This window comes from Lemur catta, chromosome 25 (genome assembly GCF_020740605.2).
Source record: "Lemur catta isolate mLemCat1 chromosome 25, mLemCat1.pri, whole genome shotgun sequence".
Taxonomy (NCBI): Eukaryota; Metazoa; Chordata; class Mammalia; order Primates; family Lemuridae; genus Lemur; species Lemur catta.
The window spans coordinates 750,480-995,470 of record NC_059152.1 but is presented as its reverse complement, the minus strand read 5'-3'; the positions used below and the strand labels follow the sequence as shown (position 1 = coordinate 995,470).

Here is a 244,991-nt window from a genome sequence, read left to right as displayed (position 1 = left end):
GCCTGCACTAAACACCCCACCCACCGTGCTGCGCCTCCTTGCGTGTTATTCACTGCGACCTCCGTGGAGTGGGCAAGAAGCGCACACAAGTCCCCAGCGCTGAGGGCTGCAAAGATGTGGCAGGATGATAAACCGGCTTTGATGATGATTTCAATGCACGGTAATTTCTCGCTTCCACAGAGACGCCTCAAACACAGCTGTCAGAAGTGCACTGTGTAAATCAGATGCTAATTAAATTACATTCCCACTAGAATTAAGGCGGCCAAGTATTTTGTCTTGTTCTCTTGCAAAGGAGGCCTCTCCGTCAAGACAGCTGGAGCGCTGGCATTTCAGGTACGTGGAGACAGCAGCTGCAGTGAAGCGAAGCGACTGCTTTCGTAACTAAGCTGCCATCAATGACAGGAAAATAGACGCCGTCTTTGGCATTAGGAATGTTAGAACCTCAAACAATCTAGCGGAGGCAGAGCTGAGCTGGGAAAGAAGAGGTCTGGATTCTGATGTCAGGTTTGGCAAAATCATTTTCCATCTCTAAGCTTCAGTTCCCTGCCTCCTCCTACCTCCTTCCTCCCATAGTTCCCTGTAACTTCCAACTCCTGGGCTCAAGAAATCCTCCTGCCTCAACCTCCCGAGTAGCTGGGAAAACAGGTGTGCACCACCACACCCAGTTAATTTTTAAATTTTTGTATAGAGACGAGGTCTTGCTATGTTGCCCACACCCAGTTAATTTTTGATTGTTTTGTAAAGATGGGATCTTGCTATGTTGCCCAGGCTGGCTTTGAATTCCTGGCCTCCAGTGATCTTCCCACCTCGGCCTCCCAAAGTGCTAGGAATACAGGCGTGAGCCACCGCGCCCGGCTTCCCATCTCTTCATAGCGTTCGTAGCCGTGCAAAAGGAAGCAAACAAGGATCGTAATAGTGTATCTGAGCATCTCAGAGCATGTAAAAACATTTCTCATTTTGGCTTGCCAAGCGAATCCCCACAAACATAGAAACCACACAAAACAAATAACTTAGACGGGATCACATGCCGGACGCCTCCCACTTGAAGGCAGCCAAGCCCCGAGCGGTGGCCACGCAGCTGAGGGAGATTATTCCAGACGTGAGGGCCTCCATTGAGCTGTGTGGGCAGCTCGTGTTCACAGCACCGAGCAAGGGAGTATCTGATTGTGCTTATGTGAACTTCTGCTCAGCGCCAGGGCTCAAACCCCGGGCCGCGGGGGAACCTGCTAGCCGTCTCCCAGGGCAGTGAATCCTGGTGGCACAAAGATCCCTGAATAACCTCCAAATGTTCCAGCCCATCAACATTTCTTGGGCACTGTCACACACAAGGCACTGTGCTCACTACTGGTGGGGGGGTACGAAGATAAATAACGCCTGCCCTCAAGGAGATAAGAAATATAGTAAACAGAAAACTCCAGATGATGAAGATGATGTTGTAACAACTCTAAAAACGACTCAGTGCTGTTGGTGAACAGAAAAAGAAAGCTTCTCTTCTACATGGAGGGCCTGGCCAAGGCTTAATGGACCAGGTAGACTCTACCCAGAGCATTGAAAAACGGGGATGATTTGGATAAGCAGGTAGCACTGGAAAAGACATTAAAGGGTAGAAGGGTGGGTTTGAAGACGAGACAGTGGCCGGCACAGGGGGTTACTGGACGTTTAGGAAGAAGGAAGTGGCACAATCAGAGTTTTAGCAAGATAACTCTGGTGGCAACGTGAGAAGGAGTAGAAAAAGAGAGGCTTGGGAGACTACTGACTCTGTCTAGGAAAGATGTAGGAAGGGTCCAGCCTTGGATCTGCTGCAATTCTGACATCAACGTTTCTGCCTTATTCCCGAATCCTACATCCTATTCCCCACTTTATCCCGAATTCTAATAAGTGAATCCCTTTCAATTGCTATTGCTGTGTCTGACTCTTTAGCCTGCCCCCGTCCCAGGTTGGTAACTGCTCAGAACTCTAGGCTGGCTATCCGTCCTGGGTCTTCTAATATGACCTGCTTTGAATAGCGTTATGTTCCAGGAAACTGTTCAGAGATCCTGCCGTTCCTCTGAAGCCTCTGAGGCTAACTGCTTCTCTGGACCTATTATGTGCCGTGCGTAAGCACTAGGGTTTCAGAGGTGAATAAGATTCTATACTCAAGGAAATTAGTGTCTAGGGGAAGAGACATAAAATGTAAATAAATATTAATAAGTAATATTATCAATAATTAATAATTAATATTAAATATTATTAATGTTAATAATTATGATACAGTAATAGAAAAATAATTGCTTACAGGATAAGCATTTTTAAGTGCTTGAGATATAGTAACTCATTTAAACCTCACAACAGACCTGGGAGGTATGTTCTGTTACTGTTCCCATTTTATAGATGGTGAAATTGAGATACGAAGACTAAGCAATTTGTCCAGGCTAATGCAATAGGAAGTATTGGGACTGATATTCAAATCTCAGAGCCATCTGCCTCTGGAGTGTGGGGTTCAGGGCTTGAGAGCAGAAAAGGTTTAAAGAGGTCGCTGAAAGGAATTGAAGTGGCAGTCAAGGTGGGGCGAGAAACTGAATTGTCTCCACCTGAGATGAGAGAGAGAGAGAGAGAGAGTATGTGTGTGTGTCTGTGTGTGTGTGTGTGTGTGTGTGTGTGTGTGTGTGTGTGTGTGTGTGTGCAGCTGCTGGGCTCTTCTTGGAGCTGTTTTTCCTTCCCCCTTTTCTCTGCCCACCGGGTCCTACGACTCCACTTCGGCAGCAAAGGGCGGAGGTGGAGGCCGGCATGCGCCCGTGGCCAGTCGCTGGGATAAAAACCTGTGCAGAAGACAAACCTCCCTCGTGGGCTGCCTGCCAGGGTGCCGCGTTCAGTCACGCCACGCAGCTCCGATCCCGAGCCTCTTCTCCACCTCAGCCTCGATTGTATTCAGCAGTAACGTCCATCTCAGTTATCAAATGAGACAAGGTATAGAAGAATGTTTTGTAAATTATTAATAGTAAGTGCCATACACGTCTTCGTTATCATTGCTACCACCACATGGCAGAACCGGTCGATTCCTGTAACCTTCCTTCCTGGCTTGTCCGAGTGCTGTGAAAATCCTAAGAAACTCACTGAAAAGGCCCCATGGTGTTTTTGGAACTGGTCACTAGGTGTTGCTATTTGATCACATGTTATAAACGTCCACACCCACCCACCCCCATCCCATGCCTGTATTTTTTTGTAGAGGTCCTGAGATTGTTTTTTTCTCTATTTGCTTTTGAGAATTACCTGTTGTGTTTCACATAGTTTACAGTGAGAAAATTCAAGGTCAAGTAGGGGGACGAACTGTCCTTACTCTTTGCTTCCTTTCTTTCTCCTCTTTCATTCCTTGATTTCAACAACCGTCTGTGTCACCGCCTCACTGCAGTGCCTGCAACGCAGAGCACCCCCCAATCCCTATTTTGTCCATTCAACAGATGTTTTTTGAACGTTATATATGTGCCAGATATTGGATGAGGACCGGGGGATACAGGGGTGAATAAAACAAGGTTTTGGCCGCTGTGCAGCTTACTTTGACGGCCCTTTCTTAGACAACGGACCCACCTTTCCAACTTTCTGTTTCAAAATGAACTGAACAAACTCACTTGTCTTTCTATTTTTCAAGCTGAAAACCATCCTGAGCACCATCTCTTGACTTGAATGGAAACATCACCATTCTCTAAAGTCATCCAGCTCAAAAACCCCGGTATGCTAAGTGAAATAAGCCAGGCACAGAAAGTCAAACGCTGCATGATATCACGATCTCACTCACACGTGGCCTCTAAAAACTTCCATCTCCTGGAGACAAAGAACAGAGAGATGGTTACCAGAGGCTTGGTGGGGCGAGAGGGAGGGCTGGGGAAAGGTGAGATGTTGATCAAAAGGTACGAAGTTTCAGTTAGACTGGAGGATTAAGTTTTCGTGATCTATTGCACTGCATGGTAATCACAGTTAATAATAGTGTATTGTGTTATTTCAAAATTGCTAAAAGAATAGGTTTTTAATGTTCTCACTCCAAAAAAAAGATAAATCAAGGAGGTGATAGATATGTTGAATTAGCTTGATTTAATCTTTCCATAATGTATACATAGATCAAAACATCATATTGTACCCTATAAGTAGGCGCAATGATTATTTGTCCATTAAAAATAAATTACTTAAAATTTAAAAACCCAAACATCAGTTTTTAAAAAAAATTGCTCCATTTCCTTTGGTTCCGCTCCTCATCAATTAGCACACCCAAGTGATGGGATAGGTCTTCCTCTTCATCTCCTTCCTCAAAGCCACCGCTGGCATTCAAATCTTCAGCACGCCCAGCCTGGGCCACGGTGAAAGACTCCTCACTGGCTTTCCTGCCTCCGTTTCCTCTCACCTCCAGCAAATCCTCTACGTCGTCGACAGAGTAATCCTCTTGAGCCCTTCTCAACACCGAACCCCAGCCCCACTCTTTACTGTAAAGTATTTAACCCCCTTTCCTTGGTATCTGAAGCTCTCCATCATCTGCCTTCAACCTTACGGGGTCTGCGCTCTACCTCCAAATCAACAAAAAGTGGGCCAAGAAATATCCATGTACCAGGCATCGGGCTAAGGCACAGGAAGTAGAGGTATAAGCAGGACCGGATCACTTCCCTGGTGACAAGCAGAAGGTTACTAAATAAGTGTTAGGGACCGAATTGTGTCTGTCTCAAAGTCATATGTTGAAGCCCTAAACTCTAGTACTTCACACTGTGATTGTATTAGGAGGCAGGGCCTTGAAAGGGGCAATTAATATTAAATGAAGTAATGAGTGTAGGCTTGGTGCCGTTAGGAGAAGGGAGATACGCCAGAAATGCACACACAGAGAGGGACAGTGATGGGAAGCTAAGGAGAGAGACCCCAGGAGAAACCAAATTTGCCAACACTTTGATCTTGGACCTCCCGCCTTGATCTTGGATCTCCAGAATTGTAAGGAAAGGAAAAGAAAAAAAAAAAAAAATCTGTTGTTTAAGCCACCCAGTCTGTGATATTTTGTTATGGCAGCACTAGCAAACTATTAATAACACAATAAGGAAGTACAATAAAGTTTTGGAGAAATGGTGGTGTCCAGCACACTGAGACCACAACGAGGGGGCGGTCAACATATCTCTCCTTTGGGAGCCTAACGGTGCATTATTGTTTGTTATTATATTATTGGTTGTTTTCCTAAGAGCCAAGCTGCACTTAAACTGTCATTGTCAAACTAACGGACAATCGTCACCCAAAAGTAATTATAATCCTCAGTAATGATAATGACACCGTTAAGTTAATTATAATCTTCAGTAATGATAATGACACCGTTAAGTTCTTCACATCTCAAGGTTTGTTCTACATGAGAATGATTGTAACTGGATTATACTTCAACACCTGAGTCGTAACATAATTGCCCCCTGAAACTCGTGAATGGCAACCCCATAGGTATTTAACAAATGCTATTGGATTTTCTTATCCTGATCATGTTTCCTTCTTCCTCACCTCTTAAAAAAATGTGGTTAGAGAAAGTATGGGCGTGGAAAAGGAAGTATAAACAATTCATGAAATTTCTCAAAAGAGAAGATAATTTGAATTATGTTTTGGATAATAGAAATGGAGGCTTAGGCAAAAAAAAAAAAAAATTATAGACTACTTGGCATTCCTCTAGCTACAATGAATGAAGCCTGAATTTTTGACTCGATAGAACTTGAAAGTATCCTAAAGTGAGTGGTCTTTGGGTAGGCTCAGAGAGTGTGGGTTTCCAAAGACTTTTTGAATACAGGGTGTACTTTGTCTTTAATAGATTGGGTTAACTTTGCCTAGGTAGTCAGTCAAAGTTTCCTAAGATAAGGGCTCATAGACCCAACAGGATAATGAATCCATGAGCTTACTGAACCTGAATATAAAATCCTATGTGTGGGTGTGCGCTTTTTCCTAGGAGAATAGGTGCATGTTTTTCATCCTGTTCTCAGACAGGAAATAGCTCTCACGATGGAAATAGGGTTAAGAATCACGGACCTGTGGGTGGGATCCAGAAAAAACCAAGGAGCCAAATAGCAAAGACTGTTGCTGGTACAAGACAGCGGGGGTGGGGTGCGGGGGTGGAGAAATAGCCCAGGGGCAGAGAGTCACCGCCCTGCAAAGACAGGCTTTACTTAATGGAAAGACTCCGTGTTCAATTTGCCAGAATTGATTTTTTGAGGCAGGCTCGCACAAATCATTCGGGTCAAAAGACTCTCCACCAAAGCCCTGTGGAGACAGGGGACATGCCTGATACAAACCGCAGGCGGGTAAATACTTGAGCCAACTCCCAGGGGCCTGACGAAGAGGAGGAAGCAGACAGGCTAAATTCACGGGCTTGGCCCTCAGCTAAGGACTGGGTAAGGGGCTCCGTGTGTGATCATTTCAGGTCTTTTCAGTTTGTTTGTGATTTGGCCGAGGTCATCTTTTCTCAAGGCAGCAGGTCTGTTTTCAGGCATGCAGTCCCGGGTAGGGACTTGGACACACGGTGACGCATGGAGCAGCCGCAGGGACACGGGGGAGGTGGGAAGGGCCAAGAGGACAGAGGGGGAGGGGCAGAGGGACACAGCAGTTTCTTGGAGCTTCTCACCCAGCAGGAAAGGTGAAAGGAAGCGGGGAGTTCAGCTCCGCACTGACAAACTGAGGCCTTCCTGCCCCAGTCTATCAATCCACTATTGTAGCTTTATTGCATTAATTTTTTAAGACTTTTTTTTTTTTTTTAAAAAAAGAAATATTTTTCCAGGGAAATAAAAATGCCCCTGGGAGGATCCATGCTTAAGACCTCTTCAGCTTCCAACTCAATGATTAGTTAATACCATGGCAAGAGGTAGTAGCACCGGGAGGGAACAAGAGAGCGCTGGTGATGACGGTCGGTCCGTGATCTTGCCTAAGGAAGCCGCCTCTTTCGGAATTCCTACCCCAGCAACATTAAAAATTATTAGTGGTCTACATGTCAAAGGTTCAGTGATCATATTTTTGAAATAAAGCTTTTCTCCAGTGAACTGACAAGTATAAATATACTTACATGGATAATAGAATAGGATATTCGAGATTATAATGAACTTTAGCCAAAGGTGCCTGACTCCCATTTAGCTTACGGGGTTAGACCCTTTCCAACCTACCATTACATCTGCTGGCTGGATGCCACGTGAAATGTAAGACAGGAATTTTTCTTTCCCTTGCAGATTGTAGAAAATTATGAGTCTAAAAATTTGGGTAATATGATACTTTTTAGTTGGGCCCTTTGGTTTAAAGACTTTCGTTTCTTAAAACTCTGTATTTTATTTTCATATATGCTGTCAAGAAAAAGTACTTTTGGCCATAACAAATTTGTCTGGGCAGCTACGGATAAACTATTCAAAAAGCCCACAGCAGATTGCTTTGGATGTTTTGAAGGACATGTGAGTGTCTAGCATTCTGGGGGCAACAGAGGCAAGTTCAGCTTTTAAGATAAACTGATGCTTAGAAAGTATAGAAAGAATGTTATCTACCTTTGTAAATTGAGATCTCTTTGGGTCCTTAAAACAAAAGCAGGAAAATTATCATTCTTTTTAGTCTGTGAATACACAGGAAGAGGAAGGTGAAAACCAAATTAGTTGGGTAACTCAATATTTTAAGTGTTTCGTGTTGGTTTGCCAAAACACGTAATTATTTTTGTTACTTAAAAAAAAAAAAACCCTACATTTCACATCAAGTCTGAACGATTTTAATATTTTAACATGTATTTGTTTTGTTAATGCAAATAGGAGTGATTTTATTTTCAGACTATTCTTTCACCTTTGCTTCTATGAAATGATTCATGTTACCCTGACAACGTAAAGCACTCGGGTCTGAAAGAGTGAGAAACTTCTTAAATGAAAAGAGGTATTTTTCGAGCCATGTATGCTGCATGTTTGTCAAGGAAAACTGTTGGTGGTTTTGCTGCTTGACTTATTTTCGTACTATGTATCATTTAGATAAACACATTAATTCTGGATTTGGACAGTTAGCTTTTCTGAGTCATCTAGGAACAGGAAGTAGTCAGCTACTTACTGTTCCCCTTACTGTTGATGGTCTATTTTTCTTTCCTAGTCCCACCGGCAGTTCCTTACCTCTCTCCTTCTAGCATCTACCTTTCTTCACCCACCACTTTGTTATTATTCTTTTTTCTCTTTATTTGACTTTCTGGGAATAGATTAAATTTCCATTTTTCAAATTGTCTGGCTTGGAGAATGACCCCTTGTATGTAATACAAGTAAAGTTGAGCACTTCTGTGATCTTTTGCATCATTCATTAGCCTGAGAACCAAATTTCTGGTATATTATATAGACTCTGTGTGTGTGTATTAAAAGGTATGTTTATAGATGCATGTGTGTGTGTTTGTGTATATTGAGTGGTGTAAAACGAAATGATAAAATCAGAGTCCAATTTGAGTTCATTTACGTCAGGCAAAATACATTATTAATACACATAGACAAATTCTTTCCCAGATTCTCTTGGAATCTCAGCGTCAGAAATTAGGTCATCTGGTCCAAACTCTAATCCACTTCTCACTAAAGCAGTGGTGAAAGATCATCATTCACTGCTGCTTGAAGGTCTCACATAATGGACCATCCCTTCTGCCTGTTTTGAGTGGCTTGTTTAAATCTATTCATTTATTTGTTCATTTTCTCGTCATTTAACAGACACAGGCTACATCAATCACTGAAAAACATAGTAATCTTTTTTGGTACATTCCCCGTCCTTCAGGAAGTCTGAATTCCCGTGGGAAGAGAGAGAGAGGTAAATGTGTGAGACAGCGCGCAGTGTGGCCACTGACACTGCAGAGATGTCACGTCATGTACGAGGCCAGAGAACAGGACTCGCGACCTGTTTTTGGAGAGCGTCGGGAGGCTTGAGTCACGGTTGAGCTGGTCCTGAAGGTTGAGCAGGAGTGTGTCAGTTGTAGAAGAGGCAGAAAAAGGGCATTTCAGGCGCAAAGGAAAACTCACGTGAAGACATTCAAACACAAAAGACTGGAAAGACAGAGGTGGTGAAGACATTCAAACACAAAAGACTGGAAAGACAGAGGTGGTGGTGACAACAGTCATTACAGGTACATTTCACGGAACTTTCTAACAGAAAAGTAGATTTTGTCAGAAGGGTGAGGAGACAGGTAACCTAGGGGAGAGGCAGAAAGGGAAAAGGTGGAGGATGATTCTGGAAAGGTAATTGGAAGTTCTGAGCAGGAAAACCCATGTATGCCAAGGAGCTGGAGTTTATCCCATTAAGCAACATGAAACCAATTCGTGTTTCCAGGCATAGTAATGACAGCTCTCACTTAAATAGCAGTTTCAATGTGCTAGGCATTGTCCTAAATCCTTGAGATGTATTGATTTATTTAGACCTTGTACCAACTCTGTGAGGTAAGTACTATTGTCACCCTCATTTTAAGATGATGAAACGAGGCACAGAGAGGTTAGGTAAGTTACCTAAGGTCACACAGCTAGTAATTGACAAAGCTGGGATTTGCACTAAGTAATGGGGTTTTGGAAAAATAACTGACAGCAATGTGGAGTGTGGCCCAGGGCTGGTGGGAGGAAGTCCAGTCTGCAGGCTTCTATAATAAGCCAAACAAGAGAGTTTATATTGAGACAGTGGCCAGGATGGAAAAGTATATCAAAAAGCATACTGTCTCAAAATTTTATCTCTCGTGTGCTTGCCAGGGGATCCAGAGCAGTCTGAGTTCTCTCGGACGGTTTCGTCGCAGATTAGAACTTGAATAGCACCAACAGAAGAATTTAACAAATACTAATTGCATGCAAGACCCTGTGCAACTCTGCTGTACTTGGAGGTATCGTTTGCTTCATTTTTATCACAACTAACTTTCCTTGCAGAAATATAGCCTAGCATTTAAAGTGCGGCATGCGATTTCCTTCATGTGTAGATATTCCCAGAAAGATGCTCTTTTATATTTTCTGACCCAACTAAAATAAGCCACTCAGTGTCTTGCTCGGAGTCCCCGTCAGAAAGCGGTGCATGTTTTGCCAGAGTTTGGGTGGGCAGCAGGCCAGACGCTAATGATTTTAGTAAATCATTTAAACCCAAACACTCTCTTCTTGTTTCCAAACCTCCGTGAACGAATGGTGGCCCGCCTCGGGATGTGGCTGGTCCTGGCTGCGTTTGCTTCTCCGAGCACAGACCCCTCTGTGTGGCGGGTGGCGGTGGGGGCTGGGGGTTGCTGCTCACAGTGGGACCCTGGCAAGGCAAACCGAGGCAGTTTGCTGAAAATGGGAGAGTTGGGATTGGCGTTAAGTGTTCAGGAATTTGTCTCAATTCACTTAGCCAATGCGTTGATATAACACTTGTTCGTTATTTAGTCCACAAACCTTCATTGAGCACCAGGATAGGCTAGGTCTTGTGCTAAGTGTGTGGGGTCAGAGACAGATAAAACATGGTTTGTGACTTCAGGAAGGTCACGTTCTAGCTCCCCGTGTCCGCCAAGATCCGCTCAAGGACAAGAAAGCACAGTGGTTACCGTAACAGAGAGAATTCAGCTTCGGGAGCTGGTTAAGTGGCTCTCGGACAACCGAAAGGGCAAAACGGAGCCCTGAGATCACGGAGAGCCGGGAGCTGCAGGTGCCGCACGGCTCGAGGGCTGCGGGGACAGACGGAAGGGCGGGGTGTGCAGAAGGGGGACCTGGGACTCTGAGGAGGGGCTGCCCTTCCGCAGCAGATATTCCGAGGGGCCAGATAAGGCTGCTTTTGGAAGTAGGGCAAAAGCTGGAAACACGTCCTCGCAGCCATTCCCAAGGGGAAGGGCCCTTCCAGGTGACGCTGAGGGGACATAGGAAGCAGACAGGAACGAGCAAGTCCGTCCTCTGCCGCCAGCCTTCCAGTGTCTTTCTGTCATCCCTATCTGCAAAGTCTAGCAGAGAGCAACTGGCAAAGGAGAAATGCCGGCAGGGCCACTTGCGGAGACACAAATGCAGACAGTTCTAGCAGGGGACCCGGTCGCGGCTCAGGGACCGTCCCCACATTCTGTAGTCAGGCTAATGCCACCATACAGATACAGGTAAACTCCAGAGACCAGGAGGTGGGTGTGCCGAATAGTGCACGTTTAAGGGTTTTGTAGTCCCAGGGTGTTGCACTCTTTCCACACTCAAAGATCACTTAACTGGACCGGGAGAGGGAAGATTTTGAACTAGTTCTGTGTCTGGGATGATGGAACTGTTTGGCCTTGGGGAAACCACTATGCCTAGCTGGACATTTGCTCCCTCCTTTGGTGAAATACATAGTTTCCAAGGTCTCTTTACACTTTGATTGCATGATTCTCCCTACCCATGGGATTTTAACACTAAAGTCATCCAGCCCCACGGTAATTGCGATAGTTTTCCTGAAGGGACCAGACAGCCATGGCGGTGTGAAAATCCTTCTCCTGTCCTTGGCCGGAGGAGAGAAGTTGGCTCCAGAGCTCTCTTACAGAACGAGCAGGCCGCAGTGTGGCTCATGAATTGATGGCTTGGTGTCTGATTGGGAGGAATGGAAACCTGCTAAAACTCATCTTACAAAAATGGGGAATTTGCTGGAAGGACACACAATTTTCATAGAACTCAAAAGCAGGAAATTCAGCTGGATCTCATAAGGGACTGGGAATCAAAAACTGTAAAGAAGAGAACTAAGATGACCACCTCCCGGATAATTCTTTCTTCTCTTTTCCTATCTTTATCTGCTCCTTGTCCCTACTTCCTTCTTCTCCCTCCTCCCCCTCTGTCCCCACTGGCTTTGAACATTGCTCTCATGCCTGGCCTAATCCTAGACTTACATGGCCCTTTCTGTTTAAGCTTGGAAGAAAGACTAATGGGAGCTCGGGAGGTGAACTCCAAAATCCGTGCATAAGAGACCCTCCAGCCCTATTTGGGTTAAGTGTTCACACCTGGCCCGGTTGCCATTCAGCTCAGCGCCCATTCCGTAGGGACTCTCGGGGCAGACTGTCTTAAACAAGGATGTGACACAGATACCCTCCTCTCGATTATCTTGGTTGTAAGCAGCAGAAATCTTCAGCTGGCACGAAAATTATTTGGACGTGCACAGGGATTATCTCCTACAATTAAAAGAAACAGACCAGGTCCCCGGGTCCTTGGCAAAGGGGCGCTGACAGATCTTTAGGACGCTGGCATCTGTGTCACTAAGCCCTAATGGCTATCCTCCCTCTGCGTTTCCCTGCGACTCCTTGAAAATTCCCGGGACGACACAGTCTAAACAGTCTGGTTCAGGCCGTGCCCACTTCTCTCTGGATTGATCTGTCACACGGTCAGGGGACAGGGGAGGGGAACCAACTTGTGCTGGTTTTCCCGGGACGAGCCCTGTTTAAGCACTGCGAGTCCAGCACCTGGGATCCCCCTCAGGCCGCGCCTGTCCGCCCCGTGCCCGGTGCCCGGTGCCCGCGGCTTCCCCTCTCCCGCGTCCTCCCCGCGAGCCCAGCCGGGCGCCGCCGCGCGGGGCCAGCAGGGGGCGGGCCGGGAGCCGGCGGGGGCGGGACTTCCGGTCCCGCTGGCTAGCGCCGACCGCGCCGGGCGGAAGCCGGGCTCGGGGCCAGGACCCGGCGCCCCGACTGGAGGTGGGTTCGGAGCCGGAGCGTCCCGGGCGCTCGTCTGCCGCGTGGATGCTGCCCTGCGCGCCCCCGCCCGGCGCCGCGGGACGGGGAAGCGGGGTAGGGACGGGCAGTCGGCGCTCCCCGCGCGGGGGAAGGAGAGCCGGGACCCCCGGTCGGCGCGAGGGGCCGGGACCGGGGACCCGCGAGCCCCGAGGGCGGCCGTGAGGGCGCGGAGCGAGCGCCGCGGGGCTGCGGCCGGGGAGGCCCCGAGACGCGGGCTGCGGGGACACCGGGCAGAGCCGCCCCTCGGGGGACAGTCGCCTCTCCTGGGGGCGTGTCCCGGCCCCGGCGGCTCGTCTGTGCGGGGCACGGGGTGGCAGGGTCGGCGCCCAGGGCGACGGTCAGCCCCTCTCCGAGGGTCGCGCGTGGGAGGGGCGGCTGGACCCCACGGACCCGAGAGGCGACCGGCCACCTCTTGGATGCCGGACTCGCGCTGCTCCGGGTGCAGTTAATGCTGGGCTGTTTTTTTTTGAATGTATTTTTCCCCTGTGTGGATTTCGGGGAAGTATTTTACGTTCCCAGGGACAACTCGAACTCTGCGGTACCCAGACCCTGCGTCTCTTTGTCAACTGCTGGTGCTTTAGCGTCGTCGTCGCACAAGCCCACCGGAGTTTCCTCTCGGACCCTTCTCTGCCCTGCGGAGTTGAGGTTGTCCTGTTCCCTTTGTCGTGGGGCGAACTTCTCAGTGCGTTTAGAGTGACGGCGATAATCACGTGGAAAGCCGGAGCTGTCAGCGGTGGCAGTTGCAACTTAACTGTTTTTCTGCTCGACTTTCTAGCGCATTTTTTTTCCTAAAAGCTGTTCTGTTGGGTTTAGTTTTTTCAGTTTCAGCAGTATGGGCAGTTTTGCATTGGAGTGCAGCAAATAACTGGCAAGTCATAATATCTTACTGTTCCTTTTAATTTCTGCTACCAGGGAAAAATATGTATTTGCCATCGGCAGTGTTTTTTTTTTAAGATATCGATAAGCCACGATGTATCGTTACACGCACATTAGCACAGTTAGTTTTCCTTAGTGGCCGGTGGGAAATATATGTATGGGCTTGTTTTTATTGTGGCCACAGGTAATTACTATTCATTTTCGTTGTTGTCTACATTGTATTTATGTTTTACTGGCTGCAATTAATAGGTACCTCCTAATCTACATAATATAGTGTCTCAATGTAACTACAAGGACTCTTCTGACTTTTGAGTAGATTGGTAATTGAATTGGATTTTTGCCACAAACTAGGCAAGGTAGCTAGGTACAGTTTGTAATATATGAAGTAATTTGCTACGTCGAGTTCTTTGGTTCCATGCCCTCGGGTTGTCGATACAGTACATTCTCAGTTATCTGCATACCCTAGTTGGAAAGCCATTCCCTGCCATTCGATGGAATCAGGAGAATCCATTACAGCTGAGGAACGCAGCTTTTGGACAGGGAGGTGCCAAGCAGTGTTGATCTGTTGGCTTCCCACCCGGCGGCTACAGCGCCTGTGATGCAGAACGTGGCCCTCAGTGGGGTTGACTGAGGCAGAGCTGACACCTTGTTTTAGTATCCCTTTCTGTCCTTTTTTGTCTGCTGAGTTAGATTTTTTTTCTCTCATGGTAACAAAAATGACCCGGGCCTTGGAGTGAGTCACAAGGGGATCAGAGCAGTCAAAGAAGACCGCAGTTGCAGTTCTGTTAGTAGGGCCCCATCCATCCTGCTGAAACTGATCCCCTAAATCTTGGCAAATTTTCCAGCCTCTAGGCATGCAGTTATGGCTTTGAACCTTTTGTTTAGATTATTGTTTTAAAAACAATTTTAATACTAAATCATAATTTATTGGATTATATAAATGGACTCTACTCAGTTTTGCTTCCAGTGAGGCATAACATTAAATTATACATGAACTTTCCTATTAAAGTGATAGGATATGCCTCACAATTGGAAATAACTATAGGAAATATACTAATTGTCCTTAGCCTTTGTTGTTGTTATCAGCTTAGTTTTTATTTTGAGATTCTAAGGAATAGAAGAACTACTGGATAAATGATTTGGGTAGGCTGGGGGAAGTCGACCATTGTCACATACTAAGGGGTGATGGTGGGAGCTCTTTGCTGTGGTTGGAAGGAGTATTTTAGCACTGAGGTTGTGTAGAATTGCCAGCTCCTGGTGATAATGCAGCAGAAAGACTTTTAGTTGGTTTTATTATAGTTTTAAAATACCCTGCAGGTTTTAGGCCGGGCGGCGTGGCTCACGCCTGTAATCCTAGCACTCTGGGAGGCCGAGGCAGGTGGATCGCTCAAGGTCAGGAGTTCGAGACCAGCCTCAGCAAGAGCGAGATCCCGTCTCTACTAAAAAAAAATAGAAAGAAATTATCTGGCCAACTAAAAAATATATATAGAAAAAATTAGCCGGGCATGGTGGCGCATGCCTGTAGTCCCAGCTACTCGGGAGGCTGAGGCAGTAGGATCGCTTGAGCCCAGGAGTTTGAGGTTGCTGTGAGCTAGGCTGACGCCAGGCACTCACTCTAGCCAGGGCAACAAAGTGACACTCTGTCTCAAAACAAAAAAAAAACAAAAACAAAAAAAGTACCCTGCAGGTTTTAAATATGTTCCTTTATTGCCTGCAGGGGGCCTGGAAGGGGAATCCCTCCTACCTACCATGAGGATGACCTGGCAGAACCTCTTGACGTTTAAGTGGTAATTAGGAATCATGGAGAGGTTTGAGGGAGGAGTTGAGATAGGAATAGAAGTTTATTTTAGCACTGGTAGTTTCAGTATTTAGAGGACAGAGGCATGGAGGTTGATGAGAACATTGTAGATGTGACAAGACCAAGCACCATATACATTATGTATGAGTGAACTTGTATTATTGCAGTGGTGGAGGGAGACGGGCCCTAGGAGGTAATGCGTAATCAATTCCAGACTTTCCTGTAAGAACTAATGGTTATACAGGTAGCAGTATGAGTCAACACCTAATATTTTAAACCTAAGTGATGACTGTTTCATAGTAATTGAATAAAATTGAAAAGATAAAAATAGTGCAAAGAACCACCTTTATTCATATCACCTATTGTTAACATTTACCCCTTTGCTTTATCACTTGAGAATAAGAACACTTGATTAAAGTAGGATGCTCCTGTTAATGTAAAATGCGCTCCCGAGTTGAACTGCTAACTTTATTTCTTCTTCTTCTTTTTTTTTTTTTTGTGGCTTAAGACAACAACCACTTTTATTTCTCATAGTTTTGTGAGTCAGAAATTCGTGAAGGCTCAGATGCACAGTGCTTGATGCGGCATCGGCTGGGATCGTTCACTTGGCTGCTTCAGCAGGGAGGACTTGGTTAGGAGGTTCAGGAAGACTTCACCATGTGTTTGGCACCTTCCTGCCTCTCCACGTGGCCTCTGTCTCTCCATAGGACCTTGCAGTGGGGTGGTCTCAGGGTAGTCGAACCTCTCGAGTGATGGCTGGCTTCAAGTAGAAAGCATTTTATTTATTTATGTTTTTCCAGGCATTGAAATGCCATCATTTATTTAGGACTTTTTTTTTAAATTGCAGAATATTAAGGGGGTACAAATATTTTGGTTACATGAATTGCTTTTGTGTAATCTGAGTCAAAGTTAGAGGTGTGCCATCCCCCAGATAGTGTGCATTGTACCCATTAGATCCGTATTTACCATCCCCTCCTCCACTTTTTTTTTTTGTTTTTTGGTTTTTTTTTTGGCTTTGTCATATACCTGTCAAGATGTGGTTGGAAAGGGGAATGGAAAATACAAGAATTTGAGGAAACTTCTGTCTTTCCTCTTCAAAGGGTTCTTTCCTTCAGGTTTAGACTAAAAAACAAAATAAAGCATTTCGATGAATGCCAGCTCCAAAGGTAACTGGTTAAACAAAAAAGACATTTTCTGTGATAATGCATCTTAAGCTATAAAAACACCTAACTGTGTAAATGACATCTTTTGCAATGTATGGGCTCAAGATCCAGTAGTGAGATTACTAGATATGGGACAGAGTGTCTGCCTCAACTTTGTAGTATAATTATTTCTGAACCAGACCTGGAAACCCATTTAACTTGTGTTCAGAAGGTTGGTAGGATTTGCATTTGACTCACAGTCACTTGGTGTGTTTAGTTATCACTCTAAGGGGCCTTTGCAATGCCTGAAGATCTATTAAGAAGGGTTCTTTCTGGAACCCTTCAAGATGGAAGAGAGCCTCTCTGCATCATTTTGTATGCTAGGTAAATTGAGAAATTCATGTATTCCTACATTTTTAAGTAGGAGTTCAACAAAGCTTGAAAGAGGACTTTTGGGGGAAAAAGTAAGCTTGACTGCCTCTGTCTTTTAATTCTTAATTGTTTGTTTCTTAATAAGAAGATATCATTATATAAACAAGGAATTTTAAGTGATAACAGTTTTACTAACTGCTTGAATCCAGTTTAATCATAAAATAGAACAACTTCATATACACAGGCCTCAGTGTTTCAAATTATAAGGTTTTCTGTTTCACAATGCTACAGTTGATAAGTTTTGGTAATCTACAGCAGTATTTAATTTTCAGTGAGACACACCAGCAAGTTATTGCTGGTGAAAGATCCGAGTAATTGATATGTTGATCATCATATTTGTTCCATGATCCTTGGGGCACACCTTCTTACAGTCTCCTCCTTTTCCCTGCTCTGTTGTTTTCTCCACTGGGTAATGATGGTTTCTCATCTCCCAAGTGCCCCATGCATTTGTCTTTCCTTTGTCCCTTAACCTCTCCCCCAAAGGAAATCGCTATTTCTCCCTTAACTATTAGCTAGTCTGAATTAAGTTAATTCAGAGTAAGATGTGGAATGAGTGATTGACCTAATCCCTAGGTACATTATATAAATTATATGTATTTTAAAGTGAAGCTTGTAAAACTAGAAAAACCCATTAACCCAGAGAATTAGCTAGTATCTTAATATATAGCTTGCTTGTTTACCTTGTTACTTTAGACTTCCTTTTTTTTTTTTTTGGACTGCCAATATCTGAGAACATATTTCTTCCCTTTAGGAGTTGAGAAGAGGAGGAAGAATAATGGGAGGAGACAGGATCTTTTTCACCTTGACAAATAGGTATAGCTACATTTTGGACTTTTTTCCCTCTTCAGGTCTTTAGTAATCTCATTACATATATTGTTTTTGTTGTTTAAATACTCTCCTTATGAAATATTACCTCTTAGTTGCAGTTTCCTGTCTACCAACTTGGTATAAGATAAATGATCCTGATTTATATATTGTCAAATTACGTGCTCATCTGTGAAACTTGTGATTTTATCTCATTTTTCAGAACATCAGCACATTTTACTGACAAGAATTTTTTCTCTTAAGGAGTAAAAGTCATCAGTAAATGTGTCCCGTTTGTTGAAAATGTATCTAATGATACTAGGTTCTTACTGATCTTACTGTATATGCCAGGCACTGCACTGGGCATTTAATATACTATTCATTTTTTACAACAACCCTTATATAAGGTAGATATTTATATTTCACTTTTGGAGAGATTAAGTAATTTGTCTAAGTTTGTACTCCTTGTAAATGGTGGAACTTATTTTAAAGCCCTTCTGCTTTTGATTATACACTGTTTTCTTCTTTATTTCAAAAGCACCTTAAATGTTTTGGTGCCCATACTTAAAGTTCTCTTTAGAGAGACTTAGCAGCATGTTGATTCTACATTTTTATTTTTTGTATATCTGCACACTCCTAGAAGTGTTTTATTATCCATTTGTTCCACTTTAAACTTTTGTTAAATGTAGTGAGTTTATTACTGATCTTTTTTTTTTTTGCCAGGATAGTACCATAATTAACGTAGCATGTAGAATAGTTGAAAGTAGTAGATACTTAAGAAATATTTGCTGTGTGGATAAAAACAACAAAAAGAGAGGTGGCAGTTAATGTAGGGGGGCCATGCAGTAAAAATTCATTTCTGTGGAATGTGAGGCTGGAATGCTTCTCATATTACGGCATGCTGCAGGGCAGGGCTGGAATCCAAGCTTTGATTAAAATCACCCAAACCCTTTTTTCTTTGCTTTACAACCAGAAGTTATTGCCAGCTGAAAAGGATAATGGAGAGTGGTGATGAATGCATTTCCAGCTGCTGCAAAAATATTTTTTTTTTAGACAGTTTCGTTCTTTCTAAACCTAGATAAAAAGGGCACTTTGAAATGAAGAGTAAATTAGTGGCTACCAAATAAGTAGTTACTAGATTCCTGCCCTAGAAGCCTGTTCAGGTGGTGCTGATGGTGGTTGCTGGCAGTTAACAGTTGAGTCTCAAATAGTTTCTCCCCGGGGGAGTGGGGGTGCTGTGTGAATTCAAGCATTCTTAGGAGTCTTTCCTTCTCATTCCCAACTGTAGGTTTCAGACATAGGTGTTACTTTCCCAGAGACTGCTTAGGTTTTCTTAGGCTGTCAGGATGAAATACATTGATTTAACCATTCCACAAAGTATACGTATATGAAAATACCATGTTGTACACCATAGATATGTACAAGTTTTATTTGTCAATTAAAAAGTAATTAATTTTAAAAAAGAAGGTCAAATGCAAACTGAACTTCTAGAATTTTCTGCAGTAGATACTTCTATTCACTGGAACCTGAGAGAACTAAGCCATTTAGATAGCCTATATCTCTAATATATTGTCATCCTCTCACCCACCCCCAGCAGTTAAGCTGTGGGAAGGGCAGGTTGAATTTCTGTGTTTACCGAGTAGTTGATGGTTTTTCTTTTTGACTTTGCTATGGTTGATCATCCCTCATAGTTGCCCCTCAAGATCACTTCAGCAGCAGTGTGTTACACAAATATTTCATTAGTCCTGTAATACTATAACCTAATTATTAGCAATTAGAGCTCTGGGTTCCATTGAGCAGATTAGTAGTCTCCTTTACACTTTAATAATTTTTTAATGATTTAATCTGTGGTGGTTTGGTATTGGCTTCGGGTTATCGTATTTGTTGAATGCTGTGCGATGGGCAGTAGAGATGATCCCCTCCTATCGGGGAGTAATTAGCTAAAATATAATCTCTTTATTTAACAAGCTTTAAGTTTTTTTTTTGGACACTTCTGCTAGTGTGGTGTAAAAAAATTTTAAAAAGAGAATAATAAGACTACTAACAATTATTAAATACTTACTATGTGCTAATCTCTGTGCTAAGTGCTTTATATCTGTTATAGCTGATCCTCACTGAAGTCTTATTAAGGGCCATTATTATATCAAATACACAGATACAGAAACTGAAGTATATGGAGATTAAATAGCTTGCCCAAGTTACACAGTAATTATCGGAGGTGGGATTTGAATCCAGGCAACCTGACTAAAGGGCCTTTGCTCCTCACTCCTCTGTTATACATCAAGCTGATGCTTTCTGTTTTATACATAATACAGTCCTATTTTAGATTTCCAGTTGTAAAATTCCCCTATGTCATTTTCTATTAGAGTCTGGGTATACATGCAGAATTTTCCATTTCTGTTCTAATAAAACTTTCATCTTTAGTTTTAGTGGTTACCAGTTGGTTTCTTGCAAAAAAAACATTTTCAGCTTTTAGCATTTTTATTGCAGGTAAAAGGATTGTGTCGTCTTGATGACTGTTCGGCGTATATGATTTAAAGTTGGGGCTAGTTAGTCCTCTGTACTGGTAGGAACAAATAGTTAAAGCATTTACAGTATTTCTTTTGTATTATATTGTAATTTTGGGCTCAGATTTGCCATTTGAAGTTTATCTTAGGTATACAGGGAAATTAATTTTTATTCCCTAAATCTACAGGTGGTGGAATTCTGGAAGCATCTGTGTAGAAGAGAAAAAAATCACTCAGACTTTAAACTTGGCTGTGGAGAATTATAAAAGGGAGTAGGGGCTTGGGTCATCATATGTGGATTGTTTAATTCCAAGTTTTTTGTAATTTTTTTTCCTTAGACTCAACTTTTGTAATACTATTATGGAGAAATACTAAGCTTTTATTGAACACTTTAATTTTTGGAGCACAGTTTCTAAATCCATGAAATAATCTTCATACAAGATGTTTGTTATTTTATTTTATTTTGGGATTACATGGTCATTCTTAACTTTGACAAATTTTAATTAGCTGGGGTGAGTTATATATCTTTGAGGTGACATAATTAATAATCATTCTTTTTTCTTTTCTTCCAGAAAGGGAGAGGTTAGCTGTCTAATAAAGTAGCAACTGGGTTTTCTTTATTTTGTATGCAGTGTTAATCTGCATTTTGCTATGGAAGGGACACTTGTGTCTGAGTGAATTTAACCTTTCTTCTGAAAATCTAAACATATTTAAGCGTAGTTTAGGAACAAGTAAACTTCAGGTTACTACACGTTATTTAGAAGCTTTTTAATCATGATTAAGGAAGGAATATACAGAAAGTCAAGGAGACAGCTATGGCTGTTCTATGCAGTAGTTGTGATATTCGTGATTAAAATAGTCTGATCCAGCAACCTGAAACAATGACTTACTACTTGTTCAACATACTTCATTGTCATGAAGAGGAAGGGAAAGTACATGCCTTGCATCTTTGTGCCAGGCATGTCCTAGGTATAGTGGCATACTTATATGTTAACTCAAACTGTAGGGCCTAGACTAAAAACTTTGTATTATTATCCCTTTTTTAAAGATGACGAAGCGGATAGAAATTTTAAAAGCAGGTGACTTGTCTGTAGTTAGACATAATTTATGCAGAACTGGGACTTGAACCCAGGAATATCTGACTCCAAGACTGGAATTCTTTCTACCATATCATATGCTTTCTTGTCTTCTTTTTGTTTTTTTCATTTCTCATTCCATTTTTACCTCTTTAGCTATGTTGGAAAGTTTTTGGTTCTATTAATATTTCTTTTTTTGTTTTTTAGTGGTTAGAAATGTTAATATGCATACTCAACAAATTCTAAATGTAAATGCTGTCTTTAGCATCTTCCTGAACCTCCATCTGATATGAATTATTTTTATCAGATATTAGTTTTGGGACTTGATCTTTTAACCCCAGAAATAACACAGTATTTAGATTTACCCATATGAATTTACCGTTTTTTTCCCCTGACCATTCCTTCATGCATATCGGTTGTAAGGTGAACTTTTTTTTTTTAATTTACCCCCCTGTGGAGACAGGGTCATTGCTCTGGCTCTCTGTTATGTGCAGGCCTCCTGTCACCCTGTTTGCTACACCCCGCCTCTCCCCGAGTAGGTTCATGCCACCAGGTCTCTGCAGATGCCCCAGGGGCATATTGGCTTCAGGACTAACCCACTTCTGTAGATTTGTGCTTGATAACTCTGCCCTTGCAGCATTTCTCTTAATTTATTGCTGGCTCTTTCATACATTTAAAAAAGATTGTAAAAGAAAATTTTTAACATTAAGGTTGAAATTACCATGAAAATGACAAAGCTTATTTGTCTTGGAATTTTGGGAAGTTTGTTCTGAGGACTCAGCTTCTTAAAGGGCCTCAGTAATCTTCAAAGAGATGATAACTTTACTTCATCAGTTCTCTTTAAATGGGGATTTTAGTGGTTCTGGAAGCATCTTAGCCTTAAAAATAGTTTTTCCTTTTACAAAAAAAAATTTATATCAGAGAGGTTTTCTTCATGTGTGTTGAATTCATTTTTAAGTGAAGAAATCATTATGCATTATTGAAAGTGGTGTCTCTACTGTTTTTTTTTTTTTTTTGAGACAGAATCTCGCTTTGTTGCCCAAGCTAGAGTGCCGTGGCGTCAGCCTCGCTCACAGCAACCTCAAACTCCTGGGCTCAAGCGATCCTCCTGCCTCAGCCTCCCGAGTAGCTGGGACTACAGGCATGCGCCACCATGCCCAGCTAATTTTTTCTATATATTTTTAGTTGTCCAGCTAATTTCTTTCTATTTTTAGTAGAGACGGGGTCTCGCTTTTGCTCAGGCTGGTCTCGAACTCCTGAGCTCAAATGATCCACCTGCCTCGGCCTCCCAGAGTGCTAGGATTACAGGCGTGAGCCACCACGCCCGGCCCTGTTTTTTTTCTTATTTTCCTCATTTAGCAATAAATATTAGGACATCCAGATGTAGAAAATAACTTCAGAGCGTTGTTTCCTACTTTCTTCCTTCTTTCATATAATCTTATAATATGATTACTTACATAAGATTTATGTGTTTTGCTTTGTTTACTAGATAAACACTGTTAAAAAATAATATTTTAATTGAAAAGATGCTTAACCCACATTTTTTAATGGGTTAAGGTTAATGTTTTGAGTTATTTTTGTAGCAGATGGTGTTAATTTAGTGTTTTTGGCAGTAGCTTTCAGTTAGCACTGATAGAAAAGATGAGCATTTGAAGGGAAACAATTGCTTGCTTTGTAAGTGGTGATGCTGAGTAATGACTAAGTACATTCATTTGCACAGCCAGTATAAACTCCAGACCCATGTTTCCCTGCCTTTTCCTTAAGTGGGTCATGTGATTTTTTTGTTTATCACTGACTTGAATATTGTCAAGTCTTACAAACCACATAACTTGACCATGAAATCAAGCAGCTGTTTCAAAGGACTCTTTGCAAATAGATTTTATTTTTATTTTTTGGGTCATTGCAATGAAAAGAAGATTGTGCAATTTGTGTATGGATATTGGGACTTTTTCCCTCCCTCCCTCCCTCTCTTCCTTCCTTCTTTCCTTCCTTCCTTCCGCCTCCTTTACAACAAGTTTCACGGCAAAGATTCCCATAGTGCTTCCTGGCTGGTGCTCTCTGTGCAGCCCCTGCCATCAGCAGTTGGCTTTTAGCTGAGGCTAATAGGCTATTTATTTTGTAAAACCAAATAGCATGTGTGGTATTTGTGGCTGTCTTTCAGAGATGACAGTGAGTTAGCTTCTGTGAGATTGTGACTTCTTCATTTTATCTAGATCTGGTCTTTGTCCTTTTGTTTTAGGAATAATGGGGAAGGAGCCTAATCCGTAGAGAATAGTATCTGAGTTTGTGAAGAACCCGCCTAAATTGCTAGGGTGGTGCATGTGGCTGACGCCTGGGATGTTCTCAACATATGTTTACTATTAAAATTGTTCCTGGGTCCTTTCTTTCTTTTGCAGTAAATGTGCACACATTAGTTGTGTAGAACTGTTAATATGCCAGCCCTTGTGCGAGTGTGAAATGCTTCTCTGATGATTCTGTTACAGAGTGGGTTGTGTCAACATTGGGAATTCAGCATCATTATCTGGTGAGAGCTCCTGCTCCATTTTAAGTATTGCACGGTTTGGTATTTATATGTGTGCACAGACACACATGTAGACTCATGAATTAAAGTCAGACAACGATATGTCAAAAGGGGGGGAGATTATTTCAGAGGCAAAATGTTTCTTTTGGGGTAATAAATGTATTTTAAATTCAGTTAAGTATATACTAAATGCCTGTGATGTATACGGAACTATGTTTGATGCTTAATTTATAAAGAGCCTTAAGTTCTTATTCCTTATTCATAAAAACCCTACAGCTCAGAATTGCTGATTTTAATAAGCCTTATAGTAGTAGTAGTACAGATGAGAGAGGGATTATCTCAAGACAAAGAGGTTAGAGAAAATCTTATGACATAATAACCTGGAGCTGGGACGTGAAGATAGGATTTGGAGACGCATGGAGGTGGAGGGGAGGAAACACCCAGGAGAGGAAGCCTGAGAGAAGGTGGGAAACTGCAGCGTGTGTTTGAGGGACCAGTTTTGTTACAGTACAGGGAATATGTGTTAGAGAGTGGGGGAAGACAAGATTGGTGCTAGGACATGTAGGACATTGAATACCATCCTGAGGAGACTCTGAAGCTTATGGAATAGTGAGGTGATTGATCATCCATTCATTTGATAACCAGTTGAGTGTCAGTTATGTGCCAGGTACCATGTAGGCAGAATAGCAGAGGGTGAGAGCACAGGCCCTGGGGGACCTGACTTCCAGAGTTACGTCCTGACTACGTGTTGGCTCAGTGACCTCGTGTAAGTTTCTCAACCCTCTTTTTTGACAAGTCTAGCTCTGTCTGTAATGATAGGTTTGTCAAATCACCAAGTCATTGATTTTTATCAAATTTTTTAATGTGTAAGGTCTAAGAAGCTTTATAAGAACTTCCATTTTTAGCTGCTGATCTTAGGATATATAGAAAACTATTTTATGATCATTAACAAAAAATTTTAGTATTTTACATAGAAGTTTTCAGTTGAGACTTTTTAAAAGCAGGATTGTTTTAGCTAATTTGATTTCTTTTGGATACTGTTGAATTTAAGTTAAATTTAAAATTTAAATGTTAAAGTAGAGAAAAATTTTAGGTTTAAGTTTAGATAAGTTAACATTAAAATCCAAAAGCACCCAGAGAAATCACAATTAACTCAATTAATCTTGTGCCCATCTCTGCAGCTCAAGGATGGTGTGGGAGGAATGGGGGGTTCTGTGTTTGACAGCCCTGGCCAAACCTCATGGAGTGGGAATGATTTTTGCAAAGACAAAGTGGATGTTTATTTGTTGTTGCTGTTGATTTCTTAATCACAAAAGGTTAGGAAAGCATACTAGGTAGGCAGAATTAGAGCTTCCATAGCCTATGATAGACAGACTGGGCTAGACCTGCAGTGGTCTTTGAGAATAGACTTTTAAGTAAGTGATGGGGATAGTTGAGATAAGTTACAAGCAATACGAGCTCATATTAGTGTGGCAAAAGTATGGGTGTTAAATAGGTACCCACAGTTTACTTTTTTTATTCAAGGACACTTTTGTGGGTTCTGATTTTGGGTTGCTAGTAGTTAATATTTGGATACCCCACAATTACCCTCTAGTATCCTACTTATTTATTACCATGAGCTACCTTTTGATCTCTGGTACTGTCAAATAGTTTCGTTACATATTCAAATTGTGTGGCAAGACTTGTAATGGAGAGTGTGGGAAATGGGGTTTGGCCCAAGGAGAGGGGAGTAGGAAAGGGTTGGGCTTGTTGCTGTGTCATGTTCTTTACAATTTATGTCCCTTTAGTTGCTGACTGCCTTCCTCATATGACCACTGCTTTGCCGTAACCGTGAAACTGTGATATGATGTATGAGTTACGAGGTGTTCATTTCAGAAGTTATGAACTGAACTCTAAATTCACTTGACAGAAACCAGACTCATTTTTACTTAGAGATTTTTAATGTAGTAGATTTGCAGCTCGAAGACCTGGGCTTGCATCTTGGCTCTTTTTCATATTATTTGTGTCACTTTGAGCAAGAAATGTAGTTTTTCTTAATTTTTTTCTTATCAATAAAGTAGAAAGTCATTTTTATTGTAGGTTGTTGCAATGAGGCTTAAATGAGGTGCTAAGAAAGCATTTTATAAATTTCTAAAGACTATTTAAATGTCAAGTGTCATCAGTGCGTTGTGAGTCTCTGAAGACAGGCAGCGTGTCACACTTACCTGAAGTACCTACAGAGCTAAGGGACAGAACTTGACGTTGTAAGCTCTGTGAGGACAGGACTTTGTCTGTTTTGTCCTGTCGTGTCCCACTGTATCCCCAGTGTCTTTATAGAATCGTGCTTATTTCATTTTCTTTATTTCTAAGGTTAACAACTTTTTATAATTTTTTTCCATTTATCCGCTTTTCTTGGAAGTTTGGTTATTCCTTCTCCATCTTAGAAAAAATGACGTACATAGAGCACAGCACCCTATCCTGTAGCTGGATAGAAAAGCTAACTCTTTGGGCCAGTCCCTAAAAGTGAAGAGTGAGGAGATTAACAGTGGGATTCTCTTTCAGTTCTATGTCTGCCTCAAATAAAAGGGAACAAGATAATAGATGGAAGTCTGGAGGATACAAATACTGAAAAGAAAAATGTTTCAGTAAGAGTTAAATAGGAATTCGGGTGTCGCAGTGGAATGGAGAACCCAGAAAAGGAGTTTGGGCTGAGTCCAGGTAAAGATGAGCTAGACTGTAATGCCGTGCATGGGGCTTTACTGCTGAGACAGACATTCTGTCACAGCCAGGTGGGCACACTGAGCTTACACAGGGAACATCTCATTCAGGTGCATGTTTTCAAAACGCCATCCTGTTTATATTTTTATGTAGGCAAATCAGCATTCCTATAGTGATAGATGATAGTTAAGGCTTTATGTTTTCGGATAGTATCCCTATGATCCTTTTTAGTAGGCTAAACATATCCTTCACGTTAGTTCTCCTGAAAGTGAACTATTTGACTCTTATCCTGGCTCTGTTACACACGAGCTGTATGGTACTGCGCGAGTTACTCAACTTATTTTGATTCTCTTTTTTCTCCCAGCTGTAAAGTAGAATAATGTTTATCTTGTAGAGTTGCTGTTAGGAGGAAAAATAATACACGTAAAATACCTAGTACAGTGCCAAATTCATAGTAGAGATTCAGTTAATAATGGTGGGTATCATTTTTTGATCCAGGCTTCGTGTGTGACTATATGTCATTTGACAATAAGTACCACTAATATAATATGAGCATTACAAATGTTGGTCTTGTGATTCAGTATTTGTTTTTAGACTAAATGTATGTTATGTTTTCCTTTCATAGATTTCTGAGAGAGTAGACACCATCCTATTTCTGTTGAACTATATGTGATAACTCAAGGGGCATACGTATATCGGCTGTCAGAAGCAGCTTCATTGAAAAGGTAATTTCAGATTTTGAAAGTATGTTTGTGTACTTGACATAGATAATCAGTAGTCTTCTTGAACTGAATTGGAGTCATTCCGATTATAAGACATACCAATTATACTTACTCTGTATTGTAGTTTTCTTTCTTTTTTTGTTTTTAAAAAAAAGCTTTGGTAATACAGTTGATTTTCCAATCCTGATGACTACTGCTATACTCTATGATATGGACACAGTGAACAAAGACTTTAGTCTAACAAATATGCTCTATGATACGGACAAAGTAATGAAATGGTTGCCTTGCATATATTTAAACATTTTTCCCGAATGATTTTGAGTGTATTTTGTTAAACAAGAAAATACCCGGTGTATTTGGAATCGTCTTAGTGGGAGGTTTGTTACTAGGATGGGAAGGAGATAAGGTGGAAAGAAGTTGTGTGCAATGGTAAATTTTATACTTCTAGACAACTTTAGTGTCTATTTAAACATTTTGCATATTTCATCAGACTTCCTAGATCTCTATTTTGTATTTAGGATAGTAGTAGCAAATAGAACTTGTGTTAGACTATGAATAATTTTGCCTCTTGAGATAGAAGGAATAAAGTGATTTGTTTTCTGAAGATAAACTTGGTGCTATCATAGGGTCTTTGTAAACACAATTGGAAAAAAAATCAGGCTTAAATTCTTTTATTCTCATGATGTTTATAAGTGAGCACACTAGATTTTATAAATAGTCACATAGAGAAACTATTGTGACTGTGAAGGTTTCTTCCTTTATCTTTACGTTGATCCAGAGATAACATCAGTTGGTGAATTCCCAGTAAATGTACAGAAGTGGTAATGTGTGAACAAACTTCGGAGTCTACTTGGAACTAGTGCTTTATTATCATTTGGAAGACAAAAATTACCATTTAAGCAATTTACTATCTGGGAATGACTATCATTATGACAGGACAAACTTTATTTTCACTAGAAAATAGAGTAAGAAAGTGGAAAGAGCACTGGAATGAAAATCAGGAACCTACAATTTCTACTTGCCTTTTCTTTCAGTAACTGACTGTGAGACCTTAAGTAACTCATTTAATCTCTGAGTTTTACTTATTTTCTCTGTAAAATGAGAGAGTTAGAATTAAATATCAAGGTCCCTTCTACCTATGAGATGGAAGTCTTATAATAAAACAAATGGCATTAAGGAAGACAACCAGGACTGTCTAGTTAGAACCATCCAGTTGTGCCACATTTAGCAAGAAATTAAAAAGAAATATGTATATATCTTCCGATTGTCATGATTTAGTGGAAGTATTAATAGTAATGGGCTCCAGAGACAGAAGGTGGAGTTGACTCCTAGCTTAATCATTATTGGCTATGTGGCCTTAGCAAATCACTGGTGCTCAATTTGTCTGTAATAGAGATGGTAATACCTACCTGTGACAGAGACTGCCGTTGTACCCCAGTAGCCACTCTTCTTGGGAGAGAGAAGCCCTAGGCCTGCCCCCAGTCTTAGCCCATGACTACCCAACTACAACTGCATTCCTCAGGTAGATACAGCTAGGTCGGGTCTTGTGACAAAGTTTGGGCCACTGGGGTATGAAAGGAAGAGGTGTGGGCAACTTTTGGGGTCATCTTCTTAAAGAAAAAGCCATTTGCCCTGGATGTCCTTTTTTCCTTTTTCTCTTTGTATGAGAAATGACAAGAGTTGAAGCAGCAGCCTTGGATCCAGAGATGGGCACCAAATGCTGAAGATGGCAGAACCGACTGGCTAGTCCGGGTTCCCTGGAGCAGAGCTGTCTGTCCACCCTGTGTTATCCGCTTACCTTCAAGCTGTTATGTGAGAGAGAAATAAACTTGTGTTTTATGTAAGCCCTTTTTTTTCCTTTGTCACAGCCAATCAATCTGTATAGTGGCTTAAACAAAACACTGCTTTAAAGGGTTGTGAAGACTGGAGATTATAAATTGCCTAGTTTACTGTGGGACAGAGAGTCGGAACTCTATCAGTGTTACCTGCCATTTGTTAAATATTTACTTTCTACCTATTGTGGGTGGGAATATAAATATAAAGGTTGTGAAAATGATCTCTATTAATAGTGGATTTAAGAAAAATAAAAACAAGGATTCTTACAATTTAAAAAAGCATATAAAATAATTAGCCACAAATTAGAAAACACAATTTTTCTAGTGTCATAATAGTAACCAAAAATATAATTTATCTGAAATAAAACAGTAAGAAATGGATAAGAAGACCCTTATGAGCAACACAATGTTACTTAATGTTATAAAATGTTTCTCACAACGTTTAGATAGATTTATAGGTCTAATTAATGTTAAAAACTCAAATGCTGAGACTGCATATAATGGAAAGCATTGGTCCTCGGGTCTGCGCTTTTTCATCCCTGCATGGTTATCCCTAGAGGCAACTACTTATAACTCTTTTAGCAGTTTCTTTTGGTATTTACCTCTGTATTGCTCAATATTGTTTATACTTTCATTTAAAAATTTTTCAATTTTAGTATATGTTGATTTACCACTAAGGCAAATGAAGATTAGCTCTTTTATACTTTGTCAGTTCTTTCCCTTTTCCCTCAACTTCCTTCCCCAAATGTAGGTATCATAATTCTTGGTTAGCCTGTGTCTTTATTGTTATATATTATTCATAACTTAGCCACATAGTGATTATGATTAGTCACTTTTTCTGTAACTTGTTTTTCTTGGAGTTATGGGAAATTTTCTTGTATTATCTCCCAACAGTTTCTTCTATTCCATTTTCTCTTTTCTTTTGTAGAATCTCCATAGTCTAATATTGGGACTCCTGGATTTTGATCTTCTAATTTTCTCTTTTCCTTCTCTCTCTCTCTCTCTAGTGTCTGGGAAATTTCTTAAGCTTATTCTTCCAACCTTACAATTATTAATATATATATTTTTAAAATTTCTACTCTCATTTGAACTTTTCAAAAGCTTTTTCTTTTCTGAGCATTCATCTTTATAGTGTGTTACTGTTTCATAGATATAATTTCATCTCATGTCTCTGAAAATAATAATTTTTAAAAAACAATTTCTTTGTGCACTGTATTGTCTCTTTTTTGTTTTTCTATTTGATTTTGTTTCTTTCCTTCATGACAGAAGCATTCCTTGATTGTTCCTCAAATGTTTAGCTAATACTGAAAATCTTAGTGGAAACTCTGTGTGTGTGGGTTTCACTCTAGGCCTGTTAGTTGAAGACCAGATTTATTTTATTGACATATCTCTGATTCTTACTATGTTTTTGGATAGATTTCTCTTTCCAAAAAAGAGTCTTCCTTTCTCCTGTGTAGGCAGCGTAAGTCTGGCTACCAGTTTCTGGAAGCTGAATAAGGAAAGAACCAAGAGGTAGAGAGTGACCCCACTGCTCAGTGCACAGGTGCTCTGGCTCACGGTAGGGTCACACCCTGATAAACCCTTTGTAAGCTGAAAATATCGTAAGTCAAAAATGCATTGGATACACCTAACCTACTCTACCTGAAATGTGCTCACAGCACTTACGTTAGCTTACAGATAGGCAAAATCGTCTAATAGGGAGCCTATTTTATAATAAAGTGTGGACTATCTCATGTAATTTGTTGACTACTGTACTGAAAGTGAAAAACAATGGGTGTATGGGTACTTGAAGTATCATTTCTACTGAACGTGTATTGCTTTTGTATCATGGGGGTAAAGTTGAAAAATCGTTAACTTTCATTTAATCTCCCTATTCTCAGTACGGTATCTTATCTTCACTCTCAGTTGAGCCTCAGACTCAGTTCCAGAGTCTAAAGTCTGATGGTTCTTTCTAGAGAGTAAAGTACTTTTCTCTTGCCAGAGTGAAAGTCAGTTGAAGAATTGTATTAATAGAGAGGCATCTAAAGTCTAACTGTTAAGCCAGTCACAAAAGGTCATATATTATATGATTCTATTTATGTGAAATGTCCAGAATAGGCAAACCCATAAATACATAAAGTAGACTAGTGGTTGTCTAGGGCAGAGGGAGGGAGTAGGAGTGGGAATGAGGAGTGACTATTAATGGGTATGGGTTTCTTTTAGGGGTGTTAAAATTTTTCTAAAATTAGATGTGGTAATGATTGCACAACTCTGTGAGTATACTAAAAACCATTGAACTGTATGGCTTACAGTGGGAGATTCTGGGTGGAAATTCTTTAAAGAATAAATAACAGTGACTTGTAATTAGTTCAGTGGCAAATATATAGGTACTTCTGAAATACATGAGATTATTTTAAAACATTTCTTTCAGCAGTGTTAGCTTTTATTACATGAATCTTTTTTATACTATTTGCTTTCTAAATCAATTTTTATAGATCAGTCTATTGCAAATTCTTCATACGGTATGTCTCATAAAACCTTATTTAGTGATCTGTATCCTAACTGAGAGGAGAATGACTCGCAGAAATAAGGCAGGAGAGAGTTCTTTAATGCTGATGAAAAGGGAAAAAAAATCTCTTTTCAGCAGTGATAAAGATAGCAACAAGAACCAAAGACTTGGCTATTACAGCTAAAAGGAGTGATTAGTACTTGATAAACCAAAAGGAAAGGGTCTGCTTCTTGAATTCTGTAAAAGTCTGGACTGAAGGCCAAGAAGTGTTAAATCACGATAGCAATCAAAAAACAAGAAAGAAAAATGAAAAGTGCTGGAAAAGAAAGATGAGATTAACGATGGTAGTCGTAGCAAACAAGATGGTTAGATGTGGGGGAGGCCAGAGGCAGATGCCATTCCACAGCAGAGTCAGTGTTAAAAGAAGTAAAAGTAGATGAATAGAGTCGCTGTCGTGGTTACCGCTGAAGACACTGGTGTTGTGTATTACACCCCTGCTGAGGTGTGGTGCTGGGGCTGGGAAACGCACCCAGGGGTTGCACTGGCCCGTAAAATATTACCTTTTTACACACTAAGTGTTCATCTCTAGAATGTACCCAGAATAGCTTATTCTTCTGTCTTTGTTTTTATATCTTTAAAATAGCATTTACACATTTATTTCCTAAAATCCCATGATGTCAATTGTTCTTACCAGGCTTTAATAGGCTCCACCCTCTTTTTGCTTCCCTTGGTACTTTTTATTTGTGGCATGAGAAAGCATAGTGTACAGCTGTGGTCCCCAACCCCTGGGCCGAGGACCAGTGCTGGTCTGTGGCCCGTTAGGAACCAGGCAGCACAGCAGGCGGTGAGCGGTAGGCGAGTGAGCAAAGCTTCATCTGTGTTTAGAGCCGCGCCCCATCACTCGCATCACCGCGTGAGCTCCGCCTCCTGTCAGATCAGCAGCAGCATTAGATTCTCATAGGAGCACAAGCCGTTCTGTATGCTGCGCATGTGACAGATCTAGGTGGTGTGCCTGAGGATCTGGGGTGGAGCTGAGGCGGTGATGCTAGCACTGGGGAGCGGCTGCAAATGCAGATTGTCATTAGCAGAGAGGCTTGACTGCAGAATAAATGTAACGCACTTGAATCCTCCCAGAAGAATCCCACCTCCCCATTTCTCTGTGGAAAAATTGTCTTCCATGAAACTGGTCCCTGGTGCCAAAAAGGTTGGGGACCGCTGGTATAAAGCATAGTCGTATCACCTCATTTTATAGGAATGGGGAAATCAGGTTGGAGGTTAAGTGGTTTGTGCAAGTAATGAAAGGAAAGAGGCGTTGAACTGTAGCTTAGAAATCAGGAGTTTGGTGTTTTTATAGGGAAAAATATGATGGCTAATTGAACAGGCTTTCTGAATTAAACTTTTTTATGCTTGAATGTACACTTAAGTATTAAATCTTTCAAGTATTATCTGTATCAGTACTGACTAATCTGCCTTCAGTTATATAATGGATAGCTGATCCAGCCTTTCCTTTTAAGAAAATCCTTGATGTATTAGACTGTTAAAACAAATTCTAACATTTGGTGTTCATTAGTGGTGTAACCGAAACAAAAACATTTTAATGGTTGATCTCAGAGTATTTTGAAGTTAGTGTAACTTCGCTGGGAAGGTATTTAAGCTTTAGTATCAATTGCAAATAGGCCATGAGCCAATTTTCAAAGCTGTTTCTAAGTAAGACATTGAGTTATTCTGAATGCAAAAAATACATTTTGTGGCACTGTGCCATGTGGTGAGGAAACAGAATGAAACAATTACAATGGGATTTGTATTGATAATTGTATTTCTAAGTGAGTAGTTAGATATTGTGAAGTGAGATTTAGCATTACTCCCCAGTGTGTTTACAATTGCTTAAATTTAGTTGTAGGCCATGAATGAGTTGTTCTGAATTATAAAAAAAGATGTGAATTACTGAACAGCAATTAAAACTTCAAACTCTACATTTAGGGTTTAGCTAATTGACTTGACTAAAAATGGGATGCTTCAACTTTTTTTACTGTAAATTCCAAGAACATTGCTAAGTGTCATTTATCTATTAAGTTAAAATAACTTTTTGTAATCCAATGTTTAAAAAGGTAAAATCTCCACTTAAGATACCAAATTACTAGTTTTTGGCAGGGCTAAGGAGTTTAGCAAAAATGATTTTTCTTCTAAAGAATATTCAAACTAATTTACTTTGCTCGTGGTAAATCCCAAAGAAAGGTACAACAAAGGATTATTAATGTTACAAGGGCATTCAAAATTGACTCTGCAGTTTGTCATCTTAAAGCAACAAAAGAAGTGGAAGACAGAATAATTAGATTGATAGTAAATATAATCTCATGGTTTATATGTTTGTTTTGACATTTAACCATAGACACTATTGCTTGCAAGGACTCTTTGAAAAGAAATCTCAGTGTAAATATTTTTTATTCCAAGTTGTTTTGACTTAAATAAATTTTCAATGTAAGATAAAAGACAAAAATCACCCAAATATTAGATTTGTTTTCAACAAGTATTTTTGAAACATTATGTAGATTTACAATGCAATTTATATTAGCACAGTAAACGTTTCTTAACACTCTGCTTTATGAGTTTCTGGATATTTGAACAATATGTTTAGGTCGTTTTGAATTATTTTTATTATGACTGTGAACTGATTTGTTTACATGTGTGTGTTTCTGTGTTTGGGTTCTATCCTGACCTCAGCAAGACTATTTAATGTTAGTTCTATCATAAGATTATTTTGAAGCTTTTACTCCCCCCCCCCCATTATATACAACTTTTTGGGTAGAAATTTCTTTTGGAGTGTAATATTTGGAAATGTATTAATCACTTGACGTATTTCAGTATTCAGAATAATTCACAGTGAATATGAATTTTCAGTGACTAGTCAATGTCCTTATGAAATACCTGCTGTTTCAAAAGCAGGATCTTAGGTAGGATATAAATTTGTCAGGTTTAATTTAGAGCATGTTTGGGAAATACATTTTAAATATTGCTTTCCTACCAGCTTAATATTTCATTTTGAAAAACAACTCAGTTAAAAAATGGAATGTATTTTTTAGTTTATTAACTTGTTTGTTATTTATTTTGGTTTAGTATTTATTTTATGTATTTTTTCTAGGTCCATATTACACAATCTTGCTAATAGAATAAAATGCCATTAGATCTCAGTAGCTGTGAATAGTATTTTAATCATCATTTTTTTCTGTTTCATCCTACTTTTTTTGTTTTTGAGAGAGTGTTACATTCTTAGTTTTTCTGGTTATGCTAGCCAATTTGGTTTGTATGTAGAATAAGAGCTGTGCTTGTTCATTAGGAAAAAGAAAGATAGAAGGTAGGTAGATTTATTTGGATAGCATTTTCAGTGATGTGAACAGTGACATACTGTGGCTAATAAAATCAAATGTCATTTTTATAATGATGAATAAGTATAGGTAACAAGTATAATGATAGAGTTTAGGACCAAGTATCAATTTCTGATACTTTCTATCCAAAGATGCAATAAAGCTGAGAATCAGTAAAGCTTAAGAAGTTGTGATCTCTAAGTTCATTTTCTAATTATGATAAGTATCACTGTTTATGCATAATGGTGTATATTTCAGGTTACTTTTAAAAATAGGTGCTGCATGCATGTGGCACAAAATTCAAAAGGTGTGAAGGTCTAGAGCAACAGTCCCTCTACAGTTGCCCTTCGGCCTCCTGGTTCCTTCCCTGGAGACGACTGTTGGTACCAGTTTCTTTATCCTTTCAGAAATTTTATGCAGATAAAACATAAATGTAATGTGCCTATGTTTTATTTTATAATTTATTATCCAAATTGTAGCACATTAAAAACAGTGTTCTGTGCACATTCACTAAGGCGTTTTCCTAAACATAGAGATGGGATGAGGAGGGTATTTTAATAGTGTTTTCATGCTGACTTCTCATGAACTGTATCTCAAAGTGCTTGTCTGTACCCCTTTCCTAGTCCTCAAATCCTTTTATAATACCAACCAGAAAGAAGGAAAAAGTGACATTTTTGATTGCTTCTTTTGTATATTTTCTGCTTTTAAACATGTTAACTCTGTGTATTCTGTGTTTAATCCTGAATAGTAAATGCATATATACTACATATTAACTAAATGATGGTAATTTCAGTACTTTGTTCTAATATTATTTTCTCTGAATGTTTCTTCTAGTTCTAGGACTAAATCAGGTAATTAATTTGTATTTTTATAAGATCAAATTAATGCATTTTAAGTCCGAGCATCTGTTCTCTATTTGTTCCACACCTGTGACAAGATGATTTCAACCATTCATTTATAAAAGAGAAACACATTGTCAGGGGGTACCCCAGCTTTGAAGCATACATTCTGTTTTTTGCCCAGTAACTATGTGAAAAATACCAATTACTGAAGCTCTAAGAAGAATGAAGTTACTTTTAAACTTAGTATTCATACCAAAAAGGCCCTTTCTAAATGAAAACCACACTGAGATGCAATAGACCAAATCTGTGTAACATAAACCTTTCAAGATCAATGTAGTTAAAAAATGTATCCATGATTTGGGAAGGCAGCTTTAACAAAACAGTATTATAAAAAAATAACTAACATGAAACAGCTGGCAACCAATCTGACAAACATGTACCATGATACTGTGACAGGAACTATGGAACTTGAAGTACCTTGGTGAACATTAGTAAATATTAGTGGACTGTCAAAGCCATATTTCTGTGCATACTTTTGATACTAATTCTAATGCATGTGAAGTATTTTGACAAGTGAATTTACGAAATTTCTAAAAATTAAAACCTCAGTGAAGGTATCATTTCAATTGGAATGAAAATCATGACAATTTCAGATCTCAGTGAGGCTGTAATTTAGATTCTGGAGCAGTGTCTGTTAAGAAATGCAACGTATTCTAGTGTCATCTTCATTATTAGGAAATTGTCTTCAGAAGGGATACAAATAGGAGAGGTCTTGAGATGTCTTTCAGAGTATCAGGAAGGCAGGTTGTATAGTGGACACTGGTGATAAAGATTGAGAGGCTGGCTTTTTCAGTCCTAACTCTGTCACTAGGCTATTAAACAATATACTTAACATTTCTCTGCTTCAGTTTCTTGAGCTGTGAAATGTGTAATGTAGGCCTCATAGGATTTCTGTGGGATTTAAGTGAGTCAATGTATGAAAAATGCTTACCGTGTTACTAGCACACGAGAGACCCTGAAGTGCTGGCAGTGAAGTTCGACATAAGCGTATGTTCTCTCATTGTGCATCTTCATCCGTCTTCTCTCCTCTGCCTACCTTCATTTTTCTTTTTTTTACTTTTCCCTTTAGTTTTATAATCTATTCACGTTTTTCCTATTCCCCCTCTACCTCCCTTATTATTTTCTCTTTCTCTTTTAAAATCCTCTTTACCTCATGTTTTTATTATCTTTTTAAATTTTCCTTCCGCCTATTCCTATTCTTTTATCTGACGGGCTTGGTGGCTACTCTTTCTTCATCCGTTCTTAGGCCTGGATCTGCCTCAGGGGCTCTTAACCCGAGATCCTTCAGTGTCCTTCACAGGGCCTACAAACCTCTGCAGTTCTACACAAAATTTCATGAATATGCATTTTTTGGTGGGAGAGGTTCCATGATTCTTTACAGGGTTTCAGAGGATTTCACAAATTCTGCAAGTTTAAGAACCTTTGCTCTATAGGATGTAACTACTTTTCCCTCCCAGATGATTTATTTGGCCTCTTTGCTCTCTGCCTCTTTGGTGTTAGGGAACTTCTGTGTACAGGAAAACGTGCTTGTCACTGTTCTGTATATTCAGAGTGTACCAGAGATTGCATCCTTCTTATTATAAAGGAACTTCACCCCCAGATAATTCATGAATTGTGGCATCACTGTGTTGTGCTTTATGTTTGCATGCAACAGCTTTGTTTTTAAAAATTTCCATGCATTGTGCATTCCCTGAAAGTTATTTTTCCCAGTTTTGAATATTCATAGCAAATGACCAGCTCACTTTGAAACAAGGTAGGTACTTCTTGTTTTAATTTTTTTCAATTTCTAGGTGAAATGCCCAAGCCAACTTGGAATCAAAGCATTCAATATTTTAGAAACTAATTGTCCAGTGAAAAAATAATATTTTAGAATTAGTAATAAATTCACTAGAAAAAAAATTCCAAGTTGACAGCATTTTGGTTTTCTTTAAAAGCCTTCGAAGGCAGACATATAGATGTTTAGTATATGTTTTTCCTAGTTGGCCAAAGACCCAAAGTTGTTTTCTTAACTAAAAAATTGTCATTCACAAGAATCATGACAGCCTAAAAAATTCAGAACTTCTCTAGGAAAAGGAGATGAACCAAGTAGTTGTTCTTTACACATCTTATCATGTATGGAAGTCTAGAGAAGGAGACTTCCTTTGAAAATGAAACTGCTTTAATTTCTGCACTGATGGTAGTAATCAAATCAAATGAACAAACACAAATCCTGTGTACCACCTCCCTCCTTCCTTCCTTCCTTCCTCCTTCCTTCCTTCCTTCCTTGCCTCCCTCCCTCTCTCTCTTTCTTCTTCTTCTTTTTTTTTTTTTTTTTAACACTGGTGATCAATCCTGGGTTAGTGGTGGAGCACAGAGCATACAATGCCATATACGTATTACTAAACATGAACTGAGTGCCTGGCACGTGTGGGCTCTGGGTATTCAATACTGAATATGAGAAAAACAAACATCTATATATCAAATGTATTCATATACAAATCTTATTAAGTGCAGTAAAGGAATGAATACGGTCTGAGTAAATTTTGCTTTAGAATGCCATCTACAATTAGTTATTTGGTAGAAAAAAATATTCTCTGTTAACCCGCTTTCTGTGTTTTAATAATGAAGTTAGTGGCAGGCCGTGGTTTTTGGCTGTTCACAAAAGAAACTCTCAGTAAAATTTTTGTGCCTTGAAACATAAAATTTTCTCTGGAAACAAAAACACGTAGTAATATATCCGAGAGATGTTGGCCACAGGTTATAAAAGGGAGAAAACCTGAGAGAGCTCTAGTTGTTATAACCCTTGTTTCCCTGACTCGGACATCCCTTTACAAGGCTGAATCCTAGAAGCTAGAGCTCTAGAGTCCCTATCTTGGAGATTGCTTGGGCTCTAAGGAGTACAGTTTGGACACTACCAGTCTAGTCAGACCCTTTTATTTTAAAGGTAATGAGATAGTGGGCTTCAGTGTCTTCCTTTGAGTTGGTTTGTGCAGGATCCTCCAGGTGAGGCCGAATTTAGTGATTCAGTCAGTGTTTTGTTTTTCTTTTTTTCCATTGTAAACAGCTGATGTTACTCTTACCCAGAGGAATACTGTGCTCTGAAACCTGAATGTTAAGGAAATCAGTGTGTGTACCCAACTGCTTGGTACGAACAAGATTATAGGGAGTAGGAGGGTCGCTTTTCTGGAGCCCTAACAATTATCTGTGTGTCCTGGGGAGGTGCGATCGTTCAGTCCGAATCGATTTCAAACTTGTCTAGGGAGCTTAGGGCCTCCTCAGCGGAGCCTCGGGACCACGAGTGGGGCTATGGCTGCCAAGAAGAGAGGGGTCTCCCCCCCTTTAACTAGGGAGCTTTTGCTAGACACAAAGCAAAACAAAGAACTTTGAAAGCAATAAGTTATTAATAGTTTTTGCTTCTTTGTCATAGAAACTTCCTGAGTTAGTGTTTTTGTACCAACTCTTGAGGGTTGCATTATATGTGACAAGGAACCTCCTTCTCCTGTTCTTCTCTCCTTCTACCATCACCTCCTGCCCCTCACACCTCTTTGTAGAAGGGAAAGTAGGTAAAAGAAATGCAGCTCCCAATACCTGAGTGCCAGGTTTTGGAAGCTACGTTAGGACTTGTTAGAAATGATAGATTTAAACAATTAATTAATATTTGAAAGCTCTGAAAATTATGTTCTTAAATCTTCTGCCTAAATGGAAAAATGTATTACCTTCATTAGGAGAATGTATATGGAAGTAACCAACAAACTGAACTATTTCAAAAGCAACATTTTAGCTGATAATGAGCCTGAACCTTTGCAGGGTTAGCACATGGAAATCATTGTTCTGTACCAGTTGACAGAGCTGTGTCACCATACTTCTCAAGACAAAGACCCAGTCTTCATTATACCAGGGCATTCTGATTTTCACGCTTAATCTTATTTCATTGCTAAATGCCTTCCATGCTCAGCTAAACAAAATTCGAAGAGATGACTAGCTTAATTTTGCAGTGTGAAATGTTTTCCTCCTTTTTATTTTAAAACATTTTTTTTTCTCCGTACCTTTTGAGGATATTTTGACTAAGTCAAATTTCACATAATATTAAGAGTACCATCATTTATAAACTGTAAAGGTATGTGATTTGATTGCTTCCTACCTAATGCGACTGGAATTTTTCTCCAATTACTGGAGAGCCAAGACCATCATTCTCCAGTTTCAAAAAACAGAATGCAGCTGCTTGCAAGAGGAGAGCTAAACTAACAGAACATTTAATATTTTGAAAAATATGTCTTGAGGGAAAATATTTTTCTGTTCAAAAAGATATTGAATTATTTAGTTTGGCAGCTCCAAGGTATGAATATTTTGAGCTCCATCACTGTCATTTATTTTTTATCAAGTTCAAATGGAAAAATTGAAAAATTTATTCTGACATGTCGTCCTTTATTAGATCTCGTATAAACCTTTGGCTGCAAGGGCCTGCACAGTACTGTGATCTGCATAGGCACATTCCACTTTTAGTGGATCAGAGTCTAATTTTCAAAATTCTTAGCAAATAGCAGAGTTGCAGCCAAAAATTCCTCTGTTGAGATTCCTTCCGGCCCAGATGAAACTAATAGCTCCAAGCTGTGTTGCTGTCATTCATCACTAATCCAGGTATGGCTGCTCACTGGTTTTAATTTCCCCTCTCTGAACTTAAAGGCAGCGTTTGCCCTTTTCCCATGAGAAGTCAGTGCTGATGGGCCTGCGATCCCAGCCACTGGAGATGGTAGCTTTGTCCACCCTGGCACAGCTCGGCTTTGTGTTAGGGCTGGTATAACATGTGCTTGGTGATGGGCACAACACAATGGAGAACAGGCACCTAGCAGGGTATTAAGGAAAAATAAGACTGTACTAGGGATTTGCTCCTAAGTTTTGGAAGTTGGTGTCATTGAAAGCAGTTGTTTCCCACCACACAATATCCATTGTTGCCACTAGCTATTTTGGGGCAGAATATCAAATGGACAATATGTTTTTATGTTTATTATAATTATCACTATAATTAGTAATAGAACTTTTAGAAACATTTGAAGTGTTATCATCAATTATCATACTGTTTAAATCAGACTATAATGAATTCATTTTGCATTTTAAATTGTCTTAATTGATACTTAGAAAGAGTTTGATATAGCAGGTGGCAGGCAACAGTAGTCCCAGCTACTTGGGAGGCTGAGGTGGAAGGACCATAGGAACCCAGGGGTTTGAGGCTGTAGTGAGCCATAATTGGGCCACTGTACTCCAACCTGGGTGACAGCGAGATACCATCTCTATAAAAAAAAAAGATTTTGAGCTTAGCTGAGCATGGTGGCATGTGCCTGTACTCGTAGCTATGTCATCTGTGGTGGGAAATAGGTATGTAATGCCCGAGATACTAGATTTTAAAAAGCAGTTACGGGGGTGTTACCTAGAGGGACTGAAATGGTTGAAAGTGATTGCTGGAGAAAGGTACAGCAGGGCACCACTTCCTTCCCCTCCATCATATGCCTTGTGGAACTACTCTTAAAACTATGTAAAATAAATTGTTTTTGATAAAAATAAAAATTTAAGATATTTAATGGCACTAGGCTATGTCCTTCTCTATATTAAGGCCACACTTGTCACCAAAATATGGCTATTGTTGGGCCAGGGCACCTTCTCTCTGGGATAGCCCTGTTTTTTCTGTCTGCTCCCTTGCTGACTTACCTGTCCTCTGAGCTGACATGTTCTTTAGTCACATTAGCGCAGTTGGTCAGATCACAGCCCTGTGACTGGGAATATTCAGCCTCTGCGTTCTCTAATCTGTTCTGTGGTGGCTTCACATTTTAACTTGAGGGTCTTTTTCTATGAGACCTTTTAGTCACTGGTGGTTACAGTTACTTTTTTTGTAACCTCCAAGTCTGTGCTAATAATACATTTCACTCTAATGAAGGCTACTCATGCTTAGTGTTGCTCAGTCAGTTGTCAGGGTATATTCTGGGCTCTAACTCTGCTGACTCAGGGATTGCTGGTTTTGTTTACTATTCAGTGGCTATCCCACTATGTACACATAGTAGATTCCCAGATATTTCATTGAAATTGTCCTCGTATCTCACTGAGAAGGAGATCGGGTATCTTGAAATACACGAAACACACTGTTCTCTAGTCACCATGCTGTGTCAGGGCACACCAAAACCTTCTTGTCTAACTGTAACTTTGTACCCATGGACCAATCTCTCCCGGTCCATGTCCCCCACCCCCAACACCTTCCTAGTTTCTGATAACAACTATTCTACTTTCTGCTACGTGTTTATTGCAGTGCTAGTCATGATAGCCAAGATATGGAATCAACCTAAATACCCATCTAATGATGAGCAGTTAAAGAAAATGTGTGTGTATATATTCAATGGAATACTCCTCAGCATAAAACAGAATGACACCCTGTCATTTGTGGCTCATGGGTGAACCTGGAGGACGTCACGTTGAGTAAAAGGGGCCAGGCACAGGAAGACAAACACTGCATGATCTCACTCACGTATGGAACCTCTACTTTATTTTTGAATGATGTCACTGCCGTTTTGCTTGGCTTTTCAAATACCCAATATGGTTGTAAAATAAGAATTTTTCCTATCTGTAAGGAGTCAGCAAGTGTTAAAGACTCTGCAGTATATTTCTTCAGTTCTTTTTAGTCTGTGTCTGTGCTCGCCTCTTTCCTGGGTGTTGTCGCTCTGTTTCCAGTTAACACCTAACGGCCGTGCCCTTCACAGATGATTGCACCTTTCCATTGTGCTTTCTGATCATCACCATCCTACTGTTCTTTCACATCACCATAGAAAATTATTAATTTAGCATTTAAAAATAATATTTGACATTAATAAAGCAAGTCATACTTTTTCCCCTGAATTCTCTATTAAGGTACTACACTATAGATTATATTACAACCGACATATTTTTGTTTTTAAAGTCAGTTCTGTGCCCAGGAGATAGACCTGTTTACTTTTAGGAATGTTTATTGTATAACTTCTGGTACAGTGGGAAAAATGTTCATGTTCTTCACAATGCATTTTCCTCATGAAATAGTTTGGCTGCATCAAAAGAGAGTAGTGACAAGATAGTTTTGCAACTTGTTTTTCTGAAAGGCATCCTCTTAAGACTAGGATATCCTCCAAGGTAGAAATCTATGTTCTCCTCATCTGTCTGTTCATCGTCTGGCATATAGTAAAATCTTAACTGTTGACTGAATGATTACGTGCGTGAATGAATTGATCATAGTATTGTTTTGTTCTTTTATAACTTCTTACTTTAATATAGTTTAAAAATTACAGAAGAGTTACGAGATCAGTACAAGGAAATCCCGTATGTCATATGCCCAGATTTACCAATTGTTTATTAACTTTTAAATTTTTTATATACATATGATGTTTTTCTGAGCCAGCTGAAAATAAGTTGTGCCCTTTTACCTATAAATACCTTAGATGTGTAGTTCCTAAGAACAAGAATATTCTCTTGTAATAAAACATAGTACACTTATCAAAATTTATAAGTTTAATGTTGATATACTATTTTCTAACCCATAATTTGTATTCAGATTTGTTCATTGTCTCAATAGTATCTTTTATAGCTATATTTTTTCTCAGTCCAGTATCCAATCCAGGATCACACATGTTGTTTAATTTTCTTTTCACGTTAGTCTTCTTTAATGTGAAACAATTCTTTAGTCTTTCTTTTTCTTTCTTGACCTTAACATTTTTTGAAGAGTTTAAATCAATTATTTTGAAGAATATTCCTTACTTTGTGTAATGTGTCCTCTTGATTAGATTGAGCTTTTGCAGTTTGGCCAGAAAACCTTAGAGGGCTGCTGTGTCATGTTAGTAGGGACATGATTCCAGTTGGTACAAATATGAGTGATTTATCACTTGGTTAAGTTGTATCCACCAGGTTTTTCCACTGTAAATTTACCATTATTCCCTTTGTAATTACTGTGTAATTTGTGGTGAGATACTTTGACACTGTAAATATCTTGTGTTCCTCGTCAAACATTCACCCAGTAGTTATAGCATCCAACATTCCATCCTTCCATATTTATTAGTTGGCATTCTACTACAGGGAAGCACTTCTCTCTCGTCTTTATTTTTTATTGATACTAGTTTGAGCTTATAGATTCTTATTTTATTCAATGAGTTATAACCCATTATTGTCATTAATTATTTTGATACTTAAATTACTTCAGATTTGGCCTGTGGGAGTCCCTGCAGACTGCTCCTTTGTCCTTTTGGTTTGTTTTCATCATTCTTTGAGAATCTGGTGTAACAAAATGTCCTAGGTTCTTCTTATACTTTCCTTGCCCCGTCCCTGGACTCAGCCTTTTTTCTGAGGTGCTCTGGTTCCTTGTAGTGGAGAATGGTCTTTTAAAAATAAGATCTAAGTGCTCGGTGTGCTTATTACTATTAGTATCCTTGGTTCTAGACCCTCTCAGGTCTCAGATCTCTCAGGGACCAGGCTAGGGAATATGTTTATATATGTATATATCTGTATCTTTGTCTAAATTAAAGATCTGCATCTAAGCTAAGTCATATTGATTATTCCAGTTCAAATCCCGCACTCGAGGATTCATTCCAGTCTCTCTCCGTGTTGGTAACTCCTGTCTCCAACGGTGAGAAACTTGGCTAAGTGGTACTGTTTTGTGTCCGTCGTATCTTTTAAGGCCTCTGCGTTGAGTGATTAATACGTGTTTTAAGCATTTCAATGAATGAATGAGTGAATAGGTAGTTCTGGCCTTATCTCTGGATGTGTTTTCACTGCTGTGACCAATGAATGCTTGGCACGAGGTAGATGCTGAATGAAACTTTGCTGAACAAACGGTTCTCTTCTATCCAATAAATTTATTTTTTACGTTTGAACCATATGAAATAATGGCTCTGCATGAGTACTGTTTTTTACCATTTAAATTATGAGTCCATATGAATTATTCAATTAATATGAATAGTTTTTTTCAGTAACAAAAGCCCATAACAAAAACCCAATAACAAAAACCCATAAATACAAATACTACTAAAATTGCTCTTTAAGAAAAATAGTTCCTTTGTTTTTGTTTTAAAAAAACTCAGATCTGGGCAGCACCACTGAACAGATTTCAGCATTTATAATCACAAGAGTTGCAGCTTGCAGAGTTTGTCTGGCAGATTTTTCACATTTGCCAGCTCTAGCAATGTGAAATATGTTCTTCATTTGAATTCTCTCCCTATACCCCCTGCTGTCAGGCAAAAAGTATTTCCACTTCACTGCTGCTTGCTATTAAGCTGCTATAAACAAGAATGCTTCAAGGTACCTTATGAGCAAATGACTAGAAATTTCTGATAACCTTAAGACTCATTCCCAAATTATATTATTAACTCTTTGAGTAATCTAGGGAAAAACGGTCGGGTTTCACTCACCTATACCCTCAAAGTTCATAGATTTACAATTTAGGACAGCCATTAATGACGATACTGCTTGAAATAGATTTTTTTTTTCCTTATCCCTCAGGAAATGTGGTCTATTTTTCTCTCTGATGTAATTAAAAGTAACAACTCCTTGCTCATAAACCCTTATTCCTTGCTTAAAAATATTCTTTTTTATTTTTGGTTTTTCTATTCACCTATGGTATGTTAAATGTAGCATATACATTGTCACTAACAATATAGAATTCATAATGTATAATATCTCATGAGTCATACTACCAGAAAAGTAGAAAAAGTTGGAAAGAGAGTTAGTTTTATATTCAGTAAGACTCTTCCACGAAATTGGCTGGAAATTGATTATTGTTTTGTAGAAATTTTTCTCTAAGATAGAGAAATAACCCTGTATAGAAACATTTAAGTAACACCCCCCTCATACTTATAAGGAGGAATGGGTCTTTTTGAAATGAATGGAAACATCAAAAGGTTTAAAGCTCTTGTCTTAAAAGCCTTTTCTGTTTAAAAAAACTGAAATGGAAGTTTATAAAGTCTTCTTTTCCTAGATTAAATTTTTGAAAGCAAAGTCTATATGTTCCTGTTGCCCCGGGTAGAGTGCTGTGGCGTCATCATAGCTCACTGCAACCTCAACCTCCTGGGCTCTAGCTATCCTCCTGCCTCAGCCTCTTGGGTAGCTGGGACTACAGGCGCCTACCAGCATGCCCGGCTAATTTTTCTATTTTTTGTAGAGATGAGTCTCACTCTTGTTCAGGCTGGTCTTGAACTCCTGAGTTCAAGCAGTCCTCCAGCCTCAGCCTCCCAGAGTGCAAGGATTATAGGTGTGAACCACCACACTTGGCCTATTTCTATCTTTTAAGTGTAGACATTTAAGGCTAAAATCCCAAAATTGTTGCTTAAAAAATACTTTGCGGGGCAAGGTGTTGTCATATCATAGATTCCCTGTTCCCTATTTTGGTTTATCTGTATAACTAGAAATTGTTCCAACATAAGCCTGGTATTACTGATTTTTATATACACACACAGTGTTAACTATGAGAGGCAGGTATACTTGACATATTTCCCGAAATGTCTTTGTGCTTTTAGCCACGGTTAGGTTTTTGGTTTCTCCTTGAATTTTCATTTAGGAGCCTTCTGTTGGGCTTTGTGATAATGCAGCATCTTCTTCAGCGAATATAGACACCCCAGGAACATAACCTAGATGACAACTGGTAAAAGTTACTAAGGGAAAGGAAACTTCGGCCACTCCAGGTCACTGAGGTTCAGTGTGAGCTCTGACGTCTGGCTCTGCCTGCTTACCCTTTCCCCCTTTAAAAAAAGATTGATAGGGAGTCGGGTGAGCAGAGGAGACTGCCAGGTACCCTTTTTCCAGTTCTTTTGGCTAGAGCAAATACCATTTTCTCTCCTTCACTCATTTTAGCCTTACCCTTAGCCTTATTCTGTGGCTTCTTTTATTTTTACTCCTTTCTTTTACATGAGAATTGGGCCTCAGAAATATGATCAGTATGTGGTATCCTTGGGATAGTTTTATATTTCCCTTTTCTTTGCATGTTTTAAGGTGAAGATTAGGCAAATTAAAATCTAGGTATGTTTTAATACTGCTTATGACCTAAAGGCAGTTGGATATTAAATAACTCATTGCCATTCCTTCTCTATAAATTCATAGTTTGGCAAGTTTCTATGCCGGTTAAAATGAAAACTAATGTTCTTTTTAGTCTTTAAGAATGCAGCAGAATATTTGTAAAGAATGATGTATGAATCTTTTAAAAGACACATAGTAAAATTTAACTAAATTCAGTCTAATTAGGAGGAGGGCCAGTTTGAATTAGAAAATAGTATGAGGTGCAGAACCATAGAATTATGCCATCTTAGCAATGGGAATAGCCCGGGTTGGTCATGTTTCTTTGTCGCAGTTGTACCCCTAGTATAAAACATAATGCCTGCCTGGCACGTTGCAGATGTTTGCTAGAGAGCTGGTGAATGAATCAGTGGATCTTAGAAGCTTTTGGTTTACTTCTCAGTTTTACAGATGAAGAAAATCTGGAAATAACATTCACTGGAAATCAAGGGCAAGTGTGGAGGATGGGTAAATTCACACCTAATGGGCACAGTGCACACTATCTGGGTGATGGGCACACTTATAACTTTGCCTTGAACAGTACAAAAGCAAGTTATAGGCACACTTATAAATTTGACTCAAATGGTACAATAGCAATTTATGTAACCAAAACATTTGTACCCCTGTAATATTCTGAAATAAAAAAAATTGAAAAAACTGAAAAAAAGCAAGTTATCTAACCATAATGTTTGTACCCCCATAATACTCAGAAATAAAAAGAAAAAAAATCTAGAGACTGGCTAAGGCAGAAGGCAGGCCCAACTTACTTGATGGTCATTCAACACTTACTACATTTTGCAAAGAAATAATTTTTATTATTTTCAAGATACGTAATAATTGTAACTGAGCCAAACATATATAATAGATTTTTAGACATACTGCTTCAATGAGTTGACCATTATAGTTGTGATTAGCATATTCTTTGTCTATAAATAGGTAATTATAATGTTCTTGTGGAGGTCCTTAAATAGTTTGCATTCTTGAGTTAAAATATTTTTTTCTTTTAATATTGTTCATACAGTTAATCTGTTAGTAAACCCTTTGTGCAAATTATACAAAGGTTCTTTTAGTAAACTCCCCTCTCTGGGCTATCATAAAGTCTGCTTGTTAAGCAATAGAGTGTCATTGACTGCAGTGTAAAGGGACTTTAGAAATTGTTGGCTCAGGCAACTCATTGTTTAGAGTAGGAAATGGACTTCCAGTTGAGGGACTTGTCTGTGTCACATCAGTAGTTAGTGGAAAAGCGAGAATTGGAGGCTGCGGTTTATGGTTCTCTGTCAGTTGTATCTTTGTTGTGAATAATTGACTTCTAACTGCTATATAAGAAGTTGGGGTCTTGGTGCAAATTTGTCTCAGCAATGATAAATATAAAATTGGTTAAAATAAGCTTTTTCTCCTCTGTAGTGCTCAGGCCAGTGTGCCTGTTCAGGGCGAGTTAGTGAGAGGGGTGTCTAAAGGGAAAGGGGAGCCAGACGGTGCCAGGCTTGAAGCAAATGCTTGGAGAGGGTCTGAACCTCTCTCAAGAGAAGGGAGCATGATTATGAGGAGACTAAATTATGTTACGTCCCTACTGTGTAACCCAGGTTAGCCGGAGTGGCACCTGCCTGTGGTCCCAGCTATTTGGGAGGTTGAGGCAGAAGGATCTCTAGAGCCCAGGAGTTCAAGTCCAGCCTGGGCAACATAGTGAGACCTGTCTCAAAATAAATATATCTAGGTTAGCTCTGTATTTACTAATTGAAGGGCAGAGCCATGATAGAAGTAAAACAGGCAAGTTGCAGAGTAATATGTTAACCCATTAAAAATAAAACCCTACATACATGTGTGTGCATATGTATGTTTATATATGTATATGTTTATAGATGTGATGCTGGATATATTTGAATTTGAATGAGTCTGGAGGAATAACCATACTAGTAACATTAATTATCTCATGAAGTGGGATTTGGGAGAGGAATTATTAACTTTTTCTTCATTTATTGTTATTTAATTTGTTACAAGAAGAATCTATTACTTTTTATTAAAGAGATCTAATAAATAAAAATTAAAATCCATATATAGCTTTTTGTATTGATGATTTTTTTTTTTGAGAGATAGGATCTCCCTCTGTCACCCAGGCTGGACTGCAGTGGCCTGATCGTAGCTCACTGTCACCTCAAATTCCTGGGCTCAAGCGATCTTCCTGTCTAGCCTCCTGAGTAGCTGGGACTACAGGTGTATACCACCAAGACTGGCCAATTTTTTTTTTTGTTTGTTTGTTTTTAGAGATGGGATCCACTATGTTGCCCAGGCTGGTCTTGAACTCCTGGCCTCAAGCAGTCCTCCCGCCTTGGCCCCCCCAAATTGCAAGGATTATAGGCATGAGCCACTGCACCTGGCCTGATTTGTTTTTTTAAATGAATTTATAACAGTGATGTCAGTTAATAGAATTTCCCATAGAAGAAAACTACAGAGACCTGGCTACTGATTGACTCTACTCCAGTAATTTCTAATACACTGAAATTCTTCAGTAATGACATATATACAGGAAGGAGGATATTGAAGCTAATTTTTAGATGTGCTTGTTCTAAGATCACAGTTTTCAATTGCCCATATTCTTAAGTCACATAATGTTAAACATTTTTCGTGTTATTTCAGAAATCATTTTTAAAGATTCATGTCATTTTTTTGGTAAATATGTTGCATTTAGCAGTAAGCTAATTAATGTTAATATATTCACCAATGAAAGATGAATATTATTTCTATGAAAAAACAAAGTTAATAAATTCCCATAGTGCCCTGGATTTATTTAAGACTTGAACCTTCCTTTTGCCAAGAAATGAATTGCTTAGTGTAATTACAGTTTTTATTTAAAAAGAGAAAAAAATAAACTTTTTGCTTTGATGAGTTTTCATAAGTTCTAAGGCTCTTGAGCCTTCAGGTCCACAGAAGTGTAAATGCTGTTGTAATTTTCCAACATTAGGGATGCCTATGGTCCTAAGAGGTTGTTTGTTTGTTTTAAGTCACAGGTACTAATAAAAGAAAAATATTTTTGGATGTAAATATTTACTAGGAGCCTGTTAGTCATAGGTTAGTCTTAGCACTAACAAAGCTGTTCTTCATATAAAATTTAAAAACTAGTCAATATAAAAATAGTGAGAAAAATACTGGTAACAATTTGAGTGTATTTGAAATGGAGAACAAAATACTAACCCTTTTCTTGGTGAAGGGGTGTGTGCTATAATCAGCTGATGTTGTTATAAGCTTTGATGTTTTCATAACAGTACCACCAAATTAATGTCTTTAGTTTGTAACCAAGACCTGATTCAAGCACTACATTGTATCAAGGGAATTCTTCCACTCTGAGGACCTCCTAAAGCTTTCAAAAACCATGAGCATCTGATCTAAAAGCTCATGATAATTTTAAGGATTAGTTGATGCAGGTTACAAAAGAACAAAATAAATTATAGATGATGAAGTAATTATAAAGAAAAATAGATTTTATTTTTTTAATCTCTTCTAGCTTTCTAAATGAGACTGTTAAAGTTAACCCTTCATGAAGAATTCTGACGATCTCTTATACCTGCTATTACTGTAACTCTTAAGTGAAAATAAGATAATTATGAGGTCAAAGGAAACCATTAGTTTACTAATTTTGTGGAGAGGAGGTAAGTAGAACGTAGAAAATGAGAGAGAATTCAGGGCTTATAATGGGGGTGGGGCGGGTGGGTCATTTAGCTTGGGCTTTAAATTTAGAAGTTTTAATATTATCCCAAATTCAATTTTTATACACTGTTGTGTATTTACTGTATGTGTGTTAAAGACATTGAACTATAAAATATTCTATAAATTATTTGAACTCTATTTTGGCTTTTTTCTCTCTCTCATATACAGGGAACCGGAACCTCTCTTGATCTCTGAGAGGGGAAACAGTATTATAGGTAGAAAATAGCATCAGAAAACATTTATTAGATGCCTGGTATGAATTAACATTAAAAGAGTTTTTGACTCTTGCTATTGTATTTTAAGATATGTATGTGATTCTAAAGTTTTCCTAGAAAAAAAGTGTATGAAAACAGCCAGGAAAATTCTGAAAAGGAGAGTTAGGAAGGCAAACTTGATCTTATCACATGTCAGAATGGGGTGTTAATGTATCTGCTATGGTTGTCAGGAGGATTAAAAGGTATTATTTATTTAAGATTCTTAGGATAGTGTCTGACACAGAGTAGATGTGTAATAAATTTTTAAACTGCTATTCTTACTTTGCTGATTTGGATATTCATTTTATTTCATAGACATCAACAGTGCATGGAGAGAGATGGCTGCAGTCAGTCATGGTGGTGGAGGAGGACATGGAGTAGATACTGTGATATCTTTCTAACCTTCAATAAAGACACATGGAGGGCTGGGCGTGGTGGCTCACCGCCTGTAATTCTAGCACTTTGGGAGGCCAGGGTAGGAGGATCATTTAAGGCCAGGAGTTCAAGACCAGCCTGAACACCATAGCGAGACCCTGTCTCTACAAAAAGTGCTTAGTACATTAATGTTTTAAGTGTTTTTTGTACATTAATGAATTAAACAAATACTTGTTAAGGGTTTCCTATGTCCAAGACCCCACGCTCTGCTATATGGCAAGTGATGAATACGTTTCTGTTGACAACTGGAGTGTGTTGGTGTGGTGTTTTTTACTCAGCAAAGATCCCTGTCCTGCGTTCCCCTCCCTTCCCTGCTCCTCCTCTCCCCTCTCCTACTGTGGGGCTGTTCCCCTTGGTTTCTGAGGCATTTCACACATCTCCTCCAGGAATAAAGGGGCAACCTGGATGAGAGGAGAGAGGATATGGGTGGGCTTCAAAAATAAATTAAAAAAAGAAAAAAGTCACCTCTCATGGGTCATAGTTAGAGGGTGCTAAGGAACCAATTGATTATTCTGAAAACTGGTAAATAAAGGGAAAAAAATCAAGAACTTAAAGTATAGTTAAAAAAATAGAGAAGTGCAAAGACAAATATTTTTAATGACTACATAAAGTTCTATTGTATGAATGGACCTTAATTTATTTTGCTAATTCCCTGTTGATACTTTGCTTGTATTTTCTCCTTTTTCCCCCCTCCTCTTCCTCCTTTTTCTTTTTTGCTAAGTAAAGAATGCTGCAACAGATATTCCTGTATGTACTACTTTGATGAACTTTTAGGTTTAGTCATAGGGTAAACTGTGTCAATGGGATTTCTGGATTAAAGGATATTTTTTAAGGATTTTTTAAAAAAAATATTAATAGCTGTTACTGTGTTGCTCTCTAGAAAAGTTGCACCGGTTGGCACTCTCCCACAGCTGTAGCTGTACACGTCCCCACACCTTTGCCAGTATGCAGTATCAGTTAGCTTAAATTTAGCCTATTGATAAAGTTGCATCTCAGTGCTTTTATTTGAATGTAATTTAGGTATGATTAAGTTAACTTGAATTTATTATTATCTTTTTTGTTTTGGTAAATTGTTTGCATTTTTTGGCCAGTGCTTTTTATTCATTTCTAACCAGGAGTCCTTTGGTTTATGCTTAGATTAGCTTCAAGGTGCTCAGAGGCTTCCCTCATGTTCAGACATTTGACTCCAGAAGCTGCTCTGGGATTAGTTTTAAGATGACTCATACAAAGTTCTCAGCACAAGTGCCTCTGTGAAAGACAGGGATTATAACGATCAACTGCAATCTTTATGGATAAAGCATTTTTGTAAACCTAAAGTGTTGTGGAAATGTAACATATGTTGTGTAAGTTTACTTACTTTTGAGAGCAAACGCTTCAAATGTTCTTTTAAAAATTTAAAAAGATCTTTAAGGGAACTTCTGTAATCTTAAAAATTATTTTCAGGAAATCTGAGGTCTACCCTTTAGTATTAACTTGATTTTATGTATAAGGAGATTAAGTGTAAATACTTGCTTTTGGGGGTATAAATGAAGGGAGCACTTTAATTAATGCGTGTTTATTTGGTAGCCTGGTTTTTGTTGGTTTGTTTTTTCTTCTCTGCTCTTGAGCAGTCAAAGTGTCCACCCTGTAATGGACGGGGGCTCTGACAGTTTTACTCTGTACTGAAACCAGGCCTCTCAGGGAAGGGCTTTTCATGACTATTAGTTTTAAAATTGTGTTTGTTAGTATAACATGTTTTAAAAACAGAGTTACTTAATATCTTTAGTGACAGTTCATTCTCTGGCAATAAGACACCTGGTTTAGCTGTTTAAGGCCTCAGTGAAATATTTTTACTTTTCCATTTCTTTGCCACATAAAATACGTAAAGGTTCTTTAAACCCACGTAAGCAATCTGATGTCTGTTGATCACAGCTGAGTGTGTTTCGCATGGGCTGTTCAAGAGAGGGGAGTCCTGTGGTGTGAAGGAGGTGGTCATGACGAAATGAAGGAAATGCGTCCTGTTGGTTTTTTTAGTAACCTCACGTAATGTCATGAAGGATTGGCAAAGAAATTTTGGAAATTATATAAAGACTATCCATACATCATAGAATTTTCAATTTAAATAAAATATAATTGTATGTGTATATATATCTCTGTAGATTAAGAAGAATATATCTTAAAGTCATTTTTAAGACATAACACTTATAAACAAAAGATGGAAAGGAGATTAGTAATAATGTAGGTGCTTCAAAAATGACAAGATTAATATACATAAAATATAAATTGTTAAAAATACAGATTGATATTAATAGGAAAAAGACCGAAGTCTTAAGAGACAAAGCCATTCACAGAAGACACACACACATTACTAGTATATATAAAAAAGGATTTAATTTCCCTAGTAATGAAAGAGATGTCATTTTAAAATAAGATACCGTTGTTAAGATTAACAAAATATATTTTAACGCTATATTATTGAAGATTTGTTGAACATTCATACATTGCTTGTAGAATATAGGTGAGCAAAACATTAAAGAAAATAACTTTTTAATATGTATCAAGCCTCTACTTATAGGAGTTGTAAGGAAATAATAATAAATATGCAAAAAAAGGAGTCATGCATAAAGGTATAACCATTCCTACTAATTCATGATTGAGATACTTTTATAAAGTAACAAAAATCAGAAGCAATCTAAATGTTCAATCATAGAGGGAATGTTTGAATAAATTATAGGTATCTGTAAATAAAAATATTATACAACCATTACAATTTATATTTATGAAGTTTAAATTAACTTGAGAAAGCCATTGTTAGGATATTAAGTGGGGAAAAGGCAGAATGCATAATCTTAAGTTAGATTTTACAAAGAGAAACAGACATAGGCATATAAAAAAGACTGGAAATATATATACCAAGATATTAAGAGGATATTTGGGCATTAGGATTACCGGTGATTGTTATTTGCATTGTTTGTGCTTTGACATGTGGTCCAATTTTTCTTCAGTATGAATGTACTATTTTTGTAGTCAAAAAGTGACTGAACCTTACTTATTTAAAATCACTTCTGCAGTGACCTTTCAGTGCTAGGGAGTGTGGTCCGCTCAGACCTTCGCAGCAGAGTGCGTGGGAAGGCTGTTTATCACAGGGAAGAACTTAGGTTTTTTAAAGAGGAGGCAGCGTTTTCCATTTGATTGAACTACCCAAGTATAAAGATGGTTCCGTGGAAAGCGTGGCTTTTGTGTGTGGAGAGAGAAGACTACATGTGACTTGGTAGATAGTCATCTTAACATACAGTGTCTGGAAGGGCTTTTGAAAAATACTGTATATAGGAAAATTAGCTTTGACTTGTTTGACTTTGAGAAAACTGACAGGCCTGCTGTATACCACTAAAGCAGAACTTGTCAATATCCCTTAGAGTTATCAATAAAGTAGCATTTCAGTTGCTGACAGTAATGGATATTAATAAAGGAACAAGATGTTCACACAGGTGTTTTTATTTTTTTTGTCCTTCCTTCAGTTCTGTTTGCATTATTGAAATAAGAGCCGAGCTTGCAGCTTCGTAATGGATCTATTGGCAAAGGCCTAGTTGGCATTAGGCATATTTTGAGATTGTAAAATTAGTAACATAGTAAGTATTTTTAGCTGTTACAGTTTCTTGAAGGTTTTTACAGGTCATTTATACCTTTAGTTTTGGCTTAAAGGAAAAATACTGGTTTGACAATCTTAATTTTGGATTTTGGAAGGGACATAAAAGATATTCCTATATTCAAAAGAATGGACTGAAACAAAATACTGAGTCTCTTCATATATATTTATGTGTATGTCTATGTTTGTGTATCCAACATGTACATGTAACTTAAGACTCTGATATTGTTGAACTGAAACATTTAAAAAGGCAGTTAACAAGACTAGACCAACAAAAGGGAAATTTTGAGGTGGGCAGGGGTATGGACTTTAACAAATAACATTGAGAAAAATAGGTATTTTCTTTTCTATGGAATTGGAATTTTGACAAATCTTTAAAGAAATACTCCATGAATATACAAGGAATTACTGATTTCTATCTGAAATGGACATACATAGAGACATTTTAGGGTTAAAATTTTTTTTTTCATTATGTTCTATTTACCATATATATTTATATTGTGAGGTAATCAAGAATAAAATAATTGTACTTTGGAAAGAATAATTATTTTTCAGTGATTTGGTCTCATCTTTTTAAGATTCAGCCTCTCAACGTAATTCCTCCTTGAAGGCGTGAGAATTTTTCTTTGCCACTAGAGAACTTTCCAATCATCTGCACTACAAAGGAGCGGTTCCTCATTCTATTTTAGCAATCTGGGAATGGCAAATATTTAGAAGGCCTCCAATACAATGACAGAAGGAGAAGGAAATTAAAGTTTGGTTGCTTTTTCTCTTGTCTGTATTAGATTTAAAAGTATCTTTGTCTACGGAGGGAAGGAGAAATATTGCAAATTTGCAGGTTAATTTAAAGGGATTAAATTTTTCTCTTGTAACTTTGTGAATGAATAGAGAAGAATATTTTCTGTATGTTTCCTTTTTTCCAGTTTTAAAACTTCCTATATTATATGCTTTACTTTAGGCCATTTCCCATGTCGCTGGCTTGGTTTTCTGTGGCACGGGACAGAACAAAGAAAGCAGTTTTTTTACGGCATTATATAAATTATCTTCTTATGATAGGCTAAGCCTACTACTGGAAATAAATAGTGATCATGACAATTAAAAATATATTAAACTTCAGCAGAGTGTATCTGTATAAATGCTTAGAAATTAATATACAGTGAAAAAATAAAAAATTATTAGAGAAGCTAAAAGAGAAATTTTTACAAAAGAAAATTTTCAGAGAAATTGTTGAGATCCCTCACATGGAAAGACTTTAGTGAATTATGTAAGCTTATGATTAAACCAGCCTTTAGAATATATATAATTTCTATACAGCAAAAAAACTTACGTGATAGTACTAGTAATTAAAGAAATGCCACTTAAAATAAGGTAAGGGAATACTTCCATGTTTATTTTTTAACATTTTTTGTTTTTTAAAGATGAAAAGACCTGGTATTGTGTAGTTGTGGAGGGTAATGTGATAATGCAATTTAAGCACCATAAAAATGTTCATCCCCTATGACCCAGTAATTCCAAGCATAAAAATTTGTCCTAAGAAAATATTTAAAAGAAGAACCACCACTACTATCAACACCACCACCAAGGTTGTACGTATGCATAGAGTTTTTATAGAAACATTACTTTTTTCAGTTTCTGCATTTTTTTTAACATAAAGATCATGCATTGTTTAGAGACAAGACCATAAAAGAATTATAAGAAATATTTGCACAGTCATAAGTATACACAGATTTAATTATACGCTTATGGTTATAAGTGTACTTGCAAAAAGGTTTGTTTGAAATATATGCAGGACTCTGGAAAGGTAGACTGTGTACTGTTACGGTTCTGTACTTAAGGAAAATTGACAGTGCACTGCATTTGCTTACCGGTAGACAAACACAGAATGCACCTGTGCAACAGCAGAAGGCCTTCCACTCACCCTTCGTAAGGCGAGAGGAGCTCTGGTTGGAAGGAAAGCTACCACACTGACCGCTCCCTCGTTCGTCTCGGTAGCCTCGTGGAGCACCTGTGCTGTGGGTGGCTCTCACTAGGCAATTGCTGTTCCTTCGCTTATTCTCTTCTCTGAACTCTGATGCTGATGAGAGTCCTCAAACCCCTGCCAGGTGACCCCACCTGAATTACTTGAGTTGTTTAAAAATACAAATTTCTAGGTCTCTCACCCCTGGAATTCATTTACCTGGGCCCAGGGACTCTTTTTTTGTTTGTTTGTTTTAACTTTTTATTTTGAAACAGTTCCCATGGACCTTTCACACAGCTCTTCTTCATGTTAACATCTTACACGACTGTAACACAATTATTAAAGCAAGGAAACTAACATTGTCATAATACTATTGATTTATAAACCTTACTTAAATTTTGCCAATTTGACCACTTAAAGCCTTTCTCTGGCCCAGGATCCCACATATGGTAAATTCTCATTTCTCCTTAGTCTCTTCCAATCCATGATAGTTCTCCAATCTTTCTTTATCTTTCATGACCCTGGCAGTTTTGAAGAGCATTTGTCAGATTTTTTTGGTCACGTGTCCCTTGGTTTGGGTATAGCTGATACTGTCTCATGAATTGATTAAGGCTGTGCATTTTTGGCTATGTATCCTACAGAAGAGATGATGCACGCTTATCAATGCCTTGTATCAGGGGGTACGTGGTGTCAATGTGTCTTACTGGTGATGTTAACTTTGAACACTCAATTAAGGTATCTGCCCAGTTTTTACTCTGTGACGTTAGTATTTTTCCATTTGTGGTTAGTGACTGTCTTGTGGAGAGGTGCTCTGAGACTATGCAAATATCCTGTTTCTCATCAAACTTTTGTTCACTGATTTTAGCATCGTTGATGGTTCTTGCCTATGGTAATTACTATGGAATTTGCCTAATGGTGATTTTTTTGTTTCTACCATTCCTTCTACATTCCATAATTGGCAAGTTTCTGGATCCTTGAGTGCAGCCTTTTGACTGAATCTAAATTGTATAGAACAAGTCCTTTTAGTAAAGAGATTTGTTCCGTGAAGTTTGGATTTGGTCGTGGGGCCGCGATTAGGGATGTGGAGGCCACGTGTGGCCTCAAGGCCATAGGTCCCCACCCCTGGGTGGCCTCCAAAAGGATCAGTTTACTTTTCTACTGAGGTTTGGCAGGGGCATAATTAGGGGTACTTTTGGGGTGAAGCTATCCCCTCTCTTTTATTCTTCCTGATTATGTCATAGCTGTGACTATGGTGTCCCACAAGTGGCCTAGGTTGTGTCTCTTATTAATCCCAGTAAATGTGGTCTTTTCCAAGTCGACTGAAAAATGATAAGCTACATAGATAGAATTTGCTCAGTTTTTATTTTTTCTTGTATAAGTTCATATCTATCATTACTTTCTGTTAGTAAACACTGATAGTGAGACAAACGAATAATTAAATTATATTATTAGTGGAAGATCTTGAAATGATCATATAAAATCTTTTTTTATTGTGATACACAGGCCCTTGGCTGAGTTTTATTTAAAAAAAAAAAAAAAAATATATATATATATATATATATATAAACACACACACACACAGGGTAATTTTCTCTTAATAAAATTATTCCTAATTTGTATGACAGACTTAAATATATCCTGTTTCATGTTGTATCACAAAGAGCCATCATGGTATTTAATAAAGAGCACCAGGATTTTCTGGTGCTTTGCTGTATGAATAAGTTTGAAAACTCCTGTGTAGGGGGAATTGGGAGGAGATGTAGAGGCATGAACTGATGTGTCCAATACAGCACGAGGGGTTCCTCCGTCTCAGCCGTGGGGAGACCAGGGGATGAAGGAAAAGACCTTTTGGTGACACTTCTCCAGCTCAGACAGTGGAGCTGATACACAAACTCCTTTTGTGTTTCTCTGTGTTTTTCTGATGCTGATGGCAAGGAGAGCTAGGCTGTGGGAAATCTGCACAGTGAGTGCTAGTTTCAGATTCAGGCATATATATATTGAAGAAATGTTTACTGAGCACCTACTACATGCTTTAAAATCACAGTGAAAAAGTCAGCAAAGCTCCAAAACTTATTTCCAAATAAAGCTCCACTGACCGTATGAAGATGCAGTTTAGATCTCCCTGGTAAATAATACCTGCGTTTCCCCTCAAGGAAGATTAACTTAGTATAGGAGGCAACTGCGCACAAATGTGGCTGGCTAGGGGCCAGCTCTTTGAAGTTCCTTAACTTGCGTAGACTAACCCCGTCAATTCCAAAGGTATAGGAAGCTGGAGTGTACTTTGATGTCAGAACTGTTTGGAGAGACCATCTTACATTGTATTTCCTTTGAAGAAGAGCGATTCAGGCCATCTTTGCTTACATAGGGCCAGTCCTTTGACCTAGAAAGCCTAGAAAGAAAAATCCTTTGCCAAGAAAGTTGAAAGTAGCTACAAGTGACTTGAAACATCATGTTTACTTAAAGAGTTTCAAGAAAGATCATTTGGAGTTAATCTGGTTTACTTAGAGACAGAGGATTAGTTGTTCAAAATGATTCCTTATGGGAACTTACAGTTCAATGTAATGCATCTCTCAGAATTCTTGGGGCACCAGCATGTTGAACTGCAGACATTTCTGGGGAGGGTTGGCTTATAGATAAATGCACAACTTTATACGAACATGAAATGTGTGGTTGAGACATTTTTAAAAACCAGCTAGAAAGGATTTTGAGTGGGGAAAAATAATCATAAGCTGAAGGTTCAGTTTCAAAGATACCAAGTTATTGGGTTTCTTTTCTGATGTCAGATTAATGGGAAATTTGAAACTGAAAGCTGGTGTGTGTTATTCTCTTACACCTTAAAATGTTGCCTGTTAATACAGGCACATTTTTGAAATACTTGTTTGAATACCTGAAGTGTAAGCCCTCATTTTCCTGCCTGCTTGTCATTCTTCTGATTGTAGCCAGAATATCTGTACATTTTTTAGGCAGTTGAGATTGGAAGAAACTTGCCAAAGTATTTTCTTCTCCATTACTCTTATGTTCATAGTTCAAAATACGTTAATTTCATAATAATAGTTTCCTGCAATAAGTAATTTGTAAATATCACGTTTTTGTTTTTAATATTTTTCGTGTTCAAAATACTGATATCTCTGAGAAATAGTAACAGATATTTTGTCCCAATTTGGCAAGTCGGAACAAGGTTTGGGGATCATAAGAGCAGAGAGGTGACTGCTGAATCACTGTGTGGTAGTTTCAGTCACTAATACAGAATTTGGGATCAGATTGGGAGTCTCCTGCATCCTTGGCTACACGTTCCTGAAATGTTGACTGTAGAAGTTTCAGGAGTTCTCAATTTTAGGTGGATTTACAAAATGGATCTACCTGACTGTTAGAAGCAAGTTGGCGTTTCTTACCAGTTGTTGCATTTAAGACCATTTCTAGGATGTGTTTTGGCTTCATAGAATTATCTGAAATACCACAATATGGCCTGACTTGAGTTTCCCCCATTCACTTCTAACCGACAGGTGTGTAATGGAGAGAAAGGCCGACTAGTAATTTTTAATGTTAGGTATGCTGCAATCACAATGAGCATCTCACATGAAATGTAAGCTGGCTACGTGCTGTAGTTGACCCTTGGACAACACACGTCTGAGCTGCTGCGGTCCACTTCTGTGCAGATAGTTTTCAGTAATTACAGTCAGCCTTCTGTATGTCTGGGTTCAGCATCTACGGCCAAATGCAGATGGAAAATACAGGATTTGTGGGAGGCGAAAGCTGCATGTACAGAGGCTGACTTGTCATATCCAAGCGTTCTGCAGAGACTGTGGGACTTGAGTATTAGCAGATTTTAGTGTCTGACGACAGTCTTAAAACCTGTCCCCCGCAGACACTGAGGGGTGACCGTACATGGATGTGAATGAGACAGAACAAATTTCTACATACATTATATATATTCAACAAACCGTTGTTTAAAAAGTTAAAAATTTCAAGTTATTACATATGTTGAACAAGCCAATCTTAAGGAGGAAGAGATTTTTTAAAGTAAAATTTTCTTTGATATTTTTATTGGCTGACTAGGGTAAAAAGTTTTACTTACAATAAATTCTAGAGCAAGGGAGTGCTAAGGGTGGAGTAGCATAAAAATGATGAAATTAGAAAGTCTAGAGTAATGGGAGAGGCTATTTTAAATTTTGAGTTTTTCAGTGTTTTTTTCAGAATATATTCTGATAACAAAATAAATTCTGGTGCACACTGAATATAACAGACCAGAAAATATTTAGAAAATCCTTATTTTCTCCCACAAACTGAGAGAGAGTAACTAAATCTTCCTAAACATCAACAATATTAACTTTTATCAGACTATGAAAATTTTAAGATTTCTTTCTTTTCTTTATTTTAGTAACAACCTTATCTTGAGTAACTGGTTATGTCCAGTTTTTTGTGTGTGGGTTTTTTTGTTTCCTGTTTGAAAGGCTTTTTAAGAGATTTCTTAGTGAGTTTATTTCATTGTTAACTTGTTTTTAACCTTGAAACATTTAAGATAAATGCTTTTTTCCTGAGATTCCAACTCTTTGAAAATATATTTTATAATTTGGGTGGTATGCGTTTTGTATTTCTGATTACGGTATGACGGTATATTTCGGGAAAAGGTGTTGGGCTCCTTTTGAGGTCAAGAAGTTTTAAACTCGAAATGAAGGACGAAAAAATCCTCAAAATCTCAGCAGGCTAGTATTAAATAAATTGATGTTTAATCCTTTCAAAGCCTGGGTTTTGTTTGATATCCAGTTAGCTTGTATACACTGTTCAACTGACTGATGACAGGTGAATCTGCTTCTCCAATAAGTGCTTTTCCGCAGTTCCTTAAGACTTGTGTTTAAAGGGAATTCTTTCAAGAGATTTTCTGATTAAAGGTGACAGGATGCAAACAGTAGCGCTTGAGATAGTGGCACTCAGCTTTTGTGATACTGCTTTTCTTCCAAACATAAGTAAGTTTTTCATTGGTCTATCATTTTCTCTGCAATTCTTTGCCCACAAACATAGCCACATTCCGTTACAACTGCATGAGCTATATATGCAGCCTCGAGGGAAAGCTGACAAGAAACATAGGAAAAGGAAATGCCTGTTAGAGACGTGGGATAATGGGTGAAAATAATTTTAAACCTTTTCTTAATGTTACTAGCATCACTTCAGCCATATGTATCATTCACATGAAAACCATTTTTCATTTCATGATCTTGAAAGAAACGTCTTTTAAGCCTTTTGCATTTTGCTGTTTCAGAGCAGAAACCTTAACCAAGGAAGTAATGAAAAGTTCACATCCTTATTGCACGAATTTAAATCATTTTGAGATCAGTCACAGATGAGAGCTATGCGTTTCAGGCTGTTTTGTGGCATATGTTCCTAAATATTAAATACTGGAAAGTGGAAGTAAACTGATGAATAACATTATTACTAAAAAAGGTTTTCTTTGGTATATGGGAGGTTACAATCTCCAAACTTTTAATATTTTAGTGTGATTTTTTAAAGTGATAAGGTTCCTTATAATGAAATACCTGCCGTTATCAAATAGGCTCATTCATTCATTTATTCAACGTACATGTAGTTACTGATTGCTTTCTCTATGGCCAGCTTTTGTATGTTAAGCACTGGATATAACCAACAGTGAACAGAACAGTCATGGGTTCTTTTCTTGGAGTTTGTTTATGCATTAGTTCATCTCATAGGTAACTACTGAACACCAATTATGCACCAGACACTGTTCTATAACCTAGAGCTGTGCTCTGTGGAGGGAGAAACCAGCAATAAATACAGTGAGTACTTAAATGATTACGATCATTTCAGATAGGGGTCAGTACTTCAAAGACTACAGGGAAAACTAATCAAGTACCTGGGCTGATCTACCTCACAGACTAGTAAAGGAAATAAATACTAGTATATTATTTACTAATTAATTATACTATACTATTATAGTTATAGTATGCTATTAGCATAATATTAATGGTATGCTATTAATTATATTAGTATAATTAATATGATAAATGACATAAGGAAAAGCAGAGTGTTATGACAGTATATAAACGAGGGAAGGGAGGAGTAGTTCATTTTGGGGAGAATCAGGGAGGACTTCCTGGAAGAAATGACATTTGAGCTAAGATCTGAGCTACTATTAGGTATAGTAGCTTGTTAGGGCTACAGTAACAAGTATGACAAACTGAGTGGCTTAGACAGCAGAAATTTATTGTTTCTGGAGGCTAGAAGTCCAAGATCAAGGTGTCTTGTGGAAAGATTATTCACTACATATAATAATTACTGTCTCATTATTATTTGAAAACATATAAATAAACCTATGAAAAATATAGGATAATTTGAGATGTTGAGAATTCCTGGGGGTTCCAATTTCTTTCCTCAGTGTTCAGAAACACAACCCAAGAGACTGATTTGACCCAAAGGCTAGGATTAAGGACACAGGCAGAAAAATAAGCATCTGAGGAGGGATACCTTTTCTTCTTTTTGTTTTTTCCTAGGAAGGATCTGAGGAGGGGTGGAAAGAGATGAATTTCACAAGCTAGAGGACGGTCTCAGTTTTCCCTCTAAGGGAGGAGTAAACTCCTACCTCTCAATGGGGGTGGGCAGCAGGCTGGACCGGGACCCAGCACTAAGCTGCTGTGGTTTGGGGCAGCTCACCAGGGAGGAGCCTCGGGAGGTAGGTGCAGTTCAGGGCTCAGCTGAAGCTTCTCAGGGAAATGCTGAAAGGCTTGTTGAGGACCATGGGTAGAGCTGGCCCCTTGGTGCTTTTTTGCTACTGTGCTCATTCCGAGTAGTTAACTGAATAACAGTCAACTTAGGTCATTAATTCAACATGTTAGTGTTCCCTTGGCTTATATTTACTGTTTGAAGAATAACTGATCATTTTTAAAGGATAACTAAATTAAACTTCTTCCATTTTTCTCAGTCTATGAGTTATTATTCCTTTGTGCAGGGATGCTGGGACTACATCAGCAATTGCCTAGTTCTGACTTCTTATACCAAGATAGAGGAAATAATGTACATTTGACCTATTTAAAAGAACATGAGTGAACAGAACAAAGAGTCTAGAAAGACCTCCACATACACAGCCAGTTGATTTTTCAGCAAAGGTGCGAAGGCAATTCAATGGGGAAAGATCAGTCTTTTCAACATGATGGTTCATTGGATCTCTTGTGGAGATGGGAGGAAACCTTGATCTCTATCTTAGAGCAAGTATAGCAATTATCTAAAAATAGATCATAGACTACATGTTATAAATTAAACCTAAAACTATAAAACTTTCAGAAGAAGGCATAGAGAATCTTTGTCACCCTAGGGTAGGCAAAGATTTCTTAGGATTAAAAAAAAAAAGCATTACTCATAAGAGTAAAGAAGTTTTGAATAATTGGACTTCATCATAATTACACATCTCTGCTCTTCAAAACATATCATTTTAAAATTGAAAAAGGGCATAAAGTAGGAGAAAATATTTATGACACAATGTCTGTAAATATCTGTAACACAACACAAAGGCTTGTGTCTAGAATATCTAAAGAACTCTTACAATATAAGACAAACAGCCAAAAAAAAATAGGCAAAGACTTGAAAAGGCTTCATCATAGAAGATATGCAAATGGCCAATAAGCACATGAAGAGATGATCCTCATCGTTAGTCATCAGGGAATTTATTTAAAACCCACAATGAGCTACCATTTATAACCACCACAATGGCTAAAATTAAAAGACTGAGAGTACTAAGTATTGGAGAGAATGCAGAATAAATGTAACATGGCCTAACCAACCACTTGGAAAGCAGTTTGGGAGTTTCTTAGTAAACACGCACACATACCTTATGACCCAGTAATTCCATACCTACATATTTACATAAGAGAAATGAAAACATATGCTTAGAAAAAGGCTTATATAGGAATGTCCATATCAGTTTTATTCATAATACCTCAAAGCTTGAAACAACCTAAATATCCATCTGTAGGGCAATGGATAAACTAATTGTGATATAGTCATTCAGTGGAATACTTCTCAGCCATAAAAATGAAAGAAAGACTGATGCACATAACAGTCTGGATGAGTCTCGTAGACATATGTTGAATGAAAGACTGGGCACAAAAGGGAACATACTATGTGGTTCCCTTTATGAAGTTCTAGAACAGGCAGAACTAATCTGTGATATAAATTAGATCAGAGTTTGCCTGGTCAGAGGGATGGGATATAGTGGGGAGATTAGCTACAAAGAAATACAAGAAAACTTTCTGTGGTGGTAGAAATATTCTGTAACTTCATTGGGCCCAACACAGTGGCTCATGCCTGTAATCTTAGGACTTTGGGAGGCCGAGGTGGGAGGATCTCCTGAGGCCAGGAGTTCAAAACCAGCCTGAGCAACATAGTGACACCCTGTCTGTACAAGAAATTTTTTAAAAAATTTAGCCAGGTGTGGTGGCACATACCTGCAGTTTCAGCTACTTGGGAGGCTAAGGCAGGAAAATCACTTGAGCCCAGGAGTTTGAGGCTGCAGTGAGCTGTGATGATGTCACTACACTGCAGCCTGGGTGACAGGGTAAGACCCTATCTCAGAAAAAAAAGAAAAAGAAAAAAAAAGAATCATAACTTCATTGGGGTTGTGGTTACATGGATGTATCTATTCATTTGTCAAAACTCATTGAGCTGTATGTTTAAAATCTGTACATTTTATTGTATGTACTTTGTACCTCAAAGTTTAAAAATAAGAACATGATGAAGTTGTTTTAAAAATAATTTAAAATAACGTTATCTAGTTTTGTATATTTTTATACATTGTTAAATATATGAGGAGTTCTATATTTCTAGGATGCTTTATTAAACCTTCTAGGAGGCAACTTATTAAACCTGTCATGCATAATTTCATTTTGCACCTAATAGTCCTGGTTAAATCCAGAAATAATGAGGTAGGTCCCATTCCCTCAGGGAAACATTTCTTAACATCTATAGCTTTTGCTTTCATTTGAATTTTTATATTTTTAAAATACATACCAGTTTTATTATATTTACTTTTCTGTACTTACAGAGGCTAAAGTACTTGGTGTTTTGGTTAAACATATACATACCGTAAAAACATGTGCGTGTCCATTTTGGATTGACTTTCAAAAAGATATTCCCTATTTAATCTAAATCATAAGAATATATCTTCTTCCATTGAAGTCTTAAATCTTCACAGCAAGTGGTGCATTTTTACTGTCATTTTTTTCCTGCTTTGTGTCTTGATGTCCTGTAGATGAACTGTTGACATCTGATACTCACTAGCCATGTTCACTGTGGAAAACCGTAAACTTTCTTATTAAATCCTCTTATTTGTAAAGTTTTGGTCAGTTTCTCAGGGATTATAGCTTATAGTATATGGAAGAAATTTAATTGCAGGGATAAAAACATTGTTTTGAATGGAAAAAGTCTGCACCAGCAGATGTATTATAAAAGTTTAAGCCAGTATCAAATTGTCTTTTTCAGAGGTGGTAAAGAGAATTACTTTTTTAAAGACTGAGGTCATACAGCAGACTGTCGGGGGAGGGAACACAATTACTGAAGTATCAACTTTGGTTTTATGGGGCATAGAGTGTTCTGTAAAGAGTAAAAGTGATTCTGTTGAAAAACAAATGGAAAATTCTTAGATAACTTATAACTCTTGAAACCCTTCCTGCCAAATTTTTAGTTTAATAATAACAAGAATTTGTTTTTCAAACAAAAGATGCCTCATGGTTTAAAACAGTTTCAAATATGTCACCTCACACGACCTACACAGCAGTTGACTGCACCTAGCAGGGGCGGTGTTGTTTCCATGTTCTGTAGACAACGTGTGGGGTTGGGTTCAGAGTCTGTTACAATATTACCTCACTTCCATTCCCTTACATCTCCTATATACCTGAGCTCAACTCTTGACTAGCTTAAATTACCTGTTTGATGTACTGGGGCCCCGATCTGGTTTACCTAAGCACATACCTAACATTGAGTTATTTTAACTTTGCAACATTGAATCTTCATTGTTTCTAGAGAAAAGAATTAAATATCTTTTCAGAAAATAAATTGTAAATATCTTTTTAAGCAGCTTCTGTTTGAAATAACACTTTATATGAATGTAAGACTATATGATATATTTTTTTATAAGCATAGTGTGTATGAATCTAGTCCTTCGCTGCTTCATTTGATCCCTGCAACAAGGCCATGAGAAAACTAAGCCTCACAGAAATCCTACAGTCTTTCCATGTCGTTGTGCTGCACCTCCCCCCCACCCAGATTTCAAACTGTTGATTTTAGGCAAGAGGAACAATCAAGAAAACAGAGTCTCAGATTCTATTGTGGATGTTTAAAACAGTTTTAAAGTTATTTGCTTTCCGTATCACCTGAGAAGGAATTAGAATATGTCTTCTTAGTTGATGAATTATCATGGGTGATTTCTAAGTTGGTGAAATGGTTGACAGTAATTAAATAAATGGTTGAGAGTTACCGTGGGCATTAAATCCCAACTTTATGTGCCTCAAGTAGTCAAAATAAAAGTCTCCATTTTAATTATTTCCTCATTGCAGAGGCTAAGGGCCTTGTCGACACGGTCTGGCCTATAGGAATGAGATTGCATCGCCTGAGCAGGAGGAAATGCAGTGCCGGCTGCTGTGTAGAGCTGTTTCTTGCCTTCATGAATTTTTCTTAAAAAATTGCAGAGGGGGTGGTGGTTAATACTCCCACAAGGTTTCTGACTTCAAGAGTTCAAATAATTTTACTACAAAGTTTAATAAAAGGTATAAGATATGCTGTGAAATTAGGTAAATTAGTGAGATTAATGGAAACAAGTAAAATACAGGTAGTTAAGTTTTTAGCATCATAGTGTACATTTCCTTATTAACATTAATCTTTAGAATTGTGATTACGTGTAGGATAGTGTCTCCGAATTCAGACTGTCTAGGTTTGAGTGCCAGTTCTGTCACTTGCTGATTGTACAGCGAGGAGCAACTTTGGTAAGCCTTAGTTTCCTCGTCGATTAAATGAGGACAGTCATAGTACTTGCCTCTTCAGGCAAGAATGAGGATTAAATGAGATAACGTGTGTGGAGCATTTGTGTCTTACGTCCACACCCACGTGATACAGGTAATTTGGATGGTCTGTATCAGCAGATGAGTTACATAAGAAAGAAAATCTAGTTGGTGAGTGGCTTTGACTTCACTGCAAGCTTAATTTGTTGACTGTCAGGGCTTCTGTTTTCCTTCTGTTGGGGATTCTATTGAGTACTGAATTAATTAGGATATGGAAAAGCAGTGACCCTCAAAAAAATTTATAACTAGATGACTTATACTTGGATAGTCTGAAAGACAGAAACTTAGCTGTACTTGTGCTTTAAATTAAAACAGTAACCAAAATAACCCAGAACATACTTTTAAGGCAGATAATAACCCACCTGAAAAATTACAGATAGGAGATCAAGATGAAGGTAGTGAAGTTAATGATGATTTCAGTTGATTGCAATGTGATCCCCGTTAACTATGAGGTTAACTTATGGAACGGAATGAGGAGTGGGAACTAAAGTGAGGTACTTTGTGGGGAAATCTGGGCAGTATTTCTGGGGAGCTGTAGGGTCAAGAAAGGTGTTTTTTGGCAGGAGGCATTGTCAAAAAAAAAGGAAGATATTTTGCTTTTTATGTTGTTATTTTTAGAATGGGAAAATAAAATCATATTTATAATCTGATGGGAACTATCCAGTGGAGAGGGAAAATTTTATGAGGGAGATGAGAAAGATGAGAACTGTTTGATGGTCTTCTCAGCAGGTGAGAGCAAATGGAATCTGTTACACAGGTGGAAGGGTTAGCCTTAGACTGCGGGCGGTTTATCTCTAGAAACAGGCAGGAGTACAGAAAACTAACCTGCATATGGATGCTGGTGGGTGAACAGCTCTGATGGTGTTAAGTTATGGAAGTTCTCTTCTGATTGCTTGTGTATTTTTTGTGTATTCTTAGTGAAGTCGATCATTAGTCAAATGTGAGGATTTGTGAGAGGTCTGAGGAGCCAAGAAAAGGTGTGAAATGGTCATCTAAACAAAAAAGAGAAAGTATTAACAGTGTCCAGAGACAAAAGGTAGGTTTTCTACCAAGAGTGAAAATTAACGCTGACAGCAGACTTCTAATAGATGCCGGAAGGCAGTGGAATAATGTCTTCAAAGTACTGAAGAAAACAATTTAAGAGTGAAAAAAGAGACATTTTGGGACCTGCAGAGACTGAGGGTGTATACTACTTACAGATTTTTGCTGAAAGAGCCACAAAAGCATATATTTCCATTAGAAGGTAATTGAACCCAAACGGAAAATGTGCAATATAAGAATCAAAATGAGCAAAATAAATGGGTATTTTGGCATGTACAAATAAGTGTTAATTATAAAAAGTAATTATTAAAGTTTAAAGTGATGTATTTAAATATATTTACTAAGATATTGGAGAATTTGTAATGTGTATTTTAATATAACAAATTGCTTAAGTTATTGTTTCTTCCTCTTTGTGATGAGTGGGAAAACAAAAAGCCCTGGAGGCTGTTTTTAAAGCACTCATGTTGTTTAAGCTGGCTCTGCAATTATCGCTTAGAAACTTTAAATGTAGTAGGACCTTAATCCACATTATGTAAAATTAGAAGGTACCAGAGATATTTGACATTGTCTTCCAAGTATACTAAAGATTAATACTCTAAATCTGTGAGGTATCAGATACCTCAGCCATTCCCAGGCTCTGAGATATTTGCTCAGAGACAAGGGAAGAGATCTACTTACTCCAGTAAGGGATAATTTATCTTTAGTTTATTCAGAGATTTGTGTTTTGACTAATAAGGTGATTTCTAGTCATTTGATTATCTTATTAGAATATTTCACTTTTTAAAAGTATACTTTGTTCCCAGAGAAGGATAAAATCTACTTATGCTGCAAGTACAAATTTATTTCAGGATTGATCTTATTGACTTTTTAGATGAGGATTCAATATTATTAATAATATATCTAAAATAAAAAAGAATGAAGTAGCTACCATAAACCCTTTTAAGAACAACTTGGAGCATAAAAACATTAAAAAATAAAATGGATTATGACATATTACGTGTTCTGTTGGGTTAATATATTATTTTACAAACAGTTAAATAATGTAAGAAATATTTCTTTCCTTAAATGTTACTTCTAAATCAGACCAGTCTGAGATGCGTATTAGTAATGCTCAGAGTGGAAAACGTACACCTGTGGTAAAAGAATATGTCATGGTAAATATGTTTGTACAGCTGTGTGGTAATGTTAGTTATTACTGAGTACATTTACAGAATCATGTAATGAGCCTCATTTCAAACATCCATTAACTTTGGCTTAGAAATGGCTAATTAAAGAATAACTTCATTTTTCAAATGCGAACTGTACAAACAATATGTAGCATCACTGTAGCTGTCTTCTTACCTGAATGCATAAATTTGATCATAAGTATATGTTGGCTAATTTCTGAGGAAATTCAGACTTCTTGTAAGACTATTTCTTATTTATAATTTATGCTTTCATTGCACATAGTGCCTGCTCTTTTGGTCCCAGACTTAGTTTCCATTAAACTTTATTACACTTACATGGACTCTTCTGTCATACTTTAATAAAATTATAAAATTGACTTAATTGGGTCTGTATGAAAGCTTCCTTTATCATTAATAAATTTCATTTATTCCATGGGGTTATTAGTTTTGGATAACTTGCACGACTTCATTCAAACTTGTACTAGAATTGAATAAATATTTAAAAATGAAGCATGAGTAAAAGCAAATTTTAAAATGTACTCAGAGGACTTTGAGGATGTAAAAAATATTTGATTCGAAAGAGTAAAACATTACCATTAAGTGTATGTTTCCATAATATTATCTGTAAAAATATTATATCTGAAAAATTTAACAAGCAGTGGGTGATTTCATTCTTTTGTCTAAGTTTTGAGCACCTGCTGTGTAAACCCCAGAAATACCAAGAAGGAAGGCTTATTTCCCGCCCTCAAATATTTTAGTTTCCATCCACCTGTAGAGAATACCAAGCATCAACTTGTGATTAATCAGCAATTTCTTTTTTTAAAGCTACTGCTTTAGGTTGAGAAAAAGATACTGCAAATCTATAATATAAACAGTGTCATCTTTATTAGACCCTTAACTCTTTTTAGAACTCTCTAAAGTAGATACTAAGTTACAAGAAGAGCAGAAAAGAAAATAAGAATGTTCACTACGTACACATTTGCACTCCTGTTCAAGGGAATCAGGCTCAAAGGAAGGGTGCCTGCTAGTGCCCTTTTCTTTTATCTTTTACTGATGGAGGAGATTATTTTAACGAGGGAGTACGGTCGTGGGTGCCACTCAAAGAGTAGCAAGGAATGGGTCCACGGTGGCAGCAGCCAGCACTCCTGTGACCTTCGTCTGTGGGCTGGAGGAACCTGACTCTTATCTCTGGAGTTCCCAGCATCCTCTGTGTCTCATAAGCTCTTACTAACGTGCTTTAGCCAGGTTCTTGTGTGTCCAGAATTATAATGAATGTTTTAGGGTCAAAGGGAAAAAAGTTGGAACTTCAAGAAGAACCGCAGTTTGCAAGAGGGCTCTGTTATATCTTTGCCATCAATCCATAGGTACGTGTAATATTGCAATTTTCTCTGTGGCTGTTTTTTCCTAAATTGTTTTAGAAGCCAGATTACTACTCTGTTATATTACAGCATAAAGCATCTACTTTTTCTTCTGACCTGCCTATTTTCAATGTCGTATTATATTTTGTCTTCTCTCCTCAGTTTCCTAAGTTTCCCTCAGATTGCCTTCGTTTCTGCTTTGCTTCCTTTCTTCCCCATTATTTGATGTGCATGTTGTACATTTACCACCTTGATACTACTTACGGCTGTTTTCCATTTCCCATATTTCATTTACCATTTGCCTTCTGTTACTTCCTTTCCTCATTATTCTCTCCTCCTCTGTTCCTGTTTGCCTTAGTTTCCTCATATGTTGAACTCTTAAAGGGGTTTATTAAGGTTAATTATAGGGGGTTGATTCACGGATTAATCAAAGTGTTCCTTTTTAACTTTAGTTTATTGTCAGAACTTATTAGACAGCAGAATAATAAAAACTAATCACAGTATATACTTAGGCATCTATAAACTTTTGTTGAACTTATGTGGTTATGTGAGGTTTCACTAAGGAATGTGAGTTAGAAAAATAGCGGAGTGATAGGGACACGCTTTCATGTCTGAGCATTGACCGTGATGTGGGCGAGCGAGAGTGGAGCACAGTGCCGTGTGCAGCCACGTGATCTGGGACTATGAGAGTTTGCCTGACTCTTGACCTGCATGACTAGGTATTTACAGCTAAAACAAAACCAAAACCAAAACCAAAAAATTTGTACTTACAAAAACTTCTAATTGTATTTAAAGTTTTGGAATCTAGTAAAAGAAAAGTGACTGGAATTTAGTTCATTAAAAAGATTTATTTTGATGTGGAAAGTATGGCCCCCACCCACCTCTCTGGTACTATTCACTGGTATCCTCAGAGATTTATCTACGAAATGGTTAGAAATGAAATATAATTAAGACTGAATTATTTTATAGAATATTAAAGAATGGAGAAAATTAACGAACTAAGTTTTATTTTTCATAGATAAAAATCATTAGTTTTTATATATCGAAATATTAGCTTGTATGTATCATACAGAGTGGGGATGTTACTATTAGACCCAAATTATCCACAATTTGAACTTCCAAGTTTAGTTTATTTAAAAAAAAGAAGTTGAGTCATAAAATATTAAAATTACTTAAACTATATACCCCTTGTAATAATTCTTTTATTTGCATAGCAATAAGATGTTATCCATGATGGGCTTCCTTTTTCTTTCTTTCCCTCTGCTTTAACTAAACTTTTTGTCTTAAAAAAGTTACAGGGTATTAGCACTAAACATTCAGTAAAGTAGATGAAAAATGAAACAGGAATCTTTAATTAGCATTTATCTTTGGGATAACTTTTATAAAATCTGAGATTCAAACATTCCTTGTATCTATAGAAATTTGAGGTTCAAACTCATTGATACACTGTAAATCCAAGTGAGGATAATTGGTTTTATTCTCAAATTTGTACTTGAGAGTGGGAATAGCTTATTTTTTTCACATACCTTCTAAACAAAAATATGGGTAAGGTCTGCTTATATGACTAATACCATTATCTGTTTGTTTTTTTGTTTTTGTTTTTTTAACCTAATCTTACATAGGTTTTTCTCTGATGCCAGGTGATCCAAAGGAAATCATTAAAATCTTTGGGTTGTGTGAAATCCCTCACTCCTCTATTTAAAGTTAGTCTTGATCAAAGGGACCAGGATATAAGTTTTTTAAAGAAACTTTTAAAAAATAAAACTCTTTTAGGGAGACTTGTGCAAATGCTCAGTTGAACTTTTCAGATATAGTACCCAAATCTAGAAATAAATGTCTATTACTATGTACAAATTTAATTGCCTTCCAAAATATATTACACCAAAGGGATATTCATTTTATGCTTTGAAGCTGCGATCAGAAAAAGATTTTTTTGTGTGTGACCTGCTGAGGTCTGTACATTAATATTAATTTGGATTGCAGGTTTTCTTTGGAACAGTTCAAGCAAGGGGCTTTGCCTTCAAAAATAAGATGATATGGGTACCAGGATCTCAGCTCCCTTTTCATTCTTCTCACCTGCCTTCCCCCAGCCCTCTTAACCCTCTTGAAAAGGATCAGTCATTTATCACTGTGAGAATCAGCACTGGAAATACTGTTAATCACTGTTAATCACGAATGTCAGACCATCTCCCACCCCTAGAAATACGGTAATAGATCCTGTAAAATTTAGCCTTTGTCAGTGTCAAAAGATGGGACTGAGTTAAGACCTTACTAACAAAGGTAATGTCTCTTTCACGTGCTCCTGGCTTTCTCGATTCCGAATTCAGCTGTAGTCGTCCCGGACACCGTTTCTGTGCGCCTGTTGTCTGTGTGTGAGTGTGAACAGTGACCATCGTTGCAAGTCTGCTCAGAGAGGGAGAAAAGCGATTGTTTCCAAAAGTCATGCTTCTTTGATCTAAGTAAAAGGTCCATTGTAGCTTTGTGTAAGATTAGGGATTATTTTAGAGATTTGTGACGATTCTCCTTGTTCCAGTATAGGGGATCTGAGCTTAATCCACGGTGCTGGATTTAACTGACTCTTTGCAAAGCCAGGAGGATGTGGGTGTGTATCACCAAGGCGTTGCACTTGGCAGAGGAGGGAATGAGCACTGCATTGCCTAATATCCCGTAGGGATGGGAAGGGGGAGTGCATGATGTTCCCTCACTGTGAGGGAGAGTGGTGTTGACTGTGTAATGCGTGAGGGAGTGTGCCTGCAGGATATTAAGCAGAGTACATACTTAGGTTATTAGAATTCTTGGTCATTGACCAAGATATCCAGGAAAGCAAGTACTGCTGGGTGACTAACCAAGGCAGATGCCTTAACTTAGGAACCAAACAAAGAATTTATTCATTTCTATTTCTCCAGCTTCTAAACTTTTTTTATCATCTTTTTCATTCTCTTGTAGTATAAGACACTATCAGTGACAGACGGACAGACCTTTGCAAAGTTTAATTGCTGAATATTACTAATAGCATTGTAATAAATATCTTTATGTTTCTTTCTAAACCAAAGTTCATCTTATTGATATCTTGTTGCTAATATAATTCAGAACTGATACAATGACCTGCCTAGTAAATAAAGTACTTTCCTGCTACAAGTAATTGTGTAAGCTTATTTTTGGTTGTTGTTGCTTTGTAACCAAAGCATCAGAATACCCATCTTCTCTGGTGTTTCTTTGCAAATTCAGTGCCTGAACCAGTGCTTGTTGCCACTTACCATGGAAATTTTCATTACAAGATTCGGTCATGAGTTTTGTTATAAAGGAATAGAAATGTTTAAACTCACTTTGAGTATTTTCCTCCTACATTTTTGTCAGAAGTGTTGCAATTGCGGGTTGAATGCCTGCAACAAGTTAACAGAGAAACCTGTGGATCTTTCTTCTCTACAGATGTTTAAAGTTAAAGATGCCTCATGTGGCTGCTGCAGGTTTCTATCCAGCCCGAGTCATGGCATTCTGAGTCTTTTGGGGGCTGCCACGACATAGTAGCACACTTCCTGGCACACACATGGTTCCTTGATGTGAGAATTGGGATAGCTACCTTGTACCCAGGAGGTCCCTTCTGGCTGACTGCCCAGAAAAGCCTGCCAGTCAGGGACAGCCATGGCCAACTAGGACTTCGTTAGGCCACCAGCACTGGGTGTACAATAAATGTACCAAAGACGCCTTGGTCTTGAAAAGCCCTTACATATGTTAGGATATCCTTTTATCCTCTGTGACTTAATCATAGTTTGTAATGTATCTATTTGTAAATGTATTCTTTCAGCGAGGTCTACATTTTGAGCTTAACAACACATCTGTGTTGGGATATTTTTCAAGTGATTTTAAGAAGTAAAATATTCTAGCATATTTCTCACATTCTTAAATTCGGATATAAATATCCTTACTCCTTCCCATTTCTTATTACCTTCTTTCTTATCTTTTTACAGCCGTGTCACAAAATTTTATTTCATATAAACAAATTTCTGAAGCCAGACATAGCATGATGTTCATAATTTTGAACTGTTTGAACTTTTGAATAACTAATGCATGTGTTTCAACATATAAAACAACTCCCTCTACATTTGTGAAATACCTAACCCTAATGTTTTCTGTCTTACAGTTTGGGTAGTTAAAGGTTCTTTCCTTGCCCAAAATAATACTATCACATATTACAAAAAGTATAAATAAATAAAATGAGATTTGAATTTTCATTTACTTTTTTCCATACAACTTCATTTTATATCAGAGGATGTGATGTGTCACAGTGTTACTTAATCTAAGTCTTTAGCAATGATGACAGGTGTTTATATGCAGGTGACACATTTATTTTCCTATAAAATCTAACTTTTGGAAAATTAACTTGTATGTATCTCTATTTCATGACATAAAGTAAATCTAACTTTGTCTATAAATATTTGAAATCTCACAGAAAATTTCAGTTTATTAGTCATAACCCCTCTTAATATATGCATACCACATTCATTTAGATTCATTTAGAGTTTGGTAACAAAATACAAGTGAAACTGTTAAAGGAATGTTCTAGTTAGATTAAAGTCAAGACATAGTGGTCTTCGTTCTAGGAGCAGATCTGCTGCCAAGAACTCCTATTGTTAAAGTAAAATATTACATTTTGAAATCCTCTATTGCAGACCAAAAATATTTTGGAAACTCTCCAGAGCCCATGAATTTATTATGCTTCACATTTAAATCATCGTGCATCACAAAATTATATTAATATTTTTTAGATGATCTCCAGTCTAGTTATTTCATTATGGCTGAAGTAATTCAGCTTGTTTTTGACATAAAACTATCAAATCTGAGCTTTCTCTCCTCCTCTAAAACATAACACTGTGCTTTGTGTGGGAGAAAGGCTCTTGTTAAAGACAAAATGTTCACCTGCATTCCAATGTGAAACTATTGATATAATAAACTGACCTACTTGTGTTGGTTTTCACATTTTAAAAGTTTTTTTTTTTTTTTTTTTAGTAGTAATTTTTGCTTGAGTTAAGGAGGGCTGGAATTTTTGCCTGTGTTTTAGCATTGTGTATAGTCAGATATTTTTTCTCACAGAAAAATAAAAGACTACCTTTTCTCTGAAACCTACTAATCTCCATGCTTTCTGCTTTAAAATATGTATCTCAGTTTCTGATCTCTGTTCAAAATTTTCCCAGTATATACATTAATATTAAGTAAATTTCATTGTGGATGACCGAGATATTTCCTATGTTATTGATAAAATGCATATGGTTTCCTAGTTTATAATCAAATCAAGCAAAGGATATAATGAATAAGAACTAATATTTCCCAGACTCACTTGTTCCCAAGAAACTCTATCCTTGAAATCATATTTGCTACAATAAGGTTATCTGTAGACTGTGACATTTGATGGCTCCCTATGGGGGAAAACTATATTTATTTTCATTGTTTAAAAATATTTCTGCTAATGATAAGGAAAATCCTGCCCTAGGAACAGAACAAAATGAAATTTTAAAAACTGCCCAAGAATATGTGGACATGTTAGTTTTCAGAGTAATGTCTATTAGTTTGGAGAAAAGGATAAAAAGCCGATTACTGTCATTCCTTATTATTCAGTAGCAGTTTGGTATTCAGGATTTAAAAACAGAAAATAGTGTGACATATTATAGTCATACTTAAAATATATTGAATCTTAGCTGTTGTTTCTTTCCTATAACCATAGCGAGAGTGGTCCATGGGGCCCCTATAAACCAGCAGAAAAATAGGATTTTGTTCAGTGAATTTTATTTTGCAGACTGCATTTCAATCTATATTTATTCTGCTTAATAAAGGATATATGTAATAGCAACAAATAATCAAATGTCATATATCTAAAACACATTTGTCAAGTATAAATATTTGACCTAGTACGTGGTATAGTGTACTTTATAGCTCTTTCTAAGGGGTATAAAGATGATAATAGAGCCTGTGCCTTTAAATGTAGATTAATAGGGTAAAAAAGGTATACAAATGACCGTGTTAAAAAAAAATGTGCTGAGTGCCAAAAGAGAGATCTCAGGGTCATATAACTTAGAGTAGTATGAGTTAGTTTCTGGTTTAGGTAATCAGGGAAGGCTTCATGGAAGCCGGTTATTTGCTGTTTGTTACAAACAATGGATGAGATTGTGGCAGGTGGAAAGGTGAACACAGGTGATCACTGGCAGAAGAATCAGCCTGAGCCCTGAGGGTGTGCGTGCAAGCCTGTTTGGAGTGAAGCTAACGCTGTTTGGCAAAGGCACTGAATAGGAAGGGAAGGGCCCAGGTAATGGAGGGTCTTGCGTGCCAGCTGTTTAAACTTTACTGGGCAGGGATGGGGGAGCCATTAGTATTTTCTGGACTGGAGAGCAGCTTGATCAAATCTCTTATGATGATGAATCTAGAAGCTCTGTGTTGCCTACATTGGAAAGGTAGGAAACCATAAATCGAGTCACATCTGTCAGGCTTTTGCAGTTATTCATAAAGTTAAACTAAGAAGGTGGCAGAGGGAACGGAAAGGATGGGCATATCTGGATGGCTAGGACTTGGGAGTGAATGAACCAGAGTAAGTCGCGGTGTAAAGTTCAAAGGTGACTCCCAGCCTAGCTCAGCACACCTCACAGACCAGGTGTTTAATAAGTGAATACGTAAGTGAAAATCTGGGGCTTCAATGACTGAGTGGATAGAAATAGGAAAATCAAGAAGTTTTAAGATATGATAATTTATTATTTTAGATTATTGATTTTGAGCTGCTGACAGGAATATTGAAATGTCCTTAGGAAGCAGAAGCTGCAGAAATGGAACTCAGAATAGAAGTTGAATGTGACAATATAGGCAGAAAACATAAAGCAGAAAGTTCAAAGGGTAAGACCATTGAATGCTGCTCAAGATTTAGAATAACAGACTTAAGGGGATCTGCCAAGAAAATGGAATAGAGGTTGCAGAGGTAGAGAAGGTTAGAATAATGGAAACTGAGTAAAGAGGAGATTATTGCCAGCTGGGTTGGTAAGTGAAGAAATGTAAAGAAAATGAGTATTGAGAAAGCACCATTGAACTTCATTTTTAAAGGAACCGTCTTATTAGAGGGTGGATAAGATTGTAGGCAGTGAAGGCGTGAGATGGGGTGAGGCAATGGAAGGAAAGGAGAAGAGAGGAGAGTAGGAAGGGAAGGAAATTTTTTAGGCTGGGAGAAAACCGAACATTTTTTGTCAGTAAGTAAAGAAGGAGTAGACAAAGAGGGGAAGAGGAAGATGGACTTGGGGCGGGAGAGTGAGACAGTAAGGAAACGTGCAGCCGAGATCTGGAGCAGAACTGTCTGTGGCGATGGAAAGATCCCCTACCTGCACGGTTCCGTTCAGCAGCCAGGAGCCTCACGGGACTGTTGAGCACCTGAAATCTGTTGCCTAGGGCAACTGGAGCCCTGAAATTTTAATGGGAATTACTTTAAAATTAAACAGCCACCTGTGGCTTGTGGCTACCTTATTGGGTAGCAAAGATCTTGTGTGTAAGTACAGTCATTAATAAACAAGAAAGAGGGTCGGACATTGTGAGAGCTAAGGAACAAGTTCCAGAAAAAGCTTGAGGTAGAGATGAGAATGTTGAAGGAACTCACAGTCCAATAGTTTCATTCTCTTCCATAAAATAGGCAGCATCATCTGCTGAGAGGGTTAAGGTAGGGAGCGGGGGACGGGTTTTCAGCAATCCCCACGCGGATTTCCAGCGGAGAACCTAAGATAGATGAGGTGAATCTCAGCAGCATTCCGAGCCCTCCTGAGTGAGATCTGCATTTGTTTTATTGTACGTCTCCTCTTCCTCGTCTGGTGACTGTTTTCAGTAGCATTTCCAAACCGAGAGAGGAAAAAACTGGTGGAGGTTGGGGGAGGCTGGGAGACCGAGTTCTCTGAACGGCTAGAACAGTGGTGGAGTGAGCACAAAACAAGTGAAAGGAGGAAGGGACATGGATAAAGACTCCAAAGCTGGGGTCATGGTAAGGGTGAAGGGCAGATCCCTCAGATGTCAGACTATGGTCATAAAATTTTCATTTGTAAGAACTAGATTTTGGAGTTTTCAACATGGGATAAGAAAAGAAGCCTTAAGATTAAGAAATGTCAGTTGGGAGAGGAATATGTAAGACTGATGCACATATTTTCCAAATTCATAGAAAGGGATTTCAGCATCCCATCATTATTTTGTTTTTGTTCCAGTTTGTTTGCAGTATGATCTTTGCTGCAAATTCCCTTTGAGTGTATAGTCTTTTCTTAAGGGATCCAAACTTGAAGAGGAAAACTGGGATTTATCGTATCTATTTGCAGTGACATCCAAATTTATAAAAAGCTGAATTCAGAGCCAGCAAGGGACCTGTGAGATCGTGTTATATACTGTTTGGATCTTGTAGCTAGGAGACTGTAATCTCTGGTTCAAGGTTACATAGCCAGTGAGTGGTGGACCTGAGACTGATTTCAGATCTTCGCTGATTCCCTGTCCCCGGGCTGGGACGTGAGCAGCACAGTGTCTGGTCTGAGACCTTCACTGGTTATCGAACAGTTTACACTGCAGAAACATTACAATACCATATGGAATATTATCTGTAGAACCTTCCTACAGTTAGTTTTTCTGAGCTTGCACTTCCAAATTACTACTGACCACACTGAAAGAAAGATCTTGCTGAAGCAGTATTCTCTTGTCTATGTTCGACCAGAGCTTACTCATTCATAACTGTTTTGACATTTAACACTAAGAAAAAAGATAAATCGACAGGACTTCTAAGTGTTAATAAATGTAACAATCTGGAATTACATTTTGGACTAGGTTCAGCTGGGAAAGAGTTTGTTAATCAGCAGCTGTTTTTTCACTTTTTAAGAAGTACCAAGTGTTGCGCCTCTCCTGCCAGCTCTGGTCTCTCACTGCCTCCCCCGTACCCTTCTCCCTTCCTGCTAATGAAGAAGGGTATCTAAATAATATGATCTAAGAAAGAAAGGACGTGTTTTCAAAGAACATCAGAACTTTGTAAGCTCACTAGCACTTCCCTCTTCACTCAAAATAATATATTGAGAAAGCTACTGAAGCAATTGGGAATAATCCTGATTATTATTTATAAAATAATGTGTTCTATGTGACCATACCAGAAGCGTACTTTAAATTGTCCATTTTATGTAGATCCAAAATCTTTAAATAAAATGATTAGACATACAAATCAGTAACTTTGCTTAAAAATGTAAATAAGAATTTATAAATTTATGAGTTGGAATGTTCAGGTCTTTGGTTTTTGTGGCACCTTATTTAATTTAAGGGATTTCTTTGTGGGATCAACGATTCTAGAACCTTTGTTTGCATTTCTTGCAAGGACAAGCACAATGAAATGGGATTAGCTGCTTTAATAAACTGAACCAGAGTACTGTTCAAATGATCAAAGAATGTTAAAATACCTTCAATTTCATTTTCATTCTTTAATTCCTTTTTGTCATGGGGATGTTCAGGTATTATAGCATTTGGCATACATATGACAGGAAATCAGCATGCCCTAAGATTTCAGGGACTGACTCCTTTAATATATTTACTTAAATAAATATTTGTCCTTTCACTCCTTCCCTCTCCCCTTTTTTTTTTCCTCCCCAGGAGTGACTCGGTTTTAAGTAAATTTAAGAGATAACAGAGATGAAAGGTAACTTTCCTACTCTCTAGAACCTCAGACATCGGTTCTCAAAATACGGGTCTCAGACCAGCACTGTCAGCATCATCTGAGGACTTATTAGAAAAGCACATTCTCAAGCCCCCACCCCTAGACCTTGAGACGCAGAATTCCTGGGGATGGGACTCAGTAATGTGTATTTTCACAAGCCCTCCAGGGAATTCTGACGCACACTCACGTTGAGAACCACTAGTCTAGTGGCTAGAACTTTGCACCTTCCTTTTTAAAAAAATCTAAATATAACTCATATCAAAATATTCACCATTTTAAAGGGCACAATTCAGTGGTTTTTAGTGTATTTACAAGGTTATGCAACCTCACAAGTATCTAATTCTAGAACATTTTCACCATCCGTAAAGAAACTCCATACATATCAGCAGTCACTTCCCATCTGCAGTCTTTATTCCCAGCCCCTCGCAGTCGCTAATCTACCTTCTGTCTCTGTGGGTTTGTGTGTTCTGGATAATTTATATAAATGGAGTCATAAAATATATGGCCCTTCATTGCTGGTTTTCACTTAGCATAATGTTTTCAGAGTTCATCTGTGCTGTACCATGTATCAGTGCTTCGTTGTTTTTATGGCAGAATAATATTCCCTTGCATAAATACACACATTTTGTTCATTCATCAGTTAACGGACATTTGGGTTGTTTTACTTTTTGGCTATTATGAGTAATGCTGCTACGGGCACTCACGTACAAGTTTTTCTATGAACATATATTTTCAAACCTCTTAGGTAGATATAGCCAGTTCTCATGATTTGTGGTAGTTATGTCCATGAAGTCGCTGCAAACACTGAATTAGTGAATACTGAATCACTGCTCGTAGGAGAAGTCCAGGATTAGGTTCCTGTGAACCTCTTGTCACAACATGTTCGTTAATTGATCAACACATAACCTTGTTTTGTGTGTGTTTCCATTTAAAAACACTTTGTCTTACATATATTGCTGATTCATTAACGTTGAACCCACGTCTAACAGCACTATATATAACTCATGCCTGAATGAAGCTCACCTGACAGGTGTGTTTTCCTTGTGAGGCACATCACAGCCTTCTTGCACTTAGAAGCACGAGGCAGCACTCCAGTGTGACACTGGGGGCCGTTTTAAACAGTGAGGTCACCAAGAAAAACCACAAAATGTGAAAAACATGACACTACATAGGCCTCAAAAGGGACACCTATTTCAGTATGAGCATCAAACACTAGATTGTCGTCTTGTTCAGGTGACTCAACTTTTTCACCACTCCGCGAATTCGCATGCCTGAGTGACTGTGAGAGCAGCACAGGGATTATTTGGGGATTACAGATAAATTATAGTGAGTAGGTGAATTCGTAAACACTGAATCCACAAGTAGCGAGGACCAGTGGTCCTAGGAGCGAGTGGAATTGCTGAATCATATGGTGATTCAGTGTCTGACTTTTTAAGGAAGTGCCAAGCTGTTTCTCACAGAGACTACAGCATTTTACATTTCCACCAGCAGTGGATGAGGGTTCTGATTTCCCCATATCCTTGACAACACTTGTGATTTTCCGATTTTTGGAGTATAGCCATCCTGTTGGATGTGAAGTGCTATCTTATTGTGGTTTTGATTTGTATTTCCCTGAATCAATAAACATGTTGAGCATCTTTTCATGTGCATATTCTCCTTTGGAGAAATGTCTATTCAAAAACTTTGCCTCTTTTAAATCAGATTATATGTCTTTCTATTGTTGAGTTGTAAGAGTTTTTAAGTATATGTTCTGAATATTAGACCCTTAGAAATGTGATTTGCAAATATTTTCTCCCATTCTGTGAGTTTTTTGACTTTCTCGATAATGTCCTTTGATCTACAAAAGTTTTTTATTTTGATGAAGTCCAGTTTTTTCTATTTTATTCTTTTATTGCTTGTGCTTTTGAAATTTTTGAAAGTGGTATCTTTGTACAGTTAATCAGTACATCCTGCTAAAAGAATTGTTTACACATTTTTATTAGCAAAGTCATGAAGAGTTAGATTTCATGGTTTCAGTAAATTATCATGTATTTGCTAAGGGATGTCATTTGTAAATTTAAAGTATTTGTTTTCAGGTTTTGATGTTTTGGTTGTGGAACTTTAAATACTGGCATTACAAGACCCATGCATTTATAAAAAGCAGTGTCAAATTTATTTAAGAAACTGCTGTTTTTGTTTAGGTAAACTGAAGAAAAACACTTAAAATTGCTTTGACTAATACTTTCCTCTTTAAAAAAGAAGACCGCCTCCTTTAAAAACTAGGAACTTTCTGCCCTAAAAGTAGAGTCTCAGGAGTCATTTATGAAAGAACACAAGAATCCCCGGAACTTGGAAATAAACACGGATTGGTGTTTATTTGTGTTAGTTTAAATGTAGTAGCACTATGTGTCAGAAAACTGAATCTGTAACACTTAAGTTAGGCTAAGCAAGCAAATAATATCAGCTAACATGGCTTTAATCTACTAAGTAATTTAAAATCCAAAAGATCAAAGGAAGTTATAACTAAAAACAGTCCTTCATGCAATTTCCCCGTAGAAGCAGGAAAAGGCTAGAAATTACATGTCACCTTCATATCCTGGTTTGCTGACCTCGTGCTCAGATCAAGCCCCTCTGTATGCCAGCTGTTACCATTATTAAGACCTTGCCCTGAGGGGTTAAGTAGGAGGAAAACTCTCCTGTCCTATTGGAGAGCAGACACTGAAAGTTCCAGCCCCTAACACGCCTAATGCAAAGCAATTTGCGTGTGCTTGTCATTTGGTCTGTCCTGCCGCTCCGTGGAGCTGCTCCTGCCAACTCCTTGCTTTCTGTCGTGCTGTGTTCTGCTCCACCGCTGCTGCTGCCGCAGTCATTTGCAGACCAAACCTAGCCAGAAAAGTTTCCTGTTTTAACATAAAGGTAATACATTTACTCTTGCTTCTATATGCGTGCATGTGTTATTTTGGGAGAATTTATTTAAAAACTGACCTTTGTTTCTAGGATTGTATTTAAAATTCCAGCTCACTGCTTTTTTTTTTTCCTCTGTAAAGTTTGAACGGCATCTTAATGTATTTAAATCTTGTGAAGTTTATTTGAATTATGGTCTAGCACAGTAAAGTAAGGTCAGACATTTCTTAAGTTTATTAAAATGAGCTTCCTTTATGAAGTTGGAAGGAAACCTGAGATTTAAAATAGTTTGTTGTTTCATACTTTAAGATTCTAAATCAGAAAATCTTGAAAAGATGTTACTTGTCATTACCAGTTTATAGAAAAATAGATATAGAGTCATAGGAATCATTTTAATCACTTTGTGAATTAAATATTGTAAGAAAACAGAAGCTGTTAACATCTTCCATTCTGTGGAGAAGTTTGGTAAAGAGAGCCACTTGGGAACCAAGCTTCAGCAGCAAGCTTAATTCTTATCGAAGCTCATTTCAGATACTCAGCTTGACACACACCCTGAAGTCGTACTGGAGTTGATTAAATGTTTCATGCATTGTGTGCATTTTAATTGTAACAATGGTAACTATATTATGATTGGATTTACTACTTAAAGTACAAGTCAGAATATATTTACTATATTGCTTTTTGCTTAAGATGTGAATAGTTAATTTATGTGCAACTGGTAGAAAAATTCAAACTACTTTAACTTGTGAAAAAATGTTATGTCTGGTAGTAAAATGTAACCTTGAGAAATTTAATGAAAACTGAGGTATTTCATGCACATGATTGACCATGAATGCCTTTCTTCAGTGATAATGCGAGAATTAGAGAACACACTTTACAATTTGTTAGACAAACAGGTATTCCTGTTGAAAGGAAAAGAATGAAATATGTCCTTTTTACCCACAAGAGGGTTATTTTAGGTCATAATATTTATAATTAAGAAAACTCCAGTTCCTTTTGATGTCTGGGAAATCACTAAACTATGTAAATGATCTCTAATGAGTATTTCAGTTGTAGGCAGAGGGTTTCCTACTTCCCATGGTTTTAATGTCTGGTAACACATTTCTGCTTTTTAAAATGTTAAAATAGTCTTTTTGCATTGTTTTATTTATTTTTTAGTTTTGCAAATCCAATAGATTATCTTAGAATGCTTTCATTGCCAAAATATTGAATATTGGAATATTTTATTAGATTATACTTTATTTGGAACTTTTTGTTTTAGTATACAAAAATAATAGCTTATGCCTTAGACCTGAATTTTACCATTGTGAGCATGAACTATTTGCATCGATTATGAAAAAATGTATAATGTTTAAGTGTCTGAAATGATTGACCTACAAAGCAGTTTAGAAACTACATGTTAACCTTGCCCCAGTCTGGGAAATGATATATATTATAAAATTGATTCATCCAATAGTTAAATCTAATCCCACTTGTCTTTGTAGTTTCTATTGAACCAGTCGACCCTTTTTGGAAACTCTTGGGAAATCTGCTTTTCAGTATTTGCTGTGCATCAATTCTTTACCTTCTGTTTTAACTGCTTTGAGTTCTGGGGTTGGATCTGAGAATTCTCACTGTATAATTCTCATAATTCAGCGTGGGTGACGGACAGCCTTACCATACAGACTACAGGAACATTTCACATTTAAAAAAAATTGCAATTTCTGATCACATGTTAACACAGGAAATAAAACTGAGTTATTTAGGACTAAGACAAACGAGTTGCTTCGCCTGTCAGCCTTTTGGAAAAAATATGAAACAAAGTAACTAAGGTAAATTAGAAAAGCTAGACTTGGGGAAGAGGGTGGCTGTTTGTTCTCTCCATCTTAATTTCTATTTTCTTATTTTAATCGCTGTTAAACGGGCTCATGTATGACAGTCTCATATATTTAGATTCCAAGAAAACTATTCACAGGGAACACAGTAGGTGCTTATTATATGATTGCTAAATAAGGACATTTACCTATTTAACTGAAGAATATGATTTAATTACCTTTGGGAGCAAACAAGAATCCCTTCTCAACAGTAAATGTAAAATGTCAGTTCATCTAATGTATACAAGAAAGCAAATAGCAGAATTCACAAGCATTTATAGTGATAATTCAAGTGCGGAGTAGAAAAAGATTTTATGGAATTTGCACCCAGGCTCTTACTAAGAGTTAGTTTACTGATCCAATTCAAGTAAGATAAAAAGTCTTTATAAATTTGATGTTTTTCCAAGCTTAAAGCAAATCTCAGAGTTCTTTAAATAAAAGGATATCTTTAATTGTGTTTTATACAAATATCTTGAGGGATGTTTCCCAGGTTGCTCAGTAAACTAAAAGATACCCTTGAGATATTTGCTGGGCTCTGCAGGGAAGAACACATTTGGGGAGCTGCTCTAGGAAATTTGATTTGCTGCTTCTCAAACTTCACGAAACAGCGGGGGAGTGGGGCCTGGTGTCAGATACTTAACATTTGTGGGAAAAGTTTAGATAATTCTAAGTGTAGTATTAAAAAACAACATACCACTATCTAAATCAAACAACTTTTAAGTGCTTTATGGTGATTGATCTCCATTTTTGGCTTTATGAAAGACATTTTTAAAATTCTCTCATGTCTTTTGCCTCACAATATGTGGGAGTAGAATTTTCTCAGTTTGATTTACCTTAGTGATGGTTTTTCTTTTGAGTTGCCAAGTTTTGAGATGTGTGAAGTATTAAACCTTTATGGTGTCTTGAAACATGCTTGTGATCTGTTCAGCAGCGCTTGTTAAGCTCAGTAACATGACCCTGTTTCTGCGGGGAAGAGCTATATGATACGGATAGATTGCTCAGTGGTAAAGCCGCCCATTTTGTGATTTTAGTTAAGACAACATAGTTTCAAGTGAAATCTCAGGGCCTAAAGACAGACCTATCACATCTTGGGGATCCTGTTTATTAATCAATCTTGTAATTCTTATTTGGTGGGTATGTGAGGCTAGATAGCAGGCCTGGTGTCTGGAGACTGTCTGACCCTAGGATTCGAAAGTTTAAGATGCTTAAAATGCCACCAGCAATCTGCCCACCACCAACACCCCCGCATGGAACTTTAGGGAATGTGCTCTTTTATTAGAGAAGCTTGAGACTGACCAGAGGTCGGGGATATACCTTTTTTTTTTTTTTTTTGGGTGTTAAGTAAACTCATTAGTCAAATTAGCTATTTCCTAAATTTTCTTTACAAGATCCCTGAGTAACTGAGGCTGTGTGACAACGGGCTTCCCATTTCCATCGCATTGTGTCACGTGATGTCTGCGCTGTTGTCTTGCTTGAGCTGGTGTCTCATTAAGACACTTTCCTCACCGTGCCCTTGCTCCGCCTTGTCTACTAAGAAGTGCTGTAGATGAAACCTCTCTTCACTGTAACCAAAAAAACCCAGGTGAAGATAGTTTAAATACTACAAACCACATCTAACATAGAGTACCAGAGCCAAATGTTTTTTAATATGCGGCCATGTTCTGCATTTCAAGCAATATGTTCTGAACGTTGAATATTTTGAGTGGCAGTTGATTGCTCTCATAAATTGATTGGGATTAATTATATAAAGTATAAATCAGTGGTTCTCAGCCCTGACTGCACATTCAAATCACTTGGGGAGCTTTAAAAATGCTAATGCCCACCCTTCACTACAGTATGAATTAAATCAGAACCTCTGGGGCTGGGCCCTGTTTCTATAATTTTTTTTTTATTATCAAAGTGATCCTAATGTGCACCCAGGGATGAGATGCTGTGATAGAATTGTAATTTTGTGAATATTTGTTGTATTTATTGCTGTCACCTCAAGACTTGTAGCAGCATCTAGATAAATGTCCTGGCTGGTTTGGGGGCCAGATACCTACTTATAGGAGGACTTTGTAGAATTTTTTTTAATGACCACTGTTCGACATTTCTGATTATAGAAAGCTTCTCTAGTTTTATTTGCTACATTCTTGGTTGTACAAATTAGCACAATTTTCTAGACTTAGCTGAGGGTTCAGAAGAAATTAGTGCAGCTTAATGGAATTTAAACTCATCTGAAATGGGAACTCAGAGGTATAAGAAAACTCTCTCATATTGATACTTACGGATACAATATTTATAAAATGAGTGGTGAATACTATGTGGAATGATAATTTTTGTGGATGAACTTGGAAAAGAGATCTCTGAACACTACTTTCGTAATTGCAACACTGTAATCATGCTCTTGAAATATGTATTTAGGAAGTAAGTGTTTATGCTAAACAAAGGATGTTATTGGTATCATTTATCCCATACTGTAAAAGGTAAACTTCATTTTATACCCACATTTCTCTTCCCACATAGACCTATTACCAAAGGTACATTGGACCTTAAACAAACTGAGAAAAATTAAATTGATATTTCTTCAACACTGAAATTCCTATCACTCACCCCTACACGTATAAATCTCTGCTTTGACAACCTCATTTCTGGCAATAACACTGCTTTCCAAATTCAAGACTTTCAGATTTGCTCTGGCAGATATACTGTAATATCTTCCTAAGATTATTTTACTTTTACAATTTTTGCTGTAAATCTGAGGGGAACCTTTATCTGACAATTTTACTTTTTCTTGTATATCATTAATCTGTAAATACTGTGAGTAGTTTTTATAAAAGATGAAACATAAAACATTTGCAGTTTATCCTTATCGGTTCTTTTATCAATATGTATCATGTGTATAATCATATTAAAAGAGTCTAGATACAAATGTTATATTTCATTTTGAAAGACGCATTTATTATCGTAAGTTGAAACTACCTACTTGATAGTACAAATTTAGTAGTAAAAACAGTAAGTTTTGATTATAAAAGAATAGTAATACTACACTTTCAGATTTCCTGGAACTCAGATTGCTTTTTCCTCATGGGACAGAAACCATGCCAGCACCTAGTAGGCTTCTGTGAATGTGTGTTTAGAGCTATAGATCTTCAAGTGTATAATTTTTTTTAGGAAAATGGCTTCCAACTTACTGCTGTTTATGCTTCAGGGGAATAAAAGCAATAATACCTTATATTTGTTTAGTTCTTTGCAACATATAAAATGTTTATAAGTGATTAGGTGAAGCTATTTATAAGTGTTCTTACTGAAGGAGAGTTCAATGGCAGAAAGTTCATGAACTCAAAGAAAAATGAGAAACTTTTAATTTGTCTCAGAAGGGACGAAGTAATATTATATTTCTTTATTTAAGATCATCCATTTTAATTCCTTAAAAGTGCCTGGTTGTTTGATTAAAGATACAAATTTTGCTGTGAGGTCACAATTACATTATTTTGAAATAGTCTGAAAACTACATCACAACAAATATCAATCTGTTGCCTGGCTTGTTCAAGTTTGCATAGTGTGATATATGGATGTATAACACCGCTCCTTAATTTAGTGAAATATGTCTCTGACACTCCTGAATGCTGAATCACACCTTTTAAAATTATCTTGGGAGATATTGAATCCAGAGGCTATTTTTCATGTGGACCTTCAGACAGAATTTTATATCAGTCGCCTCTAGTGGTCTTATAAAAGCTAGTTGAACTTGGCATTGCCCTAGAGGGATCTTGAGGTAGTGGAAAAGCCTTATCTTTAGAGTCCTACTGGTTTGGGATGGAATCCCAGTCATGTGATTTGGATAAGTTACTTTAATAATTTTGACCCTCAGTTTTCTCCGTAATAGGGTTAATAATGTCTTCATAGGAGGGTTGTGATGGAAGTGCTTGATATAGTGAGACGTGTAGGGCAAGAGTATCCCTAGAGACAAAACCTGGCTGATGTTCTTCTACTGTCCGGCTTTAATAGCCCCACTGCAGAAATGCCTACAGTACAGTTCCTTGTAAATTTCTCTTGGCATTTAGAGAAGCTAGCTATTTCTCTGGCCATAGCACTAAATATTGATAGGCCAGCTTGGTACCAGTGATCAGAAATGAGTCCATTATTTTAGGATAAGCATCAAGCAATTTTAAAGGAACGCTTTTATATTAAAACAGGTTTGGGAAATAATGGATATGAGTGTCCCCAGATTGCCTTTACTCCTTATGTGAAAACGGCTTGAGGTCTCTTTCTATACCTGTCTTCTTATATCTCGTACCACTTGAGAGGGGAGAAAAAAGTGTCTCACCCAGTTAACTGGGCAGAGTGCTTCCGTATGTATGGGTCCATATTTATGAGTTGCACTAAAAAGATTAAAATCCTATCAGCTGTTATTTTCATGCCCAAAATAATTTGGGAGTCATGAGATAAGTAATAATTGAACTTGACAGCCTGGGCAACATCATGAAACCCTGTGTGTACAGAAAATTTAAAAATTAGCCAGCTGTGGTGGCTCATGCCTGTAGTCCTAGCTGCTCAGGAGACTGAGGCAAGAGGATAACTTATGCCCGGGAGTCGGAGGCTGCAGTGAGCTGTGATGGAGCCACTGTACTCCATCCTGGGTGCCGGAGTGAGACCCTGTCTCTGAAAACAAAACAAAACAAAAAAATAAACTTGATTATCAATTAGAACCTCTATTGTTAAATTACTTTTCTCTGCCTTGATCAGAAAAATGAGCCTTTATTTCTCTGTCAGCTGTTATTGTTTCTTTACTTTTTTTTTTGGTCCATTCTGCTTTAATTGTGCATTATCTTGCCATGACTTAGGCGTGGTTCTCTTGTAGCCTCCCCACCTAGTCTGTGGTTCTGCCTTGCTGCAGGAGGAGTGTTCAGGGACCAGCAGCACGGACATGTGTCGCTGTGCCGTACCGAATCTGCAGCTGCACTGTAAGCCCAGGTGGTCCTTAGGTTTGGAAGTGTCGGTTTAGTGTTTTGTATTCTATCCAGTGCAAGTGTGTTCTAGGGAGCATCACTCTTCTGGAAAAGATGGTTGGCTACAGCGCGTGGTCTTGGTGATCCAGTCTTCCCATTCATTTATGCTAAAGTTTCGTGTTATGACTCTGGTAAATCAAAGAGTTATTCTAAAATACATCATCGAAGCTTATGGAATGTAGTTTAACAGAAAGCTCTCAAAACCCTGGCACCAGGCCTCCTGGCATCGCCATTTGTCATCAGCATGCGTCTTGGAGCACCTTCCTTAGACTGCGTCAAGTTTTCTTTTGCAAAATAGAAGGGCAATGCCTGCCACACCTGTTTTTCCGAGGGCTATTAGGAGGATCAACTCTAGTGAGATCATGTGTAGGAAGAGCTCTGGCAATACCCAGAGGTGCACTGCTGCAACTGTTGATGGGGATGAAGGCGAGGTTCCCTCGGGCTGTGTGAGCCCCGTGTTTGGCAGGGATCATGATGGCCTTGTTGTTGCTGTGGCAACTGGAGCAGGTCTGTGTGTTCGCTAAAACAGGAGAGATGTAGATTTTACCTTGGAAGCTTTCTGGCCATACTAGCAGTTCCTAGCTGCTAGGAAGTTTTCTTAACACTCTGTAAATGTGTTTGTCTTCTGGGAGCCACCTCAGTGGTTTGATTGGATCCTTTGGATACATTATGTGTCATTAACATATTTTGATATATAATACAGTCATGTGCCACACTGATATTTTGGTCAATGACAGATCACTTATACCATGGTGGACCCATAAGATTATAAAAAATTCTTGTTATAACGTAGTAGTGTCAAACGTTATCTTTTCTGTGTTCAGAATGTGTAATACAAATATTTACCATTGTGTTAGCGTTGCCTGTAGTATTCAGTGCGATAACATTCTTTACAAGTTTGCAGCCTAGGAGTAGTATGTTATATAGCCAAGGTGTGTGGTAGGCCAGACCATCCTGGTTTGTGTAACTACATTCTCTGGGGTCCTCACAATGACGAAGTGGCCTCATGACGCATTTCTCAGAACTCGTCATTACGCAACACATGACTGTATGTGACAAATAAAATTTTCGTGATTCAAACAGATCCTTCTATGATTATAGGATGGAATTTTCAGTGAGATGTTACTTTCTTCTTTGAAGCATGATGATATCCATGTATTTTAGAGATGTAAACTCTGAGTTCCAAACAAGAGCAGTAGGATGTAATTATTTTAAACCTAATCACATGAGCTCTGATGACTTTTTTCTCTACATTTCAACATGATTGAAATGTCTCTGTATTTCTTCTCTATAATGTCTGTTTTAATGATTACAGGATTAGTCATGGTACTTTGGCTTATAGATAGCTTTGGCCAATAAATAATCATCTGTGTTTCCAAAAATTTGGAAACTATGAGATAAAATATTTGAAACCCTTTGTCTGAATAGTTTGTATTCATCTATTCTACCTCCTCAGCTCCCTTTTATTTCCTGCTTTATCCAGTTATTTGTGTAGAGTGTCATTGTAGAAGAGCAGTTCTATATCAAAAAATAAATAATATGTCTCCAGTGAATGTTTAGTTATTCTTTAAGGTAAAATAATTTTGTTTTTCTTTTTGCATTTTAGTAATAATTACCTTTTGTTTCATTGTCAGTCACTATGCTAAGGACTTTATATGTTGCTTTAGTAATATTTTATTACTATAAAAAGAAACATTTAGAGTAAAATCTGCGAGCAGTACAGAAAGTAAAATGTGAATATCTTCTCCACTCTTCCAAGTCCAACCTTCCAGGAGAAAACAGTGTTAACATGTTCTTCTGTCCTTCTAGAAATTATCTGTGTATGCCTAACTATACATATGTGGGCATACACACCCTTTTTTTTTAACCAAATGGTTCATACTATGTAGGTTGTTCTACAGTTAAGTTTTATTTGCACATGATGATGTTCTTTGGACGTCTGTCCATAGCGATCGATATATTCAGGTATAACTTATTCTTTTTTATTGTGCAGAATACTTAAGTGTGGGTATAACAGAATATAAGTTTCCTGTTGATAATAATTTAAATTGTTTTCAGTTTTCACTGTTACGAACAGCACAGGAGTCAACATCCTAATGAATACATATATCTTTACGCGTTGTTCAGGTGTATCCAAAGGATACATTCCTAGTAGAATTGCGGGTCAGAGGATAGAGGTATTTTAAATTTTGACAAGTTGTGCCCTGTTGCTCTTAGAAGGTTGCACCAATTTGCATTTCAAACAAATTTAAGGCCGGCGCGGTGGCTCACGCCTGTGATCCCAGCCCTCTGGGAGGCCGAGGCGGGTGGATCGCTCGAGGTCAGGAGTTCGAGACCAGCCTGAGCAAGAGTGAGACCCCGTCTCTACTAAAAATAGAAATAAAAATTATCTGGACAACTAAAAATATATATAGAAAAAATTAGCCGGGCATGGTGGCACATGCCTGTAGTCCCAGCTACTCGGGAGGCTGAGGCAGGAGGATCACTTAAGCCCAGGAGTCTGAGGTTGCTGTGAGCTAGGCTGACGCCACGGCACTCACTCTAGCCTGGGCAACAAAGCGACACTCTGTCTCAAAAAAAAAAAAAAAAAATTTAAGAAGAAACTAAGACTTAGAGACAGTGAGAGTTAAGTAACTTGACCCAGGTTCTCAAAGTTAGTGACTAGTAGAGTCAACTTTCAAACTCAGACCTACCAATGCTATTTCTTCTAAGCTACAGATGTCTTGGTTGCATAATTTTGGCTTAAAACTAAGAAGCATCATTTCATATCTTTTTATATTTTGATCGCTCAAGCAATAATGCTAACTCTCCATTTATAAATATATAGTCCTTTATGGTTTTCAAAACATTTTTACATTCTTGCAGTAATCCTATGAGATATATATTATTTATTACCCCAAATTATATATGTGAAGAACTGAAGCTCAAAGAAAAAAACTATAAATTTTAAAATGTAATCAAAAGATGGTGCTTGGCCAATGACCCTGTATCCTCAAAACTTCTAACTCTCAGGACATAAAAATGCTAGCTGAAAAGGTGCATGGGGGTATGAGATTAGAGCTTTGAATGTGTGGATATTGGCGTGTCATATTCATGAACAGCAGGAGACACACTAAGATACCTGGCGGTGCCTCGAGATAGTTTTGTGTCAGTATCTGTGTGTTGTGGTGATTTTAACATAGCTGCCTTTTAAGGTCACTCATTATATAATATTTCACCCAAAACTTATTTTAATTGTCCACAGTGAATTTTACCATCACTGTATTTATAGTCACATGCCATTACATTTATCACAGTAGTTTGGCACAAGGAAAGGGTATTAACTCTCTTTCAGGAACTCCATATTTCTTTCCTTTTATTATATTTATTCCTCTTCTATCTTGTCTTCTTTCCTGTTAGTTCCCTTCATCCTAAGATCAGACTGAATTTTTTCCCCATTTGTCTCAGTTCTGAAGAAAAGTGATCTTTCTTGTATGGTCCTTCCGGTCAACTTGTGACTTCAGGTCGAAACTCTGCTCTTCTGGTTGCCTGAACCCCTGCACGAATATATTCACTGAACTTAAATAATCCATAGACATTTCTTAATGCTTTTGTTTTTCCTTTTTATTAGTTTTTACTAATTACTAATCCGTTTTTTGCTTATTTATAAAGTCAAATTGATTGTTCCCATTGTATGATTAAAGAAACTGAATATTCATGGAGAAAGCTCAGGTGACTTGCTTCAAATGCAAGCCAAAATCTGAGCTCAAATTATTCTTTACTAGTTCCTACTTCATTACAAGAAGTCTCCAAGTTCCAAAACAGGTTGTGTTCCAAAAATTCATTTGTGAGTCAGTTAAGTCAGTTCTTTGGCGCTTGAACTGCATTTTGCCACAGTGGAAAAAAAATGTTATAAATGGTGATTAGGTCCCTAGCTGGCCTACAGGAATCTATTTAACTCTTGTGTAACTACAAAATAATCCATTTGCAATTTTTAAAAAAGGGAATTATAGTTGTGATTTTGGTTACAAAGAAAAAGAAAAATTACTTTTCCTGAGAAAAAGCAGGTTTAATTAAAAGATAGGGAGACCTGACAACTGTGGAGAGTCGGGGGGGACTGCAGGTCATTTGCAGGGTGTTAGAGGTTGATACATTCTGTCCTAAACCCAGTCTCACCTTAAAGTGTTGAAGATATTTGTTGTTAGATGCTGCTCACTAGCTTGACTCACCTGACAGCTGATTAGAGTCAGTCGGATTGATTGAATTAAATACTTAGGAAGAAATAGACTGAGGTGGTAAAACCAAGCCAACAGATCAGAGCTGTTCCTTCCTTCTATCCTGACGGAAAGAGGAGTTGTTGATTGTCCCCTTCAGCCCTGCCTAGTAGATCCCATCAGCTGGGATGGCTGGGCTGAGGTCTGCAGAGAAGGCTTTAGAATATCCATTGCAGGTAGAGGTTGGAGAGTATCCACCGCAGGTGTGCCTTTAGTGATTTCTGTGAATGGAGTGTTTGTACACTGTGATTTTTTAATTCTGGGAAATAATTGCATTGACCTCATCTAGCAATTGCTTCCTATGTTATCTAGTACGCAAACATCTTTAATTTCAATTAACTTTTTAACACATTGGCTGTCACACTAGAAAAAAAACTCTTTTCCCTGGGGCCACAGTGTTTTATTATGAAAATAGAATAAAAACTTTGAAAAACAAAGCGATCCTTTCTAATTTAATGATAAATTTGTTATTTTTTTATTGTTTTCTGTGCATGAGTTATATGCAACTTAAAAAATAGTTCACGGGACTCCCAAGGTAAAGAGATGTGTGAGTTACACATGCTTCACGAGGCCCTGGGCTCAAAACTAGCGTGAGTTAAATACAACTCAGATGGCAGCTAATGTGTTAAAAAGTCAAGGGCTTCTCTGAATGTCCTTTAATTTATGTTATATTGTTTTCAGAGTATTTGCAGACAGCCTGTTCTTTTGTTAACAACAAAAGGGAGGATATATTCTTAAGTAAACAGAAGCTTAAGTGAGAAGATCTTGCTGAGATGGCACATTTAGAAAGTGGTGGAAAAAGGATTAGAGTTTATACCTCCTAGGTCAGAATAGTGCTCTTTCCAGTCAGCACACCTGCCCTACCTTCCTGCTAGGTAGAGAATGCGTCTAGCTACTGTTGCTTTCTGTTGGATATATTATTCGAATGTTTTATACAAAGTGTTTATACCCAAGAGTGGTTTAATGAAGGAGAGGGCAACGTATTCACTACGATTCAGAATCCCTCTCAGGGGTCACTATAAAAGGACTTGGGATTGGCAGGCCACTTGCAAAGTGTTGATAAGACTGATTAGAGAAGTAACATCCACTTGAATTTATTCATAGTTTGATGTTTTTAACTGCTTTGTCTTTCCACTAAAACAATTTATAATGAAACTCTTAACGTGTGATGTTTATTTAATTGAATTTGTATGTTGTGTGTTGAAGAGTTTTATCTGAAAGGGAAACAGACGGTGCTGAGTTTGCCTCCTGGTATGGGCATGCGCTGCTCAGAAATGCCCCTGTTGGATAGTTTATTTATGGGGTGAAAATGTACAGAGGAGCCTTCATCATGGGTGATCCGGGTTTGTCAGTGAGATTACCGTGTACTCAGACTGAAAAGAGAGGATTTCTTCTGGTTACCTGTGTGTTTGCCAGAGGTGGGAGAGACTGGAGAGACATTTCTCCAGAAGCTATTTTGTTTACTTAGAAGAATGACATGCCAGAAGGGTTAATGAGTCAAATTATGGTTTCTTTTTTTCTTATTGGCTTTCGTGTATACGTTAAATAGACCAATGGCATTTGATGACCATTTTTCTTATAAATTACCAGATTTTGGGTGGCTGTTGCTCAGAGGGTGGAGGGTGGGCAAGGGGAAGGAGGGGTTGTCTGTCTTTGCTTTTGTTTGTGGACTGTATGTATCTGCTACTGGTCATTTGAACAGGTAAGGATTTTCCTTTGTAATTGAAGGCCTGGACCCACTGATGGAAGGAGAAAAGTCTCATTTGAGGGAAATCTCATCCATGGTATTACTTTTCCCATGCGAAAGCAATGTTACCTATAGTATGTGTATAACATAGAAGACAAATGTGTAATTCATGGACAGCTTACGTGGTATGTTCATTAATTACTTTAGCCATTACATTCATTGATTTAGAGGATAAAACTTTTGCATCTGATATTTTGATTACTAGGATTCTTAGCTGACTAGTTTTCATTTTGTTTATTCTTATTCTGGGACTTGAGTGACGTAGAGGAAAAGTCATATGTTCTTGAGACTTTTCTAAGACATCAGACTTTCTGAGGATCACCCAAATCATTGTAACCTACACACCTAATTGCCCTCAGAGTGGTCCTTGCTTTTCCCCATCATTCCTAGATCGGAACACCCAACTTTGATATTGCCGAAAACTTGAAGGATGGTATTTATATCCTCGCCCTTCCCATCCCCAAAAGGTTCTAGTTCTTAACCGATCGATCACGTGCACACCTAGGATGGGGCGAGAAGGAAGGCACTGAGCGGCCAGGGGGTGGGGATGTCCCTAAGGTGCGTGAAGTAGCTGGAGGACCCAGGAGGAGTGCCAGTGTGGGCCAGCTCTGTTGCAGACGCTGCTGGGTCCCCCCACTCTCTCAGAACTGCTTCAGGAGCCTTCATTTTCAAACAGCAGTTTCTAATTATTTTACTTGTCTTTGCTACGTATTTGCCTGCCTGACTGTAACTGGGTGATTTTGTGTCATTTACTTTCTTAGGATCAAGACATTGGAGCATGGCCATGAGCAGTGGCAACAGTGACTTTGTGGCTCTGAGCAATGGCAGCGTGGCAACCAGGGCCCCCACCCCAAGCGTCCTCAGCGCCTGTGATGGAGACCTCGCAGCCCCGCAGCTCACACCCAAGGAAGCAACAAGAACGAAAGTGAGTCCCAATGGGTGCCTGCAGCTTAATGGCACAGTTAAATCATCCTTCCTGCCTTCAGACAGCCAGAGAACGCCTCCGATGTTATCCCAGTGCTGCCATCCTTGCCCATACCATCACCCTCTGACCAGCCATGGTAGCCACCAGGAGTGCCACCCCGAGGCTGGCCCTGCAGCACCCTCTGCTTTGGCCCCGTGTTGCATGCAGCCACACTCCGAGTATTCTGCATCTCTGTGTCCACACCATTCACCCGTGTACCAGACCGCGTGCTGTCTCCAGCCCTCCCCATCCTTCTGCCTGCATCCTCCGTGGCCTGACCATTTTCAGCACCAGCCTGTGCCGCAGCACATGGCCAGCGTGAGGTGAGTGGGCCGACGGCCTCGCTGGCCATTGGCATTCGGCTAACGGAGTGTGGATGTGACTGCTTGTGTTTGTTTCTCCAAAGGGAGAAGAGAAAAATACGTCAGGGAAAGAGAACTCACGAAAGTGCATATTTGGGAGATTGTGTGAAGACAGCTACAACGCAAATGAAATAATATAGTTTTTCTATTTTATCCATTGATTTCTTAGTCAGATCCTCCCTGTTTAGGTAGGTGAGACTACCTCATAGGAGTCCTTTATGTGCAGTTACTCAGTGATCACCTTTATGAAAAAGAAGCACAAAGCCACTCGCTTCCTTGTGCTTCCTTAGGGCTGTGCTCACAATTCGTTTGTACGCCTTGGGTGACTATGCTGAGAGCAGGTGACAGCAAAAATGCCTTTTGTAGCAGATGAAACCTATAAATCTGTAGCACAGGACTTTTAAAACTATTGTTTGTAAAGCATTTTTAGATCTGGTAGATTGAAAAGTACTAGAAAAATCTACATAATTGCCAGTCCTTATCCCCACCATAGCCCGTAATTTCTCTGTGGGATTCAGCTATTTTTTCCCATGGGTAAGTTAAGTCTCATTCAGTGCAGGTGAGCAATGGTAATACATTTTATAAAATACTAAGTGCTTTGTAGAGACCAAGTATTATTTTACATTTTTAGGTAATAAAAAATTTTAAATTAGCCAGAAAGAGAGCATTCTCTTCTTAGAATTAGGGTACAATTTACGCACAGAGAAATGCACAGATCTTAACTGTTCAGTTTGATCAGTGTTGACAAATGTACACGTCAGTGTAATCTGTACCTTGGTCTGATGCAGAAATTTTGTATCACCCCAGAAGGTTTCCTCATGCTCCTTCTCAGTTATTTACACTCTCTTTACCAGAAGCAATCACTATTTTGAATTCTATTACCAAAGATTTGTTTTGCCTGCTCCTAAAACTTCATATAAATGGAATCATGCAATATGTACTCTTTTGTGTTTGGCAACTCAGCATAATGTTTTTGAGATTTATCTAATTACTGCATGTATTAGTTTATCTTTGCATTGGTGAATAGTAATCCACTGCATACAGGTAACAAATTCACTGTGCATTAAAGAGTCAGACGCAAGTAGGGATTAAGTGATAAATAGTTTTCACTTTTATCAGGTTTTGAGCATTAGAGATTATCTGGTTTCACTCTTTTAAAGAGAGGAGGAGAAAAGTGGGAGAAAAAGGGAAAGAGGGTGGGGAGGGGGAGAGAGGAGAGCCCTTGCAGCGTGTTTATACGGTTTCGAATGCATTTTCCACGTTGCATGTAAGTGTCTTTTAATTGAGAAGTTCACCACATTCACCAGAGCCATTTCTTAGAAGATTTATTCTGACAGCATTGTGCTACATGGCTAGTTATAGACTCTTTCCATTTTGAATCAGACTGTGTAAATAGTTGATTTTAAAATTATGTAATCATGCATATTGGTGTTTTTTAGTCATAAATTATATGGTTGTAGAGTGTGAGATGAGATAGATAGTTCTACATTTTGATTGATCCCTCCTTTAAAAACTGTCGTCACAGATTAAAGCTACAGGCAAATAGCCAGTTCTTCCAATGTGGCCGAATATGCCAAGATTTTCAGGATTTTGACTTGGCGTTTCTCAATGATCTAAGTCAAAAGAAATGAGAGCCTTATGTTCACTTCCAATAGAACGGCCTCAAAGACAGACTGAGGGGAGGTTGGATGAGCTTGTCACTGCCCTTGGTTGTGGGGTCATTGCTGGCACCGAGGCTTTGGCAGTCGCGGTGAACTCCCTTCAGGTCGCGCCTGATTACTGGGCTCCCAGCCCTGTGGGTTCTGCCTTGAATGCTGGAGAGAAGGAATGATAAGAAGCCAGCCACCTTCCGGAACAAGAGTATGTTATCGAAAAGGGAATTGAGACCCAACAAAGACGTTACCTGGAAGTGAAAGCTGTGTCTGAATTGCTGAATGCTCACGTTTTCAATGTCAGGAGAGAAAGAAAAACACCTCCATTATTCAGTTTGAAAAAAAAAAAAAAAACCCTGATTCTAAAAATGCCATATTTGTCTATCAAGAAAAATTGTAGAATAGTATGAAAGAATACCGAAGTAGAATGGTATGAAGGAAATTTTTCATGTTTAGAATTTTATCTCAAGAACTTGAGCCTTTTGTTTAACTATGTGTAACAGACATAGACTATTTTAAAGATACCTTGAAGGAATAGTATGCATCTAGTTGTGTCTTTATTGTGCTTCGATAATTATATTACTTCCCTATTTTCTACATTTATTTATATAATCTACAATATTTACCGAATAGTTATATGTGCCAAGCACAAGGATGTGATACTCAACAAGTTGAGACTTCAGTTTTGCCTTCATAGAGCCATAAGCTAGTGGGATGGGAGACAGCAAAGCAAACAGGCCGGTGCAATATTGTGAGGAGGACGACAAAGAAGGAACACAAAGGGCTGAGGATGAACAGAAGTCACAAATGGAGAGAGAACACAGCGGTTGCTCTGCAGATAGTGGGGGCAGTTTGTGCAGAGACTGACGAGGTGGTGAGAGCTCAGTTCCAGCGTAGTTCAGCGTGGCTGACCCCGATGGACGAGAGGAGCAGCGGGAGGAGAGGTGTGCACTGGGGCCAACCCCTGAGGGGCGTTTCAGCCACATTCAGGAGATGGCTAGACATGATCCTGAGGCCAGGGGGGAGCCACTGTCGATTCCCGTTTCTCCCCCTCTCCCCTTTAGTACAGCAGGTTCTCTCTATCCCCGCTTGATTCTTTATGTTCTAATAAATCTTTCCAAAAGATTCACTGTATCAGTCATCTGTGTGTGCTTTTTTCTTTATACAATTCTCTTTTAACCTTTTGATTGATAGAATTGCAATCATCGCAAGGATCACATTTAATATGTCCTGTCTTAATCACTTAACTGCCACATACTAAGTATGGTAGCTTAAACAGATTCCACTCTAAAGCTTCAGGCTTTTCTGTTTGTAGATTCCCATCCTCATGCCTGTTGCTCAGCCATTAAGGAATCCGGCTAATTGGAAACTCCAAGGAATTGAGAAGGGCGGGAAGCAGTGTCTTCTTTCCATGAGGCCAGGCCTATTCCAACAAGCCCTAAACCTGGCTGGCCATCAGAATCACTTAGGGAGCTGAGACAGGAAGTATAATAATAATAAGACATTTCTTTTGCAGTAGAAACAATAGAGAACTCTAAGAATTGAGAGGTGGGAAGGATCCCTGTGTGTCATCGACGTTAGAGACAGTCTGGCTGGGAAGGATAGAATATGACTGACAGCCTTCGGTCAGGCCCCTGAAGGCTGACTAGGAATTAAGAAAGAGACTGGAGGAGGCAGAATGTGGAAGGTGGGGGAAAGTTGTAAGGGGAAGGCTCGCAAAAATAAAGGCATACTTAAGAAAGGGTGCCGAGAACAGGATTGCTAGAGTGCAGGGTCACTGGGGGGGCATGAGAGATAGCTTTTCCTAATTCTGCGTCCTGAACACAGTGCAGTTGTTTAAACCCCTGCATGGTGATGATCTCTTTTTCCTCCAGAGAGCTGGAAAACGCCCCTCAGGAGCCAGCCACGTTCCATGTGTGCTGGTAGAAACAAGTTTTGGATTGTTCATCTGGGATCTTCTTATTGCCATATTAAAGTGAAATGGTAATGGTGTTACTGCACAATTAATAAGGAGTTCTGCACCCAAAAATAGCACACAAGAGTTCTAATCTAAACTGTACTTACCTTTTAATTTGGTGTTGCAAAGAAATGTTCTTGATGGTAACAGAGGACTTCATAATTGATACTTGGCAATGCCACAGACTCATTAGCATGATAAGGAAGTTGTGACATTTTTGGGTGCCTGCCAAACACATTTTTATTTCTCTATAGTGATTTCATAGACAGATGGTCACTGCGAATGTTTCTGCGGCACACCAGAGGAGTTAGAGTTAAGAACGCTTGTCAGAGAGGGGACTGCAGAACCCCGGCGCTAGCGTAGCTCCTTAAACGTTAAGTAAACATTGTCCCTGCTGTACCGTACGTTCGGACTGTATAATTTGTGTAACCTATATTCCTTTTCTCCTTTAGTTCTTTATTCATTTTCTAATTTCTGACTCACTTCTCTCAGAGGTTTTATTTTTATTTCCCCTTAGCCTATTAGTTACTTACTGTGAAGGGACCTCTTTTTATTAAAGCGTAAGACGTGAGAATTCTTGTGTTACATTAAAAGAGACAGAATCCACCACCTGAACTCTTGTTCTTTTGTTTCTGTTGTGTCATAATGTCTAGGGGTAAAATTACAGTTCCGAGCATCATGTCCCAAAGTGCCTCACTTCACAGCACCTGGCCTGCAGTGGTGCGCCCTTTCCCCTTTCCTTAGCCCTGGTGATTGTTATTCTGTTTAGCCAGGAAGTTTGAAGCAACAATATCACTGTGAACACCTCGTCGACCTTGTGGCACAAACCTGGGTGTTGACACGGATCTCAGAGTCTGAAATCACCCAGAGTCAGTTTAAGTGTTTCTCTAAGATGTTGGAGCAACGAGTGGAGAAATTCAAGGTTAGTAATTCACCTATTTAGCAAGCACTTCATAAGCATTTACTAAGTATTAGGAGCTAGGGACAGAGGTGAGAACTGCAAGCCTGCTTCCCAGCTTCAAAGACGGGGAGGTGACGTGGACAAGGTGAGACGCTCGGATTCCAGCGTAGGCTGCCCCCAGGTCGACTGTCGTCTTTGGCCAGTAAGTATTTGCTGAATAGCTGTGGTAATCTCTGGAGCACAGAAGTTAAATACCAGTGCTTTTGCAGAGGCATCAGCCAGTTTTATATACTAACATAAAAGAGAACCAGACTATACAATTTTACAAATTCATATGCCCTTCTTTTCATCCCCTACCACTGAAAGATTGCTGATAGGAAAATGATCATTTCCCTTTATTTCTTGATATAAATTATTACTGTTCCAGGACTGCTGGACAGGTGTCTTTTGCAAGAAGACATAAACTGCATTCTTTAGAACTTTGCTGTTCTGTAGGCGCCAATAAAATTCAAGATTCAGTGTTTTGGTCACACGGGCCGCATTTCAGGTACTCAATAGCAACATGCAGCTAGTGGCTGCCACATTGGCCAGCACAGATGTAGGCCATTTCCATCATTGCAGAAAGTTTTACTGGACAGAGTTGCTTTCTTGGCTCTATTAAAGCAACTGAGATCCTTTTTCAATGTCTGTGGCACCAAATGGAACCCCCATGATGTAGAGTAACAGCAATATTTGATGGTGAATACCCTTTTTGTCAACATAATTCTAGTTCAATGGGGTTTGATTGCTTGTATTTTGTTTGCTACATAACAAAGAAATGCCAAAAGATAAAATCTCTTTTCTTCAAAAAGTTGAAGGACTGAAAGCCTTAGAGTAGGAAAAAAAAAATGTGTAGCAGGAAGGTAGTATCCTTCAAAATCTTCTAGAGGCCACAGTTACATTCCACAAAATCTGCACCTCATTATTTGGATCAATCCAAAGGCAAAAGTATCATCTTATTGGTTTATAGTTGCCTGGGCTTTTTGTATCTAAAATACAAATGTGAAAACATGGTTTTTCTCAAGTGTAGGTAAGTGCAGCTCGCCGGCCTCTAGAAGCAGTCACTAGTGCTACATTGTAACTCTCACTTGTCTTTTCTCCATTGCCTCTCTCTTTTCCTCACTGCACAGCGTGAGGTAGTAAACGCATACGCTTTGGAAGACATACACTGCATTTGAATCCTGACTCTGCCATTTGCCAGCTTTGTGGTTGAGGGTAAATATTTAATCTCTCTGAGCCTTAGTTTCCATCTCTGTAAAAATGGGAGTAACAGTAGCTATTTTGCACTTAGCACAGTGCCTGACACCAAGTATTAGTCTCCCTTCTCTTCTCCATTCTTGTTCCTTTCATTTTCTTCTCATACGTTTTTTTGTTGTTGTTCCTTGATGCCTGTGCTTAACCCTGTTGGTATTGCTTCAGAAATAAAGCTACTTCTGAGTCCTGGTTTAAATAAATACGTGATGTATTCCTTTCATTCTTATTTATAAATTACACACTTCACACCGTCAACCTATAGAAGGAACACGTGGAGAGATGGTCACTAACTTGCCTCGTAGAGAAGGAAAAGGGGTTGTTGGGAATAAATGGGCCCCTCCAGCCCCAAAGACTCAGAACCTTAATACTTTATAATAGTTATATAATCTGATTACTGTACTTGATTTTAGAAGAAATCTGGTAAGATTTAATCTTGATTTCACTGAAACTAAAGTTTATTTTTACATTCCTTAAAGTAGTCAAATTAACTTTTTAAAAAGCGATAATGTTTATAAAATTTAAAATGTTCCAAGCCTGCTTGCCAAAGTAAGTCAGTTTGGCAGTCAGATTGAGGGAAGGCCTATTTTATTAGTACGACTTCTTTAGAGAGTTCTCCTTTGTATTATAAACGAACAGATTTTAGAGTGTGCTGTGCCTCATGGAACGCATTGCTCAGTCTTTAATACATTTCAGAACGTGAGTCTTGGTCATCTTGTACCTTAATAATAAATGTCAGGAAACAATACCCTCTTTATTTCATAAAATTAATTAATATAACATTTTGGAATGAAGCAAATATATTCTTTAATTTCCCCCTTTCCATATTCCTGCTAGTTGTTTAGTAGATACTGGAGAATGAAGAAAAAGAAGAGTTCAAGTTTTCTCTTTTTCTTTTGGTTAAAAAAAAGTTTTAAAAGGTTGTAAAGTATTTGGCAAACAGTGAGACTTTAAAAAAAAAAAGACACTGTTATGGATCAGTTACATCTCTAATTCCAGGAAAAAGGCAATTGTTACCTACTGCATCTTCTTGCCAAACTTAAGTGGATTATTAGGTGTAATTTAGAAGAATTTATAGAACTTAGCATTTAAAGGATAATTTTGATTGCTGTAATATTTTGTGTTCTTTTTAGCAAAATTGACTAAACAAAACTACATTTTTTTTTTAAACGCAAACCAGATAGTCAACTGATTGCTTGGTATTTTGGAGTTTGAAATATAGCCTAGTGCCTAGGGGCCTATTCAGAGCTCAGTAAATATTTGTTGAATAAATGAATGATTACAAAAAATATTTCTCAAGACTTTTTTGTGAAATAGTCACAAAACTTAAACAAAAACCTCATGAAGTTAGATTGGTCACTGCCATCAAACAGCTTATAGCCCAGTAGGAGAGGGAAGATTTTGGCAAAAGTAACTCACTTTCTGAGGACCAAGATCGGGGCGTAGGGGTTAGCTGAGTCTTACAGAGGGAGATGGAGTCGTAGGAGAGATGAGGGAAAGTGTTACGGGAGGTGGGAGGGGCTTTTCAGAAATAGATGAGAGTTCAGCTGCCTGAAATACAGACACAGGAGGCCTGGAGGCACCGGGAGCGGAGGTGAGAGTGGGGGCGAGGCCAGCAACCTCCTCTGTCTGGAGACGGCCGGACGGGGCATCACAGTGGCCGCAGTGTGTCCGAGACGGTTGCTTCCCTGAAGCGGTGGATCCTGAGTGCTGTGTAGTCACCGTAAAGCATTTACTAAGTACAAACAGTCCCCGGCTCCCAATGGGTGGACTGAACAGCGTTTCAACTTTCAGTGGTACGAAAGCAATACGCACTCAGTGGAGAGCCACACTTCAGATTTTGAATTTTGACCTTTTCCCGGGCTAAGAGATGTCGACAACCTGTCGCTGTGGCGTCCCCATCATCCGACAGGTAGTTTTAGTTCAGTGCTCCAGGCGGTCCCCAGGCCCAGGGTGCTTTCCGCTGTGTGAGTTCAGGGAGCCTCCACGGCCATGCTGTTTTCCACTGTCAGTACAATAGTCAATAAATTACGTGAGATATTCGGCACTTTATTGTAAAATAGGCCTTGTGCTAAATGGTTTTGCCCACCTGTAGGCTATTGTAAGTGTTCTGAGTATGTTTATGGTAGGCTGAGGCTAAGCTATGGTGTTCTGTAGGTTAGGTGTCTTAAATGTATTTTGGACTTAACGATACTTTCAGCTTACGATGGGTTTATCGAGACGTGGCTCCCTTGTAAGTTGAGGATCATCTGCATCTGACTACCGTATGTGCAGTAATTATATGGTTCTGCTACCTTTGATTCACAGATATTGCCCTCAGTTTCTTAAACTTTTTTTTTTTGTATCGCTATGTATACATGTATCATGTACATATATGTATCAAATGCCAGTGCCAGGCATTTGGTAGGCTCTCTGAAATTAATTATTCAATGAACTGAATAGATAATTGAGTGTTAATTGAATGTCAATCAAGTCCTTCTTACGCAGAGCTTGATTTTATGATGTGATAACTTGATCACGAAAATCAGGCACCACTGGTCCAACATAGATATTTCCCAGACAATGGGAGAAGGTTTAAAAGGCTTTGTTTCCTTAAAAGTACTGTTTTATTATCGTTGTTTGAGTCTATCTTTGGGGATACCTCCTCCTCCTGTGATTCAAATCTCCTTCCTCCAAATACATTGGTTTCTGACTTTTAAAAAATTGACAGCCTCGTTGGTGTAGAGAAAGAGAATAAAACATAGATGTGCAGTCTACTACTGGACAGCTCTTGAGCTGCCTTTAGGTTTGATTTCTGGAGCCCCTTTGAAGAGAAAGACAGGAGGGCTGAGGCGACTCCGTGCCCTAAGGAGGGCCAGCCTGGGAATAAGCTTTGTGTTTGCTCAACTCCACACCCCTCCCAGCCCCCCAGCCCCGAAATACTTGCAAATCTAGTGTAAGTGACTTACAAGCAATCAGTAGATTATAAAACTGGTGGACAAACCCTGAATTCCTGAATAAGAATTTGGACTTTTCTTTGTTCTTACGTATTTTTTTGAATTTAGCAAGCAGAATAAAATGAGAAAGTCTAAGACCAAATCTGATGCCTTATTCTATGTGAATTTACTGAGTTGGTTGGTTTAGTTAAATCAATTTCTTCCCATTTGAATGGTACGGGGCTCTGACAGTTAGCAAATAGTTTAAGATTAAAGCGTGATGGTTCCGACAGGAATGTAAGCAGTTTGTTGTTTCTAAGCACTATTTTGCCGTGTCTAGTAAGAAACAAGGGTGGACAGTTAGCGTATTCATTCCTGTGGACCCTGGTGCACGCCCTGGTCACTTGTGCCTGGCCACCTCCCCCTTCCTAAAACACTGCTTTCATTATGTCACTCCTCTGCCCAGAAGTCTGCCACAGTTTCCTCAAATTCCTTGACCTGGCATTGAAAGTTTCCCTTAAGGGATGGAGTGTGCTTTGTGGGGGAGGGAAGGGTAGTTCAGGGAGGGGTCTTGTAGCCCTGGACGGGAGTGAGGTGACAGATCTCAGTGTGTGTTACTGTAACGGATTTTTCTCCTGCGCTTTAGAAGTTTAAACAGAATCTGATTAATGATGCTGTGTCTTTGTTTCCACTTACATATAACAGGGAGCTACAATGGGGTGATAATTTTTTGGTCCCTGCCAATGCTAAATATTCTGGGTCTTTGTTTTTTAAATATTAGTCTGGAACTTTTTTTTTTTTTTTTGCTGCCATTGTTAGGCGTACCATATAGGCTACCAGAAACTAAAACTACTTCATTATAAAGCAATCCGTAGTAAGTATTTATTTAACTGTGTTATTTGATTGTTAAAATGTTTCCCTTTAATGCATAAACTCTACACTGAGCTCCAAATTGCATGGATTTTTTCCCCACTTCTTTACCCCTGACCTCCTCCTCCCAAAGCTTAAAACTCTCAGTGAGCAACATCAATGTCTGGGGAGTGTTTTGGCTTGAGGACTGTAGACTTCATTCCAGTATTCCATGCTCTTAAGTTAGTTAAGTTTAATAAGGTTTTTCTGGCTTTCTTATGGGCTTTTCTTGGATCTCTTATTAGTGATTATTATTCACATCTTATTAAGAAAACGATATATTGTACTCTCATCACGCATGTTTTGTACAGGGCTCACAGCAACAGTCTGCCACGGAAAGGCTTGAGCTTAAGGGTAGGTACTTTATAATTTAGTGTAACGTTAAAATGTAACACATGGGGCTGTTTGCTTTATAACCTCCATCTAAACCATGCAAGTTTAACTTCACAGGCTGAGGAAGCATATTTCCTTTTAACCAAAGCTACTTTCCAACCATTTAAAAATATTTTTAATTAACTGATTGTCCGTTTCAGAATTCTCATTGCTTTACACTATTTTCTTTACTGTTGGGGGAAAAAAAAAACACATTGTTAGATTCCTCTTTTGAGGTGTGCATTGTACAGGACCAAAGCCATGTGGTATTTTGACCTTTAGTACCGCCCTTCCTCTCGCCCCCTGATAAGTGGCAGAGACAAAATGTGTTTGAAAATGAATTTCCCATGCCCTGCTTCCCTCACCTTCCAACAAACGGCAGAATGGCCGCCCTTTAACTACTGATCTGCTCGGCCTTGGAACTCGTCTTAAGGAGAAATAATTAATTAATAAGAGGAAATGACACCCTGAGACCTCTCCCCTCTTCCCCCTCAGTTTTGTATAGCACAATTCCTTTCTCGTTCACTGGATTAACGAATAGCATCATTCTTGCTTGGTACTTGGGACCAGACTGTACTAAGAGAAAAGTTCCTTTTTAACCTAAATTGGAACTGAAGCTGTTACATGGAAGTCTGATTTGTTCCAGTTTATGGGATTTTGAATTTGTGTGCTTGGATGGGACAGGCAGAGACCAAGTACATTATGCACAAAACATACATATTTTTTGGGGGAGGGGGAATCACATAGAAATGCCTTCATGGATCACCAGGCTCGGTTACTAATTGAGACAACTACTGAGCAGATCCAGTGAGTGTTAGGTTTTTCTCTGTAGCATTTCCATCAGAGAGATGTGCTTAAGTGTCAGGGTTCTTTTTTTTTTTTTTTTTTTCTTCCAGAAAATTTTGATTGAGTCAGTGTGGGGATTTAAAATTTATACACACTGCACATTTCTAGCATTGTTCCCTGCAGTCTTTTGTCACTTCTTCTCAAATTATTTAACAGCTAAATTGGAGGTAAGTTTTTTTTTAGCTAATAGCCATTGAATGCTTACGTGGGCTTTAAAATAGAAGTAAAAGACAGAGAAGGAAATTCAGCAGTGGGATTGCCCGTAATCCACAGCCACTTCAGCAGCCACTTTCGTCATTGTGAAACACGTGCTTTATTTTCTCCCTTAGATGGACGTATTCCTGTCACTTACAGGAGAATACACATTTGTGTGTTTCAAGTGTAGGTATTCATTATTGAAGGTCGGAACAGTTGTAATCAGGGGTCTAGATATATCTTAAGAGAGGTAAGTTCAGCATGGTTTTAAATAGATTTTTGTATTGCATAGTTTAGAAATTAAATAATTTATTTTTCCGTAGTTAAAATAACTAACCCAATACACTCTGTTTAAAAATCATGATTTGAAAAGAAAGCAGTTCTTCATCATTGTGAGCTAAGTCTACAAAATTTAAGTTATATTATAGAATATACTTAATCGGAATATTATACATGTTCCATTAAGGTTTAAAAATGGAAAGAGATGAATATTTTAAGTGGCATATCTCTTCTTCCTTCACTTACAGAAGTATAGGCTTTTTATGGAAATATAATCAGCTATCAGTGGCTTCCATGTCAATGCTATACTTGGTCAGTGTGCATACACTCGGAAGGCAGGGAGAATACTCTGTTACCAATTTTCATGTTCCTGGTGTGGAGTGGGAGCAAGGACAGAGGGTGGGGGGCGGGGAGCTGATCTCCCTGCAGGGCTGTCCCACCCGCCACCTCACGGCAGAGCTTTTTATTGCTGTTGATTTTATTTTTTGTTTTGAGACCAAGTTGCCCCCTTGCTGTTTATATATATTACACATATATATTTCCCCCTTGATTTGAAGATGGCAAAGTTAAGCTGCATTTTTATTGCAGAATCTAAAAAGCGGAGCATTTTGTGATATCATCACATTCTTGCACGTATCTTGCCTCATTTGCCTTCCCACTTGCATCTCTGTCAGCCTTTCATCTTCCTATTTTGGCACGTAAGAGTAGAAACTGTATGTTTTATTTTTTACTGCTCAACAAGTGCTTACTGAATAGGAATTTTTAGGGTGGAGAAGAAATGACAAAAGGAATGATTTAATAATGCTGAGAGAATAAAGGGCCTATCCTCAGGCAACAATTCTTAGGGAAAGTAGTAAAGCATCTTTTCCATCTCTCTGTCAAAGATGATATAATAGAATTAAGCCAAGGTTTTAGAAAGATTTAAGTTTTCCATATGGAAGAGGCAGATTTAAGGCCAGGAAGAAGGAATAGAAAGGGTGATTTGAACATTGATGACAAAAGAGAGCCGTTCATTCTACATATGTAGACCTTTTCCCTCCGCAATACCTCAGCTTATGACATACCTCAAGTTCTGGGAAAGCTTAGTACGCTCAGTGGACTTGGAATGGCATGTGAGTTTACTTTGCAAGAAATCTCTGTGCGCAAGGCTTTCCTTACCATATGGGATTCTTGCTGTAATGCTGCCCTTTGGGGTTCATGCAGTTGACCCATTATGAATTTGTTCTGAATGAGCTGAAAGGCTTTTGCAGGTCCCTGTAGGATCTTTGTTCTAGATTATAATTTAGCGTGTATACCACGGAGAATTAAAGTTCTTACATTTGGTCTGGGGCCCATTTAATAATCTCCTCCAGTCTCTCCCTGGCTGGAGTGGTTTTCAAGTTACAGATGCAAGAATAACATTGTAAACCCATTAGTTCTCTAAAGGGATTTAGGATTTCCTAAATGTATTCTGACCTGGGAGTCGTCTATTTTGAAGCCAAAATGAAATAATGTGATTCTGTGAAAAGAATTGTTAGGTACCTCAGTCCTATGCTAGGACAAATGACACAGACCTGTACTGTAGTGTGTCTAAAACTTTAATAAAGTAAAACCCCATGGTAACTCAGTGGGCTCCCGACTTCCACCCAGCTCCCATTCTCAAACAGGGACAGACTAAAGTTCTTTTCTTCTGACAAGCCAGGAAATGAGGAGCCTTTCAGGAAATGAGGAGACGGAAAATGGGTCCCCATATTCCCAGTATTCTCTGAGCCGTTTCCCAAAATCTGGCTAACCAAATGGGCACCGAGTGCCGGAGAGACTTCTGTTACCACCGCCATAGTCTCAGAGTCTGCGTTCACCCCGATAAGTAAACACAAGTGAGCAACTGTTGCTAGATGGCAGGAAACTGTAGCTGGTACCAAGACAGATTGGGACAGTTTCTCCAGACCCTGGAAATTCAGTCCCCGAGCTGCACAAATGTGCCTTGACTAGCTTGTTACTCTCACAATAGTGGGTGCCGTGTATTTTGTGAAAATGAATTTTTGGATTCTACTTTCTCCCTCAAAACAGGGCTTTTCCAAAGGTGATAATTGAAGCATCACAAAGTAATAGGACTGGCCTAGATTATTCAGTGAGTGGAATGGACAAAAACTAACATTTGGATCAAAGATGACTCTTTAACTGTGAAAGTAGTCATGGAAATTACAAAGGAAAGTTACAACTATTGAAAATTTTAAAATACATGTCCAAAAATTCATGTTAAAAACATACCATAAACTAGGAAAAACATTTGCCACAATTGTGATGTTTCATAGCTTTAATACAGGACTCTTGTAAACAAATAGCAAAAATATAAGTTAAGAGACACAGAGTAATGTACTATGATAACAATTGTGTGATATATAAATAATGGCAAATTAATGGAACATACAGCTACTAACCATATTTTCAGGATATTTTAATTACATGTAAAAAGCTCATAATCCAAAGTAGTAATACTTTATGCATCTAGTATGATCCAGATTGTATATATATTTAATGTGTATATTTAGACACAAAGGAAAAATACTAAAGAGAAATAGATCAAAGAGTTAGGAGGTTTTTATCTGTGTAGTTAGAGTGTGGGTATTTTTTTTCCTTTGTAATTTTCTGCATTTTTCAGACTTTAAGAAAATGAATGTTTTAGTTTTATAATCAGAAAACAAAACCAATGTTAAAACAGAAATTGTATCTCCTCAAGAAAGCTTTGTTCCTCCTTTGAAAATTAAAGTTCATAGTTTAGAATGGACAAAACATTAAATGAAAAAGCCTGTCAAAGGTAAATTTTTAGAATAAAAAGATGTACGTGGGAGACTCAGGCAAAGTGCTTTTGGAAATTTTTAAATAGCGCTTTTAGCTTGAGCACTGTTTCCTGCTTGCTCTTCTGGTAAAACTCACTGGATTGGTGAACTAGCTGGTTCCTGAGCACTTCTCACGAGCACCTTCGCTTCCCTGGCGTTATTTCCTGTAGCCTGTTGCCCTCCTTGGCACACACCAGCACAGATGTGTCCCTGACGTCACCCGCTGATCAGTCGCCACGTTCGTCTGAAGTTAACAGACGGGGCACTCTGCCCTGTCCTCCCTCCAGGCCTTCTCGAGCCCTTTCTTCATTAAACCATTTATCTAGCGACTTAAAAGTTCCGTCTCTCCAGCCGGTACCATAAAGAGCCAACATTATTTTTCAAAGCATTTTAAAACACTAGTTCTTACCTACCTTATGGGGGGATCATTTTTCCTGCCTATTCACACGAAGTATATTTCAACGCAGAATTTTGATTAGAGAAACCTGATTCACCAGGTTTTGCCATGCCAGAGTGTTGAAAATACTTCCCAGGAGGCTAGAATATGTGGTGATTTGAATTATCTAAAATTCCACTGGAAAATATAATAGAATTTCACAGCTGGAAAGGACCTTAGAAATAATTTAATCTAACTCTATTTTACAGATGAGGAAATTGAAGTCAGAGAGGTTAAAACCCAAGATTAACACCCAGTTTGAAACAGGTCTTCTGATTTCTCATCGTGGTCTTTTTAATACAGTATCCTCCGAATAAGTTCTTAAACGTTGTCACACAGTATTTGGGGAACGTTGGCATATATAATAGGTTTTGGAGTTGCAAATGGAATCGATACCATTGTGAACCAATGGCAATGAATTTACAGTTTCAGCTGGGTTGCTTAGTGCCCAAGTGTAATAGGGACGTCACTACAGCTTGAGAACATAGTGCCTGGCTCGGTGGGGCTTTCCTCATTTTTCTTCAGATAATTCTCATTTTTCCTCAGTTTCATTCTTCTGAGTTTAGTTGATGGTTTTTCTTTTGTTAATCTCAGACTTCGGGTGAGAAGAAAACCCTCTCTTTATTTTTATTATTTTTTAATTTCAAAATATTAAGGGGTACAAATGATTTTGGTTGCATGAATTGCTCTCGTAATGTTACAAGTGCGTCCATCACCCACATAGTGTTCACTGTACCCGTTAGGTAGGTTTACGCCCCTTCCCCCTCCGCCCTCCCCTGGGCTTGGCTTCCACTGAAGTTTACTGTCCTCTGCACACGTGTGCTCAGTCAGTTAGTTAAACTGGTTAGTTCCAGTTTAATAGTGAGCACATGTGTTGGTGATTTTATTCTTTAGCTACTTCACTTAGGATAGTGGTCTCTAGTTCAATCGTTGCAAAAGGCATCAAGTCATCCTTTTTATGGCTGAGTAATACTCCATGGTGTACATAGACCACATTTTGTTAATCCACTCATGAATTGATGGGCACTTGGGTTGTTTCCACATCTTTGCAATTGTGAATTGTACTGCAATAAACATTTGAGTGCAGGTGTCGTTTTGATAAAATGACTTCTTTTCCTTTGTGTAAATACCCAGTAGTGGAATTACTTGATCATAAGGAAGGTCTGCCTTAATTCTCTGAGGAATCTTCATACTGTTTTCCATACAGGTTGTACTAAGTTGCAGTCCCACCAACAATGTATGAGCATTCCTTTCTCTCTGCATCCAGGCCAGCATCCATTGTTTTGGGACTTTTTAATAAAAGCCATTCTAACAGGGGTAAGGTGATACCTCACTGTGGTTTTATAATAATTTGCATTTCCGTGATGATTAGAAACGTTAAGCATTTTTTCATATGTTTATTGGCCATTTGTCTGTCTTCTTTTGAAAAGCTTTTGTACATCTCTCTTGTCCAGTTTTTAATGGGGTTGTTTTTTCTTGCTGATGTGCTTGAGTTTTTTGTAGATTCTGGTTATTAGCCCTTTACTGGATGTATAGCTTGAAGATATTTTCTCCCATTCTGTAGGTTGTCTGTTTGCTTTGTTGATTATTTCTTTAGCTGTGCAGAAGCTTTTTAATTTGATCGGTCCCATTTGTTTACTTCTGTTGTTGCTGTAATTCCCACTGGGGTCTTAGTCATAAATTCTTTGCCGAGGTTGATATCTAGAAGAGGTTTTCCTACATTTTCTTCTACAATTCTTACGGTGTCGTGCCTTACATTTAAGATTTTTTTATCCATCTTCAGTTAACTTTTGTGAGTGGTGAGAGATGTGGATCTTGTTTAATTCTTCTGCATGTGGCTGTCCAATTTCCCCAGCAGCATTTATTGAGTAGGGCTTCTTTTCCCCAGGATACATTGTTGTCTGCTTTGTCAAAGATCACTTGGCTGTATGTGGATGGTTTTATATCTGTTCTGTTCCGTTGGTCTATGTCTCTCTTTTTGTGCCAATATCATGCTGTTTTGGTTTCTATAGCCTTGTAGTATAGTTTGAAATCTGGTAATGTGATGCTTCCGTATTTGTTCTTTTTGCTTAAGATTGCTTTGGCTATTCGGGCTCTTTTCTGGTTCCAAAGGAAGCATAAATTTATTTTTTCTAGATCTGTGAAATATGATGTTGGTATTTTGATGGGGATTGTGTTCAATCTGTAATCACTTCGGGTAGTACGGACATTTTAACAATGTTGATTCTATTGATCCGTGAGCAAGATATGTTTTTCCATCTATTTTTGTCATCCACAATCTCCTTCCCCTGTGTTTCGTAGAGATCTTTCACCTCCTTGGTTCAGTATGTTCCTAGTTATTTTATTTTCTTTGTAGCTATTGTGAGTGGCATTGAGTCTGTGATTAGACTCTCAGCTTGACTGTTACTGATATAGAGAAATGCTACTGATTTGTGTACATTGATTTTGTAACCTGAGACTTTGCCGAATATTTTTTTCATCCCTTCACCTTGAGTCTGTATGAGTTTTTGTTGGTTAGATGTGTTTCCTGGAGACAGCAGATACGTGGATTGTATTTTTTCATCGATTCAGCCAGCCTGTGTCTCTTGAGTGGGGCAGCCGTTCCCATTGATTGGTAGGATTGATGCCTGGGATGCTGTCCTGTTCGTCGTGTTGGGTAGTACCCTACTGTTTCATTTACCCTCTTGTGCTGCTGTTTTATATGAGCTCTGAGCTTTAGCTTCTGGGCGGTTTTACATTGGTGAGTGTCTCTTGTGCTGATCCATGTGTAATGCAGTTATGAGTATTTCCTCCAGGGCAAGTCTGGTCTTGACGAATTTCCTCAGTGTTTGCTTGTCTGGAAAAGCCTTTATTTCTCCTGCATATATGAAACTTAGTTTTGCAGAAAACCCTTTTTTTATCACTATTATTTTTATTAAAATTGATTGTTAGAGTTTTGCTTCGACCTTCCTGTGTTAAAGCTTTTGACAGTTATTTGAATTATAAAAATTTAATTTTGGTTAAAAGATAAACATGAGAAAATTTAGATGAGGAAGAAAAATTAATTTAACTGTATATTATTATTCTTAAGAGCATAACTAAAGAATTTCTGTAGAAGTTTTGATGGAGTAGTTTCTGCTCCTGGCCTGTAAAATGAAGATATCAGAACAGCTGCAAGATATTTGTTACACTATTGGGATTTATTTTGATACGGTGGATTTTTATTATTTCTTTTCCCCAAAAGTTTCTTTTGATAGCAGGTGTGACTTTTAACCTTCAACCTCATATAATACTGAGTAATTTTGTAGGAGTAAAATAATAAAAAAAAATGTGGGAAATGAATCTAAGAAAGATTAATAAGTTTCTGATAATTTTGACCTCAAATAATAGTTCTTACATTGAACAAAATATAGACCAAAAATTGAAAATAAGCAAATGTTGGAGGAGAAGCTAATTGGCAAATTTATGAATTATGATTATGGTCATGCTTTGATCTTTGGTCTAATTGATGAAGGCCTTGTCCTGTCGATAAATGAGTAAATTTGAGATTAGGTCCTAGACTCAAAATACATAATGTGTACTTACGTTCAGAAATACAAATATATCGTCACTGAGGTTGTAATTAGCACACAAATTCTTATTTCTGTAATTTGTATAGTTGTAGTGAAAATGCAAAAAGGGTTTTAGGTTTTTCTGAATAAGATCCATAAAATTTTGAAAGTGAAAAATGTTGATGTGTTTTTCTTATCTTAATGAAAGTAATAAAATACATTTGTTGAATTAGGCTTAAAGTAAGCCCTCAAAATATAATTATAAAACCAGGCCCTCAACCTGCAGACTAATCTTTTCGACAGCCCGTTTGTGTTATAATCCAAATTATCACTAACTTCACTTCAGTAGGCACAGTTACTGTTTTTATTTCATTATCTAAGGCCTAAGTTCTTTGGAAATTTGTGATCTTTGTATAATGGTACTCCTTTTCATCCAGAGTACGCTTATCCCGGATGCCCCATTCTCCCCAAATTCTGTCTCAGTGAGAGAAATTTTCAAATAAAATATTTCAGTCGCATATACGTAGAGGACTATGTATACAATTACCCTTTTAAAAATTCCTTTCACCTTTTAATTATACAACCAATTTATGAACATATTCTCATGAAGAATTAAAAAATACAAAGTAAAACTCGTTCTTGATGCTTTTCCCAATCCTTTTCCGTCCCCTGGTAAACAGGTCTGTTGATTTGCCACATTCTATTCTCTTCTGAATTCTTAAAATACATTTATGTATTTAGTTTTCTTTTTTCACATACGTACTTTTTACTTTGTCTCAGACTTCCTTCCGTGTCCATACGTGCGTCTGTGTGTCATTCCACACAGGGTTCCGTGCTGTGGGTGCACCACCATCAACTTCAGCATCCTCCTGCTGACAGATGGACGTTTAGGATGCTCTCACTTTTTCTTTTTTATCATAAACCACACCGCAGTGAACATGTTTGCGTATATGCCCTATTGTGCACTTGTACCGTTTGCTCTTCAGTAAGATTTCCCCACCGGGCCCTCCTTTCTGTGTTTGGTCCACGAGCGATACCTCGTAGCCTGCATCCGTGTTTAGCTTGTCCTGTTGAGGGTGTGGCCGACAGAGCCCAGGACCCAGCAACGAAACACGGACTTTAGACCTGCCTCTGCTGTCGACTTGCTTTGTGATCTTGAGCCTTTTTCTCCTGTGTTTCACGAGGGTGTTAAACGGGATGATTTTCAGGATTTTTCACAGTTCTAACAATATCGTACCCGAATTAGGCTTGTGGGTGTCTGATGCCATCAGCTTTTATTTTATCTTCAGCTAGTAGCAAGTATCATTTGCATCTTGTAAAGCAGATCATAAAGGTGCACAGTGCTTATGCGTAAAGGGACACGATGCTTTACTCTGACGAGTGTTCTGCGTCACTTCGTAACCCAGGCCTAGAGCCATTTCCACGTGAAAAAGTAGTGGTGGTGCCTGTTCTCTTTTGGATAATGCTCGGGAGTTTATGGAAAACCGTTACCCATGCCAGCTTTCTGTATTTTAAAGTATTATCCCTTTCTCACAAATTCTGAGTCATTAAAAGGACTTGCTCAAAATCATTATCTAATGAGTTTCAGGGCCTGGACTTCAACCTCACGTGTTTTGATTTCTAAGTTCACTCTTCTCTTAAAGAGAAAAAATATTTTCCTCGTACTCAAAATATTTACTCAACCTATGCTAAATTTCTTTTTTAACATTTACAAAGTGCTCTTTTGATGTTGGTCCCCCACTCCCCGCCCTATTCCTCCTGCCTCCCAGTTTATTTCATACAGTAGTTGGCACTCGATTCGGTTGTCGCAGTTCTGGGTATCAAGATCTGACCGACACTTCTGCGTCGACATCTCTCAAACATGCAGGAAATGCATTACGCAAGCAGTTGTGGTTATTGTTATCCTTCAAATCACTTGACACAGACCATAAACGTTTAGCTCTGGTGCATGAAAAATGGGTTAGAGGCCAAGCTCCGCTAGTCTACAGGGTATCTGTTTCATCTTCACGCTAGAACCCAGGCGTGCCAGTGATGATTCATGGAAATACTTAATGATGAAGAATGGCTGTGTTTTTGTTGGAAATCTTTTAAAGAATGCTCATCAAAGTGTGGATTCTTTATTTTCAGATACTTTCTTCCTAACATACCAGCACCGAACTGAAGTTATTACTTGCAGAATATCCTCTTACAAAAAGACAGTATGATACAATCCAATGTGATAGTCGAGGCTAAAATGTGCTACTTTAAACACTTTCTTGCTTAAATTTCCTTACTATCGCAAAGCTGAGTGTATATTACCTTCATAGCATGTTAATTCAGGAATATACAAAATTATTTTTTTTCATATTTTCAAACTGTGGTTTCCCTGAGTGCCAGGAAGAGCTAGTTGGGATTTATGAAGCTGATACTGTCCCTTTTTAAGTTCCGATATTAATTCCGCAGCTATGTCCAGAATAGAATTCTCTAGACTGATAGGAAGTTCTCATGTTTTAGTATTCTCATTTCCTTCACCCTACAATCTCCCTTTCTTTTCCCAAAAGTCATTAAAAGAGAGAGAAAAGGTGAAGGAAACATAGACCATTTATGGTTTTTTCACATTTTTTTCTGCTTCTTGTTAACCTTTCCCCTCCCATACTTTTTTTTCTATTACCTTTTAAAAAAATTTCCCTTGCCTCTGTATCTACCCCAACTCCCATAGTCTTGATTGCTCCCCTCTGCACCTCCCACCCTCCCTGCTCCTGAGAACTTCACGGCATCATCAATCGTCCTCTCGACCGATGCGTGTGCACATACCACAGTTCGCTGGTCACCCGAGCACCGGGGCCAGGGCTCTCCAATGCTATTGCAGTCCTCAAGTGGGAAGTGCTGGGGAAATTTGTTGCTAACTATGAGTAGCTGATGTGAGCTTCGCCCTAAAATAACGTCACTGTCACCCACTTGCATACCGAAATGCTTTCTTGAGTGGGAGAGAGTGGCTGCAGCCAGCTGACTGTCTGGGGATTGTACACAACCCAAGTTCGTCTGAGCCACAGCCTGTGGGAGTGGGTTATGGGGCGTGCAAGTGTCATCTTCCCTTGGGCTTTTTCTCAGCATAAAACAAAGGCTAAAAACCTCATCCAAGAACAGGCAAATGTTCCCACATAAGATTATTATTGCTCGTTTGGGGTTGTTTGTTTGTTTGGCTGGCGTGTGTTTTGGCCATATGGCGTTAAAAGGTGCATGAATCCTGGCAAAAGACAATTTCTCTCTCTAGAGGTTAGGGTTGTTTGTTTTTACTAGTTGTTTATCAGCACGAGACTCTGAAGTTAGGCTGAAAAGTCATCCTGCAGGTTTTATTAGATAGATACTAAAAGTAGCAAATCTGAAAGATTTTACAAATGCAAGAAAACTACTTTTGCTGTATGAATGTATGTGGTCGCTTCCCTTGCTTTTCTCTTTCCGCAGTTGCAAAAGGAGAATTAAAGAAGGCAACACTGTCAATCAGACAGGTTTCGTGTTCCGCCTGTAGTGTGGGTTGGGTGTTTCCAACACGTGTTTGTCATGTCCGTTAGAGAAACTTCAGAGGTTTTCCTGGGAGATTTCTTTGTGGTAATCTCAATTTTTCTTTTTCAGCATATGTTGACAGTCTCTGCTTATTGTCTCAAATTTAACATGAAATCTTCACTCAGGCAGAAAGACCATGTTGAATCTGTAGTTGTTTCTGTCTCTAGGGAGTAAACTAGTCATAGATCCATGAATTCCTCAGTTAAAAGAAAAAATTAGTATGGGCGGGCAGGAAGAAAGAGAGTGTTTTACCTTTGTTAAACCCAAAATGTACATAACAAAATACCCTTTCTTTGCAAACAGCTAGTGTGCTGTATTCCATAATTGTAGCTGCGGGGATCATGTAACATCCAAAGGTAGCAAAATCTCTCAACTCCTTATGCAAATTCAAGATGTACTTTGGAGGGTGTGTCACTAGAAAACCGAGGGTGAAAAATTAAGGTTTTGTGTACAGACGCTTTGCTTCCTTGTTCAGTGCTTGATTCTCCCTCTCTGGAAAATGTTTTCTTTCATAGCTCGTTAATGGCTTCGTCAGTGGTTGTTCAGACAGCATGTCCTTTTAAAATCAGAGTTTGGTTGTGGTGGTGGTCGCACAGCTTGTGAAAGTATTAAAAACCACTGACTTGCATAGTTTAAAAGGATGAATTGTATGTGAACTACATCTTAATAAAACTATTACGTGAAAAATCAATATGTAATTACATTGGAAAATGTAGGGGGTTTTGGTAGGTTTTACCCCAAAAACTAAATGTGCTGCATGGCTTCTTCAGGGGTGAACATTGTGATCCGAAGCCCACTTTGTGTGATGCCGGCCGGAGCTGCCCGTGTGCTCCAGGCCCCTGCGCAGGCTCGGGCGGCCCTGAGGGTCCGGTCGGGGGGCTGCTGCCTCTCAGGTCCGTGCGCTTCTGCTGCCAGCACTGGGCGAGTGCGCTCACGAAACCTGTGTGTGCCTGGGCGGCTTGTTTCCTGATTATCTGATTAGATTTTTAACAATCCATTTATGTTAATATATAGGTGCGAAAAGAAAAAGTTGTCTTTCTGAAAGGAACATTGTAGCCTTTAAACAGATAAAGGTTAATTGCTATAAAAAATTACTATTGGATTAGGTGTGGAAGAAACAATTGTATAAGATTTGGGGAAAATCATCAAAATTTAGGTATGTATTGTAGTCAGTATACCCAGAATACTCGCAAGTATCCTAAGTCCTCCAAAACTGGAAATTACAGATAATGCAGCGTGGGTATGATTTACATAAGACTGGCATTTGTGTCTAAGTTACTATAAGATATTTAAGGAATGTATATAGCACTTTAAAATTTTTTTCACTTTAATTAACCTTTCTGACTAACCGTCAAACTAATGGTTCCTGCAGCATCGAATCAGAGGATCTCTGCTTTAGGATTCAAAGGCACAAAGAAAAACTTAACAAAGTTTAGTAAAATGGTAAAGGAGCTTAGGATTGACAGATAGGAATGGGCTAAAGTAACAATGTGTGTGTGTGTGTGTTTGAGAGAGAGAGAGAGAGAGAAACCAAAAATAAAACTAAATTTACCTATGTTAATATTTACGTCCCTAGCTTCTTGCTTTTTTAATCATTGTATACTGATTTCGAAGCTGTGGAGCATAAGAAAAGTAATGAAAGATGCCCATTCATCAATACAGGCACTAATCTGACATCCACAAAGGACCATACGTTATACTAGTTTGTGGAGATATGATCACAAATAAGACATGGTTCCTCATTATGCATTTAATATTTATTAAAAAATGAATTATCTTTACTGTACGTATATAAAAAGAATGCAGCCGGGCATGGTGACACATGCCTTTAATTCCAGCTGCTTGAGAGGCTGAGCTGGGAGGATCAATTGAATCCAGGTATTGGAGGCTGCAGTGAGCTATGATCAGGCCACTGTACCTGGTGACAAAGCGAGACCCTGTCTCCTAAAAAAAAAAAAATGCATTTTTTGGTATTGTTTAGTAGTGCTGCAAATATTCAGTGTCATGTTTGTTCATAAAGCAACGAGTTCTCTCACACTGTTCTTACTGGAAACTCAAACTTTAAGTTTCTCATCTCCCAAAAGAAAAGATACTTCTTTTCCTATCTAAGAGATTAATTCTTTATAATTGTCCCTATGGGTTTTCTCCCACTGGTTTTACAGACAAATACTCACAGGACAGAAAGAGCAGCAAATTAGGGTTCAAGAGACCTGAGTTCTCACTGCAGCTCTGCTGCTAAGACCCGGAGTGACCGAACTGAGGCCCATCTCTAAGGATGGCGCTGGAATGGAATTGGAATAAACATCCTCTAAAATTCTTTCCAGTGTTTGCGATCCCTGAGATTGTTCCATTTCCTTGATCTTAATATTTTTAATGAGCTTAGAGTCCATAATGAGGACATGTAAATAAAGCATGAAATTTAGAACGCATGTATCCTTCATATCAACAGGTCAACGTAGAGCTCATCCTAGAATGTGAGCTCCATGAAGTTTGGAATCCTGTCTCATTCATTCCTATTTTAAGAGTTAGATAAATATTTTTTCAAGAATGAATACATGTATCTTAGTAAGAAACGTAAATGGAGAGGGAAAATAAGGAAAAGGTCTTCAGGAAATTCCGAGGTAGGATTGCAACCATTAGAAGAGTAGGAGCTTGAAGTAGAAAGACTGGAGGACGGATTTTACGTTCCATTTCGTTTCCCGTGAGTACGGTGCAGCCCGGTGGAGGGTTTCACGTTAGGAGAGGGTGCAGAGCTAGGGAATCCACTCACTCAGTCAGCAAATATTTGTATACCCTGTCTATATTAGCGTAGTGGTTCACATACCTTTTGGTCTCACGACCCCTTCACACTTTCCCAAATAATTGAGAACCTACCTCCAAAGAACTCTTGTTTATGTGAATTTTAGCTGATATGTACCATACTGGAATTGAAACCGAGAAATTTTAAATTATTTAACTCATTAAAAAAAACAGTAAGCCCACTCCATGTTAACATGAATAACATTTTTTTCATGAAAAATAATTATATTTTCCAAAACAAAAAAGTTCAGTTTCACATTTTTGGGCATCTCTTTGGTGTGCGACTTATTAGAAGATAGCAGGATGCTCACGTTTGTTCCTGCGGGCTATTGCAGTGCGCTGTCTGGTTGAAATACATGAAGTCTATGAAGAAAATATGGCCTTACACAGATATGCAGTTGGCGCAGGGAGGCTCTCCCAGAACCCTCAGGGGTCTTCAGACCACACCATGATAACCACTAGACTTGGGAATTGAGAAACATGTGCATAGTGTTCTTTGTTTGTTCACTAAGTATTTACTAAGTGCTTGCCATGTGCCAGTAAATAGGAAAAAAAATAAGCTGGTAGGAATAAGGAGTGTGGAGGTTGAGGCTGAGTTTGGAGTCTAAGCAAGCTCATCCTGTGTCGGAGCTAGGGTAGGACGGATGGGAGGGAACCATCACAGAGTGTGGGGAATAGCCGATTGCAAACACGAGCTGACACTTGTTAAGGTGGATTGCGAAGTCAGATTTCAGAAAATGAGAAATGGAGGAGCAGCTGGTGTCCTGAAGAGGGAATAGGATATCTCTAGTACAAGAAGGCACTGATGTCCTGTTTTTTAAAAAAAAAAGTGTTGGGTGATCCCTGTGAAGCACGGAAGCAGCTTAGATGGAGACTTAGGAATGCGGATTCCTGCTGTGAGGGAGGGGAGCCGGTCTGGCAGCGGGAGGTCTCAGAGGAGGAGGAGGAGGACGTGGTACGATGGCTGCGACCCCATCAGGAGAGGGTGGTGCCAGGTCTGGGAAGGTTCCACCTCCTGACGAGCCGGTGAGCTCTCTCTGGCTCGTGGCCAGCTTGCATTGCTACATCCATGTGTTTAAAATCTCTCAAATAGATTGTCTTTTTTTAACCCTTCCAGGATTCTTCACAGGAGAGGTAATGAGTAACGCGTCCGATGCATACGTGAGGCCTGGCTTTCTGTTGTGAGCTGGTTGTGACCGTTTCCCCTTTGCTTTTCTCTTCCAGGCCACCCAGACCTTTCAAGTTGCCAAAAAGGTAAAGTGATCTGAGTCATCTTATGAAATAATAAATTTACCTGCATGCTTCCCCCTTCTAGCATTTTCTCCACATTTTGCTGCTCTTTCCACTTTCCTCATTCATATTTTTATGAAGGAAAAAATAAATTTCCCAGGATTTGACTGCTTGTGGAATCCACATCTCCAAAAGTGGTTTTAATCTCGAGATGGTGTTTTAGCTCTTAAATTCTATTTGTGTCTAATCATTTATATTTGTCTGATTATTTTGCATTCCTTCCTGTTCTGCCAACTACCATGACTTGAATTCACGGCAGTTTATTTTAGATGGGTTATCTGTTTTTCTTTCTAAAGATGTGATCCGTGGAGGTATTCTTTTATGTGGAAATTTTTAAGGCTTATCTTTTCAGTAGAGAAAATTTTAAATGGATAAGAGTCCTGAGAAAAAGCAGTGTGTCATCAATTCTCCTTATTACATTATGGTTTCAGATATAGTGTCATTACACTTAAGAAATTCTACGTGGTCTTTGAAATTCAGTTGCCAGAGAAGCTCAGATGCTGATAACTCTAAAGCCTGCCTCGGAGACGAGTTATCATCTCTTTGGGGTAAAATTACTGCATAAATTTTAGTGAATAAACTCTTTTTCCATTTAAAAAAATTATTTATTTTTTAAATTATGGTCAAATTTACATAATATAAAAATTGCCGTTTTAACCATTTTTAAGAGCCCAGCCCTGGGGCGTTCACATTGTTGGTGATCACCACCATCCTTTTCAGAACTGTTTACATCTTGTAAAACTGAAACTCTGTACCCATTAATCAATAACTCTCCAATTTCCCCCTGCCCCAGGCCCTGGCAACCACCATTCTACTCTCTGTCTCTGAATTTGCCCACCCAGAACGACCTCGTATCAGTATAATGGGATCATACAGTGTTTGCCCCTTTGTGACTGGCTTATTTCATGTGGCTTCATGTCTTCAAAGTTCCGTGTGGTACCATGTATGAGAATGTTCTTCCTTTACAAGACTGAATAATGTTCCACTGAATGTGTATTAATATTCCATTGCATGTATATATCACATTTTGTTTATCCAGTTCCCTTTCTTCCATTTTTGCAAAAAAAAAAAAAAAAAAAAATTGGAAAAAGACGAAGAGGTATGCAAGTATATATGGCATATTAAGAAAATGAATTTCTACTTTTCTAGAAATAATATGACTTTCTCAAATGACAAAAAAATTTATATTTTGAATAGATTCATATGTGTATATTTCTCTGTTATTAGATTGGTATTATAAAAAAGTTCTAATTTCTTCTTTTCAGTATATATACATATAAATATAACGTATTCCAAAAATTCTTTCCTGTTTCCCCTTTCCCACCATGGCTGGAAATAATCTCTTCCTTCACTGAAGTCACAAAGCATTTCATCTATATGCCTCTGAAAAAACATATTTCTTTTTACATAGTTCTGTAGATATTTGTATACCTCTCTGTTTTTCTATATTTGAGTGTAAGTTCCTTGAGGGCAAGGTCCGCGTCTGCCATTTCTGTATTCCGAGAATTCTTCACATCCTTCCTATTTCATGCTTATTGCTGACCAAATTCATTACTTCACAAGACAGAAAGCATTCTGTATCCTCTTTTTTTTCAAACTCTGAAATTTTTCAAACTTCATTCTTCCCACTAAGTTGATAGCTGACACCACTGGAAAAGTTGTTATTATAACGTTTTGGAATGTCTGCCTTTAAGGAACAGGAGACGGAGTTATGAAGGGAATAATCCACGGGAGAAGGGATCTTTAGGAAGAAAGGGACAGCTAACTGCTCAACATTGCTCAGCTCAAGGAAGATGAAAACCAGGAACAGTTAGTTGATTTCGGCAGTTCAGAAGAGTCGCAAGAGCGAAAGCCGGAAACCAGGCTGTGGGGCGCGTGGGCCGGGCTGCTGGTCAGGAAAGGGGAGCCTGAGTCTGGGACACTCCACCTTGCTGAGGCCTCTGCTCAGGGGGAGGGGACGAAAGAAGAGAACGTTTCGAGAATGGCAGCAAAAAGCAAGAGAAAACAATCTGTAGGCTAAGAGAGGAAAATGTACTGGGGGGGTGTTATTGTAACATAAATGACACATTTAAAACAAGCCCCCATTTAATGTCACTGGAGAACAGGCTGGCCCTGTACGAAACCTTAGTTTGTTTGTTTTAACAGTTACTTCTGATCTGTTTCCAGAATAAACTCAATAATAAGGTGGCTGAGAATCTATGGGTATATTTGAGGGACTTCCCACCGGTACAGGTGTGAACTGCAGCATGGCAGTGACAGGCTGGACCAGGTGTGAACTGCAGCGTGGCAGTGACAGGCTGGACCAGGTGTGAACTGCAGCGTGACAGTGACAGTCAGGACCAGGTGGAAACTGCAGTGTGACAGTGACAGTCAGGACCAGGTGTGAACTGCAGCGTGACAGTGACAGTCAGGACCAGGTGGAAACTGCAGTGTGACAGTGACAGTCAGGACCAGGTGTGAACTGCAGCGTGACAGTGACAGTCAGGACCAGGTGACAGGCTGGACCAGGTGTGAACTGCAGTGTGGCAGTGACAGGCTGGACCAGGTGAGAACTGCAGCGTGGCAGTGACAGGCTGGACCAGATGGAAACTGCAGCGTGGCAGTGACAGGCAGGACCAGGTGCCAGGCACATGCCCACTAACTCAGACCCACAGTTCACCCGAGGACACATCTCAGTCACCCTGCTGCCTCTGCTTCCTCATCCTGTGAAAGGAAGAGGAGCCCTTCAGATCCATGCACTGTCTGAGCCTTAACCTGTGCAGAAGCTGAGGGGAACTTCGGTGCCGCAGTGCCTGGGCGGAACTGTGGGCCGTGACCTCAGCCGCTGGTGTAGCAGTGGGGCTTCAGGGAAAACTGTCACCTCGTCCTTGACTGGAAAACGGCCGCCTGTCATAGCCCAGGTGTTCAGAGGCAGACCGCATTTACAGTTACACTGTGGTGTTGTCTGAAGCTTTTCAGAATTAGAGCAAGCGCATGAAAGACAGGGATTATTTGATGATGCAGAAGAATGTATTATAGTAAAAAGAATGGTCCTTTTGAACATTTTTCTAACGCACATGGTTTACTTTTCAAAGAAAATAATGTACAAGTACTATATTCTTTAAACTTAGAATATGCATACCTTGAACCTAGACTCACCAGGAGTGAAATTAGCCGAAAAAATATAGTGGGGAGATTTATAGGCCATTTTTAATTTCCTTCTCCACTTTTCCTACTTTATTAGATTTTTATCTTTATATTACAGCCACTGTCTGGATTCCATATTGTACATGAAACTTTGTTTTCCGTGTGGTGCCCGTGGCTACGTGACGTCTTAGCACCCACAGCAGGAGGGGTTGAAGCAGCCTCAGCGATGTCGTGGTTGGGGACGGTGATTCCATTTCTTAAACGTGAACAGTTGTCTCTAGGAAAGGTTAGCGCGTGACACAGCTGCTGGGTGAGGAAGTGGAATCGCAATACAGTGAGGCTCAACATGCTGGGAAGAGACGTCCTGAGACCACGAATGCCGGACAGTTTCCGTATGTCGTCAGTGCACACGTGTGGCACACAGCAGTGCTGCAAAATCAAAACCAAATGTTTTCAAAGGGAAGAAAAGCAATTACCGAATGAGGTTTTTAAGGTTGCTGTACACGTGTGTGCAGATTTTTCGAGAACAAAAAACAAAAAGTCATCATATGGGTAAATTAAACCACAGAATGAAAACTGAGCCATTTGGGGCCCACTGCCCTCTATTGATAACATGTTTGTGAGTAAAAATACATAACTTCTGATTCATTTGAAAGAAAAGGGATCCATTTAAAATAACATGTAATGAATAATGGTATGAGCCAGGGGCCATTTTCATTTCACGGGGCTGATATTTTAAAGGTCTAAAATGTAAAGGATTCTTTTTAAGTCTGAAGCAATGAACTCAATGTCTCAGTCATGCTATTGAGACAAAGGACTTTATTGCTTCAAAACCAGTTACTTTCATCTTAGTTTGCATTTGGTGGAGGAGGAAATAAAATAAGGAGAATATTTTTTTGCACTGGGTGTGTTCTAGAAGTGTAAAAGCTTCTGGCCACTCGGTGTTTACACTTGAACAACCGCAGCCAGCATATTGTCATTTGTATGTTTTTATTACATTCAGAATTATTCTAAAAGGTTATTCTGTTTTATATAGCATAATTTTGCCTTAATGCGTTTTTAAATCCAGAATGTGCAGGGTCTAGTAAATAATGTTCAAACTGGGAATCCTGTGGATCTGTGTGATTTTGCACTGGGCAGTTAATTCTTAGTGGGGCTATGAATTTTTAATGGTGAGTTTGGGAAAGCAAACATTTGTGGCAAGTTTACTTATTCCTAATGTCTTTTGTGCTTGAAGAGAGAGAGGATAGCTAGATAGAGGTTAAGAGGCCAGACTCTAGACCCAGACTACCAAGGTTCCTAGTTTTGTGACTTTGAATGAGTTCCTTAAGCCTGTCTGTGCCTCAGTTTCACCTCACAAGGTGATTATGAGAGTTAAATGATAGTCTATGTAAAGCGCAAGACCACCTGCTACTCTGAGTAAGCGCAAGCTTTTAGTTATTTAAGATTACTTTAAAAGAAGAGTAGTGAAAAATACCCGTGCAAATGCTCCCTTAAAGCATAATTGTGTTATATTTTAATTTCTTTGTTAAAATTGTAATTTAAAGTAAATGCTTCCACAAAACCAGATATATAAAATTAAGAGATGAGAATTTAAAAATTAGTAATCTATTCTTAAAGACACATAGTAGCTTTTTTCAGAATGACACTTAGAGCCACCAGTTTTATTTGTAACTGTTAGCATGATTTTGAAGAAATAACTCATTAACACATGAGTAAGAAGCCTATTTCAAATGATCCAGAAACAGCCACTGCCCGAAGTCAAATGAGCTAGCATGGTTGAGGATTACAGAGTTACTGCAAGTCAAATGTTTTGTTTTGTTTTTCTTCTTCTTCTAATAAAGAGTCAAGAAACTGGAAGTTTGCATGATGCATTTTGGGTTTTAGAAAAAGTTCAGTTTGGTCGACTCCTGTTGGGCACTCGGTTCATACCAAGACCTGGAAGCGTCAGGATGGTAACTCCGGGTCCAGGACCGCAGGGAGGGGCACAGAAACAGATCTTCCAGTCAACGGCAGCGGACGAGGGTGTGGGAAAGGCTTCTGGAAGAAAGGGCCGATGGTAGGATTCGGTAACAGGGAGGAGTTTCCCACGCGTAGGAAGAGACGAAGGCCAAGCTGTAGTGGCTGAGGAGCATGAGCACCTGGGAGCTTGTTCATTTAGTCAGACAGGTGCTGTTCTCGTCACTGGTGCCGCACTAAATAAAGCAGACAAAATCTCTGCCCTCGGGGAACTCGCAGTCTAGTGGACATGTTCATTATCGTTTTAGCTGGAAGGAAACTTACAGGTTTATGGCAAGTATTCGGTTTGGTTACTTTTAAGGTTTGTACCACATGAACCTTTTATGGACTGAGTTCTTTTTAAAGAACTGTTAGAGGAAAGGTATGGAGAAAGGGAATAACTAAAGAAACAGAAATTCTGGAAGAGACTGCAGGGAGGATGAGTCCTCTGTTAAAATGTATTTCTTTCCACTAATGAAGTGTGGATGCCTGGGAAAGAGCTGCTCTTCCCCAGGCATAGATGAAGATACAAAACGTTCTTGGTCATGTGTGGGCATTATTCTGACTCTCAATAGATTGTAGCGTACGACCCCTGCTACCGTATCACAAAAATGAGAGGACCACAGTCTTGTAATTTTCTATAAATACTTATAATCCCATTACATCTTTTATTGATAAATACCTGTACTTGGTCAAAAATATGAGAACTTAACAAATTCCTCTCTTAAGTACCAGAAATGTTGCTTCTAGGGGCCTTGTTTGTGACTTGTTTGTGCTTTTGTAGCTACGCAGCCCTGATAGCTGACTGGCCCGTGGTGGTCTTGGGCATGTGCACGGTGCTGATCGTGGTCTGTGCCTTGGTCGGAGTGTTAGTGCCGGAGCTTCCTGACTTCTCCGACCCGTTGCTGGTAAGGAGGACTGAGCCAGTAGAATCTGCTTTCTTGGCCTGAAGTCATCTCCAAAAATTAAGTATTTTCATACATGTTACATTGTTATTTAGCATCCCATTTCTTTTAAAACCTTCTCGGCCGTCAGTAAGTATCCAACAACTCTCTGAAACGTAGAGACATGTTTTATCTGTGTTAACCGGCTCATAAAAGGTCAAGGAACTTGGTCACCCTCAAAAACCTGGAAATTTTGCTTCTTGGTCCCCATGTTTAAGCTAAAAAGCAATAAATTGGAGAATCTGCCTTCTATGAAAATATTTTCATAAGGTTTTTAAGACTGAGTTTCTTTTCTCTCCTGCAAAGAAGTTAAAACAATTTCAGTGTTATTAACAGAAAGTGGGTCTGTTTTTAAGTAAACGTTCCTCTGGAGTAAAGAGGAAAATATTTAATACGATCAAGGATAACAATACACTCTTTGTAAAACACTAAGTGCATAACATAATTTGACCATAATTTTTAATAAGATAAAAATAAGTATTCACTAAATGCCCAGGCATGAATTAGAAAGATAAGCTTCTGATGAGTTGTTTTTTCTCTTTTCTGTGGCATGTAACATACCAAAGAACCTAACTGTTTTGTCACAGTCAGGTGATCATTATCACGTCGAGTCATCTTATTTTAAAGCAGTTCCCCTCTGGAGTAGCTGTGAGGAGCAGCTGTATTTTCTGTTGGAAGCTACAGATCACTTTGACATCGCTTTCCCACGCTTTTATTGTCACTATACCTAGCCTGAAATGAAACACACTGATGGGAACTTGTGCCTTAGGGTTTTGAACCAAGAGGGACTGCCATCGGCCAGAGGCTGGTCACGTGGAACAACATGGTGAAAAATACAGGATACAAAGCAACGTTAGCAAATTACCCTTTCAAATACGCAGACGAACAAGCCAAAAGGTAATCGTTTATTTTTATATAACTTTTTCACAAAACATTGCATAACGAATTCCTCTTGAAACATTGCCTGAACAAAAAGATTAATTGTAAACTATGTGGCTCAACATCTTTTGCCACTGAATTTGTTTAAGTCGTCGCCGTCTTTTAAGATTTTGTTGTAGGATGAAAAGGTGAAGTTTTCTTCTTTTTTCTTTTTCAGAAATGAGAAAATAATGGTTGCTTATATTAATGCTTTCTGCTCAATATCAAGCACTGCGTAGGGTGTGGCTTTGAGGACCTACTGTTAGTGTGCTTTGAACTAGCTAGAACCTTACTGAAGGTGAACTGTGGTTCCATTTCAGCCATCGGGACGATAGGTGGTCGGAGGATCACTACGAAAGGGAGAAAAGAGAAGTTGACTGGAACTTCCACAAGGACGGCTTCTTCTGCGATGTTCCCAGTGAGTGGCGTCAGCCGTGAGCCCCTCCGCGGGTTCCTCGTACTCAGAACCAAACGCGGCCCCAGTGTAGACCGATGAGCAGTCTGTGGCTGACCACACGACTTCGCTGTTGCTATTGAATCTAAAGAGACGTTAGCTTTTAATTTACTTTACCTAGAAGTAAAATAGTCTGAATTTATTTATTATTAAAATTGTAAGAAAAGTGATTGTTGAGTTCTATTCAGTTTTAAAGAATATATAAATCTAATAAAATTCTCAACCTCGCCCAAAATTTCAAGTCCTTTCTAAAATGCCTTGTACCGTTTATTTCTTGGTCCAATAACAAGTATATATTTTTGGATTGAACCCTGAAATCTATTGTATTATCAAAAGCATTTCGTTACGTTGTGATTCACTCCAATGGCTGTACTATATTAAGAGCCTTCTGTGCACCTGACTCATGACTGGGCAATAGAGAGATGAGTAAAGTCAAGTCCAGCAGCCCAAAGCTTGAAGGCCTCCAGGGCCGGGCATGCAGTGTGAGGGGGGTAAAGCCGGCTGGATGCAAGACAGTGGGAAGTGACAGTGAGTGTGGGATACTGAGGGACATCTGCCCTGTCCAAAGAAATCAGCTGCAGCAAAATGTGGCTTTGAAGAAATGAGGGCGCTAATGTTGCAAGAACTTCCCAGAGGTCAGGAATCCACATTGTAACGTGGGATCGCAGAGCTCCAAGTGTTGGCAGCAAATTCACTACCCAAGGTTCGCTGTAGCCTAGAGTCAGCCTCGTTACTCGGCAGCTCCCAGGGGAGAAGGAACTTGCACCCTAAGGAAATACTTACTACCTGTAAGTATGTCAGCCATTAATTAGCCACAGTGATTAGGAGTGAGGAATTGTGGATAATTATAATTTTTAACTAAGTGAATATTAACATTAAAGCTCTTTAGATTTTACCTTTGGTGGTGGTTGTTGAAAATTCCTCTTACGTGTGTGTTTTCCTGCCTTATTAGAGCGCAAGATGCCCCGATTGGGTCTTTGATGTTTCTACATCTTACCAAGTCTGATTGGGTCTTTGATGTTTCTACATCTTACCAAGTCTGATTGGGTCTTTGATGTTTCCGCATCTTACCAAGACTTGGTCTTTATTCTGAACATTGTTACACCATATCGTAATAGATAGTAGGAAATTAGGCAGAGTCTTATATTGCTCCCAGGCAGCAATACGGGTTTCCTTTTCTGTCTCTTCTCTTAAAAAATATTAGAAAAGTTGTGCTCTGGTTAGTTGCATGTTCTGGCTGGTTTATTTCTCTGGCTGGTTGGTTATTGCTTAACCAACATCTGTTAGTTAATATCTTAACCAGGAAAAAACATTAACAAATTCATGAAATAAACTATATTCTTGTTTATATTTCAATAATCAACACTGAGTATTTGTTTCATAAGTAATGGGAAAGCCATCACCAGCTCTATGTAAATGAAATGTTTCAGTTTACATAGGCTCTCTAAAATCAACCACAGAATAAAGATAAGTTTATTTAAGAAAACATCATGATCATAAATACAACTTTTTGTAATAAAGCTTTATTCATAAATTTGCCAATTTATGAATAAAAGCACAATTGGGCATTTTAGTTAATGTAAAATTAATTTGCTTTGTTTTACTTTGTTCATATTAAGTTGTTTTTAATGACTAACAGAGGCAGTACTCTTTAAGCACATATTTTTTGTTATCTCATTTAATTCTCACAACTCTTTGAGATAGTTGCTGTTGTCTCCATTTTACAGATGAGGAACCAAGGCTCAGAGAAGTTGTTAGTTGCCTAAGGTCACACAGCTGGTAAACAACAGGATTTGCTTATACCCAGGTCTGACCCCAAACCATGCTCTTTCTAGTACATCACACACCTTCCCTTATTCAGAAACATATTTTGTATTAATTTTGCATTAATTTGGTTTTCAAATTATATTTTTGTAGATTCTGGTGTACCAGAGAGATTATGTATTCAAGTGGCATGTGGTCGGCGTTCCGTGACAGCGTTAGTTGACTGCTTTTAGTCCGTTTAAATTGATCACCCACCATCTTCCCTCTCTAGTTAGCTGCCAAAGAGAACCTCCTTACAATCCACTCTTGATATTCCTTAGTGCATTGTTTTTTTTATTTTATATACCATTACGGTGGTATGTTGTGAAATTAAGAGGGAGGCATTTAATTAATTTCCTGTTCAAAGTTCTTAGGGATTTTTCTTCCTAATTATACTCTGATCAAAAATAGATTTGTTATGTAATTCCTACAATTTTAAGATGTAGTGAGTAGACAAAGGCTTTGAGTTAAGCCAATACTATAGCATTGCTTTTTTTTTTTTTTTTTTTTTTTTTAGCATTTTCTCCTGGAATTTACTGAAGGAAAGACTTCCCTGCTGCTAATGAATTGTCTATGTGGTTTCCCAGTTGAATTGTTTCTGAATGCTGAGTCTCATGAAATAAATGAATAATTTATAAACTGTTTTCTTTTGTTCATATCACCAGGTGACCGATATTCCAGAGTGGTGTTCACTTCAGCCGGAGGAGAGACACTGTGGAATTTACCTGCAATTAAATCGATGTGCAATGTAGATAATTCCAGGGTATGTAAAATAAAAGTGAAATCTGCTTAGCACAAGGAAAGGTATATTAATTATTAAAACTCCTTTTACTGCTGACCCTGGTGTCGGGTCAGACGAAGGCACGTAAGTGGGTTACCTGCCGAGGAGTGAGCAACAGCCGGCCAGCTCTGCACGCTCAGACCCCAGGGTCCGAGGGCCCGTGTGTTTCCCACCTGTGAGACATACCACCCTCCTTCCTCGTCCCACGCATGTGTCCCGTGTGCTGGTCCTCTCGGTATTTCACAGAGTGTTTCTTTTCAGGATCGTAACAGTCAAAACTGTCTTCCTTTGTTGTATGTTCTCCCTTTCCTAATCCAGTGTCATTGTTCACTGCATTTTGCCCCCGAGGCACTCGTCGGCATCTTAATTCTGCAGTGAAATGCCTGCCTCTCTGCTAATCAATGGGTCATTTTGTGCCGGTGACCTCAAAGGGAAATTGAGGGAGTCATCTGAGAGAGGGGACATCGAAAGGCATAAATACGGTGTCTGTGTACATGGCCAGAGAAATCCAGTCCAAATTACCCTGAACGCGGAACCCCTAGCTGCTGTCCCAGACACCAGGATGCAGGAAGGCAGGCTCCCTCTCCAGTCTGCTCTAGAGCCAAAAAGGCGTCGGCACCAGGAAATGGGAAGTCGCTCACGGGTTTGGAAGCGCTGTCGGTGCCGCGTGTCCTGAGGCAGTTTCTCCGCGTAGAAGCTCTGTCTGATGTCACTGAGGGACCTGTGCAGGCACAGCAGCCACGCCGGAAAGGAACTCATCGTATTCTTAGCGTGACTCTAAGATTTAGTAACATCACTGGTCAGTTAAAAATCACATCATGTGACAACCCGATGCCATTACCTATTCTGTCAACTGGGAAGGGTCCCAGTGGAGTAAGAGGCAGGACAGAAGGAACAGGCCCCTCAGACCAGCAGTCTCGTCGTGCTGATATCTGAGTTCCTCCCAAGAAGCAAACGTCTCACCCAGGCCATCTAGGCAGTGGTCCCTGGTCTCCCGGCTTTGCTCCGTTCTTCACTCTCAGAGGCTGTTTGTACATTTTAAGAAGGACTTGCCCACTGATTGGGACATCAGGGTTTTCTGTCAGTGCCATCTGCTCTCTGTCCTCCTCCAAATTCACCAAGGCCACAAATAAACAGACCAGAGTTTCTTACTCGTTGGTCAGTTTCTATTGATCATATTTTCTTCTCTTCTACAGCTGTCAGTTCCTTATTTGAAGGCTATGCATGTATTTCTCCTTGTCGTGGGGCGCAACACTTTTTATATAGAAAGTTAACGCTAAGGTCATGAATGTGTAGTGACGCTTAATACGTGCAAGACTCTGTGCAGGTGCTTGTCCATCACCCAGGCTGGGTCTGCAACCTCGGAATTCATGATGCTTTTTAACAGATGGGAAGTGAAGCTTAGAGAAGTTAAGCCAGGCTAGGTACCTTGTAGTCACACCTTGAATGAGAACAGTTCATTAACTTCTATACCTTTCAACTCCTCATGATTCTACCTTTGATTAATCATCAGACTTTCCCTCCCCTAAAGACTCTGAAGAGCGTGAACTCAATTAGTTAATAGTTGACATTTGCTGACTGTTTACCATGTGTCAGGAAGTATTCTAAACCCTTTAACAAATTATGTCATTTAATCCTCATGACAGTGTTATTAATTAAATACCATTATTTGGCCCATTTTCTAGATGAGGAGAGTTCACACGTCACGGTGTGTCCGTGGCATAGCCAGGGTCGGAGCCCGGCCCGGTCGAGCTCTGGGGCCTGGGCCTTCGTCCTCCCGGCTGTACACTTCCGTGATGAAAAAGATACCGCCCGTTTTTTTGGTTTTTGTTTTTGTTTTCTTTTTTGGCCGTATATGCCATTTCCCATTCAAACAAATCTTAAAGAGTCATCGTGGCCTGGAATAAGTATCTTTAAAAAAAAAAAAAAAAGCTAGCAATTTATTGCATGGGTGCACGTTAGACTCTGAGACTCAAAGGCCAGTAAGCAGTACTGTTCCGCGATGGCTCTCACGGACGAAAGCAGTGTATTACTTCATCTAAGTCTGTACATACAGCAGATGATGAAGACCAGCACATTGAGGTGGCTTACAGAAAGGCGTACAAAAAGGATAAGATGAATGAGTTGAATGAATTACACGAAGGGAAAATAATAGGAGGAAAGTAACAAAGTGAAGGATGAGACTCAGGGTACAAGAATGCGAACCCCGCAATCCTGTGCATTTGCTGGTGGTGAGCTGCAGACTTGTCTCTAACCTCCCGGCAGCCGGAGCAAAAAGGATTTCACAGTTAACAGAGTCCTATAAATAGAGTCACAAATTCGTTTTTTAGAAGCCCAGCTTTTCCTCATGCTAAGACAGGGGGGACAGTTCCCCATTGTCTTCATAAAAGAAGTGTGATACTGTGTACAAGGTTCTTAACAGCATGCTTACAAGAGGTTCAATATTGAATTGCAGCTGATTTGTGAAACATAGGAAGGCTAGTAACCGGAAAACGTCAATAGCAAAAGCATTTTTATAAGAGATTAAAGCAATAACATCTAAGGACGTGGCTTTCTAATGGTTTGGCTGGATGCATTCACGGAACTTAGACTGTCCGAAGGAACAGGGGTTCTCTGCTTGTCTAAGCATTTCTCTCTTAGTTGGGAAGAGAGTCGTATTGTGGTCCTCTTGTGAGAATTTGAAGAACAGACCCAAGACACATGCCCAGATGAAGGGTCAGAAGGGCCAGTTATAGATCCGCACCAACAAATGAATAAATAGGTGACCATGGCCCCAAAGGTCTACCTCAGAGAGCATGGTTTTAACTTGTTAAATACTATTTTTACCAATTGTATATGGCTTTGTATTCTAGTCTCAAACTCTGCTATGAACCTGGAATAATAAACCTTTCTCAGAGAGATAACATATTCATCTGATATCTTAAGTAATAACTGTTGGTTAGCAGTTCAGCTCTCGGGTTACTACTGTACCTTTTTTGAGTCTCCTGGTTCAAGACCCTTTTGGATTTCTGTCTGTTATGTTGGTTTGACTGTGTCCTAAGGCCACTTGCCAATCATTCTTCTTCACCACCCCGCAAATCCTGGGTATTGTACTAAAGCACTGATTTGAACAACTGTCAGGTTAAATGAGATGCGATCGTATGATACGGAGCAGAAGAGTTTAAATGTTGGTGGGTCGACTCCAGAAAACCTCTGGTAATTAGTGTGATATCTCAGCGAGACCAGATGTTTCGATCGTCACCTGCCTGTGTTTACAGCACATTTAGTTCAAACTCCGGATTCCATTTAAATTACATGCTCCTTACACCCATAATTCAGCCAGGCATTGGTTCCCAAAGTGAATACCTTCTGTTTCTGATCCTGCCTTCTGCCCCCTAACAGAAATGCTCGTTTTCTTAGACGCTTTCAAAAGGAGCCTCAGCTGATTCCCCCGCTCTTCCTCATTTCCTTCTGGCCTTTGACATCCTGCGGGATGTAAACAGTCGTTAGTAACCAGAGTGTGTCTCTCCGATCTCCACTCTGCTGGAAGCCATCTACCTGTTCCCTAGTCTTTCTGCGTGGTAGCAGTTGGCGCTCTGAGGACCCAGCTTGTAAAAGGATTTGAAATCTGGTGTTTGAGACTCTGCTTACTCGGGTAACTTTGGTAGACAGCTGGAGGGCACCAAAAATATGTTTTCTGATTCTTGATTTAACGAGGGCTCTGGAGTCCCTGCTGTCCCCTTAAACTCTCAGTGCCTGGGGAGCTCTGTTACGTGGGGACAGAGAGTCCAGCAGTCGGTCGAGCCTGGCATTACGGGCTTAATTTTCCTCCCTTTGTTCTTTTCTTGGCTTCTTAAAATATCTCCAATTCAGCTAATAGTTCTAAGAGTTAAGATAGCATTTAAAACTCTGCTGGTTTCTTTTTTTTCCTCTCTTCTCTTCCTTTACCCCCTATTTTAAGTCCACTCCACCCCTGCTACTGTCTGACTAGGCAAGACATGTTCTAAACACATGAGCAAATTATTCTGTAAAGCACCCACTTTGCAAGTGACTAGAATTGGAAGGGGCTACGTTCCTCCTGGGGGTTACCAGAAATTGCTCTCACTCACTCTGTCTTTATTTTTATAAACTTCAAAGATTTTTGAAATCATTCTTATGAATCTCTTTTCCAAAAATCCGGCCGCCGTCCACAGCAAGATGCGCCGGCCTGCCGGTCTGTGGAAGCCCCAGCACACAGGCCCCCGGCTTTATCCGCCTCATCACGGAGGGCTGTCACGTCACAGCTACAGACTTCGGTCCCTCCGTGGGCCCCGCACGCCTTTACACTGAACACGATGCTTCTCACGGTGCATTACGACTGTCTGCCCTGGCATCTGACCTCCCCGCCACGCGGGGGGCAGCTCGAGGGCGGGGACCCCGCGCCTGACTCACCTGAGATGCTCAGTGGCGTCTCTGAACGGCCGGACGGATGGGGACGTGCAGCTTTCCTCCCGCAAAGTGCAGGCAATTCCTCGAACTCCGTGCCTTTCCATTCAGGGCGCCGGCATCCAACTGAGGGTAGCTGGAGAGTAGCAGTCACGACATCTTTTCCCCGTCCTTGTTCCTTTCCCTGTAGGCGTCCTCAAAAACTGTTTTCCCAAAGGCTGAACATCACCCAGCATCACCTTTGAATTCGAGGGTTGGCTCCCCGGTGGGTCACTGGTGCTTATTTTTAATAGCAGCCGTCAGAGCCGAACTTGGTCTGTGTTTACGATGCCTTTTCATCTGTGGTCAAATATACACGTAAAAAAAAAACATGTGATTATTTGAAAAGGTTATTCAAGGACAGAATTTTGTGCTTTATTTCCCAGTTTTAGTTGGCAACTCTATTTCCTTTATCCTTGGCATTTGGTTCTTGCAGCAACTACAAATACGTTCCTTCCAGCTGATAGTGGGTTTCGTAATGGATATGATTCATTTTCTTCCATCTGAAAACTGTCAGACACTGGAATGCATCACCTGTCTTAATTCACCAAGCTGACCCCAGGGCTTTGTATGTTATTTCTTTGTGGGGCAACACTGGTGGCCTGCCCCTTCCGGGTTTCCTGTTATTTGTTGGGGGGATTCAGGTTTCCCCAAGTTAGCATATGTCAATGGTTTTACCTGGAAACAAATATGAATTACCCTATTATGGAATGTTAACTATTGCTCTTCAAAAATGAGCTTACAAATGAAGCCTTTGTTAAACCGAACGTTATTTTAGTACATTTGAACCAAGAACCTTTTTGGCTCGTTGAGAATCTTTAAAAACAAACAAACAAATTTTTATTGTGGAAACTTTCCAACATATGCAAAAGCAGAGAAAATAGCATAGTGAATCCCCACGTGCAGGTCACCCAATCCCCACGCGGCCAGTCTCGTTTCCCCTGTGCACCTCCCCGCAGGATTCCTCCCGGTGAAGGATCTTGATAAACAACAGGGTGTTGGCCGGGCGCGGTGGCTCACGCCTGTAATCCTAGCACTCTGGGAGGCCGAGGTGGGTGGATCGCTGGAGGTCAGGAGTTCGAGACCAGCCTGAGCGAGACCCTGTCTCTACTAAAAATAGAAAGAAATTATCTGGCCAACTAAAAATATATATAGCAAAAAAAAATTAGCCGGGCATGGTGGCACATGCCTGTAGTCCCAGCTACTCGGGAGGCTGAGGCAGGAGGATCGCGTGAGCCCAGGAGTGTGAGGTTGCTGTGAGCTAGGCTGACGCCACGGCACTCACTCTAGCCCGGGCAACAAAGTGAGACTCTGTCTCAAAAAAAAAAAAAAAAAAAAAAAAACAACAGGGTGTAGAGATCATGAGTAACTTGGTTCTTGGATAAGTCCAAGTTCCAAAGAGATGATTCGTGCCTGCTTCTCCTCCACTTTGTGAAGACATTTCAACGTATGATTGATAAAGCCCAGTTTAATCAAGGTAAAGGGTGTTTATAATCCTGTTAGGGGAAAAAAAATATTCACGCCCTCCTTGAACTTTGGAGTTTCCTCACTAGAACAGCCTTTGGTAAATAAAGATGGGGGAAAGTGATAGGAGCAGGTCATCTTTAGTGCTTTGAAAGAGAAGTATCTGATCAGGCTCAAAAGAAGGGAATGTTTTTTATTCTCACTCTCGGGGAAGAGGGGCTCATTTTCAGGATGGAATTATACAGACTTCACCACTGTCTAGCAGTGCCAGCAATGGAGCAATTGTTCACTTTCCTGTAAGAAGAACAACCTTCTTCAGGAATAGTGTTCTAAATGAAATACTGTCCACGTTAAATCCGGAATTATTATATGTGCTGATTTGCAGAAATCCCTTGCTTACCAAGAGAGTTCACAAAAAAGGACCGCAGCCAACTTGAACAAACTTTGTGGAAGAAATGATTAAACTCCTACGGAAGTATTTATTAATTGTATACGCTGTTTAAAAACAGACCTATGTTAATATTTTAATTGTCTTTTCCTACTTGTGTTTCAGGAAACAGTTTTATTCCACGTCTTTCGTGCGTCTTGACGTCAGCGCTTCTGATATTGCTGGCGTCGCTTTTTGATTCCCCCCAGTTTTTTGTCTTAGTCTGTTTGGGCTGCTACAACAAAATACCTTAGACTGAGTAATTCGTAAATGACATAAATTTATTTCTTTTAGTCCTGGAGGAAGCTGGGAAGTCCAAGATCAAGGCACTAACGGATTCGGTGTCTAGTGAGGGCCTGTCCCTCCTGACAGCCCCTCTGTGTCCTCGCTGGTTGACGGGACGGACAGACCAGCAGGCCCTGCACAAGAGCTCCTCCTTCGTGATTTAGTCACCTCGCGACAGGCCCCACCCCTTCATACTGTCACGTTGGGGATTAGGTTTCCACATATGAATTTTGGAGGAACACAATCATTCAGACATGGCAGTTTTCTAGGGACTGTGGTCTTGGGCTTCCAACTGTGTTGACTGAAATACAGTACTTTAGTCCCCGAAAATTTCATGCTGGTAACCAGAAATTTTAGGCAAAGCCACAAATTTGTTTCATCTCTCAATTGTACAGTTGTTTTCCTTAATTGATCATGTAGGTGTATGTAACGTAAGCAGGTGTATGACTTGTCTACTTTATTGCTTTTTAAAGGGACTTTGAAAAGATTTGTTTACTAAGTAGGTGTTTATTTTATCTCCTTTCTTAAACAAAAGCAACACTGAAGTTGTTTCACACTCGTGTGTCATTCCCAGACAGCAGTTTGTTGTTCAGAATAAAGCAACCTAGAGAGTACCCTGCCATAGGAGACAGTTGGGGGAGGGGACATCTCACCCTGCGCTTAACACACTGACTGCCCCGTGAGTCGTAGTTAACTCAGGCTACTTTTGACCCCGGGACCTCATGAAGCAAAACCCTGCTCTGGGTTCACGAAAATCTTATTTGTTGATGTTCTTATTGTTACAATTAATATTGACAATTCTAAAAACATGGATCGCATTGCATATGACTCACAGTACAGAAAACCATAAAAAAATAACAAATCAGAAAGGATCGGCCGGGCGCGGTGGCTCACGCCTGTAATCCTAGCTCTGGGAGGCCGAGGCGGGTGGATCGCTCAAGGTCAGGAGTTCGAGACCAGCCTGAGCAAGAGTGAGACCCCGTCTCTACTAAAAATAGAAAGAAATTATCTGGCCAACTAAAAAATATATATACAAAAAAAAAAAAAAAAATTAGCCGGGCATGGTGACTCATGCCTGTAGTCCCAGCTACTAGGGAGGCTGAGGCAGTAGGATCGCTTAAGCCCAGGAGTTTGAGGTTGCTGTGAGCTAGGCTGATGCCACGGCACTCACTCTAGCCCGGGCAAGAAAGTGACACTCTGTCTCAAAAAAAAAAAAAAAAAAAAAAAAAGAAAGGATCGTTTTATTTTAGTAAAACATTGTGGCCCCAGGGAAACATTTTTTTTCTAGTGTGGCAGTCGGTGTGTTAAACGGATGCCTCCTTTAAGAGGGTAGCAGCTCAGCTCCTGTAACTGTCCCCGTCCCTCAAGGCCACCATAATTGGGGCTTCTCCCTCCCGTCGGGAGCCAGTTGAAGCTGCAGCGTGTGCTTGTCTCTGTCCCCTGCAGATCAGGTCCCACCCCCAGTTTGGAGACCTATGCCAGAGGACCACGGCTGCCTCCTGCTGCCCCAGCTGGACGCTGGGGAACTACATCGCCATTCTCAACAACAGGTCCTCCTGCCAGAAGATAGTCGAGCGGGACGTGTCCCATACCTTGAAGCTGCTCCGGGCCTGCGCCAAGCACTACCAGAACGGCACCCTGGGGCCGGACTGCTGGGACATGGCGGCCAGGAGGAAGGACCAGCTCAAGTGCACCCACGTGCCGCGCAAGTGCACCAAGTTCAACGCCGTGTACCAGATCCTGCACTACCTGGTGGACAAGGACTTCCTGGCCCCGAAGACGGCCGGCCTCGCCGCGCCCGCGCTCAAGTACAGCATGCTCTTCTCGCCCACGGAGAAGGGGCAGAGCATGATGAGCATCTACCTGGACAACTTCGAAAACTGGAACTCGTCTGACGGCGTGACGACCGTCACCGGGATCGAGTTCGGCATCAAGCACAGTCTGTTCCAGGACTATCTGCTCATGGATACTGTGTATCCTGCCATCGCCATCGTGATCGTCCTCCTCGTCATGTGCGTCTACACCAAGTCCATGTTCATCACTCTGATGACCATGTTTGCCATCATCAGCTCCCTGATCGTGTCCTACTTTCTCTACCGCGTCGTGTTTAACTTCGAGTTTTTCCCCTTCATGAACCTCACCGCGCTCATTATTCTGGTCGGCATTGGCGCAGACGACGCTTTCGTCCTGTGCGATGTCTGGACCTACACCAAGTGCGACAAGCCCCACGCCGCGACCTCGGAAGCGGTGAGCGTCACCCTGCGGCACGCCGCGCTCTCCATGTTCGTCACCAGCTTCACCACGGCCGCCGCCTTCTACGCCAACTACGTGAGCAGCATCACGGCCATCCGGTGCTTTGGGGTCTACGCGGGGACGGCCATCCTGGTGAATTACGTCCTGATGGTCACATGGCTGCCGGCGGCGGTGGTCCTGCACGAGCGGTACCTTCTCAACATATTCAGCTGCTTCCGGAAGCCCCGGCAGCAGAGGTACCGCCCCGAGAGCCGCTGGAGGGCGGCCTGGCAGAGGTGCCGCAGCGCCCTGCTCGCCGTCTCCGAAGCGTCCCGCATCTTCTTTGAGAAGGTGCTGCCGTGCCTGGTCATCAAGTTCCGCTACCTGTGGCTGTTCTGGTTCCTGGCGCTGACGGCGGGCGGCGCCTACGTCGTGTGCGTGAACCCCAGGATGAAGCTGCCCTCGCTGGAGCTGGCCGAGTTCCAGGTGTTCAGGGCGTCGCACCCCTTCGAGCGCTACGACGCCGAGTACAAGAAGCTGTTCATGTTTGAGCGCGTGCACCACGGCGAGGACCTCCACATGCCCATCACGGTCGTCTGGGGCGTGTCCCCGGAGGACAACGGCAACCCGCTCAACCCCAAGAGTAAAGGGAAGCTGGCCCTGGACGGCAGCTTCAACATCGCCAGCCCGGCGTCGCAGGCCTGGATTTTGCACTTCTGCCAAAAGCTGAGAAACCAGACGTTCTTTTACCAGACCGACGAGCAGGACTTCACCAGCTGCTTCATTGAGACCTTCAAGCAGTGGATGGAGAACCAGGACTGCGACGAGCCCGCCCTGTACCCGTGCTGCAGCCACTGGAGCTTCCCCTACAAGCAGGAGGTGTTCGAGCTGTGCATCAAGAGGGCCATCATGGAGCTGGAGAGGAGCACCGGCTACCACCTGGACAGCAAAACCCCGGGGCCGAGGTTCGACATCAACGACACCATCCGGGCAGTCGTGCTCGAGTTCCAGAGCACCTACCTCTTCACGCTGGCCTACGAGAAGATGCACCAGTTTTATAAAGAGGTGGACTCGTGGATCTCCCGGGAGCTGCGCTCAGCACCCGAGGGCCTGAGCAACGGCTGGTTCGTCAGCAACCTGGAGTTCTACGACCTCCAGGACAGCCTCTCGGACGGCACCCTCGTCGCCATGGGGCTCTCGGTGGCCGTCGCGTTCAGCGTGATGCTGCTGACGACCTGGAACGTCGTCATAAGCCTCTACGCCATCGTTTCCATAGCCGGCACCATATTCGTCACCGTCGGGTCCCTGGTCCTGCTGGGCTGGGAGCTGAATGTTCTGGAGTCCGTCACCATTTCAGTCGCCGTTGGCCTGTCCGTAGACTTCGCCGTCCACTACGGGGTGGCCTACCGCCTGGCCCCGGATGCGGACCGCGAGGGCAAGGTGGTCTTCTCCCTGAGCCGCATGGGCTCCGCCATCGCCATGGCCGCGCTCACCACCTTCGTGGCCGGGGCCATGATGATGCCGTCCACGGTCCTGGCCTACACCCAGCTGGGCACCTTCATGATGCTCAGCATGTGCGTCAGCTGGGCCTTCGCCACCTTCTTCTTCCAGTGCGTGTGCCGGTGCCTCGGGCCGCAGGGCACCTGTGGCCAGATCCCTCTGCCTAAGAAGCTGCAGTGCGGCGCCTTTTCTCACGCCCTGCCTGCGAGTGCCGGCGACAAGGGACAGAGCAAAGCCCACGCCATGAACGCCTATCATCCAGATCCCAGGGGGCAGCCAGCTGAGCTGGAGCATGAGTTTTATGAATTAGAGCCTCTGGCAGCGCACGGCTGCACCGGCCCCGAGAGGACGGCCTACGAGGAGACCCGCGTCTGCCCTGAATGCTTCAGCGGCCCCGCGAGGACTCGGGGGCTGCCTGTGCGCGCGGCCCTCGGCGGCGAGCTCGGCACGAGCGGCAAGCGGGACGCTGGCGTCGCCCTGGGACAGCCGTCCCTGGAGCAGCGCGGCGTGTGCCCGCTCTTCTCGCTGCGTCCCAGGTGCAGCTGCCCGCCCGCCTACAGGCACCTGAAGTTCGGCCCACACTGCTGCCAGCAGCTGGGGGGCTGCCTGTGCCCGCCGTGCGCGCCTGCGGCCGGCAGCTTCGCCCCGATCCAGAACGGCCTGGCGCCCCTGAAGGCCACGCACCGGGCGGCCGAGGGCTTCCTGCCCCCCGCGCCGCACGTCCACGCCTGCGCCTGCCTGCAGGGCACAGCGGAGCCGCCGGGAACGCGGGGTTCGCTGCCCCGGAATCTCTTCCTCCCCCCGGGGCAGCACGTTCAGGCCCAGGAAAAACTGGGCCAGACCGGAGCGCAGGGTCTCCCGGGCGGAGAGGGGCGGCCTCCGAGGGGGGCGGGGCAGCCTCCGAGGGGGGCGGGGCAGACTCCGAAGGGGGCGGAGCCACCATCACTTGTCTGCACGAGCACCGGACCTTTGCACAAAGCGTGCTGTGACCCCGAGAATAAACCCAGGGGACTCTGTAAAAACAGAGATGTTGGAACTCCGGAGAGCAGCGGGGGGACCGAAGACAAGGCCTCGGGGTCCGCGAGCCAGAGCGACGCGGCGGGAGGGAGAGGGGAGCCGCGCTTGCCGCAGCCCGATGCGCGCTCGGAGCGCTTCCCCCAGCGTGAACCGCAGCCCCTGTTGAACCGGTTCCTGGCGGAGGCTGGCGGTGGGCCCTGCCCCGACGGCCCGCAGAGCTGCGGCAGAGCTGCGAGCCTGAAGTGCAATTCCGTGGACTGTCAGACGCCACACGTGGACACCGCCCTGCCTGCTGTGTTCACACACTCGGAACTTTCTGGCGAAAGTCTGTTAATCAAAACACTATAATAAATATAGCACTAAATACAGAACCAGTGCCTCAGTCGTTCTTTTGAGACGGGAGTAAAATCCAAAAGTTTAGAAAGGAAGCCCAAAAATACAGGAAAAAAGCCTGTTCCGCATTGTTAAAAACTATGGAATATTTTTATATTCCGTATGAATGATGAACACGCCAGTCTGATGAGTGCATTAGATTATTGGATTGGCTGATTATTAGATTTTGTATTTGCAGAAGATATAGTTTTCCACATTTATGCCCAGCTTGAAAAATAGCTCTCTACCCTCCCACAGCACTGAATCAGAGATTTAAAGTTCAAATTGCCTACAAGTTCCAGTTCTCCCAGCAGTCATATTTACCTGACGTCTTTATTCCGATGCTTTGGGTTGGCAGTAATCAGAACTTGTGATTGTTCAACCTAAATACTAGGAATTGCCTTAATTTTAATAGAGCCACTTCAGGTGGGATCTGTTTAGTAAACAACATTAAAATTTACATTTTTAGGCGGGGTGCAGTGGCTCACGCCTGTCATCCTAGCACTCTGGGAGGCCGAGGCGGGTGGATCCTTTGAGCTCAGGAGTTCGAGACCAGCCTGAGCAAGAGCTAGACCCCGTCTCTACTAACAGAAAGAAATTAGTCAAACAACTAAAAATTGAAAAAATTAGCCAGGCATGGTGGCGCATGCCTGTAGTCCCAGCTACTCGGGAGGCTGAGGCAGGAGGATTGCTTGAGCCCAGGAGTCTGAGGTTGCTGTGAACTAGGCTGATGCCACGGCACTCACTCTAGCCCGGGCAACAGAGCGAGTCTCTGTCTCAAAAAAAAAAAAAGAAGAAAAAGTTTACATTTTTAGTGAGGCCTTATTTAAAAATTGCCAGGCGCTTTAATAGTGACGGGACCCCCACTTGCCTCCGCATCAGCCTCTCTCCCCGGCCGAGCCGCGGCCCAGCGTGGCCCAGGCTCCCCGGAGTCGCTCGGTGATCGCAGAGAGGGGGCAGGGCCACCCCTGCTCCGGCTTCTCCCCCCGGGCGTGGTGGCGGGGACAGGAGGGCCGGGAGGGCGACTCCTTCCCAGGCCCTGTCCAGGGAGTGAGTCCCGGAAGGAACGGGAGCCACGACCCACGCCAGGTGCCACCTGCCCAAGCGCGTCCTCCCGGAGAGCGGTTCCAGCTGGGGTCACGGTCCTGCCCCGCCAACGTGCCCGATAATCCCCTGAGGCCGCCCCCGGCTGATTCCGGGACTCAGGTCCCACCTGCCGCCCCTGCCCGTCCCACCCAGTTCGCCCCCAGAGGCCCCAGGCTCCCAGGGCAGGAGGGTGGAGCTGGGGGCTCGGGAGCTGCACAGGGCACCAGGGCCACCGTGGCAGCGGGGCTGAAGGCCAGGCCGGGCCCCCGCGTGTCCCCAGCCCCCGGTGTCCTCCCCTCTGTTTGCAAGGTCAGGCCCCGGGCGCACCCCCCCTGCCGCGTCCCCAGAGCCGCGTGTGACAGCCGGGCCGGGCGCTCACGCTCGCTCAGGGTTCACGGCTGTGATTCGGGGTCGGCGGAAGGAGAGGCCGGTGAGATGCCGCTGTCACTAGGGGCCTTTGCCCCCCGGGCCCTGCCCTGTCCCCCCCAGCCTAACCTTCCCGCCCCGTCCCGTCCCCGGCGGGCCCCTCCCCGGGAGGCTCAGTGTCCTCAGCGGGTTTCGGTTCCGACGGGTTTCGGTTCCGACGACGCCTGACCCGCCCGGGCTCCGGCCACGCGGCCAGGTGGGCCCTGCCGCCCCCGGGGAGGTCGTCCGGCGCTGGGGGCGACCTGGGCGGGAGCAGAAATTTGTTCTATTATGTAATAATCACTTCGCTCGCGCGGGCACGGAACGACCGGACGCTGCCCGGCTGTCCGCAGGGCCACCGTGGGGAGCTGCGTGGCGTCCTGCCCTCAGCGTCTCGGCACAAAGTCATCAAACCATGACAAAAGGCAGTTCCAGAAAGTTCCAGACTGCCCAGTGCCTTGCTACTCAAAGCAAGGCCGTGAACCAGCAGCAGCACCATCCCCGGGTGAAGAAGCTCTGGGTCCCTTTCCTCCCCGCAGAATCAGAACCGTCCTTTGCACACGACCCCACATGGTTCCCGACCCTCCTTTGCACACGACCCCACGTGGCCCCCACGCACAACCTCGAAGCACAGGCCTGATGCTGGTTCTCAGTCTCCACCTGGGGCTTGAAAACACCTGGCGCCCCCTCCCCCCCCCCCACGGATTCTGATTCAGTTGCTGAGGGGGGGGCGGGCCTGGGCATCAGGGTCTTTGCAAGTTCTGGGAGATTCTAACATGCACCAAGGAAAGGACCCCTGGCCGGGAGGAGGACAAGGCTCGCTCCTGCGCTCGCTCGCGCTTCCTCCAAACGCCCCCCCAGGGGAAGAAGCTTCCAGAGACAGGGGGATCAGACACGTGCACCCCTCCCTTGTCCTGCATAACAGGACCGACTGGCGAGCAGCAGCACGTGGCGGGTGTGACAGCCCTCAAAGCCGCCGAAGCGAGGCGGCCTCGTGGCCGAGGGTGGACGTGGGGAGGTCAGAGCCCCCGGGCCTGGAAGCAGGTCCGGCTCGAGGGAGGCGGAGCGAGCGAAGTCCCGGATCCGGGCAGGGAAGGCGGGGGCTGCACGTCTGCCCTGTCCCAGGCACTGTCACCTAAAGGAAAGACGCTTTTGCTGGATCCCTGAGTGCCAGGACTGGGCTTCTTATTACGCCATCCGGCAACTGAGTGTCTCCCAGCCCTCCTTTCCCATCTGTAAAATAAAGCTCTTTAATTTCTCTCTGACTCAGTGGTTTTTAACGAGAGGACATCAAGCAATGTCTGGAGACGTTTTTTGGTTGTCACCCCTCGGGGGAAGAAGAGGACGCTACTGGCATGTGGCAGGTAGAGGTCGATGTGCTGCTAAACATCCCACAGCGCTTGGGTCGGCCCCCAGCGACAAGACTTGTCCAGCTCCAGATGTCTGCAGTGCTGAAGTTGAGAAATCTTGCTCTTAGCTGTAAAATTCTACGATTCTTGCCAAGCAGAGAATAAGTCAGTCTGAATCTGGGATGTTGGAGACACGTGATTTCTATGTTTGGCCAATGGCTCTTTTCCTAACACAAGGATTCTGCCACTAGACTTCCCCGGAGTTTCAGTAGGGACGCATCAGGGATAAATGTGTGTCACCCCGACAGTGGCTGTGGTATGGACATGACCACAAGTTCTTCTTAATGTCTGTCTTAAGTCCCTCCTCATGCAGCAGCTCATGCTCCCTTGACATGATTCAAGGAACTGAAGCAAGAATGCAAAGATGGTGCCATAGGGTTTTGGGTCGGTAGGAGCTAGGCTTTTACCCCCTGAGTCTTGGTAGGGAGTGGTTTGAGTAGCTCCATCCCTGTTCTTCTCCTTTGTCCCCTGTGTCTGAGGACATATCGCTGTGAGAAGGAGATAAAGGAGTCTGCTGTGTCCATTCATGCCTTTGTCCAGCAATTCCTTCATGCATTCAACGTTCATTGAGCAGTTACTAATGGGTGGGCCGGGCGCTCTGCTCCACGTCCTGGCCATGGAACAGTGAATTAGACAAAAGTCCTGGTGCCAGCGGAAACCATGCACTAGTAGGGGAGCTGGGTGACACACAAACACTCACGGTCCTGTTTATTTCTGACTCTATGGAAGTCAGTTTCTTTTGCCCCAATATCAGCTAAGGGAATCTTCCCAGATGTTCTAGTTCAGGAGATCACAGACCCTACACGTTTGCTACAGAAAATCACAAAGTTTTTAGCTTCTCCCTGCGTTGGGGGCCTCTGCTCCTCCCAGCTCTCCCCTGCTGCCAGTGCGGGGGCGGGGGCTGGCTTTCCGCAGCCTGCCTGGGCCCAGGGGTGTTGGGCGACGTTCTGTCCTGGGGTGGGAGGGAAAGGGGCCCCGTGGGGAGGGGAGGCCGGGATGAAGGAAAGCGCAGAGGCCCGGCCAATTCCTCCCAGGCTTGTAAAATTCCAGGGCTGCGTCCAAGCTCCCAAAATAGAAGTGAAGGGAGAGCAAACTTCCTGGCCTCGGTGGAGCCCCTGGTGTGCTGAACGAGGCTGTTAGTTTGCAGGGTCTGGGCGGGTGTCTGCGTGGGGAGGGGGGGTTCGGGTGGTGGTGGTGGAGCAGCCTGAGTGACCAGAGGTGACTGAGACCCTGGGGACAAACAGCACCTGGAGCGGTGACAAGCCCCCCACACCCCGTCCTCGGAGGTCACTTCTTTCTTTAGAAAGAGAAATTTGGCTTTTTGTGGGCTTGGGAAGGCAGCAAATGACAACGTGGTCACGGTCCCTGCAGGGCCGGCTGGACGCGTTTGTCCCGAGGGGCAGCGAGTGTTCGCGGACGCGGGCAGGGTGCGCACGCCTCGCGCCCACCGGCACCGGCAAGCGGAGAGCGAGCGCCCGGGTTCGCGTCTCTGCTCAACAAGCGGAATTCAGTCCACTGTCCTGGCTGAAAAGGCTCGCGGTGCGTCCGTGCGTTACAATTTACAGTGCAACAGTCAGCTCTTTATAGAGAGACATTGTTCACAAGTTGTCAGGTCCAGTAAACACGATTTTTTAAATGTCTTAATGGTCTCATGAAGATTTCAGACACAGTTAAATATAAACAAGCCTCAGATTAAAACAAACAACCGACCACCCAAGGCAGCCCTGCGGCGCGGAGGGAGACATTGACCCGAATCCAGCAGGCTCTCCAGATCTGCTCTCGGATTTTGCAAATCACTTGGCGTGTGAACTCGGGGCATAGTCTTCCTCCCACTGTGCCTCAACTTCCCTCTCTGTTAGTCCATTCCATAAACAGGGTTTCAGCTGAAACACGCGGAAAGAATGGAAACAAATCAATCAAGCGTACAGACAATCCTCTGTGCAACGCTTGCAGGCAGGAGCTGCCTTCTGGTGCTTAATAGTAACCGGAAGCACCTGGTCCCCTCTCAGCTCACGCTCGGGCAGGTGCCCCTCTCCCCAGCGGAGGGACGAGCAGCCGAGGGAGGGATCGCTGTCCTGGGCTGGCGACGTGGCCCGCGGAGCCACCGCACCGTCCTTCCCCAGACGTGGCCGGCACGCACCTGGCCTGGCGCAGAGTCAGCCCTCGGCCAAGCCATGCTCCGCGCACACACATAGCGCAGTGTGAGCGCCGTCCCTGCAGACCACACCAGGGGACACCTCCCTCCTGGCACTGCCCAAGGAGCTGAGGGTTTCTCTGGGCGAATCATGGCCCCCATAGGAGAGCTCTTCTGCCACGGAAACTAAGTCCTTTTGTCCCTTGTCCCAAACCTTCTCAGGATTAAAGACAGCTTGTGCCTTTAGCCTATGCCTTTCTGCAAGTTGGCTCAGCGCGGCTCCTCACCACTCAGGGGTAGGGGACAGCGTGCCTGGCACGCTGCTAGTTCCGAGTCCCAGCGACGGCAGTACCAGCGGGGTGTTGCCACCACCCGCCTGTCGAGGAGGCTGAACCTGAGAGTGGTTTAGCCGGTCCAAGGTCAAACAGCTGGCAGGAGCCGGGGCTGGGATTTGAACCCGGGCTGAGAGCAAAGCCCACACTCTTCCCACGATCCTGTCATCCTGTTCCCCCCGCCCAAAGGCCCCTTCCCGGGATCCCTAAGGGGTCCCCTTTCCTGGCCAAGTCTTCCCGGGCCCGCGGCGCAGCCTCTGAGCACAGCGCCCGCAGGCGCGGCAGGACCTCCCCAGACGGAACGTTTCTGATACTGGGGACATCGACATAGCATACGGTTATGTAATTATTTCACATTGTTGTTACTCTGGTCTTGATTTCCTCTTCCCAGACGTGCTGTCTAAACAGGAAAGACCGGCCTTCCTGTTAGGAGATCCACGACTTCCAGGAGGAGTTGGCCTGGGGGCTCCTCCCCACCCCCCTGCGCTTCTGGTGGTTTCCAACGACCCCTTTTGGTCTTAAAGATGAGTGGGAAATACAATAATGGCCCGGAAAGGAAGGAGCGCCCGGCAGGCTGCGTCCGTGGGCACAGGGAGAGGGAGCGCTGGCCCTGGCTCGGGGGCACAGCCGGAGGGACCTTGGCGAGAGCGTCCTGGCACCCCTTGTGGCCGTCCCCTGGAGCTTGGGCCTCCCGGCACAGGGTCTGCGTCCCCCATGAGCCCCCCACCACGAGGCTCTAACTCGCGTTACCTCGTTCATCTTTGCACTTACTGAGCAGCAGGTTTGCGAGACTTTGCCCGCAGAGGGGCTCGGGGAGGCCAGAATGAATGTCACAGTCCTCCTCCTCGGAGGCTGTAGACAACCGCGGACAGAGCCGCAGGACACACGGCAAAGCCGACACAAAGGCCAGGGTGCGGGGACGAGGAGTGAGACCACCAAATCCTGGGCCCTGGGACCCTCGCCCTCAGTGTGACGCACAGGGGCAGCCGGGCCCAGCCCAGAGGGCCACCTCACATCCCTGCAGGGCAGGGGCTGGTTGTGGCTCCAGGGGACCGTCTCTCGGGGCTGCGGGAAGGGGGGACCCCACACCTCCCTGAGAGCCCACTGGGCCGCCCACTCCGCCCTCCCAGGCTCTCCCTGGCTCTGCACCAGGTGGGGGGGATCAGGGCGGGGGCCCTTCCCCTCCCGTCCCTGAGACCTGTCTCCACCAGATGAGGTAACGTCTGAAGCTGCTCCAGGCTGGGACGGCCACGCACCGCGGGCGCCCACCCCACCCTCCCTCCGGGCTCTCGGAGGGGCCTGGACCCTGCGCGGGGCGGATTCTGTAGCCCTCGTTTCTGCCTCCAAAAGGCCCCAGCAGCTGCTGATCCTGCAGTGACGCCGGAGGGACAGAGAGGGACGGGATCGGGATTTACGAGGACTTCAGGGAACCCAGAGGCTCCTCCATCCATCAGGGCCCGTCCGTGACCTTGTCCAGACGCTCCTCCTCACGGTCGCCCACCAGGGCCTGGGCCGGAGGGAAGGGGGGGCCCAGCCGGGCTCCGGCCTGGGGGGCTCGGGCGGGCGGGGGTGCTGAGCAGCAGGAGGAGGGCTGCGGGCTGGGCTGGCCCCGGCCGGGGTACAGCTGGGGCTCTACCGATGGCGGTCAGGGAGAGGGACGCTGGAGCCTGTGCCCCTCGTGGGCACTCGTCACCCGGCGGGCCTCACGGCCTGGAGGCCGGCTTTGCCCAAAGGGAAGGTGGCAACTGCCAGGGCTTTCACAGGGCGAGGGGAGCTTCTGCTGCCGTCCTGGGTCCAGGCAGGTGCTGACGGGCCCAGTGGCAGCCGGGAGGAAGATGGCCTCCTCTACCCCTGGGGGCCACCTGCATGCCACCGGAGGGCCACCCTTCCACGTGGGGAGGCCTGCCCCGGCACTGCCACCCTCTCCTCTCTCCCCTCCGAAGCCCCGAGCCTTTGGGTCCTGCCCACCCTCAGAACCTACCAGGCTGGAATCTCGGCCCCAGCTCGGCGTGTGCCCTGGGGGCTTCCCGGGAAAGAGTGTGGCAGGTCACCTTGCTCCACGCAGCCACCGCCCACCTGCCCCTCATGCAGCCCCCCGCCCCGCAGGGGTCCACGGCCAGGATCTGGGTCACCTTGCCAGGTGGGAGAAGGTTTGCAGGTGGATTTCAGACCAGTGAGGGAACATTCTAGAAGGCAGACTTGACATCCATTTAAGAATGAAGAATAGACTCTTCAGCAGTGGAGAAGGCTGATTTCTAAAGGGGGGGGACTGTCCCTAGAAGTGTCCAAGCGGAAGGGGATCACCCCTGTCTGAAAGGCCAGGCACCTTCCGACGGGCTCTGGACTCCCGGATTCCTTCAACCACCCTCCAGCCTAGCTGTCCAGTCCCCATCTGGTGACAATTGTCATTTGGCAAGTCCTGGCAATCCTCTTTTTGGGAGCCAGCCCCTGGTTAGCGGCGTCAGCAGCTGAGGATCAGAGGGGCCAGGCTGAGCCCAGGGGTCCCCCACCCCGGCACCAGGTCACCGAGCAGCGGGCCAGTCGTGCAGGTGGTTCTGGGCATTTGCAGCCTCCCGTGCCCGAGTGTCATCTGTGCCCCAGGGAGGGGTCTCTGCGATGTCACTAAGCCCTGTCTTTCCCTGGCCCCGGCGGGGTGGGGCCGGCAGGGACCCGCGGTTCGGAGCCCGCCCTGGCTCGGGCCCAGCTCCCGCTCCCGGGGTCGCCCGACTGCGGGTCCTCCGCCCGCGGGGCTCCGGCCTCAGGGGTCCCGGGGGTCCCGGCCTCGCTCTCGGCCGCTGCCACGGCCGGGGGTGACCGCGGGGTCCGGACGAGCCGCCCCGGTCACTCGGGCCACGGGGGGGAGAGGAGGGTCCGGCCCCGGTCGGCGGGGCGGGGTCGGGGCTGGGTCGGCGGGGCCCGTGTGCGGGGACGAGGGCGGAGGTCGGCGGCCACCGTGTCCCCCACGGCCCGGATCCGCTTCCCGCTCGGGGGACGGCCGGGTGACAGTCGAGTGACGTTGGGGGACGGCGGGGGACGGCTGGGTGACAGTCGAGTGACGTTGGGGGACGGCGGGGGACGGCTGGGTGACAGTCGAGTGACGGCGGGGGACGGCGGGTGACAGTCGGGGGACGGCGGGGGACGGCGGGTGGCCGCTCGGGGGCTTCCAGATCACTGAGGACGTCACCACAGGGTCCTGCTCAGGGACCGCGCTGCCAGGACGGCCTGTGGTGCACGTGTGTGTGGGTGTAGACGTGTGTGGTGTGTGTCGTGTGTAGACGTGTGTCGTGTGTGCAGACGTGTGTCGTGTGTGCAGAGGTGTGTGTCGTGTGTAGACGTGTGTGTCGTGTGTAGACGTGTGTGTCGTGTGTAGACGTGTGTGTCGTGTGCAGACGTGTTCGTTGGTTCGTTCGTTGTGTTTATCCCGAGCTCGGGCGTCGCGGGGTTTCCGCCCGGAGGCCGCGCGTTGCCATGGTTACCGAGAGCGGAGCGCGGGACGGCGGCGGGGCTCTCAGCCCGCTGTCGCCGCTGACGCCGAGTGGCGGGGACACGCCGGCCGCCCTCGGGCCTGTTCTGTGGAGGCTCCGGAAGGTTCCCCAGCGCGGGGGAGGCCCGGCCTGGAGGCCTCGAAACTGAGCGGCCGCCGCCGCGTCCCCCGCGGGGAGCAGCCGGGCCGCGGTCCTGCGGCGCCACCTGGCGGCCAGGACGAGCGTCGGCGCCCGGGCCTGGGAGCAGCCGGGTCGCCGCGTCCCCCGCCGGGAGCAGCCCGGGTCGCGGTCCCGTGGCGCCACCTGGCGGCCAGGACGAGCGTCGGCGCCCGGGGCGGGTCCTGCGCGGGGACCGCCCGGGGTCGTCGCCCCCGGCCCGGCCCAGAGCAGAGCAGGCGCCGGGCCCGGGCTGCGCTGGCATCTCCGGCGGGAAACGGCCGCCCTGGCGGCCGGGCTGCCGCGGGGGTCGCCCTGCCCGGGACCCCGGGGGACCGTGACACCCGGGGGCCGCGCCGTCGGTGGGAACCCCTGTTCACCGGGAGGATCGATCGCCTGAGATCTCGGAACACTCAGCGTGCGGAGATGCGGAGTCTGCCCGCTCCAGTTTTATGGGCGGGGAAACTGAGGCCCAGCGGGGCTCTCCCGGGCAGGGGACGTCCCCGCCCCGAGTCCGCACGAAGCCGAGCGCGGGCAGCGGCGGGAGCGGAGGGTGCGGGGTCGGCACGCACGCGGGCGCCCCCGGAGAGGAACGTGCGCGCCCCAAGCCCCGTGCGCGGGAGCTCCGCGCGCCCCCCCGGGGGAGAGGGGCGGGGACGCGGGCCGGGGGGGGGGGGCACCTGATTCGAGAAAGAGGAGGGGAGGGGACAGCCTGTGACAAAGTCCGCCCGGGCGTCCGTCGCCTCCGCCGGGATCCGCGTCCGTCCCCAGCTCATAAATTCCCAGGGAGGGATTCGCGTTCGCAGGATCCGTCTCTGGGCGGGCGGGGGCTCAGGGCACAGCTCTGCCCGCACCCGCTGCCCCCAGTTGCCCGCGGTTCTGGGCGATCGGGACGCCGCGTGGCCGGCGCGTCCCCAACTCCTGCAGCTCCGGCCTTGGACTCCGAGCCCGGTGCTCGTTCCGCGGCCGTCCCGCCGAGTGCCGCCGGTGCACAGAGCGCGACCCGCGCCTGCAGGGGACACGGGGCCGCGGGGAGAACCCGGCAGCCTCCCGCCGTCAGGTGACCGGAAGGGAGAGAGGCAGGCCCGGGACAATGTCACGGTGCGCGGGTGCCCGGCGGTCCCCTCCCAGGCCGCGTCTGTCTGCCGCGAAGACGCTCAGACGGAGCCCGGGCCCCGGACTAATGACACTTTGCAAACCCGGAAAGGCTGCCCTGCTGCCTGCGACCTCTGCGGGCCAAGGAGGAGGTTAGTCTTGCAGTGAGTGTCATGTCCAATCTGGGGTCCGGCCCTCTTCTTGCCCGGCCCCTCCTGTTGTCTGAAGGTCCTCGTCACCACCCCTGGCTAGAGCCACACCACTGGCCCCTCCTCCCCCACCTTTCCTGCCTCCAGGCCTTTGCTTTGGTGCCCCCTTCCTGGAGCTCTTGCCAGGCTCCTGCGGGGGGGGGGGGCGGAAGCTTCTGGAACAGCCAGCATCCGAGCAGCGCCTGCCCAGGGCTCCCCGCACACTTGCGGAGGGGCTAGAAGGGACAGGGAAAGTGTGACCTGTCACACATCCTACCGTCCGGGTTTTGGAGAGGCTCACGCTAAGGTCCTCCTCAAATTTCCCCCTTCTTAAAAATGTGGGCCACACCTCCGGAGGGTTTGGAAGTTCCTAGAAGGGCTGGCGTTTATCGTGGACTCCTGGGGCTCCCTTTGACCTCAGGAATTTTCGGGGAAGGCTGAGGCATTCAGTAACCTCTGGGATCCAGACCAGGCTGCTCCCAGCGGCTGTTTTCTTTAGACGTCAAAGAAGTGGAATTTGCCCAAGAGGCTCAGAAAATCTCTTCCCACTCAATAAATCCTGTTTGAAATGGAGGGTAATGGTTTCAGGGACGTGTTCTAGATGGATCGTAGCAGTTAGAGAACAAGGGTTCACCACCCGCATGCCTTGATGACACAGGTCCTGGGTCAGGGCCAGGCCGGAGGACAAACGGCCCATCCTGACAGAGGGAGACTTTGTAAAGGGAAACCTCGGGCTGGCGCAGGGCCACGCCACGGGCTGAGGGCGTGGGGAGTGCGAGGCCAGAGGACGTCACACAGGCAGGGGACGGGAGGACAGGGAAGGGCGGGAGGGACCCTCTTTGAGGCCGTTGCAGGGAATCCAGTCTTGCCAGCTTTGGCTGCAGCACAGTGGTGTCGCCAGTGGGCCGTGACCAATAGTGACGGTCACTGCCCTGTGCCACACGGGGGGTTTGGTCCGGAAGCTCTGGCCTCAGAGGGCCCACGACTCTGGGTGCTGTTAAAGAAACAACCGTGCGTGACAGTGTCAAAGGTGGAAAGGCAGACTTTATCCGAGGGGCAGGATCAGCACAGGCTCGGGGACCACCGCAAAGAGCTCTCGCCGTGGGGGGGAGAGGGGACATCCAGGCTGGTCAGGTTCCGAGGGCCGGGGACCTTTGCTGAACGGATATAGCAGGACTCTTGCTCACACTGGATTCCGCAAGGACAGAGAGGGAAGCCCAAGGCGGGGCCCCGCTGAGCAGAGGACTCGGAGGAGCCCCCCTGCACTGTTGGTCAAAGACGAGAGTCTTCGTCAGCGCCCGTACTTTGACCAGGTGGCCGGGAGCCCTGCTGTGGCCCAATGGGAGAGAGAACGGGCCATCGGACACTCACGTCACCGGGGACGTGTAAGTACTCACGCAGTGTGTGTGTCGTGATGTCTTCTACACATGATGTATTCATGTTGCAAAGAATGCCAATAAAAACAAACTAACATTTTTATGGTACTTTACAGCTTACAAACTCGTGTGTGCATTTTCTAGTTGATCTGAACACTGGGGGAGGAAGCTGCCCCGAGAACACCGTGTGGGAGCACACAGGTGTGACTTAGATAGCCTAGGTGTCATCACCAACATCATCGTCATCCTCCCCGTTTTGCAGGTGAGAGAGTTGAGGCTCAGAGAAGTTGGGGCTGCCTGCAGTATGAGAAACAGACGGGAGAGGCGGGGCATGTGGCTATGGCACCTCTGCCGTCATTATTGCTCTTCCTGCCTGTCCCGTTCAGTGAGCACATACTTTGTGCCCGGCCTTACGATAGCCCCGCAGAGAAGAAACTGAGCCTTGGAGAGTAACTTGCTCCAGCGGTGATTGTCACAGCTGGACTTTGAACTCGGGTCCTCTGAGTCCATGCTCTGCTGAATCCCTGGTCCTTTCTGTCCTCGGGGTGTGGGTCCCCCCAAACCCTAGGCACACAGGGAGGGCTCTTCTAGCCCCGAGGCCGGGGTAGGACTAGCACATGCCTTACAGCTAAACCGGCTCAAGTCTGACTTTCTCTTGCGAGGTTGTTGGTATCACAGTTTGTCCTCGGGCCTATCTGAGCCCTGTTTTAACGGGAGAGCCCGTGTGTTTGAATTTTGAGGTGTGTGTTGGGGAATCACATCTTCTGGCCTCCTCACTCCTCTCACGGGCCCGAGATTCAGCCTCCCCGAGCGCAGAATCGTGCAGATGCAGATCAAATCGTCACTTCAGTCCAGAAAAACTCCTGCAGTTGTCTCCGGAGCCGGCGGAGGTGTCTGCAGGCTCTCCGTCTTTGAGGTTCAGGCGGGGGCGGGTTGCCTTTTCCCCTCGTGCTGCCGGCTGGTGCGTGTGGCTCTGCCTTTTCCTCTTCTTTTTCCTCCAGGCTTGTTTTTAATGAAAAGAAATGGCAGCCGGCCGCATCCCTGAAGCTTTTTAGCGGGGCTCCTGTAATGAGGTTGGCTGAAACTCTGGATGGGAGATGTGTCCCTCCGTAGGCTCAGATGCAGGAGTTTAACCTTCCGTGATGTCTGCGGCCTTCTTCTTTGGAGCCAGCTCGGTTTGCCCCTTCAGAGGTGTCAGCCCCGGCCTTGCCAAGTTTGGAGTTTACACTCCACTGCCGGGGACTTACACAAGTGTGAAAATAGGTCAGTGTTTTTTCTTCCCTCTCTTTGAAAGGGGAGTGGGGTGTGTGTGTGTGTGCCTGCTTTTCGACATCCCATCCGTCAAAGTCAGCTGAAGCAGTTTTAGCTCACTTTTTCCCCAAAAGATTCCCTCCAAGTCTGACTCAGACCGTGGCACGCTTCAAGGAAAATTTTTTCCATGAAAGTTAAGTGCGATTAACGAGGAGGGCCCCGGTGGGAGAGAGAACTGGCCAGGGTTGGCCGTGATGCCAGTTACGCAGCGCCCGACACACACGCAGGACGCGGAACGGAGCGGCTGCCGCTGTCCCCAACGCCGGGCGGTCACCAGGGTGAGCATTTCTTTCCATTACCGACCTGTGTGTCTTCATTCTCCCGAAGGAAACTTTAAACAAGATGAAATCACACACACACACACACACACACACACACACGCACACCACACTATATTCTTTGAACATCCCGGTGGAGAAAGTTTCCTAAAAACGCATTTAACAAGGAGCCACAGCTCAGCCGTGAATAATTTGCTTTGTGCTGGGGGCGGGGGGGGGGGGGGTGAGAGTCTGGATGCAACAGCTTCAGTGCTGAATTTAAGGTAAAAGCACTAAGCTCCCATGTCAAGATTTTAAGCTGGAGGGTGACAGGACCGGGTCTGCTGTTGCAAAGTTTCCTCCGGCTGCCACGTGGAGGAGGGACGAGAAGACAGGAGTCTTCAGACCACAAATCACCAGGCACTGGGAGTCACCAGGCAGGTCACCAACCCCCCAGGCCTGTGTCCCGCCCTAGGCGATGGACCAGCACACCCAGGCCAGGGCCGCAGAAGGATGCCCCGTCTCTGTCCCGCCAGAGCACCTGCTTCCTGAAGGGTGGCCGGGGCCCCATGAGACATGATGTCATTGGTTTTTACCGCAACCTTCCTGGGGAGGAGACAGGAAAACGGGGGCCTGAAGAGGTGAATGGCCTGAGCTGGGAAAAGCAACACCATTTCCAGCGTGTTGGATCCGGGCCCCTGAGCCGCAGGGCTAAAGCCACCTTGTGGGACCCGCCTGGACCGCAGCGTCTGACGGGACCACAGGAGCCTGAGCCAGTTCTTTCCATGGAATTTTGCTGTAAAATAAAAGTGTTTAGTTTCTCAAAAGGTCTATATCTAAATGGAAGTTTCTGTGGCCACTGAGAAATAAAATGTTTAATTGCTAAGTAATACAGATGAAAAATTCTTTTAATCTTAAGAAAAATAAAATTGAGCGAAATATTATATAAATTATATATTAAGGATATTATATTACTGTTTGCACATGTATTCACCTGTTGAAGTAATGGCTTTTTTTTTTTCTTTTTTGGTGGTTTAATTTTAAAAGTCTGGCTATTCCTTTCTATAGTCTCTGTCTTTTGCCAAAGGCAGAAGTTATTGTTTTAATTTTACCTAATTATATATTTATATTTATTTTTATCTATTGTAAGTATTATTAATGACATGCAGGCACAGAGTTAAACATTAAATAATGCCAAAGACTCAGAACAAGAGCTGACAGTCCCCTGGCCCCCGGACTCTCCCTCGGCCCCCAGGATAATCAACTTGTGTTTTACCCTGGTAAGGGCAGAGCAAGGAAACTCATTTAGATCAGAGGCTGCCACTAACGAAAATAAGGTATCTGGGGGAGAACGTCCCGTAAGTTTCACAGAATTGGTCTACTCCGTCTTCTATTCCTTTAACCGAAAAATCTGCCTGATTCTTAAATTTTGCTCTTTAAAATTGAAGAATAATGCCGTACAGAAAAATGAACAAGTTAATCAATACAGATAAAATGTATCATCAAAATTGTCACCATCACCCAGGTCAAGAAATGGAATGTAGCCAGCATCCTGGAAGCCCCCTCCAACCCCCCACCTCCTCCCCAAAGGTGACCATTGTCCTCATTGTCACCACGGATGAGTTTTGCCTTTTCGAAATTTGTCGATGTGGAACCACTCGGTGTGTAATCATTGTGCCTCGCTTCCTCCACTTAAGTGTCTTCAAGATTCACTCACGTGGCTGCATGTAGCTATAATTGGTTGTCATTTCTGTATCGTTTTCAGTTACCGCAATTTATTGATCCTTTTTATGGTCGACAGACGTGTGGGTTGTTTCCAGTGTTGGCTACTGCAAATAACGCTGCGATAAACATTTCTGTGCGTGTTTCTGGTGTGCGTGTACCTATGAGTAGAACTGCAGCATCACAGGACGCGTGTGGATTCGACTTTAGTCTATGACAAATGGCTTTTTATTTTATTTTATTTTTATTTATTTATTTTTGAGACGGAGTCTCGCTCTGTCACCCAGGCTAGAGTGCCGTGGCGTCAGCCTCGCTCACAGCAACCTCAAACTCCTGGGCTCAAGTGATCCTCCTGCCTCAGCCTCCCGAGTGCCTGGGACTACAGGCATGCGCCACCATGCCCGGCTAATTTTTTCTATATATATTTTAGTTGTCCAGCTCATTTCTTTCTATTTTTAGTAGAGACGGGGTCTCGCTCAGGCTGGTCTCGAACTCCTGACCTCGAGCGATCCTCCCGCCTCGGCCTCCCAGAGTGCTGGGATGACGGGCGTGAGCCACCGCGCCTGGCCAAGGTGCCTGTTCTTTCCACCGCTGCCTTGGTCCAGCGGCCAACCCCTCGCCCCACTTTCCATTAGCAACGAAATTATCCCCCTGTCTCGCTAAGACAGACTAAACTGTAACACCCGGGCCAAACCAATTCGAGAGAGGCGGTCTACTATCACTTCCGGGGTCATTTCCTGGGTCACTTCCGGAAACCACTTCCGGGGTCGAGGCGAGGCTAATAACAGCCCCACCGTCGAGGGCGGAGTTAGGGGTGGGGTCGCGTCTGCGCACCAACGCAGCGCTGGAGGGGCGGGTCTTGCGCATGCTCACACAAAGCGCCCTCTAATTCCGGTTCCGGTGAGGGTTTCTTCACAAGTTCCGGAGTCGGAAGACTGAGTGTAGCTTTACCGCGGAGCTCTGGCTTTAGGCAGGTGAGTGCCGCGGGTGTCGTCCTGGGTTCCCGCGTTTAAATGGGACGGGAAGGCGTGCTGGGGTTCACCTGCGTTCCGCTTCCGGAATTTTCTCCCGATACCCTGAAACGTTGGGTCCTGAGACCGCGGGGGCGGGTGTGGGGAAAAGCTTTGGTTACCATGGCAACTGCCTGCCGCTGATTTGGGTGTTTGAGGGAAAGGGAGGGTGTGCGGCAGGAACTGCGCCCCGGAGTACGCGGGGGCCGGGTGCAAGTTCAAGTGCGATTTCAGGTGCATGCCTCTAACCGCAGAATCGGATTTGAAAACGCTTCCGCTGGCTCTAACGCGGAGAAACGAAGTCCGAGGCCGGGGAGCTGTTTGGAGGGCGAGGGCAGCAGCCTGGACGGAGTTTGAAGGTGTCCGGGGACCGGGGCGGCGCTGCGGGATTGCAGAGGAGGAGGAAAACTGAGAAATTCTGGCAGGTTTCGTCCGCGGCACGAATGTTGGATTTCATGTGGGAAACGAGGGAGAGGGGCCCCGAGCGCCTGGAGGTTTAAGGCCTGACTCCGCGTTCGTAGCTGTCTCTCTAGAAAGATTCGTGTCCCGCCGTCAGGTCCGACCCCCTTCCGCCCGCCTCCCCCACACCCCGAATTCTGGTCCTGCCGGGTGGTTTGTGATCTGCTTCCTGGAATCCCGAACTCGCCTGTTCTGTGACGTCAGGCAGGTGACGTAATTTCACTAAGCCCCTCGGGTTTTTCAACGTTAACACGGAAGAAAGTAATAGTACCCCCCTCCAGGATTGCTTTGGGGATTAAATTAGCTCGTGTTTATGCCTGGTACGTAGTAAGGGCCCAGTAAATATTAGCTGTTAGTCGTATTTGTATTGTATTTGCCACATTATTTTGTTAGTCTGCATTTTGCTGTTTTTTTCCTCTAGACTCGAGGTTTTAATTTCTTTTTCGAGGGCAATATCTTGTTTGTCTTTGTATGCACTTGAAACGTAGTCATGGTTCAGTCTTTGTTTTTTTTAATGGATCACTCATTTTGGCTGCTGCTGACTTAACATTATTTTTTACTTTAGAGGAGCTGCCAGGTGTAATGAATTTTGCTGATCAAATGGTATTTATCAGATGAAAAGATGGCTGTTTACGACTCCAAAGCCTGTAGGTTCAGATGTACAGGAAGTAACTGGTATTCTCTGTTTGTAGTAGGTATGAGTGATTTCAGTGAAGAATTGGAAAGGTCTGTGACAAAGGATGACCAGGTGGAAAGGTCTGTGCCCTGTGGCACAGGAATGCATTTTCCTTGGCTTCAAAGTTACATAGAAACCGTGGGTAAGTAAAATAATATAGAACCACTTTAATGCAAGGAGGTGGTAAGATTCTATATGGTTACAAAGTGAATAACCAAGCTGGTTTAATTTAATTTTCACTATAGGAATATGTGAGGTTTTTTTTTTTTTTTAGGCTGTAAGCAAAAAAATAATCTTAAGAAATAGGTTCTTTTTTCTTTAAGAATCCTTTGCCTTGGAATTAATAATAGATAGTCTGTATTATGGTAGATACGTTTTTTCTGTCCAGCAATATTAGCCCTTTTATCTCTGGCATGAGCTAAATATCGAGGATTTGTAGGTGAGGAAGGTATGACCTCTGCCATTGAGCATATATAACTAGGAAGTGTTCCAGAAGTTTCTGGTGAATTGCATTGAAATTATTCGTAATAGAATTGATCGTGTAGTAGGTTTTTTATTTTTTTATTTTTTTATTTTTTTTTGAGACAGAGTGTCACTTTGTTGCCCGGGCTAGAGTGAGTGCCGTGGCGTCAGCCTAGCTCACAGCAACCTCAAACTCCTGGGCTTAAGCGATCCTACTGCCTCAGCCTCCCGAGTAGCTGGGACTACAGGCATGTGCCACCATGCCCGGCTAATTTTTTCTATATATATTTTTAGTTGTCCAGATAGTTTATTTCTATTTTTAGTAGAGATGGGGTCTCACTCAGGCTGGTCTCGAACTCCTGACCTCGAGCGATCCACCCGCCTCAGCCTCCCAGAGGGCTAGGATTACAGGCGTGAGCCACCGCGCCCGGCCTTCTAGTAGGTTTTTTAAAAAAGTGTTTTTCCACAATTTTTATCTAATATAAATACAAACAAGTTTTTCTATGGAATAAATTCTCTGTAAGAACATATTTAAAAAGCAGTTATCTGTATGATGGCATGTTGGGTGATATAGTCCTGGCAGTACATTTGGACCAGGACTTTTCTTTTTTATTTATTTCAATAGATTTAGGGGGTACGTGTGATTTTTGTTACATGGATGGATCATATAATGGTGAAGTCAGGGCTTTTAGTGTACCTGTCACCTGAACGTTGTACATTGTACCTGATAGGTAATTTTTGATCCTCCCTCTCCTTCCCCTCTGCCCTTCTTAGTTTCCAACATCCATTATAGCACTTAGTATATATGCCCATCCTTTAGCTACCACTTATGAGTGAGGACATGTGGTATTTGTTTTTCCGTTCCTGAGATACTTCACTTAGGATGCTGTTCTCCAGTGCCATCCATGCTGCTGCAAGAGACGTTACTTCATGAATGAGCACTTTTATTGTCCTCAGAGACGTCTGTCTTAGCCCAGCCTTCTCTCCCCTTGATAGAGATTCCTTAGCTCCTAGAAGTTAACTTCCATTTTTTGGTTTTAATCTAAATATTATCTCATTTAATGATCTTAGTAAATTAATCCTCAGTAAATCTACGTGCTAGGCATTTTAGATATGAAGAAACTGAATCTGAAAAAAGTTAAACTGTTTGATAGTATCAGGAGTCAAATCCAGGTCTACATGATCTCAAAACCTACACTTTTAACCTCTGAGATATATTTTAAAAATTGAGATAATACATGTGCATAGTGGGGGTTGAACACTAATAGTTCTTTCCTGTCTGCATTTTATTTTTGCTAGATTAATGCGCATGGATTAAGGCAGATTTGAATGTATGGTTCTTCAGAGGTAGCACTCATAGGGAGCTTACTAGTAATCTAAATTTGCTGCTAGTTAGAGCACACCTGGGCATGTTTCCCTCACCAGTGTTCTACAGAGAGCTTGAGTCTGTCTGCAAGCAGATAGGTTTAAGACCAGAATTTACATGCTTAGAAATGTTTCATATGTTATAGCCTTTTAAACCCCAAATACTTTTTGTCTACAATGAGAAAATTCTTGCAAGTAATATTGACGTTGTATTGGTAATTAACCATAATAGAAAAACAAATTAGCCTAACAATTACTGTATTAATTTTTTTTTTTTTTTTTTTTTGCTGGTAGATATCTTTTGGCATTTTGAAGGGCATGCCTGCTCTGCTCCTTAGAATAAGAACTTTGCAGATGAAGCCAGTCTGAATTAAAGCTGTGTGCTGAGCACCTAGAATATCCTTGGCACATAGTAGTGCTCAAAAAATATTTGTTGACAGGTTGACAAGTTTCCAGATTCTTTCAGTGGCTTTAGAAGTTGGGTTGATGACACTGGTTCTTTATTGTACCTCTCATTCCATGCTAATGTCTATAATCACTTTAATCTCATTTATATTTAATATCGTTGAGTTATTAGGAACTTAGTCCTTAAAAAATAAAAGCCCACTCGGAGTTGTCAGAACATTGGTAGGTAGTAAAGGCCATGCTTGCCTAGGTGATTTTCATCCATTCCAAATACCTGGCCCTGTGCTTCTGGGGGCCTTTTTGAGAGATTCTCCCCAAATTTGTTTAGTGCAAGGATGGAAGGATGACCGAATCAGATTTGAAGGATCTGGTGACTCTAAGAGCCCAATAACATCAAAGTAGATATTTTTTTAATTTGCTAAAAATAGTTACTATAGTGTGGAATGGTTTGTTTTCAGTGAAGCTGGGTTCGATATTGGGGATAGGCTGGGTCAAATAATACCTACTGTTTATTCGTTAAAATTTCTGGTTATCAAAAGGGAAGGCTTTTGAATAGTTGCATTGGAGCGACTGCGGATAAAGACTCTTCTCTTTCATCTTGACAGTGATTGGAGGGAAGAAGAAGAAGGATTTTGCTCAGACGACGAGTGCTTGTTTAAGTCGTATCCAGGAAGCTCTGCTGAAGCACCAGTGGTGGCGAGCTGCGGAGTACACGCACAGCTACCTTCAGACCCTGGAGGATTCGGACGGCTACAAGCGGCATGCGGCACCTGAGGTGAGCAGAGGGGTCTGCTGGGAGGCAGGATAGAGGCCCAGGAACTGCTGCCTCTGGTTCCACCCAGCTCTGACCGCCTCTCCTATTACAGGTTGAGCATCCGTAATCCAAAAATCTGAAATACGAAGGCTGGAAAATCCGAAACTTTGAGTGCTAATGTGAGACAGTGACACTTTTGTTTTCTGATGGTTCGGTGTACACAACTTTTGTTTCATGCACAAAATTATCAAAAATATCGTATAAAATTATCTTCAGGCCAAGTATAAAAGTATATATGAAACAAATTAATTTTGTTTGAGACTTGGGTTCCATCCCTAATCTCATTATGTATATGCAAATAATTAAAAAAAAATCCAAAACTGAAATGTGAAACACTTCTGGTCCCAAGCGTCCTGGATAAGGGATTCTCCACCTGTCCTCTTGCCCTTGTTTGTCCTCCTCTGGCCTCACCGGCCGCTTTGCTCTTACTTGAATGGGCCGGGCACACTCCTGCCTCATCTTTCTTCGGCTGTGACTGTGGCTGTTGTCCTTCAAGGCCCCTTTTCAGTGATTCCGACCTTGACTGTTGAAAGTTGGACCCGCGTTGCTGCCCCCGCCTCTGCTTTCCGACTGACAGTCCTGATCTCCTTCTGCTCCAGTCTTTCCCGTGACATTTCCCGATTTAGTTACCGTGTTTTCTTGGTTATTGTCTGCTTCTCCACATAGAATGCAAACTTTCCTAGGGCAGGGATGAAATAGTGCCCGGCATGTACTGTTAAATTTGTTTAGTAAAAGACAATTTTTCCATACATAACTTCATGTAAGCATCTCAGCTTTTACCAATACAGTAATCATCACATCGATTGGTAGCTAATGGAGCCCCCCCCAAAAAATCTGAAAGAAAAAAGTTTAACCACTGATTGAAAATTTAATCTATGGAGTAAAGTTATGTACATCTTTAAAACATTGGACAAGTTATAGGCTCTTTTTGTCCAGATTTTGTTTTGTAAAATGAAGGGGTTGGATCAGTGGTTTTCGAGGACTTGTTTGGCTCCTTTTCCCTCACTTAGGGCTTTTGGTGAAAATAAAGATTCCTGTACTGCACCCCAGCCCTGCTGGGTCAGAGTCTGAATACTTAGAATATTTATCTTTAACAGGTACCCGAGGTGGTTCTTACATACAACTGGCTTTAAGAACAACTATAGTAGATAATTTCCAAATTTTCCTAAAGCTCCCAAATACTACAGTTTGTTATTGTACAAGTGAAATCTTGATCTGAGTTGGGATGAATATTATCATTATACCAAATGATAATATGTGTATGATGTATCATTATACCACTGATAGCATTTTGTATGTGTGTACATCCACAACCAATGTGTTTACAGAAAGAATTGATTTAATGTTCACTTAAATTTACTTTCAAATTGATACTATTACAGTACTTTAAGTTGGGATGAGGGAAATAGAGATTTGCTCCCATGAAAAAAGAAGAGCTCCAAGTTCCGTCACCAAAGTTTTGATGATCTGAGGAGAAGATTTATTTTTTTTAATTAAAATTTGTCCATAGCTGATGAAAATTCTTAAATTGGCAATCTAAATAGAGAACAAATATAGTCAAGAGTTCTAGAGTTTGATGAGATCTTGGAAACGTCTAGTTTGTTGCCCTCATTGTGCAGATGGTAAAGAAGAGACTGAGCTGAGCGAAGAAGCCAATGTTAGGCTACTGACTTAATGACGGCACTGTTACACTTACCTGGTGTTTTAATATTAATTTAAATGATCGAAAAGATTTTATCACATAGATTGTAATGATTGGGCAAAGTACAGTAAGATGTTGACAGTGTTGGTCTCCAGGAAAAGGAATTATAGGTTGTTTATTAATGTTGTAATCGGAAAAAGAAAAACTGTCTTAGGCAGAAATTGGTTAACGGAAGGATTTTACATTTTGGTAGTAATTTCTGCTTTAACAGATTATTTGGAAGCTTGGAAGTGAAATTCTGTTTTATCATCCCAAAAGCAACGTGGAGACTTTCAATACTTTTGCTGACCGGATGAAAAATATTGGTGTCATGAATTATTTAAAGGTAAGAATGTAGGCTTCATAAATTTACATGTGCAGTGTTCATTTTTTTTTTAATTGTGTGTGTCAGTAATAAAGTAGATAATGATGTAAAAAGCATGGGCAAAGGGTAAGACATCTAGATAAATGAGAGGAACTTGTGAGAACCATTTATTTTACTTCTTGGTTTCCAGTCACCTACCATGTTCTGTGATGCAAAATACCATCTTTCCGCATCTCTCACTGCCAGAGCCTCCTTCAGAGACTGAGTTGTGTTTCATGTGACGATGGACCAAATTCTAGTATCTTTAGAGATGGTGTTTTTGGAAAAAGGAAAGTGCTAAACAAGTTGGGAATTTGAACACACGAACTTGTTTTAATGTTCTTCATGTTTAGGTGGGACCTTCTCTCCAAATTCATATATTCTTTAATAGAAATCTTATCCAAAGGGATTGAAACATTTCCAAAATATTATTTCTCCCTCTTTGTAGTGTATTTGTGACTCAGAGAATACTTTTACGATACAGTTTTACAAATGCTTTGCTTTTAAACTTTTTTCAGTGACCATAAAGTGTCATTGGAACACTGTCACACCATCTTGTCAATAGCTACTTTTGCATGGCAGTGACCGAGCCGAGTGATTGTGACAGAAATTATATGGCCCACAAAGCCTAAAATATATACTCTCTGGCTCTTTTTAAGTTTTTATTTTTTCTATTTTTCAGTTTTTCTTTATTGTGGTAAAATATGCATAGCATAAAATAGGCTGTTTTAACCATTTTTAAGTGTACAATTCAGTGGTATTAATTATATTTATAGCATTGTATCACCATCACCACTATTTCCAAAACTTTTGCATTGCCTGAAACAGAAACTTCATCTAAGTTAAATCATACAATATTTATCCATTTGTATCTGGCTTATTTTACTTAGCATAATGTTTTCAAGATTTCTCCGTGTTCTAGCATGTATCAGAATGTCATTCCTTTTTATGGCTGAATAGTATTCTGTTGGATATTCCATTCTGCTTATCCATTTATCTGTTGTTGGGTTGTTTTCACCTTTTGGCTATTGTGAATCATGCTTCAGTGAACGCTGGCGTGTAAGTATCTGTTTGAATCCTTGTTTTCAATTCCTCTGGGCATATATCTGGGAGTAGAATTGTGAGATCATTACACACACACACACACACACACACACACAATTCTATGTTTAACATTTTTAGGAATTGCCAAACTGTTTTCTGCAGTGGCTGCACCATTTTACATTCCCATAGCTTTCTAAGTTTGAAAACAGATTTCCCCAGTTTAGGATTCTTCTTATTAAATAATTTAAGAAAAATTATGTGCCAGGTACTCTCTTATGGCCTTTTTTTAAAAAAAAATTTTTGTTTTTCATGCAATCATCATCTTTCTGATTATCCCATTTCTGCTGATCTCTTCTGATCTTGTTCACTGGTAGACCAGGTAGACTGTGAGTGCAGATTAAATGGAGGCAGCTAAGGTTCCACTTAAGGAAGAGCTCATCTGAGGCTTTAGTTCCTCTAAAAATTACCTGGGTAGGGGAAGCAGACTGCGCCCTGTGAGCCGTATCTAAGGAGCCTGGATTTTATTCCGTAGGCAGTGAGAGCCGTTGAGGGATTTTGTACAAATGGCTAACAAGATGAGATTTCTTTGGTTGCTACTTGGAAGATGGATTGTAGGAATGGAGAGACCAGTGGGGAAATTATTGCAATAGTTTGAGATGACAACCTTGAACTCTATGATCTGTCTCTCTGTGTATGATTAATTGTACTTCTCATTATTCTCCTCTTCGATGTCATCCCTTCTCGTAATGCTGTTCTTTGTATAATTATTCTTATCGCTTCTCCTGTGTTAGGGATGTCCTTTCCTTTCCATGTGAACTAAAGCCATTCTTTCACACCCCTTATTAAGATGTTTTCTCTAAGCTTATGTAACATATATAAAATAGTTATATTTATTGATTGTCTGCTGTGAGCCAAACTGGGCATTAGATGATATGCAAATACTATCTCATTTAATTCCCAAAACACCCTTCTGAAGGTTTAATAATAATTGTTCTGTATAACAAGATGAGATTCACAAAGGGTGAATAACTTACCCAGGTTTATTTAGCTTTTAGGTGGCATATGAACCAGAACACTCTGTCTTTAAAGCCCCTATTTTTTTCCACTATATCACACTGTCTTCTGTTTGCAAATTTACATAATTTAGCTCTTATTTACATAGTGTTAATTGCTTCTTATGTCTTTCCTCTTTGTTAAATTGAAGGTTTTGGTTGGATTTTTTTTTTTTTTTTTTTGAGGCAGGGTCTCCCTCAGTTGCCCAGGCTGGAGTGCGGTGGTGCAGTCATAGCTCCCTGCAGCCTTGAACTCCAGGGCTCAAGCAGTCCTCCTGCCTCAGCCTCCTGAGTAGCTGGGACCACAGGCGTGCGCCACCATGCCTGGCTGATTGAAAATTTTGATGTCAGGAACAATGTCATGTCCTTTGTATCCTACCAGGTCATAGTGCAGCGTGTATGGTATATTTCCTGAGCGTTTTGACTAATGGTTATCTAATGACTGAAATGTCGGTGGGCTTTTTCTCATAATTTTTGCAGATTTCCTTACAACATGCCTTATACCTTCTGCATCATGGAATGCTTGAGGATGCCGACAGAAATCTGAGTCAGGCGGAGACATGGAGATACGGTGAAAAGTCATCTTCCCAGCAAGTGTTAATCAACCTTGTTCAGGCCTACAGAGGGCTTTTGCAGTACTATAATTGGTCGACAAAGAAGAAGGAATTGTCAAAGCTTGGTGGGTAGACCTTGTGGACGAGACTGAAGGGCAGAGGGATTTTTGTTTGTTTGTTTTGTTTTTGTTTTTGTTTTTAAGAGACAGGGTCTTGCTGTGTTGCCTGGGTGGACTTAGAACTCTCAAGTTTGAAGTCATCCGCCCACCCCAGCCCCCGAGTAGCTAGAACTACAGGCTGCTGGTACCTTGCGTGGGCAGTGGGGTCTTAAGGAGCAATCTAGTAATTCCCCCACTACATCCAGATATTACAGAGAGCAGGCATTTTATTGATTTAATTTTTGATCATCCTTTATAATATTTTCTGCTATATCAAAAAACTTTTCGGTCATCAGGTAAAGTCATTGCCTTTTAAAATTTGATTTTGTCACGGATAAACACAACTGGGCATAAGTCAGAGCTGTGAAAACAGCTTTTATTCAGTAACTGCTGACAGCAGAGGAAAGAGCTGAGCTCCATTCTGATGTGCACAGGGGTGACTTGGTGGGGGGTCTTGAGCAGAGCAGGGAAGTGAACAATTGAAAAAGCCGAAGGGAGGGTTGGTTATGTGAAACCCATCTGCGTGTGCTGGCTGGTGCTGGTGGAAGTTGGGTGTCTGCTCTCCCAGAGGCTGGGGGACAGGGCCCCGGCTTCAGGCATTGGCTGGAACCAGCAGTCAGTTCTTTGGGCAGCCTTAGTTTCCTCAGGCTGGCACTTTATGGGACATTAAAGTCACTCTAGAGATGTGGCCTTGAGCTGTAGGAAACTGTGTTAGTGTTTGTTCCAGCCTTTCTAGGCCAAGGTCAAGGCCTAGTCTAAAGAGGGCTCAGAGCAGCCCGCCTGGGGTTTGGTTAAGGAGAGAATCTTAGTTTCCAAGAAAGGCCGTAGATTTCTCCAGCAATCATTAATGCGTATGATATACATTTCTTTCTTTTTTTTTTGAGACAGAGTCTCACTCTGTTGCCTGGGCTAGAGTGCCATGGGGTCAGCCTAGCTCACAGCAACCTCAAACTCCTGGGCTCAAGCGATCCTCCTGCCTCAGCCTCCCGAGTAGCTGGGACTACAGGCATGCGCCACCGTGCCTGGCTAATTTTTTGTTCCTATTTTTAGTTGATTGGCTAATTTTTTTTTCTAATTTTAGTACAGACAGGGTCTTGCTCTTGCTCAGGCTGGTCTTGAACTTCTGACCTCAAGCGATCCTCTGGCCTCAGCCTCCCAGAGTGCTAGGATTGCAGGCGTAAGCCACCACACCCGGCCGTTGCTTGTGTTTTCTTTGTCAGGTTTTGGTATCAGGGTAATACTGGCCTCATAGAATAAGTTTGGAAATGTTCCTTTCTGTCTTTTTGGGGGGGAAGAATTGATGCAAAATTAGTATTTTTCTTTAAATGTTTTTTAGAATTCACCACTGCCGCTATCAGAACCTGGCCTTTTCTTGTGGGTAGTTTTTTGATTACTAATTTAACAGAAGTCCTCAATACTGAATGACTTTTAAAAATCTTCTATCTTGGCAGATAAGCAGGATTATGCTTATGGCACTGCAACCCGAAGTATGGTCAACCGCAGCTGGAAGACATCTGTAAATATTGGTGCATTGATTAAAATTCCTGGAGTTTGGGACCCTTTTGTGAAGAGTTATGTAGAGGTAAGTAGAATTTTTTGTGAAATTTATTAGTGGAATGTCATTTTTTGGAAACATTTTTGTCAATGTTTATTTTACTACTATACTGTAAATGTTACTCTGTTTATTTTCACCAGTGGGTAACCCATCATGGTCAAATATGTGTAAAATAAATAGCAGTATAGTTGTACATGTTACTTGTATCTTATTCGTTTTGAGCTTAAAAGAAAAGCAGGAACATCTTTTATGATTTTGTGGGATATAGAAGGAAAGAAGACAAAAATCTAAAAGTAGGTTACAATATGCAGGATGAAGAATAATGGCTTTTAAGATGTTCATAAGAATGTTCTGTCATCCCAGAGTCATTGTAAAAGACTGAGGGCCTTGGCACTGGGCACTAGGAATAAATCTTTAAAATAATTTGCTTTTTGAAAGTTAATGAGTGCTAAAGTGATAATTGTGTTGTCTGAAGATAATCCCCAAAACCATATCCCAGTGAATAAGGGAACTCTTGTGTAAGGACGGAAACAGAGTGAAGGGAACTATAACTGGCATATACTTCTTTTGTGTCTGAAAGTGTGTAGGGCACTGAGGTTAGTTGCATCCCATCACTAGTCATTGGTGTGCCCCGCTTTGCAGACCTTATTTCTTACAGGAAGAGTTCTTAGGTTGAAGTTGCTGCATTTTTCAGTAACAAAATATCCTAAGGGAAAAATGGGAACCCACGCAGGCCTTTGCTGGAAGTGACTGTCTGTGTTCCACTGTGGTGAAAGCAGAAACTAGCATTTGTTGTTCCTGTACAGTACTGTTTGTCAGTTTTGTGATTTTTTTTTCCCCCATCAGTAAAATTAAGCTGATCTTCTGTATAGCTGTCTTACAGAATTTAGCTAAGATATTGTGACTTATTTTATATAGATGCTGGAGTTCTATGGGGATCAAGATGCAGCCCGAGAGGTACTCACCAATTATGCGTATGATGAAAAGTTCCCATCAAATCCGAACGCTCATATCTACTTATACAACTTTCTAAAGAGAAAGAAGGCCCCAAGAGCAGAGCTGCTAAGTGCGCTGAAGGTACAGAATTTTTATTTCCATGTTTGAATGGGGGTGGGGATCTGTTAAAACATTCTCACGTCATTGCTTTCCAACTTTAATACTATAGCACGCATGGAAAATTACAGCATGTGTACAGTAAACTGAGCTAAACTCCAGGCGGGCACCCTCTGTATCCCGCCCCCCTGCCTGGGTGAGACTGAGGAGAGAGGGTCAGTATTTTAGGAACCCTTTGCCACCCTGGTTGGAAAACTCTGCATTGATATTTTTGAAAATCGATTTTATTGAAATTTAATTTTCAGACAGACACTTATTTTAAGTGTACACTTGTATGCATTTTAACAAATATATACATCCACGAACCACCATGATAATCAAGATATAGAACATTTCTATCACCCCCCCACCTACAAGTCCCTCATTTCTCTTTGTAGCCAACCTGCCCAACTACCCCTGAGCCCAGGCAATCTCTGATCTGCTTTTTGTCGCTACAGATTAACTTTTACCTCTTCTAGAATTTCCTGTAAGTGGAATCTTATGTACTCTTTCTACTCTGGCTTCTTTTGCTTAGCATGATGTATTTGAGACTCATTCATGCCAGTATCAGCGATTTGTTCCTTATCACTGCTGAGTAGTATTCCATTTTCATACATGTACTTCTTGATGGATGTCTGGGTTAGTTTTACTTTTGGGCTCTTATGAATGATGCACCTATGAACCTTCACTTGCAAGTCTTTGAGTACACGTTATATTTTCATTTTTCTTGGGTAGCTAGCTACCTAAGAGTGGAATTGCTACTTAAGAGTAGTAAGAAAAGTATATGTTTAACGTAATAAACTGCCCAACTGTTTTCTGCAGTGACTGTACCATTGACATTCCCATATCATTGTATGAAAATTCAGTTTCTCCACATCCTCTCCAATGCTTGGTACTGTAGCTCTTTTGAATTATATGTTGCCATTCTAGTGGGTGTGTAGAGGGATCTCATGTGGCCTTAATTTGCATTTCCCTAATGACTACTGATGTTGAACATGTTTTAATATATCTGTTGGCCAGTCCTATATCTTCTTTTGTCAAGTGTCTTTCAAATATTTAGTGTATCTGAGGGGGAAGTTATTTGTCATCTTACTGATTTGGAAGTTTTTATATAATCTGGATACAAGTCCTTTGTTAGGTATACGGATTGTGAATATTTTCTGTCGGAATGTGCCTTGCCGTTTTGTTTTTTTAACAGTGTCTTTCAAAGAGCAGATACTTATAATTTTAATGAAGTTCAGTTTATGCATTTTTTTATTTTACGGTTAGTGCTTTTTGTGTAAGAAATCTTTGCCTATTCCAAGATAATAAAGATTCTCTTCTATGGTTTTTTGTTTGTCTTTGTTTTGTTTTGGGGACAGGGTCTCACTCTGTTACCCAGACTGGAGTGCAGTGAGTGGTGTGATCATAGCTCACTGCAGCCTTGAACTCCTGGGCTGAAGCCATCCTCTTGTCTCAGCCTCCCAAGTAGCTGGGACCACAGCTACAGGTGCACACCACCATGCTTGACTAATTGTTCTTGTTCTTTGTAGCGATGGGGTTGTTGTCCAGGCGGGTCTTGAACTCCTGGCCTCAAGCACTCTTCCTGCCTCAGCCTCCCAAAGTGCTGGGATTACAGGCATGAGCCACCATACCCGGCCTTCTTCCGATTTTTTTTCTAGATGTGCTATGTAGTTTTATGTTTAGATCTGTGACAGATTTTTAGCTATTTTTTTTGTGTGTGTGTACTGTGAGGTAAGGGTAAAGGTTTATTTTTTTCCGTATGATTGTTCCATCACTATTTATTGAAAAGACTGTCCTTTCCTCATCGAATTACATTGGTACCTTTGTTGAAAATCAGTTGGCTGTATATGGAGACCATTGTGTTCTAGTGACGTTTATTTCCATCTTTATACCAATGCCATTAGTGTAGCTTTATAGCAAGTCTTAGAATCATATCATGGAAGTCATACAAATTTGTTGTTTTTCAAAATTGTTTTTGGCTTTTCTAGGTCTTCTGACTTTCCATATACATTTTAACATCAACTTTTCTGTTGCTACAAAAAAATCTTGCTGAGATTTTGAGTCTGTAACTCAGTTCTGAGAGAATTGACATCTAAACAATATTGAGGTTTCCAGAGTGTGAACATGGTATGTCTCTCCATTCATTCAGGGCTTTAATTTTTCTCTGAAATGTTTTGTAGTTTCCAGTGTGTGTGTTTTGTGAAATTTGTGCCTAAGCATCACCACTATTCCCAGAGCTTTTTCCTGATCCCAAACAGAAACTCCTCACTACCCTCTCCCCGAATTCCCTGGAAACCTCCATTTCCATCTCTGTGAATTTGACTGTTCTGGGCCCATCATGTAAGTGGAATCATACATTTGTCCTTTTGGGTCTTCCTGGTTTCACTTAGCATAATGCTTTCAAGGTTCAGGCGTGTTGTAGCATACATCAGAATGTCCATCCTTTTTAAGGCCGAATAATGTTCTGTTGTATGTACGTGTGACATTTTGCTTGTCCATTCGTCTGTTGATAGACATTTGGGTTGTGTCCGCTGTTTTGGCTATTATTAATATAAATAATGCAACTGTGAAGATCAGTGTGCAAATATTTGAGTCCCTGCTTTTCAATTGGTTGTATGTGCAGTGGAATTGTTGGATCATACGGTAATTCTTTGTTTAACTTTTTGGGGGGACCACTGAAGTGTTTTCCGCAGCAGCTGCGCTATTGTACATTCCCACCAGCAATCCCACATCCTCGCCAGCACTGCTGCCCTGCCTCCAGGCCTCTCCCCCTTTGTTTCTGGTAATAGCTGTGCCGGTGGGTGTGAAGGGGCGTCTCTGTCTCGTGGTGGTTTTGACTTGCATTTCCCTAGTGGCTGGCGCTGCTGTGCAGCTTTGCGTGCGCTTATTGGCCGTCTGTTTATCTTTTTTGAAGAAATGTCTATTTAAGTCCTTTGTTCTTTTTTGAATTGGGTGGTTTGATTTTTGTTGTTAAATTGTAGGAATTCTTTATGTACTTTGTGGTCAGTTTTAAGTCATGATATTTTAGAGGTGAAAGGAAAAGAAAGGTCCTTTTCAGTCTCAAAAAATGACTGAGAAAAGTTCTTATCTATCAATCTTCTTTTAAAAGGCCAGCTGTCTCTAATCTGTGCTTACATGTCCATCAAACTTGACATTACCAAGCCTTCAGATGTGGAAAGTACATTTTATAAATTTTCCAACAGCCTTTGTTTTACTAAACATAATAGTTTTAAAGTTTCTATTTTTATTTTACTCTTCAGGATTTCGTTTTACTCATTTGTCAGACAAAATATTAATGATAGTTACAGATTGTGCCTTCACTCAGGTTGCTAGTCACTAATGAGTTTTTAAAAGATTTTTTAAAATGTTACAGAAAATATCAGTGTTGAACATGTAATTTCTTATTTATATTTAAGACTTGATGGATCTAAAGAAATTCTGTTTTTCCTCTTGAAAAATACAGTATTTGGAATTAAGAACTTGATAGATGGGGGACATAGCAGAAGAGAGGATTGATGAACTGCATAGAATTTATCAGACTAAAGTACAGAGAGCAAAAAGGATGAAAAGTGCAGAAAAAAGTATACAAAGGAACTTGGTGACAGGGTCTGACATGCCTGTGATTGGAGTCTGAGGGAGAGGACAGAGAGAACAGGGCAAAAACAAATGCATTTTTTAAAAACTCTAATATTTGAAGAGTGTCATGGCATAAGAGCTTAATGGCTGGAGGACTGGTAATGTTCTGTTGATTTGGTTGCTGGTTACGTGAGTGTGTTTAACTTTGTGAAAATTGATCGAATGTCACACTTACGATTTGTGTACGTTTCTAGTACATGTGTTACAGTTCAATAAAAAGTTTTTTAAAAGTCTAAGTGAATTGAGCCACGCACAGAATTCTATCTATAGTGAGACAAATGTGACTTTCATAGGAACCTAGTTGCAATAATATTCTCTGATACTGGCATATTGGTCAGGACTGATTTTTTAAAAAACTGTGAAGTGAAATTTTTAAAATTTACTTTTAATTTTATTGGAAATTATTTCAGTGTCAGAGTACCTCAAGAAGCCTACAGAATGAATTCATTTCTAATATCAAATAAGTTAAAATGAAAAATATAGGTTTACTTTAAATCTTGTTGTTTGAATATTCAGAAAAATAGTCTTCATTATTCTTAAAAAGGAAAACCTTTAGATATTTTATTGCATAGAAAGGTTGTTAAAATATTTACTCAGATACGCTTAGTGTATGTGTCCTGAGCACAGTCTGTCCAATTGCCTCCCTGCCTTTTGGGGTTTTTTGTTTTATGTAAGTATTCTGTGATCTTTTCTCATCAGTGAATAATATATTTTATGTGATATTGACTGTTTTCTTAATTTTTTGTCTGTACTGGCTTCTGAAAAGATTATTTTAAGTTTTTAAGCATGGTAAACAGTGTAGACGTTTATTTGGAGCAAGTAAAAAGTCCCCATCTATTTCCCCCAATTCTCCTGATTATCTTGTTATTAGGGACTTTTTTTTTTAAATAGCCTTACAGAGAAAGCTTTTCTTATACCTAGAATGAAACTGGATAAAAAGCAAAGTATTTTTTAGATACTTGATTCATTTACTGAAAGCATATTAGACAATAAGAACTTTATCTGAAAGTAAACTGAAATTTGAGAAATGCTTTTATAAGTGTGTAACAATAACAAGACTGTTCTTTCTTCCAGATTTTGTATCAGATTGTACCATCTCATAAATTGATGTTGGAATTTCATACATTACTCAGGAAGTCAGGTAAATAATTTTTGTCTTATACTTTGTGTGGACAAGCTGTAGATTAGGAGTCAGCAAGCTATGGGCCAGGGGCCAAATCCCCCTCTGCCTGTTTTTATAAATAAAGTTCTGTTGGAGCCCAGGTATTTCTGTATGGTCTGTGGCTGCCTTTGCACTATAGTGACAGAGCTGTGTGTTGTGACAGAGACGATATGACTTGCAAAGCTTAAAATAGTTACTGTCTGCCCCTTTGCATTAGAAGTTCGCTGACTTCTGCTACAGAACATCAGGCAATGGTAAAAGTGAAATGGCTTCAATTTATATCATTCACCTCATTTTAATTCCTTTTGCTCTTCAGCTCAGTGTAGAAAAGAACAAACTTCTCCATGAAGGAAGTCAGCGGGGGCTAAGCGCAGTTGGTCCTGAGGCACCGAGGTTTCTCTCCTAGTAGAAGGGAACATATATGCAATGCCCAGTAGGGGCAGGTACTGTAAATGGTGTTCTCAGTAGTGTATAAGGAGAGGAGTGGAACCGAGGCAGGGATGAGGCTCACCACCGTGGCCTCGTTAGCGTGGACTAAACGATTGATTTCTTCATACTCATCACAGGAGTGTGAACATCGTGAATTTTTTTAAACTGTTACCCAAGCCAGAAGGCTTGTGATTCAGTAATATTTTATCAACTCGTGTGTGTGTGTGTGTATGTGTGTGTACTTAGCTTTGTATACTTTAATACCTCATGTAAACTTGAACTTTTATGACCATTGCAGAAGAAGAAGAGCACCATAAACTGGCATTGGAGGTGTTGTTTGGAGTTTTAGATTTTGCTGGATGCACTAGGAATGTAACTGCTTGGAAATATTTGGCAAAATATCTGAGACAGACCTTAGTGGGGTAAGAAATGTAGAGTATTTGTTGCTGGATCATCATAAATAACATTTCCCAGTATTTTAGCTAGTATCTATCAATTTTCAAATAAAGTTCCTTGCTTATGTTTTTGGGTTTCTTGAACCGTATCTTCACCTGTTTCCTTCTAAGTACATTTTCTTCTGAACCAAGGAAATACAGGATCATAAGGATAACTGACATCCAAAAATTCTATCAGGATCTTCTGTGCTGTCAAAATAAGTACTGTACCTCAGCACTGCATTGCTAGGGAGGAAGTGTGTGTTTCCAAATTGGAAATAGCGACCGGAAGGGATCACGCCCACTCTTTGCTAAAGGCTCTTTGTAAAGCTCTTTGTGATGTGTATGTCACTAACTGCTAAGATCCCATGGGAAGCCCCTTTCCCCTAGCTGTGTTCAGTCATTTTCGGTGGGTGTTTTAGGACCTCACAAGATCATCATAGATTATTTATTCAACACATATTTACTAAGTCTGTTGTGTTCTGGGTATCTGAAACTATACCTCTGGTTATAATATTAGTGTCACATTTAGGGTAAAAGAAAAGGAGTCACTCTTGTTATTTTCCTTAGTGTGTGAGAAGAAAAGAGACCACAGCATGAAGCTTGTTTATTTATTGTGTCTGTGTTAGCTGGATAGGAAGTTCAGCATCGGTCGGGGCTTTTTTCAGGCTTCGTGTTGTCCTGACCTTGGAGATGGAACAGTGCTGCTGCCGAAGTGCTTTGGAGTGCCAAGTGGACGCACTCACCATGAGCCACTTTGCAAGTCTCAAGCACTGGATAAAACCTCTGAGACCTCGCGGTTCTTGAAGGCAGAGAGGTTCATTTTTTTGAACTTCTAAAAGTTCTGCCGTGGGGGGGACAGAGATGCTAAATGAGCATTTGCTCAAATGAATTGTAGAGATGGAATGTACATCATGAGAACCATAGTTAACATTGTATCATGTACTGGAAATTTACCAAGAGCAGACTTTGGGTGCTCCCACCACACACAGAAAGTAAGTCATATGTATATCAATATATGTTGTAAATGTTAAATAAATATAATAAAATAAATTATTGACAAACACTTAACATTGCCTGGGATCAGTTGGCAAACCTGTGTGTCATGTATGTGTATAATAGTAGCTTCTTAATTTGGACAATAATCCTTGGCAACATAAAATTTTAAGTAAGGTTTTAAAGTAACTTTTAAGTAATAATAATGATAGTAGATGACATTTATTGAGCATTTAGTATATGTGCCAGGCACTGTGCAGAGAGCTCTACATGAGCCCTGCTGTGTGTCCGGCTGGACCAGCTGAATTCTAGCAGCAGAACTGTGGGGTGGGAGCCCCTTACATCCTCGAGGAGACCGAAGCTCAGAGAGGTGAGCAGCCTGGCCAGGAATACATTAATAGTGATGGGAAGACCTGAGATTTGAACCCAGGACTCTGGCTTCAAGTCTGTCCTGTTCACCAGTGTGTGCACTGAACTGGCTGCTTAGTTAAATGGAAAAGGGGACACAGGGACCGAAAAGAACAAAAGAGGATCTGCTTTCTTGCTGTTGGCAGTTATGTGTCACGCCTCGGCCATACTCAGAATTTGGTTTGGAAACATCTTCCTTGTCATCTTCCTGTAGACTCTAAGTTCAAATTCTGACAATATAGATTTGTCCCTGTCACTGACCTTCCCTTTGGACATTTTCCTTTTCCAGAAACCACCCCGTGTGGGTTCAGGAGCAGTGGAGCGCCAGGAAGAACTGGTGGCCAAACTTTCACTTCAGCTGCTATTGGGCAAAGAGGGATTGGAAGGAAGATACAGCGCTGGCTTGTGAGAAAGCTTTCGTAGCAGGAATACTGTTAGGAAAAGGTACACATTTTTGTTTTCTTTTTATCTAGACAGTGCTTTTGGCTGATTTTGAAATGACAGAGTATGACCCATTTATCTTAGAGGTTCACCTAGCGTGGTGCCCAAGGATATTAGATGCTTGGGAAATAACTACTGAATGGAAGAATAAATCCTGAGTTGGGAGCAGGTGATGTGTGTGTGAGAAACCCTACCTTGGTTAGAAACGGTGATTTCATCTTGTTGACGGTGACTGGTCTTCGTGTTCTGACTTGAGTGTTGTGGGTGGGTATTAAGATACACGACCCAGACTGTTCTCATGGTACATGACCTTGCTTTGTAGAAAGTTTGCTGAGAGAGATTATATACTTCATTAAAAGCACAGAAATATTTATTGACTTCATATTATATTTATGTATCTGTTCCTACAGGATAAAACATTTTCTCCCCGTAAGAGAAAGAATATTTTCTATTAGCATATGAAAAAACCCTCTTAAAAGAAAAGAGATACTGATCCTTATGAAATATTATTATTTTGGATGATAATAATAGTATTCTCAGTTAATCTTAGTAACTATGGTTACCAACTAAATGTTGGTTTTGTGGAAGGACATTGTTATAAATGCAGCTTTGGCTAATTTACAAGCTAATATCGAGAGGGAAGCTATTATGATCTACTTCTGGAGAAGGCTCATTTCATGTATGAATATGTCTGTAATATGCATATTGCCATAACTAGCACTTGGGGAGAAGGGTAGGAAACCAGCTAGAGTCTGTGCCTTGATTATGATGGATCAGAACATCTATGTATATAGGAAATAATACATTTCATTGGTGACAGCTCTTAGAATATGCTTAGGACATGTTGGTGTAGATAATGCAAATCGGCCTATTTTCATAATCACTAGTAGGCCAGAGTTGAAGCAAAATTTTAAAAATATAGAAATATTCTTGAAAAATTCAGTAAGTATTAAAGCTTTTTATTTTGTTTTATTTTTTAGGTTGTAGATATTTTCGGTATATTTCAAAACAAGATCACGAAGTCTTAAGGAAGAAAATTAAGCGGATGAAGAAATCAGTAAAAAAATACAGTATTGTAAATCCAGGACTCTGATGTGACTCTTAGTTATTTCCCAGTGGTAGCTACAGAGTGGTGGCTCAGCATTTAGTTACTGAATGGATTTATGTAATGTTTTAAGAAGGTAGTTTACATGACCTCAAAAAAGTTATTTTTGTATATTTTTATATATTTTTTACTATCAGTTATAGCTAAGGAAACAGTTTCACTGCCTTTGCTCTTTATAAATATGTATGTTTTCTATTTTGTAATGTTAAATATAACATTTATTACGGAATAATTCCTCAAATGAAAAAATATTTAAGGAGTACAGCTCTACAGCAATTACTGTTTGAAGATAATTTGTCTCTGACTATTGTATAATAAAATATAACTTGTGGTTTTGAGAAATGAATTTATGTTCTTTTGGATTTTATTACATAATTGATCCATGTTAGGTACACCACCATGAAGAAATACATTGGTGATGTGTTCTGTGGAGGAATTTTGAAAAGAGAGAAGGATTTAGAAAAGACTCCGCTTTCTGTTTTGGTATAAAGACAGGGCAGTTTGGGGCCAAGTGACTTTCTGCTGGAGAGAGACCTTTGATTCCAGAGGACGAGGTGGGTCAGAGGTGGAGAGGGCCAGCAGTTGGCCGTGGCCTGACTTTCAGGGGCTCTAGGCTTGCTTGTTGCCGGGCACAGCCATCTGAGACGTGCCTCAGAGCTCACACGTCCCCTCTTCTTTTTCTCTCGGTCACTAGGACGCAGCCGCAGGCAGCCGGATGGTGAGGAAGCTCTGCCAGTGACAGAGGTCCCCGAGAAGCACGGTAAGCCCAGCGGGAAGGAAGCTTTGGCCAAAAGCCAGCCACTTGCCTGGAGCCATCTGGCAGACGGGGCAGAGACAGTCACGTTAAAGTTAAGGTCACTATGAAAATGGAGTCTGGTATGACTGGTGTCCTTATAAAAAAGAGAAACTGGGACCCAGACGTGAACAGGGAGAGACACCACCACATGGAGGGCAAAGATGGGGCGAGGCACCCACAGGCCACACATGGGAGAGGGGGCCGCAGACCCCCAGAGGCCAGGGGAGGGGCGTGGAGCAGGCGCCCTCGTGCCTCAGAGGGGAACCAGCCCTGCTGACACCCCGAGCTCAGACTTCCGGGCCCCAGAGCCGTGAGGCGATGCCTTTCTGTTGTTTCAGCCACCCAGCGTGTGGCCCGTGGTGACAGCAGCCCCAGCAAACTGATTCTGTAAGAGATGATGTTTGCTCCCCAGTGGGCCTGACATGGCTTCAGAGACTCGGTCTGGTCCTGGTTTACAGCTGCAGGCTGATTTCAGCACTGAGCTCACCTCACACTCAGTCAACACTTGTTTTCTGTTCTTTTTTCCATCCATACCTTATCTGAAAGCCCCGTTCGACTTTCCCCAAGATCTTCTCAGTCCTCTCCAGCCTGATGTCCTCCCTCCCTGCTCAGAAACCCCGTCGGCAGCTTGTTCCCCCCGATGGTTTTCTTAATATAATCTGCCTTGCATTATTCGGATACTTTCTTATCCTTTTTTTTTTTTTTCTCAGAGCATAAACGTTTTGAAAAACTTTGTTTTTTACATCAGTTTTTTGTTAAACATTCCTCTTCCAGCATAATACTTTGCACATAATAATACCTGTTTACTGAATTGACACCAAGACATGTTTTGAAATGAATCATTGCATGATTATTATGTAATTTTATCTGAGAAAGTTACGTAGTATCATCTGAAACGTTGCATATGTTAACAATCCAAAACCCACGCTGTCACTGTGTCTGATGACACCTGCCAGCTGATCTTTCCCCGCTAAGCTTACAGTGACTCTTTGCCCAAAACAGTAAGATCTCCATATTTTTCGTGGCAGAAGGAAAACTGAGACATGAATGTCAATAGAAGATCCAGAAACACCCTCAAGTTTTACCTGGAATGAGAGAATGCAGCCATTCTTACGTACCCAGAGTCAGGTGGTTGCCCTTCAGTTCTGAGAATTCACCGGCTGAAGTTAGCACAGGTGACCTCTCCGGCCCAGCGCGTCCTGCGCTTTGCGCAAACAACCCGGGGGGGACAGCACAGTCACCAGTGACTCAGGGACGGCGTATGATGTTTTGAAAAGCCCCACGCAACTAGGTATGATATTAAACAGCGCAAGCAGGAAAGCAGGGCTGTGTGGCTACTCCCTCCTCCAGAATTTTCCCGTGGTTATTCTTGTTTGTGCTCTAAATGCAATTTGGGGCTTTCGCAATCCAGAACATTGTGAGCACAGGCTTGGCTGGATTGAGGCGCACGGGTCCCTCGGGATGACGGCCTGACAAACGCTGCTTCTGGTGATGGTGGGAGAGCCGGGGAGGGGGGGGGTGCCCTCCACGGAAGCACATCTGGAACAACAAGAAACTTAATTTCATCTGCATTTCAGAGGCAAGCTTTTGCCAGTGAGGAAATTTCAGGATGGACCAGACCACGGAATACCAGAAGGAGAGTGAGCTCAGGTACCAAATGTCCCCATGGACCTGTGCACCTCCTCACGCCTCTGGGTTTGGGGCTGTGTGAGTTCGGGACTCCATGTTCATCCACTCATTAGCCGGGCGTGGTGGCTCACGCCTGTCATCCCAGCTACTCGGGAGGCTGAGGTGGGAGGATTCCTCGACACCAGGAGTATAAGACCAGCCTGGGCAACACAGTGAGACCCCATCTCTGCAAAAAGAAAAAGAGAAATATTTATTGAAAGTCTGTTATGTACAATGGACATGTATAAAGCAAAATACACTTTTAAATGCTAATGTTGCACCGTATTCTAAGTGAGGAGGAAAGCCCTAAAGCAGGGATGGATTTGGCAAAAGAACCCGGGCATCCTGTGCTTCCTGGTGGGATTGTCCCAGACAGCCCTGTTGACTCCTTGTTTTCACGGGGCCACACCCCCTCCGCTACAGTCCGAAACTGTCTCCCGAAATTCACATGTTGAAACTTAATCGTCAATGTGCTGGAAGGTGGGGCCCTGAGGGGGTGATTAAGTCTTGCGGGCTGGGCCGTCATGGATGGGATTAGGGCCATTATAAAAAGGCTTAAGGGAGGGTGGGTTTGTCCCTCTGTCCCTTCTGCCATGTGAGGATCCGAGACACGGTGCCGCCAGGGAGGAACGGGGCCGTCACCAGGCACCGAACCTGCTGGCGTCTTCAGCATGTGCTTCCCGGCCTCCAGAACTGTGGCCAGGAAATTTCTAGGACTTACACATGACTTGGTCTCTGGCGTTTGTCACAGCACGGACTGACTCGGATGCCCTCCTTTTCCCCTACCGTCCCCTCTTTCTGTGCCTGCTTCTCGCTGTGGGTGCCCGAGTCAGGGCAAGTCCTGTCTTCCACTGTCCCCAGTGCTCCCCTTTCCAGGTCCTGGGAGCCACGCAGCACAGCCTGCCTCCTGCCACCCCCTCCCCACCCCCTACCCCGCAGTGCCCTGCAGCCCTGCAGGGCCCTGACGCCTGCCTTGCCTTGCGCAGAGTCCGACGTCTGGGGCTGTAATAGCTGCTGTTCTCGTGGTGACTCTGGGCTGCTCAGCGTGGGAACAAGTGTGAGCGCCCTGGCGTCCCCTGCCCGCAGGGATTCTCTGCCGTCTGCAGGCAGCACAGCCCCTCTGCCATCGACACCGTGGCAGCGTGTGCCCCCCGACTCAGCACCGGAGTGGAGACTTGCGCCAGTGTCATGGTTAGGTGGGATCGGAGGGTGGGGAGCACCTCCCGCTGCTTTCAGAGGGACACTTGGCTACCAGGCCACAGAAGGGACACTGCTCAGAAAGCACCTCAGAGCACTCGGTGTGGGGAGGAGGGGAAGGGGAGGAAGGAAGAGGAAGCAGGGTGGGGTGTGGGGAGGAGGAGCTGGCGGGAGTGGGCAGGGCAGGGAAGCCGACCTGAGCACACGGCAGCCCGCGTGTGCCCAGGGCCGGAATGCCGCGAGGGCCCCTTTCCCGTCCGCGGGGTGGTCTGTGTCGCCCGGCCCCCTGGCTCTCTGCTGGCGTCTTCTGCCTCTGCCTCACATTCTTGTTGGGCCAGGTGGGCTTGCTGCAGGGACACCCCCAATGTCTAGATTACGGGCCCCCCCTCCAGCCTCCTCTGCCCCTCGAGTTTTGCTCCGACTACGAGTCCTTTGGCTGCTGTGACCAGCACAAGGACCGCCGCATTGCTGCCCGGTACCGGGACATTCTGGAACACTTGGATGTGAAGAGCCGTGAGCTGTGTGGAGGCTACGTCAAAGACGTCCTCTGTCAGGTGGGGCTGAGCAGGACCCTGGGGGAACCTGCAAAGTTGGGGTGCTGGGCTGCGTGCTGTGGGTCCCGGGGGGAGGGTGCCTTGGGCCCTCAGCCCTGTCTTTCTTGCCGTTTGTAGAGATAGGGTCTTGCTGTATTGCCCAGGCTGGTTGTGAACTCCTGGCCTCAAGTGATTCCCCCCTCCCATGCCCTCCCCTTCTGCCTCTGCTTCCTGCAGTGCTGGGATTGCAGGCATGAGCCACCGTGCTCGGCCCACCCAGCCCTTTAGAAGCTCACCTGCCAGGTGCTGTGCCGTAGAGCTGCGTGCTGTGGACAGGCACACTGAGGTGACAGGATGCTGACTTGGGTTTCTGAAGCTCTCCCTGTGGGGACCTGCTGGCCCTGGTTCTTCTCCAGGCCCCAGGGGACTGGGAGGGATGTTTTCAGGGAGCTCTTGGAGTAGCCGTTGCTTGCGTCCCCCCTGCAGTGCTCAGAGAGCTGGCACTTGCCCCCATGGCATTGACGTACGGGGTGTGTCAGGGAGGGAGTGGTGGCATCTGCTGGGGTCCAGTCCTCACTCGCCTGAGTGGTCTGTGCCAGGGGGTCCCTGGGGTGATGGCAGCGGCAGGGGTTGGGGGCTCTTCCCAGAGTCTGCCTGCCCGGCGTTTCAGAAGCAGCCGCGAGAGCCTCGAGCTGCTGAGTGGCTGTGACTCAGAGCTGCTGCCCCTCCTGCCACTCGGCCCAGATCCACATCCCGGGGAGGCATCGCCTGGGCTGAGCTCAGCCTGGAAACATGACGGGGCATGGGGGGGTCAGGGGTGCTGGGGGCAGAGGTTGGCCCTGTAGAACTGATGAAGGGGCCGCGTGGGGAGGTGCTCTCTGGTGATGCGCGGGGGTGCGAGACAGGAAGCACAGGCAGACTTCGCTCTGAGACCCTCCCGGGCCTGTCAGTGCCGTTGCTTGGCGACCCGCGGCATCTCTTCCCGACTCCAGCACGCACTTGGCGCTCAACTCCCGGTGCGGGGCGGGGAGAGGTTAACAGCTTCCCGGAGTCCAGGCGGCAATTACGGCAGAGCCTGGCACAGACGCCGGCCACCTGGGTGGCACTCCCCAGGCTGTGCTCCCTCCTCGGCACCGCCTCTCTCGGCTGCTGCCCGGAGAATTAACCGTGTGAGCAGAAGCGGAGCTTTTACGAGCAGCACTGAGACTGTGTGTTCCTGAGATCTCCCCTGGTGGAAATGTCTCCTCCTCTTGCCCTTTTCTTTTGTGCGAGGCGTCAGAAAGCCAAAATCAGCAGTTCTCTTGCTTGAGGAATTTGAGGAATAAGATGATTTCAGCCAGGCAACCCTACACATGGCTAGTTGTTGAAATTTGCCCGTGTAGCTCGTGCCCAGCAGTGGGTCTGCAGGCAGTTGCTAATATCATGACCCCCCTCTGCTGATGGGGAGTCAGGAGTTCTGAAGGACGTGCCCAAGACCCAGCAGTCCTGGGCACTAGGTGCTCAGGCTCCAAGTCCCGGGCTCTTTGCCCAGACTGTGCCAAAGTGCGGGATCCGCAATCCTGGCTGTTCCACGGTTTTCTGAACTCCTGCAAGAGCCTAGGCTCCTTAGAACAGAAACCTTGTGCATTTGCTCACTGCTGAATCCCCACTGCAGAGACTAGTTCCTGGCACAGAGGAGAGACTCAGTCGCATAGCAGAGACTCTTCCTGGACCTTAATTTCCTCACCCTCAGAGTAGAGAAACACTTGCTTAGTTACTGAGCCAGTTGGGTCGAAGCAACTCTGCAGACTCTAAATGGCTGCATAGAAGTGTGCGATGGCGGTGGAGAGTATCCACGGTCCCCCCTCTGTTCCCTGGTATTTTATCCGCATTTCAGGACACCTGAGAAAGGTCCCCTCACGTTGCTTTATGTTGGCAGCTCTGACAAATACCCGAAACAGAAAGCAGCCTGGGGAGAGCTGCTGTGAATCTCTGAGCTCCTCCTTCCCCTCTGCCTGATAACCAAGAGCTTGCTCTGCAATCTGTAGTCCGGGGAAGTAAAAGCCCAGGGAACTCACACGCATGGAGGCTGCTGCCCCCTTAGTGAGGTGGTGGAGCATGGAGGGGAGGGAGACAGCCCTGCAGGGCGGCCGGCGGGCGGAGCCCTCAGTGATCAGGAGGGGGCTGTTGGGCCAGTGGACTCGGCTCCACTCCAAGGCCCCAGACTAGATGCTTTGAACCCGTGGTCCCCAACCTTTTAGGCACCAGGGGTCATTGTCATGGAAGACAATTTTTCCACGGACAGGGGGTGGAGGGATGGCTTCGAGATGATTCAAAGGCGTTACATTTATTGTGCACTTTATTTCTATTATTATTACATTGTAATATGTAATGAAACAATTGTGTAACTCACCGGAGGTTGGGGACCCCTGCTTTAAACGCTTCTTACTTTCCTAGTCTCAGATGCCTCCGTCTTTCATCACTATTGGGAGTTGCTTGTCTGCCCACAATATTCTGTTTTCCTCCTAAAAAGTGTTACGGGCTAGGGAGGTCCCAGTGGCAGACACTCCCTGGGGACAGTCCTGCGTTTGTGTTAAGCACCGTCCCATGGCCCCACGGCCACTGTCCGAGTTTGTATAGCTCCCAGCATGATATTTGCATACCTTAAAAACTTAAATTTTTTAAATAAATAAGTGAAGATATTGGGAGACACCTAATTTCTGGGAGTGGTACATCGAATGCCCATTTTCATAATTTTATTTTTAGTTGTTAAAATATTCCCCAAATATGCAAAAGCACAGAAAATTAAATAATTAACACGGCCTGCCCAGCACCCAGATTTTAACAAGTTGTGAAGCTTTTGCCAAACAGCTTCAGATTTGTATAAAGAAATAAAATCTTGCAGATACAGCGTTTATAAGGAAGGGAAAGAACTGAGAAATTTGGTAACATCTCCTTTGGAGAAAATATTCATCATTTAATAAAACTGGAAATGTCAAGAACGAAGCTGAAATGCTGGGGCTAGTAGTATAGGGAATAGAATAGAAGGTTTTTGTTGTTGTTGCTGTTGTTAGGTTGGTTTGTTTCTCGTTTTCCCTGTCTGCCTTCCAGAAGCATTAAGCGGCTAGAAAATGCGGGGCACAGAGAAGAGAAGCGATTTAGCAGTAGGTGGTGGGAAAAAACCCCAAGCAAACCCCAGAATCCTGATATTTTTCCTTCTGAGACTGTTCTTGCTTCCCGCTGGCTGGAAGTGGAGGGTCGGGGCGCCGTCCAGCTGAGCGGGGCCCCCTGTGCTCTCCCAGGTGTGCTCGCCCCGCGCCGCGCACCTGTCCGCCGCCGAGGACCCCCGGCCCGGCCTGTGCGCCGCCTCCCTGCTGGCCGGCGACCGCGGCCGGGACGGCGCCACCTCCTGCCACCGGCTGCGCCCCCGGGACCGCGACTGCCGCTTCCCCGAGGCGCCGAGGAGCCCCCGCGTCGCCCGCGCCCGGGGGGCGGCGGCCACCGGCCCGGGGGGCTGCCTGCGGCTGTGCCTGGCCGAGGCGGCCTCCGGGCTGCGCAACCCCGTGTGCATGGTCCACGCCGGGGACGGCAGCCACCGCCGCTTCGTGGCCGAGCAGGTGGGCGCCGTGTGGGTCTACCTGCCCGACGGCAGCCGCCTGCCGCGGCCCTTCCTGGACCTCAGGGACGCGGTGCTGAGCCCCGCGCGCATCCGGGACGAGCGCGGCCTCCTGGGCTTGGCTTTTCATCCCAGATTCCGCCGCAACCGCAAGTTCTACGTCTACTACTCGTGCCTGGGCGGGAAGAAGGTGGAAAAGATCCGGATTAGCGAGATGAAGGCCTCCCGGGCCGATCCCAACAGAGCCGACCCGAAATCCGAGAGGTGAGACGCGCCCAGGAGAAGCTGTGATCCCAGCGCCGGTCAGTCCCTGGGTTTAGGGCACGAGCTTGAACCTTGAGTCGGGGTCACTGTTGCTGGGGGACCGCCCAAGTCAGACCCGAGTCAAGGTTCTTTGCGGGGACCCCCTGTGGGCCAGCGCCTCCCGGTTGCTCTGTCTGAAACCAGCTTGTCTTTGCAGAGGAGCAAGAGCCAGAGGACATGTGGGTTTGAGGAATGCGTGTAGATAGTGCCAATATGGTAAATACGGCAGCACTCTCTGATTAGAGTGTGGCCGTTAGAGCCCAGACCCTTTGCCTTGAGATTGTATCGCACCGCGTTTCATACGGTGAGATGCAATCTCTCGGGGATTTCTCCTTCTCCCAGGACGCTACGGCACCAGGCTGTCAAGGGGTGACACTCGGTCACAGGAGGACTCGGTTCTAACTGACCCTAAGCTCAAGCTCTTGCCCTCCCACCACCCTGCCTTGGCTCCTTCTCCTTTGGGTTTTGTGTCTCGTGCCATTGCAGGCGGGTTGGAGGACTGGAAAGAGCGTGAAGAACTGACAGACTCGCCCCTGCTGAGTTGCCCAAGGGAGGGATGGAGACTTCTGGTAAAGCAGAGTCCTAGGAAAGGCCGATTGTCGCCCCGCTGTGTCCACAGCTCGAGAAGTCCTGGTATAAGGGAAAAATGACCCACAAAGGAGCCACAGCGGGAAATGGGGGGCATCTCAGAGCCCCAAAGCTTTGTGGTCCCTGGAAACTCAGAAGCCGGTCTCGGCCGGCCTAGCAGATCTCTCGGTGGCTGGGACCAGTCATTTCTTGGTGTCCCGAGAGGACACAGCTTCAGCTTGATTCAGCAGGATTTGGTTTTTCTTTTCCAGGGTCATCCTGGAGATAGGAGAACCAGCTTCAAATCACAACGGCGGACAACTTCTTTTTGGCTTGGACGGCTACATGTACATATTCACTGGGGATGGAGGCCAGGCCGGGGACCCCTTTGGCAAGTTTGGAAACGCTCAGAACAAGTGAGCTGGAAGGACGCGGGGCCCCGGCCCCTTTAGAGTGAGCCCTTGGTACAGCCTGTTTGCCGGGATGGAGTCAAACCCCAGTCACACACTGCGAACCGTGTGGTCTCCTCCAGTGGGGCACGTGGGAGGGACACTGGGCTTCCTGTCCTATAAAGTTCAGACATAGCGCACTTTGGTAGCTAATATGGACGCTTGATAGAAACTCTCAGAGCGCCGTGAGAGCTCTGTGTTCCAGGCACTGTGCTCGGCCCACGAGAACTAATGTGTACTAGGTGCTTGGTGTGCGTCAGACATTGTCCTAAATATTTCACGTGCGTTCGAGAATGTGATTCTAATGACCTTCCAGGGCGGGAATTTTTATCTATTCTGTTAACTGGTGTGTTATCAGCACCTAGAACAGACACCTGGCACAAGAAGTCACTCCACAAATACACATGGAATAAATGAATCCTGTCAGGTGGGGGCATTATGATACCCATTTTACAGATGAGAAAACAGAGGCACAGAGGTCACTAAGTGGGTAAGTGGCAGAACCAGGGCCCGAGGACGCTGTGTTGTCCAGATGAAGGTCACGTGACCTTCTGCCCTTTGCTCCCAGTAAGCACTTGGCTCCTGTTATTCCTAGTAATAAAAATATCAAGGCTAATAATAATACAAAGCTGGCATCTGTCAAATACCTGCTGCAACTCAGGAGTTGCATGAAGTGCTCTATGCAGTTGCTCATTTAACCGTCATATTATCTCCGCAAGCTAGTGTTACCCTCCCCTGCTTCACAAACGAGGGAAGCCCGGCCTGGAGAGCGTAGTCATTGGCAGAGACTCTCCAAAGCCTTGGTTCTTTTTACTGACCACATTGCTAAATAAAAAATAAAACCAGCTTCTTCTAAAAATTTATGGTATTAGACCAAGTCAGGGAGAAACCATCCTCATCATTGAAATAAAAAATTAAAGCTGCCACTTGCTCAGGGTCACACAGAGCAGGGTCACATCACACTTTTGCCTGGTGGTTCTGTTTGAGCCCAAAATGGGGAAGTCTTAACATCTCATAAATATTTAAAGGTAACTGTAAGTGGCATCTCCCCAGGTGACTCCCAGCACTCTCATGGCCCTCTTGGGTGGTCCGCTCCAGTCCTGTGGCTTCGCTCACCTGTGCCCGTGTCTTGGTCTTTCTCTCAGAAGCTCCCTGCTGGGAAAGGTGCTAAGGATCGACGTGGACGGGGCAGGTGCGGGTGGCCAGCGGTACCGAGTCCCCTCGGACAACCCGTTCGTCTCTGAGCCTGGCGCCCACCCGGCCGTCTATGCCTACGGGGTCAGAAACATGTGGCGCTGCTCCGTGGACCGAGGGGACCCCGTCACACGCCAGGGCCGCGGCCGGATGTTCTGTGGGGACGTGGGCCAGGACAAGTTTGAAGAAATCGACCTCATCGTTAAAGGCGGGAACTACGGCTGGAGGGCGAAGGAAGGGTTCGAATGTTACGACCAGGAGCTTTGCCGCAACGCCTCTTTGGGTGAGTGGGAAGCTCCCCGGGTGATTTCTTGAGGGAGCTGAGTGGGTTGGAGGTGGGGGTGGAGGACTGAAACCCGAGCGTCATCCGCGTCCTGCGGAAGGCACTTCCCTGAGTGGTCCTGCAGCCGTGCCGCGGGGACACCTCTGCAGGGGTTGATAAAGAGCAGCTCCCTAAGCTCTGTCTCAGACCTCATAAATTTCAATTTTGGGTGGCTTGGGGGAACGGGATTGACCTAAGTGTCTGTATTTTAAATAAGTCACCCACGTGATTTTTAGGTATACTATTTTGAGAGCCACTAGCAGAGCAACATTGGTGGCCGTGTGTTTTCATGTGTTTCTCAGCTGGGACAGCCCAGTGAAATGACTGCTCAGAATCCCAGTGTTCCGGCTGTGTCACCATTGCTTTGTCTCTTTTGTCCTCTAAGTTAGGAAGCCGTCCTACAGACCCTCACGAGATTTTGCATGTCCTTAAGCCCGAGTGTCCGCCATGTCAACGTGGGGGCAAAGTGTAACGTGTGGATTCCGGGTCATTGCCTCGCAGGTGGGGGAGATTTTGGCTTCCTCTCTGCCTGCAGGTAACAGGCAAATGGGAAGCTCTCGCACACGGTGGCTGGCCCCCTGAGGAACACAAACATGAAGACCCAGAGATACAGTGTTGCTCACTGAGTCAGGCAGCGGCATTAAAAATCCCCCTTCTTCTTCCTTGACGATCCCAAGTTTTGTCCACGACACTCTCCTTCTTTCTCCCGGACAGATGACGTTCTGCCCATCTACGCTTACAGTCACACGGTGGGGAAGTCGGTCACCGGAGGGTACGTCTACCGCGGGTGTGAGTCCCCGAACCTCAACGGCCTCTACATCTTTGGGGACTTCATGAGCGGGTAAGGAAGAGTTGATGTCCCCTCTCCCTTTCTTATTTTAGCATTTTTTATTGAGGTAAATTCCAGCACCAAACTCCTTTTGTGATAGAAGATGAGCTGCCCCACGCGGGGCAAGTGGGCGACCAGAGCAGCCTTTTGGGTTCTTGGTGGGGGGCTGGTTATGGGTCTGTCAGTGGGAGACCCAGGCCTGGTACTCAGGGATGCGTATTCTAGGAGACAAAGAGTCCTGCGGAGTGGAAATATGGATGCCTAAAACACAAGGTTTTGCTTTTCGTCTAGTCGACTCATGGCTTTGCGGGAAGATAGAAAAGCCAAGACGTGGCGGAAGCGGGACATCTGTGTGGGGGGTGCAGCCTGCGCCTTCCCGGGGCTGACCGGCACCCACGGCAAGTTCATCACCTCCTTCGCCGAGGACGAAGCAGGTAACAGGCGCGCGGGCGGCTTCACGTCCGCTCGCCGGACGCCAGCAATTTATGTAAGCAGCCATCGCCACTGGGTCTGCGATCGTCACGGTCACTTAGTCACTGGATGCTGCTCTGAGCACTTGGCGCTTTCCACCTGTTTAGCGATGGCAGCACCCCCGTGATATAATCGTTACACGCATTTCCCCAGTGAGGACGCAGACGGAACACGCCCACCTGCCCCTTCCTGGTCGAACCACGCAACTCACTGCGAGGAGCGAATCTGCTCTAAGCCACAGCCGCGGGCACAGGTGCAGGGCCGGCCGGGCCACACTGGGCAGGCGGTGGGGGCTCGGCCTGCCGGTGCTGCCGAGGGGGCGTCTCTGACCGTCGTCCCGCCGGCTGGGCCAGGCTCTTTCCAGGCCCTGCCGGGAGTCGGTGATCCAGGGGGAATTTATGTTTTGAGAGATCTGAGAAGAGGGCAGTGAGCTGGGTAGGAGGTGACTGGCTGGACTAGGCACACGCTGAGGGACCCGTGAAGCAAGGCACAAGCTCATGTGCACACGAGACAGAGGGAGGGAGACTCTCTAATAAACTTCCAGAAATTTTGTAATCGGAAAACAGATTTTTAATTTCAGCTTTACATACCTTGTGTTTCATTTTGAAAGACAGAGTTTTCGAATTTCAAATACATTTTATTTTGTTTAAGTGAGGACATGATCTTTTCAGTACTTGGCACTGGATCTCTCTCCCTGCTTGGAGGCAAAGAAGAGAACGAAATGACCTCTCAGGGCCCCTCCGGACCCGGGTTCTCTGCAGGCGCAGCCAGAGCCTGGACCAGCTCCCACTCGGGGGGCTTCTTTCCACTGGGAGCCGCGGGCGGCCGCGCAGGGCGTGAGATCAGTCGGCTCCGGATGCCTTCCCGTCAGTTACCATCAGTTAGCGGGTGGACAGATGGAGGCGAACGTTTGGCAGGAGTAGAGGGTATTTTGGAAAATGAAGCGTTCGTACCAGGAAGAGGTCTGTGTGGGTTCTAGCTGGAAGTCTGAACACATGAAAACGGCGAGAAGCCACCGGCCGGCAGGAAAGTGGATGAGGTGAAAGCCGCAGGCCACGCGGGCCCCTCCCCGGCGGGACCCCCCACGGCCCCTGGGCTGCCGCCTCTGTGGCTGGTCCCTCCTCGGGGAGCCCCGGAACCCCGCGTCGGTGGTCTGCAGGGTTCTGCCTGTGGACGTCTCACAGTGCAAAACAGGCGGTTTTTGAAAGACCAGCGAGTCCGTCTGACAAACACAACCAGGCGTCCCTGGCTGGATTTCACGGCGTGACCTTGCCAAGGTGTCCCGAGCCTTTGCCCAAGGGCGGCCCTGAAGCCAGCGAGGCTGTGCCCAAAACTAGTTTTGCTTCCAGAGTTGCTTGCTTTTGTGTTCTCTGCTCTTGGCATATTCTTTCCCTCTGAGAGACGTTTTTAAATCTGAGCATTATTTCATTGTTTTATGATCAGTCACTGGCGTTAGGCAAGTCGCTTTTTAGTTGGCACCCGGACTCTGCCCCAGCTGTGGCTGCAGAATGTCCCGAGTTCTCAGAGCCGACGGCCGGGCTGCACGAACTGCCGAGTGAGGCCGGGGCAGAACCGGCCGCCCACGGCCGAGGTCTGAGCGATCGGATTTCCGAACGTCAGTCACCGAAGCACTTTCCCAACAGGGTTGGCCAAATCAATACTTGCATTTTTGCTTTGCATGGTATATTGTGGTTTTTTGTTCCCCTCCAAATATATGTTAAAAATATCAGTTGGACACTACAGGTCAAAGTCACCTCTAGCGGTGTTTTCTCTTAAAAGTACAATGGAAGGTCTGTGGCATGCGGCAAACATGTAATTTACACACGCTGCGGTCACGTGTAGGAAAGTGCAGGGTTTTCGGTTCTCCGTTCAGACCAAGGAGGCCTTTGCGTGGTTTGGGGGTCCCTGTGAGAGAGTTACCTGCGCACACACAGGCCCTCGGCAGACACCTTGTTTGTCTAATAGTGCAGTCGCTTTGAACGGTGTCAGTCAGGGCAAACTACCTCTAGTAGCTGCGTCCTGGCTCCTCAGACCTCTCAGCAGGGGAAGATTAGAGACAGAGATTGTCGGACACACCCTGGCTTGTCAGGCAGCTCTTACCCTGCGCAGCCTCTGCAAGACAGTGAGCCTTACACTGCGCACAAGACTAACATTGGTCACTGCTCCCTACAGATTCGAGGGAGAAAGCAGTTGTCTAACCCAGAGCTGGGCCAGGCGTGGTGGCTCAACCTGTAATCGTAGCAGTCTGGGAGGCTGAGGCAGGAGGATCGCTTGAAGTCAAGAGTTCAAGACTCCATCTCTACAGAAAAATAGAAAAATTAGCCGGGTGTGGTGGTGCACACCCGTGGTCCCAGCTACTCGGGAGGCTGAGGCAGGAGGATCGCTCGAGGTCAGGAGTTTGAGGTTGCTGTGAGCTAGGCTGACGCCGCGGCACTCTAGCCGGGACGACAGAGCGAACTGTCTCTCCAAGAAAAAATAACCCAGAGCTGTATAAAGCTCTAGGTTTTTTAAATTTGCAACTTAATAGACATCGTTTCCATAGAATCGAGGAGAGAGCTATGTAAGCTGCACAAGAGCAAGTGAGTTTAATTCGGCGCAAATGCCCAGACATTGTGCCAGGTCCCCAGAGCTGTGTGAGGAGCGGAGTGATAGGAAAGTAACAGTAACACCACACTCAACACCTCCTAACTGAATGCTCAACAATCGCTTGAGGCCTCGTGAGCCCTAGTTTACAAGGGAATAAATATCCCGAGGGTTATGCAGGTGAGGAGCTTGCCCAGGATGACAGAGGGAGTATCTGGTGTCGCTGGAATTCAGACCCCGACTCGCCAGCTCTTGAGCTGGGGCTGGTAACCGACACTACACCGTCCCCCCTCCACAGGTAACTACAGAGCCGGGGGAAGGAGGGAGTCACCTCCAGAAATGAACAATGTTTTCTGGATTTCAAACAGGGAGAAATGGGAAGAGGCTGAGCTCCTTCTAGAAACACAACAGAGGGTGGGTGGGGGTGACTTTTGGGGGGTGAAGAGTGGGCGGGTCACAGGGAAATGAGGAGGAAAGAGGAAAAGGGGAGGGTGAAGCTCGGGAGACTAAAGGACTAAATTAGGGACAAAATAAAGTGACAGGCGAACAGTGCTCAGCCTGTGTCCAGGGGTCAGAGAGTCCCCGTCGGCAGGGAGAGGTGGGGCAGGAAGTGAAGGTTCACGGAGACAAAGGTTCTGAGAGCGAGGGGTGATCAGGAGCCGCGTGTTTGGTCCCGTGAACATACATGTGCCGTCCCGTGAGGGCCTGGCCGGCAGCTCCCAGGTTCCGTCCACGGGGCTCGCTGCATTCTAGGGCCGTCACCTCTCCGGCTTTATCTGTGCCTCCAGCTGCACGTGTCAGCCCTGCCCGGCGTCCTGTGACCACCTGTCCTCTCCTGTTTCCTCAGGGGAGCTGTATTTCCTGGCCACCTCTTTCCCAAGCGCCTACGCGCCGCTCGGATCTATCTACAAGTTTGTGGACCCCGCAAGGTGAGACCGGGTGTCACTGTCTTGCCAGGTGCATTTGCCTCGGTCCTGTCTCCACGGCGGGTCGTGAGAACAGTCCTCCCTCCCCAAGAATTCCCAAATTACCAGTGAAGCGAATCTGTGCTGCAGGTGAAAAGCAGTTTGGGCAACGACTGTGCGGAACAATGTATTTATGGAAGTTATGGGATGTTTGGGAGATGGGCTCTTTGCAGTTGGAAATGAGACTCTTGATCCTTTCCGGGACAACCAGGCTAGGCGTCTGGCTCCTGTTCTGTTTTTTTGTTGTTTGTTTGTTTTTTTAATCTGGATATCTCTGTCTGGGGTCAGCAGGTGGACACCTCTGACCACCGGGTGACTGTGGCCGCCCCGTCTCCTGGGCTTGGCTGACGTCTCAAAGTCTTTGGCAAATGCTTAAACCACCAGGTTTCTCAGCGTCTCCACCTGATCTTTCTGGAATCCAATGTTTATTCACTTGGTGGATTTTGTTTATTTCTGCCTCTTTGCCCACCTCTCCCAGGGGCTGACCCAACCCCAACAGGGCAGGGGAATCTTCCCAGCTGTGCGGCTGCGGCGTCTGGGTCCGGTTCCCTGTCCCCATGCGGGTGAGGCAGCGTCCACCTGGGGAGTCCGCGCCTGCACTGGGCTCATCTCGGGATTCTCACCCAGAGCGAGACGTCCCCGTGAGTCAGCTACAGACGGACCCGCAGAGGGGAACGTCCTTGAGGCTTACGTTACCCACATCCAGAGTGGCGCTCGGTAGACGCCGGGCAGACAGGCCCAGTCCCCGCTCAGGGCTCAGGGCCAGCCCCGCGCAGCTGCCTGTCGGCTCTGGGCTGTGTGTGCTCAGGACTTCCCGGAGGAGGCTCTGACCCCGGGGCTGACCCTGGGGTGCCCTGGCTGTCCTGTCTGCTGTGCTTAGGGCGGAGCAGCCCCCGGGGACGTCAGGTGCTGCAGGTGGCTGGTGACACCTGGCGGGGAGTTCTGCTCTTGCCACCGACAGCCTTGCTGTGCAAATCCCCTTTTCTGTCCTTTGGCAATTTCCTCGTTGTGTTAGGGGGCGAGTTAACTCCCCTTTTCCCCGAGAGCAGCCAGGAGAGGCCGTTCAGAGAGTGCCTATGAGGCCTTTGCACACCGAAGCTGGCTCTGCTCGGTCACCTGTCTCAGGTGGGCTGAGTTCAGTGTGCACAGGACCCAAGGGGCAGGTGACATCCCCAGTCTGCAGATAACAAAGCTGAAGCCCTTGACAAGGCTCAGCTAGTGACAGGGGCCCAGAGTAGGGGCCCGGTTCTCGGTGGGTCGAGGTCAGGTCGGCACCGCCCGCCGGCTCACACAGTGTCCAGCGCTTCGCAGCCGCGGAGCAGACTGTGTGGCCCCCGCCCTCGTCCCACGGTGATGCGGTGAGAGCCGGTGAGAGGCGCAGAGGCCGCGGGCCTGGCCGGGACGTCCCAGCTCTGCTCTGTCCGGTGGGACAGCTCAGTCTCCAAAGTCCCTTTTATTTCAGACAACGCAGCCAGACGACAGGCAGTTTAAGGACGGGGGGCTGCTGGGCAGGGGCTGGCGTCACTTCAGGGCTGAGCTGCAGGTTCTCAAAGAAACCTTCTTTAAAAGGAACCACCGGCAGCAGCAGCAGAATCGTCGTCGTTGTCATCGTCATCATCCACTGAGCTCTTGTTATGTTCTGGGCGCCGTTCCGTGTGTGTGGTTTTTGTTCAAATCTCATTCTTTGTCAATCATTTATGGTGTGTTGGGTACACAGCTTTCGTTTAACCTTTGCCATCTCCCTGCGAGGTGGGGACTCTTCGCTTTTGCATTTTATAGAGGCAGAACTGAGCCTCAGCCAGGTTTTCCTGCCCCTGTCCCCAGCGGGTGAAGCCATTCCTGACGGCACCGCGCCGGCCCCTCTCCAGGGCCCGAGGAGCCTGGGGGTGCCTGTGTCCTTCGGCCTCTCCTGAGCCCACAGCCCGTTTCCCGCTACGTCCGCCCATCCCCGCGGATACGCGAGGGCTGAGCCCAGGTCTTGCAAACGTGGCCTTGGTGTCCTGGTCGCATCTTCAGGGTCTTGCGTCCTCCCCCGCCCTGTCTGTCTTCTCAGGCGAGCACCGCCAGGCAAGTGCAGATACAAGCCGGTGCCCGTGAGAACCAAGAGCAGGCGGGTCCGGTTCAGGCCAGTAGCCGGTGAGTCCGTCTTGGGGTCTGACGCCGATGCCTCCGCGCTGAGCTCCGCACCTGCGGCAAACACGCTGCAGCCCCCGGAGGGCAGGCCTAGATTGTCCCCGAGGAGTGGGCTTGTGGGCTTTGGGATGAGGACTGTCACCAGTGGCTCAGTCTGTACCTGTCCTCTGCGTACCAGCATGAGTGGGAGGGACACCTGCTCCCATTGATTCATTCATTCATCATTAGTGCATTCATTCATTCACATCAGTCACTCAGCACTCACTCGTGGCGGGCACTGTGCCAGGGCCTGGGGACACAGCAGTGGACACCTGCAGTCTCTGACCTAGGAGTTCAGAGTCCAGTGCGAATGCTGCGGGCAGATAAAGAAATAGCCCCGAGCTTTGGGTACAGAGGGTGTCCAGGTCCCCTGGAGTGAGGAATTCTTCCTCGGGGTGGCTGGGAAGTCGGGGAGGACTTACAGAGGAGGGATGTTATCTTAAGGAAACTGTTCCAGAACCATGTATCACTGGAGTGACCCTATTAAAAGAATAAAATATTTAGATCAAGGCCAGTTAAGGGAATTAAATGAAAAGAATTTATATTAAAGAAGCCTCGTGCAGTTACAGGTTTCCTGCCTGGTGCTTCTCTACAGCTACTCTCCCGGACTTACGTTTCTCACTTAATAAATGCTTATTTCTCAGAGACAGTCTTGGACTTGCTAAAGGAGCAATCGGAGAAGGCTGCTGGAAAACTGTCCAACGCAACCGTAGCTTCCAGCCCAGCCCAGGCTTCGTCCCAGAAAGGCTTGGCCAAGAAGCTGGCTTCGCCCACAAGCAGCAAGAAAACGTTGCGAGGGCCTGGCCCAACGAGGGGAGCCAGGGTGGGGTCCCCAGGCCCCAGGGGGAGAAGGGGAAGAGCCTGAAAGGGCACAGTGGCAGGACGAGGCAGCTGGCAGAAGTGTCCCTTGACCCTTTGCCTGAGGTGTCCTGCAGCGGGAGAGGAGCTACACCTCCCCAAGTGCACACCCCAGCTGGACGGGGACCGGAGCAGTCCGGGAAGCCGGGGTGGAGCAGGGGCAGGCAGAGGGCACTGGGCTTAGGGCCCTGTGGTTTTTTCTCTCCGGGAAATCCTGCTGTCTCCTGAATGACCCAAGGCACCCTGTCTACTCTGTAAACCCACTTGGAATCCCCCCGGGGGTCTCATGTTGCCTTGTGAATGCCTAGGACCTGAGGTAATAAATCCACGTTTGCTCCTTGATCTCCTGGATGTTTGTCTGACATTAGGAACCCTGGCGTGCTCACCACACTTGCCTAAGAACGGCAGTTCACTCTCCTGCTTCCTCCCGGGTCCAAGCAGAGGCCTGTGACCAAGGAAAAGCCCTTTAAGGATGCTGTCTCCTTTCCCCTGGCCAAAGTTCATGACGGGAACAAGAGCAGCTTCACTTCTGTACCCCCAGCACCTACTATTCGGCCTTACAGTGCAAGTAGCAGAGTAAACTGAACTGTATTTTATTTGACTACCTGAGTTGATACATTATCTTGAAACCTCTTAGCCCTGCTTATTTGTCACTAAGGAACCTCCCTTGGGGATGAGGACAGTGAGGCTTTGGGAGAGGAAGTGACTGGAGTGCAGTGGCCGGGGAGCAGGGACAGTTGAGCGGGGCTTGAACCGGTCCCTCCTGTCAGTCTGTGGAGAGGCACCTGCCTCCCTGGAGGCCCTCAGGGAAGGACTGTGACTTCTGAACCAGGTATTTGAGGAATTAAGAACTAATGGAGGAAATGATCCTTGTCTTCACCAGGTTCTCCCTATTACACAAAGCATCCAGAACAGTGGGCAGTTTGGTTTAAGGAGAACAAAGCATAAAATACCAGGGTTGTACTTTAGTTGACGTTAGGAAACTAGCATGCCTCACCACACTTGCCTAACAACCACCCTTCACCCTCCTTTTAAGGTCATGTGTTCTCTGCTTTAGATAAGGTTGGATATACTCTGGGCTGATTTTTTTTTAAGACTTCCATAGAAGCAGATTCCACCTTTTTTCTTCAGGTACCCTAACCTAACCTAATCTAACCTAAAATGAGCAAGCCCCTCTGATTCTTTTCCTCTTGTTCTGTCTTTATGGAAGATGCCCAACACCGGTCATCATTTTCTGATCACTTTTAGATCATCTTTTAGTCTTCTGCCTTTGCCTTTCTCGTAGGTGTGTGTTTTTTCCTCCTTACCTACCTCTGTAGCTCTTAAGAATACTCTCCAGGACAGAAATGAACGTCAGGGTCTTTTAGCTCCTTGACAGATGAAGATATCAACGTAAAGGTGGAGGGAGTTAAACTCTGGATCATTCTGTTGAAAGACGGCTGAAAATCCTGGGTCAGCTCGGAGAGTTTGGTCCAACCTGTGGACCCAATGTTTGTGCTCACTCATTTTGTCCATACGGGCTTTCTTCAAAGACATGTGGCAAAAATACAGTCTGGCCTGAAGTGTCTGAGCTGGGGGAAAGTGCTCAGAATTTATGTATCAAGGACCACACCCAGCAAATTCAGCGTACTCTGAACTCAGGTTTTTCGTAGGTGGGAAGCTGGTGAGTCCACAGCAGGGAACTGACCGGAACTCTGACAGGCTGGGAAGCTGGGGGAGGCGCCCGGTGATGCCAGTGAGCTTTCATGGAAGACGCCAGGACTCTCAGAAAATCTCTAGGGCACAGTAAAGCCAAAACGTATTCATCCTCCTTAGAGCCCAAGGTGCTGGAAAGTTCAGAAAGTTGAAAAATACACACATGCACATCCTTGCTCTTGGAGACCCGCTGGTGTCAGGGGAACAGGGAGAAGCAACAAGGACTGGTAATGGCTGGAGGGAGATGGGACTGGAATGTTTTGGGGACTTCTCTTTCTTACTCTGGCTGGTCCTTGATGACCAAGTAACTCCTAGTAACTAGTCCCGGTACTAAGGTATTCGAGGATCTGACATGGCTATACCAAAAGGCATTCAGTGTTAGCAAAGGACTGATACTACTATGATAATTACAGGTACTTTTCTCGCATCAGCGGGTCCTGTTTCCTCAAGGCACCCTGGACGCTTCACCTGGCGGCAGGTGTCCCGACCACGGAGGGGCAGAAGGACCAACCAAGTGTGAGGTCCCCAGACCCAAGGTCCTGCAAGCCAGGTTAGTCTTCTGGTCGTGTCACTCCCACAGCGAACTCGGTTTAAGAAACACTTTCCTTTGCTCTTTGTGGAGTTTAAGACCGTGTTGGGGAGACGCTTTATTTCACCTCAACGAATGCTGCTTTCCAGGCGAAGCACCGGCCCCGGGAGCCTTGGATGGAAAAGACGTTCTCTGTCTGCGGGTTTACCCGGCGTGAACCTGGTTAAGGAGTAACCCGAACACAAGGTCACAGGACTCTGCTTCCCCACACCTGCACCGTCCCACGGAACACAATGACAGCTAAAAGAAAAAAACACACACACACACAAAAAGAAAAAAAGGGAAGATAATGAGCGCTAAAAGAAAAACAAACAAAAAAACCCCACAAAAAAACAAAAAAAAAGAAAAAAAGAAAAAAAAGAAGAAAGACAATGAGAGCTGCCAATGGGAATCAGATGTAATTTAAAATTTTTTGGTTGTCACGTTAACAAACTAGGTAAAATTAATTGTAATATTATATATTTTACTTAATCCAACAAATGCAAACTCCTATCGCTCCAACGTGTCATCCGTTAAAAAATTACGACCGAGACGGTTCACAGTCTTTGTTTGGGGTCCGAGTGTTCTCGATCCCACGTGTTTGACCCTCCGAGCGCGTCGCCATGGAGACGGGACGCACGGCCGGCGCACGGTGACCGTCCCCAGCCCGGCTGAGCTGCGGCGCCGGGACCCGGGAGGAGAATCCGGGGCTGGAGGGTCGCGCGTCGGCGGAGGCTCCCGGCGTCTCCCCGGCGACCCGCGGCCTCGCGCGCCTGGAATCCGGGGAACAGCGGAGGGAGGGAAGTGCCCACCCCGCGGCCGGTTATTTCCGGGGGCCGCGGCGCAACGGGGCGGGGCTGGGCTGCGAGGCGCGGCCGCCACGTGGCAGCCACAGAGCCGGCCCCGCCCCGGCCCCGCCCCCGACCCCGCCCGCATGACCACGCCCCCGTCATGCCCCGCCCCTGCCCGTCTGGCCCCGCCCCAACCACGCCCCGGCCCCCGCCCGACCACGCCCCCTACCCCGCCCCTGCCCACCCTGCCCCGTCCCGCCCCCCGCCCGGGCCACGCCCCCGCCCCGCCGACCACTCGGCCCAGAAGGGCGCGGGGTCGCTCCCCGCCGGCTTCCGGGGGACGCGACGGGGCGCGGTGCCACAGCGCCCCCCGCCGGCCGCGCGGCGGACCCGCAGGCGCAGCGCCGCCATGGCCGCCCCGCTCGCTTGTCGCCGGGTCCCGCCGCCTGCGCCTCCGTTCGTGACGCGGGGACGGGCCGGCCGAGCCTCACGCCGCCACTTCCGGCGCCCCGGCCCGCAGGTCCGGTCGTCCCGGGGCCGCAGAGCGCGCGGTTCCAGCCCGCCCGGCGTTGTGCTGGGCTCCAGGACTTTCTCTTCCGGGTCACGTGAAGGGCGCTCATCATCCGCGCTTCAGCGGGACCAGGTTTTAATCCGGCCGGAAGTAGCGTTTTCAGATACTACTTTTTCTAGTTTGGAGTTTCTGTTTTGTATGTAAATGCTGTGGTTTAAAAAAAAAAAAAGAAAGAAAGAAAACCGTTCGAACAAGGAGGAGGCCCCAGCGAGGATCGAACTCGCGACCCCTGGTTTACAAGACCAGTGCTCTAACCACTGAGCTATGGAGCCCGCCCGCGGCCTGGGCGGCGGAACTCGGGGATGCCGAGGACAGCGTTGCTGTGCGAAGCCCGGACGCCAGAGACGCTCGCGGCACGAGGACGAATGGGGACCCGGGCCGCAAACCCACGCAGCTGCGACCGCAACGCGCCGAGCCGGCCCCGCGCTGTGCTGCGGTCGAGGCTGGAAGCGGAAACGCAAACGCGAAACCGCGCCCTGGTCGTGTCGTCAGTGGTAGGTTTAGTCTCAGCGAATCCTCCGGTCTGGTTTCTGTGCTACATTGTTTCCAGTCTGGCACTTACAGGGAAGTGGGAAGTCACGGGGCGGGGTGTCCTTGTTCTCCTAAGTTAAGTTATCGGTTATGAATGAATGATTTGCTTCAACACACGTTGATTGAGTACGCGCTCGATGCTGGATGAGACGGAGTGAGCGAGCAAAAGAGCCCTATTCCTGCTCTTTTTAATGGTTGGGATCTCGATGCCTCATCCTCTTGCTTATTGAATCATTTGTTGAAGGAAGGACATGATCGCCACAGCATGATCCGTTCCTGCATGAAGGAGAGAGTGAAGATCTTGTTCTCCTAGTGGGCCACACCTCCACGTGTCTCTCTCATCTTGTGAAGCCTATTTAAAGCCGCCTCATCCTCCTTATTTGCTGTTTTACCTTGTATGACCGAACCTTCTCTCACACTAGATAACGTGCTTAGTATGTTTATGATTCTTCCTCTGTCTCTCCCTGTTAGAATGTCAGCCCTTGGAGGGCAGGGGCTTTTACCTGTTTTGTTCCCTGCTGTATTCCCAGCACCTAGAATAGTGTGTGGAGCATAGCAGATGCTCAATAAATGTTGAATAAATGACATCTATGATGATTTTCACTTAGTAAATTAAGAGACAGGAGGAAGCGGGGAAGGGAGCTGGGAGCTGCCTTCTCGTCCTTCTCTCTTTTTTCCACTCTCACGGCCTCTCCACCCAGGTTGGCACCTGGCACCGCCCCTTAGTGTTCTGTAGCCTTGTTTCTCCTTGTCCCGCCTCCCCCGCCACAGAGGGAGGACTTTCTGCCCCTTTTGCAGTGAGTTGCTGGGGTCATCTGCAGGTAATACCAACACTGGGGTCTGTCCTCCTTGGAGGTGCCCCAGGGTCGTCTTGCACCCAAAGTCTATAGACGCAGGCATGGAAGGCTACACAGACCAGTGCGTCGGACCCCCCAGGAGGGCGTCTTTCTCCACGGTGTGTGCTGAGCACCTGGGGGTTGCAGTAGCCTCGTTCTCAGGAGCTCATCGTTCATAAACCACAGACACCTGAGCTGGGACGGACGCCCCAGACTTGGCGAGTGGAAACTCAGCTTTCCCGCTGGAGCCGCGTGTCTTAACTTATTTATATTAAAAAATGGACTGAGCGTAACCCTGCGCGGCAAGCTCTGTTATGCGAGGAGAGAGGAACTTCGCACGTGAGGCTCGTCGAGAGCACAAACCATTTCCCCGGGCCGTAGCGAGGACCAGGGTTGTTTGATCCGGCTGCTGTTAGAGGTCGGTCGCTAGGTGATGCTACATCATCGCAGGAGAGGACGCTCCTGCCCGGAGGGAAGTTGGTAACGTCAGCCGCGGCGGACAGACCCCCCCAGAGAGAAAAACATAGTGACAGGGAAGATTTAGCTCTTAAAATAAGTCAGCAGCTCAGTGAAGCGAATGCTACCCGGGCAGGTACATTTGCTCTCTGGGACTGATGGAAAAGGGCGTTGACTGCCCACGGGCTTCTGGCTACAGAAATCAATCAAAACATTCAATTAAATGAAACCACGCCGCGGGCCCGGCCTCGGAAGAGAATGGGAACCAGCTGGGCTCAGCTGCACGTCTGCAACCTGGCGCTGATGTCCCCGGGTAATGACAGGTCCAGGGAACAGCGTGTCACCCGGGCCACACCCCCGGGTGATGACACAACCTTTCCAAACCTCAGTTTTTCCTCCAGGTAAGAGAGGCATCGCTTTTCTTACCCACATGGGAAGGTAGGAGCGTGGTGATCACCTGAGGCCATGGACACAAGGGACAGGAGCGTTGTCATGGTGATGGGGACAGTCACGTGGCTCACCAGTCGCTTTGGGGACCGTCCGCCCCAGTTACAAAGGGCTTTGAAATCACTGGATGGGACGCACGTTCACCGTCGTCTTGCCGCCTTCCTGCACGGCCCGCAGCCCCCGCTGTGCAGGCCCGTGGCCCCCGCTTTGGAGAGGGAGAGGGTGGGGGATGGGAGGGGGCTTGGGACCCAGCAGCCCTGCCACCCAGCCCCGCCACCACCGAACTCTGTGACCTTGGAGATGTCCCTGCACGTACACCTCCATGCTCTGCTTTATAAAACAGGCAGGAGGCTTGCAAACAAACTGCTCCCAGTGCGTCCACGTCCCTAGGAAACGAGGAAGCTTGCAAAGCACGCGGCCACCCGGCCACACGTGAGCTCCGAGGCGCCGTGGAGCCCGACAGACCCTGGAGAGCGGAGACAGGCACATGCCACTCCGGCCACTCGATCCCTTCCTTGTTTTTCTTGCCGCTGCCCAGACTCGGTTCCCTACCGGTGCTTGATAAATTGTGACGACTTATTCTCCGGCGACTCAGTGTGTCTTGTAACAGTGTGGCGAGGGCTGTCAGAGACGGAGCGGGGAGCGGTCGCTTCCTCTCTCTGATGTTCACAGCTAGCTGCGGGGCAGGTGTCCCCACACCAGGGGACACCTGAGGAAACAGAGGCAAAGCCCTGCGTGAAGTCCTGGGGCGGGCCAGCGGGCAGGCTGACTCGGGTCTACCCGCGAGAGCAGGAGGGCAGGAAACGCAGCCGCCCCACCTGAGAAGCAGCTTCTGCCTTTTTGTCTCGGATTCTAAAGTGTCCAGAGGCTGCTCTGGGCGGCAGGTGCCAGGAATTCCTGTGCGGTCGTTCACGGTGCCTGGAAGAGCACACGGGCACACGCACACACCCCGCGTGGGGGCCGTTCTCACCCCTCAGGGCCTGCAGTCGTCCCGTTACTGACACCACGGGCTCGGCCGGGCCCCCCAGGGCGGATCCCCCAATGATCAGCTGTGAAATTTGCCAACATGTGAGGGGTCGTGAGCCCCATGTTCCGGGCCTGGGAGGTCTCTGCCATCCTGCATTGGGTTTAGAACATCCCAGACCCCTGACCCCTGGGGCGCGGAACCAGGGCTTTCTGGACCAGCCAGTCTTCAGGGCTGGACACTCCTCTTCCCGCAGTGACAAAGAGGGGGCAGCCTCCGGCTGGGGTCGGAGCTTTGGGGTAGAGATGGTTCTCGAAATCGCTCTGATCTCCAACTTGGCGGCATCTCTCCGTCTCCCGGACCCCATCTCAGTCCCCCGTGGAGTCAGTACACCGTGCCGGAAGAAACGGGTGTTTCCGATGGGCAGGGCTGGGGACCGTGGCAGACGGGGACCGAGCACCTGGGCCTGCGAGCAAAAGGCAGGAGGGAGGAGCCATCCGGGTACCACGTGGGCTGGCAGAAAGGAGGCAGCAAAGCGGGGAATCTAGGCCACAGGTGAGGCCGGGCACGGTGGCTCACACCTGTAATCCCAGCACTCTGGGAGGCCGAGGCGGGAGGATCGCTCGAGGTCAGGAGTTCGAGACCAGCCTAAGCAAGAGCGAGACCCCGTCTCTACTAAAAATAGAAAGAAATTATCTGGCCAACTAAAATATCTATAGAAAAAATTAGCCGGGCATGGTGGCGCATGCCTGTAGTCCCAGCTACTCGGGAGGCTGAGGCAGGAGGATCACTTGAGCCCAGGGGTTGGAGGTTGCTGTGAGCTATGATGACACCACGGCACTCCACCCAGGGTGACAGAGTGAGACTCTGTCTCAAAGGAAAAAGAAAGGCTTCCAGAGAGCCAGGGCAGGCAGAGGCTGGTTTTGCCCGAGGGCGGGCTGTGGGCTCCACCCCATCAGCTGGGCTCGGGCCAGCCCTGGGTTTTTCTCCTCCTTCCCTCTCCGGCCTGACTCGGGTTTGAGGAGACTCCGCGCTGCGCTCCCACCCGCAGATGTGAGTGTTTGTGACTTCAGAGCTGAGCTGCTCATGCAGACGACTGAGGTCTCCGGGGAAGGGCTGGCGTGTGCGTCTCTCCCCTCTGGCTGGGGAGGCCGTGAGAGGGGTCAGAGGTTCTCCTTCCCTCCCTTCCCCTTCCAGGTCGTCAGTCTCTCTCCGTGGGGGGCTGGGTGAGTCCCGGTGCTGAGGGGGGTGTGTGACGGTCACAGCCTGGGTGGGCGAGGTGGCAGGTGAGTCTCGCCCAGCAGCGAGCCAGGCTTTGCCCCCCTCCGTGGGAGGAGGCTGAGGAGTTGTGGTGTGAAAGTAGAGTCCCAGCCTCCAGCGGGCTCTGGGCTGTTGATGAGCTGTCCTCTCTTGGAGGGATGGTGACAGTGACAGCCGTGGCCACCTGGCTGTCTGGGAGGCCGAAGGGCCCAGGTGCCTCCAGTGAATTGCTCCCTGTTACGGTTTGGCCAGGGAAGGCCGGGCTGCAGCCCTTGATTAGAATAATTGAATTCTCTCCCTGCACGATTAAGTCAGGAGGCCAGCTTGTTTATCCGGTGGGACGATTGATCACACAAACTCTTTGTCTTCCTTCTTCCACCGTGTGCTTTTTCAAACACACACACGCAGAAACACAAACTGGGAAAACGAGCAAAAAAGAGACAGCCGCTTGAGAGTTTTATTCCACGGGACCCCTCTGTTTTGACGGCCAGGCCTGCCCACCGCCCCACGCTGCACGTTCAGGGAATCATGCTGAAATCTGGGATTTTCGCTGTAGGAGACCAGGGTCCCACTTTGGGGGGGGCGTTGGAGAGCGGGTTGGGAGTAGCGGCTTGAGGGCAGCAGAGACAGAAATGGCTCCTCCACCTCCCACCGGGAATGGGGGATGGGGTGGGGGTAGCAATACCCCCCAGCGATACTCTGGTGTGGGGCTGCAGCCCCTGAGCTCAGAATGAGGCCCTCGGGCAATGGGGGCTCCCTGCCCTTGACCGTGACTTTCCTGTTCCGTTCATTTCTGCTGTTTTGTAAAACCCGTTTAAAAGCACAGTCGATAATTTTGGGGCCCTCTAACTTGTTCAGTGCTGGGCAAGCCCTGGAGGGCTTGTCCTTGCTTTAGCCTTGCCGGTGGGATCTATGCAGGGGAGCTGGGTTATTAATATTTAAGATAACAACTGGAAAATATGCAAGAAGCATTTTATATTAACATCAAAGCCATTAACTATGTCTCAGCTCCTGGAAGAGTCCTGGGTTGGAGCCATGAAACATCGAGGAGTCACACGTCTTTGTCCATCGCTAGGCAGCCGGTTGAAATGGTTTTGATGCTGCAAGTCCGGTCTCTCCCCTGTGCCGTCCGCGGTCACCTTGGGAGCAGGAGGGGCTCGTACCTGTTCTTTCCCACATGCCACCTGGTGCCGCGTGTCTTCATACTCATGATCATATATTCGTATTATACTTGGTCCCTCTGCCCAGCCTGCACCCCCCGGCCCCCAGGACCGGTGGGCACAGTGTGTGGTCTCCGTGGTGCAGGTGAGAAGATGAGGCCCGAGTGAGGGGCAGGAGCTGAGGAGGGTCAGAGCTGGGACTTGAGCCCAGCTCAGCCTTCCTTGCAAGCCTTTGCCCTCCCCCCGCTGCCGTCTTTCTGTGGCTTTGGTTCTTGTTTTAAAGGTCAGAAACACAAAACATTCCACCTTTCCAGGTCAGGTGTGCCACAGTTCCAGGCTTGGCCTCTGCGGATGCCTTCGAGGTGAAGCCGGGATGCGGGTACACGGCCCCCCGCCTCGCACGGCTGCGGGCCGGGTCGGGAGGGCAGGTGGTGCAGGAGGTGGATAATTGATTTTCTTTTTATGAATATTCATTTAAGGTTACTGCTCCATCTGTTCTCCTTCTGTAATTTCGAAATGGCCACTCAGTACCGAACAGGAGCAAGCCTGTCCCTGTCCTTCTAGGTCACTCCTCCATCACCGGGGTGCTGGGTCAGAGCTGGGTCAGTCGTCCGGGCTTGGGACGTTTCCAGATTGCATCTCCTGGACTGTGTAACGCTCTTTGGAGCCATCTGACTCCCAGGTGACCATCTGCACAGCAGTCAGGGCTGCTTGCGGGGGTCCACCAAGCCCCGGTTATGTGGCAAAGCCACCGGGCGGCTCTCGGGAGGGGAGGACTCAGCTCGCTGATGACAGTCTGCGATCTCAGAGAGAAAGAGCCCTGCAGTGCAGAGGGCTCGTTAGTTTTGGTGCATCTGGCTCAGATAATATAACATTTTAGCCCCTTGTGTAAAATCCAGGCTAAGTACCAAACAGAAATGTCTTTTGGGCCCACTGGGTTTGCCTCTTGGGGGAGGGAAAACTTAGTCACCCTCTCCCCAGGGTTCAGAGGTTCAAAAGTGAATAGGTTTAAGTTAAAGCCACGTCTTTGCTGCAGAAAAGGCTGCGTGTCTGGTGTTCCATCAACAAGAGCTGAGGACTGAGCGACTCTTCCCCTACCCATGACGCGATGACTGAGGTTCCTGTCAATGGCTCCTAAAGACAGCAGTGTCTTAAACGGCCCCCACGTGTCATCCCAGACGGACAAATTATGTTCCCTAAAGTTTTAATGTCAAATGCATTTCATACGGTAGCAGTTCTTTGAATATCGTTAGTCTCTGTGTTGTGTATTTAGGACACTCTCAGCATTGAGATACTTAGTACAAATCCGGCCATAATGGATACTGTGTAGCTTATTTCATGTTATCATTCAACATCCATCATTTATCACATTCTCTGTTAGCACCGTGCCCTGCACGTGCAGCCGATCAAACGTAGGTTTTATTATTTTAAAAACAGCATGAATTGAGCAGGAGTTTCAGGCTCTGTGACGGACACAGGGGTTCCGGGGACAGGACACAGCGAGTGCCGGGGAGACTTAGGCCCATCGAGGGTGACAGGCAGGAAACCATGCGAGGAAGACCTCAGGGGAGGACTCGGGGGGCACCTCTCCCAGGCCCAAGGGGCATCGCCTGCATTCGTGGGGCTGGTGCTGAGAGGTTGGAGCAGGTCAGAGCGAATCTCCCTCCACCTGTCGAGTGCAGGTGGGGAGACGCCAGGAAAGGGTTGGGGGACGAGGCTGCAGAGGGGGCCTGGGAGGGGGGAGGGTGCGGCTGGGCCGGGAGGATGTCGCGAGAAGGAATAGGGAAGCACACAAGGCATTTCAAAGGAAGTCTTGAGAATGTAAACCTTCTTCCCCACCGTCCGTGTAATCTTCGATAAAGTATTCATTTTTATTAATGGAGCAATTTCTGGCGCATTGAAGCGTAGAGCCCTGCTGCAAGGCAAGTGGACGTGCCACGATAGAGCTTCCTGTGGAACCATTAAGGGGGCACATTGTGTAGTTTGGGTGCATCAGTTAGAAATGTTTGTTTCTGATAAAGCAGCTGTTCCCTGCATCCCTGCATCCCTCAGATATTTCCTGCGCCGGCTCTGTGCTTGGTCCCGGGGGTAAGTCTGAGAACAAGGCGGCCGTGTGAGCTCTGGTCTGGTTTGGGAAACACGGCAGAGATAAATAAAAAGCAATTACAACATAGCGTGATGTGATGAAAAGGCCAGCAAGGTCTCTGGCGCGGTGGGACCCCACGATGGCACACACCCTGGACCCGGGGTCAGGGAGCTTTCTGGGAGAAGCCACAGCTTGGTGTAGACCAGAGGATGAGGAGGAGGCAGGAAGCTAAAGACACAGGTGGCTGATTTCCTTGGCCCGGCGAGCAGTTCACTGAGTGGACGCCATGTCTCTAGGGACTGCTCACCCATCTTCAAGTTAGATCGTTTCTCCTGCTGGAAGTTGCGTGTGGACCTCGTACCCTGACGGGAAGTGGGGGTTTTCTGTGGGGCCGAGGCCTTTAAAGCCATTTCTGGTGGACAATCGTTCCCTGTGGAAACCTCTGATATGGTCTGAACGTTTGTGTCGCCCCCAAATTCACATGTTAATTTCTGACGACCAAGGCAGTGCCTTGGGGAGGTGGGGCCTTAGGGAGGCGATTGGGTCATGAGTTGCAGGCCCCTCATGCAGGACTGGTGGCCTTAGAAGAGACTCGAGGGGGCTCGTTTGACCCTCGCCGTGAGCTCAGGGCGAGGAGGTGGCCCTCGCCAGACATGTATCTGCCGACACCTTGGTCTTGGACTTCCAGCTTCCAGAACTGTGAGAAATGAATTTCTGTTGTTTGTAAACCACCCGGTTTACGGCATTTTGTCATAGCACATGGGCACACGTGGACTAAGACAATCCCCCAGGCAGAAACAAGGAGAACCACCCAGGTGGCTGCCATTCTGCTCATCTCCTGCAGAGAGGTTAAGGGGCCGAGTGTTAGAAGTTAAGCAAATTATGAAGGGCTCGGATGGCACAAGCAGGGACTCGACGTCAAACCTCACAATCATGGAATTTAGAGGCAGCCCTTGAAGCCCGAGATGGACGTTTAAGAACAAACGCAAGGAAAAGCCTTCACAGAATCTATTTTATGGAACTTTAATTCTCTGAAATGTAGCACAGACTGAAATTATAGGGAAGTTCAAGACCTTGGACCAATAAATGTATGATGGATTCATAATGGGCTATTAAGGGAATCTAGGGCTATTTAGAATAAATCACATTGTCATTATTTAAAATGCAGGACACTGTCCAAGGGTGACCCTGGAGGAGGTGGACCAGGGGACCCCAAATGATGATGATGATGGTCGTTCCCTTGGTGGGTGTTCTGATCGACTTGAGTTTTTCTTTGTGCAAACTCTCTCTCTCTCTCTCTCTCTCCTCTCTCTCTCTCCTTTCTCTCTCTTTCTCTCTCTCTCTTCCTGATGAAAGCCACATAGCAGCAGAGAGCTCTGACCTGCACACAGCCAACAGCAGGTGGGTCACCTGTCTCCACCCATGTCACCTGCCAGACCGACCCATGCATCCTCTGTAGTCTTTTCTTGTTTCCCTTTCTTAGACCTTGATTCCATACAGCTGCCTTTTGGAAAAAAAAAACAAAACCACCAGTGCCTGCTGATTTATTCCTTTTAGAACTCTAAACTTGAGTCTTGCGTTCACCATGGTGAGCGTTTCTCTCGCATGTGTTAGTGCGAGAGTCGGCTAGAGCGAAAGACACTAGCTCATCATCTGATACGGCCTTTGGGTGAATTGATTTGTCCATGGAAGTCTCTTACGTTGATTACATCAAGACACAGAATAATTGTCTCAAAAAAAAAAAAAAAAAAACATGGGAAAGGACCCGGGCTGAGTGGGAGAAGGGCCGTCTTACGCCACCTTGTTTCCTAGGAAACAGTTTTCCTAACCCGCTGGAATAGAGGAGAACCAGTTATTCAACCAACTCTTCTTTCCAACTAATTTCCTAAATCGTCCAGGTGATCGTTCGTGTGTTTTAGGGTAGGTTTTGGGCAGCAGTTTCAGGAGTGTTGACGCGGTTTTCCACAGCACCTGGCACTGTGCAAAGATGATACCGTAATTTGGTGGCTTGCGGGGACGGGCAGCAGAATTGTCAGGGAGTTGGGGGTGAAGGTGACCTTGAGTCTCTCCTGAGACCTCCCCGAACTCCTTTCTCTCACCTGCCCTCTGCCTTGGGTGGGTGTGGCCTCGTGATCCTCACCTGCCTCCAGGAGAACTGTGGTGTCAAACCTACTCTCTGCACCGTTCCTCAAAGTAGCCTGTGGCCTTGGTCTGCCTGGGGCTGTATCTTATTATCTCTGCCCTGTTATCAATGCACTCTTTTAAGTTCTGACGTTTTATTTAAAATGCAGAGTAGAACTTGAGTCAGGAAGGCCTGCAGCTGGCATGGAAAGGGAATCTTGGAAAAAGAGTGACTTCAAAGGAGGGGAGGGGGGAGGGGAGAGGAGGGGGAGGGGAGGGAGGGGAGGGGAGAGGAGGGGAGGGGAGGGGACCGTCCATCCTTTCACTTTGGAAGCAGCAGGAGTTATGACGATATAGTTCACTTAGCCTCTCTGTGTCTTGGATTTCTCATTTGGTGAAATCAGATAAAATGACTCTTTTCTTCCCTGCCATGATGTTCTCTTGAAGTCCAGGGGAGAAGCTGAACATGTAAGATGAGTAAACGAAGACATTAAATTATTTCAGATTCTTTTATTCAAAGTACAGTCCATTTTTATAAACATGCAGTGGTAATAATGTCATAAATATATGCATCATCTTTACTTCAGATGAACTGCGTTGTGTTTCTATTCTGTTCTTCTCTCGTTTCCCCCGATTTCGTGGTCACGGATCTAGAGGACTCAGGTTTGCTCATTGCTGTGTCATGAGTGGTGGACTCAGATCTAGGTTCTCAGTCCTGTCCTTAACTTGGTTCCCTTTTCTTTAAAATACACCACCACACTGTTCTCTAATACTTTCAAGCCTTCTTCGTGCATTTTAGTGACCAAATCCCTGCAAGAAGCTGAGCTGTTTTAGGAGTGGAAAATACAGGGGCTATGTGTCTTGGACGTAAAGTCTGGCTATATAATAGAGAAATATGTACAAATAGGAACTTTGCTAATGACTGTTACAGAAGACCTCACATTCCTGGGCAGGGGTTTTCTCTGGGGGACTCTGGCCGCCCGTGTGTGGTGGTCCTCACTCTCGGGCTACAGGAAAAGCAGAGTCGCTTCGTGCGATGCAACAGAGAGCATCGGCCTGGTGATTCCTGGATCGGGCTCGGCTGCCTGACCAGCGTTAGTGACCTTGTTGCAAAGCCTCTGTCGGTCACTGGGACGGGGCTGGATGACTTCCAGCAAGCAGGGCAGGAAAATTTCAAAGCTCCAGACTGAGCCTTCCAGGGAGAAATTAAAAAGTAGAGTGAGGGATGTTAGAGATTCTTGTAGGGGCAACAGGGGTATGTGTGTGTGTGTGTGTGTGTGTGTGTGTGTGTGTGTGTGTGTAACTCACCAGAAATGCTCAGGTTGCCCTTGGCTACCAAGCAAAGCCCACCCTGCTCTAAAAGAGTGTAGATCCCAGTGGGTTACACCCCAGGGGCCAGCAGGTCCTCCTAGAGGAAATCGAACGATCACGACTCTCATAATCCTGGGGCTGACTGTACTTTGCCAGAGTTTCATATTATTCATTTCCAGAAAGTAATTTGCGTCGATTGCCTTGTGGTCTTTTTGAACGAGGCCTTTTAAGAAATAGGAGAAAATGGAAAGGATTGGCCCAGCGTCAAAACACATCCCTTCTGGATGCTCCTAAGGTCAATGCAACGGCCAACCTGGGATGGAAGTTGCTGGGACGTCCCTCTCCGGAGGTTTGTCATGCAAGGCTGGACAGCTCTGTTTCTTGGTCCATTTAGCTGGATGCCTGGCTGGGTCAGGAGTATCAGGTGACCTTGTAGTCCCTTCCAGGGCTGACTTTTTATGATTGGGCAGTGGATGAGGAGGCTGTAATAGGCTGAGGATTTTACCTGTCCTGCTTGTCTGCTTTAGTATTCGGACCAGTGTCTCTTAATTTTGTCTCTCTCAGCAGATTTTAAATTCTTTGAAGATGCTGGGATGCTGCCTTGGGCTTCTTTCATGTTCTCCATGGAAGAGAGGGTGGGGATACCTTCCGGAGCAGGGTGCCGGGGGATACGGTGCCCAGGGAGATGGGAGCAAGGTCCCAGGCAAAAGGTTCACTATTCATGGCGGAAAAGACATCGTATTTTCTGAGTTTGGAGGGGAGGAATCAAAATAGCTGCGGCTGTATGTTATGGACTGAATGTGTGTATTCCCCCCACCCCAAATTCCTATGCTGAGGCCCCGAACCCCAGCATGGCAATATTTGGAGCAAGGAAGTAATTAAGGTTAAATGAGGTCCTAAGGGTGGGGCTCTGATCCGATAGAATTAGTGTCCTTATAAGAGAGACTTTGCTCTTTCTCTCTCTCTGTCTGCATGTGTGTCAAGAAAAGGCCATGCAAGGACATGGTGAGAAGGTGGCTGTCGGCAAGCCCTGACCCGAAACCGAGTCCTGCCCAAACCTTGGTCTTGGACTCTCCAGCCTTCGGAACTATGCAAAAATAAATTTCAAGCTGCATAGTCAGCCTGAGCTAACTAATACTTCATCCATAAGTTAACAGACCTTGAGCAAAGGTAGGGAGAGCACACCTCACAGCCTCAGTTCCACTGGTGAAGGGCAAGGCAAGGTCACCTGCTGGAAGAGAGGAAGCTCAGGGCTGGGCAGGAAGCAGATGACAAACATCTGGAAGAATTACGTGGGGAATGGAAGAGGGAGCTGCCCGAGGGCAAGTCAGGGGTTTGCTGGGCGGGGCCGGGGGCTCGGATGAACTTGGAAGCAGTGGATGAGATGGTGCTGGAGCCAGTCGTGTGAGCCGCTGGCTCTTTCTGGCAGTGTGTAGCCGGCAGGTGTAGGGATGGAGAAAGGGGATTGCAGCGTTGACTCAGGATTGGAATTTTCCCGAGAAAGATGGTAGACAGATAGGGGTGCAAGGTGGTCACGGTTAGTGGACGGAGGAGAGTTCAGATAACCCGTATGAGCATGTCGGATTGGCAGGGAAGGAAAATTGCCACTGGCTGAGAAAATGGAGGAGGCGAGAACCTGGAAGATTCCGTGAGGCCAGGGAGCGATTGCGCTATAGCAGGACTAGGAAAACGAGAGGACTCAGAAGATGGGAGGGTATGGCCAAAGGACGGAATATCAGGGTGCAGGATTTGGGGGTGATGACGAAATCCAGATTGTGACCATGAGGATGGTGGGTCCAAGTGCAGAGGAGGAACCGTGCGTAGAGTCAGGGACACGTGTGAGCCGCCATGTCAGAAGGGTCATCGCGGGAGTGACTAATCCTTGTGGACAAGCCTATTTCTTAGGCTTCGGTCAGGGCTAAGCGTGGGAAGCAGGATTGTGAGCACGGTTTCACAGCACCATGATGGGATCGCACCGTGGTCTGGGGGCTGGCAGGGGGTCTCCTACACCAGACCTGGGGGTGAGGTCAGACTTCGGGGGAAGTGGCAGCTAACACGAGCCCCCGAGGATGAGGGAGAGTAGCCAGGGCAGGGAGGAGCAGAGCAGGGAAGAGAGTGAGGAGAGAGGGGAGTCGTTCCAGGTAGAGGGAAGAACAATGTTAAACAGGTCAACGTTTCATAAAATTCATTAAGTGAAAGTTAACTGGAGATGCGGAGTCTGTTATTACATAACACAGAGCTCGGTAACCCTCTCTGCTTACGGTAGCCCCTGTTTTGTTGTTTTTAATTTTGAAAACTAGTTTTCGTGAGCACAGGCTTCTGGGGGCTGCAGTTCACATGCTCACATTCAACATCCACTGTGAAGCCATTTGGGGTGTGCCGGGAGGGGCCGTGTCCCCCGGGGCCTGTCTCCCTCGCTCCCTGCGAGACTTGGCCTTCCCTCTCCAGGTTCACTCTCTAGGACAAGTGCAGTTTTATTCTACATGGCTGAGTCGAACGGGAACAAAGAAGACAGGGGCTGGCAGAGCAGAGGGAACTAACGAGGGAAGACGGCAACGTCCCCGAGAGGATTTTGACAGGCGCCTTGATGAGATGCAAATGAGGGACATCATTAATATGTGCAAACGTGCACACGCCGAATGCGGAGGAAGAAAGGAAAGAGCCAAAGTGTCTGCAGAGAAAAAAGAATATGTCCTAAAAGAGGCCAACTCTACCTCAGCCGAGTATCCTGGGTCACAAATAATTTCCAGGGAGATTTAGCTGACGGACAGGCCCGAGCGGGGAGCCGGCTCCCTTTTCCGTGTCGTCCTCGCCGTGAGAAGGGGCGGGAGGGGCGCGGTGTGCGGAGCTCAGGCTCTGGATCCAGATGGATCCGAGTCACGTCCCGGCTCCGTCCTGCGGTTGGTGACCCCGGTTGGTGACCCGCGCGACCTTGAGCACAAGCTCGAGCTTCTCTGAGCCTCCGATTCAGGGTCGGTAGAAGAAAAAGCAAAACCTTAAGGCGAAGGGCGGATGTGAAGATTGGCAATTACGTATGCGAAGTGCTTGGAACCATGTCCGATACATGGGAGGCGTCCGGTGAACGGCAGCTGCTAGCTGCCACCACTGTTAGTATCGTAGCGCTCTGTCCGATACGCGAATGTGCACAGTGACCGCAGGGGATGTTTAATACGTGCACGTGGCGCTCGATAAACCCTCGCCTTAAAAAATAATTCAAAATGCAGATGGTGCCGCTGCCGTGCCGTGGACGGGGTCGTTCTTCCCCCGGGATTCTGTGCGGGAGACGCTTGTCCGCGAGCTTGCATGTGCGTGTTTGCGTGGACAGGGCCTTGGGGACACGGGAAGGCCACTGAGAGGCCGGAGTGACTTCCTTCCTCTGAAAACACCGTCTGGAGGTCTAGCGCCACAGGGCTGTCTCGGACCGACGCAGGGGAATAATCCGACCGGAGCAGCGAGCACAGATGCCACCGGTCCACGTTTCAGAGGGACGATAGTGGCTCCTCTGGCAGCGTCGCCAGCTCTTTCAGTGGGGACGGGCTCGGGGCAGGAGTGACGTCTGAACGGTTGGCGTGAGGACTGAGACCTGCCGGGAAGGAGACAAAGTGTTGGTCCTCCTTGTGAGGCCCGTGGGTTACAGTCTCGGGCGGGACCCGCTGTCCGTCTCCCTGGTTTGAGCCGCGGCTCGTGTCCGGCGGGACCGTGTACCGTGCGGCTTTCGGTTCCAATCACGCACCTGTCCTGAGCAGATGCCCGGGGCCTTCCACCCTCCCGCCCGGTAAACTAATCCAGTGCTGTCTGGGCTCGACCGAACAGCCTCTAGCAAATACAGTTTTCAGTGCATAATCCCTGTTTTGATGCCCCTGGAAATAAAACAAAAAAGAAAATTTGATGTGTTAGAAAAGCTTCATGAAAAAGTGTCATTAGGGAAATACAGCAGGGACCGGTGGCGTCGTGGCTCAACGAAGGAGGAAGGCGGATGCTGGCTTGGTGATTTTAGAGCTAGAAGCACAGTCTCCAGGAGGAGACATTTTAAATTTTTTCCCTTCAGTAAACACAGTTAAATTTCTAGGGACATCAGCTGGGAACGCTGTGGGCTCATGTTCTTGCACTTTCTGAGGACAGAGCTTCATCTGCATGGAATGAAGGAAGGAAGCTGCCCGTGGGCAGGGGGATTAGTTAGGTAACCGCCGGGCCCACCCCGTAGCCCCTCGGGTCCGTATTAAAGAGCAGAGCTGCACATTCGAAACAAAGTGTTTAAAAGCACTTAGGTAAATGCATTTCTGGAGCCACACAGCTGGCAAAGCGCTTGCATTGCCCTGATCTGCGTAAGTGACCCTGGGTCGTCTTGGCAAGTGACAAGATGCTCCCACAGGCATGGAAACCGGGGGATTCATCCTGGCTGGGTGACGTCCCTTTTTTCGCCCAGTGTCTTTGTTCCTTCGCCGGCTGAAGCCTCAGGTTTAACATCCATTTCTGGCTCAGCCCTGGCGCCCCCAGAGGACACGACACACAAATCTCCTCGCTGGCCTCACAGCTGTGACTTTCTCCTGTCCCCGTAGCCCCAGCCTGGGCCCCAAGGGACTGAAGGATGGGGACAACCTGGAACCTTGTCCCCCAAAGCTATACTCTGTCAGAAGAAAGAGTTGAGTTCATCTCTTGGGGTCAATATCTCTGTTAAGGGAAGAATGAGTAGAAAATTCTTAATGCTATTACTGTTTCCTAAAACAAGGGCATTCATCCTTAATAGACTTTAGGAAATAGAATTATACTTACAATGCCGCAAGTCACATTTTAGTTTCCAGGGTTTTGCATATCAAGCCGGGGAGTTGGGTTCAGTAAACGTACTTTCAAAGCTAACAGTCCTAATGATAAGTCCCTTTAGTTGAAAATGTAGCTCGGGCAAGAGAGGTACACACACATGCACTTGAACTTCACTAGCTATCACGGACATAAACCTTCAGCAAAGAGAACGTGGCATTAAACTCTTCTTGTCTTTTGATGGGGTCTTGAGGAAGTGGGAAAATCTGGAATCCGGTCTCTTCCCACCACGAGGGTTCACTGTGGGCGTGTCACCGAAATCTCATTGATAAGAAAGAAAATCCCGTGAGGACTAAATCTGTTTCACAAAGTCGTAATCACAACCATTCTGCTCACCAAAAGCGCATACGGTAATGAGGCTTGTGCTGGGTCTGCGAAGGACACCATCATCATCATCATGTCACTGAAACCCCCTTTATGTCTCATCTCAGAGTTCACAAAACACTGTCACTTGAGTGAGCTTGTGTGAGTCCCCTGATGGCCCCAGAGCGGCCGGGGGGAGGCTCCGGTAGCCTCCACCACGATTGTTTCCTACGTGGAGTCACCTTCTTCTTCCCTCCCACCTGTCCTCCCAGGGCCAGTTGTCTTTTACGGAGTGATGGGAAGAACTGGGAGTCACGTAAGTGTAGACTGGAATCCGATTCTCATCCCTTGGGGACTGGCTGCCTTGGATGAATTATTTAACTTTTTAAGCCTCAGTTTTCCGGTCTGAAAAATAGGTACGATAAGAACACTTACCTCCTAGGGCTGCGGTGAGAACTGAGGGGTCACGTTTGTGAGGTGGCTTCCCCCAACTTTCCCCATCGCGGCTGAACAGAACGACCCCTCCTTTACCCGCACGGCCCTTCAGAGCCCTACGGCTGTGGAGCTGCCCTTCTGGAGTCTTCTGCCCCCCTTGTGGACGATCCCGCTTCCTTCTGCTCACGTGGCAGCCGCCAGTGCCTGCAGCCTGCTGGCCGCTGTCCCCGGGGGCGAGTTCCAGTCCCTCACGGCTCCTCCTGCAGAGCGGTGCCTGGGCTGAGCAGGCTCCTGCCCCTGGGTGGTCCCGCGGGGGGTCCGGGCAGCGCTGGACACGGAACTCGTTAGCGAGGCGACCCAGGCTTGCATCTGCTTCTTGACAGCTTGAAAGGCTGCAGTTATGAGTAGCGAGAAGATTTAAAGCTCTTTGGGGTTTGCTGAAATATCGCCCCGACTCCTTCCCAGATGTCTGCAGAGAATTCTGGGCACCCCGGCCTCAGGGTTTCCTCGTTCAGGCAGCGGGAGTCGCATGTCTCTCATCCTTCGTGGACGTGTGTGTCGGGCTGGGCGGTGGCATTAGAATCCGTATGGGGAAGACACCACAGTGATGAGGGTGAATTTCCTGGGAGCTTCTAAAGCGATGCGGACTCACCTGGGTGATTCTCATGTGTCACTCAGGATCTCGGGGTGGGGTGGGGGGACAAGCTCCCCGTGTGACTCACTGAGTCATGGGCCCCACCTTGAGATTCTCAGCTCTGTGGCTTCTGCTTCCGGAAACGGGAGCTTTCCTACCTGGGAGTTAATCCACCTGCAGATGGCCGAGGTGCTGTTGTCATAAATCCCCCGAAGCATCTGAATCTTTGTCGTGGCTCTAAAGCCATAGCTCTCTCCAAGGGCGACTGGAACGTCCAGCCCACGAATCTCCGTGATTTATGTTTGCTGTTCCCCCTGCCATGAGCCCCTTCCTGCCCCACCCGCCCTTTGCCAGATGCCTGGAGCCTGGGTGGGCTGCCGGAACATGCCGGCCTCTCTCCCCTCCTGCGCCTCCCTCCGGCTCCATCCCTGGAGGAGAATCTCTCACTTTTCAAAGAATAAATCTGTAAAAGAGGCAACATTTCCAGAGCAGTAAATCTCTGCTGCGTGTGCTGGTGTGGACACGCACATGTGTCTGAAATCTGGGCCCTACGTGTACGTCTGCGTCTGCGTGTCGGAGAGAGAACAGCAACCGCCAGCATTGAAGGACGGGACTTTTCATTCGCTAAGAGTCGAGATCACAAGAGGAAGGTTGTGCTCAGAGAAGCATCCTGGGAGAAACGGGCTGGAGCGGAGGGGAGAGGCGGGCTGGGCAGTAAGTGTCCCCACGGTGTGGTGTGCTGCCACCCAGGACTGGAGTGACGTGGGGGGAGGGGAGGGGGCCCAACTCCACAGGGGCCGTGGACCCTCAGAACGAGCTACCCGACCCCCTTACTCAGTAAGGTCTTTTTTATTTTTTATTTTTTGAGACAGAATCTCGCTCTGTCGCCCGGGCTAGAATGCCGTGGCATCAGCCTAGCTCACAGCAACCTCCAACTCCTGGACTCAAGCGATCCTCCTGCCTCAGCCTCCCGAGTAGCTGGGACTACAGGCATGTGCCACCATGCCCGGCTAATTTTTTCTATATATATTTTTAGGTGTCCAGATAATTTCTTTCTATTTTTAGTAGAGACGAGGGTCTCGCTCTTGCTCAGGCTGGTCTCGAACTCCTGACCTCGAGCGATCCTCCCGCCTCGGCCTCCCAGAGTGCTAGGATTACAGGTGTGAGCGCCCGGCCTTTGGTAAGGTCTTTTTGATGCTCTTGGGAAAGTGGAAGGGACTTCTGGCCTCCCCTCACCATTCAGCCTCTGGGTTTTATTTACGTAGACTCTGCGTTGTGATTTCTTTTCTCTGTCCAGGGGAAATGGTCAGAAGGGAACCCTGGAAAGGAATCTCCATCAAGTTTAACTCTCTAAGCAATTTTCTGGAAACCTGTGAGTGTAAACAAAACTCTTTCGAGAAAGACCAACAACCAAGGAATTCACTAGCCAGTGTGTTAAACTTGATTTTTAGTATTAATTTAATAACTCCATATAGTTAAAAAAAAATCATTTTTTCCCCTGATGCTAGTGTACTCTGACCCCCACTCCAATCCCCAGGGTTGAGGGAAGGCCAGACTTCTTCCGTGACGTGGCCGGAGAAACCGGGACAGAAGGCTCGGGGAGGGCTGGACCTCACGGCTAAACACCTGCAGAACTGACCCTGATGTGGCTCCCCGTTTTGAGGCAGGGGGTCTCTTCTGGCTGAGGAGGGTGGGCGAGAGGTTTGTCTTTTTCTTCTTCATTTCTCTTCGCAAATACCTCAAGTCTCCCCTTAAAATTCAGCAGGAGAACCAATCCTTGTTGTCAATTCTAAGAGGAAAGTGAGTACCGAGGACGGGTGTATTTAAGGTATAATATTTCTTATTTGGTAATTCCATTTTGTTTTTATTTAAAATAATAATAAAAAGTTAGTGTCAGGAAATGAGTGAGTATAATCTGAATCTTCACTGATAACATTTTGAACTGCAGAAAATTTATCGATGAAATGAAACAGACAGCCTTTAACAATTAAACATCTAATGATTGTGCCATTTTAGTCGTGAGGGGCGGGGGTAGAATTGTCAGGATTCTGCCAGGAGCTCTGGATTCTGAGCCTTTTTAAATAAAAAAAGCGAAGTTTGGCACATGCATATAATCAACGTTGAAACATCTGTAGCACAAAGCAGCATATTTTTGGTAGACACCGTGTGTTTGAGATTCGTCATTCATTTCCTCTGCTCCTGGTGACAGTTCTCCACATTTCCTTGAAGAAACCACCCCCATCCACTCCAAGCCGGGGGAAGAGGGGGTTCGTCTGGGGGTCTCCATCCTTGGCTCCGAGACTGCACCCTGATTGGCTTAAGTGAGCAGGCAGTTTGCCATCTCCAGCCACAGCGATTGGTCCAAGGATGGTGATGTAATCGAGTCAGAGCCAATGGCAGTCAAGATGACATTTGCCAGAACTTCTGGAGAAATGACCCCATCTCTTCCTCTGAATTCAGTGGTGGAAACCGGCGGTGAGAGCTTGGTGCCCTGGTGGTCGTTCCACGGCCAGGCAAGCGCAGTGAGGAAGGGTCTGGAAAAACACAGAACCAGGGATGCAGAAAAACCAGGCCTGACCCTTGGCTCAAACATGCCAGAAGCCAGCCTTTCCCGGGACTTTGACATACGTGAGCCAACACATCCCTCTTCCTGTTTAAGCCAGATCGATTTTTTTTTTGGTCACTTGAAACTCAAAGAACCCTAAAAGCCCTGGATCTTATTGCCAAAATCACGATGAATGAGATTTATCCTTTACTTAGATGATTCAGAAGCCCCTTCCGGAACCTGCAAGTGTCATTTCTTGTATGAACGGTATTTTCCCGTCTTCTGTGTTCCCGATGCTTTAGTATCTGGGGCTTCGCTGCTGGGGAGGGACCGCCCCTCCCAGGACTAGCTAATTCCTAGAGACAGCGAAGGGCTTGCCGAGGGTCACGGCTTCCGTGTGCAAACTGAATTAACCAATCCACAGCCCATATTGGAACCGCCTCCCCTGATGTTTTTCTGCCCTAATTATCCCAGGGCCGAGTGTCAGACAAGCAGAGACGGCCCCTGTGTCCCAGAGCCTATTAAAATGATTCAACCCAGCCAGTGCCAAGCCGCTGACCCTGCTCTGCCTTCCCCGTGGAAGCCTGAGATGGGGAGGGACGTCCTGTCATTCTCCTGCCTGACACCGGGGTGGGGCTTGGTCCTTGGGTAGAGACAGGCCTGGAAATACCTACGGGGAGGTAGAGCTCCCCCACACCCCCTGGTGCCCCCAAAATGAAAGCCTGCGGGGAAACAGGCAGGGATCGGAAGTCAGACACAGGCTAGGGGACCCTGAGAGTGTCCGTAACAGCGGATAGAGGTGACTCGTGTTGTCACTAGGTCTCGAGTCTTTGGCGGTGGGTCTGTCAGATGATATAAACCAGCTCTTAGCATTGGGGAACTGGGGTCGGGTCCACACTCGAGTTGAAATTGGAGCGAGTAACAAAAGCCAATAAACGAATGACAAGAAGTAACCAGAGGACGACTGACAGAAGGGTGTGTGGAGCAGCACGGATCCACGGAACCTGCCAGCCTTCCTTGGGAACGCCCGGAAATTACCCGACGAGAGGAAGTCTGCAAAATATGGGATTTCCCAAGATCCATGGGATGTGCGCTTGGGTCATTTGCTGTAGAGCTTTAGAGAGAAATGCCACTTTGAAGGTAGAGAGCTTGGGGACACAGCGGTGGCTCATCTATGAAACACTCGCACCTTCACTGAGCTTCCGCCATGGGACAGGCGCCTTTTTGAGACATGAGGTGGACACAGAATGAGACGCCGTTTCTGTCCTCCCCAACTCTGGTGAGGGAACTGGGCTGGTGACGCAGCAATGGCAGCTCACTGCGGAATGTTCCGTGAGACACACCTGGGATCCCAGATGCTCTCGTCACCACGAGGGAGGCAGGGTCTCCACGGCGATGCCGTAATCCACAGAAGAGCCAGCTCTCCTCATCGTCTGCGTCCCTGCCTCCCACGGTGGCTTTTCCACAGCGTCACCCGATCCCTGGTGCAATGCAGCCTCATTAGCATTCCGGTCGTGCCCAGAGTGTCCCTTCCTGGGCTGTGATGTACGACTCTCTGCAGCTGGGGCGTCGCAGTCACGGATCCTGGGAGGGCATCGGCTGGGGGCGTGGGGGGACTTTCTGTCCCCAGCGGTGGGCGTAGGGCAGACCTGGAAACCTCCTTTGCTTTCTGGAGGTGTCAGGGACGAGGAGCAGCGTTCGATATCAGGGCAGAAAATACGAGACCTCTGGGGAATCCCGCGGAGAAACCCTCCCCAGCTGGCGAGAGGTGACAGTCAGCAGTGACCGGAGCCCAGCGTGCGGCTGACGCTTTTCGTGCTCCGTCTCATTGGCCGCTCAGCGCCGCAACCCTGCGCCCCGGGCGAGGACACGGAAGACCAGAGAGTTTGACCAATTTTTCCCAGGTCACGGCATGAGGCATTAAAACAGAATCGGAATTAAACTTGCATCTTTCTGACCCGGAGCCTTAAGGCAGTGGTTCTCGGACCAGGGGCGATTCTGCCTGCAGGGAGCACGTGACAATGTCCAGGGACGGTTTTTATTGTCACGATGGGGGGAAGGTGCTGAGCCATAGTGGGCAGAACCCGGCGATGCTGCCAGACAGTCTGTGGATTGAATCCTGGGCCCCCCGCAAAAGGCATGTGGCGGTCCCCGCTCTCAGTGCCTTGGAAGGTGACCTCGTTTGCAAACAGGGCAGATGAAGGTGCAGTTAGTTACGATAGTGTCATGCAGGATTCCGTGGGCCCTGACCCAACAGAACATCCTTGTGTCGTTGGTGATGTGACATACGGTGGTGACTGAAGACACAGAGACCTGGGAGAACCAGGTGACGGGGGCAGAGGTCGCAGTGAGGCATCGACCAGCCCAGACACGGGGGTTGCAGAGGAACCTGGGAGAGACATGGGACAGATTCTGTCTTGGAGCCCTCGGACGGAACCAGTCCGGCTGACGCCTTGGTTTCCAGCTTCTGGCCCCCAGAACTATGACAGAACACGTTTCTATTGTTTTCAGCCACCCAGTTTGTACACTGCACCCCCACCGCAAGGAATTATCTGGTCCACAATACCAACAGTGCCACTGTCGAGGACCCCTGCATTAAGAGAACGCTCTACCCCGCTATTCTTTTTTTGTTTTTTTGAGACAGAGTCTCACTCTGTTGTCCAGGCTAGAGTGAGTGCCGTGGCGTCAGCCTAGCTCACAGCAACCTCAGACTCCTGGGCTCAAACGATCCTCCTGCCTCAGCCTCCCGAGTAGCTGGGACTACAGGCATGCACCACCATGCCCAGCTGATTTTTTCTATATAGATTTTTAGTTGTCCAGATAATTTCTTTCTATTTTTAGTAGAGACGGGGTCTTGCTCTTGCTCAGGCTGGTCTCGAACTCCTGACCTCGAGCGATCCTCCCGCCTCGGCCTCCCAGAGTGCTGGGATGACAGGCGTGAGCCACTGCGCCCGGCCCAGAGGCTTTTTAAAATGGGCTTTTCATCTGCTGGAGAAATTGCAATGAGAATTAAGTAAGATCAGCCTAAAACACCTGATGACCCCTAAGACGCAGAGCGACAGTGAATGAAGAGCGGACCTTGCAGGAATGAAGCTCCCAGATTCCTTGGAGGAGAGTGAGGAAGACTCGGCTCTGTGGACATATCCTGAATGTTTCGGGAGACCCGGTTCAGCCGGCTCGTGCAGGACAGGGCTGCGATTTCCGCTCACTCTGTGCACCACCTCGCTGCCTTCTCTGGGGCCTGGTGTCTGGTGAACACTCGGTTACACTGTTTGTTGGCACCGAAAGTGGCAGTGGGAAGATCTTGGAATTTTCTTAGTTCATTCTGGGCCTTATGAATGACATTAAACCCATTCTGCAGTACCTCTACCCCTCGGTGTGGTTGCTGGAAAAATAGGAGAATGAGCATTTGCGACACAGAGATGTTAAGAGGACATTTCCAAGCATCTCCGCTTCACGACCCTCCTCTTGGGCCACCTTGTTTCTGATGTGTCATTTCGAAAAGCTTGACAGCCCAGTGCTTCCGCTGAGATATTTATTTGCTTTTACTCAGCCCTCACGGGAGCAGGTTTTGCACAACAGGAAGCTCTGAGATTGAAGCCTGGAGACCCGGGTTTAAAGCCCAGATGCGTCACTGTCCAGCTGTGTGACCCCAGGCAAGTCACACAACCTCTCTGGGCTTTAGTCTGCCCATCTGTCAGATGGGAATCGTGCCTGTGTCGCCCGTTTCCAAGGGCTTTGTGAGCATCACATTTGATGATGCAAATGAAAGGGCTTTGAAAATAGCAAGGCAGTATTTTAAAGGTCAAGTATAATTATGAATAGATTCTGATTCCTTTTTAAATTTTCATGGCTTCGTGTAGTCATTTCTCTGGCCAGTCCTGCCTTTTACGCCGGGACGAGCGGGCTCTTTCCTGCACAGCCTGATCGTTTTGTTGACTCCGTGGTCACCCCACTCGCTGTTCAGTGGTCTGGTTCCAATTTACGATCCAGAGACTGGCTCTTTCTGTGGACATGTTTACTTCTCCTTGTCATTAATTAAGACGAGAACAATGGTTTATAAGATACACAGTTGCCCAAGGTGTCACATTTCAAACTGCCACGTGCACTTCTCCATTTTAAGGTGACACCTTGCATTCGTGCCTGGGTTTAATTTACAGTTTAAAAACAGACCGTTTGCAGCATTTAGCAGCATTCCCACGGTTCAGTGTGCAGCTGCTGTAGAACAGTCAGGAATGCTCGCGAACCAGGGGGTTCGATAACCTCGTGCTGGGGTTTCTGGTGCTTAGGAAATCGTTGGGAGGCTTGAGGGGGGCGTCGCGGTGCTCTGTCGATGCAGGAGGTCGCTTGCCGTGTTGGTATTTGCACACGGAAGAACTGTGCGTGGACTTCCCTCCCCCCGCCCCCCCCCCCCCCCCGGGAGAAGACACGAGAGCAACATAGTTTCTTTCTCTCCTTTCCAATCCCAGCTGAAATCATTTGTCTGTTTTCCTTCTTAAACCCCATGGTCAACCTTGTCTGTCCAGGCATGGGGTGGTGGGTGACAGGGTGCAGCCACCCTCTGTGGCCCTCGGTGACTCTGGGGGGTGTCCGGAGCAGAGCGGCAGGGGGAGGCGGGGGTGGCAGTGTGGCTGCTGCCCCTGGAGTCGGTGGAGCGTGGTCCCCTGGGCAGGGATGGCTGCTGTGGGCCCCCTTTAAACTCTGACTGCCGTGGTCTTTGGGCTGCCCACAGGGCCCGCGGAAGGCGTCGAGGAGCTGCCACGGTGCCGTGACGTCCACGCCGGGGTCCCCAGTCCTTTATCCTGTGACCCCCCCCATGCTCGTTTACCACACGTAGGAGCCCAGACCCCTCCCCCACGCGTGCCTGTCTGCAGGTGGCAGAAGTTCTGGTCAATGCGGATAAGGGACTCATTGACTGAGACATGGCATCCCCTTGAGCTCCTTGGAAAATCACTTTGCTTCTCTGCTTTCACGTCCCCAACCTCCCCAGGAAGAAAGCAACAGGGAGAGAGACAATCTCATCGGCAGATTCTTGAAATATTCTCGAGGCGCTACGAGTCCTCTGAACTTTGAGTTTTTGTCAGGACTTCTCTCAAAGCTCTCTGAGCCGTGTATCCTCAAACAGTTTAAGCCACTTGCTCTTTCCTCCCTCTTCTTATATGGATCATAACATGTATTCCATGCTGACGTCTGCCTTTCCCGCTAGAGGGTGTCATCATGGAGCCTCAAGACATCCCGTCCAAGTCCTTGAGCCCTGTCAGACAACCTGGCACATAACAGATGTTCAATAATGTCCATGACTGACAGGCATCCGTTTGGTTTCGGGGTCCAGGCCTCAGAGGTCCTGCCCAGGGAAATCCAGGACCACCGGGGAACGGCTTCACACATTTGATAGTGTCGGCTTTGTGGGTCTCTGAGCTGTGCAGTAAGTGGCAGTTTGAGCGGGGTGGTTTAGTGGCTTTGGTGACTCTGAGTGAGTCTGAGAACGTAAACGGCAAGAGAGCAGCTTCCACTTTATCAGTGCTTCCCGGACGGTGCCTTAGAGAGAAAAAGCGAGTCAGAGCTCTGATAGCCAGTGAGCTACTTGTTAATAACGTCACCCAATGCTGCCAGTGGACGCTCTCCAATCTCAGGGAGGAAAGTGAGTCGGAGCGTTTTATTGGTTACTTTGAGTTTTAGTTTCTGGGGGCGTTCACATTCAGTAGGAGCTGTCGATGCTTGTTAAGTGTCTGGGTTTCTCTGGTAAGAACTGCCTAGACCTGAGGCTGAGTTAAGAGCCCATTGGCGAGCCCGGGCGATGCATTTGACCTTGGTCCATTTGCTTCACAGTTCAAAATACCCTGGTTCTTCCGTGCAAACACGCTTCTTCTATTTGAGAGCAAAGATGGGATTATCAGAAAGCAAAAGAAGCCAAGTAAAATATGACCAGAATGTGTTTTTTTCTCTTTCCTCTCTTGTGAAAATAGTTTTGTACGTAATGAGGAGGACAGAACAGTGTTTGCTGTGTTCTTGCTGTGTTAAGTCTTATTCGAAAGAACCATGGACAGAACCAGGATATTTTGAACTATGAAGCAAATGGACCAAGGTCAAATGCATCGCCCGGGCTTGCCCAAAGGGCTCTTAACTCAGCCCCGGGTGTAGGCGGTTCTCTCCTCTCTTCCCGTCGTGCACGGCAGGTCTGCAGACCTGGAAGGGAACGTTGAAATGGCAGGTCCTGGACAGCAGCAGAACCGGGTAAAGAATGTCAAGTTCAAAAACACAAGGTGGGGAACAATTCTTCTATATATTCCTACGTGCCGCCTTTAAACTTGGATTTTAAAATGTTGACTTTGTTAGAAAAATGTATTAAATATGGGACTGTCTTAATTGCCATTAGTAAATTGCTTCTGCTTTCGTGCGAATTCTTACACACTTTTTCGAATATAGGCTCCGGCGACGGAAAACTTGTCAATTTTTCCTCTTGGCATTTTTAGTCCTTTGAGATGTGAACAAAAGACATTTAAAACCAGAAATAGCTCAAGGTCCCAGGGTCGGCACGAGAGAGGCACGGCAGAATCACCACGGGCAGGTCAGACGTTTCCGCGTCGCTGTGATTCCCCGTATCCCAGATCCGCCCTCAGGTTCCATAATGTCACGGTGTTTTTCCGTCGTTGGTGATTCCGCCAGAAACTCTGACCGAAGGATCCGTGAGGTCACTTCAATTCCAGACAGGCTCAGGGGACCTCTGACCTGCCATCAGCGTCTGAAAACTAATGGAGCCATTTGTTGCCTTCGGAGCTGAGAGAACATCCACTTCTGATTCGAGCAGGGTTTGCTCCAGGACGAGGAAGGCACTTAGCGAGCAGAGAGACGGCAGGTCGTGGGCAGAGGTGCACCAGGGTCCAGAATGTGACCGAGCGAAGAGATCCATTTTGCTTGTGACTTCTTTGCAGGTACTTAGGTCAAATCTCTCCTGTTTCCTGAAATGCCTTTCTCCTCCGCGTTGTGCAAAGTGGAGGATGACTTTACACATCTGTGTCTTGGAAATGCAGTGTATGCAATAAGGTTCAGTTCAAACCTGTGAAGTTTCTTTTTTTGTTTTTTTTTTTTGAGACAGAGTCTCACTCTGTTGCCCGGGCTAGAGTGAGTGCCGTGGCGTCAGCCTCACTCACAGCAACCTCAGACTCCTGGGCTCAAGCGATCCTCCTGCCTCAGCCTCCCGAGTAGCTGGGACTACAGGCATGCGCCACCATGCCTGGCTAATTTTTTCTGTATATATTTTTAGCTGTCCAAATCATTTCTTTCTATTTTTAGTAGAGACAGGGTCTCGCTCTTGCTCAGGCTGGTCTCGAACTCCTGACTTTGAGCAATCCTCCTGCCTCGGCCTCCCAGAGTGCTGGGATTACAGGCGTGAGCCACCGCGCCCGGCCTATGAAGTTTCTTATTTGGTGTCCTGAGCAAGGCAAGTCCTTGCTTTCTTTCCTGATTTTGGTGGAAATGGGTGAATGTGAGTCTTTTTAACATCGGTGGTAAAACTCCATTTTCTACTGTCCTCACATTCTTTGTAGTTGAGACCGGTAGCTCCGTTTGCTGTGATGACTCTAATTCCCTGGCTGCAGGATCCACTGATGACACTTCAGGTGGCCGGGCACCGACTCCTCCCTTCCTCTGCACAGAGCATGAGGGTTGGCAATTTGTCCTCCATCCTGGCGCCCGGGCACCAGGCTGATTTTTATATAAAACTGGATGATGAGCAATACCTCGTTTAGCTGCCAAATTGCCTTGTGGTTATGATCGCTCCAGTCTCGGAAAATGTACATTTTTATTCTGCTCTAATCCAGGAAGCACTGAGAGGGAGGGGTATTTTTCTCTGTCTTCCAGGGGCTGTAATCAGTCCCTGAGCAGAATCTATCGACTGCGGGCAGATCTGCCTCCTCGTTGCCATCCCTTTAGATTTCTGGCTAACGAGTAGATCCTGCATCCTAGAACTGCAGACTGAGGAAGAGGGATAAATAATGCAGGTTCATTTAGCAACGGCGGTTTGCTGAATGTATCGTCACAGGTTATGAATAATCCATTTGTTCACTTGCCGGACTGGCTTTCTCCTGCGTGAGGACGGGGGGAGAGGAAAAGCCACAGGTTCCCACTGAGGGGGGCGATTCTCTGGGGGAAGGAAGCCCCCTGGGCTGGTTCCACACCTAATCGGGGGGCTGAAAAGCAGTGATTTGATTAGTTATTCTGCGGTTCCCCTGGAGAGGTCTGCTGGGCCCCGGAGCTCTCCCACCGTCCCCGGGAGGAGGTACGTTTCTGCCGCCACCCAGCGGGCCCCAGGACGGGCATCGACACTCGCTGGATTTCCGGGGGAGGCTCAGGCAGGATGTCACATGCTGTCGAGCAGCTGCAGGGGACGACAGTGGCAGCAGCTGGCTCCGTTGAGTGCAGACAGGGGCTGAGATACTGGCTACATGGAAAGTGTTTTTACCGAGATACCAGGAGCACTTTTTCTTGGACAAATCACGTAACCCCAGAGTCTGCAGCGGTGAGGCAGCTCCTCTGGGAACGCAGATCCAAGGTGCTGGTCATCTCTGTCCACGGCCAAGTCCAAGAAAGAGCCTGGAACGCCACAGAGATTTTGCATATTAATTTGAGATTATTCCTGCCGTGAGTGTTTGTTTTTTTTTTTTTTTTGAGACAGAGTCTCGCTCTGTTGCCCGGGCTACAGTGAGTGCCATGGCGTCAGCCTCGCTCACAGCAACCTCCGACTCCTGGGCTCAAGCGATCCTCCTGCCTCAGCCTCCCAGGTAGCTGGGACTACGGGCACACGCCACCATGCCCGGCTGATTTTTTCAATTTTTAGTTGTTTGGCTAATTTCTTTCTATTTTTTAGTAGAGACGGGGTCTCACTCTTGCTCAGGCTGGTCTCCAACTCCTGAGCTCGAGCGATCCTCCTGCCTCGGCCTCCCAGAGTGCTGGGATGACAGGCGTGAGCCACCGCGCCTGGCCGAGAGATTATTCCTGCCGTGAGTCTTAAGACTCATCTTTTTCTTGTCATCCTTGGCACCCTAATCCAGGCTCATGTCGTTTCCTACTTGAATTATTACAGAGCTTGCTTGTGTCTGATTGCTCCCTGCTACAGTCCATTCTGGGACAAGTTAATTTTTAGAAAACACTGCCTTTCCTCGCATCGCTGCCCTGCTCTGGAACCTGCGATGACTCTCTGCAATTTAGGATGTAAACAGAGATGGTACAAACGTCCCAGACCCAGAGCCATGGGTGGGGGTGGCGAGGGAGGAAGGACGTCACCTCCTGTCCGCTTCTCACTGCCGACCCAAACAGAAGCCAGAGGACCAGGCTTTGCTCCTTCGGGACTGAATCCCGGCAGGCGACTAGAGCCGCGGGCCCAGGCTGAGCGCAGAATCCAGTGGCCACGAGCCACCCTTAGCCCTCTGAGGCGGCTGGTGCAGATTTCCCCTGGCAGCCGGAGATGGGTTGTCAGAGTCGTTGCCAGGGACACGCCTCGTGCCTTCGCCTGTGTTTGCTCCGCTCAGCTGCACGGCTCGCCTACCCCCTGCTATCTCTGATTTAACATCTTCATTCAGATCTGCCCGCACCTGGCAAAGGTCTGCAGCGGCTGGAGGAGTAATCATCGCCGCTCTGATGCACTTCCGGACTCCCCGGGCGTCTTTCGAGACAAATCCTATCGCAGCCACAGTTTCCTCTCTCGCTGGTCCCTCCGCGATGTGCCCGGAGCCTTCCAGAGGAACTGCCGCCAAAACATCGTTCTATTAATGCTGTTTTGCACTAGTGTTTTCGTGTTTGGATAATGCTTCGGCCACCCTGTTGGCGTCATGCATGGAACAGGCTGTCAGGCAATATTCTGTTGATCGACTGATCGATTGGATGCCCCCCCCCGCCATCTTGGGATGTGGTCCCTATATTTCATTGAGAGGGTTTGTTTAGCATCGTGCTTATTCAGTTTTAATAAGCACATGCATCACCGGGGATCCTGCACACTCAAGGACCAAGGCTGCCCGCGTTTGTACTCTTGGGTCCCTTGGTTACAAAGAGGATGGTGAAGAGGAGAATTTGTGTGATCCATCTCTAACACGACTGGGGGTGGGAAGAAGGAGAGAGGGAGAGAGAGAAGAAAAGTCACATGTTTCTCTGACGATGGGCAAGGGGGGTCACCAGTTGTCCCCTGAGTTAGGGGGATCCTTCAGGTAACAAGACGGTTCCAAATAGCCCTGAACAGAACTCCGTCTGCTCTGATTGCTTCGGGCTTACCTGCTATGACCCGGGACATCCGAAATGACGGTGCTGTCAACAGGGTGACAGTGAGAATATGAGGTTGACAGCAGTCATCGCAAGGGGTCTCTTCAAGTCAAAGCTAAAAAGGAAGAGACTGACCTTGTATAGTGGGTGCGTTCATTTCATCCTGGAGTGACTTTGATGCCTGAGCCAATGACACACAGAATGGAAATAACTCCGGTAGGAGCTGCACTTCTACTCACTGAAATATCTTTTCACTCCATTTTTTAAATTGCGGTAAAATACACAACATAAAGTTTATCGTCCTGACCATTTTTAAGCATACAGTTCAGTGGTATTAAATACTTTTACAGTGTTGTGCAAACATCACCGCCATCTAACTCCAAAACGTTTTCATCTTGCGGAGCTGAAATTCCGTGTCTGTTAAACGACTCCCCCTTCCCTCCGGCCCCCCAGTCCCTGCAACCCCATCATACTCTCCCCGTCTATGAATTTGACGACTCTAAGTATGTCCTATTAGGTGGGGCGGAGGTGACTTACAGACCCAGAAAGCAGTGGGTTCTTTTGCATAAACCGTTGCCGTTTGAAAGAGAAAGGTAGAGCTTTCCGTCAACTCCACTGAATCCCGTCCTGTCGATGAAACATCTTTTGGGATTTTTAGTTGGAAAAGAATACGAGGACTTCTCTTGCCTATTCCTCTGCTGCTGATGTGGAAATGGGGGTGCCTCCCCCATCCTGAGTGACCCCGTATCTTCCAGCCAGGCCATGCAGCCCCCCGTGGTGTGAGACCAGGCTGGGGAGACCACAGCTCTGCTCACAGCGGAGGTCCCGGGGGGCCGACTGCCTCTCCCCACCTGCGTTCCCTCCTCTCCAGCTCCACCCTCCTACGTCCCTCTCTCGTGACTTCCCGAGAGCTCGTCCTTGGTCTGGACAATGGATTTGGCTTCACCAGGACCGACATTAGCATTTTCTTTGGATATGGTGTGCACCCCACTGCGATTAGCCATTTTCTTCTTTTTTAGGACATTAATCTGTCTACTCAGACCCGAGCCCAGCCTTGACCTGCTTGGCTCTACCCTGGGGAGGGGACATTATGCTATTGGATAGAGGACATCACAGTCACCGTGGGTTTAGCTCGTTATAAAGATATGTGCCTTCATAGTTCAACAGCCTTGAGTATTTTTTAAAAAACCATAATGGGAAAAAGAAAACAAAGCATCTCGGTAGCTTTTATCATTTCGTGGATCAGTTTGGAGTGGAGCTGATAAAAGAAAAAAACACCAGCAATGCCAACATCTGGGTGAAAGAGCAGCAAATCGGGTCATAATTCTTTTTTGTATGAAAATATTTATATTCTCCCAGGCCTTGTATCCTCAGTTAGTGTCTGATGTAGAGACAAAGGAATGTTCCACGACGTTTAGCGATGATCAAGTGTGACGCCGTCTGCAAAGCCTTGTGCGTTTCTAGTTTGCTGACGGGACTTCCTAGAGGGAAATTGGACAAAGATGCTCAGCTCCTAATGAAAGGATCATTTCATTTCATTTTCTTTCCTCTGTGAAAAGAACTATTTGCAATTTTTCCCATTTCTAACACTAATATTTTTAATACTCACATTCTGTTCCATTTGTTTAAATCCTAAAGGGACTGAAGATTTTTTTTCTCCAGGAATCTCCACTGGGAATGAGGTCTGGTCCACTACAGGAAGCCTTAGCATGAATCAGGACACACATTTATTTATGTGTTTATTTTCAGCTTTAGAAAATATGATTTTTTGATAGAAGTCTTTCCTATATTTGTATTGTATTGGCATGGAACAGGAGAAGAGATACAGCTTTCTCTGTGAAAGTTTTCAAACACTTTGCAAAGCATTAAACGTTGATGGCAGACTATCATAGCATTACCTAGAGGGTAATTAAATAACTCTAGAACTGTGCTATGATGTTATTTGCTGCTGAGTGCAATCTAGTATGAGATGAAGTATCTTGGATGTAATTTAAATGAGTGGGGCTCATGAAGTTCAGCAAGACTTTATCATATTTTAGACTCACCTAAAAAGCAGTCTTACGGTATGGGTTCTGAGGCTAGGGTACTAGAATAATCCTCCTCCAATAATCTCATCTATTCGAGATTTGAGAATCATCTAAAATAAGAAATAGCACGTTGTCTCCCAGCTCTTGTTTTATAATTTTTTTTTTCTGGGATAAGGAAGGACTTGGAGAACACATAGCTCATATTTTAAAAAGAGGGGTACCAGGAGAATATTAATAGATATAGGGCAGTACAGAGGCAGGTTGCAATAGAACAGATTAAACATGGCAGATTTCACAAACTAGAGACCTATGAGTTGACTTGGACTTGGGTTTCTTGTTACTAATACTAAGAAAGGAAAGTGATAATCATTGGGATCCAGCATGGATTCGCTAGGAGCAACTCAGGGCTGGGTAATTTTATCTACACACTTGTACCATCTATACCTGTACCTGTACTTGTACCTACACCTGTACCTGTGCCTAAACCTATACCTGTCACATGTGTCTACATCTAATATTGGTGTATTTGTAGATCAAAGGAATTCTATTGATAAAACGGATCAGAATTTTAACCAGGAATGTGATAAGATCTTCTACTACATCCTGTAGAAATGTACAGATGAGGATTTTGGGCTGAAATGCATAAAACTGGGTAAACTCACGACTAACTGAACAACCTAACCCACTGCCTCTTCCATTTAAGGAGAATTTAAAAGAGAAACTTCTCTAAGAGCCCAATGCTGATGCAGATTATTTTTGCTAGATCATTACAAAAAGGGGAAGAACAAAAAAAAGTACACGTCAACTCGTTGTGTAATAGCTTTATATTAAAATGTAGGCAGGACGCATTAAAAAGTTACATACAAGTTTGTGACGAGGACTTAGAAAGTGACGAGAGATGGTTGCTCTCATCCTGACAACAGAAAAAAGCTGGATTAGCTTCAGAATAATCATTTATAGAAACACATCAGAGAGCTGAAGATGCAAAGAAATCTGAAGGAACTAAAGTCCAGAAAGGAATAAGCCCCTCCCGAGAGGGAAGAGACCAGGCTGCTTGGCAGTGCAGTTGGGGGGCACAAACTTGCCACAGACGGGGAACCAGCCACACCCCTAAAAAGCCTTTCCGGAGACTCACCCTCCCCCCCCCCCCATCTGCATCTAAGTGGCCGGAACTGGAGCTTGTGGTCACCCAGCACCAGGCTCAGACACTGGGGTTGGGATCGTTGTTTGGCTTCACCCTGGGGGATCAGGGGTGACTGGCTGGCTGTGGCCTGCGGGATTAAAAGTGTTGTCACAGTCTTATTAGCAGTGACGCGCGTGGGCCCTGGCATCCGCCCGGAACGAGGCTACTGATGGCTTCTTGCAATCTTTGATTAAAATGCTTAATTGATTCCAGAGCACGGGTGCTAAAAACCTTGATGTGTTTTCGATGCTGATGAGAGAAAAATATTCTCTAGAGATGCGCACATGGGGGAGAGCGGGGGGCACTGCTGATTGACGGCTTGTCAGCCCCCCAGTGCGGGGCGGGGGGTGAGGGGCAGCAGACCTGGAACGACCCCTGCCACCTGCCTGGCTCGGCCGTTGTCCCCCCACCGTGGCAGGAACATGCCTGGGCCTCGTGTTCTGCCCCTGGAACGCGGGGCAATGATCTCCCCCTCAGAGGGGCTGTCGGAGCACGAGACGTGGAAGTTCGTCAGCCTTCCTGTACAGAAATCTCTTCTTCATCCTGCTTTTCTTCTTGCACATTCTAAATATGTGATTTTAATCCCATTTAATGCCTGAACATCCTATAGATATAGGCCAAACACAGGGGATTAGTAAAAATCCTCCTTTGTAAGTTGGTGGGTTACGCAAATCGAGTTTTACCCCAGAAGTGCCTTGGCCCTAAAGTCACTTAGAAATCCTCCTTGTTCCATCCACCCTGCCCGTGCACTTCCTGCTTTTCCTACCTCTCCTCGCTTCATCCGGTCGAAAGAACACGTGGCAAGTGTCCTTGGGGAAAGAGCCGGGAGGGACGGGAGTGGACAAGCAGAGGAGTGGACAAGCAGAGGAGCTGTGTCATTGTCCTTGGGTTCTACGTGGGTAAAGTTCATCTGTCAACCTGACTAGGCCACGAGGTGCTTGGATATTTGATCAAAGGACCTTCTGGGTGTGTCTGTGAGGGCGTTTATAGATGAGGTTGACATCTTTTTTTTTTTTTTTTGAGACAGAGTCTCGCTCTGTTGCCCGGGCTAGAGTGAGTGCCGTGGAGTCAGCCTCGCTCACAGCAACCTCAAACTCCTGGGCTCAAACGATCCTCCTGCCTCAGCCTCCCGAGTAGCTGGGACTACAGGCATGCACCACCATGCCCGGCTAATTTTTTCTATATATATTTTTAGTTGTCCATATAATTTCTTTCTATTTTTAGTAGAGACGGGGTCTCACTCTTGCTCAGGCTGGTCTTGAACTCCTGACCTCAAGTGATCCTCCTGCCTCGGCCTCCCAGAGTGCTAGGATTACAGGCGTGAGCCACCGCACCCGGCCTGAGGTCAATATCTGAGTCATAGACCGAGGAAGACAGATTGCCCCCCAGTGTGGGTGAGCCTCGCCCAGTCCCCTGCAGGCCTGAATAGCAGGAAGGGCTGAGTGGGGAAGTTTCCTGTTTGCCTGGCTGTCTTTGATCGGGGACATTGCTTTTGTTCTGCTTTTGGATTCAGACTAAGTTTGGAATTTATACCATTGGCCTTCCTGGTTATCAGGCCTTTGGGCTTGGGCTGGAATGATACCATGGATTCTCCTGGGTCTTCAGCTGGTCAACTGCCGATGTTGGCACTTCTCGACCTCCATAATCATATGAGTCAATTCCTTATAATCTTCCCCTATCTACCTATTGATAGATAGATATGCAGGTATTTATCTATCTATATCTGTAGATATATTTGTGTTATCTGTGTGTATATATATCTGCAAATATATCTGTGTTCTCTAGAGAAACACAACCTGTATCTCTACATCCATCTACATCTATATCTAGATCTTTCTTCTATTAGTTCTGTTTTTCTGGAGAACCCAGACTAATACAGATTTCGACACTGAGAAGTCGGGTGCTGCTATATCAAATACTTAAATACGGGGAAGTGGCTTTGGAACTGGGTGACAGGTAGGGGCCAGAAGAGTGTTGAGGTGCATGCTAGAAATATCGATATTCAAAGTAGTTCTGGTGACGGCTCAGATGGAAATGAGGGACACGTTATTGAAAGATGGCGGAGAAGTGATCATCGTTACAAAGTGGCAAAGCATTTGGCTTAACTTCATCACAGGGCTTTGTGGAAGGTAGAATTGGTGAGTGATGAGATTGGTGTTGAAGGAGCAGCTTGGTTCCTCCTGAATTCTTATAGTAAAATGCAGAAGGAGAGAGATGACATAAAAGAAGGACTTGTCAAGCAAAAAGGAAGCAGAACTTAGGAATCTGGAAGATTCTCAGCCTATTCATATTGCAAAAAACGAGGAAGCTTGTTCTGAAGAGAACGTTAAAGGTGTGTCTGAACACTGAGCTGACAAAGAGATGGATCGTGGTGGGACTCATTGACTTAATCAACCATTTCAACAGAGGCCAGGAAGAGAAACGAGATTACACCAGCAGAGACACGCCAGTTTGGACTAAAAAGGTCAGAGAAAAATGAGACTGAATGAAAGAAGGCTGGTGGACGTCTCAGATCCAGCAGGACCAGACCACAGAGCTATTTGGCTGTGAACATCCCAAGTCTTCAAGAAACGATGAGGAGGACCCTGCTGGGGGGGACCACCCTGCAGAACGCTGGGAATGGGCCTTGGAGGTGCAGCCCCACCTGGCAGAGCTTTGAAGGTGGGATTGTCACCCCGGTGGGCCCAGAAGGCAAAGGCTGGAACAAAGGGGATTGTTCCGGAGCACTAAGACCATTTGCCTTGCCGAGTGCTGGGCTTGCTTGGGATCCATCACGCCTTCCTTCTTTCCAGTTTTTCCCTTTTGGAATTAGAGCGTTACCCTGTGCCTATCCTATCACAGCATTCTGGAGCACGCAACTTTCCCAGGTGCAGAGCGAGGGAGGAACTTTGCCTCCGGATGGAATGCATCTCAGATCTCATCTGGATTTGAGTTAGACGATATTTAGATGAGACTTGAGACTTTCGAGTTCGTGTTTGAACGAGTTATGAATTTTGGGGGCTGTTGGGATGGAATGAATATATTTTGCACGTGAGAAGGACATGAATTTTAGGGAGCCAGAGGTGGAATGACTGAACTGTGTCCCCCCAGAATTCATATGTCGTGGTTCTAACCTGCAGTAACTCCACACGTGATTAATGCAGAGATGGGGTCATTGCAGATGTAACTAGTTAAGTTAAGATGAGGTCATTCTGGGGGAGGGTGGACCCCTCATCCAATATGACTGCCTCCACCCACCTCCTAAGGTATTTGGGAAGATGCACAGAGCCCTTGGTATTTATTTATGCCAATTATTATTCTGCGGTGCTGGGGCCGTTCAAAACCATGCGGCTCCACCCCTGGGCAAGGCTTGGTTAATTTCCCTCCTAGACGATTTCAACGCACATAGGTTTAGAAAAGTAAAATCCCATCTAATCCATCACCTTGAAGATTTCCCCAAGTAGCAATTGTGATATGCTAATAGTTCCTTCCTGTGAGCTCCCATTTATTAAATGAACAAATCCTTGGATTAAGAACAGAAGTGTTAATGAATTTTTAAAGTCTGCTAATTTGTTGAACATTTAGAGCCATTAATAAGCATATGGATTTTCATGAGAACCTTTACTTACCTGACACCATAGCATTCTGTTACGAGAGCAGGATCGTACAAGAGATTATAGGGGCTGGGGTTGACTGGGTGATAATGTAGTTAGGGGGCTTTGAATAGGATTTTAAATATCCACCTGCCATTCTGTGTGCACATTATAATACGCTGGAGCATATCTGAAGAAGCTTTAAACTGACTGATGTTTTTCAGGAGGGTGCAGGCATGCAAATTCTCTCCTTCTTTCCTAGCAGGATTCTGATAGCTTGGTCTGCAGATGCTGCAGGATTTTGTTTAACACAGTTAAGAAGTATTGATCCAGGCCTGGGCACAGCTGGACATGAAGGACTGTTTCCAGAAGAACTTGCTTTGGAAGTTGTGCACGGGAGTGGGGTTAGGACTGCAAATTAGGAGGATGACAGTGAAGTGACAGGCTGGGGATAGGAGACCTTTCGAAACAGTGAACTATTTCTCCAGCTTCTGACCTTGGCCCGAGCCTCCTCTCGTGGAGCCGGCAGAGCCTGTCCTTTGGCTTCGTCACTGTTTCCCGTGGTTTCTTACCCACGTATTCTGAGATGACCCTTTCTTCTCCTCTCTCCCTCCAACCTTTTCTCCTATATCCCAGCTGCATTCAGGAGCCAGAGGACCTTGCAGCTGTCCCGGGGCGCTTGTGTGACAGGCGAGGCAGCCAAACAAGCAACTGTTTTTCTCCAAACGCTGAGTTTTCATCTTGAGGAGGCGAGGAGCTCTTTATTTGTGATGTTTTTCCGAATGTCCCCGATGTCATCGTTCTTCATTCTACTCTCAGAGAGCTCTGCTCTGCCGTGGGGGACAGGGGAGCCCCGGAGTCTTCCCTGCGGGACCCACCCTTGTCATTCCCCTTTGGGCTTTCGTCTGGGAAGGATGTGGCCGGCGGCTGGACCACGAGCCGCCCCGGGAGGATGGAGAGCAGTGAGTGCTGTCATCGCTGCTCAGTGTCCGGGTCACCTGGGCACCTTCTCAGGACCCAGGAAGGCTGTGGCAGAGCCCGGCCAGGCGGCATCTGTCCCGGATGCTTTATGGCTCCTCTGGTCAGGTCAGGCCTTTGTAGCTCAGATTTTTTTTTTTTCCCCTTGAAAATGCCGTGTGCACAAAAGCGAGAGTGACCCCCACAAAACAAAAACCAAATAACACCTTTGGCTGTCAATGGAGAGGCCCTACTTCTTTTTCAGTGCTGATTTTATTTTCGTGGTTAATTACTTATTCATAAATCTCGCCTGGGAGATTTCGCTTTGACTCCCAAGTGATAAAAGCTCAAGGTCACAGGGGAAGTGTTTTCAAAGGCTAAGTGATCCTCCTCCAGCCTAATGTTGTAAAATTTTTATTTCGGGAGTAGTGCTGCTCACAGGAGGGGTGACGACTTAATTTTAGCTCCTCGATGAAATATTGACTCCGAGGCTGACGAGGGGACGGAAGACAGCGAGGATCAGTGTGACAAGGGCTGGGGAGGGGGAGCTGTCTGCGCCCCGATTGGCCTCCCCTCCCCTGTGGAGTGACCTTTACAAAATGCTGATGATGGGGGGATACAGAGGACGAGAGGCTGCTGCAGATTCCTGCCTCCGCTAGAGACAAGCAACAAATACATCGGGGAGAGGCCCGATTTTTCTCGTACGCGGTTTGAAAGCCGTGCCTACGAACGTCCAGGCAGAATTTTGCTTTCATGTCCGTTGATACGGCCTTAAAAAAATGCTGTATTTTTTTTTCTCATTGCACCGCTGTGGAATACGGTCACCCAAAAAGGGTGAAAATCATTCTTGTGAGATAAAGGGCCAGTAGCTGAGACGCTAGCCACCTCTAAGAACTCATTTTCAATTGGTTGACTTTTAAGGTTTAAATATTATTGTTTTTGAATAGTTCCGTAAGGAATAACGTTCAAAAGGGATTCAGAGTAAGTCCTTTCCCTCCAACACGATCGTCCCATCCTCCGGTTCTCAACTTCAGAGGCAATTTCATGGGTATTCTTCCAGAAATATTCTATGATTATAAAACTTGCATATATTGTTATATATGCATAAATCTTTTAAAAATTAACTAATTTTTTTCTTGACATCATTCCGTATCAGTGCAAATAGCAGCTCTGATGTTTTACGATGTCAGAAGCCCCAGCATCCGGTGGCAGAACTGGATCTGGAGCTCCGAGTTCTCTTCTCCACCCTTCCCACAACGCCCGATTTTTTCCTTTGCCCCTGAAATACTCAGAGGCAAAAAAGACATTCTAAGTGTAACCGTATCAGTTACAGTATCAGCCAGGTTGCTGTAACAAAGAAACCCCGAGGTATAACGGCTCCACTGAGATAGAAGTTTCTCTCTGCTCCGTATCGCAGCCCAGAGGGAGGGGGTCTCGGGCGGTTTGGGGACAATGGTGTCCTCCAAGCAGAGTTTCCGTTTCTGAGTCCAAGGTGGACGATCCATCGTTGTCGTTTCCCCAGCAAGAGGGAAGAAAGGGAAAGGGTCAGGGAAGTATATGCACATGTCTTTTCAGGGCCACGGGCTGCCTGGGGCACACATCACTTCTGCTCACGTCCTGCTGGCCAGAGTCCATCCACACGGCCACGTGGGCCACAGCTGAACCTCGGAGTTCTGTTACTAACGCAGGAAGGATGGACGTTGTTGGCCAGCAGACTTTGCCACAGTCGGATGGTCCCAGTTGGATGTTGGCCATGGGAACCTGGTGGTCCCTGGGAGATGACGTCTTCAGTCTCCCCAGAGGGAGAGGGATGGTGTCTTGTTCTAGAACCAGGCTCCAGGACCAGGTCACGTCAGCACTGCTCTGTAGACTGGATTTGGAGACTGCTGCAGATGATGCCTTTTGAGGATGTCAGCCTTAAATGGAAACCACTGTAGGAAATGCGAACGTATCTGTCCTCTACACTTTGGGATAATGGCTCTAACGGGTTATTGTGGGGTGCGGGTTGGTGTGGTGGAAGGCGTGTGGATCAGAAGGGAACTGCAGCAAGAAGCTAGACTAGAAATCTTACTTGTAAACCTCTGAGCTAAGCTTACGGTTTAACAGCCAGTTTCTGGGAGGCTACCGGATACCGTGAGTGCAACAAAGTATCACAAAGTTCCAACCGTCTTCAGAGTATCATGCGGAGCCTTCCCGAGGCTCTGGCTCCAGGGAGCCCCCCCCCCACAATAAAATGTTACATTTGCCGTTAATCGTTCTCATCCGTTGATGGAAACAAAGCCAGATACAATGTAGCTTAAACCAAGAGAACCAAATAGAGGAAATGGGTTGCATTTCCAGTAGTGGGTTGAATGTTAGTCCCCCAAAAGACATCTCTATGTCCTAAACCCTGGAACCTGCGAGTAAGAACTTATTTGGGGGAAGGGTCTTTACAGATGAAATTCAGTTGAGGATCTTGAGATCATCCTGCCCCGAGCCCCGCGGCAAACGTGCTCATAAACTATGCGGGAGGACCAGACACGGACGCAGCGGAGGTGGCGGTTACGCAGCTGTGAACCAAGGAACACCTGGGGCCACAAAAGCTGCAATAGACAAGGAAGGGCCCTCAGAGGCAGGAGGGCTCTGCTGGCACCTTGATTTCGGACTCGCAGCCTCCAGAACTGTAACAGAATAAATTTCCTGTTGTTCTAAGCCACCACCTTTATTAGGTAATGTGATACGGAGTCCCAGGGAACAAATGCGTCTTCCCACACCCTCTGATGTTGATCCCACGACGGTTGTGGCAATTGATTCTTGTCCTGTTTCCATCTTTCCACGGTGTTAGCCACACTCTTTTTCCTTTTGTCTGGAGCACTAGACATCTCTTTACACACAATTTGAATTTGTAATGTTTTTCCTTCTTAACAAGCTACAGAATTCTCTCTGCTCCTTTCCTAGGATTTTCTTTTATGCTTCGTTTTGTCCAAAGAGACGCTTATACCAGCTCATATCCAGAAATGTACCTTCTGTCAGCTTCCCTGGCAGCTCGACACGGAGGCTGATGTCTCTCATAAAGCCC

The 244,991-nt window shown here is 44.3% G+C and overlaps 3 protein-coding genes, 1 long non-coding RNA gene and 1 other non-coding gene across 28 annotated transcripts; 3 read left to right on the top strand and 2 right to left on the bottom strand.

Moving 5' to 3' along the window:
- Positions 1-9,019: 9,019 nt before the first annotated feature.
- Positions 9,020-145,647, top strand: DISP1 (dispatched RND transporter family member 1). Of its 12 annotated transcripts, none has more exons than XM_045537071.1 (12): positions 9,020-9,082; positions 9,693-9,820; positions 17,625-17,686; positions 27,104-27,203; positions 28,869-29,040; positions 97,587-98,112; positions 123,819-123,848; positions 129,793-129,916; positions 130,722-130,849; positions 131,191-131,288; positions 133,793-133,890; positions 141,974-145,647. In XM_045537071.1, exons 6-12 carry the CDS (start codon positions 97,604-97,606, stop codon positions 145,622-145,624), a joined length of 4,638 nt encoding a protein of 1,545 aa, XP_045393027.1. In that variant the 5' UTR covers positions 9,020-9,082; positions 9,693-9,820; positions 17,625-17,686; positions 27,104-27,203; positions 28,869-29,040; positions 97,587-97,603; the 3' UTR covers positions 145,625-145,647. The 12 variants fall into 12 exon arrangements, with proteins under 12 accessions (XP_045393027.1, XP_045393028.1, XP_045393026.1 ...); XM_045537068.1 differs by lacking the exons at positions 9,020-9,082; positions 9,693-9,820 and adding exons at positions 12,549-12,679; positions 23,657-23,784; XM_045537072.1 differs by lacking the exon at positions 17,625-17,686.
- A 4,514-nt stretch (positions 145,648-150,161) lies between these two features.
- Positions 150,162-156,427, bottom strand: LOC123627496. The gene is made up of 2 exons (XR_006731310.1): positions 156,216-156,427; positions 150,162-150,431 (listed from the first exon to the last, which is right to left on the bottom strand). It is a non-coding gene; the product is annotated as an uncharacterized LOC123627496 (long non-coding RNA).
- On the top strand, positions 155,375-182,239 carry TAF1A (TATA-box binding protein associated factor, RNA polymerase I subunit A). Of its 13 annotated transcripts, none has more exons than XM_045537061.1 (13): positions 156,114-157,323; positions 158,055-158,577; positions 158,700-158,903; positions 162,766-162,891; positions 165,587-165,756; positions 167,709-167,822; positions 170,417-170,615; positions 172,100-172,230; positions 173,122-173,280; positions 178,009-178,075; positions 178,824-178,947; positions 180,653-180,807; positions 181,785-182,239. In XM_045537061.1, the coding sequence occupies exons 4-13, from the start codon at positions 162,771-162,773 to the stop codon at positions 181,895-181,897; spliced, it is 1,353 nt and encodes a 450-aa protein (XP_045393017.1). In that variant the 5' UTR covers positions 156,114-157,323; positions 158,055-158,577; positions 158,700-158,903; positions 162,766-162,770; the 3' UTR covers positions 181,898-182,239. The 13 variants fall into 13 exon arrangements, 12 of the variants coding, with proteins under 12 accessions (XP_045393014.1, XP_045393017.1, XP_045393016.1 ...); XM_045537060.1 differs by having other exon boundaries at positions 156,114-157,576; XM_045537058.1 differs by lacking the exons at positions 158,055-158,577; positions 158,700-158,903 and adding an exon at positions 155,375-155,902 and having other exon boundaries at positions 157,141-157,323.
- Positions 182,240-185,744: 3,505 nt separating this feature from the next.
- Positions 185,745-200,753, top strand: HHIPL2 (HHIP like 2). The gene is given in 10 exon segments (XM_045537051.1): positions 185,745-186,124; positions 189,385-189,962; positions 190,841-190,984; positions 192,163-192,494; positions 193,248-193,374; positions 193,654-193,796; positions 197,264-197,345; positions 199,435-199,517; positions 200,198-200,386; positions 200,389-200,753. Coding segments are annotated over 10 exon segments (2,250 nt in total). The 5' UTR covers positions 185,745-185,803; the 3' UTR covers positions 200,640-200,753.
- Positions 200,754-204,235: 3,482 nt separating this feature from the next.
- TRNAT-UGU lies at positions 204,236-204,308 on the bottom strand. Its single transcript has one exon. It is a non-coding gene; the product is annotated as a tRNA-Thr (tRNA).
- Positions 204,309-244,991: the final 40,683 nt, after the last annotated feature.

Bases quoted from the DNA above. Each gene is read 5' to 3' on its own strand.
- TAF1A (XM_045537052.1), top strand. From the start codon at position 161,853: ATGCCTCTAACCGCAGAATCGGATTTGAAAACGCTTCCGCTGGCTCTA. The intron at 178,948-180,652 runs GTAAGAAATGTA...TTCCTTTTCCAG, and splicing joins CTGAGACAGACCTTAGTGGG to AAACCACCCCGTGTGGGTTC. The intron at 180,808-181,784 runs GTACACATTTTT...TTTATTTTTTAG, and splicing joins AGGAATACTGTTAGGAAAAG to GTTGTAGATATTTTCGGTAT.
- DISP1 (XM_045537072.1), top strand. From the start codon at position 97,604: ATGGCCATGAGCAGTGGCAACAGTGACTTTGTGGCTCTGAGCAATGGC. The intron at 130,850-131,190 runs GTAATCGTTTAT...GTTCCATTTCAG, and splicing joins GCAGACGAACAAGCCAAAAG to CCATCGGGACGATAGGTGGT. The intron at 131,289-133,792 runs GTGAGTGGCGTC...TCATATCACCAG, and splicing joins CTTCTTCTGCGATGTTCCCA to GTGACCGATATTCCAGAGTG.